The sequence below is a fragment of the Dermacentor andersoni genome, chromosome 2 (genome assembly GCF_023375885.2).
Source record: "Dermacentor andersoni chromosome 2, qqDerAnde1_hic_scaffold, whole genome shotgun sequence".
Lineage (NCBI taxonomy): Eukaryota > Metazoa > Arthropoda > Arachnida > Ixodida > Ixodidae > Dermacentor > Dermacentor andersoni.
The window spans coordinates 44915457-45203814 of NC_092815.1; the positions used below are offsets into that span (position 1 = coordinate 44915457).

Here is a 288358-nt window from a genome sequence, read left to right on the forward strand (position 1 = left end):
CGGGAAAAAAAATGAAAAACGATGATAGCATCGATGGCATCCCATTGATGAACAAAAAAAAAACAAGAGAAAGACATAAAGAACCAACATTGTCTCATTCAATTATTTACAAATAAATAATCGAACCTAATAATGAATAATTCTAATAAGGCTATTTCAGGTCTTCGAGGTCTTAGGACAACGCTAAAGCGCTAAGGAGACCTTCTAGAATAATGCAGGTTTGTCAAGGCAGTAAGTTCTGCTTGTCGGGAAAAGCACTTTTAGGGACGCATAGAGATGCGCTTAACAGCGACAAGAGTTAAAGAACTTGAACAGCCACACATCCAGTGCCTGAAAGAGGGAATGAACTGCTTAGCGATTTGGGGATACTGTGAAACAGAATGACGCAAGGCACTCTTCCCTCGAAAAAAAGAAAAACGAGCAGCGCAATCGATAGTATCACTGCGCGAAAGAAATTGCGACAGTTTAGAGCAGAAATGCTGATCTCTCCAACCAACTGGTGAACTAGTCACAAAATTTCTCCTCATCTACCACGCTAAGCTACAGTCCGGTACGGCAATGTGTTCCGTTCGTATATATGGCTGCGAGTTATACGTTAGCTGTTATAAAGTGCAGCTGTCGTAGAGCCTCTGTCAAAAAGAAGCATTCGAGATAAATTCGAATCAATCGACTCTGCCCGAGTCCACGAAAGAACCACGACGGCTCTCCTCGTAAAGAGGCGTACGGCATCGATTGGAACACATACGCAAGACGTCATCGCTGTCTGTCTCCACCCGACCCCTGGTCATGAACAATAGCAACGATGTACAAGCCATTCAATCACAGCAAACGTGTGCAGGCCTGTAGAGCGACAGTCTAGTAGCAGCTCGCCATTTCTACCGATTCTCAAAGCTGTCTGTGCTTGTGCTGTACGAACTGCTGGTGCGAAGGCGTTCAACATTACCAAGAATCGGCGATATAAAGACCAAGGCGGGCGGACCACGAATAATGGTTCTCAAGTGCCGAAAACTTCCAGGCTAATTCACACACACGACTAGGCGACGCTGCGTGTCTCCGTCAACAGTGTACAGATTCGGTGAAGCAAAATGTAGAAGATCAGCCATTTGTTTGACCCAGTGCGCGAAGGCTTGCACGGCTATGGTCTGCGAAATCGTTGCTTCTCTATGCAATATGGCAGCTGCCGGTCATTTTGTGTCGAAAGCAGGCGGTCCGGCCAGATCCTGTCGCTTTCTTGTCTTGCTTTTTCTCTTTTTTTTTCAACAAATGTTCCCGGAAATCGCTTCCCGCATCAAGAGGACGCCGTTTCGTCTACTGTGTTCTCTCTGTCTCTATTTTCTTTTTTTGCTCCCGTAATAGTCATAGTGGTGTTTGTTTCTTTTTTTATATTTTCGACTGGCACTTTGGCAGTCTCATTTCTTTCAATATCTCCACAATTCAGTCATTATTGTCGGCTACTTCTTTTTCTAGACTGGCTACGTAATTCACTGTGTTTCTGCTGCGTTCGATCGGATCGGCTGTTGCTGTCTACACGTAGAAGACTTACGGGGAGACTAATGAAGGCGACTAAGACGAACACATTGACGACAATTGTTTATGGTAGTTTATGGGTTTGTCACTGGTTGGCTGTTTCTACTCACTGGAATGCATAGCCTGTAGAAAACACGCATGTTGGGTCGCAATGGCGAACCTATAATTTCATCGGCAACTCAGTTTAATCAAATGATCGTCCAGCTGACAGGTCTATACGAAAACAAAATCGAATTTCGTCCAGATTGGCCTTGTGCAATGGTAATGTGCTCGTCCTTGCGCCCATTTTAGCGCTTTCTGCGAAGGCTGACCGCAACAGAAGCAACGCGTTTCGAGAATGAAGAGGAACTCTATGGTGCTATGTGTGTGAGTCTTCGTTGCCGTGCAACTAGAAGAGACTCCTTAGCTCGTTTATCTGTGTGTTTCCCGCGGGAGTCATGCGTGCCTGAAATAAATGCTAGGCTCGACGGCAGAGGTTTGACTGCACCATAGGTCACACTCTTTTTTTTCCATAAAAGCGAGGTGAGACAGCAACCTACCTAGCTACCTTCCTACCTTCTGCAAAGTGCCAAGAATGAGGCAAAGAATGCTTCGACATAAATACTTAATTTCAACACTAAAGCGCGAACAGATTTAGAGTCATAATGGCAGCAATGTTCAGGCCACATGCCAGAAATTCCATGTCTGACGGAATCGCGCCCAGCCATTCCTTGTACATACTAGCTTGCAAAAATTTTGCTTTATACAAAATTTCTCTTTCCGGATATGCAACCTCATTTGTAGCTTTAGAAGATTACGAGGAATTTCTCGCATACATTTATTATAGACTCAAAATTACACTGAATACCAGTTGAAGCAGGTAGCGCCTTAGGCCCCCTACTGAACAGATGTGTTCAATGATCAAGCTAATCTATTTTATTCCTCCAGTAGCGGTACCACCACAGTGGCATTGAGAGCAGCTTGTAAGAGTGAATAGAGGGAAAGTGGAGGGGAGGGGGTGAAGGAATTATCAGCTTAGAGGAGAATCAATCAAACAAACAAACAAAATAACACATGTTTTTAGTATTCGTAACAAATTCCCAAGGTTAATATAGTTAAAAATTATGTAATCATACCGAAAATATGGCTCGTTTGTTCTAACGAAAGAAAGAAATACAGCTGCTCATTATTTTTACTGACAACATTAGAAGCCTACGCATTCGGTTCTCAGGGCTGTTTTGGTTTTAAAAATATTGAAAGAAATTAATACTCTTCTACCGTTCCTTCCTTAATTCCTGCGTTCCTTCCTTTCCTTCCTTCTTTCCTGTACATTCGTTGCTTGCTTGCTTGCTTGCTTGCTTGCATTGCTTGCTTGCTTCTTTTCGAGTTTAGTTAACTGTATTCATTTTTTTTACAGCGAAGTTGTTAGCCTCTCGTTGGTGGACATGTTTTGTGTCCATGTCCGTGGGCAAAAATATGGGCCGATCTCCGAAGTTGTACAATACAGGAGCGACCCGCGGCGAAGGTGAAGCAGGCGTCAATCACTCAGCAATGTGAAACGAAAAGTGCATACATTTTTTGGAATCGCGCGTACAACATAAAGAACACCATTCGTTTCAATAAAGAACAAACACAAAACACGCATCCCAACCACACAATTGATGATAAAGCGCTCCTGATAGCAATGCAAAAGGGCTCCCGCATATGTTTCCCATTGAAGGTTGCTGTTGTGCAAGCTAACGCGGCGACGGCAACTTATGACGTGGGGAGTGACATCACTAGCCTTGCCTAGTGATGTCACTAGGCCAGCCTAGCAACTGATTTCGTCGTTGTTGCAGCAACGCGCAGTAAGGTCTCCCGATGAGCAGCGTGAATACGAGGAGCGGCAAAGGGAAAAGGAAACGTCAGTACGACCAGTGGTGGCGTGCTGTCAAAATTACCTTTACTGCTATTACGTTAAAATACCATTACTACCATTACTCGAAAGCCATAAAGCATTGCTTACCCCCCCCCCCCCCCTCAGGAGTTGGTGGTTTTCAACAGCTTCGCTGGACCTCCCCTTTCGCAGAGCAGGGATGACGAGTCAATTTTTTTTTCTTGCCGATTTCTTTCGACACCTTGTTTTCTTAGTTTTGCGGCGTCTCTCTACATCAACAGCGCATGGTTCCCTCCAGTGGCCTCGGCCAACGCCACACCTCCTTGCTTTCTTCCTCCGCCCCAACCAAACCTAGCGCGTGCGCTCGGCGTCTGCCGCACAGTTCGCGGTCGGTCGACAGCGGGCTAAGAAAAACAAACACTGGCCTGCCAGCACTTCGACGGGTTGTTTTGCTTGCATGTCGACACTCGCTTCCCGCCTACGACCAGGGCTCTAGCACAGTGAACGTGATACGCCGGCGCAGCCTTTCCTCGCCTAGGGGCTCGGGACACCAGCATAAGAGAGCTTCACCTGGAGGTCATTGGCTTTTGGCTGTTTCCGCTGACCTACGGCTGGCATGGACGCGGCAAAATGTGTGTTGAACTCCATTCAGTGGGGGCGCCATGGCACTTATTCGTAGGAGGAACAACTTGCGCTGGTCGCTTTCTATATCGTGCCCCATACACTGTACTCGCCACTGGCCCATGGCTTCTCCATATTGGGCATACATTTCAGAGCACCAGCCTCCCAAGTTTCAAGTTAACTACTTTCCCCCATTCTCACTGCTTTTTTAACACTTTTCACCCTCCCTCTCCTGCAACCAGTTCACAGCTTCCCTTTGGGGACAAGAAAGTGAAACGCCGCCCCCCCCCCTCCCCCCGCTCACAGTGAACTGTCTGCTCATGACGCACTTTTTGTATTTCTCTATGAACTATTAGCACTAAATTATCATAAGGAGACCACATTTCGCAATAGTGTACCTTATTGCATCGTCATTTCCTTGTTCGTCCAATATAATTTCAGAACCGCTTCCAATTACGGCACCATCATATCTACAGAAAGAGACATCAATACGTCGAGGTTACTGGTCTTGGCTGCAAAGTTCCCAGTGGTTGCTTTTCCCGTTATGTCTTTTTCTTTCCTTTACGAAAAAAAAAGAAAAATAATGGAGGACCATCTTGGTTCATACAAAAGCTACAAGGCTCTATAGACCAACCAACTCGACATGCTAAGCTTTCGTTCTGTAATTTCACGGCTTGACGTGATATCTTCATTCCCATCGAGCGAACCAGAGAAGTGCCGAGGCAAAGTATCCTACTGAAAATTTTATTAAGAAATTCCATAACTGGATGAAATTTTAGCGCTAATCATATTGTATTAGTACGGTGTATTTTTAAACGTGCCGGTCGCTGCATACTGGGCCGTGCCAGAAGGTGCACTGCGTGGATTTGTGCGCTAGCACTGGTCCGCGATACAATGTGCAAAAAGTGTTTCTGTGTAGATAGCTCGGGACAAGAACCCTGAAACAGTGGTAAACGAATAGGTTGGTATATATCCACACTGGAATAAAAAACGGCTCAATGCGGCGAAGAACAAGTGCTCAATATTCATATTGTGTTCCGCGTCTTCAACCAGATTGTTATCGCCTTTGTAAAGTTTGGGCTAGTTATACGAAGATTTACCCGCACCAGCTCAACATATCGGTATGTGAATAGAAACAAGTCAGACAAGTCTGAAAGATGACTCTTTCAAATCTTCCTCCCCGTTATTTTGTTATTAAATCATGTGTATTAGAGGCTGGTATCATGACTGCTGCCCGCTACACCTTCTGGCCTAGTAGCTATTACATGGCAAAGATGGGCCGGTTGAAATAAATAAATAAACAAGACAGAATAATAAAATAAAATGAAAATAAATGTCGCAACGTCCTAATGCACACTTCAGATAAAGCTTAAGTTGGAAGATCGTGCGTCATAACACGAAAAATTTTCACCGCAGGTAATATCAGATCGCGTAAAAAGGGGAAGTGAAAATAAAATTATAGGGCAGTCACTTGGAGGTCGCTTGTATTTCCAAGAAGCGCAGTCTACAATACAATAATGCTACGTGGTACTAGAAGACGATGTTGTTGAGCCTAGGATTTAGTGAAACGTGCCCATAAGCTGCCACTGTTGATCTGATGACGACGACGCGTGCCATGGTTGATGGTCGCTGGCAGCTCCAGGTCATTTGGGAACCATGTTTTGAGGCAACAACAACAAGTAATTTGCGGAGTTTATGATTAGTATGGGTACCTGCGGACAAAGGCATATTTGTGAATGAAGCGGCAGATATCTTTACCGAGGCTTCTATGAGAGGCCCTGTGATTACCCGTTTTCGAACGACGGGTTTTATCACGTTTGTCAGGTCGACACCATCCATGAAACTACATCACTTACAATTCCCTTGGAGCAGGAAATTTTGCAAAGCCAGACAGACGGGAGTGACATTACCGAGGCTGCGATGTCGAGTCCCACCCATAAATTTATACATGCACCCATCTGGTCTGGCAATTTTCCTTTGTGCCATTTCTGCAAGGCATTAGAAACGATTGAACATTTCTTACTGGGCGCTGCCGGCGTTTCTCCTCCCTGAGAAAAGGGACATTACAAATTACAGTGCGACAGCTCGGCCTTCTGTCTTTCGGAGCGTCTGTGCTTGGGCACTCACACAGGAATGTATGCATCACCATAGAAAAATTTGCTATTGAATCAAATCGATTTCATTGTTGACTGTATTATTAAATGCATTCTTCCCTTATTGCCTCACTTATAATTATATATACATTTTTTTTCTTATATTGAATTACTGTCTACTGAATCGTCTTGGACTTCACTCGCTTTGTTCATCAAAATTATAGATTTCTAAATTTATTCCTTTAACACATGTGCAAAATCTGCCCGACTCTTGGCGAATCCCCGTGAGTGGGTATGTGCCAAAGACGCTAAGTTCATAATCATCATCATCTTCTTCTTCTTCTTCTTCTTCTTCCATGTTGGCCAGTGCTTGTTACCCTTGTAAATACACTCTGTAAATAGTTCTGCTACCCGGCTTTCACGTAACATTTATTTGGTGGAGGTGCCGGGGTACTCCTTCTGAATACGGCGGTTCGCAGCGGACACCACCTCGAATCTATCGTCATGCCTCCGGGTGATGACACGTCGCCGCCAGCTACGCCTGCGACCGCTACCGAGTTTATCACCCCCGCACAGCCCCGCGATCCTGGGATTTTTTTCCTGGGCGAACAGCATTGACGTGGGTGAGTGGCTCAGTATGTACGAGCGAGTCAGTAAACTGAATGGCTGGGATCCAACTGTAATGCTGGTAGACGTCATATATTACTTCGGCGGCACCCCTCGCGTCTGGTTTCTGACCCGCGAGGATGACTTGACCAGCTGGGAGACGTTCAAGCAGCAGCTCCGCGACCCGTCTGGTCGGCAGCCTGCCGCCAAGAAACAACTGGCGGTACGTACCCAGACGTCCACTGAGCACTGCTCGTCCTACATACAGGACGTATACAGCTTTTCAAGCATGACATCTCCTCCACCTTTGATTAAATCGACTGTTGTTCCATCTTCTCCTGCCGCTTTTCCCCGGTTCATGTCTTTCCAAGGCCATTCTAACTTCATCGCTACTTATAGAAGCGCCCTCATGCATCATCTTCCTTACTACTTCAAATGGAGGTAGCGTGGCTGCTTTGGGTCCTGTATAGGTTAGTACACAACTCTTCTGCTGGTTTTACTACATCATAGAAATGGCTGATGATAGTACCCTGCTTATCTTTCAGTGCATACATCTTGGCTCGTCCCTTTTCATTGATATGTCTGTGTTTGTTTAATGTCTCTGTGAAGTGTGCCTTGACCTTGATTTTGTTACATATAGCATATATAAGTAATACCTCAATTATATATATATTAGTTGTAACAAAATCGCACCTCAGTTATGTGTATTAGTTGTAACAAAATCAACATCATGGGGGGGGGGGGGGGGCGCACTTCACAGAAACTATACACAGCAACAGAGAGATATTTACGCGAAACTTAGTTTGTGCAGAACATGTTACATACCTCTACCGGGGGATCATGTTTAAGTTTCCCATAATTTTTCAAAATCGCCTGTGGCCGATAACGTAACTCTAGTCCTTGACCTAGATTACTCAGACAGACGTACTTTGCCTGCATGAGAAATCCAAACCTTTCAGATTACTAACGAAAATTCACTAACTTCATAATTAATTATTTACGGCACAAACTGCAACTTACGATTTGTAGCCGTGATTCTTTAGAAGGGCTTGTTATGGGACTATAGGTGTTTGCCCACCGACATAATGCAGCGCGAAGGAACAATTACAAGAAAGAGAGACAGATACACGTCACAGGCGCTACATATTGTTAGTAGCGCCTGTAGCCGATGAGTTTGCAAGGCATATCTACTTGGAATGAACTTGAAAAATGACACATGTTTGCAGATATGCGCCATCAAACTCGCCATAAAGATGCGCTGTTGTTGCACTTATATTTTTAAACAAAACGCTCTGTTATACACTGAAGCACAAAACAACTGGAAAGTCCATGTATTTCGACCCATAATTCGTGAAATAATATCTGGGAATTCGTTTCATCCTGGAGATTCATTTCAAATGGGTACGCCTTGCAAACGCTAAAAGAAGCTACTGTTTTTTTCTTTTTTGTTCATTACCTCCCTTAAGTATCTAGTAATCAGCCTACGCTTTCCTCTAATAACTGCTGAAGGAACATGACAACTGAAAAGACTAGCCAGGTCAGCTTAGCGAAGGTCTCAAAAGACTGGTAATGTTCATGACTAAAGAGTAGCCATGAAATTCCGCCAGAAACAACGAAACACTGCACGATCATATAGTTAACGCTTTCATATATATATATATATATATTCTTATGGCAAAACTGGAAAACTGGGACAGCACCAGGAAGACGATGATGTGTGCGGGAAAAGACAGACATTGTAGAGAAGGAAGTACAAGAAGATAGAATATGACGTCTGGCAGGAGAATTAAAAAAAATGTTTATGGCCGCCCGCCTGACCTAATCCCCATCATAGTGGCAACTGAGTTTATAAAAGTGGGGTGGTTAAAATAAAAAGAAAAAAAGATATAGTGTGTTAGCGTACGTGACCCACTTTACCTTGTGAGGAAATTAGCGCACTGATATAATGCATGCTCGTTAGTGAGGACCGCCAGCGCAAGAAGGGGGCGTAATTTATCTAGTCAATATCCGGAAGGTCGAAGTCACCTCCCCGCACAACGTGTTCAGCACGTAAACTATTCAATCCTCCAGAGAAAGCTTCAAACGGTGGCACGTTGTTACCGTTAGGGGGGCGATAAAAACAGTTCATAGCAACGTGTTTCGCATCAGACAGCTCTATTTTATATGCCACAGATTGGCACTAAAGGTTGCCAAAGGATACTGACTAGCTTTTCAATCTATTATTAAACAACAGCGAGAACACCCCCGCCACACGCACTGCGAACTTTGCGATAGACATATATATGAGTTTGAAAGGCATCTGTATAGCAAATGCTGTCGTCGAGCCCCGACTCGGTGCCTCAATTGATATCGCATTTATAGTAGCTACGTGGCCTAAAATCGTATCCCTTTTATTTTGTATGCCCCGAGAGTTGACGACGACTGAGGAAAGTCGTTGCTGATTGCGCTGTTGGCGTCGCACGGATCGTTTTGATTGTGATTCCGCCGTTTCTACGTTTCACCATCTCTACTGGATGAATTATACATAGGCGTCTTGCCTCCCATAACCAACTTATTTAAACGAAGCTTGGAAGTGTCGTCTTCATCATCATAAGCCTGGTTACGCCCACTGCAGCGCAAAGGCCTCTCCCATACTTCTCCAACTACCCCAGTCATGTACTAATTGTGGCCATGTTGTCCCTACAAACTTCTTAATCTCATCCGGCCACCTAACTTTCTACCGTCCCCTGCTACGCTTCCCTTCCCTTGGAATCCAGTTCGTAACCCTTAATGACTATCGGTTATCTTCCCTCCTCATTACACGTCCTGCCCATGCCCCTCGCGTTTGTTTCCTCGCCCAATCTGCTCTTTCCTTCTCCCTTAACGTTACACCTATCATTCTTCTTTCCATAGCTCGTTGCGTCGTCCTCAATTTAAGTAGAACCCTTTTCGTAAGCCTCCAGATTTCTGCCCCGTTGGTGAGTAGTGGTAAGACACAGCTATTATACACTTTTCTTTTGAGCTATAATGACAGCCTGCTGTTCATGATCTGAGAATGCCTGCCAAACGCACCCCAGCCGATTCTTATTCTCCTGATTATTTCAGTCTCATGATCCGGGTCTGCTGTCACTTCTTGTCCTAAGTAGATGTATTCCCTTACCACTTCCAGTGCCTTGCTACCTATCGTAAACTGCTGTTCTCTTCCGAGACTGTTAAACATTACTTTAGTTTTCTGTAGATTAATTTTTAGACCCACCCTTCTGCTTTGCCTCTCTAGGTCGGTGAGCATGCATTGCAATTGGTCCCCTGAGTTACTAAGCAAGGCAGCGGTGGCGTAGAAGTAGAGTGCCGTCATGCTCCTTGGCAAATACGACTGGCTTTTTCCTTTCCAACCGGACGCTATTTCAGTAATCCTCACTTAATATACAGTTTTAGTACTGCATCATGACGATACGTACGCAGCACGCAAGTCCTTTGCGGAACGTAGGAGCGCATGTCACGTCAGGGCTTTTAATACTGCGAAATTCCTACGTACGTAAGTGGCCGAGCGTCGTTAGATGCCGGGCGCGTCGGAACGCGTTGGCCGCGTCCGCCAGCACGTCGAGCTATCGGTCGAACTATAGACATAGAGATAGAAATTTCTATAGACGCTATGGATCTCGCCAACGTGATGTTACGTCGGGGCGCGTGCACGCAACGTCGAACTATATTTAGACCTTTAAGAGACTCTACCTTTAATACGGATGCAATACACGAATCATATCGAGAAAAATAAAAACCGAGTACTCGCCTTCTGAGGCAGGCATGATCATTTGCGATGAACTGCGCCAAAAGGAGTTCGAGCCCTTCGCGCGAACAACGTACACTGAACACTTCCTCAAAGACAAAGTTCAAGAGAGAGAGAGAGAGTAAACTTTAATGAACACCAGCAGTTCAAGTTTTTTTTTTTTTTTTGCTACGCATTCCCACCGTGCAGGATCCGCGAATGGCGTTCGGCGCGTTTGCTTCACGCAGCAAAGCCAAATCGTAGGCCATTCAAAAGTACAGCCTTCTTCCGTTGGTCGCCTTCGAGGCCACCATTTTGGGAAACTCTTTTGTCTCGTGCACTCCCGAACAAACGAGAACCACGAGAGCAGCACACAACGCTCCCCACGCATACGCACGCAAGAACAGGATGCGTGCGTACGCAGCGGCCGCGTACGCATCACGCACCGTTCGTGTTGCGTTCTGCACATGCGCACTTTGCAGGACGTTGCGATCTTGCGTACACAACGCCATTACGTATGCAACGTACGCAGTGCTAAAACTGTCGATTGACAGGGTGGGTGACAGGGTCGCTTTGATACTTGTGACAAAACAACACTGAAAGTAACGAACACACCTTCAAGCTCACGAGGTCTACGCTGCCGGCGCCTTCTTCTCGGTGCTTTTGCAATTCGGAAAAAGCAGATTTGAAACCATATATGCCGGAAACGGTACGGGCAACCTCCTAGACAATTTCCAGTAGCCTCAGCATCAAGAACCTAACTCTGGTTGCTTCGTCGTCATTCCCTATGTAATCTTGGTTACGGAGGTTTTTCAGTGTTGTAATCTCATGTAACTTGACCGACGACATTTCACAAGCAACCGCACACGACGATGGCCCCCGGTGAAAGATTAAAAGTTCCCTTATTTCACGTACAATATCAGGAAACGAAGAGATATCAAATCACTACGGTGGGTAGACATGCCGTACAATGTCAGGAAATGAAGAGACATTAAAAAAAAACACTACGGTGGGTAGACATGACGAAAAACGAGATACTCTTGTCATATGCTCTTGCTTTGCCAGATGTTAGTATGAGCTGGGAGAAGGCACATTATGTCACCACGCGGCACCCCCGTCCACTGGGCATTCCACTTTTCGCGCACGTGCGCGTTCATTTGTTTGTGTGTGCATGTTCGTTTGTTCATGCGGTTTTCAGTGCAGTAATTCGCCTTCCGCATGGACAACCGCCGGGCCCCATGTGGAAGTTATAACCTCGTCAGATTTTTTTTTTTTTTTCAATAATAAGCAACACTTTCCACTCTAGAAATATCTAGGTACTTCGGTGTTGTATATTGTGGAAACACGTGTTTTCAGTGCAGAGGTGATGATGCCAACTTACCTGAACGTTCTAGGTGGTAAAAACGGTAACGCAGGTGCATCAAAACACTCTTTACTGCACGTCTGCCAATCAAAATGGCAGCATTTCGATGGGCACGAAATGCAATAACGCTCGTGTACATAGATTTGAGTGCACGTTAAAGAAACCCGGGTGTTCAAAATTAATACGGAACTACGCCCCCCACCCCCCACCCCACTACAGCGTCCCTCATAATGCGCTATGCAGTTTTGAGATATTAAACCCTATAGGATAATTCAGATATTCCTCTACTAAAGCTAACGTTGACCGTCGAACTAAACAAGCTTGAGTGTGTAGATGCGCCGCCGCCTTAAATCTATTTGTCTGTATTCTTGCGGCCATTTTCTCGTCAGAAGCTTGCTCCTTTCCGTCATCTTCGCTGATCTATATGTGTAAATCACCTCAGGTGCCATATTTAAATTATTACTAATTATATAATTCGTTAGACGTTTTCTCGCACCTTTCCGCGTAGCCAGTAAGTTACCGCCGGCAAGCGTATATAACGAACTTTGATTACGTAATCCGCATGATAGAAGAATGTGGAGCCAATTTGCTAGATTTATTCGTGAGATCCCTCTCATTAGAGGACCTTGTAAGTGCTGAGACGTTTCAGCCAACCCGGTTTCACGGCGGTGTCTAAGAGCCTTTCAAATTTCCAAGTAGTGATTCCATCGACAATTAGGCTCGATGTGAATAGCCATTCAAGGGGGCTGGAGGGAAAACACTCTTTAGAAGCCTTGGACCCGAAAACGCGAATTCCGGTGCATTGTCGCGCCGGAAAATTTGCATGAGGGCTTGCGTGTGCGTGCGTGTGCGTGAGTGGGCGTGTGCGTGCGTGTTTGTGCACGCGTGTGCTTGTGTCCGACAAGCCGACGAGCCGAATATGCAAGAAGAACGCAGCCAAAATTATATCCCGGTATAATACGTTTGCCAACAACCGTCATGCATATTCTATTTCTCGTGACACTAGCATTAAATTATATGCTCACTACGTCTGTCATGCCTTCTATACACGTGATTTGTTACGGCACTAACTTTTTCACGCACTCTGCACTTGTCGTTATTACACTACACTATCATTATAATCGGGCGAGTTCTAAGTGGCAGCTCGCTTTAAGTTATCTTAGTATTCAAGCAAACTGATGAAGTAATACGTTCATGATTGCACGTCCAGCCTCATGCCAGGTATGCGCTTTTTCAATATTTGATGGCGAAGATTCATGAAGTAATTAATAGCTTGTTTGTTTATTTAAGTGGCGCTTCCCTTTGCCGTGGTAACATTTCTGATGACAAGCAAGTTTCTACATATAGGACATACTGGTGCCGTCGGTAACGTAAGAGGTATTGCAGAAATGTGTGAGAGGAACATCACTCAAGTCTACTGGTGTTCTCTCTCTCTCTCTCTCTCTAGTACTGTTCTTTTTTTCTCCACGTGCTAATCTATATGGGTGGGCGCAAGACGCTGACGGATGCCAGACAAGTCCATCCCTGAAACAACTCGCACCGGTCGCCGCTGTAAGAGAACACACTCGTAGTGAAAACTTGAGGGCAGCAATGCAGGCAACGCCTTCAAGCATTTATTTCCGGGTACGGAGCACGCGTACCCATAAATCTTGTCACGAAACTCGTCTTCCCCCTTTTCCCAAGTCCTCGTCTTGTTAATGTTTAAGTGGCGCATCCCGATTCTAAGCCTATGTACTGTGGTGTCACCTCTTCGTCCGGTGGGTAGGCGCAGGAGTGTGTTGGGCAGGAAATTTATGCTGAGGCAAAAAATCTGTTTTGAAGTTTGCGTGTGCGTCGAGCATGAGAAAAAAAAGCCTTATACGCGGCCACAAACGGCTCGAATTGTTGCTGCCGTGAAACTGTATGGCTGATGCCCCGAGAACTTCTCAAAACACGCCATCGAACACGGGACGAGGCTTCGTGCGCGCCGCCGTTTACTGTAGGCTCTGTGGCACTCATTACTCGATATAAAGGTAGGAATTAAACTGGCTGACGGGGCCCAAATTGAGTTTTGGCGTGTTTCTGAGATATTACGATTTACAATGTTTGGTAAATTGAAGAAGGAGAGGTAGCCATGGCTGCTATTAATGGCGCTAATCTGGCGTGAGGTTGATTTGTAGGACACTTGCATGTTCCTACGCGCAATGCAGACTTCTTAAGTCAAGGAAGCAAGAAAAGAAAGCCACAGATCAATAAGTCAATAAACTTGAAGGTAGCTGTACTAGAGTAACCCAAGAAGCAGACATGAATACAAAAAGCAAGGTCACGCAAGGTCCTTTTCACCTTTTCATGCACCTTAGAAATAAATTTTCCGCCTACAAATCCGGCAAAGTTATGCTACAATCTTAATCTAAACCTAATAATATTTATAGAGTTCGAAAATCACGAGGGCATATGCAGTAGTTATTAATCAAAATTTAGAATGAAACTTTTTTTTTGTATCTTGTGAAGGGTGTGAAGTGTTGCGCAGACTTAGTAGGTTGAAACTAACTAGTCTGTATTACCTTTTAGTTAGGCGTTCAGTTAAAATGAGTCCCGTGACCGTACAATAATTTGGGGGGTCCTGGGTCGTTTTGGGCACGAAGGCCAAATCACTCGCAACCGAGTTCGAATATCTGCCCCGTTCGCACGCTAGAGTTGCAGCTGCCACGCAACCGGCGCACACCTCGTCGGTGCAATGATGGGACATCGGGTGCCGCTCACAACTCTCCCCAGCTGCTCCTGCTCTAGGACCGCAAGTACACCTCACCCGAGGGGTGCAGGATGGTGTCTACTGTCGAACAAGGTGAGCCTACCTTGCTCGACGATGGAAACTATCCTGCACCCCTCGGGCTGCAGCTCGTCTCACAGGGTGCTCTTCCGCACCGTCCTGGCCTTCGCCGAAGGCGTCGACTTCGCCGAACGCCTCTAACCCCATCTCTTCCAATGCCAGCGGCGTTTCGGCTACCGCCTGCTGCTCTCTTTTCTCTCACTCCCCTTTCTAATCCCCATCACTTTGTGCAGCGCGGTTGAGGTGCCTGCCCTCTGTTGAGAGACAGTTACTGCGCTGCACTTTACCCAACCTTTTTCACTGTCTTTAAGCTAAGAATCCCTCGGCCTCGACCAAAGAAGGCGAGCATTGCTTCTACGTCGTGCGCCAGAACAGCCACGTATAAGCAGAGCTACCCTAAATAGCGGAAGAAGAGGAGCAAGAACGTTTACCTCGCAAGCGCGCAAATAAAGTACCAGCGTACTATAAACGCTTCCAGCCGTTCCAGCCGTATTTTTCTACGCGGCTTTTCATCGCGCGAAAGTCGGTGGACTAACACATGCGCCGCCAAAAAAAAGAGAAAGAAAAAATGGCTGGGTAACCGCTGCCACGATGGGCCCAACCACACGTTTCACTATGTTTCTTACGCTACGGAAAGAGGAACAGTGCTGGCACACGTGTAGGCTAAATGCACCGAAAAACGGAAGGCGTAAGCTATTTCCCAGAGTTTTCGCACTGTGCCTCGTACGCCGTGACGTTGTGACAGTTACTTGCGTCGCTGCTGTCAGCGCAAAGGTGCTCATCAATATCAATTCTTTCACGACTTTTTTCCTAATTGCAGTGTGGCAGAACGTATGAAGTGTGAGCAACACTGTTGCAAGCAAGTGTCGTTTCCGTTTGAGAATCGATCCATCACAGTGTTATTATAAACATGCACGAGGCAGGCCCTTTCACAGCTCGCGAAGTGTTGACGCCGACGAAGGGCACCGTTTGCTGTATTCGCTTCATAAATAATGCAGTGCTGTTTGCACGCTAGGGAGATCCCTGCGTATGTGTGTGAACTCGCGAAAGCATTCACAACTGTGTGTAAACGAAGCCTGTTCTGACGCTGGAGCTTGCGGACAGCAGAGAAAGAACCCGCGTTTCGTTTTCTTCTTTCTTCGTTTCTTCGTTTCAGCTGTTTCTTGTTCCTTCGTTTCGTTTCGACACACATGTAGCCCTGTTTTTCGTCCTTATTCTGAGGAAACAAGTAAACACTAATGAGGCAATTCTGATTCGACAGCGAAATTCGTTGTTTACGTTTCCCACGCGAAAATGACTGATGCCGTTCTCGTCAGGTGTAAATATTACCCATTGGTACGCAAAGGAATATGAACCGTGGCATCCGTGGCCAATGCGAAATATTTGCGCTTACTGCGTCTGTGAAGTTGATGGATTAGAATGAATAATGGGCGTAGGTTGTTTTAGTTCGCCACGTGTGAAGCTGGTTCGAGTACGCCTCATTTGAAAAATTGGTTTTCCCGTTACCTCTCGTGCCTGCACATATTTTTGCGGCGTGTTCACACATAACTGCGCAACATATATATATATATATATATATATATATATATATATATATATATATATATATATATATATATATATATATATATATATATATATATATATATATATATATATATATATATATATATATATCTCTTTTTTTTCAGGATACACACACACACACGCACACACGCACCACACGGAAGACCATCTACGTCTACTTCAATTAGGTTCGTGCTGGGGAGGAGCGTCAATGGAGGATTTGGGCTTCCGTTGACGGAATCAATTGATACTGGAGCCCAAGTGTCCATAATGAGCGCTAACCTATGTCATCGCCTCAGAAAAGTTCTTACGCCTGCCATCACTCGAGCCGTGCGTATCGCCAATGGCGCCACTGTTGCCGTCAGGCGTCAGGTGTGTGTGCGTGCGTGTGCGTGTGCGCGTGTGCGTGTGCGTGTGCGTGTGCGTGTGCGTGTGTGTGTGTGTGTGGGGGGGGGGAAAGGGATAGGGAAGCGATAAATGAGAGAAAAAATACGAAAAGAAAAGAAACACACAGACACACACACACACACACTCCATACAGCACTGTTTTTGTTGGTGTTGTCACGCAGTCTGCAAGGGTGTTACACAGTGTTACACAGTGTCGACGTCTCGCTATTAATGCATTCTATGTCACAAGTGCACAGTCAAAACGTGTCAGAACTTGTCGCACATGTGTGTGTGTGTGTGTGTGTGTGCGTATCCTGATATACCATCTGCTTTTGTCCCTGTAACTTGGGCGTTCTCGACAAATTGTGTTCCGTCGGTTCTAGCGCACCAAAGTTATCACGTTAAGAGTTGGTCGTCAATCCAATACGCACACGTGAATTGGTGAATGCCGCGTTCAGACGAAGCAGTGGATACATTTCCTCACTGTGAAGGGGAAGCTTCAGAGCAACGTCAAGCTTTAAATTTTCTTTTTTTTTTATTCCTTTATGACATTGGCATGATCTACAAGCTTTAACTCATGTACGCCAACACCATGACCATTATATCAATTATACATACCACAGTAACATAATTTCTTACCTTGTAGTGCGATGAGCATTCTTCTTGAACGTCACGCGCTTTTAGGTATAATGTCGGTTTTTAATCTCTTTCATGCCAACTTGGATTCAAGATTCAAGATATTATTTCGAAGCACATGTAATACATTTTATGTGGTATAATTACAGAAGGAGGTCTAAAAGTCGCAAGACTGAGAGTGAGACCTCCTACAAAACCATGCATCAGACAGCAACATTCTGGTAAACAGTGGTAAACACAGAAAATTGTTATAATAATTGGCTTTGCGCTCAAGTATGAGCGCAAAGCCTTTTTAAACATTTCAAAGATTTCAAATTTTTTATACCTTCAGGCAAGGAATTCCAGAATGATACAGATAAGAATTTAGCTGTTGACTTGCCATAGTTAGTCCTGGGTTTAAGTAACAGATAGGTATTTAATTTTGCAAAGAGAGTTGATGATACATGATGAAACTGATTAGTGTAGTAAAGGAATCGTAAGCCTTCCATTCACAGATTTATATGTAAGAATGCCGAGAAAGTATCTGCTTAGCTTTTGAACCGATAAAATACCATGTGAGTAGAGCAAGAAGGATGCATTGGACATGAAGCTGCTGAAGGTTATTATTCTTATTATTTTATTCTGGAGAGACTGAATGGTTGATAAATGAGTAACGTACTTGTTTCGCCACGATGAGATGCAATAGACAATGTTACTGCGAACGGAAGTGTAATAAAGCGACAACAATATTTCAAAACGAAAGAAAGAACTAATTTTTAGTAAAATTCGAATGGCACAAGCTGCTTTTCGCATAAGCAGTGTGATATGCAACGTAAACTTTAAATGTTCATCTAGTTTGACCCCAAGAAACATCGCACTAGACGTAGCACGAATTCGAGTATCACCCACATAGACAAAGGAATTGTTAGGAATAATTCGGTTAGTTGAGGAAAATATGACGAAGTTAGATATTGATTTGGATCCCTGGGTATGCGCCCGAATAGACCGTTTGAAAAAAAGGACCGCTCAGTTCATTGGGTATGTGCGAGCAAAGAGTATTTGTGTCACAGGATATGTGCCAGAAACGTGACACTAGCAGTAATTGGAGCGTAGTTTAGTTCACCACATTTTTTCTTGTGTCGGCGTTGCCATGCCGTCTCAAAGTCCCTTGCGTCACAACTCATGCAGAATGCGATAGTACATTATTTTCAATGCTGTCCAGCAGCGTGAAGAGAACGTCGTCTCTGGGCCTTACGGCAACATTATTAAATTGTGAGCAAGCTCCGAAGCGCAGGCAGAACCATTGCGATGGTACTGCATAGTGAGTGATACCTGATTGTCGACGTCGGCAGCAAAACAATTAAGGCCACGCGCGAGAGCCACGAGTATAAGTTCAATTGGTGAAGCCGACAGAACGGTGCGAAAAGTCCTCTCCACTGCCCTCAACATATCCTCAAAAGGAAGCGAAGTCACCAGCGACACATTTTATTTGTGATTAATTCTCGCGATATCCAACAAACATGAGGGGAGGGCGCGGCGCTAGTTCGGCCTATAGTGACGCGGCTGCCGCATGACTGGCAAGATTACCACGTCCAGCAGAGATGTATGAAAATCTGGAACCCTGACACATTTCTCACCCACGTAAATCATTCGCCAAGCTAAAGAAAGGTGCCTGCCATGCCAACTTCTAACGAGAAACGAAAACGCAGCGATGCTAATACTACTACTACTAATCAGATTAGTACGTCAACTTACAGAGTTGGGCTTTGATCATTTCGTATACACACGCGTCAAGGTGTTTGCCTGGCAAGCCCCTAACGAATGTTTGTCCAATTACCACGTTAACTGCAATGCAGCGCGCTTTGGTAATGTTGCGCGCACACCGACTGGGGTAGAAGGAAATGAGTCAAATGCTGTTCAATAGGGTTACGCTGGAGAGCAAAACAAATGATGGTGAAATTCAGTCTCGTCTTTATAGGGCTCCTCCGCTGGGAAAACGGCGAAGGAAAAACGGAAGGAAGCACCAAGGCTGCGAGCAACTATCAGTCTTAACAAGGCTGCTTGTAGGGTAAAACCGTGTAACTTAGCGCAAAATGGGCAAAGTTTCAGTGTTGTGAAAGAATAGCAAAAGCGACAAGAAGGCGGTAACAAGAACGAGAGAATGAGAGAGAGAGAGAAAGGCAAGGAGACTAGAAGGTCAACCAGAAAATATATGCGGTTGGCTACCCAGTACCAGGGGAAAGGGAAAGGGAAGCGATAAATGAGAGAAAAAATACGAAAAGAAAAGAAACACACAGACACACACACACACACACACTCCACACAGCACTGTTTTTGTTGGTGTTGTCACGCAGTCTGCAAGGGTATTACACAGTGTTACACAGTGTCGACGTCTCGCTATTAATGCATTCTACGTCACAAAGTGCACAGTCAAAACGTGTCAGAACTTGTCGCACAGTCCGGTGTCCTATAAATAACGTAACAGTGCCTTCATAGCGGGGTAAACTTGTAGGCCAGTTGATGAGACATTGTGAACAAAAAACCGCTACAGAAACAGGACGGAGGGAGACGACAACACAGGCTGGACGACAAGACACACAACACAGGACAACAACCGCCCTGTGTTGTCGTCTCCCTCCATCATGTGTCTGTAGTGGTTTTTTATTAACAATTTCTTCATAGCGGCTCGCGCTGATGTTCGTGTAGGCTAGTTTCCAAGAACGTTGTTTTCCGTGCGCTGGCGCTCGTCCGGTTGGGCTAGCGTAGCTGATAGAGCTGCTGTCTGTGGGTTGAAACCAGTGCATTCGCAAAGAAGGTGAGCGATCGTTTCGCCGAAACCGCAGAAGTCACAAAGCTGGCTGTTGGTTATTCCGATCAGAAAGGAGCACGCATTTGAAAATGCTACTCTAAGCCATAGACGAACTAGAAGGGTGCAGTCACGTCGTGGAATGTCGGACGTGATACGAAGCTGTAAATTAGAGTCCAGGATATGAAACCGTGCACTTGTGAATTCTGATAAATTCCAAAGAACCAATGTTAGGTTACGCGCAAGAACGGAAAGTTATTTCGCTGCGTCGGTTCTCGAGAGCGGAATGGCAACGAAGTTGACGCCGTCATAGCAGATCGGGCAGTTTGGGCCGCCTGATCATTGTCATGTACGCCACAGTGAATATAGGCAACCAATAGTATATCATATCTTCTCCTTAGTCAACTACTAGGTGATGGAGTTGCTTGATCTTTGCGTAGAGCTGCTTATGCGATTCATGACGCAGTGCTGAGAGTAAGCTCTGGAGGGCTGCCTTGTAATCACAGACGATTGACGATGGACGGGGTTGTTCCTCCTGAATGAAATGAAGAGCCGCACAGAAGGCTGCTAGTTCAGCAGCTGTTGTTGATGATACACGATACAAAATACAGCTGTATTCTGACGTATCTTGCTGGAATCATCACCGCGTCATCTGAAATTGTCGGAGTGACTGCGTCATCCATGTAAATACGTACGCGGCCACTGTGCACCTCATGCAAAAGTCCTGATCTGGCCTGTTTTAGGGCAAACGACAGCATACTAGCTTTCTTCATGATTCCTCTGAGGGTGAAACTTATTTCAGGTTTACGCAGGCACAATAAGAGAGAGAGAGAGACGAAACGAAGGGAGGTTAAGCGGAAGATAGATGCCCAGTTTGCTACCCTGCACTGGAGAAGTGGTAAGGAGAGACAGAAAGATAGAGAAAAATGGACGTACATAGCAAGAGAAGGAGGTTTAAGAAAGAAAGAAGGAAAAAATACGCACGCACACGAAGGAACTAAGCAGTGTCACAGTCGTTCAAACAGGTCGCTTGATCGGAGGAACTGCAGTAGTGCCTTCATCAACTTCTGGTGTGAAGATCGCATCAGCCGGCGGCACTCTAAGATTGTCTTCTCAGAAAGCGGCCGGTCGTCGAGGCGTGCCAACTCCTTCACGAGCGACTGTCTCTGGGAACAGTAGTAGGGACAATGACAGAGGATATGCTCAGTTGTTTCCTCGCTGCCGCAACTATCATCGGAAGCACTGTCAGTCATTCCGATGGGGCAAGCAGTAAAAGACACTCCAAGCCACAGGCGGCAGAGAACAGTTGTCTCAATTCGGGAAAATCCAGATGGAATGCGTAGTCGGAGGGATGGGTCCAGGCGGTGTAGTTGAGAATGCCGGAAACCTGGCGTGTTCCATATGGATCATGTGGAATCACGTGCGAGTGTGCGAAGCTTTGTTGCTACATCGATTCTTGATAGCGGGATGGGTTCCTTTCGAGCATTTTCGTGAGCCCTCCTAGCAGTTTCATCGGCACGTTCGTTGCCCATGACGCCGCAGTGGCCTGGGAGCCACTGAAAGGTGATGTCATGTCCTTTTTCTGTGGGTTGGTGACATAGCTGCCTTATTTCTAGCACAAGTTGGCCCTGTGGTCCACGACGTAGAGGGGATAGCAGACAACGCAGGGCTGCCTTCGAATCGGTTAATATGCTCCATCTTCGTGGTAAATATCCTCCATCTCCATTTCCGCAGTATTCTTCCTAAACTAACTTTGTTAAACTGCGCGAACAAACGGACCGCCGAGACAGCATGGGACAAGGACGGGCGCAGACTTGAAACTAATGTTTATTTCACAAAGACCGCATATAAGTGCACCTCCAACATACACCACTGCGCGTGCGCGAAAAAAGAAAAGATAAAAGAAAAAAAAAACCTTGCATAAGCAAAACGCGATCTACCTACGCTCATCAATAAACCTCATCTCACTGTTGTGTAATTAAACTGAGGTGTCACTGACACAGTCTTGTCCCTATTTCTGATATGGTACGCCTCGAGTAGCTCTCTGGCTCGGCTATCTCGGCAGCGGCACAAAATCTTTACTTCCTTCATGATCGGCTTGCACGGGCACGCCAAGCAGTGGACAGGCAGGTACCCATTCGTTTTATTTCTAATTGACAATTCATGCTCACGCAAGCGCACATTCACGCACCTTCCTGTTTGGCCTATGTAAACATTACCGCATGATAGAGGTATCTGATAAACTACTCCAACACTGCAATCTACGTGGAAAATGGAGTTCTTTGTTCCGCACCCTTGGAAGTTATCTTTACTTCTTCCTATGCACGAGCGTAGCCCAGCGAGATCTCAACTCCATACCGTTTCACAACCTTTTTTATGTTGTGGGAAGGCTTGTGAACATAAGCACAACTTTACGTTTCTTATTTTTGCGCTCCCTTTCGTCTTCAGTAATATTGCCTTCCGTCTTTATCTTCTTAAGCTCTAAGCACTACCTCCACTACTGCTGAAATGACTGATTGCGGTAAAGCGGGCAATAGCCACCCAGTGTATCGTATCAGCCTTCAGAAAGTCCTGCACACACAAAATACAGGAAAGCTTTGACAGGCAGATTGTAAAGTTGGAAGAAGCAGGTTTCCCGCAATCGGTCATTTGGAAACGTTCAAATTTTGGAGGCATTTTTGGCTAGTGAAAAGCGATTTGCGATGAAACTATTGCATAGATTTGTTTATTCCCGGGGATTTATCAACTTCAATGACTCAGCTTTCAGCTGGTTGCAGCAGCAGCTCTTGAAATGGAGAAAATGTTGTTCCAAAATCGTAGTTTTCACAACGTGGTCGCGGTATTTATTGTGGTAGATATATAAACCTGTTTTTTTCCTGCAGCAGCCGGTCGAAGTGATAGCCGAGTGGCCAAGGGCTCTGAACGACGGCAAATCAGAACCACTTATACCGCGAGCGCGAGTTAGGTTCGACGCCAGCTGCTCCTTCCGTTTTCTTTTTGTTTTTTATCGCTTTGTCACTGTTTAGTCTGGCAGTTTTCCTCCAAAAGGCATATTACAAAATGCAGGTGATTTGGCTACGGTTTTTTTGTTTGTATTTCCTTTCTACCTGCACCAATGTTTTCGTAGAATAAAATAGCAGGCTGCTTTCGTGAACATGGGAACGTGCTTCCACATTTCTTTTGCACTTTAGGCATCACGTACTTCGAACAATAGATCCCGATAACGTGTTTTGAAAGTTCATTGGTTTCTTAAGGCGAAGATTTATGAAGATATTACAAAAAGTATTTTTGTCTCTGCACCTGTGTCATGGGAAATGCGTGTTTTTTGCGGCTCTTGTGATGCTTTTTGCAGAAAAAAAGAATAAGCCTCCAGTGTGCGCAAGTAAAAGACACGAAAGTAGCAAGAGCGCTAGGAGCCGCAGACGCAGTATCGTACAAAGGAATATAGTTGAAGCTATTTGACGGAGTACATTCGCATTATATCAAAGCAGGATTATTGCGTACCTTATCATGGGTGCAAGTGAAGGCTGTCCGAATTATTGCACATGCTTCTTTACCGAGTACGAACAGGTACCTCGAAACTTAAGAATTGTATGATCAATATGCAACGCACGTGTCTTATCATTTGAACCATTCCCACATAGCGTCATGAAATTTCAGAAATACTAAAGGTCTTCGTATCTTTTTACCACGATGCACGCAGAGGAGTATTGGAAACATTAAGCGAAAACACTCAGGGACGTATTAGTGTAGCCTGTCCTGTAAAAATAGAGAACCCAACCGCAGATTCTTTCTGAGTTATACCCGCAAAGTTTTTCAAGATGACCTTGTCTTCGGCTACAATCAGAGATGCTACAGCATTCTGCTGTTCAATTCTTAACTCACTGTGTTGCTGAGTCAGGTCACAGCACCGTGATATAATTACTGGCGCAATTCTTCCGTTATTCTGTGAGAATGTTCTTCTACCCTAAATTTAACGCGTTTGAACATTTGAAGAAACATGAGAAAGGGCATTGAGGGTTTGCTACAAATGTTCTCTTATTAGAATCGTTTACGACCCACATCGGCGCGGTGGTTTTGTTATGATCACGCCGGCGCCCACTGAGCATCATTTATCATTTTCTCCACTGCCTGTAAATAAAATATCAAATTGTCGTTAGTTGTGCGTGAGTAGCACAATGACAGTTGAGCCTTTCATAGGGTCTCACTAAACCACACATTCCCTCTTCTGCCATGGTGCCGCAAGACACGTCAATGTATTCCTCGAACTTCGCTCTTTCAGTTTCCGGGAAAGCTTATAAGGAGGTACACCAGACGAGCTGGCGAAATTTTGAAGTAGTCCTGACATTTGAGTAAAGTTTCACAGGCAATTTTATTATCGGTTAATTGCTTACGTATTTATTGTACCTCATTTATTATACCGCTAACAATGTTGTAATACATCCGAGTTTAGTTCTTTTACTCGATACATCTTGTTTGAGATGGCTGTTCTGAAAATTAGCCAGGCAGAAGCACTGCATGACGTTGGCTGGAAGGCTATTCATTAAAACATTTGTGTGCAGAATAAAGAAAATTCAGGTGCTCAATGGCACAATCGTCGTCCAAAGCTTACGCGGCGAGGTTCTACGAATAAGTTCATTTTCAACGCAGCTATGCGCACGGTCAGTAAAGTTATGCAGAACCATTGGTTACTCTAAACCAGTGCATGCTGAAAATTCTAATAGCACGCTGCGTGCATAGAGAGCAGAAATATCGACCATTTTTTTTAATTGTGCGCTCCGTAAGCTTTTGACGCTGACTATACGTTATGAAGGCGAGGCTGATTTTTGACTTACACGTGATGACAAGCGCTCAGTTCTTGGTGAGGGAATATTGGAGGGTAGAAGGGTAGAACTTATGCAAGGCCAGGCGACTTCATAACGCAACTCTAGCGATAGAAACTCAGCGTGCTTTTTGTTTAGTGACCCTGACGGGGAATGAATAGAGTAAATGAATCTCTCCGTCCAATAGTGTACATACTCGCGTGTACTGCATGGGCTCTATGTTGCTGAATATTCCATACTAATTCGGTACTACGCCCTCCTATTCAAATTTTGGCCTGCCTTACGCCTACCTGTCTTACGCCGACCGAGGTAGGCGATTGCTTCTTGGGATGTAGCCGAGGCTATGGTAGATGTGATTAGTAATGCTGTATGTGTGAGTAGGCTGACTGGGATTATAACATGAATTACGTCAAGGTATCTAAGTCATGGTCGAAATTACAGAGCCCCTCATTGTATATATTAAAGTCATCTGAGAGTGTCTCCAATAAAAATTTATCAGTTTAATAATAGTAGGATTTATTAACTTTCTGTCAGGCTATTTGAAAAAGTACTTTGTACGAAGTTATGTGTTCAATTACAACGTTATCATCGCTTCCAATAAACATGACTGTATAAGTCCATTTTTCTCGAGCATACTTCATTTCGGCTGGGTACCACCGCCTGAGTCATGACCCTTATATTTTTAAATCTGCCCGATGACGTAAGTCATGTCACGCAACAGAAATAAATACCGTTTCTAAAGAATGAACCACCACATTCACTACAAAGCCCGGTACGTTGGCTCGAGTCGTCGTCTGTGACAGCGATAAGAGCGCCAACACGTCGGTCAAAAATGACTTGTCACCACCCGGTTTCTTTTCTCGAGGACTTGACAAACCCGTAGAAGGCTAATTCCAACTTTGACATGACGCTTGCGACCTTTCAAATGCCAGACGAGCGCGTTCTTTGTGTATATTTCTGGCGCTTGTCATCGACAGGCTTAAGCCTTTAAACAACGAAAGTTTTCACAATCACTTCGGTTGCTGCACAGAAAGCGCGAACAACGTCCGCTTTTAACACACATGTTCTGAACAAAGTGGCTCCTATATTACCCATGGCCAGAAACTGATCGACAATTTACACCTCATTGTGCCGATGTGTAGATGAGACGAACTCTGCCGCCTGTTTCCCGTATCATGACAAAAAAACAGTTTGGACAGTGTCAGTAGTCTATACGGAAAACAGGAAATTAAAATCAGAGTCACATCAATTGTCATATATCACGAATTACAATAAGACTGAAAGTGTGCTTCTGAATACTCGTAATTCAAACTTCGATGCATGTGATTCATTTCAGTTTCTTATGTGTTCGATGGTAAAAATGTGCTGTTTAGATGTTAAACCCAGTTAAATTTTGCAAAAATTCATAAGAGTTATGTCGTTCAACATGTGTTCCTATGATCATGCACATATTTCTCCATCATATATATGATGGGAACATAATTAGGTCTAACTGTGAATCAATTCAAAGTTAAACTGGCTTCTCCACTTGTAGGGAAAATACCGTACGCGCTTGAAAGTGTCATAACACATGATCGTTTGTTCGCATAAACTTCCTGGCTATAGGCATGAAATGAAAATCTCAAATATATTGCACGGCTTTGTCATTTCGCAGCAAATTTCATCCACTGCATCTATGAAGCATCGCACTTTTCGTTATCTTAGCGCGTGAGTCCAGAAATACATAAGCAGTTTGTTTTCGGACATAGTCCGCAAATGTGATACAAGTTTCAAGTAATCGTTGCTTAGGTTGTTATTCCAGTAATTAAGAGGAAAAACTTTCATGCACAGACAAAATAAGGGTCTAAGAGCGACAACTGATTCGCCAGCTGCCGCTGCTGCTGGCACCGCTGCCGCTGCCGCCGCCACCACCGCCGCCGCCGCCGCCGACGACGACGACGACGATACATCACCGGAGGTGACCACCCTTCATACAAAAAATACTTTTTCATTTCGTTGAACACGTTCGTTGGAAATAAAAAAAGAAACAAAAGAGCTGGTTGAACAGGGACGTACGAAAAGCGATCGCCGAGCGACAGAAAGCATCCCGAGAGCACATGTGGGCAGGCAAAGAAGGCTCAGTTGCCGCAGAATGAAGTAGTCAGTAAATGGGAAATATACTAGGAGAAAAAGTCAGTGGTTCAAATACGGGTGCAAGCAACGATAAAAGGTGAAAGTGAACGCTGGTTGTCGGAAATACGTGAGAAAAAGAAGGCCGCACCCAGAATACTTTGGAACCACATAAGGTTATTAGGTGGGAAGTCAACAACAATACAACATATCCTAGACGAAGAAGGAAACAAACTGGAAGGCGAAGTGGCATTAAATTACATCCGAGAAATAACAGCCGAATCTTTCCAAGGCAATGACGAAGTTGTATTTGAAGAAAAAAAGAGCATGAAACATAACCAGATGGAAAAGGAGCTGGTGCTGACAAATTTCATCTGGAAGAAAGCCGAAGAGAAAATTCCTAAGCGCACAGCCACAGGGCAAGACGAGGTTCTCGTTAGGCTGATTAATGAACTAGGATCAAGAAATAAGGAAGCTCTGGTGAAAGCAGTGGAAAAAAACTTTAAATGATGGACGAATACCAGACAGTTGGCGACAAAGTAGAATGAATTTAATTTATAAGGGTAAGGGAGAAAAAGATAGAATTCACTCCTATAGACTGCTGAGCATTACATCGGTAATATACAGGTTAGCAATGCAGGCGATCAAATAAAGTTGCAAGCATGGGCAGGGAATAATGACATTTTGGGAGAACTTCGGAATGTCTTCGCAAAAGGTAGGCGTTTCAAGAGCACAAAGCAGACCGTTATATGTTTATATCGTTTAGGAAGAACATCGCTGCCGAAATTCTGCGCCACAAAATGAGATTCGTCGGTCGTGCTTCAAAGCTTGTCGCTACCTAAAAAGACGCAGAAAAAAATTGGCAGTGGCTTAGCTCGGCTATGCCAGGATATACGTAGCGAAAGCTAAGGCATAGCAAAGGTTAGCCTTGGTTAATCTTGATTGCAAGTCCAGGTTAGTCTTGTTGTCTAGCTATGTTGCCCTCTTTAACTAGTCGTTCGGCGCGCTGTTCGTCTGTTTCCTGGGCGATTCGTTTGCTCTTCATCTCGTTCCGATGTCGATTCCAGGCCTCCTCCTGTTATCAGAACTGCCGCCGTCCATACTGCTGCCTCAACGGTGGTTGCAGCGCACGCGAGCTTTCCTTTTCAATCCTCCGACATGTCATAAGGCATGCGACGCAGCTGGCGAAGCGAGCGATGATGATGTTGACAGTGATCTAAAGAAAGGAAAGACGCTTGATTCTGCAACCCGTGAGGGAGCACGGTGAAGCGTCTTCAGAGGAGAGGGAAGGGGAAGTGAAAGATAGAGAAAGAGGGAGGATGTGGCCTAATAGACTCCACTATGCGCGAAAGGTGGCAGTCCTCAGTAAAGTTGCTAGCGTTGTAGCGGGCGCTTATAGGGTGTCTAACTCCGGCAGGCTTCGCAGCGCAGGGAGCTGGAGATACACCGGGAACAGCAGGTCAGTCTCTGTGGCCGCTGGAAGGCCGTGGCGTCTGTAGGTGTTGATCACTGTGGAGCGTTCCTGCGCCAAGGATGGGCAGGCAGAGAGAAGGCTCTCCAGAGTCTCGGGGTCCCCGCACCTTTTGCAGGCAGGTGACGTGGCGCGGCCCTTGGCGTACAGCCGGGCCGCAGTCCAGGTGCAGCCAGCCCGCAAGCGCAAGAGTGTGGAACGGTCTCTTCTGGTGAGGCCGTTCTCTGGAAGCGGCTTGGGGGCCCTGCCACTAGCCACTCGGGTGTCCGGGTGAATGGAGGTGAGCAGGCACCATAGCCGATGTCTCGTGTAGTCCGAAGCCGCTACCGCTCTGGTAACCGGGACTACATCATGGTGGCGAAGCGAGCGAAGGCGAACGCAACGACGAGGAACGCGGTGTGACGTCATGTGCCTCCTCGGAGTACGGCCACGGCAAAATCGCAAGTTCGCGGCCAGTTAAGCTTTCGCTTTAATATCTACGGACTTTAGGCAGAGCAGCTCATCGGAAACGCGGCGCGGCCGGCACACACCTGCCGTGCTCATGCCGACGTGTCAGTGGTGATGCGGGCATTCGCCTAGCGTCGCGTATTCGCGATCTTAAAACCCATCATGCGGTTCCAGCTTTGTCACTGCGGGCGGCGTTGGCAGCTTACCTGTCACTGTTACTACGGCTAGTGACACCACGTCACAACTGTAAAGATGCCAAAGCATCAGCAAAGCTAGCTCCTGCGCCGCTCCACGCGTGATATTATTTCGCGTAGTTTGTGCCACTAACAAAAATTCACAGTTCCGCCTGAAAGGCGAAGCACTGATTGCGATAGCAAATCAGTAGATAGCTGTACGTAGTAAGGAAAGTAGTTTTATCGGCTGCATAAACTTGCAAACATTTGCTTACTAACTAAATGAACAATGACAGAATGTGTAAGCGTGACTCAACGAGGACGTAGAAAGAAACAGACACACAGAGACAGCGCTGCTTTTGTGTGTCTGCTTCTTTCCCCGTCCTTGTTCAGTCGCGCTTACACATTCTATCATGGATTCAAATCAACTAGCCCAACAAGGTGTTTTAACTTAATTAACCAGCACCGTGTCACGCGGGCGCAGGTAAACATGAACACATCTCGCCCGATAAGAGCCTAAACTCGCTGAAAAAAAATTCTGGAGCGAGGAATTGCGGCAGCAGCAAGCGAATTGACCTTCATGCATGTCTCGCTTCAGCGCGAACGAAACGTCGAAAGCGCAGCGCATACGAAGCTATTGACACTAAACGCAATCTGCAAACATAGCAAATCGCTTTGAAGATGAGGCCCGTGCAGGCGCACACTTTAGCCACGCCACAGATCGCTTGCGAGTTACATAAGCGCGGGCAACGCGTCCCTACGACGCACGCTAAAGGCGTCTACTACGGCGTCCGCGATTCGCGTGGCCAACGCCGTAGTAGACGCCGCGGTTGTCTCCACTCTGTACGTAGCGGTGCGTGACGAGGACAATGAGGCACCGCAGCAGCCGCCGGAGAAGAACGCCCCTTCTCACAGGAAAGGGCACGCATCCGGGCCGCGTTCCTCGCTCACGCACGCGAGATTGAACCGCCGTTCGCCGGCTCGCCCTCACCCGTTTTCACTCATACGGAACCACACGGCGACGGCGACGGCAAAACTGCGCCAGGAGTGTCCGTATAATTGCTATCGCAATACAAGCAGGGCCGTGGTTTGCAAGGATAGTGTGCAGCTTCGTATCTTCGGCAGCACTACGAAAAATGACATTTAGCGCGTCCAACGTTGTAAGTAACTTGGGGAGGTGGTAACCGCGCTTTTTCATTAATGTCCTTTTCTATATCCGAGCTACGTTTGGCGGCACAAGAGTGCAAACGTGGCTGTGCTGAAGTGTACAGCCGCGAAGGATGACAAACGCGGGCGCCAAGACATGGATATTTCCGTGACCTCATATTTACTAACTATAGCGAAGAAAAATGACTTTCTTTTTCTTTCTTGAAGCAGTGACGATAGACGTATATCGGAGTGACGCATGTATGTATGCGTGTGCATACGTATTACGGTTGCAAACCGTTTTGTCATGCATCTGTCAGGTGTCCATGCAACACGCGCTACATCGAATCTGCGAGAACTCTGCGACACGGTTAACACGGGAGGCACTGCTCCGAGTGACAGACGGCCTTGAAATGTGACTAGAACGACTTTTCCGAGCATGGAACGACATGCGGGAGCACTCGCACATCTGCGAAAAAAAAGAAAGATCAGAACGCTTGCAGTGCGCTTGCTGATCTATGGAGTCCCAGCAAAAGGCAAGAAGACGCCTCTGCCTGTCGTAGCGACACTGCAATCACATGGCGGCAGCAGACGGCAGCGGAGCCGGCGCGTCTTCATCCGGGCTCCTTGGCGGGCTGCCATTGTAGGGATACACGCATATTTCTGAAAAGGTTCATTAACAGGCTACGCGGCACGCGAAGGCCGAACCCAATTAAACAAATGAGGAAGTGAAAGTCGTGGCGATTGGACATAAGCAGAGGAAAGATAAACAAAATTCTGTATATAGACTGCATTATCAACATCAACAAGATTGCGGGGCGGAATAGGAAAAGCGATATAGTAAGGCAACCTGAGCGCGAAGCCTGACCATCATCATCATCATCATCAACATCATCATCATCATCATCATCAGCCTGGTTATGCCCACTGCAGGGCAAAGGCCTCTCCCATACTTCTCCAACTACCCCGGTCATGTACTAATTGTGGCCATGTTGTCCCTGCAAACTTCTTAATCTCATCCGCCCACCTAACTTTCTGCCGCCCTCTGCTACGCTTTCTTTCCCTTGGAATCCATTCCGTAACTCTTAATGACCATCGGTTACCTTCCCTCCTCATTACGTGTCCTGCCTATGCCCATTTCTTTTTCTTGAGTTCAACCTGATATTCGACTTTTTAAAATATGTGAAAGGCACGCTTTATTTTCCTCCGCCAGTCCGACTACATTATATATATATATATATACGCCATAACCTCGCAGATGCACGTCAGTCTTGACAATCTTTGTTAATTACGCTTCAGAACAAACTTGAGGCTCTGACGCAGGTTCTTTGATTTGCGTTAGACACCGACCACGCCATAGCTCTCCGGCATTCACCGCGGCAAGCGAACTGTAGCAGAATTCGCCTGAACACCTTGGTTAAAAAAACGCGTTTTGAAAACGCCGCAAGCTCTCTGGATACGTTTAGCGAAATACAGTGCATTAAAGCATTTCCCAACGACAATATTACCTGAGATATAGAGCGAGCTTGAGAAAAATATTGGAGGGTGAAGGGAAAGGGGGTCTCCGCTCCCAGCAACAAACAGGAAATTCCTGAGTAAGCGTTGCATTTGGCGCCGGCATGCAGTCACTGACCTGACGGACAACATTACTGCCGTAAACCAATAAAAAGCACTTATTTTATGCTTGGGACGCACTGCGCGAAAGGTTTCGCGTGCGCTTCTGAGCACTTTGCCTCTTCTCCGAGGTACACAAACAGCCCCCAAGATACCGAAAGGGCGATTGGAGTGCCTATCGACTGACTCTAAACGCGCCTTCGCTCGAATTCTGACCATACATTGACAAAACACTCACCATAGACTATAGCATGGCGCGGCAAATAAATAAAATAAAAAGAAAAAAAAGTCCTATAAGAGGAACGTATCCGTGGACAAACAGTACAGAGCGGTCCGAATGCGCCATAGGCGAGATGGAGTCATGCGGCCCGGGTATAGTTGACAAAGAGAACGGAATTTGCGCGACAGTGCGTTCATGCGCGGACGTAAATATGTTGCTGAAGTAAAGGAAGGGTGGCGTGACAGACGTACGATTCGTAGAAAAAAGAAAAGTGTTAAGAAATAAAGCGCGTTTCTGGTGGGGGCATCTGACGCCGTCGTTGCAAGTGGGTCGGTGTTTCCCTCTTTCGCTGCATAGACAGGAGGCATAGAAACGCACATTCAGAATTTGTACGTATATGCGAAACATGCGGGGCGAGTGGATTCTGAAGTAGGGGTACACTGAAGAACTCGGGACAAAGAGAACGAAAAAAAGAACGGACAGAAATGAGATGGATGAAAATGATACATTCGCCACACCGATCGGCATCGATCGCGTCGAAAGAAAGAGAGAACGCAATAAAAGCAATTCCAAACGTAATAAAATGCAAATGATTCCGGTCGCTGAATCTGAGCGCAAATTTCCAGGAAGGCTTATGGCGGTACTCCCTTCCGCTTGCGACACTTGCTGACGCAGGCAAGTGAAGTCGGCTTCAATTTGTTTTTATTTCTTTCTCATTCGCTCTCTCTTTCCCTCTTTCTTTTTTTTTTCTGCCATTGTTGGGGCGCCAATAGCGAAGAATCATTGTGAGCGCCAAATAATGGCGAACATATAGATTCTCAAACACACACCAGAAAACCGATTTCTACCCGCCGTGGTTGCTCAGTGGCTATGGTGTTGGGCTGCTGAGCACGAGGTCGCGGGATCGAATCCCGGCCACGGCGGCTGCATTTCGATGGGGGCGAAATGCGAAAACACCCGTGTGCTTAGATTTAGGTGCACGTTAAAGAACCCCAGGTGGCCAAAATTTCCGGAGTCCTCCACTACGGCGTGCCTCATAATCAGAAAGTGGTTTTGGCACGTAAAACCCCAAATATTATTATTATTAAAACCGATTTCTATGTTTTCGACGACGACGAATGGCGTATTTTCGTTTCATTTATTTAATACTTGCTGGGGACTAAAGGTTCAAGCGTGGTAAGCATCGGTATCGAAGAGATAATACAAAATGAGCGAATAAACAATGAACTGTAAATTTAATAAAGTATTAGCGGCAATGTTACACGAACGAGAACTAACGCAAGAAAAGTAAGACACAACAGTCAAACGTAGAATGTTTAGCGGATATGCGTGGTTTAGCTAATACATGAATGGAGGACGAACGTCAGCTGAGAAAGAGGCAGGTGCACAGATGTAAACGAGTGTGTATTCACAGGAGATAGAAATGGAGCCCAAGCTACAGCCAGAGCCTTTGCCCTTCTTTCCCCGAGACACCTTCATCGTTCTCTTCTCCGCAACAATATATTTTAAAAACTAGCTAAATTTCCAAATGATACCCAAGGTTTCCAGCGACTTTATGACCAAAGCACGGGCTTCAAGGTTTCCAGTGTCCTGTTGCGACCGTAAATACCGCCGGATGCCGAAAACTAATAAAAAAATATTTGAAGATACGAGTATCTGACATCAATTTGAAAAACAACATATGTCACAAAATCATCAGAAATAAAAAGAAATTACACAGAGTTAGCAATGCTTGTTTTTGTTTTCTTTTTAAGTGTGCATAGGACGCGGATGCAAGAGCAAGCGGTGCTCTCTAATAGTTAATATCTCCGACGAACTCTCAGATCCTCACAAAAATTTATTTGGATAGCGTACGCTTAGATGTTTTGCTAAATTTATGCAAAGACCTCATAATTTAGTCAACGGTTATCTGTAAAATTCCTGAAAACAGCCCGTTTGCAAGTACGTGGATCATAATCGAGCGAAAGAAATAGGGCCACTGAAGCATTTTTGTTTGCCAGACACCGGTGAGTCGCGCCAAACACGACGGTTCTCGTCTGGTCGCCAAAACTAGATAGCATTGTGCTTTGCCACTACTAGGCGGCGTAACGAGAGGGGAAGAAAGAACAGCTGGATAGGTTGGGAAGGGTTCTTTCCCGCTACCACATGGGGTGTCTTAATGACAGTAGTAGCGTAGCGCCTGCGAGAACAACCTATAGATAACGAAGAACCCTGGTGATGGTTTTACACTGCGGCGCATGCAGGGTAGTTTTGCCATTGTGCGGGCTCGCACTATTGTATGGCGCTCACTGACAGGCTGTTCGACGCTCGTAATGCATTAAAAGCAACGCTGATGCCTCTACAAAGGTCGTTTTCTAGGTCAATTACCTTTTGGGACATCGCTTTCATCATCATCATCATCATCATCGTCATCAGCAGCAGCAGCCTGGTTACGCCCACTGCAGGGCACAGGCCTCTTTCATACTTCTCCAACTACCCCGGTCATGTACTAATTGTGGCCATGTTGTACCTGCAAACTTCTTAATCTCATCCGCCCGCCTAACTTTCTGCCGCCCCCTGCTACGCTTCCCTTCCTTTGAAATCCAGTCCGTAACCCTTAATGACCATCGGTTATCTTCCCTCCTCATTACATGTCCCGCCCATGCCCATTTCTTTTTCTTGATTTCTACTAAGATGTCATTAACTCGCGTTTGTTCCCTCACCCAATCTGCCCTTTTCTTATCCCTTAACGTTACACCTATCATTCTTCTTTCCATAGCTCGGTGCGCCGTCCTCAATTTAAGTAGAACCCTTTTCGTAAGCCTCCTGGTTTCTGCCCCGTACGTGAGTACTGGAAAGACACAGCTGTTATAGACTTTTCTCTTGAGGGATAATGGGAACCTGCAGTTCATGAACTGAGAACGCCTGCCAAATGCACCTCAGCCCATTCCTATTCTTCTGATTATTTCAGTCTCAGGATCAGGATCCGCGGTCACTACCTGCTCTAAGTAGACGTATTCCTTTACCACTTCCAGTGCCTCGCTACCTATCGTAAACTGCTGTTCCCTTCCGACACTGTTAAACATTACTTTAGTTTTCTGCAGGTTAAGTTTTAGACCCACCTTTCTTCTTCGCTTCTCCAGGTTAGTGAGCATGCATTGCAGTTGGTCCCCTGAGTTACTAAGTAATGCAATATCATCAGCGAATCGCAAGTTACTAAGGTATTCTCCATTAACTCTTATCCCCAATTCTTCCCAATCCAGGTCTCTGAATACCTCCTGTAAACACGTTGTGAATAGCATTGGAGAGATCGTATCTCCCTGGCTGACGCCTTTCTTTATCGCGATTTTGTTGCTTTCTTTACGGAGGACTACGGCGGCAGTGGAGCCGCTATATATATCTATCAGTATTTTTACATACGACTCGTCTACACCCTGATTCCGTAATGCCTCCATGACTACTGATGTTTCGACTGAATCAAATGCTTCCTCGTAATCAATGAAAGCTATATATTAGGGTTGGTTATATTACACACATTTCTCTATCACCTGATTGATAGTGTGAATATTGTTATATTGTTGAGTAGCCTTCACGGAATCCTGCCTGGTCCTTTGGTTGACGGAAGTCTAAGGTGTTCCTGATTCTATTTGCAATTGCCTTAGTAAATACTTCGTAGGCAACGGACAATGAGCTGATCGGTCTATAATTTTTCAAGTCTTTGGCGTCCCTTTTCTTGTGGATTAGGATTATGTTAGCGTTCTTCCAAGATTCCGGTACGTTTGAGGTCATGAGGCATTGTGTATATAGGGCGGCCAATCTTTCTAGGACAGTGTTCCCACCACCCTTCAAGAAATCTGCTGTTACCTGATCCTCCCCAGCTGCCTTCCCCCTTTGCATAGCTGCCAAGGCTTTCTTTACTTCTTCCGGCGTTTCTTGTGGGATTTCAAATTCCTCTAGACTATTCTCTCTTCCATTATCGTCGTGGATGCCACTGGTACTGTATAAATCTCTATCGAACTCCTCAGCCACTTGAAAGATCTCATCTATATTAGTAATGATATTGCCGGCTTTGTCTCTTAACGCATACATCTGATTTTTACCTATTCTTAGTTTCTTCTTGACTGCTTTTAGGCTTCCTCCGTTCCTGAGAGCATGTTCAATTCTATCCATATTATACTTCCTTATGTCAGCTGTCTTACGCTTGTAGATTAACTTGGAAAGTTCTGCCAGTTCTATTCTTAGATGCTTTCACACATTGGCGTTTCTTGATCAGATCTTTCGTCTCCTGCGATAGCTTACTGGTATCCTGTCTAACGGAGTTATCACCGACTTCTATTACACATTCCTTAATGATGCCCATAAAAATGTCGTTCATTGCTTCAACACTGTTACGTTTCGCCTACAACGCGCGGTAATGCCGGCGCGGATGCAACGGACGCCGGGGCTTCGTTCAAAGTGGCGGACATTTTGGCCCGTTCGACGCCGCCGCAACGCCTCCCCGCCAAGCGTGTCCAGGCGTGTTTCAGTGCCACGTGTCTTCGTATGTGCGTGTGTGTGTGTGTGCCCACGCTTGTCAAAGCGCGGCAGCCGGGGAGCGGAGCTCCCCAAGTGAGGTGCCAGGAGGTCTGTCCGTCGGCGGGTTGGCGATGCGACACTACACTCGGCTCACCATGTCTCTCGGCTCGACCGTGCGCGCCGTCGTGGGCTCATGCTCCGCCGTCGCGTGGGCTCATCCCGTGACCTTCCTTCTGGCCCGCGACGCCGAGGGTATAAGAGCAGCTGCCCCCGGACGCCAGGAGAGAGGCTCCGATTTGTACTGTTGAGTTACGTGCTCTCCCGTCTCTCCACTTCGGTCGACCTGACCGGCCGCTCTTTTGCTATGTTAGAATAAACAAGTTGTTCTGTTACCAGTCTTCTCTTGCTTTGCCGGGACCTTCGGATGCTTCCAATGTCCCAGGCCGCCAGGCCAACGCTACCCTTGGGGCTTGCGACCCATTTGCAATAACGGGCGTCAGCACCGAGACCCCAACAACTGGTTGCCAGCGGTGAGATCGCGACAACGGAGGCCAGCAGCGAAGAGATGCGGTTGACTGTATGCTGAGCAGCACAACGACCATCCGGGAGCAGTGCAACGAGCCCTGTGTGATGACTGGTTGCCTGCAGCGGAACGACTGCGCGGAATTCTTGGCTGCGAGGTTTGGTGAGTGCGGGACTTTCTTCTTCCGAGTTTTGCCAGGCTTTTGTTAGTGTCAGAAACAGAGCTGGTAATTGTGGTTGTCGTTGCTGCCGGGTTAGTTTGCGGCAAGACAATAGTAGGCAGTAGAGAAAGCAGCATTCAGAGCAGCCATGGATTTGAAGTCGTTGCGCAAACCGAAATTGCTGGAGCTTGCAAGAGAGTTGGGTCTGGATGTCTCAGACAAACTCAGAAAACCAGAACTGCTAAGGGCTATTCTTGAGTTAGAAGCTGAGGATGACGAGCTGTCGGAATGCCTTGAGACCATTGAGGAGAGGGAGACGGCAAAAAGACAGGAGCGCGAACTTAAAGAACAAAAAGAGAAAGAAAAAGAAGAGCGCGACCGTCAACACGCATTGGAAATGAAGCGTCTCGAGTTAGAGATGGAACGCGCTCGTAATGGAAGTCAGGCACACGGTGCAGGAGAACGAGTATTGTTCAAAATGACTGACCTGATGCGGCCGTTTAAGCTTGGAGAGGACATTGGTTTGTTCCTGGTTAACTTTGAGCGAACGTGCGAGAAGCAGGGGTTCTCTCGGGAAACGTGGCCACAGCGCTTGCTCACTTTGCTACCCGGCGAGGCGGCCGACGTAGTCGCTCGCTTGGAGAGAGAGGAGGCAGAGGATTTCGACAAAGTGAAATCGAGTCTGCTAAAAAAGTACCGGCTGTCAGCGGAGGCGTTCCGTCGGAAGTTTCGGAAAAATGAGAAAGGCAAAAGTGAGTCATATACAGAGTTTGCGTACAGGCTTATGTCAAACATGCAGGAGTGGCTCAAAGAAGAGAAAGCGTTTGGTGACCACGAGAAAGTTCTGCAGTGTTTCGGGCTAGAACAGTTTTATAGTCGGTTACCTGAGAACGTGCGGTACTGGGTCTTGGATAGGCCAGACGTTAGTACGGTGGCTAGAGCCGCTGAGTTAGCCGAGGAGTTTGTGACGCGTCGGGCTCGCGGAGCTAAGGACGGTCAAAAGGGTGAATTTGGCTCCAAGTTTGAGAGGCCGAAGTTCACACCCATGAGAGCAAAGGGGGATACACGTAGTGCGGATGCGAGTGAAAGCAGTCCGACCGAACGTAAGGAGACGGCGGCAACCGAAGCCGAACGCAGAAAGCGGTTCGAGACGAGGCAAGCGCGCGTTTGTTATACGTGCCAGAAGCCGGGTCACTTTTCGGCGCAGTGTCCAGAAACAAAAACAAAAGTCGTGTTTTTGTCTTTATGTAGCACTGACGAGAACATGAAGCTTCTCGAGCCTTACATGCGAGACCTCCTCGTGAACGGGAAAGAGTGCCGAGTGCTTCGCGATTCCGCAGCTACAATGGATGTAGTTCACCCCTCTTACGTAGAACCCGATATGTTCACGGGCGAGTGCGCATGGATCAAGCAAGCAGTGGAAGCTCATAGCGTGTGTCTGCCGGTAGCAAAAGTGCTTATTGAAGGACCTTTCGGAGCACTTGAGACGGAGGCCGCAGTGTCATCTATGCTGCCCCCCCAGTACCCGTACTTATTTTCGAACAGGTCCGATCACCTCCTGCGCGAGAAGGGGCTTTTGTTTGGTGAGGCTAGCGTTCAGGCCTTAACCAGATCGAAGGTTCGGGAGCTCGCTGCAAAGGCGGTAGTTGCGGGGCCGACGTTGTTGAACGATGAGAAAGGGTCAGAGGCGCAGCAAGCTGGTATTCAGAGCACGTCCGAACTGAATAAAATTGAGCCTGTAGCGTTAAAGGCACCAGATACTGGAGAGGAAATTCCCGATGCGGGAAAGTTAGAAGAGCTTCCGATCGAGCTTCCGGGACTAGGCTCAGTGACGAACAGGAAAGACACCGATCAAGTCATTAGTGACTTAATAAGTAAAGCATCGCTGTCGCCTGAGCAGAAAACCGAACTACACCAGCTCTTACAAGAGTTTCAAGGTCTGTTCTCTGAGAGGCCTGGTAGGACTTCTGTCCTTACTCATGACATAGAACTTACCTCCCCAGAGCCAGTACGATCCAAGGCGTACCGGGTGTCACCCCGCCAGAGCGATATTATGGAGGCTGAGGTAAAGAAAATGCTACAGCTCGGTGTTATTGAGGCGGGTGAGAGTGATTATACCTCCCCTTTGATTTTAGTTGAGGTACCGGGCAAGGAACCTCGTCCTTGCGTCGACTACCGCAGGCTTAATTCCATCACTAAGGATCAAATTTATCCGATCCCTAACATCGAGGAGCGCCTTGAGAGAGTGAGTAGCGCTCAGTTTATTTCCACCCTAGATCTTGTCAGGGGTTATTGGCAGGTTCCACTTACAGAAGAGGCTAGTAGGTATGCGGCGTTCATTTCACCAATGGGGACATTCCGTCCTAAAGTTTTGAGTTTTGGTTTGAAGAACGCGCCATACTGCTTTTCAAGCCTCATGGATAAAGTGTTGCGGGGACAGCAAGAATTCGCTTTGCCGTATCTAGACGACGTAGCGATATTCTCCGCATCCTGGCCTGAGCATATGGCGCACTTGCGGGCAGTGCTAACCCGCCTGCGCGATGCGGGCTTGACAGTCAAGGCTCCCAAGTGCCAGTTAGCACAGGCCGAGGTTGTCTACCTCGGACACGTGATTGGTCGGGGTCGTCGCCGCCCCTCTGAAATAAAGGTGGCCGCTGTGCGAGACTTCCCGCAACCGCGCACGAAGACCGATATTCGGTCGTTCTTAGGTGTCGCCGGCTACTATCAGAGGTACATCCCCAGGTACTCTGATATCGCGGCTCCCTTGACGGATGCTCTAAGAAAGATAGAGCCGCAAACAGTCGTCTGGGACGAGACAAAGGAAAGAGCTTTTAGCGCCATAAAGAGCGCCCTAACAAGCCAGCCTGTGCTACGATCGCCCGACTACACAAAAGGGTTCGTTGTTCAGTGTGATGCTAGTGAGCGAGGCATGGGCGTTGTACTGTGCCAACGGGAAAATGGAGAAGTAGAACACCCCGTCCTGTATGCTAGTCGTAAGCTGACGAGTCGTGAGCAGGCGTATAGCGCCACCGAGAAAGTGTGTGCGTGTATCGTGTGGGCCGTTCAGAAATTGTCATGTTACCTAGCCGGCTCGAGGTTTATCATTGAAACGGATCACTGCCCTCTCCAATGGCTGCAGACCATCTCTCCCAAAAATGGCCGCCTCCTGCGCTGGAGCCTCGCTTTGCAACAATATTCCTTTGAGGTGCGTTACAAAAAGGGGAGTCTCAACGGTAACGCCGATGGCTTAAGTCGAAGCCCCTAACGTGGGAATCAGCCTCAAAATTGCGTGTTACTGATGTTTTTCTTCCTGAGGCAGGATTTTTAACCTATTGCTTTCGTGTAGTGTTTCAAAGTGATGATGTGCTTTCTAGTGCAATTTTCCGATTTGTGGACGCGTTCTGAGTGCTGCTAAACTACTGTAAGGAACTAGGCAGCAGTATAAAAGGGGAAAGAGCCTGGCAGGGCTTAGTGAGGGTTGTGCCGTGCTTGCTGACTGAGCGGTTGACTTTCGGCGTAGTTCTAACGCTTGCCGGAAACGAGAACAAAAATGTCAACTCTCCCGAAGTCACTTTGCAGTGTCCTGTGTGCACCTGAACGTGAGAACGAGGCCTTCTCTGTGCGCTGCGCTCAAGAAACGCCAAAGGACGCCCGACTTCGGTTATGAGCATCATCGAGCGACATCCCTCCGGACAGCGGATGCAGTCCCCTGACCATCGGGATCTCCTTCCCCCGGCGGGGCGGTCTGTTACGTTTCGCCTACAACGCGCGGTAATGCCGGCGCGGATGCAACGGACGCCGGGGCTTCGTTCAAAGCGGCGGACATTTTGGCCCGTTCGACGCCGCCGCAACGCCTCCCCGCCAAGCGTGTCCAGGCGTGTTTCAGTGCCACGTGTCTTCGTATGTGCGTGTGTGTGTGTGTGCCCACGCTTGTCAAAGCGCGGCAGCCGGGGAGCGGAGCTCCCCAAGTGAGGTGCCAGGAGGTCTGTCCGTCGGCGGGTTGGCGATGCGTCACTACACTCGGCTCACCATGTCTCTCGGCTCGACCGTGCGCGCCGTCGTGGGCTCATGCTCCGCCGTCGCGTGGGCTCATCCCGTGACCTTCCTTCTGGCCCGCGACGCCGAGGGTATAAGAGCAGCTGCCCCCGGACGCCAGGAGAGAGGCTCCGATTTGTACTGTTGAGTTACGTGCTCTCCCGTCTCTCCACTTCGGTCGACCTGACCGGCCGCTCTTTTGCTATGTTAGAATAAACAAGTTGTTCTGTTACCAGTCTTCTCTTGCTTTGCCGGGACCTTCGGATGCTTCCAATGCCCCAGGCCGCCAGGCCAACGCTACCCTTGGGGCTTGCGACCCATTTGCAATAACGGGCGTCAGCACCGAGACCGCAACAACACTAAGGTCCTCTTCCTGAGTTAAAGCCCAATACCTGTTCTGTAGCTTGATCCGGAATTCCCCTATTTTCCCTCTTACCGCTAACTCATTGATCGACTTCTTATGTACCAGTTGCTTCCGTTCCCTCCTCAGGTCTAGGCTAATTCGAGTTCTTACCATCCTATGGTCACTGCAGCGCACCTTGCTGAGCACGTCCACATCTTGTATGATGCCAGGGTTAGCGCAGAGTATGAAGTCTATTTCATTTCTAGTCTCGCCGTTCGGGCTCCTCCACGTCCACTTTCGTCTATCTCGCTTGCGGAAGAAGGTATTCATTATCCGCATATTATTCTGTTCCGCAAACTCTACTAATAACTCTCCCCTGCTATTCCTAGTGCCTATGCCATATTCCCCACTGCCTTGTCTCCAGCCTGCTTCTTGCCTACCTTGGCGTTGAAGTCGCCCATCAGTATACTGTATTTTGTTTTGACTTTACCCAACGCCGATTCCACGTCTTCATAGAAGCTTTCGACTTCCTGGTCATCATGACTGGATGTAGGGGCGTAGACCTGCACGACCTTCATTTTGTACCTCTTATTAAGTTTCACAACAAGACCTGCCACTCTCTCGTTAATGCTATAGAATTCCTGTATGTTACCAGCTATATCCTTATTAATCAGGAATCCGACTCCTAGTTCTCGTCTCTCCGCTAAGCCCCGGTAACACAGGACGTGCCCGCTTTTCAACACTGTATATGCTTCTTTCGTCCTCGTAACTTCACTGAGCCCTATTATATCCAATTTACTGCCCTCTAATTCCTCCAATAGCACTGCTAGACTCGCCTCACTAGATAACGTTCTAGCGTTGCCAGGTTCAGATTCCAATGGCGGCCTGTCCGGAACAAGGGATTCTTAGCACCCTCTGCTGCGTCGCAGGTCTGACCGCCGCCGTGGTCAGTTGCTTCGCACCTGCTGGGGACTGAGGGCCGGGGTTTGATTGTTTTGTTCATATAGGAGGTTGTGGCCAAGTACTGCACCAGGGTGGCCAATCTTGCTCTGGTGAGGGAGTGCGTTACCGGTTCTGGTCACCGAAATCAGGCCACACTCCAGGCCTGTTTATGCAAGTTTATCAACATGCGGATTTTTTTTAATCCGGTAGAAACTTGCGCGGCACCGGGATTCAAACCACGGTCCTCTTGCACGTGAGGCGTATGTTCTACGTCTACGCCACCGCTGCACCTTTCAGTGTGCCCTAACTCGGTGAGCAGCTGGACAGGGCGCTTGTTGCTCCAGTTAGGAGTGATCGACCACGAATACAATCTCCCGGCTTGGCAGCCAGCACTTAAGCTTGCACAAATCGAAACTCACCCACACATACACACACAATGGAGAGAGAGAGAGAAGAGAGAGAGATTCGTGTACCCTTGGGCTTACGTACAAAAATGCACGCGCACCTTCTTGGCGACACCTATATACAGCCGCAAGTTAACGAGAAACAACGGAACCCTGTGCGGATATTTGACCCAGCGTCTGTGCGTGTGGTGTGTTGTATATATACGTGTTCGAGGCCGGTAGAGGACAGAGTGAAAACCGGTGATATGATTCACCCGCCATTTGGCACAGCATCCCTGCAGTCGCGAAGGTGGCAATGCCGAGATAGGGAGTGAAAATTAATCGCCACACGGTGGTGGTGACACCTCTTCGTCCTTCCGGTGCGGACAAGATCTGCACCCGAGGCGTTGCCTGCAGCGCAATGACACGTCTTTCTCGCGCGCCAGAGAAGTGGAACGAGCGCTTTCACTGCACCTCTGCCCTGGTCTTTTGCTAGTCCCGCAAGAGAGATGGAGTGGCCTGCTTCCGGCTGTCAACGGTGTTCCCTTAGGACTTCTCCCCCGTTAGTCTTTTTCTTTCTTTCCTTTATTCTTTCTTTCTGTCTTCCTTTCGTTGCTTCCTTTTTTTCTTTTTTTCTGCTTGTTGTTTATTTGTTTATTTCTGTGACTATATCTCTATCACTGTTCATCCGTGTTCCTTGCGGTTTGCGAATACGGTTCGTTGGGCTCGGTGACGTTAAAGAAAACAGTGACGTTTGCGTAAGAAGCGTTGCATCTTCTGAACTTTCACAATTTCTGAACTGTCCAAATCATAGAAATCGAGAGCATAATAACAATGTTACCACCCATGTGTACACGCTAATAACGAACGAGGGGAGACTGTGCCTGTTACTTTCGCTATAGTTGTGTTCGAAAGCCAAGAAAGATCGCATAATGACCACCGCAGAGCAAGCGCTTCATCTTACACTGCACATTCGGTGAAATGAAAAGCTACGCTGAATGAAGACACCGCGTGAATTTCATCAGTTTTGCAATGTCATTTTCTCTGCGTCTTTAGTATGAAAGCTGGGTCGCCATGCCACCGGCGCGAGCACGATGACTGGAGGAAGCGAGTAGAAAAGGAAAACAATACGTTCACATCGTAAAGCGCTCATTTCGGTGGCACTTAAGAATCAGCTTGTCGTGCCTTTTCAGCAGTTTCCTTTATACCTCCCTTTAATGTGCGTGATCGCCATCTTACAATTTTTGGTGCGGTCCACATGGAAACTACCAGCGAATGGTCGAGTAATGAGAAACCGATGTGGAAGGCTATGCTGCAGGGGCCGGAAGCGACCGGTGCTAAACGCCATCTTTTGGACCCCACAGCTCAGAACACACCTTACGGCTGTGTTCTGTGCTGGTCACGCGCTTATGGCAGCAACGGCATATCGGCGGTTTTCATCGTCATCAGTCGGCCATTAGGTTCTGCCAGTGCGGATGCATCGTTCCTGGCACGCGTTATAAATGGCTCTTTCTTGTTATTCGCTCAAGGACTCCGTCTTGCAGTTTAGCGCCCGCGAGTACGGATACCAGAGCTGACTACGGCGTCTAATTTTTGTAAGTGCACGCCAACGGGGTTCAGCGACTTCCTCGAGCCCCGATGCATCGTTTTCGCCGAGCCGATAGCCACTACTCGCGTCTGCGGCTCAATGCGCAGGGCACGTGAAGTGCCAGCTTTGCAAGAACGACGGAGATGGATTGCTGGCCCTTCGACAGGAGGAAGTTTACGGATGCTGAAATTGTGTTGCTGGCCTCCTAGCAGTCTGACCTGGTACAGCACCGCGTCCTCCGCGTTGCCTGTGGCCAAGAGCGTAGCTTCGCAGGTGAGTTGTCCTAGCTTCCAGATAATCTGGTGGAACGCGATAGGGATCAGGTGATGTGTGCCAAGTGCCACCAACGCCTGATTCGAGCTGTTGCCGCACTGGCGAAGATGTCGCGACAAAACAACTCCGCACCAAAAGGTAAGCACGGATCAAGAAGAAGCGAGTGCCGTCGAAAAGCTACCAGGCATAAGAAATAGTCTGAGAAATTCTGCGAGAACAAGCTTCGAGCGAAAGTGTCGGTCCTGACACCGTCGTCAACTCTGCTAAAGGTTTATTGGAACGCTTAACCGGCCTTGGGAGTAATTTGCTCGACATGCGGGCAAATTATCGGGGGGCAACGAACCGCAGAGCCCTGCTGGCCAAGTCAAGACGAAGGTGGTTGTAACACCGGGACACTTCCGCGCTGTGAGCAAGCCCGGCGTCTTCATCACTACTTGAGAGTTTCCCGACGTATATTGCGAGCTCGACTCACTGAACGGGGACAGGAAGGAATGTACGTTATCGAGCGAAACCTAGGCACTAGTTCTTTACACTTCCTGCCTGGTTTGCATATTCTCGAAAGATGAAAGTGAAATAGTTGGAGAGGGCTTCCTGGCACGACAGCAGCTGGGACGATTACCTTGAATGGCCCTTTTCCAAGAACGTCACCATAACCATCACGCAAACCGAAGGATAACTCAAAAGACGTTAGTCTGGCGTCAATCAAGAAAGGTCAGAAAGCTGTGAAGAAACCGCGTGCAGGTGTTTGAAATTGGTGCAACTGAACCGAAAGGAAGACCTGGAACTACATTGAACTGCAGGGCTATATCGACAAGAACGCCCTCTTTGTCAACGTTGAGATTGAGACACGTAGACTGGCCTCCTAAATATAGAGCATCACAAGAAAAGACACTGCGAGCAGCGCTGTCTTGCACCTCGTTTTATTATTCTCGAAAGAGCACTTACATATGGACTGGGCAGTAACTACGAAAACAAAAAAAGAACAAACGTACCGAGGTTGCTCGTTGCAGCTTTTGTTATCTTTGCACTGTATATTCACCATAACATCCAATAACCCTCGAAACTAGTCTTTGTTTTTGTCATCTTTGATCTATAGTTTGTCCTTTTTGTTGCCGCAGGAATTTGTAGTCCACTTCAAATTCGAAGGTAAATTGCACTTTAACTTTAAGCAAAGGCTCTAAATTGTGGTATATCAGTGACGCGAGGCGCCAACACCGTCTATGGTTTTCATGGAGTTGAGTGTGCAACGGCAACCAGTCTGGTTTAAAATTTATTTATTTATTTATTTATTTATTTATTTATTTATTTACTTATTTATTTATTTTACAATAACCCTAAAGGCCCTCTATAGTTACGGTATTACATAGGGTAAAGGTGACATTGGTGAGGCAAACAACAGTGCGTAAATATAAATACAATACAAGAACAAAAATAGGACAAAATTAATTACAGTGCATCAGTACAAACACAGAAAAAAAGGAAAATAAAAATTTCAAATAGTTGTCAGTACAGCAACTTTAAATGGTTTGCACGAACTATGACAACGTCGCGGAGACTTTGGTAATCGGCACAGGAAAAAAAATCAACTTACAAATCAGAAAGTGAAACGTTATATATTAGGTATGCATGATACTGCGTAGAACGTCTGTAAATTTTGAGGCATTTGTTTCCGTGACAATGTGCGATGGCAGATTATTCCACTCTATCGCAGTGCGAGGTATAAATGACTGGCCAAATGTGAGGGAACGACACATGATGCATTTGACTTTGCAACAATGATCCCGATGCGGAAAAATGGCTGAGGATTCACACATGAACTCGTTATGAAGAGACACGTGATAGTAAAGCTTATGGAATAGTGTTAAACAAGATATATTACTACAAAGGGACGAGACTTCAAGCTCGGCGCGATTTCTTTAATTATACATTTTATTTCAAAACGGGTGAGGACACCTACCAAAAATTATTAAAATTGTTAACGTTCCGACTCCCCCACGGGAGCCTTGTTCACAACGAGTGAAAACCGGCAACTGTGCGTATTTTCACTCTCACCCCTTTAAAAAAAAAGCATGGCTTTCTTGTGCTGACCGGGCTTATCAGCCATCAGCTCAGCCACAGATCTGATTATAAGCAGCTACCGCTGCCTTGACTTGGAACCTGTAATTTAACCCTCTAGCTTGTAAGCCTGCAGCCAGGCAAGGAAGGCATGCAACTCAAACGGCTGTCTACCAGGAAGCAGCGTTCGTCAACCACCACACAAACTGGCAACCAAGATGGCACCCCGATAAACTGCTATGGCTTGATCCGGCGGCAAGAATCCATAAGCTAGCGAACTCTCAACTCTCCAGCGAGGAAGAGCACGGGAGCCCATTGGAGCCACGGCCACGATTGTGCAGCGATGCTGTCCGCTCGTTCTGTGCCGATCTTATCATCCACAATTCTATTGATGACGCCGGCGGAGCGTCGCCATGCGTCGTTCAGACTACCGAAGAAGCGAGAAGGAATCTTATCGAAATAGGCATCGCTACAGAATCGCGGCCCAGAGCAACGCCTATCATATCTTTGCAATTCGGGCAACTAGAACCGTTTGAAGCATTTTCCGTTGATTGGTGAAGCTAAATAGGGCCGGAGACTTATGCCTTAATAAAGTCTTTAACTGCTCCCGAGATCCCACCTGATAGGCCGTTCAAAGAACTGTTTGCGCTGCTGCGCAATTTTCTGTCACCTACACGTTCTTTTATCGGAGAAAAAGAGAAGTTTTATTGCTGCTCCAAACAAGAACGAGAAACGAGTGAGCAGTATGTTTTTGATCTCCAGACGCTAGCACAAACTTGCGAGTTCGGCGCATTTGTGAACGAAATTCAAGGGAACCGGTTTGTCTGCGGTCCTGCTGTGGGTGGACGTTCAATGGCACTGTTCTCCTAAGACAAGAAACTAGCATTTCAGCAAGCAATTAAACGAGTCACAGCGTTAGAAACTGCGTTGAAATACGCATCGCTTACGCATGCAAGTTCAGTCACAGGATTCGATCACCACAATACATTACTAGCTAAGGAAACGCTTGTCTCGTGCTTCCGCGGTAGGTCTACAGAACAGGAGGCGAGCTCTCGTGGTCATGCTAATGCGATATGCTTTCAGCGTAACAACAAGAGACACGTTTAGAGTGCGCGCCGCAGCCGCCATGTAAAGAAAATGTAGTTCAAAGTAAGACTACGCGTGTAAATAAATCACGTATAGTGTCACCACGTAAGCAATGGCAACGCTTCAAGGTGTCAAACAATAGAAAGAATTAGAGAAGAGCCAATTATACTCGACATCACAGTCAAAGTAAACTCTTTAAGCATGGAGCTAGATTGCGGTGCCGCTGGAACGGTGATATCTGAGTCAATAGACAGTTTTCGAATAGCGTTTGCAACCAAACGTAAACGCATTACGTAGGTAAAGAAACAGCGTTGTCCTCACTGCGGATGCTCCGAACGTTATTGTGTTTCTGTGGTTTCCGTGCGCTATGAAGAAATACGTTGTTTTGCGAGTTTAACGTTCGTAATGTTAACGGACGCTAAAAGATAGCACGGTCGAGCATGGCGGCATCCATGGCTTCCGCTTCAGCTTGAATTCTGGTGATAGCGACGCTCTCACTCGCGTTGATCGCCTGTAACTATTGCAATGAGCTTTCGCTTTCTCTAAACTCACCTTAAAGGTTGGTCATGAGCGCATAGCGCGTCCATTTTCTCAGATCGTTCGGCGATTCTGGCGACCGTAGGCCTAAGGAGAGGCGTCCACACAGCAACAGCAGCATGGTTGCCAATGGATCGTCTTGGCTTAGATACGTTTGGCACGAGGCACCAGACGGCGCTTTGTTTTATAACGTCTAGTTTACATTTGCGTTTCCGTACGGTAAACTAAAGGACTTGAAAGGACGCGCACCGTAACGTCCCGCAAAGGTGCTTACGTTTAGCGTACGTGAGGCGACAAACGCTATTCTAAAACTGTCTAATGTTTCAAAAGGACTTTTTCTTGGGCAAGTTGGTGCTCAGACATCCTAGCTGTACTTTGTGGCGCAAAATACATTTCTTGAAAAGGGACAGAAGAAAGGAAGACAGTGAAGCGGCCCCCAACTGGTTGGTCGCTCCACTGTCTTCTTTTCTTCTGTCCCTTTTCAAGAATGTATTTTGCGCTACAAGGTATACCTAGGATGTCCAATGTTTCGTTCACTTTCTCCAAGTGTTGTTCTGCTCAGAACGAGCTTCACGCTGCGAACGCACTGCACCAACAAAACCGCCAGACCGTGTGGCGCGGCGCGTTCGTTACGGTCCAGCACGTGCCCAGCACCTACGTCTGCCTCTACACGTGGCTTGCCAGAACGATGCGCCACTTCCGGAGTGAAAACGCTTGCAGCAGATAAAGCTTGACAAGACGCAAGTCAACGGCCGTCGCCATCTGGGACAGGCGCGAGCGCCCAGCACGAAGGCTGCTGAGCTGAAAAGCCTGCTGAACCGCTACCAAAACGTACTCAAGGACGAGATCGGAGTCATTCAAGGTGAAAAAAGCAAATAACGTTTTCAAAAATTTCAAGACCGAGCCACCCGCTTCATCACTACACATTTATTCACGGTACACTAGTGTCACTTCTTTGAAGCAAACAATAGGTCTGCCAACACTGAAGTCACGCCGCATCATATCACGTATTTGTTTGCTGCATTTTTTTTTACAATCCACGCTCAAGGCACTACCTTCTTAAACCACCGTTGCGAACTTCCTCTTGCATAAGTCACAGCTCTTCCACAGCACGTTTACCTGGCCGCTCATCTGCCATGACCACTTCCTTCTTTCCTGATGCAATCGTTTATTGGAATGCGCTCCCTGACAACTTCGTTACCTGTACTAACCGCAAAAAATTTTGTGAATGCCTAACAATTCAGTTTGAATAACTTTCTGTTCCCAGTGTACATCGTTCATGAACCCATCATAAACCACTCGGAATACTCTATCCTTGTCAAGCCTTGCACCTAGTCTTTTTTTTTTTTCTTTTGCGAATGTATTGCCGTGTTGCTTCTCTAAATTCGAAATTTTGCTTTGATTGTTTAAAGTCACACAAAATCAGCAATGTTTCTTTTTTTTCATTGTTTTGTACGTAACCACTCTTACACGTGTTTGTATTGCCCCCAACCCCAACCCACCCCTGTGTAATGCCTTCGGGCCTTCAAGGTGATAATAAATGAAATGGAACGAAATGAAATGAAATATAAGAAGAAACCAGGATATTGTAAAGCAACTAGTGTTCCGTTCGCGTTAAGAGCAATATTGAAAAATGAGTTGATCTAGCTATGAGCTCCAGGAATAATTAATCCACATACCAGGAGCACATAGACAGCAATAGTACCGATTTGTACCAATGCACCAATTTGTACCAATAATACTACTCATTAAGCGTGATGGTTCAATCCCGATTTGTGGAGATTACAAAGCCCCCGTAAATTGCATGCTGTACATCGCAACATTCCGACTGCTTAAATCTGATGAACTACTTTTGGTGCTTGCTGGAGGAGCTATATTATCAAAGGTTGACTTAAGCAGAGCATTCCAGCAAAGGGAACTGGACGACCAATCCAGGTAATACCTCACGTTAAGTGCACACAAAGATCCCTTTTGTTGCTTTCCGCTTACTTTTCGGTTTTACATCAGCGCCAGCAATCTTTAAGTGCATCCTGAACAATGTGCTAAGCTGAAATCAGTGACTTGCTATCTTGATGACATTTTATAATGGGTCGTACGCAAGATGAGCGTCTGTGTAATCATGAAGCCGTTTTGAATAAGCTGTCGGAGCAATGAATTCATGTCAAACCATTGAAATTCTATTTTTTTTTTCAGAATAAATGGCAGTATCTGATACACGCAATCACCAAAGATAGTGCGCAGCCGCTGACGTATGATAAACTACACGTCATCGCGAAATTGCCGACACCGACCAACAAGCAACAGCGCCAAACCGTTATTGGGCTTAACTACTAGGGGAAGTTTGTTAAAATCTTCTCCACAATCTTGCACGCTCTGGACAGATCTCTTCGAAAATATGCAGTCGGAGTTGGGGACGCGCCCTGCCCGAGAAGGCTTTTCAACGTGTTGCGCAAATGTTATCGTCGCAACCTATTTTAGCTCACTGTGACGATAGCCAGCCCTAGGAGATTTCTTCTGAGGTCTCATCTTATGGCGTAGGTGCAGTCCTGTACCATATCTTCAAGATTGGCCACAGCCCCCCCCCCCCCCCCCCCCCCTCGGTAGAATCTGCTTCGCGTACAGTGACCAAGGCAGAACAAGAGCATAATCAATTGGAAAAAGAGGCTCTTGTTCTTGGCGCAAAGGAATTTGGCGACTGCGTCTACGCATGACATTTCACTTTATTGACCGACCACAAACAGACAGAGACTATATCTGGCCCTAAGACCCCTTCTTAATGTAGCTACCGCTAGGCTTCAGCGCTAGGCAGCTGCGTCATCAGCATATACGTCCTCCTTGAAGTTCCGACCTACAGCGCAAAATCCAGATGCCGACTTTTTGTCACAGATTCCACTCGAAGGGTCAATTCCAGATAAGTCAAAGAAGATTCTTGCGCCTTGCGTTTTGTTACGTTGCCTGTGAGCAGTAAACAAATCTCTTGCGAAACGACCCGCGATCCTACTTTTCGTGAAGTAGTCAAATAGTCCAGTGTGTCTTACATGTATATATAGTCGAGCCGCGTCTTTGAAGAAATCCCAACATTCTTGTATAGGACGCTCGAACTGTCTGTCATGGGCGCATTGTGCTTGGAATGCTTGTTTTATTGCAGAAGGACCACCATTTAGTTTTATATTAACTGCATCAGGGGCATCCACGAATTATAGGAATAAAAGAACTGGAACGGAGCGATATATGATGCCCAACCATAGATCAGGTCATGGAGTGCTACATCCCCTCAAGCAAAACTTGCATACAAACAGGCAACTTGATGTTCAAAGCGTCGCTTCACCCGTTGACCTGGCCTACACAACATTGATAGTGTTTGCAAGTAGACTTCGGCGGCCTAGTTAAGGGACTCTAGTACTTGGTTGTTGTCGATCCATATTTCAAGTGTCCAAAGAACGTCTTGGACAAGTTGGTGCTTAGGTTTGCTCTACATTCTGGTTTTAGCGCTTTCTTCAGAACATGAAAATAGAACTGAAAATAGAACAGAGGAGAGATAGTCAAGCGGTTCACTGTCTCTCCTCTGTTCTTGTGTTTCTCACGTTCTTTACAACGCGCCGAAACAAGAATGTACAGCAAAGCATTCGAAGTGGCCTGCAGCGTTTCCAATGAAAATTTCTGCGTAAGCAACAATTGCTGTAACGCATGATCTTTTCAGCAGATTTGAATTTCCCAAGACGTTAGCTTCCAATAATGGCACCCAGTTCACGTCTGCAGATGTTTATTCTATCTCTAATCGGTACAAAGCACGTACGAACAGCACGGTACCACCCAAGCAGCAGCGGCTTGGCCGAGCGTTTCGTCAAGGCTCTGCAGACAGTGCTTCGAAAGTCAAGCCTACTCAGATTGCTGTCTGAGCTTTCGTATTTCCCTATGGCCTATCGCAATATGCCAGACGTGAGTAACGAGAAGCGCCTGTCATCTTGCTCCTTGGGAGACAGTTCCGAACCAGGTTGGTAGCACCATTCATTGAGGAACGCTGAGGAGTGCTTTGCCAGGCGCTTGCGCGTTGTAGCTCATACTGATAGCGATAGCACATTATTTTTTTCGTTTTGTCTAACCAAATGGCATATCTAAATGGCATAATATTCCATTAAACGAAGTGATATGGTTACTGAGCATATATTTCCTAGTTAAACCTACACTTTCCAAATACAATGAAATTTGCTGATTCTACTTTTACAGCACGATACCCACCATCAACGATTAGAGTTCGAGAGCTATGTTGCGTGAAAAGGTGCACTGGAAGCATGGTATAGGCGCGAAATAGTATATATTGGTGCAACGTATCTAAGTGTTCCGAAATGTACATCGGTTTTTCGTTCATTGGCTGGGGATAAATTACCATTATTTCACGGCTTACCACTGACACAAAGTGAAGGTTGTCATCCGTGCTCTCTTCGCCGGTTCGAAGCGCTGAAACGGGCGATTCGAACACGCGACCTCGTGCTTGGCAGTAGAACGCCATAGACACTGAACCTCCACAACAAGTACAGGTTATGATTTGTTAAGGTATAAATACACCATTGTTTATATGAACCATACACTCTAAGACGACTATTGCCGCGCGCTGACAAAGACAAGTACTCTCAAGGAAACGTCAGTCAAAGGACGCTTCAGTCTTTGCTGGCGGTGCGGTACAAGTATTACTACTATAAAGAAGCAAATTTCCCATCATGGGTGCCAAGAAATGAGCAACTGCTTTATTAACGAAATTTCACACAGATCACTATAATGCAAAGAGAGAGAGAAAGAGAGAGAGAGAGAGAGAGAAGAAAGGCAGGGAGGTTAACCAGACGTATAGGTCCGGGTTTGCTACCCTCCATTGCGCAGAAGAGATAGAGATGAAAGAGAGAGAGGGGGGGGGGCACAGTTTCGAGTACATTTGAAGGTGCGCACCGAGTCAATAAACGGTCGTCAAGACCTGTGAACGCGGCAAGAAAACCTAATTTCGTGTCTAACGGTATGACACACAAATATTGGTCGTCTCCAAACCTACCGAAATGTCATCTTCATACACTTGATCAATCCCTAAAGCTACAAGTGCCAAGGAAAAATTCCCCCTTTGAGGGCGAAATTGTTGCTCCGCCTCTGGCCCAGGGTGGCATTTAGTATAATGCAAAACTAAACTAAGCAGACGTGCTTCAGCGCTGGTGGCACCCAGAAGCAAGGATTCCACTAACTCTTTAGGCCGTGAGCGCTACTGAGCACTACTCGAAAGCACACAGTGACTAATTGTTAGGCTAGCTACAGGATGTACACAGCTAGGAGGGGAAGACGAGCGGTCCTGTTTACTTTTTTTATTTCTATACGTCCTTCCCCTGCCCTAATTGCCCTTAATCATTGCAGTGCACAAACTAGCTACACTGTTTTCTCCGGTATGCTAACGTTTGCGTAAATTGTTGTTCAATGCCACAATTCTGCCACGCTTTCAACATTGTTGCTTGGTTTTTCTTTTTTCTGTATATCTGATAGCCTAATTGCGACGCGCGTTCAATTAAGAGGTCGACGCGTAACTAAATTTGCTAAAATTGCAACTCCGGACGGAAGCGCCCACACTGAGTGTGCAAGTCGGGAAGAAGCCGCATTGGCCCATCAATTTCAAGTGGAGCTTGTGGTCTTTCGACCCATCCTGCAAATATTGAACATCAGCCGCTCTTCATCTGCAGAAAGTTGCCTGTGGCACGGCTGCGCGAAGCTCAGGCCACGAAGGCAAAGGTAGGAAGGAAAGGAAGACAGTGACCGCGATATCCTCTTCCTCCGGTACGGAGTTTCGAAAACCCCCACCAGAGTGCAGTGCCGCTGCCGGAAGGCTACCGGCAGCGGCTATAGTAGAGTAGCTTTGCGCTTAAACGCGCGTTCCCTCGTTAAATATTTACGCCGCCACTTCTCGGGACAAGCAACGTTGCTGCACGTTTTTTTTTTTTTCTGTAGTTGCGCATTAACCGATTTCTTCTGTGCAGCTGATGTACTAATTAGGGAGATTTCCATTACGTTAACTCCTCCCCTCTACATCCCCGCTTTCCTTCCCCTCTATTGTTCTCTTTCTCGTCGTTGGGCGCAGGTAACGCCTTTGCTTTCGTACTTCATCGTCCCTTTTTGTTCGCACTCGGTCCTTGTTTTCTCGGGCGCAGCAACCTTCTTTCGCCATTGTGGAGGCTTAGGCGGCCGTCCCGTTTGGTTGTTACGCAGCTTCTTGCGTGTAAAACCATGTAACAATTAATTAAGCGTGAAGCGCGTTGTTCTCCCGTGCTGCAGCGATCAGTAAGCGTCGGGCAAAAGAAAGAAAGGGCCATTGTCCGGCCGCGCAAACTCTTTGTGACGCCATGCGCGTTCATCGGCATGCATGGCTTGTTTGCCACGCTTTCTCTGCCTTCGCATCTCCTCCCGTTTTCCATCTCTGCCGTTTGCTCTTTTCAAATCAGCGAACTCGTGAGCGCCTTGCACGGAAAGCAAGATGCGTTCGCTGTCTTGCCTTCCGCAGAAGGAAGTAAAAGCGCAACAAACTCATGATGAATTAGTTTTGGATGCGCAGAGCAGAGAAACGGCGGAAACGTGCCCTTCTGCGCTTGTTTTTCGATGCTTGTTGCTGAGCGTTTCGCCGAGCCAGAATGCTGCGCTAATGAATTGCTTCTCATAATTCTCAGGTATCATCGCGCCCTGCATGACCTAAACGCACGAGTGCTTTGCCACGCAATTTCTCATTGCGTAGCTCATACCGAGTGCGATAATATACATCCAAAGTATGCTGTGTCCCTTGTGCTTGGACTCGAAATAATAATCACTTGTTCCGGACGGTAAATCAGCCAACGCGCTGTACGCCACAACTCAATGAACAGACTCGTATTGTTTTCAAATACCATTACATTCGAGACGATTCCTTTTGCCCAATTACTACAGGAAGGAATACGACATAAAGGTGCCTCCGCGAAGAACTTGCGCATAAAAAGCACGCTGCAGATCAGAGCTGGCCAGCACAATAGAGGTCGCTGCATGTGGAGCCACTTGTTGCTTTATCAAGCGAGCAGAAATTAAAAATCGCAATGGCAGACACCGTCGGCGCTTTCGCATGAGCCAATATATCTATAGCAGATCGCAGGGCCGCTTTCATTGCGGAGATCGTGTATACTACAGCCCAGCCAACCTTTCTTGTGTCTTTCATAATAACCTACCTCGCGTTGCCGCACATCATAAAAGGTTGTTGTCATTTCAATCACCTTTATCCCCGATCGATCGGACCAACAAGCTTTCATGATATATAAAGCTAGTCCGTTCACGACGCTCACGACAACTGAGTTACTGCATGTCGCATTTAAGGTGCGTATTCTGCCACTGCACCATCTCTGCGAAGAGAAAGCGGTGTATAGACCTTGAGCTTTCCCTTCTCAAATTCGCAGCCAAAACAGTAGAGCGACTTAAGCTATAAAAGGTGCGCTGACGACAAGATAGATATGGGGAGATTTTTCTTATTTTCTTATTTACACGAAGGTTGTCCTGAGCCTTGCTCTGGCCTGCTGCATGCACCAGGGAAGGGTGTCTGGAAAGAAGTGATGAGTGAAGAAGAGGAGAAGGTGCCTATATGCATGTTCACTATGTCTTGGTGTCCCTTAAACCATGCGCCTCGCTCAGTAGCTCGCAGAAAACACAAAGCTGCCCTTGGAACCACGGCTGCAGTGTTTGCGTTAGATCATTTACTTCTTTATTGGGTACTGAAGCAGAACTACTGTGTTCGATATATGCTGACTCGAGAGCATTTCAAAGGTGCCTTGCAGCGATATGTACAACTTTCACAGTCTGTTCAAATAAATAATTGTTTCTGCCTCTTTGCAAGGCGAGGGCTCTGCGCCGTGCATCCTTCGCCATTTATTATGCCCTGTTGATCAACCTACTCTCATGTAATCGCGCGCCAACCACCCCGACCATTGGTGTTGTTGCAACGCTGTGGTCTCGTTTTAAAATTCTTTGTCGTGAATTGATCCTCTTAAGCTACAAGGTAGACCGCTAGGCTATCCGCGGTTATTAAGGCTCGCTATACGTACTGAACGTCGGAACATCTCCAGACAAGCAGTTTCGCCGAAGAAAAAGAGAAAGCGTGAGTCTTCGACTCCCGCATTCGCCGAAGCACAAGAACTCAGTTCCTGAAGTGTCGCCCCCTGATAATAAGAAATTTGGCGCATGCTTGCGAGATGCGTTGTCTTAATCATTCCCGCTTTCACGACCATGGCGCGCAATATCTTGATCAAAGAGGACACAGGGAACATTAGTACTCGCACAGAGCTCGGGAAGAAAGAAGGAGACGCAAGCGCAATTATGTACGAATAATAGAGCAGGAGTCCCAAAGCGAGAGGCCGGCCTTTCGGAACGTCTAATTGCATTGGCGCGCACTGGTCTCTGGGCGGCTCGAGGAGATCAGTCGCCCGTGGTAACCAAGGCTCGTCCCGGGCTTCAGGAGCGACCCGCGCCGGTTGTTGTGCGTCAGACATCCAAGGCCGCCGCCGGCTAAGGTAGTATCTAGTAATTCAGCCGGCTTCTTCTAATCATCTTCAGACCCAGTCCCAGGGCGGATCGACTGTCCCGCCAAAGTGCGAAATATTTCCAGGCACCTCCGCGGTTCTCCAACGCTGGGATGAGGAAGGAGGAGGAAGAGCCCGCTGGCCCGGTGCTATATATCACTCTGGTGCTTTGATGCAAGCGTGGACTTTATTACCTGCGATAATCAGTCAGTAAGATGCAGCCAGTCGGCCTGGAAACGTACAGAACTAGGCCATGTCTGGGTTCATTCGCATGAAGCAGGCTTTATGTTACCTTTCCGGTGGATTATATCGGTTGCCATGGCAAAACTTCTTTCGGTGGAGTGCAAGCAGAAAAATTTCCTTCCTGCTCCCCAAGCGCATTCTTTGGAAACGTTTATTTCTTTTGTTTCTCTAGACTGTGTCCTTTCTATAATTTAGTCGGTTAGCTACACTACCCTGGACTGTAGTTATAAACAAGCAAAATGCTTTGCAGGGCTAGTTAGTGTGTAAACGTGATGGGAAGTAGAGCAAGAGAAGTTAGTGAAAATTAGGAAAAAATAAGGGTGGAGCGAGTAACAGGGGGCCGAAAGGGGTAGTTCTCTGTCCTTTCGCCCTTCTTTTTTCCTTATTTCTTACGCTACTTTCCATCATGTGGTTATATATGCGTATTCTCTGTGTTTCTCTGGAACCCTCGAAGCGCCCTCGGTGGCATTTTTCACCTAGACGTTTTGCTCATTTGGCGATGTAAGCAGCTGGTGATTTTTCTGCGAAACATCCTTTCAACCACTTAGGGCGCATCTCAATGTAATTATGGATGCCACAGGCATACTAGCATGCCCAAGTTACTCCACGCTTATAGACGGGTCATCGCTTTGTGGAAGTCACCATCCCGATGGTTAATTACAACAAAAGTACGCAGGGATGTTCCACACTCATACCGAAAAGGCCGTGCCGGCCGTCTCTTAGAGTGGTTACTCCAGCATTCCACGCTTTCCGTGGCTTCTCGTCACTTACGATTCCTTTCTTACTTTCTTCTCTTTTTTTTGTCACTTGTTTCGCTTCTTGCTGCTTGGTTTTTATCATTTCACTTCCCGTGACGGCTTGCGATATCGCGATTTCATTATTTGTAATAGAAGCTTGGCTGGCGCAGTTCGGTTGGGCGCATGTGTTGTGCTTGTCTGAAATTTTAACCCTATTCAAAAATAAACCAGTTGTCAGTAGCGTTCCCCTGTCGCCGTGTCGTCTTTTCACCGTGTGTTCGTCCCGTTTAGCGCTACCATCAGTTCTAAAAAATCTCGTCGCTTGCGAGCAGGCTGCTTTGAAACTCCTCGGAGAGAGCGGCTATCTTGCATGTAGTCAGCAGCTCATCTGGCCAACGTCAGCACAAGAAGCAGCGAGCCGGAACGTGGTTATATCAGCGCAAGCCTGTTCAGTTACCACAGTTGAGCCCGGCGAGCGAAACTTCATTCCCGCATGTGTACAAGACGATTTCCAGCGATGCTAATCTGAGCGACACGGCGCCATGTAGCAAAGTGCTTAGTGCGCGTTGGCAAATGGCGCTCATGTCACGTGCAAGCGTTTATCTCCAGCGCGCAACGCGTATGTTTGTTTCACGCAAGCGCAACATTATGAGGAGGCCGGCAGCAGCCGCGTTCGTCCATGTAGGAGACACGCAAGCGGATACGACATTGTAGTTATCACTACTTTGTTGTGGCCACTGGGCTAGTTATGAAATCAATGTTTCAATGGCGGGAGCAGCGCAGAAGACACCTTCAAAGACCTAGAAAACGGCACAAGCGCTTGTGTAGTTGTATTCTCGATCTTGGTGTGGGCCTTTTACGATACGCGCCTTTTCTTTAATAATGGATATGTCGTACACTTCCTTCCCAACGCGAAATCCGGTGTCTACCAAAAACAAAGATAAGATGAAGACGAGGAATACCGCATAGCCTCAATTTTATTACCAAAATTGTGAGCCCAATGGGTTTATAACTACATCTATATCCATTCTAACATGTATTTGACCATCTAGAAAAACTACTTTGCATTTATTGCCGATTTTCTTCGTGGTAAGCGAAGTAGTTCAAGACTTCTCTATATTTCTAATTTTCTTTAGTCGCCAGAGGACAGTCATAAAGAAAGCGCGGTCGTATTAAAACTAGATTCAGCCCACCAGAACCAGGCACGTACCCAAGGGGGGGCCCGGGGGGGCCCGGCCCCCCCCCCCCCCCCGAAATTAAGTGACATACCCCCCCCCCCCTCTACCAGCCCACGCCACCACTCCTCACACACATTCATAAAGTGCCGACAAATCAATCTAGCGGCGGTCAACATTCTGCTGCCCTTTAAAGCGAAAGCAGTGTATGACTAACTTCCGTAGTTTTTTTTCGGCGTCCGTTAACAGTAAAACATCATAATGTGGGCCGATCCTGGTGATGTGCAAAAGGGGTCCAAGATCAATAGCACATACGCCTGTGGACTCGGGAACCAATAACCCGCGCTTCGGAGTCTTCGGGATGGGCCCACGTATGGGTAGTGCTTAACGCCTGCTTCCCCTCCACTGCGGGTCGGCCCGTCATTGGACTACTTCGGGATGGAGCCACATATGGGGAGCGCTTAACGTCTGCTTCACCTCCGCCGAGGGTCGGCCCGATGTTGCACTACCTTCGGGAGCGGTCCACGTATGGGGAGTTCTTAATGCCTGCTTCACCTCCGCCGAGGGCCGGCGCGGTGTTGCACTATCTTCGGGAGCGGCCCACGTATGGGGGGGGGGGGGGGGTTAACGCCTGCTTCACCTCCGCTGCGGGTGGGCCCGGTATTGCAATATATTCGGGATTGGCCGACGTATGGGGAGTTCTTAATGCCTGCTTGCCCTCCGCCGAGGGCCGGCCCGGTGTTGCACTATCTTCGGGAGCGGCCCACGTATGGGGGGGGGGGGGGGGGGTGCTTAACGCCTGCTTCACCTCCGCCGCGGGTGGGCACGGTATTGCAATATATTCGGGATCGGCCTACGTATGGAGAGTTCTCAATTCCTGCTTCACCTCCGCCGTGGATTGGCCTGATATTACACTATCTTCAGGCCGACCCGCAACGGAGGTGAAACACTTGGCTTTTCGTTTGAGAGCTTTGACTGTCGTCAGCTTTCGATGCCATTCCGTCTTCACAGAGTCGAATGGTTGTCAAGTTTTTCACTACTTTTGGATGGCGGTAGTTAACGGCATCTCCTGGTGTGTGGAGGCCAGTTTTCTCATCGATTCGGTGCCCGCGCTATTAACTTAAGATGAATTCAGCTGTCACCATCTATTGCAGCAGGCAGGGCGTAGTTTATTGTTTTAATTATAATATTTTAATTTATTTATAATGCCCAACACGATTTTATGTCACCATCTATTCAACGATCACCCGCATCGCTGTTGCTTCGTTGGTCCAACCTTCTTTGTTCAGACTGATCCAGGAGCTAGGAAAGAAACTCGTTTAATAGTGAGCTGGTGTGTATGCTCATGGAACGAGTTGCGGCCGGAGAAAGCGCCAGTTGCGTTTAACTTTTCCTTTTGCTTCATTATTTCCTTGATTAATGGCTCTCCGCGTCGCTGGCAGATCCTCGGAACCATATATCCGCGATATGGGTTAGATAAGGTGGAAAATATTACATTGCGAAACAGCGTCCATCATCAGGCCCTGGAATAACCGTTCAACCCATAAGCAATGTGACAGTCACCCCTTACATGGTCTTGTTTTCCCTAACTGTACAGCACTTTTCGTGCAAAATTGGCAACTGGAAACTAGAGTCGCAAGGAGATGAGAAATTCAGCGATCTACTAAGGGAGAAAGCCAAGGGAACAGGCAAACAGGTAGGAAAAGCGAAAATTGTTTGTGAAAATATTTATGGATCAACATCTTTTTATTTAAAAAGGAAGTAGAGAAAACGCTGCCGGAAGTGGAGAATATTTCCGTGTGTTTTGAATGACTCTTCTACAGTTATCATTCGAGCCGCCTGACGTTGCTACTTCCCTGCTGCGCTAATGGGGGTGTTTTTCTAACCTTCCGTGGTGGGCGCGGTACGTCTAGAACCGGAGCGTCCTGCGCTCTACAGGGTTGTACGGGACTTGTGACCAGGCATCGTTATGCAACTTCCCAAATAACAACACGAGTCGGTTTTGGCATTTGGTAGAGCAGTAAAGGAGGGATCCAATAGAACTGTGGTTGTTCCGCAAATACACATTTCGCTATTTTTCTTCCAGATATCATTCACAGAACACTACTAGAGATCTTTATTTTGCACATTTTCTGGTTAACTTGTTCTTGGCAAGGTACTTCCTGCGCATCTTCTATGCACGAGTCCATTTGATGTGGTTCTTTGTTTGCCAAGTAAAGAAGAGGTGTATCTCACAGACGTACCTGTGAGATACACGTTATTTCTATTCTCTTTGGCGGGTTTACGCGTCTTTATGGCCAATGGGGGCATTATTCACATTTGTACTAGTAAAAGTACCCTCTCCCTCATTTGCATAGAAAAGTTACCTTGGGTTGGTCCCCCCCGAAAAAAGATCCTGCGTACGTGCCTGACAAGAACCATACACATTCATTGCAAAAGCTCTAGATTTTTTATTGTCAAGTTCGCGGCAGCAGTGCCCGCTGTCCTTTGCTTCATCATCACATGAGCCTCTAGCAGTTGGCCCTCTAGGCTCTATTAAGCGCGCAATACCATCTCCGTACGCCAGGCGAAGCGAGAAATCCCTTGCCTCCATCTGAAGCCGCACAACTGGTCTGGTCGGCGCGGAATGCGATCCGAGAGGAACGCAAACAATGGGCGCCTCACTGAGTACTAAACAAACAAAAAGTTGCTAGCCGTTCCTGTATCGATTATCACGCAGGGCGCGCTCGCAACAACCGAGAGAATTGTCCGATCGCCAGGACTCAGAGGTCGACCGAAGGTCGTCGTTGTCATCGTCTTCTAGCAGAAAGCACCCCAAATGGAAAATTAAATACATCACACCGGCCGGTTTCATCGGGCGAGAACCTGCCGGCATTGAAGAAATGCTACTGGAGATGGCAGCCTCCAAGCAGCACGGTGTTTGATAGGCGCCGAAAGATTTGACGCTATTTGCTTCGTTAGTGCATCAGCATAGATCGGTTTGCACGTACGCGACACAGCCTTCATCTGTACGTTGTCAAAACTGCAGCACATTTCTTTTTATCCTAGAAAACAGGAGTCCTCACTTCGGGATCACATGCGACAGTAACTGCTAGTGATTTACAACCAAGGAAGAATTTTCAGGCTAGCTCATAGAGAGAACATTTTATTTGTATACATGAATGTGTCACATACAAGCACGTGGTAATTCCGCAAAAAAAAAAAAAAAGAGAGAGAGAGAGAGAGAGAGAGAGAGAGAGAGAGATACCCAAACCCAACGCCCATGTTGGAATCTATGTGAAGCGAAGCGAAGCTTTCACGAAGTGGTTAATGAAATACGATAAACTTACTAATTTCGTTCTTGCTTCGTTGGCGCAAAGGGAACCGGTGCACGTATGTACTCTCGTGCACCCTTGTTACGCAATGTGACAGAGCTTATATCGCTTTGTATTTCCTCGTATCTTCTTATTTTAAATGTACCACCCGCGTCTTGGCCAATCTCACGGTGTGGGTGTGTGCCGTGCCATGGAAATCATCATCGTAATTAACACGTGGCGACAAACTGAAAGAGCTAGTTGGTGTTGGCACAACTGAAGTATACGTGCATTTGTGGCCGATATTGCATTCCGAGAAAAATCTCAGCAACATAACGGTTTCCACTTGTCAATGTTTGAAAGAGACACATATTCTAAACACTAAAACAGAGTACGCTCTGGTATGGGCTGCGAGTTCATGTATTAGCGTACAAAAGTTGCACCGAGTATTTGCTTTTTTTTTTTCTGTGCGGTTCTACTTGAGAGTGTACGAGTAAAACCAACCTTTCCCGAGGTGTACGCTGTGGAGGGCTCGGTCTTTCTCCTTCTGTATGGGCATCAGTTAGTCAACTATTTGATATTCTTTCGAGAAGGTGGAGACCCCAGTTATACGTAGTGTTTACAGCTTAGGCTTGGAAGCATATTACTGGTGTTTGTTGCATCTTCTAATAATATGAGAGCAAATATAACAAGTTAGCTCAAATAGGCAGTTAATTCTTGTCTTTTCTTGAAATCACGCTTTTCTTTTGCATAGCCGAGTTCTGTGTCGCGTAAAAAAAGTTGTACGAGGATTTCATTGATGTAATTCTTCCTGTTCTCTATACATTCCTGTTCCTGCACAATACACTGCTCTATATGTAGAACAGTGTACTGTGCTGGAACTGGCCAAAATTTAATTAGCCGTGTAAAAAAGAATGACGTGGAGTAAAGTCAATTTTCTTTAATTTACCCAGTTCCACACGGCCTGCTAAAACAGGAATGCAAGAAAAAGGTTTGCTCGTACCTTGGAGAGGGGAGGGGCATTGTTTTCTCTGCATAGTCCCGGAAACTATGTTTTTCTTGATTGTTGGGGATGCGGTTTTGTTTCTGGACGTCCTTCAACTGAATTTAGAAAAGCACTTGCCTTTAGACGCCAATGGCATTACAGTTCCTCCAATTGAAAAAGGAAGGGGGGTACCGTTCAATCTAGTTATGTTACTAGGCCAGCACAGTGTATGGCAGTCTGGAATGGCGGTGCGGAACGCTGATGCTAATGCACCCCCAATTCAATTGCAATTTTCTGAATCCACATGTTCATTTGTAAACACACAAAAGGTTCAAAAATGTGTACCTGAATGGCTTCAACGAGTCGAAAGCCTTCTTCAGGTGAAGAAACCTTAAAGAGCTTGTAACAGCTGAGACTGGGCTAGGAGGAGGAGGAGGAGTAGATCTTAATGAAGAGAAAGGAGGAGAGGTCGGCCTGGAGAGCGTGTCTCTAGCCTGCTGCTCCTCACTGGGGAAAGGGGAAGTGGGAAATACAGGGAAAGGTAGGTGGCGGGTGATTAATTTGCATTCTTCCTGTACGTATGCTTGTGTAACTGTTAAAGTCTGCTTGCATAGGCAATAAAGAAAGAAAAAAAGAATTTGTGGCCGCATCGGGCTGTTGTGCTGGCAGGCAGAGGTTCGAGTCCCGCCGCCAAACACGCTTTAATTTTTAAAGCGAAGCTTTGTATGGCTAGGCGATGCGAAAATGCGTCCGTCCGCGCCCGTGTGCAGAAAACTATCATCATCAGCAATGGTTCGAGCGTCGTCTTCTTCCACAGCTAGCTCATTGGCGCTCCTCGGCTCAACACGCGCGAGCGCGCTCGTGTCACTGCTCGCGCGTTCGTCGCCCTCGTCTTCCTCCACAGCTGGCGCCGTTGCCGCTGATTATTCCAGCGTAGAGGAGAAGGAGGAAAAACTTTATTTGTTCTAATTAGTTAGAAATTAGCGGTGGCAAATGTGGTCGGCCGTCGTCACGGTCTTATTCCCCATCTGCGCAGCATCGGCGCCCCTAGTCCAGGGCACCACTGAGGGGGGCTACTCGGTGAGCGTGCCTTACTAGTCCATGCTGGACTTTCGGGTCGCTGCTGGCGAGCACCCTCTCCCACTGCTCCGCACTCGGGTCTTTTATTTGAAGGAATTGTTGATTGTGAACGCATCCCCATGTAATGTGATATAAGGTGAGCTTGGCGCCGCACCAGGGGCAAATGTCTCTATACCGGGTGGGAAACATCTTGCTTAGTGTGTTTAGATTCGGGTATGTTCCTGTTTGCAGCCTCCTCCAAGAGGTTGCTTCATGCTGATTGAGGCTGTTGTGGGGTGGAGGGTATTTGATTCGGACCCCCTTATAGTAATTCAGAATGTCAGAGTAGCTTGGGTCGACTGGTATAGGTTCCTCGGGGTCGGTGCTTGTGGCCGCTCGGTTTGTGTGCTCTCGAGCTGCCTTAGAATTTCCCTTCTCTTCTGTCGTCGTAATGGGGAGGCAGCGTTTGCGGGGGGGTATAAGCCATTGTTTAAGGGTGCATGAGCCACTTATTGTCTTACGGGACGGCCAGATTTAATTTTGAAGCAATTTAATTTTGAAGAATCGCAAGCGTCAATGGCGGGCGGATGCTTAACCACGCCACCGAGCAAACTCGAGACATCGAACGCAAGCGACAACGGCGGACTGCGGGCATACTGTCACTGACGTCGTTCGCAGCCTAACGTGTGTGTAACCTCATTAGGAAACACAAAGACGTAGCCAATAATCAAGAAAGAATTCGATGAATCGTCGGGATTAACCCAGTGATAAACACCGAGGCCACATGTTTCAGCTCCCCTGGTTAACCATCGGTACGGAGTGCTTGGGAGGTGATTTTTTTTCTTTCTTTTTTTTGGGCTGAATTTATTCGGCGAGAACCAGGCGAAACCATAGGAAGGAAGGCAAAGAAATCCTCACATGAAAATAATCGTTAGAGAGCACACCATTGCTCGGATTTTTTATATCCTTCGTTATGTCAAAATGAAACACTCAGTTTAAAGAAAAAGGATAATGAAAGAACAGTGAGTGGAGTGTATGACTTTGAAATTTCATGCAATCCCTGAATTAAACGCCAGGCAAAGCATAATGGTCATGGAAAGACAAAATACAAATTTTCAGCTGTACGCTTGATAAGGCGAGGACAATGACCACGATCGAAAGAAATGATTCAGAAATATCTCTGATGAGTAATAGCGCACATTTTGCAAATGTGATTTTTCATTTTCCTAAACACCCCAAAGTAATCTAATACGAAAAAATAACAACTATAACAAAAAAGAAAAGCAACTTCATCTGGTTCTCAGTTACCCGCCGTGGTGGCTCAGTGGCTATGGTGTTAGGCTGCTGAGCGCGAGGTCGCGGGATCGTATCCCGGCCATGGCGGCCGCATTTCGATGGGGGCGAAATGCGAAAACACCCGGGTACTTAGATTTAGGTACACGTTAAAGAACCCCAGGTGGTCGAAATTTCCGGAGTCGTCCACTACGGCGTGCCTCATAATCAGAAAGTGGTTTTGGCACGTAAAACCCCATAATTTAATTTAAGCTGCTCCTCAGTTGTAACTTAAACTCGCGAAACGCTTCCTGTAGCAATGAATGAAAAGCGATGGGCGTGACGCGCAGCCGTGCGAGCCGCTCCTTCGAAAAGTCCCACAGCCTCACCCGCGTGAGTTTAAAGTGGGAAAAGAAACATAAACATGTCAACCCAGAACTTATGTTAAAGTGCGACGTAATATACACCTCTCAGTAGGGCATTTTACTTTTTTTACTGCGCACTTCCTAATTTCAGCAAAATGCGGAACTGTCGCAAGTAGCAAGCTGCGCTCATTCAGTATCTGTTCCGGGAGAGCGAAAAAGAAAGTGCTATCAAACTCTGCCGGACTACTTGGCGCAGTAACACATGTGCAGAAGCTCCGCCCATGTTCGAGCGCGCACACTCCACACGCACGCTGCCGCCGCCCTTTCAAACCACCGGCCATGTTATAATAGAGTGTTTTAGTTCAGCGTCTTTAGGGTACGCTGCGCTCCGAGCGGCCCCGCTAAGCCACAGCGGAGCGGCGGGCGATTTTCACGTTTTAGTCATAAGTTTAGCGTAGCGGAGCGGACCTTTCGTAGTTGCAGCGCCCCCTGGCTAAATTCAGGGTAATGAAAGAAAATAAAACACTTTATGATCACTCTTATACCGCAAAACGTATATATCTCTTTCGGCCCTGGCGTCGTCAATTGATCCCACAAAGTAAAATGAAATTCTCACTTGTAAAACCGAAACTGAAACCAATAATATTTTTGTGGGATGTTCCTGCGAGAGCCCTATCGCCACTGCCATCAGCAGCAGAGCATTTTGTGCACGCTCACGCGAAGACGACGACGAAGTGTTCGCTCGTACCATGGCTGAGCAGCCTTCAGGTAAGCATTGACTTTCACATTGTATAATTTTTGGAGTCTCCAGCATATGTCGCTGATATTTTTTTATATTTATTTCATACTCGTAGCGTAGGCGGCATGCGAAATCTTGTAGGCCTAACCTGCATACTTTTTTTGTAGTGGCCCTTTGTTTACATGTCCACTTTTGACGCCATCAGGGCTTAGTGGTTATAAGTCGTGCGTTCGTCGTTGTAACCGTATTCTCTTTCATATTTTCTAGGTGCATCGATACCGGCGGCCTTATTTTATTCGTGCCATGGTAAACGCTCACGATGCTTGCAAGAATGCACGGATAGCCTTTTTGAAGAACTCGACAACGGTAATTTATCCGACGTGGAAGGCGAGTGCGACGAGCCTGACGGCAGCAGTGACGAGGGAGACGACGCGCTTGGAGCCCCGGCGGAGAGCGAGAGTGATAGTTCGGAAGCTGATTAGGAAGATGATAGCACACCTGCAATGGCAAGCGGATGGACGAGAAAGCCTTTCAAGGTGCCAGATACTATATTCAAAGGGCCAGCTCACGAAGAGCTTCACATCGAAGGAGACCTACTTTCACCATTTGGTTATTTTAGCCGTTATGTCCCGAAGAGCGTCTTTACTGAGCTTGCTGAGAAAACAAATCAGTACTCGGTTTTTCAGTATGGCACGTGTGTAAGCACTGATGAAGATGAAATTAGCCGACTGGTGGCTCTCCATTTGACAATGGGTGTATTGAAATATCCAAGGTTGCGCCTATATTGGAAGCCAGATATGAGAACTGCTCTCATCGCATCATGTGAGATCTCGCGCAACCGCTTCGAGAAGCTGCGCAACACACTTCACATTGGGGATGTGAACAAGCCAGACATCAATGACAGACTCTGGAAGGTGAGACCTCTGCTCAAGAATTTTCAAGCAAGGTGCCACGATCTCGAGGTAGAGGAGCATCTGTGCATTGATGAGCAGATTGTTCCTTTCAAGGGCCGTTTGGACATCAAGCAATATGTGAAGGGCAAGCCTCACCCTTGGGGTGTGAAGGTATTTATTCTATGCGGCGAGTCCGGCCTGATTTATGATTTTCTGGTATACCAGGGCTCTACAACAAAGCTGAATGAGAGGGAAAAACAGCGGTATGGTGTGACAGGTGCAACTGTTTCGCACCTGGCCGAGCGAATCCCGCCATTTGTTGGCCACAAGCTTTTCTTTTGATAATTACTTTACTTCATTGCCCATGCTGCGCGCCCTGCGTGAACGAGAAATATTTGCAGCTGGTACTGTACGCATGAACAGGTGTGAAAAGTGCCCGCTCTTGAGTGAAAATCAACTAAAGAAAAGTGGTCGAGGGTCATCTGACAGTTTGGTCAGCAATGACGGCAAGATTGTTGTGACGCGGTGGCTGGACAATCGCGCCGTAAATATGGCCTCGAATTTTATTGGTGTAGGAGAGGAGGAAACAGCACAGCGCTGGAGCAAGGTGGACAAATGTTTCATCGATGTGAAACGCCCAGCTGTAGTCGGAGCGTACAACCGAAGCATGGGAGGCGTAGACAAAGCGGACTTCCTTGTTGCCTTGTACAGGACCACAATTCGGTCAAGAAAGTGGACTCTCAGAATGATTTTTCATTTTGTGAATCTTGCTGTTGTGAACTCTTGGTTAGAGTACAGACATGATGCCGATGTGCGAGGAGTCTCATCGAAAGAACAACTTGACCTCCTTGACTTCAATCTCAGAATCATTGATGCTCTTGCAAAGAAAGACAAGAAATGCAAGATAATGAAGCGTGGTAGGCCATCCTTGTCGCCACTAGAGCCCAGGAAGCAAGTTCGCTACACGGAGAATAGGCCTAAGAAGATGTGAGGTTCGACCAAGTTGGACATTGGCCAATTCACACCGACGCTAGGGCGCAGCGGTGTAAAATGGGCGGTTGCACAGGGAAAGTTCGAGTTTTTTGTGAAAAGTGCAAGGTGCATCTGTGCTTGACAAAGTACAAGAATTGCTTCAAGGACTTTCACACAAAGAAATAATCAATTTTTTGCTTACTTTTTGTTGTAAGACCCGCATGAAATAAAGTGAACATTTTTTCATTCCTACACCCATTGAGCCCTGATGTCCTTTTTTGAGGACATGATGCCAAATCGGTAATTACTTCACACACAAGCTTTATATTTTGTGAGCATGTTATTTGGACCTTCAATATGAAGAAAATGCGAGGGAAAAAAATCTGCGGTAAAAATAAAAATTCCAGGGCTGAAAGGGATATGTATATATATATAACTTATTTCTCCATGAAGTATCTAGACGTGCGCTTGTAATGCGTTACCGGTCCATTTTATCCAATGGAAAATAAAGCGCGGTCTTGGGGAACGCCACGTGTTAGTCAGCGCGCTTGCTTTCTGCATCCAATCCAATCCGTTCTGACGCCAACGCTGGCCAAAGTGCTGCGCGGCACGCTCCGCTCAGGCAGCTTCTAAGCGGACCGTGTTCCTCGCTCCGCTATCCCGCTTACGTCTAAGCGGACGGCGCATACGCATTCGCGCTTCCGCTCCGCTTAACTGCTTAGCGGAGCGTAAACACGCTCAACTAAAACACTCTAATATCATGGATGACCTCACCGCGTCTGCGTCGAACTTTGTTTTTTCACGAAGCCATGTATACTTCACGGGGCCCATGATTAACAAAAAAAAACCTGCTCTCCTCATTCGAAGTCATGTAGTTTTCTAAATTTATTAAAGCGCGTGCTTCAATGCCTGCGATAGGGAATGCGTAAAATCAGCTGGTTGAAGGCGGCTGCGCTCACATTCAATTCACGGTGCGTGCGAGTTGCACGAACACAGCATCAGTTGTTCAATTGTTCATCAGCTCAGCAAAGTAGGTGTATTTGTTACATACATAAACGCTGACTGTATGTCATTGACAAAAAGAAAGATTACTCAGAACATTAAAAGATTTCACTGTATAGTTGTTTGTCCGTCCTTTAACAGTACCACCTGTTGGCATCGTCACCGGAGTACGCAAGTTCTATTATGCACAGCAAGCTCCGTTTTCTCCTTATCTTTTAAAGCGTTTGCTGTTGTTAGCTCGTTGTTCAGTATTGCGCCGGTGGAGCGCCCCTTAATGGTTGGCCAATCTCGCAGATAGTGCAGCATGTGGTTCCCATGGCTATGGCTCGCTAGGCATGCGCCACTGGGTGTGGTCGTCAGGCCGTTGAGTATGTGCTACTGTCATCTAGACGGCGTCGTCATCATGACGTCACCGTCACGCCAACGTGGCAATACACTGGTCGTCCCATCCTCGTCATACCGCCGTCGTCATACCGCTTTCGTCATTCCATCGACATCATTACTTCGTCGTTCCATTGCAATCATGCTGTCTTCATGTAACCGCGATTATGTAGCCCTTGTCACGTCATTCTCGCCATTGTGTCGACGTCACACAGTCGTTGTTATACCGTCGTCGTGATTCCATCGCGGTCGTTCCATCGTCGCGTTCCAGCTTCGTCCTTCGCTTCTCTCTCCTATCATCGTCATCGCACCGTCGTTGCCATGCCGTCGTCGTCAAGGAATCATCGCCGTGCAGTCCTTGTCGTACATTTGTCGTCATACAGTCGCCGTCATGCCATCGTCATCGCACACTCGTCGTCATCACAATGTCCTCATTCCTTCTTCGTCACGCTGTCGTCGTTATACTTATTTCATTATTTCGGAATCGTCACCCCATTGTCATGCCGCCGTCGTCATTGAAGGGACGACCACAGTGACACTCGCTCTTTTCGGCGTACCTGTATTTCTCCATGCCATCCTCGAAGGAATAGGAGGGCGGTGCTGTCATCCACCAACCGCACAGGGTTGGCAGGGTTTGTTATGCAAGTGCATGGATCGACGACAGAAACCCCTATAAACCATTTTCCATTTAAACGTTTTGTCTCAAAGAGCCTGTGAACTTCAACGTTTGGCTCAAACTCCAATGTTAACGTTAGGGCCTGGATTTCGAGATTATGTCATAGGGAATTTTCCAAAACCTAACGACGTAAGGACCAAATCGGTAGCTTTGGCTGCAAGAAGTTCGTGGCCCTGTTACTAAGCAAAGGACTAGCGAGTCTGCAGCGAAGTTGCGTCCGCACGAAGAGACACACAGGGGACTCGCTGCTAGCTCAGCTATGAGGAAGCTATATGCGGGTCGACGAAAGAGCTGACCAGACGTCCCGCAGCGCTGGTTCGATGAGTAGTCTCCATCGTCGCTCTCAGCATACATGCCGGTCACACATCGCGATCGTTTCGTAAGATGTTGGTAATAACGCATTCTGGGAACGCACCGAGTGCCCAAAGAGCGCCTGTTACAATCTTTGCCCTGCGTTTTCCTTTACCCCTGTACCCTCTCGCCTTCCGGTCTGCCAATCTGCGGCTATCACGTATACGCCCCGCGAGGGCCGCGCGATCACGTCGCCCTCGTTGAAAAGGGAGCCGTGTCTCCGGCGTGACGTCGCCCAGCCCCAAGCAGGGAAGGGAATTGGGAACGCGACGAGATAGAATGCCAGTGGTCGTCGCTTTGCAGTCATGCAACTACGGACGCGCACACCGCGAAAGCTCTGGTTGCGGCGCATTTCGTTAACTCCGACGCACCGCTCTGTGTTTATGTGACATTTTAAGCGATGGCTCCCAAGGACGGCTGAAAAAAAAATATTGCCCACCGTACTTTGAGTAGGACCAGTGTTGGATTGCAGAGCAGGATCAAATCGGAAGTTGCTCAAGCGGTACTTGAGCGCTGGGAATCGAACGTCATCGAGCCTGCTCAGTCAACTCGAGCTAGATAGTTCTATAGTTGAGTGGGTAGGCTCGATGACGTTTAATGTGGCTCCAGTGAGCGTGATCTTCACACCGTTATTTAAAGAATTTCATTCATATTCTATTGCGTCGGATGGTGATATAATCAATTGCGGAAGTAACGCAACATCTTTTTTTCATGCATTTCAAGTTGCTTTAATATATCATTGCCATTATAGCTGATAAAGAAAGCAACGAGTTGCTCCGAGGCCAGCACACTGGGATGATTGTCGCAACCGTACCGCGGAGCAGCACGCTGAAGCGCTGCACCTCGGAAAGCCAGCCACTACTCTTTAATATTTCTTTTTTTTGTAGCGCTTTTGTTTTATAAAAGATGAGTGAAAAGAGCACAATAAATAAAGAAAATTTTCGTGCTAGGCTTTGTTGCAAATTTAGGTTCCTCATACAATGAGCCTAAGACATATCCGCCAAATCTCCTGATTGCTCGTAGGATAGGATAGGATAGGATAGGATAGGATAGGAATAACTTTTTTGTAAATGTAGGTAACCCACGGTTTAACGCGTCGTGACGTTGGCCAATCGTCGACCCGGGGTTATTCCCTACTCTGCACTACCCCAGTTCGGCCCGTTCGTGGTGGGTCGTGAGGCTTGTGCTTTTCGAGCTCACCCCAGGCCTGCTGGATGGCCCATAGTTGAGTGTGCCTGTCTATGGACTGCACTGCACTTTGAAGTTCGGGCAGGTACGTCCTAGAGAAGGTAGCTTTCCGACCGAAGGTAGCTTCGGTCGGGAACCTGGCACAGTCCGACATGATGTGCCATTGGTCTGCCGGACCCACTGCACAAACACTGCACATACTACTTGTTTAGAGTTCTGGGTGAATCACGTGTAGTACTGCCAAGGCGAGGAGTGACCCGGTCTGTATGTTCCTTAGGATGATGACCTCCTCTCGACTGCGTGCCGGTTGGGGAGGCGGCATTTTCCTGCTGGTAAAGTTTACGAATTGCGGCTCCTTCTACAATTTTACGGGTTCACTTAACACTTTACGAAATATGTTCGCGAAAACGTTTTACCTGCTCGTGTCCGAAGATATTCTAGCAAATCTTATGGTGAAAGTATACCCTATAGGAATACTAATTTAGAGCAAGTTTATTCACACAAGTTTCTGTTGTACGCGATATCGTCAGCATCAAAGGCGCTGCAAAATTTGGTCACTGCTATCTCAAAAAACAATGGGCTGTCTGTCAATTCGTGTTGAGCCAAGTTTGTTTCGGCTTGTGTTCTGAGCCTAAAGCTTGATAAAGTGCATTGTATCCCACAAAAGGTGTGTTCACGGAGCTTACTAAATAAAGAAGAAAAATGAAAAACTGAGTTAGTCATATCCTCTCGCATTCCTCTCCGTGGGCTGGTTTGTGCTAGATCTTTACGAAGCATAATTACACAAGTCGGCAGGTTTGGCATAAGGTAACAATCAAGTGCTGATGGAAGTAGCTGTGACCACAGTCAGAGCCGCTGTTTTGTTTTCTACGAGGCACGGAGAAGGTCGGGAAGAACTTGGTCTAGGCTGTGTGTAAAGTGAGGCTAAGCGCTCAATATTCTACCTTTCTTTGTGTTTGTGGGTTCTTTTCTTTTTGTTTTGCTTTTTGACGTAGCTTTTCTGGAGGACTCTTAACTTGCGTCTCCTGAAAAGGGCGGCCGTCAAGCTCGTAGCAGAAAAAGGAAAGGAAAACAATGCAATATCCCATGAAAACTGTTGTAAGTTCAAGGCATTCAAATTGCACTTTCTGCTACTGAAGTAAACAGCTGCAAAGTTGGTAGCAAACTCTCTCGTCATATAAAGTCAAGAGGTCGCACAAGTCGCCTTAACTGACTTAGACGCTTTATGCTCTGTCTCTAAAGGCGTTGCCTAATCTCAGTTAACCACATGTTAACAAAGGCGTGGATGATGCGCATAAAACTACGCATGCGAGAACAAATGCATGCACATACGAACGTAAACAGAAACAAACGACGCAGTTGTCCCATAGCCCCCACTGCAGGCATCCGCGCTGCGGCCTATCAGGATCTTGCTTCTTCCATATTCCCAAGCTTTCCCCACACTTTCTGCTGCCCGTGGGGATGCAGATCAATACTGCACGGGCGTATAGCAGAACCACCAACAGGAACGACCAACACTGGGCAAAACGGAGCATGTCTGGTTTCCTCAACTTCTTTCTCCTTCATAGCGTTATATATATATATATATATATATATATATATATAGAGAGAGAGAGAGAGAGTTCCTTCAGTCCCTATAGCACTATAGCCCTGCATTCCCCTTCTCGTGCCACATCTTGTTTTCGCCACCTTCTTTTGGCAGTGCATTTGTTTGGACAGGTCTTCACTATAGAGCGATTGCCTAGAGGTTTCCCAACCTGACTGTTCGCTAGGCGCTTTCTTTTCCGCTAGAAAGATGAAACAGAAGAAAAGCGGGAAACGGAACGACACAAGAGTGGGTGTGAGGAGGAAACGGATACAATGACGCAAAACGAATGCTATACCGGCAAACAGCTATAGTTTCAGTGGATGAAGGCAAGTAAAATACCCCAAAAACAATAACGTGGCGGCAAAGGTGACCCCTCCTGTTTCTCAGGCTTACAGTTCCCGCTTTCGGTCGGTCTCAAACTGCCCGCTTAAGAAATTTCACTGATGATTACCGTGCTCCTCAATGCAAAATTTGAGCGCAGCTGTATACGTGTTTTCATTTCGCGATATATTGGCTCGCGCGGACAATCTTTCTCGTGCGGCACGTTGCAAACGGAGCGAAGCTTGGCGCGACTGCCTCGCTAATCGGTAAATTGCAAGAGACAGTCGACGACGCGTGGGCGCGATTCACAGGAGTCGCCGCAGGCAGAGGGCCCTCATGCGGCGCTTCGTTTCCACACAGGCGACGCGCGCTACTCTGGCGCCATCTCGAAGCCATCGTCGCCGCACAGCCCGTTTTGCGCGGCACTGCGCTTTTCATCTCACGCTTTCGCCATGCCCTCCTCCTCTGTTTTCCTGATGGTTCCGCTGCACGCTTCTCGTCCGCTTTCTCCCTCGCGCTCTCTTTGCTATCACAGTCTTTCGCCTCCCCACTGCGCTCCGCGTTCGCTTTCATCCTTCGCTGTGCTCGCTCGCTCGGTTACGAGGTACGACGCAGAAGCTCGCCGCAGGAACGGGCGCCTAAGAGCTGCGCTCTAAAAAAAATACTATCTTAAAGAGAGGAACATTACTTGGATGCAACTTTTCTAAAGTTGTCGGGCTAGCTATAGCCTATAGATAGTGCGATAGACTAAAATTACGATTAGCTAAAAAAATAGGAGCGAGCTCCTAGTGACCTTGCCTTGTCATTTTTGGCTTCGCCATGCGTCACCATGCCTTTTTTTCACGAACACACAGCTTGGAAATAACAAAGTCCTCCCCACAATATCAGAAAGGTAAAGGAAACATTGTAGCGCGAGATGCTACAACAAATAAATATAGCTTCAGATGTCAAAAGCACTCTACATGCGCTACTTATACATAGGATGTTACAAGAGAGAAAACTTGACCGAAATCATGATACAATGTTTAAATTGAGTTCGAAATTCAAACAATGTTTAAGGGCACACACAGACACACACAGGCACACACGCATACAGGCACACGCATAGAGGCACATGCACACGTACACAGACACGCACACAGGCACACGCACACACAAAGACACACGCACACGCGCACACGCACGCACGCACTGAAAAAGCAATAATGCTGAACCCCCAATGAGGATCCGCGAAGAGCATGAATGGCTTCCATGCACGTGTGCCAGCAATGCACAATGATGGCGCATGGAAGGTTGGTGGCTGTCTGTGCAGAGGAGCAATGCCAGTTCCATGGTTAGGCACACAAGCGGGACTTCGGGAGCATTGCAAACAACGTGCCGTGCTTCAGACGCCTTTCTAGCACCGCAAACAAGGTGCGCGCCGCCTTCTGCAGACACAATCGTCATCACAGTCGTCGCGGCTTGCCGCAATACGCTTATGTCGTTCTTTTTTTTTTTTCTGGTACCACAATTTTTGTTTTTTCTGTCTTTCCGTCGTGGTTGGTTCTCATGCAGGAGACTACCGTATGCTTTTCATCCCGTCGCCAGGGACCCTGACACTGCAGCGGAACGCCTGCCGCAGACAAAACGCAAAAGGGGTGGCACAAGGATGTGTAAAAACGAATTCGTGGTAGCAAAGGCAGCCAGAGCCACGAGAGTCTGAAAATTTGGAGAGCACTGAGGCGGCTGCACCGCCAACCGCAACGAGCATGTTCGCGCTATGACCTCTAACTGTCTGAGCCATCTCTTGCGAGGCTGCGCCTCTATTGAGCGGCGCTTTCTTAGCAGCAGCAGCAGCAGCAGCAGTCTTGTTGTTTCTGTGCCTCGGGGCTCTGAAGGAGAAATCCTGGTTTGCATTCCTCTACTTAGAGTAGCTAGGGTCGCTAACTGCCGTACCCTAGCTGAGCCTGGATGTCCACAAACGCTTCAGGAGCGCGTGTGTGCGTGCGTTTTTTTTTCTTTCAGAATTGCTAAATAGTCGCGGGAGCCACGTCGGAAACAGAACTGCTGCATCCTTGTTTTCCTTTCTCGCCTAAGCGTGCAGCCTATACCTTCGTGTGAACGTTAAAAGTAATACAGAACCTGGCGAGCTTTTTTTTTGTCTATAGAGGCGACATAAAACCCCCTCCCTCTCTCAATGCACTTGAAGCCATATTACCTGCCCCCCCCCCCCGCCCCCCCACCCCCCGTTTTGTTTTTCTTCTAGTAGAAAAGCAAAAGAAGCATTTGTAATCTGCGCAGCTCAAGAAGTGCCGAGTTACTGGTATTTGCATAATCGACAGTGGACAGAACAGTGATAAATCAGAGGAGGACTAAGTTATGCATGCACATGAGCGCTGTTAAGTAGAGCCTTATGACGCCCTTCGCCACGGTAGCCCGCCTCTATGTACGCCTGGCCACCTCTTATACTGCTCGCAGACTCTTACACATGAGCATAATTATTTCCCGAGGGCTTGCTAGTAATACCTGGTAATAGTAGCAATATATGTTATAGCATGATGGCCGTGACTTTCGAATACTCGTGTGGATGCCTCACGTATATAGTCTTCGCGCTATTTAGCGCTGTTTTGTCGCATATGCGCGTACACCAGCGCACACAAGTGTCCCTTCTACCGAAAAACTATAAAATGAGGACCTATATTCCTCCACGTCCTTTAATGAGTGCGAAGGGCTCACAACTAGCACTGGCCTTAGCTGGGGTTCTCGCGATATGCCTCAAGCGCTAGTAGACAAAGCTTGCATAAACACATCTAAGCGCCACGAAAACTCTTCCATTAATATTATTTCTCGCACTAAACTGCTAGAGCACATCGCTGCATACATTTTAACGAACGCCATTCTCCAGTGTCATTAGCCGACTTTCGCGGGGCTTATGCTGTCTCGGAAAAAGAAAAGAACTGCTTCACCCATAAATGCAAGGTGTCCGCTAAACTGAGTGGCAAGTTCGAGGAATATTTTAGGCATCTTTTCGTGCTATACTTTTCTTACAATACATTACTAGCGTGCAGTCAGAAAATAAATTATGCTGATTATGCATATGAGTATGAAAGCACTGTAAGAGGCGGCATATGTAGTCGGTTTGCCGTGACATAGGGCGGCGTGACGTTAATTAGCAGACATTTTCTCCCACGTCAAAAACACAGTAGCCTTTTTTTTTTCTTGATGACACCGATGTACTGAAAACAAGTACTCACGGCATTTTCTTGCCGAAGAATGGCTATTCACTTATCTTTTTTTCCTTTCCTCATACAGTGTTCGCCCAGTTAGTCAGCGAACGCCAACGGCAGCCGTAATTCAATTCCTGTTCGTTCAAAATATGCGTTGGCATTTGAAAGGCAGGACGCAGATATCCACGACGTATATCAGCCCCATTTTCTCATTCCAATATTTGCCTGAAGTTCAAGAGGACTACACCATGAAGAAAAGGCAGAAGCCAGCATACAAGGGCACAAGGTGCTTCTTTTTTTTCCTTTTCCAACAGTGCTTCCTCTTGCAAGTAAGGATACACTAAAGCAGTACACAAACTAGAGAAGGAGCAGACGTAGGTCAAGAAAAGAAATTTTTTTGCTGCTGTCTTATTTTGTAAATTATGCCTCAATGCAAATTTCTTGTTTCGTATTTAAGTTTCCCGTTTGTGCCTTGTAGCTCAAATGTTAACAATTACATTCATCGCTCTTTCATATTTATAATATAAGATCAAACTTGAGATTTACGCTTGGACCTCATGTCGTGCCTTCTAGTCAAATGCGTTTAACATTCCCTGCCTCAGTGCAGTTTCCGCTACACGTGAACAAAAAAGAAAGATAAATCGGAATAAAAAGTGGAGGTGGATAGAGATTAGAGCCAACGTTCTACGTTGATTTAAATATAATATTTATTCACATATATCGGGTGCCTTTCTTTATTTTTATCTATACGGAATTTTAGAAAAATTGCCTGTCATCGTTATACTAACCTCATCATTTCAGGATTGTAATCCCATTGTCGTCATGCCGTCGCCGTCATTTCACATTCGGCTTCGCCAGTGTATGCTTAGAAAGCCGGTGATCGTTCGAGCATCGTCTGAAATTTCATGGAAGAAGCGAGACCTTCAGAAGTGATGCGGCAAGCTCGAGATGCGGCGTCAGAACGCTTAGGCCACACCGCAGCTAACGCTTAAACATTGGCTCCACGCAGCGTATAACCGTCCTGCAAGCTTACTAAAGGTGTTGGCGATGAGCTTTCTGTAACTCTTCTTTCTTTCGCTTCTTAATATATATATATATATATATATATATAATTCGTGGGTTTTGGATTTTTCGATGAGGGACCATCGAAAACTAAAACGTAATAAACAGAGAACAGTTTGTGAATTGTGAATAACAGACTGCCATTTGCTGTGCATCGCATTTGATTGACCGTGTTTTCGGTGGCAAACGGTGTAGGTAGCTATAAATGGGAGTATTTTGGAGTGAGGGGAGGAGAAATAACACCTACGTCAAAGTGCAGTTTTGCAGAGCTCTTGAAAAAAATCTGCATAGAGTTAATTAGCGAGCAAGCAATCGCTGCCTACGGCACGTATGATAAGCTAATTAATCTTCATTTGCGGGGCTGCCTTGTCGTTTCCCAATTATTTGCGAAATCGTTTGCAGCTTATTTGTCGCTTTAAGCGGGACTTCGCATTACTCGAACATTCCTTCCTTATTGACTTCGAATCGTTTGCGTTGATGATGCCTTTAAAAGAACCGAATGTCCCTAATCTGTTCCCCCGACATATTGATGATTTCACAGGCCGTATAGCGGAAATCTTAATGCCGTGCTTTCCGTCTATATTAAACTAAGGAGTCGTAAAGCGCAAATATAACATTTCGAAAGCCCGTAAGCAACTGTATAAATGGAGGTCATTCGCGGCAGTATCACGTTACAACGTCGGTGGATAGAAGTTCGGCATATAATTTGAGCGAGCGCCCGTCGTATGCCCAGTTTATGCGTATCTCCGTAGATTAGGTACGCGCCATTCATTAGCTCCACTTACTTTACAGAGAAACTATATTCAATGCGCCGTTCCAGATAAAAAACTGCCTATCTGTACATGCGCTGTACTGCTCTAACGGTGCCATTAGGACGCACGCTGAGTGCCTCGGAAAAGCAGACCATATCTGCACTTCGCCGAAATCGGATAAAACGCGCTTTTCAATTCAACACAGTTAGCAGGGTGGGCTAATTTATCTTCAGCTGCTTCTTTTGAAGCGAAGTTGATGTCTGCCATTTCCCAGTGTTTCTCCCAGGCAGTGATGTCGTAGCCGTGAAATTTTTCATTCGTAGGGGTTGGGGGGGGGGGGGGGGGTGCAACGGGAACGGGGCTGTGCCCGGTGTGCATCACAGTGCTGCCAGAATTGGCCTTTAAAGTTTTTCCATTACAACGATCAAACGTAAGACGCGAGCAATGTATCCACGTGGTTGCAGGAACTAACGGAATACCCCCCCCCCCCCATACCGTGCTATAGGTTTAAAACCCACAAAACGTAGAATGAGCAGACGCACGTGTGCGCGCAATTTGCGAGCCCACGATAACCGAATGCTGCTATTGAGCGCGTTCACTTCTCGCGATAGTTTATAGCTATATTCTATTTATTGCGTTGCTTCTTTTCTTCTTCTTTCTTTATGAGAATTATTTATCTCAGGGAAGCAGAAGTCTCAATGATGGAGTGGTTCCACATGAGCAAGTACATGTCTTTTTATTTACTTTCTTGTTTATTCATTTATTTTTTGTCAATATCCAAGATTCTCGCTCGGCATAAGTGAAACGGAGAAACCCGCATTGCGAAACAGCCCAAGAGTTTCGGTTGCGTGCCTCCATCTAATTCCTTCCGCACAAACAATTATTGTGCGTTATGGCATTCAGGAAGGCGACGTTTTCTTCTTTTGGTTCCGTTGTTTTTTTTTTGTTTTTTTTTTTGCCTCACAGCGCCTTCCAGTGACTTGAAAAGAAACATATCTTTTATGTGTACGCGGCGCGGAGCCATAGTCCGCTCGCCAGACGCACCAGGCGCGGACAAATGGAAAACACTTTGCAGGGAAATTGTTTTTTTTTTCTCTCTCTAATAGCGTAAGCGCTGTGTTTCACACCCGCCGTGCACCTCTGTGGCAGTCGCGTTTGTTGTTGCGTGAACGCAGAGAGCCGCCTCTCGCACGCGTGAAATCCTTTGTTGCGAAACAACATTCATCAGCGCGGAAAACTATCTCCCTTGAGCATCGCGCTAGAACAAATATAAGTAAGCGAACCATTGTTTCTACCACCATTAATTTCTGTAGTAAATGCTCGGTCTCTGTTGAGGATGCGTCGTCCTTTCTGCACAAGCGGACTTTTTCTTCAAAGTTTTGTTTCTGTAGCCCCGAGAGTATTGGTACATACATAGGAAAAACTAGTATAACGCGTCTAGACATGTCGAAGCTGCTTCTTATCATTCCGCCACGTACGCAGCTGCGCTGCAGCCGATTCAGAGTCCAAATGACTGTGTGGGTTGTCATGACGCTGTGGGGTGTGTCATCTAGGGCATGACTATTTCGTACTTAGGTGCCACGTATGGTCATTTGCGCCCGTATAGAAGGGAGCAGCGTCTGTCTTGCCGTCGTGGCATTGAGCATGCGTAGCTTTTCTTGCAGGATAATTTTCTTTTTCACACATTATTATCCAAACTAATGAATCACAACGCCTCCTCTAAATGGCTGCAGTACGGGCAGACAAAATTTAACTCGGGATAAATAGCCTTGTCGTGTCTTGGAGCTGATATACAATAGTATAGTCCGTCTGAACATAATTTTATGTATCGTTAAACTTTATTGATTACATAGTGTCCTTCTTTGTTTTGTTTTGTCGCTGTTTCGTTTCGAAAGTACAAGAATCCCCTCTGATGACCGAATATTATCGCCTGAGCGACAGAGTTGAAAGCGACAAACTTGTTTTAGCTACTGCTACCTTAATACGCGTATAAGCTACGCTTGTGCAGACAAGAAAAAAGAAAATCTATTTAGTACGCAATTCACAGAAAGGAAGGAAGCAGGCGACGTGACAGAGCGCACTTGCTCCATGAGTTCTGTCCTGTGACTCCTGTCACCTTCTTCCTTCCTTACTAAGAATTGCGCACTAAAAGATGATCTTTCAATTGCTTAAACAATATTTCACCAACAAGCCCAAGCCGCCAGCCAGCCTTTTGCAAGCTACACTTGTCCAGAAAGCTTCGCCTAATTCGAAATTGTGTAAATTATTGTTCTAGTCTGCCCTCTTTCAGGCAGCGACTCGTCGCTTTTGTGTCGCTACACATATCTGTACGGTAACAGCCTCGGGCTCGTCACTTGCCTATCTTCAGTTAGGCATATCTGTACCAGAACCGCTCTAGTTTCGTTGTTTTTCAAAGCCCTCCCTTCTCTCCTCTTCTCACTGGGAATAATGTTTCTACAATATCAAGCGCGAAAATATAACGACTGCATTTCATGGTAGAACTACGCTTTAATACGCTTTAATATATGCCATGGGTATTGCGATGTGGACGGTGCTAAGGGCGCTCATCTCGAGAGAACATACTAGTGGTTGCTGCTCCCACGTCTTCGAAGATAAATATTTCTAACGGATGAGAATCGTTGCACTCTCTCAATTTCTAGAGATAATATTAAAAAAAAGCTAGTGCAGAAAGGTCACCCAGGTGCACGTGCTATTTGCTACTCCATACACAGAATAAGAGGGTGAATAAGTGAATAAAACAAATTACAAGACCTTCGTACGATACTTTAACGTAACGGACTTGCGAAAGCAAGTTCAGCTCTGCCTTGCACACAGTGGCACTGACGTGCGTATTCTGGCTGGTCGATTGGCGTTTCAGATGCACGTCTACAAACTAGCGTTAGAAGGCGCGGAAACGAGGCACCTTTGTGAAGTTTTCGAGTTTGTAGCGGCAAGATTTTGTCTTTCCATCATCATCCCACTCGGTGAATGACCACCGTTAGCTCCGAGATTTCTATGCACACCACTGCACCTTTTATGCGTTTTATTAGTTCTTTTTTTTTACTTGTTTAGACATATGTCAAAGAAGTGCCTACGGGCAAGGCGACGCAAACCGCCGTAAGCACTCAGCTTGACCTCGTCATAGCAAGTAATCCAATATTTTCCGCGATTGCAAATTTCTGAGGCGCGCATGATGGACAGAAGGTTTCACACACGAGGCTTCATTAACCAGCGCAAACACAAGTAGAAGGACGGGTAGCAAGCATTATCTGTGCTCACAAGCAGAAAAGTGAACATTAAGTTTGCAACCTGAGAGGCCAGTGTATTCCTAATCCAGTGGCCTAATCCCGCGACTCATGACGCCATGGTCGAACAATTTTTTTTCCTTAATATCGTCTTGAGTTTACCTTATTTACCACACACAAGCACGGTCAAGCTCTATATCATAGCCACGCCAAAAAATTTCGGCCCAACCCACCTTGCGATGAATGCAGACGTTAATGTGATCAGCATTAAATAAATGTAGCGACACACCATATTGCTATCGCCGGAACACGTCATGTATGAGGCATGTACTGCATTCAGGCTCCTCTCTCGCGCCTCCCTTTGGACACGCTGTGCCACCTAGCGCCGAAGGCGCCAAGTTAGCGTGTGGCCTCCGAGATGCGTGGCACGCTGGTGCATGCGAACGCTAATAATTGTTCCCTCGTTGCCCGAACGTGTTCATTACGCAGCGCCCTAAAGCGTCGAGATGCTGTGCTTGAAAAACCCGTGTGACGCAGTTTCAATTCTGCCCAAACCAGGATACAGTAAGTTACATACATACATACATACATACATGCATACATACATACCGCACAGTGGATGACGTTCGCCGCGAATGTTTACAGCAATTAAAATATGCTGTTGCAATGAACATATTAATATATATATATATATATATATATATATATATATATATATATATATATGAAGCGACGCTTTGGTGAAGCGGTTAAATTAAATGGTATAAAACTGATTATCTTCTACAACGCTCTTTTCATTCACCATAGCAACTACGTGGCTGCCCGCAAAGCACCTTGACTCGACAAAACCTCCCCACGTGAACCGCGCGACAGCGCGATACAGTCTCAGGGATCGGCCCACTTTTCATCAAGCCATCTGCGGGACCAGGCCAGTTTACTATTGCGCTATCTCCGGAACCTCCCCCCCACCCCCCCTTCACGATAAGAAGCCAACCGACCTTCGCTTTAATAAAGAAGTTATGCGCCTGAACGCACATATTTGCTGCAGTGAGGATATTTAGGCAATATGTGTTATTTTGCTGCGTAATTCCGTAGTGACTAGAGCCGGCCAATGGCCCATCTGCAGGCCGTGCACACGCGGCTGCATATAATCCAATTCATCATGTGAGTGTTGTCCATTGTATAAGCTAGTCAGCAAGATAGGAACAGTAGCAGAAGCCACGGTCACCAAAGTCAGGGAGTACTCGCCTTGAAAACTTTGTTTAAAAAAGGAGGTGTTCGATTGTGTTCCTCACAACTGCACGAGACATATCCGCATCGCGCGCTCGATAGCTCAGAAGCTGCGGGCTTGCGTCCTCTTTCGCTTCGCTGTACAGGTCATATTGTTCACTCGTCTCTGGCTGTGGTCGTGAATCATTACGGGCCTGTTAGTATTGTTTTTCTCTTAGACTTCCTTAAAACAAACCGCACGGGCGGAGCCTAGATACGCCTAGATATGTATCAAAGCTAGATACGCCTGCAACCAACATCTTCATAGGTGTGTCTGCCACTTCAACGAGTAAAACGTAGACTCTCGTAAAGCCCTTCTGTTATATGCTAAGCCGTCCCAGATGCGGCGTAGTAGCTCGAAATCGCAGCGGGAGAGATTCTGTGGCAGTTGCAGCATCAACGAAGCGTCAAGTGTGTGAAGCCCATAGTTCAAGACACTTGGTTGTTGAATGAAACTTGTGTCGTGGTGTCAGCAAACGAATGGACTCCTCTAAACGTCTACTCTTGACCAAAGGATGGAAGCAATCGCACTCCTTTCTGGGCGGGCCAGGGTCATAGGAAAGTTTGTTAACGAGACGCCAAAGTGATCCAGTGACTCGGCAGCGAGTGATTGAAGATGTGAACTATATTTCAGAGTCTTTGACAGATAACTCTTCTTTGCGCTATAGGCGTGCTCTGTTGACTAGATCGCGCAGATCTGCGAGTATTTAAGCAGGAAGTTCTTCGAAAATAAAACCAGTTGTTAGAAAGCGCTCGTCCTAGTGTTGCGCCTCTTATTTGTCCCTGTTTGTTTGCGCACAAAAAGCTCTTTAAAAAATGTAACTTTTCTTATCTGGCGTACCACCAATTGCACATGACTTCTGTGACGTAGCGCTTACTGCAAAATCAGAAGTACTGCATGGTAACCGTAAAATACAAGCCCATTTTGAGGATGTAATTAACTGCAGCAAGCATAGCGTCAAGTTCTGGTACTGCAGACGTCGTCATATGGGGCACCTTAAGTTAGATTGTGACAAGTGTTGCCAGCATGACCACGGTAGATATGAAGCTGGCGAAGGAGGCCAATCCGTCATTGCAAATTTTTTATATCTCCTTAAGCCTCGTTCGATAACGGCGGTGTAATGGTCTGCAGAACTAGTGTTGATGGCGTAGCTTTTTTAGCAATTCACAGAGTGATAAAACGGCCTTGTGAATATTGAAAACGCCACGAAGCTGCGGAAGTCTTGCTTTAGGTGTAAAACTATGCCAAAAAGCAGCATTGATGAGTCGCAACTTGTGTAAATTAGGCTCGATAGCTAGATAGTAATTAGGACTCGACATAGATGTCTAATGCGCACTCAGATTGTTAAACGTGATGGAACAGTGCAGGACCTTTCCGAACCCTTGAACGTAGGAATATTGCATACGCGTTTGCCAGCACATGCCAAGTGCAACGTAGAAAACCCTGAAACACAGCGCTGTACAGCTGCAGCAAAGGCCGTACGAATGTGCCCCATGCTTTGAAACGAAGCTTTCTTTAGCTTTCTTCCCCTATTTGCGAGGACGGCTGTCTAGCCGAGGTAAACTGGATCGAAGTCTGTGACTTGGGGTGCTATGCAGGATGCGCCGAGTTTCTCGTTCACCCGAGTTTTACCCGAGTTTGCTCGACGGCAGTCAGTGAACGGAGATAGCGTGAAACGCGCAAAGGCTGCAGGCAAAAAAATATGTAGACAAAAAGCCGCGTATGACAACATGAGCGCACCCTGCGCGGCACGCTGCTTCCACGTTTCAAGCGCAGACGGCTGCACAACGAAACTCGCCAGCGCCGCGTATTGTTATCAACGGATTATCGCAACTTAGCAATACCGTGACTGTCCCGCTGTCTGTCTGCAGACTTGCCGTGAGCCGCTTGCCACGCCTTTCCCGGGCGCGTCAAGGGCGTGCCTCATCTTTCGGCAACTATCTTTCTATCCTCCATCGAATGCGAACAGGGTACATGCGGCGCATTCTTGCAGCTACGCTTTCGCTCAAACGAATACGTTATAATACAACAAATAAAATAACGAACATTTTTATTTCTTTAAGTGTCTGTTTTTCGTTTTGAATGCTAGAAATTTCTGATGACAAACGGAGATCGAGCAAATATATTAAATTTTGCACTTCTTGCCGCGAGTGGCGACAGTGAGGCGAAAGCTTAGAAGCGGATACATTGAACCGGGTCGCACGCACGAAGCAGTTCATACGGTGAGAAGTCGCCTAGGGGCGCTACAGTGCTATTCTCAATAATGTCAGTGATCACCACTCTTTCTCTATTAGGGGAATAGAAACGCAGCGCCATGGTACGGCTGTTCATCGCAGGCGCCTTAAGACGCCCGCTTTACCAACTAAAAACGACACACTAGTCATAAATACGGGAGCAACGGTTGTCGCTACAAAATGGTGGTCCGTAGTGCTCGTAGTGACGCAGTTTAGTGAAAATGTACCAGTTTATCTTTGTGCGCGAAGCCTCGGCGATGCATTGCGAAGAAGTGCGTGCTTCCCATCGACACAGTTCATCGCTTGTCATCGCTTGCCCACTGAAAGTGCCTCTGAGCGCATGTACGCAGTATTTGAGTGTTTTGTGCGCACCAAGGTGCTTGCGGATTACTTATGCTGGAGCCAGCAGCGATCGCAGAAGGATATCGTAACGACACCGCAGGAATCGCATTTTGGCAGGTGAGGGCTCTTGTGTGCGGCTATGAAATGAGACTTCGAACTGAGGAAGGTGGTGGAACTGTTGAGTGCGCAGTGCTTGTGATGAAGAAATGCCATTGCCCTGGGTCTAGAAGAGCGAGCGATTCTCGGACGCTGATCGTGTTTACGACGTTGTGGCTCCGATACATCACCGATGACGGAGCAGCCATCTCAAACGACTGCTGCGATACGCACTCCTCAGCATCGTCGTCACCCTCGGCGCATCGACGCCTTGCAAGCAGCTACAGTGACGTGCCGATAATTATTTACTGTGCGCTACGTCGCCACAATGCAGGCAATGAAACCGTGCTGTGGGGCCATCTCAGCCCGAGAAGCCAGCGACAGTCAACGCTTTGTTTTTGATAGTAGTGCGCAGTACATCACCGATGACAGTGTGTTGTGCGTGTTTTATGTCGGTGGTGAATATTGTTGATGCCTCTCAGCTCGGCACCGCGTCGCTGTTGCCGAAAGATAAGTTGGGCGTGGCCCAACCTTGGTGGGTGCGCGCACTAGAGTTACATGCCTCGCGCGGGGCGTGACCTCTGGCTTTGATTGACAGGCGAACTCGTGCTAAACTCGTACATCGCGAAACCCCCCCGAGTTCAACTCGGGAACATGGCGGCGGCAGCAGCAGCCTGTGTTATTGCAGCCAGCGGCAGCAAGCGTCAGTATGACCGTCTGGACCCGTTCGCGTACATGACCGCCGTGGAGTTTCAGCGTCATCTTGGCCTGTCGAAGACATCAGTGCGCTGGCTGTGTGACGAGCTAGGCGAAGACTCTCGTCTGTGGAGACAGCGTGGCGGGCTTCATTCGCTCACCGTTGAAGAGCAAGTCCTCTGCGCCCTCTGTTTCTACGGGACTGGGGAGTTTTCAGGGAAGCGTCGGCGCCGAGCGTTACATTGGACGTCATCAAACTATTGCGAGCCTCTGTGTCAGAGATGTCTGATGCGCTTATTGATGCGGCGGTGCGGAAGCGGTGGCTGGCTTTCCCGAAGACTGCGGCTGAGCGGGCATTTATAAAAAAAAACGCTTCTTCGCGGAGACATTACGAACGTAGTCGGGTGTGTCGACGCAACGTACGTAGGAATTAAGGTGCCTTCAATGTCAGCGTTACTCTGATTAGCATTGTAGCAATGTCTAGACGCACCATATTGCCAAATTTGTCACTTCTCTGTAGCCGACCTAAATTTTGTGTTTCCGACGTCACACATGCGGCAGCCTATAATACTGACTTTTTCGCTGGTTGCTGACTTTTTACCGATTGTTCTACTTGTCTATCAAGGTGCCTTCCAAATGGCTCACTTTTTTGGGGAAAGAGGTTAATGAAGTATAAATAGATAGATGGATATCACAAATTGTGTGAAGTACCCTGTGAATGCTAATCTCATAAAGAACTTGCTTTTTTTTATGAGATTACTTAGTACTTAGTACAAGTTACTTAGTATGCATAATGCTGAATTTTGGTCATGCGTCATCTATCGGCCACACTATGAAACAGTAAGGCATTGCACAATTTGTTGCAGTGCGAGATGCGGATGTCGCGCCAAGCCGGTTGTGCCTATGCATTTATGGCAAAATGAAAATGCATTGAGAATCTTAGTGTGCTGGCTTGCATGAAGAAAATACTTCAGAGTGTTTGCTGTGTGCACTGTTGGTGCATGTGCCAGTGGTTCAGTGTATTTCTTTTGGGGGGGGGGGGGGCAGCGTTGTTCTGTATGGACAAATCGTATATTTTCGTCTCATATAGGGCTCTAATTCTTCAGCAGTAGAACAATGCAGATCCAATGCTCTGCAGAACTCGGTGTGCGTGAAGATGTCGTGAACCACCAAGGCAAAATTACATATCGGGAGAAATGTGGTGCAGATGCCAATGAAAAGTGGGTCTTTAACCCGCCATGATAAAAATAAAGATTGCAGATTGAATAGACCTTTTGTACAGCTTTAGAGCAATGATTACACAAACTGTGACATGCTCAAACGTGTAAAAGCTTGCCGCAATTCCAAAGTAGGATGAGTGATATGCAGCATATTTTGGCATTGAACATGTCTTGTAAATGCTATTTTTATTGTAAGCCTCAAGCCTCGCTGTCACGCCTTTCCCTCCGGCACTCCCTTTACTGAAACGCAGCACTGTCTTTCTATTGGTGTCATGATGATGATGGCAACGGCAGCAGTAAGGCTGGTTAATGCTTGCCCCTTTAATTCCTGCGAGTTTAGTGGTACAGAATATGGCACGTACATACACCTGTGCTGCAAAATTTTATGCTTGCGGTGATTTGTTGGAGAGCTAATTCGTGTTGGGACATTTCAAAGATGTGTGCCATTGTGGCTTAATAACTAGATCATTGGTGAGGTTGAAGACTCGTTGTATCGGTATAGAAGCTTGTAGCTGAATTGCACCACAATTCGACGGGACACAAAGAAGTGAAATACACACAGCAGAACGCTCTGCTGGGTGTGTTATTCTTCTTTGTGTGCCGTCGAATTGTGCGGTCCAACTTCAAGTAGAGCATTGGGCCTCTTCGGTGCAGGACCGAGGAAGTGTAAGCTATTCGACACCATGCCAGTGCCTTGCCACACAATTATGGAAGTCTGAAGGTTTGCAAACAAAGCTTTGCTTTCAAACCCACCTGCTCATGTAATACAAGCACTGATTGAAAGAACCATCATACAAAAATAATGGTGAAATGAATCGCCTTTGAAAATTTGTATGTCGACACTAATGACATAATAGGTGCCACAGCAAACTCGACAGTTGTACTGGACAGAGCACTTTGTTTCCTATGTGAAGCACAAGCTTTCATTACATGCTGTGCAGATAACCAAGCTCAGTTTGTTTTAACGTGGTACACAGCATTCACTGTAATCTGTTTTTGATTCTAAAGTGCCAAACACCACCTCTTTTTCAAGGATGTCATGGGAATATTTGGTGAGAACTGTTTACAGCCCCTCATAATAGAAGTGTGGCCAGCCAGCTTTGCTTGGGTGCCTTTATAGATTTCTGTTCCTGATCATTGTGTGCTATCAAGTTGCTAAAGTCTATGCAACCAGTGCAAGGCATTACGTGATTCTATGGTCAGATATAACTTTAGGAGGCCGCAGAATCTGCACTTCAACGGCAGGTGAACACAAGCCTGCACCAATGGGCACACACTCTACACTGACGTCGTGCCGCTGGACGCACTAATACCCGCTCTTTAGAGAGGGACTATGTGGAGGCAATCGGCTGCTGCGCTTTGGTCATCTGGGCGAGGCCTCTCCTGTCTTGTGAAGTTGTATCCGACTAGAGGATGCCGCTTTTCATACAACACAAAAGGACAAAGTGTACAATTATTTGGCCTATGAAATGGATACATCACAAGTGAGCTATGCATGCGCTTAAGCTGTGTGAAAATTAGTACATGCAAATATATGACATTGTTAAAGAATATGTGGTATCGAACATGCATGTAATGGCACGTTTAAATCGGGGAGTGTTGCATTCATGTGCACAGTCTATAGGTGATAGCATTATTAAGGTCATGCCGTTTCCTGTCTTTTCATTGTGAAATACACACACCGTTCATCTTGTGGCTAATCAACACCCACTGTATTCTTGCACATAGAAAGAACAAACAGCACAATGACGTATATGCTGCATTAGTGTCTTTTTCATTTACACGGTCCAGGTTGTCTTATGTGTTTGCCCATTTTGAAGAGACATAAAGTGCATGTTACAAGTGTCCCAATATGCACAGCACAATGTTTACTGCAATAATTTTATTCATGCTCTTGAATAATAAACAAAATAATAAACTGAAAGCTCCTTTATAAGGTGTGTTCTGGGGGCTCGACTGGAAAGCAGTGAGTGCACTGATCCTACTGTTGCAGAGCAGCCCTCTGGACCTTGCCACACTCTCAAGAGCATGTGCCTGGCGCTCGCCTACTGCCACCGGGCGGTTGAGTGCCTCCAGCAGCAGAATGTTTTGCTGCAAAAAAAGTGGATTGTTGGAATGAATCAACCGCATATAAACCATTATTTACAAATAAAAATGCTCATTGCACTATTGGTACTAACTGCCCTTGACTGTGGAAGCCTTTAGTGTATGCATGATAAAACAATTTGTCGGGACAACATTGCTTTATTTTTCATAATGGGTTGTATTTTTCAGAGCCAATTGTAATGTTTATTAGTGTGCCAACAGCTGACGTGTCCCCGAACCTTCACGAGTCTCTACTGTCAGCACCACAAACTTATTTTTGTTCACTGCGAAATCAATGGCGCCCACTACAATCACGTCTTATGCGAGCTGATTGCATCCTATGCCTACAAACATCATATTTTTGTCCCATTACGCAATTTTCTACCATCCTCGGCTGCAGTTCTCTCTCCTTGACATCCATTCTGTCACGCTTATGTAATCACCTGTTATAAATTGGCAACAAGTGATTGAAGATGTGCATGGCCTGCCCACCGATTCCATTTTCTTTTTTAAATCTCAACTAGCATATCAGTTGCCACGGTTTACTACGCCACTGTCTTCCTGCCTTAATGCTGCCTCCAACAATTTTTGTTACTTCGCTTTCTGCACAGTCCTCGACTTCTCAAGTTTCTTTGTTAACCTCCAGGTTTATGTCCCATATTGCATAACCGGTAGAATGCAACGATTCTAAACATTTTTCAAGGATATCGGTAACGTGGCGATCACAATTCGGTAATGCCTCCCATGTGCTGTTCAACCCATGAAATATTTGTATAAGTTTCCTGCTTTATATCAGTACCTGCTATTGATATTTCACCTGGATAAAGATACTCTTCCATAGATTCTGCGGGCTGAATGTCACTGATGAACTTCTGTTATATCACTAAGTTAGTGAAGGTTACCTTTATCTTTTCCATATTTTCGCGGGCCCACGCACATGTAAAAGCACGAGCACTCATTGGCTCTCAATGCCTTTTTTAAACTGCAGGACATTCAGTTCGTTACTACGAAAGTGACTTAATCCGTGCACTATTATTATGCTAAATATGAAACAGTAGAAATATACTTATCTGCAGTTTGTCGATGCCTCCGTCACTGTGTTGGTTGCGAGATCCATCGTCGGCACCACCTCCTTGTCGCATCGTAGCTATATCGGCTGTCTTCCTTTTGCACACACTATGCAATATTCGTGACGCTCGCAGTCACGCAGAGTGGAGGAACTCAGCGCACTCACAGAAGCAGCACCGGATAAGTTGTTTGTTCAGGATTGTGCCGTGAACAGTAAGTACGCGTTGCGATCTGTAAAATCGCCTAAGCTATTCGCAGTCTTTCGGGGTGCACGGAAAGATTGCTCACGGAGGAACAGAACTATCCAAGAAATAGTGGTCATCGTCGAGCCTGATCACTACGTCGCGCACTGCAAGCTCGTTGTGCGAGTTTGTTTACACTGGGCCTCTTCGATGTTTAGCCGCCATGCTCACCCGATGAATGTATGTGATGACGCCACCACAGCGTTCCCTCGTGGTATAATGCGAAGCGTACTAAATTACAAATTAGTCGAATACACATTCAGTGTACATCTTGTAAGCTTTAAAATGCTTTTAAACCACGTTAAACTAACTAATAATATTGTATTAAATGCATTTGTTTTATAACTCGCTTGTGCGTGTAATGCACTCGGTGGAACGACAAACAAGTGAAAGAAGGCGCGACCATGCACCGACGGTATGATCACGTGAGCCCCAGTTTGTCGACCGCCCAGAAGGCAACGCCCAAGGAATGATAGCCACCCAGAGTGAATCGAGATAAACCAATGAAACTGGAGGCTTCTCGAAAGATAAACTGTGTCTCGGTACCATTTGTGCTTTCATCTTGGGGTGTCGCCAGAGCTCGTGAAGATCCCGAGTTTCGCCAAACTCGGCGCATCCTGCATAGCACCCTTGGTCAGATTTATCCTGATGCTGCTCAATGTGCCTCCACCCATAAAAGTTCTATTGTGATTTGCAACGTGGGCCCATTCTCGACATCGAGGAACGTCGCAGCACTCACACACCTCATAGCATTAACTAATATAGTTAACCAATAAAAGAAGCTAACGTTCGACTTTGATAATCATCCTCCGATGTTTTCTGGGCATTTTTTTTTTTGCGTGAGCAATCGAAGTTCGTTTTTTCTTAAAGTAGAATAAGGGCATCGCCAGGATAAGTACTCATCAATGATCAAGCCAACGGCGTGGTGCGTCATTTAGTATGAAGGTCCGTGGCAGCCATAAGTTCACACTAGACATGTGACACAGCGAGGTCCTTCGGTATGTCAGCGAGATGTAGTTGAATGTGCGCTGCGACCAAAGGAGCCTATCCTCGCGCCAAGTCTCGCGTCGTCCTTTAAAGAAGGCGTCCAGGATCTCCGGCCCCATTCATGCACTGAATAGCACGAGTAGTAAAATAATGACATACGCAGGAGCACAATACAACTGGAAATCCAACTGTGAGAGGGACGCAAGAAATATGAAGGCGTCGGTGCGAGCGGCTATCTGTCCTTTAAGAATTGTGCCAAGAAAATGTGTTCTCGTTTCTGTTGTCTCATCTCAAACACTTGCATGGCTACGCATTTGTTTCTTTGATGGCTATGTTGTTGAATTAGTGTCAGCTGTACTTCTGAATAGCTCCTGACATACTTCCCCTTCCTCCAACCCCCCTCCCCTCCTGCGCCCCCGACTCAACCATAGTCTTTTTTTTTTTATTCGATTGCTTACGGTGCCCAGCTAATACAAAGGCCGACTTCTACAGGCATGAAGTTGAGCAGATAAAATTATGTTGCTGTCAAGAAAGAGAGCATCAATAAAGACCACATATTGCTATTGAGAGAACATGAAGATGCAGACCCCCTTCATCTCCCCGCTTAGAAGGAGCGAAATAAGTGAAGCACTTAAGAATGAGGCGGGTTTCGGGAGAGCATAGAAGCTGAAGACGGTGTCGGTAGAATAGGGTTGCTGATAAGGAAGAAAAGGCGAGGTGATGGGTCGTTCTCGTAAAGGAAGATAGTAAACGGCTGCCTAGCAAAACAAAAATATAGAAGAATAAATAATGGTGAATAATACGTGTTGTAAATCACTAACGTTGTTTCCTGCTAACTGCCGCGCAAGCATTCAGCTGTTGGCCTAACGGCAGCGGGTTGAACGCGCAGCTGAGGCCCCGCTCACTTTTTCATTTCCGCTTCTCCACTCGGTGGCTCTGCAGTTCGCAGTGGATGCACGAGTGCTTTCACATAGATGCAATCTCTTCGTTCTCGACGAAGCGCCTTTTCCTCGGCGGCGAACATAAAGAATGCAGACGGAGTGAGAGAGCCCAAGTCTCGGCTGTGCTCATTTTTCACGCTACCTTCCGAGATCCCTCTTCATCAGCGCACACTTTTTGGCTTGAATGACAAGAGCATGATCGATGACGCCTTCCCGCGCCGTAGCGCCACTCATCCACCGCCGGCTCATAGCGTGCAACCTACGTGCGAACTGGCTGCAAGCTGCTCCTGCACTCTGCTCTGAGTTAGAGACCAGCTGGCGCCGGGCTATGGGCTCTGATGGTGCGACGTGCATAGTGTGCGAAAAGAGAGTCAAGGCCAGCGGCCGAGACGTCCAGAAAAGCACAAATGCGTAGCACTTTCTGTACTTCGCTGCCGCAACGCCCATCGTCTCAAAGACCTGGTTGGCTTCGGAACGAGCGAAGGATGCGCGCCATCTTGGCCTATTGGTTAGAGCACCGGGCTCCGGTGCCCGATGGTGAAGGTTCTATTCCACTGTCGGTTACTCATTATTCTCTTTTTATTAAAGCGAGGCGAGACAGAAACCTGCCTACCTACCTACCTACCCCCTGCAATCTGCGAAGAATTAGGAAAATTATAATTTGCATTAAAATCCTTTGAAATTACTCTGCCACTGGATGCCATCGAACCCGATCGGCTCACATATCTTCAAACAATCTTGTCTGTACATATATACAGACGTGGCCTCGCACGAACTTCATGGTGGCGCCACTAGGTGCCGCAGCCTGTCCAGAGTGAAATGCGATAAAGAAGCCCGGATTCAGAGCACATAAATGACGCGTTTCATCGGTGTCCGTACGGCGTGTTGCTACACTGCTAATCACATTAGCGTCGACAGTCATCCTAAGATAGTTTCTACGGGGAATATTTTTTTCTGCATCAATATCTCCGCGAACGCAGCGGCTATAGTACTAAGTGCAAACAATTGAAACGCGTACGGCTGAACCTTTCAAAAGATTCACTCACGTATGCTCCACAACGGTTTATTTGTTTTGTTTACCGTATTAAAAGTTAAAAAGCTAATTTTTTATTCGCTCGTTACTGAATCAGCAGTTAAGAGGTGGAAACCGGGTTTTATGTGTTCGTATGTCATTTCCATTACGCCGCCATCGCAACGTCATCAGGTCACCTTCTAATTCTCAGCACCATCCTTGCTATATTGCGAAAAAACAAGAGCTCGTGCTGTTGTAGCAATGTGCGGTTGAGATTAGGACGACCTAAATACCCAGCTATTGCAATTTTTTCGCGCTTGAGAATACACCAAATGGGTTGATGTCTACAACATGACGGCCATGAGGTGTCCGGCTCCACAGTGACTTCTTGCGCATGCAGCCTTCATAAAGCGCACCCTTCGAGGTCTGTTTCTGTTACTCAGAGGCAACCATTGCTGAGGCGTAAACACTAAATTATTCGTGCGGATCATCTCGCCTGACGACATTTGGAATGTGGCGACGTCTGTGCCTGTATCTCTGAGGCCATAGCAGAAAATATTGCAGGGGCCAAGGAAGCCACGTGGGCGCTTCAGTATTCTTTCTCCTTTTGAAGTTGTTCTTTGGACGATGGTGTCCGGCGTGAAAACATGCTGCTGCCGCAGTAAATAAGTTCAGAGGCGGTGGAATCACGGTAGTCCTCTGATTACTTGTGTTTCAGGAGCACGTTCATGCAACTGTGGGGGAGTTATTTGCGCTTCATTCTGCTTTGGTGCCTGCGTTCTTTCTGTTCAACTATACGTGAATAGACTGGACACCTTTGACGACTGCAGAACAGATCTGATCCATGTAAAGCATCAAGCGAAATCTTAGCAACTGCAAACAACCTTTTTATAGGCCCACTATTTTTAACACGACGGCGTTAAGGGTGCCGTGTCGCAGAAAATCCGGCGTCCGCATCGGCGTTTGGCGCCCGCGTCCCCGTCGGCGTTTGGCGCCCGCGTCCCCGTGAGCGAAAATTCCGGCATATATGTAGCTATATGTATATTCCACGCCTTACTATATGACATGCAGCATATGTGGGTTATATTGCCACACTATTCCACACTAACGTTGCTCGTGCCTTGTCTTACATTCTTGACAAAGCTACGTTTCGGAATTTTGACAAATGACAGCCCACAAACAAATGTCATGAAACAAAATACCAGCAGCGCATGCCTTTTATGTTAAATCTTCTCGGACTGAAATGTTTAAAAAGCGAAACAGTAAAAGAAACCTGAAAATTATGTAATTTTTTGTCACCACTGTGCACACCTCCGGGACAGGCCTACGCAAGAGGCCGCGTTTCTATCAGAAAGCTCGCCTTCGTGCATAGCGTTCCCCGCCAGCGTTTCCAAGGTAAACGTTGTGGTTACATAAGCTTCAGTTGCCGGGAAGCGTGAGAAGCAGTCGGGAATTGTTTCATGTTATCGCGTTCCACAGGCGAAGCTTAAGCGTCCTCCATTTGTTTTTGCTTTCTTTTTTTTATTTCTTAAAAAATGTAAGCCAGTAAAACATTGTGTTGACAACTGTACAACAAAAAAACGTTACAAATATATTAACAGCAAATGGTGGCTTGTAACGGACAAACTTCCTGTAATAATTTTCCGTTCAATTCCGATACCTTCCATTCTTTGCGCCAGGAGTGCAAAAGATTTAACTCCAAAATACTGATATTCTCAAGAAAATGGTGCAATGCGTCAGTTTCCTCCGCCATAGAAAATGTAACATACTATTAGCGGAACTGCAATTTTATTTGTGTTTATTAGACAGTTTCAGAATTTCAAACCTCTTTCTGAATATAGAATTAGCGCCCAATATTGTGGAAGAGGGAGGAATAAAGCTTCTTCTAACTATATTCAACAGTTGAAGAAATTAAATGTTGAAGAGGCAAACAGAAGCGGTTTGAGGACTAAGCATTCATGCCACACACACAGTTTTTTTTTCCCAAAACGCAGCAGCAATTACCCGACAGTCGTTGTTATAAATGAAAACTGAGAGTCATTTAGGAAAAACGTGGTTCACTCTTTAGCATGTCCTTTTGTCATTTTTGCAAAATCGCAAAATAAACGAGGAGTTTCAAGTAAAGTTATACATTAAATACAGATGGCGTTGAGACAGAGGCCTTGCCACCGCTATTACTTAAGATCCATGGCAGCTTTAGTTTACCACAGAAACGTATATGTTGCCAAACAACCAGGGCCAACTTGGTTTGTTTAGCGCACGTCGAAATTGTGCCGCGAAAGCCTCGAGCAATTAAGCTCCCACTCATTGTGTTTTTCACCGCATGTAGATAGAAACGCTTCGAAAGATATTTTATGCACGCTACACGGTGACGCTACTTCGGCGTCTTCTCAGTTTTTCAGCACTGCTGTATTTTTCCAGACTCGCCGTAAACAAAGGCCTCGAGGCGCTGTAACTAAGAAGTCGCGAAGGCTGTTTCGAGAGTGACGAAAAAAAAAAAAAGCAAGCAGACAGAACTAAGGAAATAAACACGTGGAAGAGGAAGAAGTGTGGACACGTCAGTATTTCCTTTCAGGTGCCATATTTGTGTCGGGTTTCCACGTCGTAAACTTCCCGACAGCGTGCAAACTGCGCGGCAGAAAGTTTGCGGCACGAAAACAGTGTTTTGAAGAAACTCGAGCAGACACCTTCATGATGCCGTTGCCCTCAGAACGGCTAAGTGCTAAGCCATACAAGCGCACGCCTTCGTTAATGTGGAAAGTGGCGGCAGCGGCGCCGTGCCTTGCTGTTGGAGCCCAATTCATTTAGCATATGCGCGCCGCGGCTCTCAAATTTCATTCCCCCCAAACAAGCTCTCCAGCTTACGTCTCCCTCACTTGTTGTTTAAATATTTTAGCTTGGTTCTAGCATTCGCACTCCTTGCGCATACGTGGTAAGTCGGAAGCAAGCGCAGAAAACGCGGGAACTTTGCGGTAGAAAAAAAAAAAAAGAGAAGTGCGGTCTTGATGGAAACTACGTACGGTTCTGTGGTTGTTAATCAGAATATAGGTTGGCTGCATTTACTGTAAGCGGCTCAGTCGGCGCTTCTTAACTGCGAGCTCCAATTACCCCCTTTATTCTGAAACACGTAAAATTGAATTGTAGGTTCACATGTGCATGACGTTGCAAACCACGGTCACTGGGCGTTTAATGACAACCGCAATAATAACGCATATAGTAATGAAAAGTAGAAATATAAAAAAAAATTCACAATGTATCGCTAGCTACAAGAAGCTATTTATTTATTTAGAGAATACGGCTGACCATAAAGTCCCATGCAGGAGGGGCAAGGTTCTAAAAGAAACAACAAAGATGTGCAGAAAAACGCAAAAGGGAAATGGCGTACGTGCATAGCAAAGTAGAACCAATGTGACATATGTGCCACGAGTACTTTGATTAGGACAGGGCCATTTTAGGCTCTGTTTGGCACTCGGAAGATAGCTGGAACAATATTTGAAAGGTAGTGCACCAGTGATGGAACCGGTGGAATCTTGCGGAGCCAAGATGTCGTGTTCGAGCAATTGGCGTATACATTGGTACAATATTGCGTAAACAATGGATGGTTGGCTAGTTTGTGAAGTTTAGTTTTTTTTTCGGCAGCGCTGCAACCTCTCTTTCTCTCTCGAGTCAATGAGAAGTAAATGCATCCTGCAACACGAAGCCTGCAGTTGTTTGGTCAACCACATTTGCGGACACTAATAATCGAATCGAGTGCGGGTACCTGTGAATTAAACTCTGTGATGGAAAGTTACGTTGTAGGTACTTTATGTAGCTTTCCTTTCGTTTCTGTTGGGACCTCGGGCCCTCGGCCATAAGGCACAGTACGCAAGGCACAGTCCTGGGGCCACTACTCTTCTTAATATACATTAACGACTTACCGATAGGTTGTTCTTCCAAAATTCGTTTATTTGCTGATGATTGTGTAATCTATCGTCCTATTACTAACGAAGCTGATTCTCGCACTCTCCAGTCCGACCTTAACGTCATTGAAACTTGGTGTAATAATTGGATAATGTCCCTCAACGTCAAAAAAACGTCGCTACTTACTTTCCGTCGTCGCCAATCACTTATTTCAGCTAATTACATTATCGCCGGTTCGGAAATATGTGCTGTGGCTTCATATAAGTACCTGGGCATTAACTGGTCCAATAATCTCAGTTGGTCCTCGCACATTTGCAACGTTAGCAATGATGCCAATCGTGTACTATGCTACCTGTGCCGTAATATACGTCTTGTTCCGCCCTCAGTAATACTACTCGCATATCTTACACTCGTTTGACCCAAACGGGAATACGCATGCTCAGTGTGGGACCCACACCAATCTAACCTGGCAACAGCACTAGAATCCATACAGAATCGTGCAGCAAGGTTCATTCATTCTGACTACTCTTACCACACTAGCGTTACTAAACTTAAGTCATCTCTGAACCTTCCAATCCTCGCGCAGCGCCACAAAACAGCAAGGCTGTGCCTCTTTTACAAATTTTATCACTCACTATTTCATCAGACCGACATCACGCCTGCGCATCGCACTTCATCCCGTCATAGCCATTCAAAGGCTGCTTATCCCCCTCCAGCTCGCACCTCCGCTCATCTTAACTCTTTCTTCGTTCAAACAGCGAAATGCTGGAATCATCTACCCGCTGAAGCGGTGCACCACTCCAGTCATTCATCGTTCAAGGCATTCATGGAAAATATGATCTAAATATGCCCACCCCTCATGTAAAACCCCCAATGAGATATTTGAGGTACCAATAAATAAATGAAATTTATTTTACTATCTCGGCAATGGGCACACCACTAAACACAGTACGCTCATTGTGCCATCGTCGTCATACCTTTGTCTTTGACATCGAGCTGCAGTCGTGCCATTGACGTCATGATCATGCCAACGTCTCTGTCGTGTGAAGATTGCATGACAATGTAATACGACGGTCCCCGTCATCATGCCGCCGTGTTCATGGCCTTGTGGTCGTCACGGTACTGCAGCTGTCGTTGTTGTGATCATCGCGTCCTTAAAGAAAAAGTTTGGGGAGGGGGAGGGGGGGTCCAAATACAACCCTCAATAACCGGTTGCTCAAAATAACAGAAGCAGATCTCGAAGGATGTGCTTTTGCGCGAACCATGGCCCTGAAGCAAATAAAAGAGCCAAAAAACACGTCATGTCCGATATGTTTTGGACACCACCAATTCTGGAATTAAGCCACATTGCTCCAAGAAAAATGTGAATGCGTTTTTTCTCTTGCGTTTCAACGATGCGATCTAAAACAATTATACCTCGTTAGCTGATTTACGCATTATACGTGTTAAGGTTGCAGGAGGTGTGTACGCCATTTTCAACATATTCTACACGCCAGCATATTGGCCGCCTTTTATTTTTACTAGTTGCAATATATAACCAGTCTATTTGAGAAGTTGGGCGACATACTTAAGAGTATTCACGCCTGGTGGCTCTCCCCTACGGTGGCCTATCATTGCGACAATGGGCAGCTCTGTGTGAATCGAAGCAGCCTATGTCGTGAGCAGTTGTATGCCCTGCAAGTCGGAACTTTCCTTGAACTAATTATATAAAAACTCCAAGGATATCAATTTGATACTAATCAACTTTCCAGGTAGATACGTAATAACGCAGTTATATATAAAACGTTGTAAGGGACACTGAATGCATGCTATATGAAAACTCTAATCAACAAATTTTTTTCGGATTATATATTTGTCGTTGTCGGAAAAAATATGTGGATGCCACGTACAGGAAGCTTCTTTTTTATTTTTTGTTAAGTTGTTCTCTTCGATGGCCTTAAACAGCCTATTCGTACGCATGGACATTCTTTACGAAAGGCATCGCGGATTCCAAGGGAGTTAGAAATGACCATCACGGGGATCACTCGCTTCACCGCGAAGCTGTCGACATTGTTATAAAACGACACCAGTGACATTCCCATTGTCGATATTCCGCAAGAATTGTAAATGCTTCTACGGTGCATGTGCCACGTACGTCACCACCACCTTTTTTGTAAGCTACGCCAAGCAGAGCCGACTCCAAGGACAAGGACGAACGTCAAAGAAAGTGCGGAGAGCGCTGCTGCTTACTACTGCCCTGCTTTCCCAAGACGCCATTCATCTTCTCACTGGCAAGGTACGGCAACAGTGTCGAATGTTCCCGCCCATATCCCTCTCATCCCTCCCCTATTACGTCGACACTGTTCATAAGTTGGAGAGTATTACTGCAGCAGTCGTGGGACCAAGAAGCCAAACTCGCAGTCACGATGCAGTACCGTCTGCTACAGACGCATATATTAAGGCCACACACACAGATGAGGCTGACATTATCATAATTCTTTCGGATAGTCAGGGAGTATTGCGTACCTTTACAAAAAATGAACTGCCGGATCACATCCACGCTACATTGACCAAATACTGCACAAACACCCAAAAATATAGCTACTATCGGAATGGGTACCAGGTCACCAGGGGATACAGGGCGATGAACGAGATCATGTCTTAGGTCGCGATCCCATAGCACCGAGCAACCTTATGAACTGACCCGAGACCTGTTGCCGCGGAGATGTCGGAGCAGAACATCCAAAACAACGCCATAACCAGCTGAAGGAATACGAAAACAACAGACTCCCCTTACCATCCCCATCACAAACACACGCTAGAGAAAACGCCGTACTGATCCACCAGGCCCAAACACTTACACTACCCAACGATGCTACATATATAACACCACGTAATTGAAAACAGACGTGGCAAACCCACAGAAGCATAAACTGAATCGATATTCCAGTAAAACGACAAAGGCCTCATGTCTCGTATTCCGTGGTTACCTCAGTATGTTTTACATAATCGATTTACAACGCCAGTCACTACTCAACCATTGATCGCACAGTTCATTTTGTTTCATTCTTTGTTCTTGTATTTTCTTGCGCTTGCACTGCCAATATGAATGCAAGCCGCAGCGACAAACCGGCCCGCCTCTCAGCCTTCTAATGTGTCAAGTTCTATTATGTATTAGTAACGTATGCTGTATGACGCTAGTTTAGTACGATGCGTTGACGCGCAGACAATTAAAGCCTTGTAACCCATATCCAAGTGAGGCTAGTTGGAACAATTTTCAACAACTATTGAGAAGTTTCTGGAGTCATGAAATTAAGGTCTCGACAGCTCACACATTAAATATGCAGAATTTTTTTTTTCTCTCGAAGACTGTCCACTCCTGTAATAGTCCGCATACGGACTTACACTATGAATAAATAAAACGAATGATGGCACGCAATCACTAATGCAACTGCTAACTCCTGCTACGCCTCAGCCGCGCCATGTTCTTTGACGTGCTTATCATTTATTCCTGTACTCTCCGCTCAGACGTTCGCTATGTACATATGCGTATCCCTCATTAAACTTCGTCTATCAAACCAGCGGCAAACTTTTAATGCGCGAGCAGGCAATACGGTACAAGTGCTACAGCTCGAATCGGAGCCTGCCTCCGTCCAATGCATGTAAGCTATGGAAAGATTACGGTTAGCGTTGTAAGAATGTTAAAAATGGAAGGCGATGTTTGCTTAAAGACTTGTCCGATTAATTTGTCAAATGGGTAGCGAATTGGGAAGTGTGACGAGCCATGGAAATGTGCGCGTCCAGCGCACTGTTTCCAGGCCCTGTTCCCCAGAGCTTACCACATGAATATTTCACTACAACGTTACCATGCCACATCTCTACGTCGCGTGTTTGCTTCGTCATTTTCTCGGTCAGTCTGTTGCATGCTTGTTTGTTGAGCGTTGGGAGAGAGTCCTCGCGTTTTGGAAGGAGAAAGAGAGATGAACCAGAGCAAGCGGGGCCCCAGCGCAAGTTTAATTTTTTGAAATCGACGCTTTCTTCTCTTCAGAGTTTGGCGTGGCTGCTGCTGCTGTCTGCTGATTTGTCAGTTAGTATCTCGGCGGATATATTTGTAGATATACATATTTAGGAAGCTTACATGTACGCCGAATGCAAGTACAAGCAACCTTCCTTATACTGACCCCCGAAACCGGACAAAGCAGCGCCAGTACGTACACCTCGGTTGTAAGGATTAAAAAATAAATTCCTGCATAAAACCTGAACGCACAATGTGTTCTCATCATCAGCATCAGCATCATCATCACCATCATCATCATCATCATCATCGTCGTCGTCGTCGTCGTCGTCGTCGTCGTCGTCGTCGTCGTCAGCCGGCTACGCCCACTGCAGGCCAAAGGCCTCTCCCATACTTCTCCAACTACCCCGGTCATGTGCTAATTGTGGCCATGTTGTCCCTGCAAACTACTTAATCTCATCTGCCCACCTAAATTTCTGTCGCCCCCTGCTACGCTTCCCTCGTCTTGGAATCCAGTCCGTAACCCTTAATGACCATCGGTTATCTTCCCTTCTCATTACATGCCCTGCCCTTGTCCATTCCTTTTTCTTGATTTCCACTAAGATGTCATTAACTCGCGTTTGTTCCCTTACCCAATCTGCTCTCTTCTTATCCCCCCCCCCTCCTTAACATTACACCCATCATTCTTCTTTCCATAGCTCGTTGCGTCGTCCTCAATTTAAGTAGAACCCTTTTCGTAAGCCTCCAGGTTTCTGCCCCGTACGTGAGTACTGGTAGGACACAGCTGTTATACACTTTTCTCTTGAGGGATAATGGCAACCTGCTGTTCATGATCTGGGAATGCCTGCCGAACACACACCAGCCTATTCTAATTCCTCTGATAATTTCAGTCTGATGATCTAGATCCGCAGTCAGTATCTGCTTTAAGTAGGTGTATTCACTTACCACTTCCTGTGCCTCGCTATACCTATCGCAAACTGCTGTTCTCTTCCGAGACTGTTAAATATTACTTTAGTTTCCTGCAGATTAATTTTAGACCCACCCTTCTCCTTTGCCTGTCCAGATCAGTGAGCATGCGTTGCAATTGGTCCCCTGAATTACTATATAAGCAAGGCAACATCATCAGCAAATCGCAAGTTACTAAGGTATTGTCCATTCACTCTTATCCCCAATTCTTTCCAATCTAGGTCTCTGAATACCTCCTGTAAACACGCTCTGAATAGTATTGGAGAGATCGTATATCCCTGCCTGAGGCCCTTTTTTTGTGCCTATGTATTCCCATAGGCATCTCTAAAACACGCCGATCTGTAGGTGGAATAGCGTATTATATTAAATAGATGCTTTCTTTATTTGATATTATTTCTATATTCAGTCATTTTAAATGTGCCACTAGGTGTGTGCTCGTTCTTTGCGAACCATCCAGAGTGGGTATTTGTCGCTTTGATACAAGAGGTGCAGAATTGTTAAATGCAGCTAGATATGTGACGTATTTCTCTGTAGATACACCTGTCATCGCCATTTTTCTTTCGAAAAGCATCGTCGATCACCCACGTGACATCGCTAGCGGACGTCTCACACTGCGAATACACCTTATTTGTTTTTTTTTTATTTCGTGATATGTTGTAAGAGTTACAGCGCATGAACATACACATTTCATGAGATTCAATCAATCAATCAATCAATCAATCAAAAAGTGAGCTTGATTTAAACAATTCAAGGAATGCGTACAATAATAATTGGACCAATAGCCTATGTGGCTAGTAGCTCGTCCAATCAACAAAATACATATGCAAGTAAACCAAGTACATATCTGTTCATTGAGTAAGAACATTATTTACAAGAACAAATACTTTTATTTTAAGGAAGAGTTATTACGTTTGGCTAGGCAAGAAGAAGCGTTTACATACAAGCTCGACGTTTCTGGTTACTTTTAGTTCCACAGGCACAGTGTTCCAAGTTATAGCGCCAAAGAACTCTAATAATCGTTCACCGTATGCATTGCTGCAATAAGGAAGGTTTAAGTTAAAGTTAGTCGCTTCCCTGGTGTTGGCCCGCGGGAAGTTGAATATGGTGTTGGGTAAGGGAAAGTTGGTGTTTAGTATTTTGTGAACTAAATAAGTGATCTCATAATTTCTCAATGGCGTGAAAGAAAGAACACGAAGGTCAGTAAACAGAACGCTACTAGAGTGATGAACTGAGGAAAATGTTATTATTCTTAGGGCGCGTTTTTGCTACTGCAGTATAAGTGTTAAGTTTTATATGTTAGGCCCCATGTTTAACAACAATAGCTCATGTGAGTATGAAACAAAGAAAAGTATATGCAACGAAGCAAAGCACGGGGAAAATATTGCCGAGCACGGGCCAGTGTGTAAAAGCTGAAAGTGAGCTTTCTACAGACAACGCTAATTTGTTTTCTCCAGTGCAAGTGACCGTCTAAAGTAACCCCTAAATATTTAAATGAATCAACACAATCCAGAATTCGGTTCGCTAGAGTCAAAGTGAACGCACTGAAGTCTAATATTTTCCTGTTGGAGTGAAATATGATATACTTATATATTTTTATCAGTATTTAGGGCTAGTCTATTTCTGAAAACCATTTAGCTACTTTTACCAGTTCGCCAGATATTGTGTCTTGTAATGACGAGACTGAGTCGCCTGAGTAAACTAAGGCGGTGTCTTCAGCATGCATCAAGACTTTTGACAGGTCAAGTGCGCCTGGTAAATCATTTATGTATAATGAAAACAGGATAGGGCCTAAAACCGAGCCTTGTGGTACACCGTATACGATATCGCTGAAAGCAGAATGATGTTTGTTAATTACCACTTGTTGCCTTCGTGCCTTGAAGTAGCTGTGGATCAATTGAAGCGCGTTTCCAACGATACCATAAGATTCCACTTTTTCTAACAGTATGGAGTGACAGATTGTATCGAACGCCTTTCTTATACAAAGAAAAATTTACACATCAATCTTATTCTTGTTAGGAGCAGAGTTAAGGGATTGCGAAAATGTTCAAACTGCGGTTGGTGTTGATCTACCTGCAATAAAGCCATGCTGTTGCCGGCAGATAACGTTATTGGTTACAAGAAATGCATTTAACTGTAGTACGATAAGCTTTTAGAATAGTGTGTTAACTACACTAAGAATTGAAATTGGTCTATAACTACTCGGATGGTTCGGATCACCAGTTTTGTACACAGGGATAACCTTTGACCTATTGAGTACATTTGGGTAAACATTACTACTTATCCCATGGTTAAACATGTGACAAAGGGGCACACATAAGAGATCAGTATTATTTTTTAACATCTTAACATGAATACCGTCAAGTCCGGATGTCTTATAAGCCGATAATGTCCCTACGACACTTTTTATTTCCTCAAGAGTTATTTCACGAAAGGAAAGTCACTGTCGACGCTTCTCTGGACCCTGGTTGTGGGAATTGCAAGAACAGACTATTTACATATATTGTCGCCCATTTTTGAGAAATAATCATTGAGGTCATTAGCAATCTGAGGGGACAGATTTTCGGGAGTAACATATGGTTCATCTTGTAATCCTACTACATCTCTGACTGTTTTCCATATTTGCCTTCCATTGCCATTTAGTTGTTTAATCAAGTCCGTATAATATACCTTTAATTTGCGAATTAGCATAACTGAGTTGTTTCGAAAAAATTTAAACTGGCTTTTGTAGTAGTTGTCAGTTTTGTTATGTTTTAATTATTATAATAGTAGTCTTTCCTTTTCAGTAGGGCAAGTATGGACTCATTTATCCACAGACATATGGCGTAATCATAGCTGTGTGGTGAAGCGTACTGCGATTCTTCTATCGTGCTTGTAGTGCAGTCAATAACGTTTTGACATTCCGTGTGGACGTTGTCGTTGTAGAGGTCATCGAAATTTGTAGTGACTAAGATGCTGCGTACACGTGGATAGTTAAGCCTTGTCGAATATTTGTGGTGCGTTTGGCGAAAAGAGCGCAAACAATCCCGAGGCCGAAACAAAAATGTTGGACAATGATCAGCAACGTGGTGTCATAAACATATGCCTGTATATCGATATCAATATTGCGCAAAATATGATCGATGAGAGTTGAACACATGTTGCAAACCCGAGTAGGGGAAGAAATCACATTTTTAATATTAAGGGACTGTAGAAAAAATACATACTCATAGCAGTCATCTCTAGACAAGTCGATGTTCATGTCACAACAAATGATAATTGGATTGCGGACAGGTATTAGAGGGTCAATAATTGCACGTTGCATAGCATGAAAGTAAACAAAGTTGTGCACATCGCCGTCAGTTGTATAGCATTTAATTACCCATTTCACTAAAGCTTCGCGTCACATAGATTCCAACATGTGCATTTGATCTGCAAGATCTTTTCTTATTACTCGCTTCGTCCTTGTTTTCTCGTTGCTGTTGTTCTCCTTTTGTTACCCTATGTCTGTGATGGTTTCTTCCAAAGCCTTTCCACATTGAATGACCACTATAGATTGTCATTATATGTACACAGAGAAATGACTTAAACAATGCTGTCCGGGTCCTGCACCTTCGAAAAATAAGCAAATAAATATTTGCTTGGCATGAATTTTGGATGCCGTTGTCGCCCTATACGACAGAATGGGATCGAGAAAGGGAGGCGTGTATGGGACGTTGTAACCTTGTGTCATCTGTAGCACTGCTCCAGCGTTGGCATAGCTATTACTACGCTTCCTGCCGTGCATGATTTCCTAGGGGGAATAAAAGAATGTGCTTTTATTAGGGACGTCTTTCTCAATAGCAGCAGCAACAACAACATCAGCTCTGCAGGCACGCAAGAAGTCGCACGCAAGCCCCCGGCTCATTTCCCGTGCTCGCCGCAGTCGGCCTCACCACGACAGCCCATGTCCAGTTCGCACAGTCGCTTTGCGTGCTTGTGGGCCTGTGTGCGCGCATATGTGTGTGGGGGGGTTTAGTTATTCAGATCACGAAGCCCCTCATTAGGTAATTAACGTATTAAGAATAGTAATACGGTAGCATAGATTTTCTACCCTTGCCAAATGCTAGTTAAAGTTGAATTATAAGAGCAGACTGACCCACCAGTAAAAGCAGGGACGAAACAGAAGATAGAGAAGAGACTCTTTATCGAAACCTGGAGGTCAGACACTAAAGCTGGTGGACAAAGAAACAACCAAGTGTGCCCTGGTAAATCACATGATGGGTCGCTGGTTTGCTGTACCAGCTTTTTAAATGACCTTAGCATTGCTTGGGAACTAACCGCGATATTTTGTGACATTCCGAAGAAAGTGTAGTCAAAAGCCCCAGCCACATTGGAGGAAAAAACGCACGCGGCGGGCTGGCGGCGGTAAAACGCTGCTGAGGCAGTGCGACCACACCAACTGGCTGCGAGCTGCTACAAAAGTCGCGTGACAGCATGAAAATCTCCCCTCCTCTCTTTTACTCTGCATGTTTGTCGCACGCTTCTTCCTTCGTCTGAGAGATCGGCACTGTGTTTTCGTTCTTTGGCCTTCGTTTGTGAGGCGAGTCATGCCAGGTGTTGTTGACGACATTGTTGCTACTGTGATCATAATCACGTTGAAGTGCTTCTTTCTTCTGCGGCGTCGCCGCGTTCAAAAGACAAAGAGACTGAGGCACTGGGTACCGCCTCCGCTCACCCAGAACATACTGCCGCAAATAACCACCTCCCAAAGCATGCTAAACGCATTCTTGGATAGCTATCGCGGTCGCTTCCTCATAATTTTGAGGAGATTAGTATTCATTCATTCATTCATTCATTCATTCATTCATTCATTCATTTATCGATTCATTCATCCATCTATCCATCCATCTATTCATACATCCATACATCTACCAGTCCGTCCGTCCGTCCGTCCGTCCGTCCGTCCGTCCATCCATCCATCCATCCATCCATCCATCCATCCATCCATCCATCCATCCATCCATCCGCCCGCCCGCCCGCCCGCCCGCCCGCCCGCCCGCCCGCCCGCCCGCCCGCCCGCCCGCCCGCCCGCCCGCCCGCCCGCCCGCCCGCCCGCCCGCCCGCCCGCCCGCCCGCCCGCCCGCCCGCCCGCCCGCCCGCCCGCCCGCCCGCCCGCCCGCCCGCCCGCCCGCCCGCCCGCCCGCCCGCCCGCCCGCCCGCCCGCCCGCCCGCCCGCCCGCCCGCCCGCCCGCCCGCCCGCCCGCCCGCCCGCCCGCCCGCCCGCCCGCCCGCCCGCCCGCCCGCCCGCCCGCCCGCCCGCCCGCCCGCCCGCCCGCCCGCCCGCCCGCCCGCCCGCCCGCCCGCCCGCCCGCCCGCCCGCCCGCCCGCCCGCCCGCCCGCCCGCCCGCCCGCCCGCCCGCCCGCCCGCCCGCCCGCCCGCCCGCCCGCCCGCCCGCCCGCCCGCCCGCCCGCCCGCCCGCCCGCCCGCCCGCCCGCCTGCCTGCCTGCCTGCCTGCCTGCCTGCCTGCCTGCCTGCCTGCCTGCCTGCCTGCCTGCCTGCCTGCCTGCCTGCCTGCCTGCCTGCCTGCCTGCCTGCCTGCCTGCCTGCCTGCCTGCCTGCCTGCCTGCCTGCCTGCCTGCCTGCCTGCCTGCCTGCCTGTCTGCCTGCCTGCCTGTCTGTCTGTCTGTCTGTCTGTCTGTCTGTCTGTCTGTCTGTCTGTCTGTCTGTCTGTCTGTCTGTCTGTCTGTCTGTCTGTCTGTCTGTCTGTCTGTGTATATAAAACAACGAAGCATTAGAGGCAGTGCGATAGAGAAACGATGCATGAAAAATAAACAAGTGCAACAAGGAAATCGTATGCGCAAGAAAACATATGTCACCTATTCTCAACACGGAACGCATTCGTTGTGCGCTAGGCGAAGTTAACAGGCCCGCGTATTGCACTCTCAAGATTGTGTAGAAACCCCATCTCCCGTACCATAAAAACAGCCTACAGGACACCAAAGCAAATTAGATCCGGCAGCGCGTAGTATTAACTGCATTAGTCTCGCCATTAGCGATCGCGAGGCCATAGGTCCATTCGGTGGCGGTGGCTAACGCCTTTGATGAAGATTGGTGTGCTAGCACTTCGTATTCTGACAACACGCACGCTAATTGCAGCGAGGAGCAAAAATTCCTGATGCGAGGATCGTGGGTTGTGTTGCGTCACATAAGGATCCGCATGTACGCGGCAGTCCCGTTCTCTTTTTCTTTATTTGCTCCCGTGATTATTTGCTCGCTTGGTTGCTTGCTTGCTCCTCATAACATGACGCTTACCGGCAACGCGGGATTGGCCAAAAAGCCACCGGTTAAATCATGATTGAAATACAAAAGTACAAATACAAAAGTGAAACTACAGAAATAGAAATTCTGCAAATAACACTTAAATAAATGACCTATGCTTGCAGAAGAGCGCGGTAATTTCAGGTAATAAAATGACTTCAACTACAGTCGGCAATTTTAACAAGGATCCTAGCAATAATGAAAGAAAACTAAATCTGTATTATCTTTGTGTAATGGCGGTAATCGGATATGGCCACACAAACATTCCTATGGCTGAAGCATTTTACAGAATCCCCGAAGGGGACAGTAATGAGGTAACTTGAAATAATAGCTAATTAACGGAACGAAACTTGCAAATATATTTCTCTGCTGGGGTTGAGAACCAGCGTGAGCTTCTTTCCACTTTGTCCGAGATCCTCACAGCCACTGAGACAATATTAGCATACATGAGTTCAACATTAGCCTTCAAGTTCATTTTTGAAGTAAAAGCTTTACTAACCGCGTTGAGCCAAGTTTCGCCGTCGCCAGCAATTTGAACTTCATTTGACCGCAACTGCACTGTAGCCTTCGCAACGCATCACGTGACTCGCCGCGCCGAGCTCCGCCGCCGCCGCCGGCTTGACGCATGCGCTCTCCGCAGCTGAGTCGTCTCCTGACCACGTGACTCATCGCGCGCCTGGCTAAGAGGACCACCGCGTTCGCCTAGTCAGTGCGAGCTCGGCCATGGATGAGAGCGAGGCCGGGCCATGTTCTCTGAGCGTGGCGCGGAAGCTGGATGTTTTGAGCCGTCGTCGCAAGCGGCGTCTTACCACCTCGCGGATATCGCCCGGCGAACTGCTTCACTGGAGAGGGTCCGGAATGCAACAAGGGTAGCACCGTCGAGAACAGTGTATCGACCGCGTTCGCGCCCTGTCCGTTGGCGCTCCGATGCTGTGCATGTTCGCGGCATCTCTTTGCATGTCTAGTACTTGCGCTTTCCCTATGGCACGACAGGCGTCACACCGTCGAACGTTGCGTGTCTACCCAAGCCTAATCACAGTCATGTCTAGCCACCGACGTAGGCACAGCTGTCGTACCTGGCTTAACAATTATTGTATGCCTAAGTATAACTAAAGCTAAATAAAAGGTTAGCCAAGTGAAACCAAGAATTAACCAAGCTAAACCAAGCTTTCGCTTTGAATATCCAGGGTTAGCTGAGCTAAGCCGCAGCAAATTTTTGTTCAAGTTATGACACAGAGCAATCGGTAACGGTATTGATTCATCATCATCATCATCATCATCATCATCATCATCATCATCATCATCATCATCATCATCATCAGCCTAGTTAGGCCCACTGCAGGGCAAAGGCCCCTCCCATACTTCTCCAACAACCCCGTTCATGTACTAATTGTGGCCATGTCGTCCCTGCAAACTTCTTAATCTCATCCGCCCACCTAACTTTCTGCGGCCCCGGCTACGCTTCCCTTCCCTTGGAATCCAGGCCGTAACCCTTAATGACCATCGGTTATCTTCCCTCCTCATTACATGTCCTGCCCATGCCCATTTCTTTTTCTTTATTTCAACTAAGATGTCATTAACTCGCGTTTGTCCCCTCACCCAATCTGCTCTTTTCTTATCCGTTAACGTTACACCCATCATTCTTCTTTCCATAGCGCGTTGCGTCGTCCTCAATTTGAGTAGAACCCTTTTCGTAAGCCTCCAGGTTTCTGCCCCGTAGGTGAGTACTGGTAAGACACAGCTATTATACACTTTTCTCTTGAGGGATAATGGCAACCTGCTGTTCATGATTTGAGAATGCCTGCCAAACACACCCCAGCCCATTCTTATTCTTCTGGTTATTTCAGTCTCATGATCCGGGCCCGTGGGCACTACCTGCCCTAAGTAGATGTATTCCCTTACCACTTCCAGTGCCTCGCTACCTATTGTAAATTGCTGTTCTCTTCCAAGACTGTTAAACATTACTTTAGTTTTCTGCAGATTAATTTTTAGACCCACTCTTCCGTATTGCCTCTCCAGGTCAGTGAGCATGCATTGCAATTGGTCCCCTGAGTTACTAAGCAAGGCAATATCATCAGCGAATCGCAAGTTACTAAGGTATTCTCCATTAACTTTTATCCCCAATTCTTCCCAATCCAGGTCTCTGAATACCTTCTGTAAACACACTGTGAATAGCATTGGAGAGATCGTATCTCCCTGCCTGACGCCTTTCTTTATTGGGATTTTGTTGCTTTCCTTATCGAGGACTACGGTGGCTGTGGAGCCGCTATAGATATCTTTCAGTATTTTTACATACGGCTCGTCTACACCCTGATTCCGTAATGCCTCCATGACTGCTGAGGTTTCGACAGAATCAAACGCTTTCTCGTAATCAATGAAAGCTATATATAAGGGCTGGTTATATTCCGCACATTTCTCTATCACCTGATTGATAGTGTTAATATGGTCTATTGTTGAGTAGCCTTTACGGAATCCTGCCTGGTCCTTTGCTTGACAGAAGTCTAAGGTGTTCCTGATTCTATTTGCGATTACCTTAGTAAATAGTTTGTAGGCAACTGACAGTAAGCTGATCTGTCTATAATTTTTCAAGTCATTGGTGTCCCCTTTCTTATGGATTAGGATTATGTTAGCGTTCTTCCAAGATTCTGGTACGCTCGAGGTCATGAGGCATTGCGTATACAGGGTGGCCAGTTTCTCTAGAACAATCTGCTCACCATCCTTCAACAAATCTGCTGTTACCAGATCCTCCCCAGCTGCCTTCTCCTTTTGCATATCTCCCAAGGCTTTCTTTACTTCTTCCGGCGTTACCTGTGGGATTTCGAATTCCTCTAGACTATTTTCTCTTCCATTATCGTCTTGGATGCCACTGGTACTGTACAAATCTCTATAGAACTCCTCAGCCACTTGAACTATCTCATCCATATCCGTAATGATATTGCCGGCTTTGTCTCTTAACGCATACATCTGATTCTTGCCAATTGCTAGTTTCTTCTTCACTGCTGTTAGGCTTCCTCCGTTCCTGAGAGCATGTTCAATTCTATCCATATTATACTTCCTTATGTCAGCTGTCTTACGCTTGTTGATTAACTTCGAAAGTTCTGCCAGTTCTATTCTAGCTGTAGGGTTAGAGGCTTTCATACATTGGCGTTTTTTGATCAGATCTTTCGTCTCCTGCGATAGTTTACTGGTATCCTGCCTAACGGAGTTACCACCGACTTCCATTGCACACTCCTTAATGATGCCCACAAGATTGTCGTTCATTGCTTCAACACTAAGGTTCTCTTCCTGAGTCAAAGCCGAATACCTGTTCTGTAGCTTGATCTGGAATTCCTCTATTTTCCCTCTTACCGCTAACTCATTGATCGGCTTCTTATGTACCAGTTTCTTCCGTTCCCTCCTCAGGTCTAGGCTAATGCGAGTTCTTACCATCCTATGGTCACTGCAGCGCACCTTGCTGAGCCCGTCCACATCTTGTATGATGTCAGGGTTAGCGCAGAGTATGAGGTCTATTTCATTTCTAGTCTCGCCGTTCGGGTTCCTCCACGCCCACTTTCGGCTATCTCGCTTGCGGAAGAAGGTATTCATCATCCGCATATTATTCGTTTCCGCAAACTCTACTAATAACTCTCCCCTGCTATTCCTAGTGCCTATGCCATATTCCCCCACTGCATTGTCTCCAGCCTGCTTCTTGCCTACCTTGGCATTAAAGTCGCCCACTAGTATAGTGTATTTTGTTTTCACTCTACTCATCGCCGATTCCACGTCTTCATAGAAACTTTCGACTTCCTGGTCATCATGACTGGATGTAGGGGCGTAGACCTGTACAACCTTCATTTTGTACCTCTTATTAAGTTTCACAACAAGAGCTGCCACCCTCTCGTTAATGCTATAGAATTCTTGTATGTTACCAGCTATGTTCTTATTAATCAGGAATCCAACTCCTAGTTCTCGTCTCTCCGCTAAGCCCCGGTAGCACAGGACGTGCCCGCTTTTTAGCACTGTATATGCTTCTTTTGGCCTCCTAACTTCACTGAACCCTATTATATCCCATTTACTGCCCTCTAATTCCTCCAATAGCACTGCTACACTCGCCTCACTAGATAACGTTCTAGCGTTAAACGTTGCCAGGTTCATATTCCAATGGCGGCCTGTCCGGCCTGTGTATTGATTCAAAGGGCTGTTATCCGAACAACGATAGCGCACGAAACTTTTATTTGCTTTGCAAAAAAAAAAAAAAACCTCATTTGAATCCTAAGCTGTATTTGCAATCCCCAGGTCGATGTCTATCAAGAACCAACCACATCAGTGTTGTTTCATCCTATTCACCAATACTTGATGTATAAGAAAGAAAAGTAAAGTTCACGTAAGAATTAAGGGTGTTGGAATAGTTCAATCTCAAAATCGAATCGAATACGGATATTCGAGAAAAACGTGACCTGAATATCGAATTGAACATTCGAATAATTTCTTATTTGTGAAGCAATATTAAATGTAAAGATTGCATGGAGTCCATCTGGCAAATATATATATACATATATTAGACTTACGTACATTGACACATGCATGTAATATCGTGCACATCTAGACATCCGGACAACTGAGCAGGTTGTAAAAAATAGACTTCTTTCAATAATTTGGCAACACGACAATGACAGTAATGAAACAGAGAAACAGCATGTCACCAGATGCGCGCACAGTGTCGAGTTTGCCGAAGGAGACAAGTGTTGTACTGCAGCACCGCAACTTGCTTTAAAGGGACGCAAGTATGATTTAAATTGCTAAATAATAAATTGGAACAAATTCGTACATAAGCTGCATAAAAGCGAGGCATTCGCGCTGAAAGGCTGGAAATTATTGAGCAAAAGTTACCTGCGCCGTGCGTTTGCTCAGGAACTGGCGGCTCTGCGCAACAACCGGGGCTAACTCGCAGCAGAATCGTTCGTAACATTTCTGGTAGTCGCTTTCCGCCTCTCTCGAAACTCCGATAAGCTTTACTGCGAATAATCTCGCTGCCTCATTCTTGGCACTTTGCGCTATGTAGGCGGGTTCCTGCCTCGCCTCGCTTTTGGAAAAATAAGATATAATGTGTGGTGGATGAGGAGGAAATCGAGCCTCTGCCGTCGGGCACAGTAGCCGGGTGCTCTAACCGTTGAGCCACAACTGCGCTTTCTTTCGCCTTCTTTATTGCCTACTTGGCATCACATACAGGAATACAACACACGCATGCCGCTAGGTGGTCAATACAGACAACTGAAACCACATAACTTTACACTGAACATACCACATACCGCATACTTCCCTCGTTCCAAAGCCAGCTCTCTAAAGGGACACTAAAGGCAAATATTAAGTCATTCTAAACTGATAGATCAGTGCCCGAGAATCTCTAATGCCCATGATAGCGAACAGAGCATTAATAATCGAGAAACTGAGGTAAATGCAGGACATGATTAGAGAGACTCCCCCGGGACATTCAAGTACATGTCCGATGAAGAAATCTCTCCTCAGTTAAATTCTCTCACTGGTACTCAACCACTCGTCGCAAAAAACATCCTTGTTCTGTATTATAATACGAAATAAAGTGCTACTTGTCCAGTTGTATTTCATTTTTAGAGAAAGGAACTCACTGAATTTACCCTTCACAGCGACGCGGGTGGTCGAAAGGTTTCGTTTTCACTCGACTCTGCTCCGCCCACGTTTTCGCGCGTCAGTAGTTTCGTTATCGCGTAGTGCTGGGCTAGTTTTGCAGGCACGCGAAACGCGAAAGTAGCAGCAAATTAAACTTCCATGTGATGTCGCGGGTTGCCCGAACGGTCTACACCGCTTGACCAAAAACCAGCTGCAGCTGGGAATCCACCGTTCTCTCTTGGCTCGGTACCGCCCTCTGTCGGGCCCCGTTTTACTCTTCGATGGCAGCAAAGATGGTGATGGCGTATGCAACGTCACCACTCCCCCCGTTGTGTGACGGGAGATTTGAATTGCGATAAGGGCATTCGGACCCTTCCGGTGCAATTTTCTCGTAAGTCTTTTTTTGGCACGAAGCAAACGTTGAGAGGGTTCTGCAATGGTATCTAAACAGTCCACGTCGACTTAGTATTGGCATTTAGTGTCCCTTTAATCGAAACATTTGTCGCGTACACCACGTGCCCCTCTGTCTTCTTCCCTTGCGACAGGCCGCGCTTTGAGATACCATGTTAGACTGCACTAATTGCAGGACCCTCCAAATTCACCCAGTGCTTGCCTCGTAGCAGCTTACGCTACGTGGAAAGTGTGCGCCGTTATACACATTTCATAATCGCCCAAGTTATTTAAGTTGTAACATTTTCCTCGCCGAATTACGAATGACATCGTCATTTTAACAGATACAGTGCGAAATAGCCATGTGTACGTACTATTATATGACTTGTAGTGGCTGATCGCATCATAATCCATGTTTCTCCCGCTGACGCTCGTCCACTAACTATGTAGGACCAAACAATCGCCGTGTAGTAGGCTCCCGTCACACGACTGTCGTAAAGATCATGCCATTGCCGTGATACGGTCGTCTACAACGGAGTTGTCGTCGTGCTGCTGCCGTCACAGACACTTACGCTCGCCACCCACATATTCAACTATACTAAATTTACAGGAACACGTTGGTCCACCTGGTATCGTTTTGCGGAACCCCAGACAATGCTGGATAACCGGGTACCTGCAAAATGCTTCGCATAGCGTAGATTCCCGCGTGGGACATGCACAATCGTTTAACCGCTATGTATTCGAAAGAAACGAATACTCGACAAATTCGAATATGGAATTCTCGAATCGAATATGAATCTAAAATTGCGGATATTCGCACACCCTTAATAGGAATGCGTTTTTGCCGCGAACTCTTGTTCATTGGAACAGTCTTGGTCCTCATTTGTTTCTTGACCGCCATTCCATTGGCACAATTCAAGAAATGAGAAATACTTTATGTGTTCGTTTACGTTATCATATCCACCCTGTTACTGCATGAGAAAATTAACAGTAGTGTGAATAAACGGAAATAAATAAGTATCTATTGAACGTCTTTCACCCTTCTTCTCACTCAACGCACTGTCCGCTCGCTTTGACTTCAAGACCATTTCAAGACGGAAGCGCTGTATGTTAGGGGCAATAAATCTTCGCTACCTTTGAGGCAGAAACGTGGGAGAATCAAATCTGGTAAAGGCAGATGCTGAGCTCACGCAGTGCACCCAACTGACCCACCAGACAAACAGCGTCCAATTTCCAAGATCTTGGAAGTGTTTGCAAGTTCCATGCTGTTCATAGGATGACTGGTGGAAAGTTTAATGGTAATTTTCTCAAATACAGACGTGAAGATAACGACTGTCTTACCTCGATGTTCCGATCTGGTTTTCAGAGGCAGTGATGATGGTAATGATGAAAAAAAGAAATGAGTCCTCTATCTATAAGTACAGATCATCAGTCCATTTACCTCTCGTTAATTATCTTCTTTTTTTAGTTGCTGGATAAAATGAAAAACAAACCAATTTTCGGACATCCCTTATGTTACCATGCTTAACCATTGTTTTCCGATAATATTGGTTTCACTGTCTACAAGCGCTTCCTTGGTTTATCGAACAGTACGTCATCACTTTATGTTGCTTTGATGGTGTGTTTAGCGTGATATGCTTAATCGATGACCCATTTGTCGCTCTATTTATTTTTATTGAACTTTACGCTTGTAAACAGATTAAATTTATAAGGCACGTTTTTTAGTCAAGGGGATTTATATAATATACAAGTTCAAGATCCTTATTTCTCATTAACTTATGCTATTGTACAATTCGCTGCAAACAAAATTGGACCAGTATTCCATGTTCGTCAATATAAGTTTGTTCTTGACAAAGTGAAACGTGAGGTCACAGAAAATTGTGTTCCGTTTATCCGAGAGAGAGAGAGAGAAAATGATAAATGAAAGGTAGGGAGGTTAACCAGGACTGAGCCCGGTTGGCTACCCTACACTGGGGAAAGGGAAAGGGGGACGGAAAGATTAAAAAAAAAGAGAGAGAAAGTCCACTGGAGATATCAGTCGGTCACTCAGTCCGGATCACAGACGCTGACTCAATCCGGTCGCTTTCAAATATCGCAGCAGCGCTTTTGTGCGCAGCAGCGTTTATCCGAAGTATCGTTTAAGCGAAGGACATGAAAATCACCAGCAACTGCCTTATTAGAAAAGTGTCCCCAGTACCTTTAATATTACTGTGGTGAAAAAAAAAAGGAAAGAAACTTCCCTGCTTCATGCTTCTGATATTGTAGCTTCTATTGCACAAGGCTGTGTTCATGCGCGAAATAATTCCCAATTCCTCTGCGTACTCCTCGCGTCCAAAACAGTTCTGCAGAAATTCAAGTGCATCTCTTGCCGTCTAGCCCTAATTAGTCCCGTGCATTGAAACAGTAATATCTACGTCTCAGTCAATAGAACCATATTCTTTGCGATGAAATATTATTTTCAACTTCCTCCTCAGAGCACGTAACACGAATATCATCTCAGGTATCTTATTTTGGTAGTATTATCAAAGCAGCAGTATTTATTGTGCCCTCTTCTGCCTCAGGGATCGTTAATTTCCTCACGAAGTCCTCATGAAGGAAACATTGTTGCCATTCCGACAACTTTAATTTGCATTGGCTTTCCCGCAACTGCCTGAAGGACGTGACATTCTTCACTATATATTACATAACCATTTAAGATGTTTATCGCACTTTTGTGTTCCATACCCCGATGAAGCAGGTGGAAGTTTCGGATATAGTTCCTTTTAACCCGGTATTACAAAAAAGACGTGTTCAGTTTTTTCAAAGGTTGTTAACATGGCGACTATGCGCGGCCAACCAAAGTTGATGTCATTGTTCCGTTTATCTAGCATTTCTGTTTAAGCGAGTTCGGTTTATCCGGAGTCCAATGTATTTCCGTGGAAGTCATCTAATTATTCACAAAACAGCGTAGAAAATTTTATCAAAGCTACATACCATGCACAAGCACTTTGGGGGGAAGAATTACAGAAACACCTTCACAAGAAAATAGTACATTAGGCTTAGTTCAAAGACAACGCTCTCATGCACGCCGAGTGAACAAACTATTGCCCATGGCGAGCGAGTAGATACCAACATACGATGCATTTTAGGCTCCATTAGCGCATCGCCACGAGAATACGCATTGCTGATATCAGTGCTGCAGTCTTCGTACCAGGCTGCTAGTTAACTTGCGCCACCTTGGGTCTTCGTCATCTGGAACCACCAGGGTAAGGCGGTGTTTTCGAGCACACTGGGTACATTCTAACCAAAAGGTAGATACGTGTCTGCCTCACTCCATGTTGCCACTTTACGACAGAAGACCTGTACATGATGATCATAAAAATACGATGAAAAGAAAGAAACCAAGGGGGCTATAACCTAAGACTGTTCCAAACATTTCTATTCCGATTCTACAATCAGCCCACCGTGATTGGTAAAAAACATTTCTTTTTTTTTTTATTGCGATAAAGGCTTGCCCTTAAGGCATAATTCTTGGAGCGTATATGTGTATTATATGTGTGCTGTGAGGCCTGTGTTGTGTATGAATTGAAGCAGTGTTTTGTGGAATCTGTTGTCATGTATCCAGCGGTCATAGCTGGTTGTCACACTGTAGCGGAGGCCGGCTTGCAGTAGGAGACGCGAGCGTTCCGATTGTAAACCCGTACATGTCCAGATTAGGTGGTATGCATCTGATTCCACCACAGGAATGGAGCAGTATGGACACGTAGCACCCAGTGGTAAATGCGACCAGTTCCACCTTGAGACAACAGCCGGTGTAAGGGCCACCCCGGCCCGAAGCCTCCTAAGCACAACTTCCTCCGCCCTAGTAAGATGAAGGGGGAGGGAGCAGACACACGGTGGGATAAGAGCGCGTGTGTCCTGCCGGAGAACATTTTTACGGGCTCGCAGCGAGTTACGGGGTTGGGGTGGGAGGGGAATAGGTGGAGGATCAGGATTAGAAGGGCAGTGTGCCTGCTGGTCAGCAGCAATGTTGTGAGGGTTTGCTGAATGGCCTTGAATCCAGTGTACCTTGACGCAAGTAGCTGTCTTACTATTCATAGTGTGTATTCTCTCGCAGATTTCCATCGCCTTATCAACCTTCTTGAGTTCCTGAACAGCCGCTAAAGAATCAGTGAAGATGTCTAGTTGCTTGATGGTAGGCAGCTTAGATGTGGCATCTTGCACAGCGTCGTGGATGGCTTGAAGTTCCATTACTAGAGCGCTGGCTTCCGTAGATAAATAGCGGTGGTGGCCGCTGATGAAATTATGCGTAGTACTCAGGAATGATGTCCTTCCGCCGTCTGGGAGAATGGCAGCATCCGTATAGACTTTGCAGGTGTTAACGCATGATGCATCGACGTTGTTGTGTTCGTCAATAATACCTGTTGTATCGCTGCGTCGTAACCTCGTTGGCTTATTAGTTGTGATGCTGGTGAATTCCCAGGGAGGCATTGGATAGGGCTGATTGTCAATCCGAGAGCCGCGGTGAAAATGAGCATGCAACGCAGCGACAGCCGGAATAAGTTGCTTTTTTATTTCACGTGCTTTTTCACGTTGCAAAATTAGCTCTGCAATTGTGTTGAGCTGGGCATGTTCCTGTAAGGTTGGTATCGGAGTGATGCGGGGCAGTGCTGTGATTGTGCGCATAGCATCGCGATTAATCGTCTCCAACTGTGCCAGCTGTGCCAAAGTCAGCCGTTGAAATTGTGCTTGATATAAAATTCGTGGCTGCAAGACTGCACGCACCAACCGTCGAGCTACGTCAGTACGAGCTCCAGCTGCTTTTGCTGCTATGCGACGAATAAGGTGAGGTGTTTTTGTCGAACTCTGTCTGGCTTTACGGAGCCAGTGTGCACCACTGCCGGATTGGTGAATATCGAGACCCAGTATGCGGACCTCAGAAGCCTCAGGGATTGTCACTGCGCCGAGTCTAAATGCGAAGGGGTGCTGCGTGATTCTTGTGCGTCCTTTCTTGTTGGCCACCACAACATAGCTTGATTTTTGGGCGGAAATGTCCAATCCTGCTTTCCGAGCGTAGTTGTTCAGCACATCAAGGGCTTCTTGAAGCTGTTGAGTTTGTCTAGATATATCTTTATGCACGGACCACAAAGTGACGTCATCCGCATAGATTAAGAACCTCACATCCGGAATCCGATGTAGTTGCCAGGCTAGAGGTATTAAAGCAACGTTGAAGAGAAGAGGAGCCAGAACAGAACCTTGTGGGACTCCTCTGTTCGATGTGAAGTATCCTTCTTGCCTTCCATCTACTCTAATCGCAAATGTGCGATTCTGAAGGAATGAGTAGATGAATCTTATCACCCGCGGTGGAAGTCCCAGGTCGATGAGGTTAGATATAATGATTTCATGGTCGATATTGTCATAAGCTTTCGTTATGTCTGTTGCTACTACCGTGCGCACAGCATGACTGTGTGGAGAAACCTGTAAAACATCGTCTGATAACATAGAAAGGCCGTCTTCAGTTCCCAAGTAAGAACGGAATCCAATTTGAGCAGGATGATATTTATCGTGGCGTTCAAGCCACCAGGAAACACGTGTGGCCAGCATCTTTTCAGCGAGCTTGCAGACAGTTGAGGTTAGTGAAATGGGGCGTAAAGACTGCAGGCTATTAGGAGACTTTCCTGGTTTCGGAATCGCGACAACAATTGAATGCTTCCAATCAGGTGGAACGTTTCCAGTCTCCCATACTTTATTAATAGCCTGAAGAAGTGCGTCGAGAGCTGCTCCTTCCATGTTCTTGAAAACCTCATAAGGAATACCATCGGGACCAGGTGTTGTTCGTTGCTTCGAAGTTTCAATCGCCGCTATTAGTTCGGCCATGCTGAAAGGGCTGGATATTTCGGATTTGGAGGTTGTGGCAGACTCATCAATATCGGGGCAGTTTATAGGTGACGCTTGATCGTATTTCGGGAAAAACGCTCTTGCAGCGTGTTCTGCAAATTGATGTGGCGAACTCTGCATCGCTAACCTAACGCTCGCTGCAGGGTCAGGTTGCTTATGACCGCGTTCCATTGACCGGAACGTACGCCAAAGTGCTCTGTTTCCAATGCCCGATCCAAGATTCTCGCACCACTCATACCATCGTCGTCGAGAAAGTTGCTTTTCGTGCTGACGCGCCTTCGCCGCTATATGGTTAGCACGTGCACGGCTACCTGGTGCATCGGGATTCCTCGACGCATACAATTCTGCCTGACGTCGCTTTGCCCAACGTTGCAAAAGGGTGAGGTCCGGTTGAGGTTGTTCCTCGTCAACTGTGGTCACAGTGGTGTTCCTCCGTAGCAGTTCTTGCAAAGCGGGAAGAATTTCTGAGGGCTCTGAGGGTACTTCATCAATCGATGATTCCCGAAACTTATCCCAATGCGTGACTGTTACTCGTCGTCGAATTTTCTTTATGCACGTTCTGTGCAAACCAATCATTATTGGCATATGATCACTGCCCCATGTGTCTGGTTCCACCCGCCACGTCGGCATTCCAGGACCCAACCACCACGTGAGGTCTGGAGCGTTTGTTCTAGATACTGCGGGTACAGCACAGGTAGCCACAGCGTGATGGTTCAGCAGTGTAAAAGTGGCATCGCTCATGATGTTTTTAACTTGGTATCCTCTTCGGGAGTTGTACTTGTACCCCCATTCTGTATGTGGGGCATTGAAGTCTCCACCCACGAGAATAGGAATTCCCGGGTACGTAGACCGGAGATGGGCTATCCACCCCAAGTTCAAACGTGTGCGCTGCGGTCTGGCGTAGAATGACACTAGAATGACAGGAGTCTTCACTGGTCGTGTTAGGACCCCGACAACTTCTTGATTACCACTACACCATGACTCCAGGTCAATCACTGTGTGAGCAATATGCGATGATATATAAACTGCAGCTTTTCCCGGAGCTGAAGCCATTGTAGTAGCACGTCTATCTCTAATAGATGGGTTATGATGCCCAACTTTTCTGGACCAGCCCCACTTCACCCGTCTTTCCCGCGACGTCACGAAAACCTTGATAGCTCTCCATCTGATATGACGAGTACACACTGATACACACCGAACAAAAGAAAAATAGTTATTTCTCATTTGACCCCTCTTCGCCGTTAGCCCTCGGCTATTGGTCACAAGTTTTCAGGCTGCACCCACTTCACCCGCCTTTCACGCGACGTCACAAAACCGCAAAAACTGACCGCGTCAAAATAACGTGTACCCGTTAAAAATGCATTAAATGCATTAATATGCCGAACGCAACTGAATTTTCTTGTGTATAGCCGCAGGCTTCCCCGTTCTGAAAGGAATAAAAGATGCCTGCAGCCGATCGCTCCGGCACTGGCGACTCGCACTTGCCGCAGAGCAAGGGTTTATTTGCTTATAATAAAACTTTTTGCGTGGCTGTGTAACGTTTTCGAGCACTTTCGGCACGTTTAAGACCCCAGTCTGCCAACACTTCTTCGCTGAGGATCCGTTTCAGCGTCATTCTTAAGCTTCCGTTGCATGCCGCCGCGATTTTCGACCAGCCACCACAAGCTAAGTAAGGGAAAGCGGACCAATCACAGACGCCAGCTCCACCCTCTTAATCCGTTTATCAATTTTGAGTGCAGTGGCTCGGCCCCATCGAATCCCTGTCCAGTTGAGCTTGCTCCAGATCAGACAAGCCACTCAGTTTAGGCAATGTTATTCGTTTTTCAAGCAAACAAAAGTGTCCTCCTATGAACGAGGAGAGTCTTTCATTGGTATGTTCAGACAACCCTGGGAGTGACCGCCCGATGCTTGCGTCAGCGGTTACGCAAATTTGACGTCAGGAAAATGGACTAAAAACATGTTGGAATAGTTGTACGTCATAGGGCCCCAAGTACTGTTGACACGCGCTTCCACCAACAGATAATTGGTTTATAAAGGCTTGCATGAAGGCGGCCCTCACCAGGTCTTGCGACCAGCAAGTAGATGCAAGCTTTGAATAGCAAGTAGTTAGGCTGAAGCTCGCAGGTTTCCCATTACCGCTTTTGACTAGCATCGCTGAAAGCCTCGCAGCAGTCCTTAAAAGAAACCAGTCGGTAGCCGCTCAATCTGAGAATCACTCAAGGCAAATGGTTGCGATTATCCCATATATGCACCTGGTAGCGCATAATCTGAAAGGGGTTGTCAGCAGGGCAGGCGTTAGGTAGTTGTTCACTACGCGAAATAAGTTAGGAAGCCTGTGCCAACAACTCAATCAAGTGACCAAGGACAAAAAAGAAAGTTGTAAAAAGCATCACAGGCAGAGGTTTGATGTTGATTGTTGTGACTTTGTGGTTTCTAAGATTCCTCTTTAATGCAAGCGTTTCTCTATCGGTCGAACGGGGCGGTGTGTCAATGGCCGCATGCGCGAACACTCAAGCAATGTTCGAAAACAAGCTAGAGATAGTAAATTGTCACTGCATTGCAATGAATGCGGCATCAAGCCGCGTTTCAAAGATGTGATCTTCTTATTAAAATACCGCGATGGCCACGCACTTCTCATCTCTGAAGCCTTTCACATCCATAACAGCGGTGAATCATGTGTAAGCTTCCCCTCCCTTTCACTCCTTCCGAAGGAGATTACCTTCCTATCCCATTGTTTACAATTATTTGCCCCTGCGCGTGCTGAATTTCTGTTGCTTTCTTGTGCTTTCGCGATAGTGGTAGAGTACATATATGCTGACTGAAAGAATAAAGACGGCTGTTACTCCGCACTGCGGTCTGTGTCCCTCTCTTCGTCAGGGAGTTTAGCGCTGTTTTCTGCTCGTAATCGGGAACCAACCAGCTCAAGTGCATACTCTTCCGATTAGGAAGGATCATTGCCTCGCGAACAGTTGAACCACACTACGCGTGAGCGCTGCTCATGCATCACCTGGCTTAGCAAACATCTGTCCGTTGGACGCCGCAGACAGGCGCGGGAGTTGGTGTTAACGGTTTGCTGAGCATGACACTCCTTTCGACGTATTCATACGGAAACACAAGAGAGCCGGAACCATAATTTAGGCGTAATCAACCTCGCAAAAGAATGGCAGGCTCGCGTGAAAAACTAAATACTCGTATAATCTTTTGCAATTAGGCGCTCAACCATTCGTGGTTATCATGTTCCCCTGTATGCAGAGACTTTCGCAAATCAATCGCCAATTCGAAAAAGAAAATGAGTGGGGGCTGTAGCAGGAAAGTTGCTTATCGAAGTAACACGACTTACGAAAACTGTTACCTTAGAAGGGGAATGACGTCGCACGTCAGTGGTGCGTTGCCCCCTGCATTGGACAGGTATACACGTCTTCCTTCTATATAAAGCCAAAAAGCAAAAAGGCACAAAATAACGTTCTAAGAAGGAAACCCTGCTATAAAACCTAATCCGGTACTAGATTCCCTCGCAACTCACACAAAAGTTGATATAAAACGTCCACGCAGAAAATGTGCTGTGATTTTCTTTTAATAAGCATGCCTATTGCCAATATACGGTCAGTTTGATAAGGGAGCCGGAACCATAATTTAGGCGTAATCAACCTTGCAAAAGAACACCAGGCTCGCGTGAAAAAATAAATACTCGTTTAATCTTTTGCAATTAGGCGTTCTACCCCTGGTGGTTACCATGTGTCCCTGTATGCAGAGACTTTCGCAAATCAATCGCCAATTCGAAAAAGAAAATGAATGGGGGCTGTAGCAGGAAAGTTGCTTATCAAAGTAACACGGTTTACGAAAACTGGTACCTTACGTCGCACGTCAGTGGTGCGTTGCCCCCTGCATTGGACAGGTATACACGTCTTCCTTCTATATAAAGCCAAAAAGCAAAAAGGCACAAATAACGTTCTGTGGAGGAAACCCTGCAATAAAACCTAATCCGGTGCTAGATTCGCTCACAACTCACACAAAAGTTAATATAAAACGTCCACGCAGAAAATCTGCTGTGAATTCCTTTTAATAAGCATGCCTATCACCAATATACGGTGAGTTTACCTTTTGTAGCATGTGGGGCGGCATAAGCTCCATATTTTGTAGATGAACTCTTGCTCGATCGAACTGCTAGACTTTCACCTGCCTGAGCAGCACTGGTGGCAAAATCGTGTGGGCACCACATCTCGAGCAATATTGACAACCACGTAGACCGCACTTGCAGCGAAGGTTATTCCCTACCCTCGTCACCACGGTGTGCGAAAGCGTCATTAAGAAGTCCAGAGGCAGTGTGCCGCAAAAAAAGTGGGCAAAGCAAAGAAAAATCGGCCTGCTTGGGCGATTACACTTATGATCGGACGCGCAATGTTCAGATGGCCAACGATACAAATGGTCGTGGCATGGTAGTACCTTGAAAATTGTCACAAACATGCACCTCAGTCAAAAAAGAGAAAAAGAATTCTGATTATCTTGGGGCGGCTAAATTTAGATAGTGCATTTCTGCTGTTGTTGTGTATGCCATTCCTTTTAAAGCTGCGGGAAAGAATAAATTGTCCGAGCTGTGCAATGTATCATTCAGCAAGCCGGAGAGCACTGAAATACGGTAAAGCACGGCCACAGCAGTCTTATGGCTAAACGCATGCCAAGAGCTGTGGGTGCTTTTTTTTAATTTTCTAGCGTTCCTGCTTTCATCGCGTGAAGTTAATCGCAAGAGGCCAACTGAAACGGAAATGTTTGACGCGTTTCTAATAGGCGCAGCGTTCTCTTCCCTCGAAGAATAAGTGTCGTTTTGTGGTGACTGTTGTTGTTGTTTTGCGCCTGCTGCTTTTTCCTGGCCTAATATCACATGAGAATGCAGTTATAAGTATCTGCTGTATTTTGCTTGTTGGCTGTCGTCTTGCTGTCTTGCGTTTATTCGCCCACTGCTTTGTGTCTTGCTCCTTGGAACTCCAATGTTCATTTCTGTCACAGACAGGTGAAGCTGAACCAGCGAAACCAGGGGTTCGCTTTACGCGTTTCCGTTTTCTTGCCTCCTACGTACCACGTCTAGTTTGTCACATTAATACCTCTTTGCCCGAAACTGTAATGATTGCAGGTATAAGCAATGCTGTCAACCTTAAGCGTGAGTGAGTGAGTGTTCACTGTGCCCTGTCTATAGACTCCTTGTGGAACCGTTATCTGTTACGTCCTGGTGGTGGTAAGAGTTGAGCACACGCCTCAGAAAAAAAAACGACTCAAGTAGAATGCCGGAGTGTGAGCCTTTCCTTAGTTATTGATTGCTGAGAAAGACAGCTTTACATGAACACTTCTCGCGTAGAAAAGATCACCCTTCATATGCATGATATCAGGAAAAACGAGCCTAACCCTAGAAGGCCTACTGTTCCGAAGAAGTCGGTCATAACACAGGCCATTTGAGAATCCATGGACGTCAGCATTATTATTATTATTATTTGTTTTGAACACATATACACATATACACAGGTATCAGGAAAGGGAAAGCGAGGAGCAGGCTGGCAACTGCCACCGGAAGGGGCACAACACCTGCCTACTCCTCTGAAGGGAGGTGACAGAAACACAGAAATGGAAGATAGGAAGGAGGGGAGGAAAAAGGAAAGAGGAAAGGAGAGCAACAGGACAATTCTAAAGACCAAAGTAGAACACTGCAACAGGTCAAATCTAAAGACTAAAGTAGAACTCTGCAGGCGTAGTTAAAGTGACGCCGCGTCGAACAGCCTCCACAATTATCAACCGCATCCATGGCTAGTTCGCTATGCGGCTAATTGTGTGCTCCACGATGGGACGCCAAGTAAAGCTGCACGTAATCACCGTTTCACCGGTAGTCGGTTCACAATGTACACTATAAGGTGTTTGAACCCGCCACCTCCCATCTTCGAAGGAAGAAGAGTTAGGGTACAGTACTGATCATACACAGTAGAGTCGGTCACTGAAGGTCACGCTACTACAGAATGTTGAATGTTCATGCTACAAACGTGAACCTAAGTTAGTTAGTTCTATAAAGGTTAGTAGGGCGCGATGGGCCTGATCACGTTTAGATGCACAGCCACTGGGGTATAAACATTCCTCGAGTGTCGCACACCGCAGGCCAAGGAGATGATAGTTTCTCACTAGCGACATGCGCTGCGCACTGAAAGTGGGACACTCAAATATAAGGTGCTGAAGTGTCTCGTAGCAGCCACAAGACGTACACAATGGACTTTCCGCACGCCCTTGTCTGTATAAACGTTCGCGCACGTTCACGCAACCAACCCTCAGCTTGAGCAGTTGTGCTCTAGCGCGACGAGGCAAGCCTCGACCACGAACACGGGGCGGGAACGTTCCATTTGCGACGCGCTGATCTGGATGCTGCTTTAGTATGTGGCGACGAATCAGCAGACGAGCGTCATCAAGCTTGCACGAAATTTCTGGGCAGTCACAGTTGTTATGAACGCAACTTGAAGCGAGCCGATCAGCCTCTTCATTTCCGGCGATTCCTGCGTGTGAAGGTATCCATTGAGCAACGAGAGATACCCCACGTGATGTAATTTTGCTCGCAGAGTCATTAATGCTGCGCACAAGTGGACAATCAAGCTCACTGTGTTGTAACCTGCTAAGGGCAGCACGGGAGTCCGTAAAGATGACAACTTTCGATGTAATTAACTCCTCTTGCACGTATTTCAGTGCAACATTAATCGCTGCTAGTTGGATTCGCTCTTATCGAAGAATAAATCATGAATGAGCGCTCTTTGTCACACTTGTATGCAATGCCAACAAAACACTGCAATGAAATAGCCGACCCCCGTGTGTTTCTAAGCTTATACATTCCAAGTTCCGTATTATTCCCCAAGCGCCTGTAAACATCGCAAGTTTTTGGAATGACCATTACTGCAACAACTGAACAGCTGTGGTAACACGTATGGCAGAAGCCGTTAGTTCCTATTTTGTTAAACCTAGAAATAAGTGTACATGAACACAGGAACGCAAGAATCATGCGAAACAACCTACAGTTAGCCTGAGTAAGCCCCCCTGGTCCCCCCTGGTGGGACGACGAGCACCGGAGGCCTTCCAGGCGCCTCGACGATGCTCCCATTCGCGCTCCAGCTTAAAAGACGCGGTCCCTTCATTAGGGCAAATTACTACTCGGCGCACCTGCTGCTCATTCTATTGGGACGCTACGGGGACTGTTTCCGTTAAAGGTCGCCGCTTGACTATACTACTGCAGTGTCTTCCCTCGTTAAGACAATCGGAGGCCCGCCTCAAGCAATGGAAAGGAAGCACTTTATGGAGGACGACGACGACAGCGCAGCGAACGGAAGGGAAAAAACACTGGAATGAGATGAGAGAGCAGAGCGAGCTCTGCAGCGCGCCACTCAAGGCAGGGACCACGCTGTTGGGGATAGCGGGTCGTTTCAGAGATGAGCGTCGGGTGGTGCGAGTTGTTCTTTCTATAGCTGCTCCTGCTGCTTGCCCCCTGCCTAATTGCGAGCTCCTCGCTTGAGAAAAACTCGTCGGGAAGGTTGCTCCCACTCTCAGATTTTACGCTTACATCGCTCCCTCCCTCGTACCTCGTGTTTGTCCTTAACTAGCGCCAAGTACTATTTGAGCAAGCTCCGCGAAACGAGCCCCGATGCGATATTCAGAAGAACACTTGGCACGCCTCGCATTTCCTCGTCAATATAGATATATAAAACGCAAAAATGTTGCCATTAAGCTACCGCTGATCAGATCGACGACATTTCAGGCGCTAGAAAAGGAAATTCTTACACTAGTGACTAATGAGAGCTAAATTATTACCGGTTACTTTATGGTTTCACAGAGCGGAAAGGCTAGAGTAAATATTACGGTTTATTGAGAATGCGGAGCACTATTCTCGGGATAATTGTCGTTAAATAGGCCATTTTAAATTAGCCCTCATCTTTTCTTTAAATCCTCATTTGTTCCAGTTCGTGTCTCGTTACTCATTTGCTTGAATACGTATCTTAAGGCCCCATACAGTATCTAAGAAGAGAGTGGGGATCTGTGTTTGAAGTCAAGTTTATTGAGCCGATCTAATAGTAGTACTCAAAACCATTTTTACGAACGAAGTCTAGCGCACCTTTTCAATATTGCCAATAGCTTTTAACGTCCTGGTCGTCAGCGTTCAGACTCAATGTATTGGCAAACTAGATCTGTAGAAACAAATTTTAACTTGTACCCAATGTTGGGAAGTACGTCTGGAAAAAGGAGAGAAGCAGAACGCGAGATAACCAATATATGCATTTGTAAACTACACAATACTTGTAAAGCACGTCTGATAACACCAAACACAGGCAATGACACAAGCAAGGAACAAACGCACTGAGTAGTAAGTAGTCTCTGTAGTCTGACAACATAAGCAGGTAAGCAAACTAGCGGACCGTGCATTTATTTCCGGTAATCTGCGTGAAAAAATTTCGTTCGCAGCCTCTTGCGTTGGTAGCGTATGACGTATTCGGAATAAAGATGAGATTAAGATGATCGATTTACCACCTCTGTGGCACTGTGAACAACGGAAGTTGTTTCCCCGCTTGGAGTTTGCAACAACTTGTTCATGTGAGCCGTTGATAAAACTTGTCCAGACTACCTATGTGCTAAGCTAAGCCTGCATATAGCTTGATACTAGACTGAGAAGCCGACCCGAGTTTTAACGGTTGCACCGAGGTACTATTTCTCTATAATGTAGCTATATGGTAGTTAGAATGCTCTTCAACTTCGCTGTCGTGTTAATGAGGTCGAAGCGCACGTTTAGATTCCGCGATTCGCCACTGCCCTCACATTGCTACTGTTTACAATACCTCGACACTGCTCACAACATTAATAAGAGAACCAAGTCTACATTGCTACCGTTTGAAATACCCCGACACTGCTCACAACATCAATAAGAGAACCAAGTTTACATTGCTACCGTTTACAATACCCCGACACTGCTCACAACATCAATAAGAGAACCAAGTTTACTGATAGGGGCTGGTTTAGGCGAAAAGAAGTATGCTTGCGCTAGGATACTTTGCTATTTTATGGCAATTACAAGCGCTGAAAATTTTGGGAAATTTCTGACAGCGTACACCCTAAGCAACTGCGGCGGTTCAGAGAAACAAGATGTTTTTCTTCTTCTTTTTTGTGAGGTCTGCCGATTTCATAGTAGGTACTGCTTTAAAAAAACTTAAAACTATCAGGCTGCCTCAATGGAATCGTCGAGCCGCTGTGTGCACTTATTGCACTGGGATGGGAGTAACCCTGCTATTGGGTAACAAAGCTGAAGGAAGGCCTATCACACCTTTCGCCAGGCTAATTGAGCGTCCAAAGCTAATAGAAATTAGCGACAAATGCCACGATAGCTTAGATGCTAACCACGTTCTGATTATGAGGCACGCCGTAGTTGGGGACTCCGGAAGTCTGTACGACCTGGGGTACTTTACCGTGCACCCAAATCTAAGTACACGGGTGTTTTCGCATTTCTGCCCGATACAAATGCGGCCGCCGTGGCCGGGATTCGATCCCGCGACCTGGCGCTTAGCAGCCCAACACCATAGCCACTAAGCAACCGCGGCGGCTATTAGCTGCTATGGCGTTGCGCTGCTAAGCACGAGGTCGTGGGATCAAATCCCGTCTGCGGTGGCCGCATTTCGATGGGGCCGAAATGCAAAAACGCCGGCGTCCCGTGCATTGGGGGCACGTTAAAGATCACCTGAGGGCCAAAATTAATCTGAGGTCCTGCACTACGGAATGCCTCATAATCAAACCGTGGTTTTGGCACGCAAAATTCCGCAATTTAATTTAAAAATTAGCCATACCCGATGGCTACGACACTGATAAGCAATTTGGCCAAAATGACATTCCTACAGTGGGGGGGGGGGGGGGAGGAGTTAACAGACGATAGTCGAACTTCCGCAAGTACGTAATTCTTATCGAAATTCGTAACGAAACGTTTCGCTTACTTCGGCCTGTTTATTAAACTACGTAGTAGCAGTAAGAAGAAGCGCACCGATCCGAATACCCTTTTTGATTGGTGTAAGCTATTGGCCATTAGCAGCCGTGTATGGGAACCTGCTTTATGACGAAATGTAGCAGCCCGTAAAGAGTGACAAGTAGGCTTCTGGTGAAAACAGAGTGTCCAAGAAAAAGGTGAAGACTTCGCACTCCGCTTGTGAGCTCCACGCGCCACGCACAACTGCAAAATTTGGTGGAGGTGCTCACGAGTTTCAGGGGAAGTAAGCGTAAATCCTTCCCTACCGACGACATTAGCTACGTTGCGGCGCTGTCTGCGCCAATAAAATAACGGTAGTGGAGTGGAGCCTCTTGTGGCCAGTGGGACAAAGTTTTAACCGCTTGGTGTAAACCTCAAACTTCTCGATTTATACATGTACTATTGGATACTTCTCTTTTACTGCTGCAAAAATAAATCTCACTTGACATTCTAGTAACCTGTTCGTCTTCTGCCCACCACAGAATCAACCTCCCAGAGGAAACTTGAGATACGCTGTCCTGATGGCCATCGGAAGCTCCGCGTTCAATTTCCGACAATAGCGTTGCCGAAAGTCGTGCCCAAAAAAAGGAGATAAATAAAAATAAAAGCGCCAAGCGCCTCGAACACCACTCGACAAAGAATGAAAGCACCGTTTTCTGGACCGCCTTGGGGATGCGCTCAAATTGCCATTACCTAGAGTGCTCTATTTTTCTTCGCGGCAAACAATTTGATATCTAAATGAACCAAATAGCGTGGGTATTCAAGAAGAGAGAAAGGAATGTTCGGCAAGAAATGAGAAATAATAAGCAGCAAGAGAAGAGCAGTTCCCGTTAAACTCGAAAACCTTTTCAGTTCGGGGCGGCGAAACAGTCACCGTTCATAGCTCGCCGTTACTCACCGCTGCTATTACCTTCCTTTTCAACCACGCTTCGAGGAAACCCGCTAGCGATTTCTTTCTCCTTCAGTACAATGGCTATCGAGATAATGGCCTCCTTTAACCATCTTGCACTGCGAGCGATGATCGCCCACCCTGGTACGGACACTTATGAGCGCATTTATCTTATCTCTTTCGTGCTGTTGATCTTGCTGCTCACCTGTCAAAAAGAAAAAAATATCATGTCAGGATCAGCAACGCTCATTACGAAATGAACCAGCACTTTCCTTTTCTCCCACATTTTGTTTTCGCAACTGAGCTTGTTCTACATTTTCTAACCCTCTGCCTTGTCTCCAAATGCGCTCAAAGCAAATATACTTGATTGTGTAAGCTAACAGTCTTTTATCTTAGCATGTCGTAACCGGCTTCGTCAAAGAACAGTACGTTTACCTTGCTGAGGGCCTGCCGTTTCGTAATTTCTATGGCGGACTACCATATGAAACTCAGTGAACAAGTTCCACGATAGCTCTTTCAACAGTACACGTTTCTTCTCACCCTTATAATACTGGAGTCTGGGTTTAGAACGCTCTATGCTGGCCACTCGATACAAAGCTTATCATAGTATTATATTCGTACTTCAGTTTCTTCACTTCCTTTCTTATTCGTTCTTTTGCAGCGTTTCCTCTCCAATTTTAGAAAAGCCTTCGCTGCACTTCGTAATGGTGTTCATCAAAAGCTCCTAATGTAGAAGCAGCATCCTGCTTTTCTCTAGACAAGGACCAGGAGCGAAATTCCGCGAAGCTCCATGTAATAGCTTACATTCCAAAGAAAAAAAATGCAGCAGATCCAACGTGCCCTGTAGGAATCTATATACAGCGAAGCTGTGTACAGGTTCCGTGGTCACTTGTGCCGTATTGATTCCGTAATGACTTACGTATGTTCTGCATGCGAATTCCGTCTTCACGTGGACATTGCTAAAACGTGCCACTCCGAGTTTCATCCCGCGTGCGCAATATGCAACTGCCCTGTAGTGTTTATACTCTTACAGCACTTTGCGAATGCAATTTCTTTCCCTCGCTACAGCATTGAACTCCGTGCTTCCTTTGAGTACTCAGTTCGCCCCCTGCTCACCGATTGCAGCCTGCCTGCTGATGTTGAGCACGTGCTGTGTCACTGCAGCCGCTACACTCGCCTTGATATACGGGGACAAGCGCAAACCAGTCTTTCCCTAAGACCGTGAAGCAAGGACGCAATCCTTGCCACGAAGGCGCGGCTGCTATACTTACGCCAGTCATGACTTAGACATATTTTTTTCTGAAAATAGTTTGTTTATTCCTAGTTTCCTTATTTTCATTCCTTACTTTTTCTTATGTTCTCGTGGACCTTACTCATGTCAATTCGAACACCTCACCTGAAGCAAAGCTGCGGAGTGGCAACCCCAGCGATGTATGGGTTCTGGTATTATTACAAATTTTGAAATTCCTGGAATGGAACACGAATGAAATGGTGGCACCGGTCGGAAAAGGGGAATGGGAATGGAATGAAAGTCCGACATTCCGGAAAGGAGTTGAAATAGAATGGATTTGCAGCCCAATGAAAACATTGCATTTAAGCAATATTCGCCGCGCAAAACTGGTAAATTTGCCTACTCGACCAAACTAGTCTTCTCCGGTTTATTGGATTTCTATACTTTTGCTCGATACCGGCTATTTCATTATTCAGCTACAAGTGCCTACCTCTGCCATGGTAATCATAACTAATGTATTCTTCCACATTGTGTAGCTCTGAAGACCTGGAAACATTTTCTGAGTTAGAGGCTCATGTGCCCTATAAAGACGACTTCTAGTTCTCACGAATTGTTTGATTAAGCAAGAGCAAGCCTAACCTGCGAGTCCAAAAACTACTTCGCAAGCGTTGTACCCTGCGCGAGTCCACAGTGATTTGGAATACGCGCAATACGTTTCCGCGCGCTGGCATATGTCCAGGTGGCGCGATAACATGTGGTCCGAGAGATATGCAGGAAAAAATGGCGCCCAGTAATATGCCAGTAAATGTAAAAAACAAAAAGATGCGTTTCGCTTTATATTAGTCATCAATTGGCGGAATAACCTTGCTAAGCACATGGCATCCCACAATAGTGGAAGATTATTCTGTACTTTGCCTTAATGGAATAAAAACAGTTTCAATGTAATTAAAAAAAATTTTAATGACGAGTTTTATTCAGAAGGCAAACCTAGCTGGTCTCGCAGCGTCTAATGCTGTTGTGAGCCGCCTAAAATGTGCACTGCTAAAGTAAAGCTAACTTCAGTGGTAAGGAGTGGGCAACTGTATAGGCTGGTACTTGCAAAATCGGCAACTCATGCTCTCCTAAATTAGCGAAATGTTTGGCTGTGGAAAAAAAAAAGCAGGCGCAATCCAAAATTGAATAAAAACTACGTAAACCCGACGAAGTGAAACTTCATTTTTGAAAGCCTGGAATATTGTGGAAATTTTTTTCATTATCGTCTTGAAGCAGCATAGTAATTGGCTGAGCTCTTGCTGTATCTTGCTTTTTTTCTTTTACGTACAGGATAGAGAGAGGTTCGGAAAGAGGGAACTACATTACAGGATGACATGCGATCTTCTCTTCAGGAATTGATATGTTTGGAGCTACATCTATTTTGATCGCAGGAGCTAATTTATTTTGCAATCACGTCATATATTCGCTACTTCTAAGCAGCGCCGATAACATGCGTATCTACTGTTAAAGCAATAGATATTATATTACGGGCAAAAACGTGCTGCGGCAATAACAGGTCCCAAAACATATAACTACTTGAAGGGAAATATAGTATACATAACAATACTTCTGGTATGGTTAAGAGTTCAAAAATAAGTTTTGTTACTAGGCACGCAAGCGCAAGTAGCAAGCAATTAGAGATAAAGACATTTCATATACAGTAATTGAAGCAATCGAATGGATCAGTTCAGCTACTCCAGGATTGGGAGTATTCCAACGCTCACCATTTTGAGGAGTTATAAGCAGCCGATTCTAATCTCCAAAATAAAGTTGGAACGGAAGGGGGGGGGGGGGGCACTCCGCAACTCTAATCTCGAATAGCAAACCCTGCATTTAGCAGGGCTGAGGTCTTCAGCTTCCATTAAACTATTTATCTGTGTGTATGTGCCTCCATCTAATACGCGCCGCTATCAAAATTGATTTTCCTGTAACAGAGATCGCTTTAGCGTGAAGAAACACTACAAAGAGAGACCGCTGGGTGATGATGGGGAAACAAGCCGTGATAGAGGAACGCCATGACTCCACGACTATCTGCGCTGTTGAGTGCCGCTGATTTTAATAGATCCCTTTCCAGCCTCTTGTGTTGTCATTTGATTCTTCTCTAGTCATTCATACAAATCATTACTGCCATCTCCTCAGCACTTTCCTTCGGTTCTAGAATCGCACAATAGGGTAAACAGAACCTTCGCAACGGCCACAAGCACAAATAATAGCATTCCTTACTGCCACCACCACTGTAGGCTCCGTACGCTGTACGTTCCGCCGTGAATTTTAAACATTGCCAAGTTGCAAATTTGAGGCAAAATTTGCAAAAGTGATGCAAATCAATCGACGACTGATACGGTTGGGAGTGAAAGGCAACTGAGCGCGAGGAGCGGTGCAGCAGACGTCGTGGTTCTTTTGCTCGCCGCTCCTATAATAGCTGCGTCCTGCGTACTTCCATTTCAACGCAAAGAAAGGGTGACTGTGCTACACGTACAAGCGAAGCGTTGTTTTTCGTCTTCAGAAATGGCGTCTGTCTGCCACTGCTATACGCTGCGTGTTTTCCTATTTGCTAAAACTGGAGAATGTCTGGAAACAGGAACGATGTCCAGAAAAAAGAACGATATCCGGGGGTAGAACGACATCGTTCTGTCAGGGATAGGCACCAATGTGGTAGCCTTCTCTTCGCGTTAAATATTGTCCCCCAGATTTTGTTCTAATTAAAGTATGCAGCTTTAGTTGCCCAGATTGGGTTCTTATACATTGCGCAACTGAATACTTCCCAGCCAAACATCTCACTCTAACAACAAAGTTTTGGCAAAGACGTAATTCTTCAAGCACATCGGAAGTGAGAACGCATACGTGAAACTCCAAGTGAAAGACCATTAGTGTGAGTTCGCGTAATTTCCAGATGAGTAGGCTATACGGGAACTAAGATGTGGGGAATGTGTAGTCTAATCGAGACCGCGCGCAGTGGTCGTACTGTATCGCGCAGTACAAAACCTTTCAAGAATATACATTTCGGTTACGAGGAACCGTACCGGTTACAATCTTCCTTGATGTGATAACGGCGCTGTTAATCACCAAATGGTGAACTTAGCCGTCGATGTGAGAGGCACGAGCATAGGAAACTGGCTCCTCTAGTTCTTTCACACACGGAGTGAGTCAAGGTGGAAAAGCGGAAGACTCGTAGTTTTGCAGTCTTTGATTCCGAATTAGCACCTTTCTTCCGCGTATTAAAAGTGGGGAAACGCACGTGGCAGATGTACCCCTAAACCTGTGTGGTAGGGCGCGTGGTTACAAGAAGGAAAGCACGGAACGACTTAGAATGTCTTACCCCGCAGCCCTATGCATCCTCGTGGTTCTCGCACTGCGGTAGCACATGCAAAGCGCATACCCACCCCCTCTCCACATTTCCGTTGCCGCCTTTATGCAGAGGGAACTGCATACGGCGTTAAGGCGTGTTGTTCTGTGGCAGCGCTTCGGCGTTGCAAAGGCGATGGCTTGCTGCTTAATTTGCATACGTTGCGAAACCGGCTAAAAATTTGCCGTTCAGCGCTGCTGGTCTGCATGAGTTGGAAAGTGAATAAAGAAGCTCAAGAGCAGTTGCACGCCGAGTGGCAGCCGAACAAAAAAAAAGTACAAGCATGAGAAACACGCTAGAAAAAGTAGTCAGAAGAATATAGATGAGTGTCGCAGCCCTAGATTTGACTTCAGGTAAATTATCTTTCCTGTTGCAAAAAATAACTTCACCCTAGACGCCTCGCTTAGATTTAAGTTGCTAAGCTTGCTCCAACGTTCCCTTGCACTGTCACAGCATGCGGCTCTTGCTACGCTTCTTCTCGGCCTCTCCCTCAAGTCTACGCTATTTTTACTCCACTTTTGAAAAAAATACTTTCAAGTATGACATGAGTGCCTTTGATTTCACTGAAGAATGAATAATGAATGCGAACATAAAGAAGACAGACTTCTCTTTTGAGCTCTTGCCTAAGAATAGAAATTCGCAAATGTTGACCAAGAGCAAGCCCATTAGCATATGAATGAAGACTCCTGGGGCTCGCGGAACAAGAAATCCTCAATTGATCTTCGAAATTAGTGCTTTTGAGGAAGCAAATGACAGTTACAAGAAAGAATAGAAAAAGTGGCGGTGATGGTCTCCTGTTGTTAGTCCTTCTTTGAAACGCGTAGTAAAAGTCACTTGCGCTTTCTTGTCTATTCATACGTGTCTCTTAAGGCATAGCCCATTATTTCTTAAATAACTATAGGTCTAGTGCAAAGTGCGCAAATGGCGTCGAAGCACGGGAAGAAACCGCAACAGGCTTTGACGGCGCCTTTGATGTTGTGGGAATATTATGAAAAGTACTGTCGGGGTTGTTTAAGCTTATCATGGCGCTGAAAATTCATAAGACGATGAAGAATCGGCATTTCAGTGTCGCGAGTAAGGAGGTTTCCTATTCAGCAATGCAAATAATTCGCGGATGACCCTGTAAAATGAACGCATGCATTGGCTTTCGACAAAATGCGCCTAAGCGGTAAGCGTTGGCTGCATCCTTAACGAAGCGTAGCAAGGTGCCTGCGACAGATAATGGGTAGATGCTGAATTTGAAAGGAGGCTTTAGCTATATGCTGCTGGAGTCTCTTCATACTCGTGTGCACTTTCTTGGCGTAGCGCCAGGTCACCCACTATAGCTTCAAGCTGCAGCGCTCAGGTACACAGCCTGATCCCACGGAACTATAAAGTTTTTCTTTTGCCGATGGAGCACCCTGGAAATCCCCTTTCCGGTCGACCATCACGTCAGTGCCTGGATTTCAGAGCAAAATAAGTATTCATGGACCAGCGCTGACACATTTTATTCCTCAGCACATTCGAAACTGCAATGGCACTCGCACACACGCGCGCACCGATAGCTACGCCACGGCTACATGACCTGCCATTGGTGTGTGCATTATTTCACTGTCAGCTACCCCTTCTGCCACAATTATCGATCGGACTCCAGCTACGGCCGCTGAACTAGTTGCACTATCACCATTACGTTGCAGTTGTTGCCTGGCTGCTGTTGCATACGAGGCAAAGTCCATGCTGACTGCCTTACCGGCGCTGCACGTGGTTATCCGAAGGAGTCACCTGATGTACAGGGTGTCCCAGCTAATCTTAGCCAGAGTTTAAAAATATGCCGATGCACTCCAAGACGATGCGACCAAATGCTTGTTGCTGATTGTTGCATGGGGGTAAGTCACACAATTCTTTTGTTTTCTGCTTAATTGCATAATTAGTCTAGCTGAATTAATCAACTTCGGAAGCAATGAAGTTTGGTCAAAAATTCCAATTAGGAAGTTGTAGAGCGCTTTGCAAGACGTCCGATCAGACAGTTTCTAACTTTCTATCTACAAGGCATTAGTGTTTTTTCCGCTTACTGCAGATGCCCGGGAAATGCAAAAGAAAAGTACCACGTGGTATGTCTGCTTGTGCGCCGTGATTCCAGCGCTCCCAAACGTTCCGCGCACAAACGAACATAGCGTTTAGCCGGGTGCAGGCATTGCTTTAGTACAGGCCTTGTTTAGGCTTTGTCAACAGTTTGCGAGTGTTTACATGTCTGCGGACTTGTGTGCCGTTTGCGTATATTTTAGAACGTAAGCCGTTACGGGTTCATTCCAACAGCCGTTTCGGTTGTCTACGGTGTCCGCTGCCGTTGGTGTCCAGTGTCCGGTGTCCGTAGCAGCTATCAACGGGAATGAGAAAAAAGTTCGGCAGTCATACCACTCTGTGAAGGTGGATGACCAGCGAAGTTGTGTCGATGGGATAATGTGCAACACAGAGATACATAAGTATTTCGGCGTTATTTATTATTTCACGCAAGTTACTATGGCTTTGTGGTCGCTATGGTAGACGGCCAAGGGTTTAAACCCTTGGCCAAGAACCTTCGCCAAGAACCTGCCCATCGTAGTCACCAATTGGTGACTACGATGGGCAGGTCCTTGGCGAAGGTAGAGTCCAAACACGAGCGCCTCGTGGCCGTTGGCACTTTGGGATCGGTGTAGCACTGCAGCCCGAACCGTTGGAGCATAAACGAGGGCAGCGAATTGACATCTGGCAGACGACACGTCCACGTTTAAAGGGACACTAAAGGAAAATACTAAGTCAAGCTAAAGTGATAGATTAGTGCTCGAGAATCTCTAGGGCATCAATACTATGGTGAACAGAGCCTTAATAATAGAGAAATCGAGGTAAATGCAGGACATGTTTATAAGTTCCCCCGGGACATTCAAGCACTTGCCCGATGACGAAAGCATTCTTCAGTTAAGTTATGTCACTAGTACTCAACTATTGGTTGGAAAAAGGTGTCCTCGTATTGGATTATAAGATGAAATAAAATACTATTTGTCCAGCTCCATTTCATGTTTAGAAAAAAAAACTCATTGAAATTACCGTGGACAACGACGCGGGAGGTAGAAAGGTTTTGTTTTCACTCGACGCTGCGCTGCCCACGCTTTCGCGTTTCAGTACTTCTCTGATCGCGTAGTGCTGCGCTGGTTTTGCTGGCCCACGAAACTTGCACAAACTGCAAGTAGCAAAGAATTCAGCTTCCATGTGATGTCGAGGGAAGCCCGAACGGTCAATGCCACTTGACCAAAAAGCAGCTGGAGCGGCGAATCCGCCACTCCGCCTTGGCTCGATGCCGCCGTCTGTCGGGCGCCGTTTTACTGCCTGGCGGCAGCAAAGGGCGGTGATGACGTATGCAATGTCACCGCTCCCCCGGTTGGGTGGCGGGAGATTTGAATTTCTAAAGAAGTATTCGAACCCTTCAGATACTAATTTCTCGTAAATTAAGTCTTTTTTTGAAACGAAACAAGCTTTGCGAGGTTTCTTGAATGGTAATTAAACAGTCCACGTCGACTTAGTATTTGCCTTTAGTGTCCCTTTAGGCCGCCAACGACGAGGACTGGGGTTTGATCGTCATCGGGCGGATCGAGCAACCATCCAAAGTGGTCATCCATAAGTTCCTCTACGTCGCACTTGGAATAGGCAGGTCGAACGTACACGGTGGAAATGACCGTCCCGTCGGCGGTCTTCACGGCACACACGTCGGCACAAAACGCCGCGCTTGATAGTTATTTGGTGTTGGATGAAACGTCGTACGGCCCGACAGCGGCGGCTACAACGTTCCTCGCGTATACAGCAACTCCGCCGGCTCGCGAGTCGATTCGACGGGAGCACGCGACGTCGGTGTAGACGTCGACTTGAACGACGGAATCGGACCACGTCTCGGAGAGACACAAAAGGGATAGCCGTTGGAGTAGGGCGTCGTGGACCACGTCCGCCGCGTGCGGACGCAGCGACCTGACGTTGAGGGCCGCTAGCGAGCGGGTATATTCCGGGTCAGCAAGTCTAGCCGCACACGTTTTGGTGACGACCGGTGTGAAGGTGGTGGTTATCTATCCCCGAAATTCGTCCAGTAGGTCACAGTACAGGTTGTCTCGGGCGTGGTAGAAGGTGCGTTCTCCTTTGGCGTTGGCAAGGTATAGCTGGCTGAGGTCCGTTCACCTAGTGAAGGCAAGGTAGACCAGCTTCTGCGGGTGCCTGCCGTCGTACTCGTACACCACGTCGGAGTGAGTTGGCGGCCCCCTCGACTTGTGAACAGTAACGACGCTGGCCTGAACCATGGGAGGCTGCTTGCGCTGACAGGCAAGCCCCGTCTTTCTGTCCAGAGTGACGGTGACGGTACTAAACTCTACAGGCACCCTTATAGGTCTTGACCTTGACGCCGCGCCTGCAAGCCGATGGCGCCAGCGGTTTTGCCTTGGGTCGCGCCATGCGACCGGTGTCAAGGACGTCAAACTTAATCCAAAGGCGAATAGCATCGCACGCGTTGCCCTCCCATTACATGATCTCCTGCAACACGCCGACTGCACCGTTGAAGAGTCCGTCTTTGACGTCGATGTTTAACGTGAGCATGTAGGGCTTACCGCAGGCGAGCCCGATCGCGTGCGGAAGATTGCCCATTTCTGCGTCCGTTATGCGTGCCCCCTTGGCAAGCAGGCAAACGAAGTCGCTGTAGAAGACGATGCTCTAGCCACTGCTGATGATGATAGTCGTTGTTGTTGAGCTAGTTGGTGGGTTGTTCGCGGACGACGGACGACGGAAATGCCCTAGTCATATACAATTCCGCTGTAAAAAATATCCAGTTCCCGCCGTGATCGCACCCGGGCAAGCGCCAGCTACCCTACCAGTGACCAACGCCAGCGCTTGCTAGCATATAGCGGGAAAATGCCTATATAATCGCGTCCTAGTGTGTAGTGCGCGAGGAGACACGCGATGCGACATGCGCGCCGCGTAGCGTCGATAAGTGCACAATTTGCATTGCAGTTGCATAATATTACACCAGCTAGAGCGCCATATAGCAGATGCACAGATAGCGGTGCAAGGCAGTTAAAGAAGGTTTGAGGATGAAAAAGAAGTTGTAGGAGATGTGTACAAGAATGCTTAAAAAGTGTGTATTGCGAGCTGGTTAACTCAAACAGGCTAGGTGATTGTTTGTCACCACCCCGTTTCGAAGAGGAGGCCACTAAACTATCATTATCATCATCAACAACAACGGCAACGTACCGTGCCACGGGTCAAGAGATGTGACGTGTACGCCTCGCAGTCCGGATACCTACGTTTACTCTTTGGCACACGTTATGGCACCTCCTCGCAAGGTACGAACCGCTGCTGAAGAAGCGAATCGTAGAGCAACGCGCGCGGCTGCAACCAGGCAACATCAGGCTCAGCAGAACGCTGTACAGAGAGCAGTGCAAGTCGCAGCGAAAGCCGCAGCTCGCCGTCGACTCCGGGCCGACAGTTCGGATCGTCCTCGCGAAAGCGACGCGAAGAGACTTCGCCACGAAGGCTCCGTAGTGCGTGGTGCCGAAAATGGAGCTCCTATGGAGCTGCTCCTCCAGCTTATGCTGCGACTGTGCTGCGTGTGCCACGCAGGCCTTTGACTTCTTTGTAATCATTGTGTATGTCATACATTTCACATCGAAATCTGGAGTAACATATTAGCCCGTCGGCAAGGCAAACATTTCCAACTTTTTATTAGAGACAGCATCTCGCTCTCACGTCAAAGCCAACTTCCACTTCCCTATTCAAATACATGTAAAATGCAGAAACGTTATTAGACAACCGAGGATATTGATTTGAATGAAATTTATTGCATTTAAGAGTGAAAGATGAACTGTTCGAAGTGTAGCAAGCAGGAGCTTGATTTAATGCCCCTCACAGTTTCTACGAGAATTGCCAAAATTGGTAAGTTTTAAAAAATTGAAACACCAAGTTTACAAGTCCGTAACCGTGAGCCTAAAAACAAATATCGGAGTTCTGTAATCTGTATCTCTTGGAGCATCTGAATCGGACAAATTTGATATGTGAATCCACACCTAACGGAAAATTATTACAATGTTTGAAGGTCTTCAAAGTCAGTCTCACGCAGAAATTACCGGTAGTATTTCAAAGTGGCGCGTAATACAATAATGTTGGTCGCTTCAGATGTTTTAGTAAGTGCAGCTTAGAGAACTGTGATAACGTCTTTTTTTCTTTCTTTCTTTCCTTCTTTCTTTCTTTCTTTCTTTCTTTCTTTCATTTTTTAGTCAATGCTCTCGTTCCTTAAAGGGAAGCTGAAACGGTTTTCAATTTCCATGAATTGGTGGGGTTGGAAAGAACAGACCTAATAATTTACGGTTCTGAAATTTTTTCTTTGTATTGTCAATATAAGGGGCAGAAATCGCTTTCTAAATCCCCCACCGCGGACGCGCCCCCGTCGCTTCCCGGAGTGCCGGGTGAGGAGGCAGCCGTAGGAGAGAACCGGCGAGAGTGACGTCATTCCCGGGGACCGTTCTGCCGGACCGGCGTACTGGCATGTGCTGGCACGTTTCTTTCCGTCCTGCGCTTTACTAAACGACGCTACGAGAGATCTGCCGCCATTCACGTTTGTTTTGTTTTGCGATTTTCGGGAACTGTGCTTCCTTTCCGCGCTGCGTGAGCGCCTACAGCCAAGGGCGCCCAACATGCCCTCGTTCTGTGCAGCATTCGGCTGTGTGAACAAAGGCGGGCGAGACGATGTGGTGTTTCACATGTTCCCGAAGGACAAGAAACTTGCAGCGCAGTGGGTCCGTGCGGTGAGGAGAGATAATTTCTTGCCGACGAAATCAACTGTGCTGTGTTCGGACCATTTCCGCGACAGTGATTATCATCGGAGTTTGACAACGATGCGGACAATCGGTATTCCAATTAAATCGGCGCGACTAAAGGCCGGCGTTCTTCCGTCCATATTCTCCAACAAGAGAAACACCTCGCCACTTCCAAGAGCGGCCTTCGCCAAGAGGAGAAAGGGTGAGGTAAGGGTTTTAATGTGCACACGGGAAATTTTTTTAAACGGATGATCACCTGAGTGTCGAACACATGGCCTTACAGCGACCTATGACGAAGCGAGGTGGAGGCGCAGCCGGGAATATGCACATGCGTGCAAAGTGCTTGCCGTTTTCATCCTGTTTTTCCGTTCCGCGTTCTCACGGAACACTGTACTATGGCTGTTTGTTCGGTGCTGTTTTGGTACGGTGAAATAACTGGCCGGGGGTACGCTTGCGCATTCAGTTATATTTGTTATTCGTCCTACCACGCGGTGCCCGCAGGTTTAGCTGTTCAGCATTCGTGTTCAAATCGCACGACATAAGCCGTTACGGTAATATTTTCATGCTCGTGTTAGAGTAGTTGAACTCGTCGTGTAAAAACTTCGTTCCGTAGATTTCGCACTCACAGCTTGCTATCAGCAGCGAAATGCCGCAAAAACAAGCGTCGGCACAGCCGCGCCCGTGGCAAGGCGAACGGGCTCAAATAATGAAGTAACCTTGTCAGGTATTGAACTTGTCAGCGTTCGACGTGGTCTAGCCCAATACAGGCATCGCTTCTGGACAAAAAATTTTTTCTTGGCTTTAGCTAGCTATACATCACGCATGGCAAAATTATTATTTGAAAGTAAATATAATACATTACTCATTACTTTCTTATTACGCTCATTGATTTGAATTACATTGCGTATTACCGCTTTCAAAAAAGTGATGGTATTACTTTACGATTTCTTCCAAAAAGTTTTCATGCACAGAAGAAGCAAAAAGCAAAATATAAACGGACGCCAACCTTTCTTCAAGGTAACATACACTTGCCAACATTTCACGCCCTCCCCCCCATGTGCCTCCACGACACCTCACGACACTACCAACGTTCTGGCGCCGTACACAGCTTACTGTTGCATATTTAACGCAATTAATAAATTACTTTAGCCATGAAATTACAGACAACAAATAATTCACATTACTAAATCACTCGACAACTAATCCATCACATAAATTACTGAAAAAGTATTTCAATTACTGTAAGTAATCCAACTGTTGTCATGTTTGCTGATATGCATGATATGTTGAAATTCATGACATCCATGCCTTGCACTCTTTCAGGTTATAGCAGAGCACCTTGAGAACCGAACCCTTGATGAACCTGTTTCACTACCATCACCAATCGAAGAGTCTGATGCAGCCAGTGTGACACAGGCAGATAATGTTGAAAAGTTTGAAGTAGCCAAAGGCGGCACCTATGTTCGCGATCACGTATCAACACGCAAAAAACCACGGAACTTTAGACAAGCAGCGGCAAGGTGCATGACATCGCGGAATCGCACCCGTGTTTACAATTTAATGAGATGTTAGTGCTTCGGCATTCTTCGAGCAGCAAGCTCCCAGTGACACTTTAGCGCGTTTTTTCTCCCGTCATTGGAACGTGCAGCTACATGAAAGGACATGTTCCAGCTAAGATTTCCAACGCGCGAGAAGGTGCACACATCGCTCTCGCTGTTGGCACACTCAACATCGTCGTTGCCCCCGTGGCCGCCATCGTTTTCTGTATCGGCTGTCGGTTCGAACATGTACGGCGAAAATACAAGCTCTCCGAGACAGCGAGAACGTTCCATAATGCTTACAACTCAGCTGTGAAGCCAGAGCAGAACAGCGCGCTACGCTCTGAAATGGCGGCGCCGACCGGCGATCCCCGTGGATGACGTCAAAGCGGTCCCGACTAATCACGGGCAACAGCGGCGTTCGCGCGATGCCCTGAGGCGCTGGTGCGCGTTTTCTTGCAAAAAACAGCCGCTTGCGTTTGTTTCTGGCCTTTTTAAACGAGATATTCATGTTCAGTGGACTCAAAACTGTAGAATGCCGCAGGGAACTCATTTTTTCGAAAAGTGTTTCAGCTTCCCTTTAAGTCACAATTTTTAAAAGTTTTTTAAAAAGATCTTTGTCTGAATATAAATTCGACTCTACATACATTCAGTAGATTCTAATTTATTTTTTAAATGTAACAAATCTACTCAAATTCGGTGCAGTTGACGCTTATTAACATAGTTTTCATTTCTTTAGCTGTATTTAGTGTAACGAACTATATTAAATCGGAGTTCAATTAGTATTTGCTCTACAAATGTGTTGCACCCGACGTGTACATATGCTCTGATTCTGATTTGAGGTTATATTTGTCGATGGTTTGCCTAATCCCGTGTAACCATCCCTCTTAAAGCAAGCACCCGTCTCACAACTCAAACTTGAGTTCTGCTATCCCAAATGCCTATATTCATGTATGCACATGTAATAATCAGTAAATGTATTCTTATCATTATTTAAGAACTTCTGACGCAAAGCTTCTAATGAGAGGGAGAGAAACGTTTATTTAAAAAGAAAAACTACTGTAGTGTTTCCGGCGAGGTGCCTAGACTATGTTGATTGTTTTGCTCTTCAACAAATATAGCAAGAGCAAAATGTCACACATGACTTTTTGGTGGGCAGTCCCTCTCGTAAAAATACAGTCATTAAATACCTAACGACTTACCTCTGCAATCAAGCAAGGTAGACTTTTCTTAGTACGGTTAGGCCAGGAGGAGGGGGAGGAAAAGAAGGGAGGTCAATAAGACGCACGTCCGCTTTGCTACCCTACACAGGGGAAGGGGTTTAGGGGAAGAAAAGGCCAGGACATGTGCATGTGACAGACGGTGTTATGTGACTGGCTGGCCCACCCGTGTGGGCCAGCCAGTGGGTGGCCTACCAGTGGCCCACCCACGAGGGACTTGTCAAGGTATTGGGATTTGAACACAGCCGTGACTGCCACGCCGATGCGCAGACAGGAAAAAAATGCCACGCTTTCTCGGGTTGGAAGTCTAGGAGGAAGGTGAAAGCAGCAAGTTAAGACTGAAGATGTCTGGCAGGGAACTCGTCCAGACTCTTCCAACCATAAGGACCGCTTAGTAAACAATGCCGGATCTTTGATTTCGCACAATGTGGCGGCTTGCGTTGCTGGATGATACAGTGAGTTTGAAGAGTGAACGCTTGACCAACTAAATGTTGGAATCGGACGTGCCTTCACACGCATTTTATCTTAGCTTCTGCGGAAATGCGACGACATGCATAAGCATTTCCAAGAAGAAATGAAATGCGTACTCTACGAAAGCTATCGCAAATTTTCGTAGGCTTCCATATAAAACAGCGTAACCTGAAAGCCCCTCCTAGGCCTACGACACTATTCAGATTCAATCAAAACTTTATTTCAGTTTTGCCAATTACGGCCTTCGATATTGCATCAGACCCTCTTTAGGGCTCCCGGCGCAGCTCTACCTCCCCTCTCTTTATATATATATATATATATATATATATATATATATATATATATATATATTCACCACGATATCTGCAGTCGAAGAACGGACGTCACTACGCGTGGATGAGCTCTTCATAGCTGGCACCGTAACGTTTGCGAACGACATGTGCCCTAAGTATAATTCTAAGGTGGTTGGAAAATTCATCATCTATAGTTGTGCAATGTACTACCCGACCCGCCTTATAATTTCGTAACCTATTACAAATTAACATAGGCGTTGACTCCCGGCTACCCTGAATATTTTAGCACTTCAAAGCTAGATACACCTTTGCACGGAATTTCTCAGGCTCAGGAGCCGGCGTGCAGACCGGAAGCAAAATAAACGGTGCCAGTGAAACGTCGATGAAAGCTGCTCGCGACAGAGCCCGTCTGCGGGAGAACGCACTATATGCACGGCTGCATTTTATTCTTTTTTTGAAGTGCTTTCTAAAAAAAACTAAGTGACAATGGCTAGTGATTGCCACCGCACTTACTTTCCACACGGCAATTCTAAACGACAATAGTAACGCTCGGCTGTACTTCAATTGTTTCGAAAGCCGAGCACCTCTTCTTGTAACACCTCAATGACGCTTTTCTTTTTTTTTTTCGCAGAAGTTTTCCCATGGCAATGCTCAAGCGCGTTTTTCCGACCGACATGTGCACCACAATGGAATATCTACGAGTGACGTTCATGAAGTTTCAATTGGTAGTAAAAAAAATCTATCAGTATTTCATTGTTAATTATTGCAAAAGAACCCGAAAGGGAGAGAAAGAGAAAAATAGAGAACAGTCAGAAGGAGAACTCACAGAGGTGACGAAACAGGTGCAAACTTGCTGAAGTAAAAAAGAAAATGACTAAAGAAAAGCGAGACCAAGGCGAAACAATGGAACTGCGCGTTTCCCTATCGGGAATCCCTTTTGTGGTGGAGCAATAGGGTTTGCACGCAGTGCGTAATGAATGGTTATGGCGTGCTCCAGACGTTGCCCGGCAGTTTCTCCTCTCGTGTGCGTGAACCAGAGGACCGCGGCATTCCCATCTGCACCACTGGCACAGGCTTTGTGCAGACAACGGCTAATGTACCATTCGTCTGCTCGCTGTGACTCGGCATCGGCGAAACCTTCCTGTGAGACATAAGACGCAATCGTTGTCTCCGGACAACTGTTATAGGCTACGAGGTGGGTAGCAGTCCTGGCTTTTCGCGCTTGCTGAGTGGCGTGGGAGAGAAGCAGCAGCTGGCGAGAACCTTTGCGCTTCGTGGTTTACCGCTGCTCGGGGTCACTGAGGCGATTCTATGCCTCTCCCGCGCAACGGCTTCTGTCTTACTTATGATACGCTGGATCCCTGACTGCGTGCTCTGATGGAGACTTTCGCGCCATTTACCGCCCATAGGTGGCATGGCAGCAGTTCGGCAGCAGTTGGTCAGCAGTTTCGAGCAGATATGAATGTCTAAAAACATGGCGTTAAAGGAAAAACTTTGCTGACGACGACTCTACGCGCGTAGAAACCATAGACCATATATTTTTTAGCACGTCGCAGTTTTTTATCCAGAGTTAGTGATTAGTGAACGAGGATGTGGTCACTCTGCCCTAGACACTTGGCTTTAACAATGAATAAAGAAAGGTTATTGAACCTGAGGTGGAGAATATGGCAAAAGAAACGGCTGGTGACTAGATGGCTTGAATACAGGGAACACAAAGAACGAAAGAACATCTACTCTCTGCATCGATAAGTTTATTTCCGGTTTCATTAGTTCGTTAATACGAACAAATAACATATGGGACCATAATGTATATTGCTGCATTATCTTCTTCGTGTCGAAATCCTTCGTTGACCCTCGCAACAAACCAGAACTTAACTTGATGTTCACGTCGACGGTGTCCCTTTGACGGCGTTATTAGATACTGGAGCCCAAGTGTCCATAATGAGTTGTGACCTCCGTCGTCGACTGAGGAAGGTTCTCACGCCTCCTACTACTCGAGCCGTATGCGTGGCCAATGGCAGCACTCTTACAGAAGAAAAATTAAAATATAGAGCTTGGTGACACCAGTCACCGTCCCAGTTCAAAGGTAATGCTCATATTATCCATCAAATCATGCTGAACCAGGAAAAAAAATTTATGGAATTTTACGTGCCAAAACCACGATCTGATAATGAGGCGCGCCGTAGTGGAGGACTCCGGAAATGCCGCCGTGGCCGCGATTCGATCCCGCGACCTAGTGCTCAGCAGCCCAACACCGTAGCCACTAAGCAACCACGGCGGGTCATGCTGAAACTTGAGTTGAAGGCGACGTTGCTGAAATTGCTTGTGGGAAGCAGCATTGCTGCGCTGCATTTTCTATTAAATAGGAGTTGTTGTCCCGATAGAATGGTAATGAAATACCTTCAAGGCACACAAAACTCTTCAACATACCTGTATATGTATTAGCGAGGAAGCTCTAAAAAGAAGAGCTTCTTTGAAACCTCCTTGGTATTGTTCACCTAAAGTGAATCAACTTGTAAGCGTAACAACGGGCGACCTGTGGCTTAATAAGTTCGGAATTACTCCAATGAGTTGAGTTTACAAGGTAGAAGAAAAACACGCGTGCCCCACAAAGTAAAGTGGGCGACATATACATGAGGGTGATTAAGTGTGGCTTTTGTGGTGCTGTGCTCTAGCGCTTTGCTGGTTATGGCGCGTTGCCGAAAAACTTCATCGGTGACCAATTTTCCCAACATCCGCACGAAATTGAGAGTATAGCCGCGGTTTCCAATGCGCCGCACTAGCCAGTGAGATGGCATGGAGAGCTTTGAAATGCCGTCTCTCTCTCTCTTTCTCTCTTTCTCTGTCTCTCTGGCCCGCGCAAATTGAAGTTTCTTAATCGGGACTAATATATCTTTTTCGCTCGCTAACTGGCAAAATTTGGGCAGAGCTGCGACTACCCGTAATCGAAAAACTATCATGAACATGATGCTAGAAATGATAATGCTTCAAAAAAAAATGATCATGCTTCAAAACGCGAATACATTGTATGTAAGTACGAAAAAGGTTTCAACAAGGGATCTCAATATGCATAATGATAGTCAAATCCAGAAATGATTATATACAAGTATAGAGCAATTTCCCACTTAAGCACTCACAGTACCGCTGGTCTTCGAAGTATTGCATTCTCTCCCCTTCTAGGAGCAAGGCCGTTGCACTCCATCGTCATTTGTGTTGAGGCCCTTCATGGTAAAATAAAAATAAATAACCGAAGGCTTCTGTATAATCAGACAGCCCCCACTGTATCCCCTGCTACCCGCGCACTCTACAAGACTGCCATGAAGTCCGAGAAAACGCAGCTCTGAGCGCACATACAGAAGAACTAACATTGACATGAATGTTATCGCAACCCAAGTACGCCTCGGCCTGATTACTAGGCGGCTGACGCTTTCAGCCGCCTTCCCCAAAGAACAGCGAACGCCTAAGGGGAAGCCGGACGTCTTCCTACAAAAAAATATAAAAATACTAATGGGAGTTCTGGCGCTTGCGTCTAGGGGTCGTGCTATAATATACATACAATTCAGCCGCCATGGGAATGATGGGCAATGCGTGTATTTGCCTAAACTTCGTCCCTGAGGCTTCAAACAGCTGTGTGGCTTCGCAAATTGATCGTTTACGATAACGTAATTGCTTCGCAAATCCAGCACTTCACAATGATTATGCGCGTGCTTAGAGGCTTTTTCTATAGATGTGTGTGTTGAAAAAAAAAACGGAATTGCTCGGAAATTTAGATAAGTTAAGCGTAATAATTAAAGAGACAAGAACGTTTGAAGCCGCACACAAGCCTGAACGTTAGACAAGCACGTGTAAGCTACTAGCTATCAATCCCATGGAATAGCTGATCGATGATGATGGTGAAGATGTTTAGTGGCATCCCTTTTGAAACGGAGCGAGAAGATATAGTCATCTTGCCTGCCTGGTTTAATCAGGTTTTACTACATCACTCGATATCTTTAGCACATCTGATCTCGAACTTACCTTTCGTATTTAAAACCTCTATCACTGTACCGTACTGTTACCTACCCTTGCAACGACTCCGATTCTATCGATCTCTTCCCTGCTTTTTTTTTTCCACCGATACTATAATCGTCTTGTACTTATCTCGACTGCTGCTCAGTTAACCTTTCCACCTTATTTGAATACCAACGCTACTGGAAGTTGAACACTCCCTGCAGATCTCACTGGGTCAATATCTTGCCATCCTATTACGATGTGCCGAGTCGTTTTCTGTTTTTTTTTTTTTTTTCAGCACACGCATGCCACTTACAGTGGCGCATGTTTGCTCCGGTATGTTTTTGTCCCCAGGCAGCCAGCTCAGGGCTCAAATAGCAAGACCTTTTGGGTTATCATACAGACTGGCCCACTAGATTTCTTCCTTGCCGTTTTTGTAAATATTCCTAGCCTTTTTTTTTTCTTCTTCCCATCCTTTGCACCCAATTTGCTGTGTCTGTTTCTATCACGTGCTTCTTTATGGCTTCTGGTCGTCTATTTAAACTTTCAATTAACCTGTACTTGGTTGCAAACTTTCTTGAACTATTCCTGCATTCCGTGTCCACATTTTTGAGGTACAGATCTTCGTGCACTTTAGCTGGCCATTACTTTTAATCCATGTCAGCCTTAGTCTTTCAAAACTAATATTGCTCTGCATTTATAGGACTTCAAAAGAAGCCCTAGCCATGTCACCTTGCACTGGCTCATTTGTTGTCTTACCGTGGTTGCCCAAAACTCGTCGGCCCACTGCCATCTGGTTAATCTCCAGCCCCGACAAGATTGTTTTATTTATAGCACAGAATTGCATTTGCGAAGGATAGCACTGGCACCACTAGACTTTTCCAAGGTCCTCGTACCCACTCTTATCTATTGCGGCCGCAAAAGGCTCCATGTTTCATTACTGCTGCATTCCCTTCCCTTTTATTTGCACACTTGAGTAGGATTTTCCTTGGTTTATGTGTACACTCATGTGCTTATATTGCTTGACGATGGCTATGGCTTCCTGTTTAACTGATACCGCACCATTACTCGTCTCTTCACTAAATATCGCCATTTTCCATCAGAGCGATAGGAACTATCGGAGTGCCAGAATTCCCCCTAGTAAGTTTAGTAGAAAACTCAATGGCGCGAGCTACCCTCCCAGCATCGCTTGCTTAAAGTAAACGCAAACCGTCGTTCAGGTACCTGAGCGTTGCTACTCAGGGTATGTTCCTCGGGAACATTGGCAAAGCGCATTTGTGTGCCCAACGTAGTCTCGGTGCACGTTTTCCGAAACTGAAAATTTTCGAGAACGGCTTCCTTGTTCCTTTTTTTTGGATAGAGTAGAGTGAGGACAGTAACATCTCGAAAACAAAATATAAACGAGGTCGGTAAAAAACGTAGAAGGCCGAAACGGTGAAGACATCAAATACATAGAAAGCTCAGCTTTCCTAGAATTGAGCCTTTTGGCCCAGCAGGAGTTTCTCAATCCCTCTTCTGTAACATCTGCGGCCGTCACGGCACAAGAATTCATCGCTGCATGGTATAAAAGTGTCATCTTTCTGCATGGCGAATGCGAAACAGTTTGGTAGAGCTCACAGCTGCACTCTTTTACTCTTTTTCTTTCTTTCTTTTTTTAGATCAGCAATGATAAATTAGACAGGGACAAAGTAAAGTACACACATGGTGTGTATCATTTTTTGTTCTGGTATCATTTTGCTCTGTTCGGGTTATATCAACGCCCACCAACAAGTCCAAGCTTCTCTCCTGTGTTCTTTTTCTGTTTCTTTTAAATAAGATACTCAGACTAAAAGTAATATTCAAATGGCTTTTAAATACAATTTTGAAGCAAGAATAACGCTGCCAGCTTCACGAAAGCTTCACATGAGCTGCGAAACAAGATTGGATTTAATTTTTCCGTTGAAAAAGTAAGTGTACACGAGCAGTAAAGCTAGAAGGCCCATGTTATTGGCTGCATGCGAATAATCAAAATTTTTAATGCGAATCGAATAGGCCCGTGCTATTCCATTCTAACTGGATTCGATAATGTATTATTCGGAAGTTCCACAACATTCGCTTCTGTTCCAATATAAGGGCGAGGCACGTACATTAGAGTCTGCAGGAGGAAATTCGATGCAAGTGGCATCGTATTCAGCATGATACCGCACAATTCAGCTGTTCGGCATGGTTCAGCTGCATGCCGGGATAGTGCTTGTTCCAGATGCACCAGTCGCTGAGCAAACGCTTGGGGTGCCTGACTTTTGCTCAACATTTCTAGACATTCGGTAGGGATTACCTCGATTTAAGCAAATCTATAAATTATTTGAGCAATATCTACGTGAGTTTTCATCCCTGTAAACATATGAGCGGTGCTGTAGTATTACACTTAGCTCTTTGAACGCACATAAAACTCAGAGCATCTACAGCGACGCGCTCTTTCTTTATTTTCTGTCGCCATGTGTACCAGATGGGATAAATTTTCAGTTGTTTCTCACAATTTCGCCGTGCTTATTAAATTCAGTTGTGAGTGACATCATAGGTATCAAATATTGTAACTAAGCCTTTATTTTTAATAAGCGAATTCATGGAAGCTTCATGTTTTTAATGCGAAAGCATCATACGCCTAATCAGGCGAAATACCATTCGTTGTCGACGTCCCCCAGAGCCATGGCACCAAAAATGGCCTACGGCGCAAAGAGTCAGAGCACGTCGAGAATGCTCGAATTGACGTCAAATTTTTAAGGGATGTTCTTGTGAACGAAGTAAATCAGTGGGTTTTAAAAGAAAGCTTGGCAAACTTCGGCCTGGGCGGGAATCAAAACACGGGCCTCCGGGATGCAAGACGAGCAAGCTTCCACGACGCCACGGCAGTTCCCCGGTTCTGGCTGACTAAATGTGTGCCTAGTGTGCGCATAAATGCACATGTCCTGTCGCAGCCATCTCGCCGACTATAGGTGTGGCCTTGTCCCTGCGGCATTGGGCACGTGATGGCACAGCCAATGCGGAAGAGGTTGTGATACGTCATGAGTGTATAAAATGAGTATTTCAACCCCCTCGCCCCGTTTTTTTTCTCTCTTCTTTTCTTTCTTTTCTTTTCTCACCGCCTTCCCTCTCTCCCGCTCTTGTCCCCTCGTCTTGGGAACGACGCTCACAGACGTCAGGCGACATCGCTCATTACCTCTGAAGTCTCTCCCTTTTAACCAACCACCACCGACGACAAACGCACGTGACATCACTGCACTAACCCTTTAAAACTAACATGCCGAGGACGACGAGGCCGCCTTTGACGAACATAGGTCCTTCTATCGAAACGTTGACCAGCCTTTCTGAGGCACCTTATCCCTGTTTACAAACTTTATGCAACAGTGTGCTATTCCATCTATCAGCCCCTTCCTTGAATATACAAGCAGTAATGTCTAATTGAGCGCCGCTGAGCGCTCCTTCGAATTATGAATTCCTCGCTGACAAGCGAGCCCGTTGAGACCCTTGGCGCGCTCTGATTTGGTCTTACCGAAGGGCGGTTACATGGCAGGCGAGAGCTTGCGTAAAAACATGCACGCGGAAAAAAATACATTTCACCAAAGGGATTATAATGCTTTCGCATTCCCACACTTAAGTAGTCGTAAATGTCTCTGCCGAATCATATATCATATTTATTTGAAAATATTCGATATTAGATTAGCTATTCCCAAGCTCGTCTTTCTCGTGTATTCCTATTCAAGTCTATGTGAAAATTTTGTTATTCGAACACGCCTAATTACTAGTGCCCCATAGTTACCGTTTAATTTCAGAATAAAAAGAAATGAAACGGAGAGAGCTGCAACGCCAAAAGGCACCTATTAACGTGCCTAATTGTGTTACTGCTTGGCACCACACCACGTGATTGCCGTTCCATCTAGGACCATCCCTTGCCATAATGTTCTCCTCTAACTTCGGGTGGCGTGCCTGTCTAGCCTGAATACACGCGTTTAATGGCAAAGGCTTCCTGTACGGTGCCCCAGAGCACGAACAACTAAATGCTTCCGGTAGTTGCGCTGAAACCCGCTCCCGCCAAGGCCGTTTTTTGTGGTTACCGCAGTCAGCTGGGAATGGAGGTAGGTAACTGTGGCTTACTTTATAGCCACATAAGCGCATGCCTCACAGCCTTGCCCTCGTCCGCGTGTGCTTGGCTACTTGTATAGCTGTTGTGTTGCGTTGTTTATTTAATGGCAATGATCAGACACGCACATCAGGAGTCGTTGGTGTGTCTAAACCCCTGTGTGACTAAGCCATACGTGACGAATAACGAGAAAATCAATGGCGCCGCATGAGCTCTCACTTGACGAAGCATCAACAGACGCCAAGTGAAACGCAACAAAAGCGCGCGGCGCGCTGTTGCGTACCCCACCGCTGCCGACAGTTGTTGCGACGCCTGGTTCTTCAAACTCGACCAGCGTTACTATTGTATAGAGTGGCGTTGTCGGCAGGCTGATGGTGTCCGGTAGACTATAGCGATCAGGCAAGGACGAGACGATTTCTAGTGCGAAACTTGCACGGTTTATTCAATGGTTGGTGAAAGATAAGAAGAAGAGAATGAAGTTAAAAAGTACATTGTGGGGCCCTTTAATTAGACCCACTAAAATCGTAGGCGGGATCTTGCTCACGTCAACGTCACGTGGCATGCATTGAGTTCCACGGTGCTTGGCAGCGGCGCCCACTTTCCCAGAACGACGTTTTCCCGAGCTTGCTTCCGCTGGTAGCAACCCGCGGGTCCTGGGGATCGTAGGCAGCTGATCCCTTCTCTTTCGCGCGTCGTTGGTTCGCGGGAAGGGCGTCTGATTGTGGATGGGCGGCTGACCCATTCTCCCAGTTGACGTCTTCACCAGCGTGCCTCCGCTGGCGGCAGCCCGGGGGTCCTGTCTGGTTCGCGGAAAGCGTTCTCCCTTAGAGTTTGACAGCTCGCGGAAAGGGTTTTCATGCACACACAAAAAGAGGCCTGTGTGCGTGAAAGAGTGGATGCCGGGGCGTCCGCCAGATCGGCATCCACTCGAAACAACCATAGCAAATTAGGAATCCATTCTTTGTTTCGCTTAGGCATGCACACACACGAAGGGGCCTGTAAGTACTGCAGTACACCTGCCAGAGCGGTAACCACTCGAGGCAACCACAGCAAATTAGGAATCCACCCTCCGTTTCGATGAGGCATGGTGGTTGAGCATCCTTTTTGCCCGGGGTGTTACACGCCAACCGTAACAACTCACATGGCGCCCCTACGATGTATACTGGTCACTAAAACGCTTGCGCACGGAAGTTCAATACTGAGTAAGGGCGAGGCGCGAATTTGTCTTTTCAGTGTGGAAACCCCCTCTTTTGAATGATCCGTTGTAATGGTAATTGCTCCTAAATTGTTGATATCAATGCAAACCAATACACCGCATACATACTTGTAAAGCTAGCTTTGCCGCGGGGCTGCCTGCGACGGCAAAGGTGACCCAGTAATTTTTTACAATCCGGACATACGAACTCATTTTGATTTTCTTAAGACATGAAAAATGATGGAAGCATAACCACTGCCGCCAACAGTTGGGAAAATACGCAATGGATGGAAGCGCCCAGGAGGATTTGGAAAAGGACCGGTTGTTGCAGCACCGCTATGGGTGGCGGCGTGCTGTCAAAATTACCGTTACTCGTATAACTCCAAAGTACCAGTACTAGCATTACTTTGAAGCAGTAAAGCATTGCATACCCCCCTCATCAGTTGTAGTGGTGCTTTTCAACAGCTTCGCCGGACATCCACTTTCGCAGGGCCGGGATAGCGAGCCAATATTTTTTCTTTCGAGTATCTCTGTCAAGCTTGTTATACCCAGCGGTATGGGTAAGGGCACGTTTCTTTCGGTTTCTTGTTTCAATGTCTCACTGTACTCTCTGCAAGAATTGCGATACATAATCACAAAGTCACAAGCGCAGACTGCATAACTGTCTTCACTAAGGTGGCAGTTGTTTGAGATCCATTACGAGCAGTCGACCTAGCGCGTTTCGGACGTAGACAAAGGTGAGACGACACAGTTGACGCTAACTCGCAACAGTTTGTTTCGAAGCTCGCAACCATTGTTATCCCATCCCCAGTGTAGGGTAGCAAACCGGAGACATATCTGGTTAATCTTCCTGCCTTTCCGCTTCATCTCTCTCTCTCCCTCCCTCTCTCTCCCCTCTCCCCCTCTCTCTCCCCTCTCTCTCTCTCTCTCTACCACGTATGACAAGCGACGATAGCAACATAAACAACTTTAACAACGTTTCAATGCATTGAGAGAGAGAGAAGTGTGGGAAAGGAGGAAAGGCTGGCACTGTCTTCCGCAACCCATGCGGGAGCACGGCTCAGCGCCAGCAGGGTGGGGGAGATGGGATTAAAAGAAAGAGAGGGTAGGAGGGAAGAAGGTAGAGGGTCGTCCCAGCAGCATCAGAGCAGTCCGGCCCGGCCGGGAGGGCCCAGTGGGTTCGACCGGAAGAGTAGGCTGGAGGTAGACCGTATAGGAGGTGGCCCAGTAGAAGTGAAGTAGTAGCGGATCAGGAAGCTTGAGGTGGTGGGATGGCCGTTAGGCCATCCGTCTTTGTAGAAATTTCCTATAGTCACGCCGAGAGCCCCGACGAGTCGAGGTACTCGACGACACTTCAACGCATTGGCAGATTACAACCACAGCACCCAACCTCCTCCCACTTGCATACATTACTTAGAGCCAAATGTCCTTCACCGCTTCTTTTCTCGTCGTCTACAACGCGCTACGCTTACTGGTCGCAACTGTACAAGAACCGAAATTTTGGTGGGTTAGTAATTATGCATGATGGCCTTAATGGCACGGGGGAGACGACGAGACTAGAGACAGCGCTTGTTCTGTCGTTTTCTCTTGTGTCGTCGTCTTCCCTGCGCTATTAAGGCAATCACGCTCGTAACCACGTTTGAGTATTTTGTCTTTCTTTAACTCTTATATTTCAGCACACACTGGGTAGTCCTCACACTTGTCGGGCTAGCCCTGTGTGTACATGGTTTTAAGGCGTCAGCCAAGCAGTGTAAATTCTACACCAAGATGTAAATGTTGGACCTCTTCCATCGAAGACTGAGCATCTCAGGGTGTGCATGTAGGTGGACAAGGTGAAAAAGAAAAAAGAAATTAAATGACTGTTTCGTCTACAATAAAAGCAACATGTCGAATGCTTGGAGAGCAAAAATAAAAAGGCTCCAAACGCCGCGATAGCATAGCAGGGTACATGCATTCTAGGCAAATCAAATTCTGGCTTCGCGCGTTTTCTAGATTGGAAAAACCCACGGAGACAGGCCTCTAATGGAGAGCGTCTGCTACCCGTGGCGAAATGGCCTTTTCCAGCCGTGGCGCCACTGCCAGACTGTATATATATCTTTATCGTGAACTTTTGCTGCTCGTCCCTGACAAATGCATTCTATTCCTTTCGAAAACTGGCTCTGGGAGAACGCGCGGATTCGTTTGAGGACATCAGACAAAAGAATAACATGCTACACCTCGCGCGCCTCTCCTCGTTTTATTTGTTTATATTTTATTCATAATCGACTACACGAACACAGTCGCTAAGTGTGCGGGCAACCTTTTTGATCGATAGGCTTAATTGGGTGAGTATCTTGTTATTGCTGAAAATACGAGGACGAGAAGGAAGACAGGGAAAAACAGGGAGGTTAGCCAGCGTAAGTATAGGTTGGCTACCTTGTCCTGAAGGAAGGCAATACACGGTGATAGAAGGAATTAAACATCTTAAATAGAAAAAATGCAGCACAAATAACGTCAAGCAACGCGCTACAACTGTCAAAGTCGGTCGCACAATTCACAAGTCCTTAAGAACCTGAGCAGCCCAACTAAGGCGTTGAGTGCCGAAATCCACCCGGGGCAATGTCTTCGTGTTGGCTTGTGAGGACGTAGAAGGAGGAACAATGAAAAAAAAAACGATATTCTACCGACTCGATGCCAGCAATGCAAGTTCCCACCTACACAGCGACACCTTAATTTAAATACAGAAGTGACGGCTTGTCGCATCGTGACAGTCGCGCCGTGTAATGGTGGCAGTCAAATGCAGCACCTGGCAGGTATTTCCAGAAGACTTCGAACAGAAAGTTTCCCATACTAAAATTGCTAAAAGGAACTCAAGCACTCATATCAATGAGCTACCACTAGACTGATGGGTAGTATATTGAATCGTTTAGTATTAATGCTTGTGGTTTCAGACATTCATGCCGAATTATTTATTGCGTTGTACTGAGTCTAGCGCTGCTGCGCAGCTTCACGCCAATTACCGCCGTGGTCGCTGTCGTTTTCTCTTTTGTTAAGATGTACGCCGCCCACTTGAACACTTCGACGCGTTCCCGAAATCATTCACAAAGCAGGAACGGCACCAAAGCTTTCGAGTAACAGTAGTAAATCAATTACAAGGGAGCGATGTAGAGAGCAATAAGCGTGTCATAATCGCCTGAAACTATGAAGTACCACTTGAGTTTTTAGGTTTGTTTATGTATATAATTTATTATACAACCGTCGCAACCCTACATAGTGCATACACGCATATGCACCAAAAGTTACGCTCCTGTATGCTCACTGACGCTTGAGACGAGGAGTGATTAGTTGTCGTTGACAGCAACGCACAATATTGCATATCTCAACCTGTGTTATACCCCTGTCACACGGGCACCCGCGAACTCCGTTGAACTCCTTCGTCTTTACGCCAATGGAGTTGCGCTCCGTGTCACACGGTCTCCCTTGCGCCAAGGAAGTTGTTAAATGGAGATTTTGGGCGAAGGGAGTTCGGCAATGACCATTACGGTTGGATGGAGTACTCTCGTTCACAGGCAGCTACAGTTCTGAAGAAAACTACGCTAGTAAAATCGTCGTAACTGGTTCATTTACAAATTTTAGCATTATTATTTTTTTTGCCTTGGGATATATGCCACATAATGGAAGTTTTAATTTGTTTTTAAGGGCATCAGCACCTGTACTCTCTACACCAATACTTCGCCACGCTGCATCGGGAAACGTCGTTCCGCCATTTTGTTTGTTTTTATATGCACGGGAGCCGCACGTATCGTTCAAGCCGTACGGGTAAAATTCTCCGGATGACACGCACCATGAGCGATCCCGGCGCACCGCGAACACACAGACACGCGCGATTACACAGCGGAATCACAACTCGAAGCGCACCGACCCAACAACGTGACCCGCTCTGCCCACGCACGAAAGCAAGAGCGCAGTGTGGCCAGCATCGCTTGCAACTTCGCTATGCTTGGAAAACAAAAGTGTTGCGGTAACGTACCGCAAAGTTTCTCGCTGTGATTTTATATTATTACATACTGCGTTAAAAAAATGCACATAGATTACTTTAACGGCGACCGTATACGGGAACAGTTGCACGCGGAAGTAAGCGCAGCAGCGCCGTTTGTACCCCGTGCGGCGCCCGTCGAAAGCTCACGCTGTGCCGTGTAGCACAGCCGCAACTCCATTGCCGTCAATCTCCGTTAGGGAGTTTCATGCTCAACGGAGTTCGCGGGTGCCCGTGTGATAGGGGTATTACACGCGCGACGTGCATCTATTCCTGCGGTCTTTTGGTGCTGGCGCGTTGGGGCAGCTGCGCATTTTTTCAGCTCACTTGCCGTAATGACCACTCTCTTTTCGATTGATCGATTGATTGATTTGCTTATTGAGTGAGTAATTATAATGGCTTATTTATTTATGGTTTTGTTGATTGATTGATTGATTGATTGATTGATTGATTGATTGATTGATTGATTGATTGATTGATTGATTGATTGATTGATTGATTGATTGATTGATTGATTGATTGATTGATTGATTGATTGATTGATTGATTGATTGATTGATTGATTGATTGATTGATTGATTGTGTAGCAGCCTTAGTGCTCATACTCAGCATGCTCCTACTTGATAATTTTATTTCCCCTAGTCGTGCTCCTGCGCTCTCAGATTTCACTAAACAGGCTGCCGGTAAATTATTCGCGAGGTGAAGCTTTACTGCAGCTTTTGCTTTTGATCAAACTCTCCTTGTTGGAGGACCACCGCTGGCGTTAGAGCTCTGCGTAGGTCGCGTTGTATAAACGAACAACGTCGTATACACTCTCATTACTGCCGAGAATCGAAAAAAAGAAAAAAATATCAACACACAATGAAACGGATTAGACGAAAATCACTAATAAGGCAAAATGTGGGGAAGGCTAAAGGAGCGACATGCACATTTTCTCGACGTTACAGAAGGAAGCGAAAATAATTGTATTGAGAAGCCACGAGTGCACATGCCGCGATATGTCTTATATATATATATATATATATATATATATATATATATATATATATATATATATATATATATATTTATATATATAATTTTCTTGTTCCACCCTCTATATAAGGTAAAGAAAATGGCTGTGTGCGTAGCCATAATGAGACCAGCTTAGGAACTTGACATAATCCCTGAAAGACGAAAGGAGAAAAAAGAAAAAAGCACCGCAGAACCCAACTGTAGAATCGTTATAATTGGCTTGCCTTCCGAAACTCTTTCGTCTACACGGAAGTGTACGCGTTGCTAGGCAAGAATAATTGGGCTATGTGAACACGTTGGGCCGGGCACGTGAAGAAGCGCAGCAGAATCGAACGGGTTCTCTTTTCGAATCTTTGCCGCAGCGTCCGTCCTTGAGCCGGCGTTGTGAGAGCGCCGTCCTTTGGGTTGGATGTGTCTGTTTGTGCACATCCCGCACGTTTTACGCAGGACGTATAAAAGTAAATGAGCCAATTCTCGGGCTCGTGAGTAACGACATTCGGGAGGGAGTTGAGCACTCTAATTGGAAACGTGCTCGAAACCTTATTTACGGAGAATAATGTGCACGAGAAGGCGGGGCAGCCGGTGCGCTTATTTCGACTTTGAAGAGGCATCCGTGGTTTCTACGAGACCATTTTTCTATGCCAATGTTGCTCCTATTTGCGTAATATAAAAGTACAGATAATTGGCATATCGTGAGGGAGCATGCGCATAGCTAGCATCGTGGCTAGTTTAATTGCAATACTCTGCGCAAGATGCTGCCTTCATTGCGCAAGATGCTGCCTTCATATCGAGATGTTTAATTTTCTTTTCGCACCTTACTTCAATTTTTTTCTTACTCCCTCTGTTCTAGCTCGCTTAATGTCTTAATGATACATCTAGTTTCCAGCGGTGGTAAAGGCCAAGGAGTATCAGGATGCCCGTAATGTTAACCAGGCGATTCTTAGCAAGGACTTGCAGGTGTGTCAGACGTGCAGCGGCAAAACTCTGTGGGTGTGCATTAGCAGCAACTCTTTCAATCGAACGAAAAAACAGGAGCATATACTAACGCACCCGTGACCCACGTGAGAATAAAGACTGTGCTCGGAGGCCATCGATTCCTCATTTGGTGTGCTCTAATGAATTTGCCTTGTCGTCCGAGGAAGGGCCATCTTTAGATTAACCACCCGGAAGCTGGAGCCCCGCTGGTCACCTCGTTAAAAGTTTACTCCTCTGAAACGCCTCGACAAAAAAAAAAAAAAAATAAAGACCACTAGTCGGAATGCGCAGCTGCATCATTGCGAGGAATCATCTTCCCCACTTTTGCGCATCGCCAGATACCAAACAGACACCGCTGTCGTGATCTGAGAGCTCGCCTGTTGCGACTTACGGCATCGGGGACTAAAATTCTGGGAATATTTGAAAGGAATTAGAAAGTATTACTTTTTTTCACCTACGTTTAAAGTCTTTTCGGAGGGAAGTTTATGGGAATAAGTGAGCAGATATAAAGGCTTTCAGAACAAAGGTGTTTAGGACAAACGGTACGTTCGCCGCTACATACTAACCGTTTTTCAACTTTGGCCGGAGGACACATTCACATGTAACAAAGACGATGCGCATGGGCGCAAGACCTCATACAAGGAGACACATCACCCGCAAAAGCTTTTTGTGTGTGTGTGTGTGTGTGTGCACCATGTAGCCAATTTACGCGCTTTAACTGGCCACGGAAAAGCCATTGAATACGCGCTTACGAAAATTTTTTTTCTCGCATAGAGGCTGCATGATTTTTCCAGTAAGTATGTCAATTTGCGTGCCCTCCTTCTTTAAAAAACTTTTATTCATCAACTAGACCAACAACAAATACTCCTCTAGCAAGTGTGTTTCTGCGTTTTTTTTTATTTTTACCAATGTTCTACCTTTTTAAAAAAACCTTCATGAATTGTGGCCTTTATTCTCCAGGAACTGCACAGTGGTATTTTTGAGCGACGCCGTGGAGGAGGACTCTGCATTCTTTCCTGCACCTAGGATTATTTAGTGCGCGCTAAAAGCACGGTACGCGAGTTACGGCATTTTGTCCCCATCAGAATGCGTGCGCTGTTGTGCCGCGAGTGGACATCGAACCCACGACATCATGCTCAGCAGCGCGGCGTCATAGTCACGGAGCCACCGCGGCCCGTGTAGTTGACATGGAAAAAAAAATCGCTCATGACGTGATTTTTTTAACCTAAAACTAGGTGATACGTCATTTGAAATAACCTCTATGTAATTCTTCACCTTCAAAGTTCACGCCATAAAAGCTTCTGCCTTTCCATCACCATGTCGATTCTAGCGTCATTTATCAACGTCGTCAACGACAAACTGACAAGCGACGTTAGACTCTCCTACTGAACTTTTTTTTATGCCTTGCAGACAACGATTCCTTCTAGAAGAGTTCAACAAGCGCACTTTAACGCAGTTTTGGCCAGCCAGACATATCAAACTTATTGTTCTACAGAAGCGACGAACTATGAATCCCATATCTTTCTACATTCGCAACGCAAAAGAAAGAACGGATTTTTCAGAATGCACTGGCCCGTTAAGGATCAAACTGAAACCGTATGCCTCGGGCTCACAGCCGTCGAAAATGATGACACGAGCACCAGCGCAAAAGCGAGCCAATTGACGCAGAGAATAAGAGTGGCAGATGACGTCTCCGGACTGCGAATTTCAGAATTCAGAAACTTTCTTCCAGTTTACGAATCCAACTTCTTGCTCTGTGGCCTCAATTCTTGCGCATGGGTGGAAAAATAACATTATTGGGTACAAAAAAAAAAATGAAAACGAAAAGACAGGCACAGTGGCTTTCCTAAACTCTTGCTTAAATTTTTCTACGCCAGGCAGACGGAACGCAGTAGTCATGGTATAGACGTCGACCACGACGGAACGGCTATAGCTTTTGCGACTTCTCGATTATTTCAAGAACAGCGCGGAGCACACTCGTCAAGAGAAAGTAACGAAAAATGAGCTGGATCAGCAGAAGCTTCGAGAAAGATGGCTACGAACCGCAGCTGACACCTCAGTAAGTTTAGCAGAAGGGCGTTGAGGAAAGTTCACAAAATGTAGGAAAGGGCAGCAGGCAGAGTTCTCTGTTCGTAGTCTTTCAAGCAGAACTTGAGTGAAGAGCGTCTTTCCACACCTTCTGCTGCGCTTTCTGCGATCTCCTTTTCATCTCTCGGGCGAAAAGTTGATGGAAGTTGACGGGCGAATAAGCACAACGACCACGCAGGCAATGTCTTCTATCAGTCAATCTCGGCCGAAAAGGTGAAGACACCGAGACCGCAGACACGACAAACTCCAGAAAGGGATGAGAGCGAGGAAACTGTGAGTGGGCACATTGGCACGGGAGGGTATATTGCCTCTTTCTTGCGTGCGTTTCCACCGAAAGCTATCGCCTGTCGTCCTCCTCGGTAACTTTCGCGAAGTGGCCCTTGAAGCCTCTCTCCTTTCCAAAGGGAAATAAAAATCCCGCAGCTCAGAGCAACTTTTGCAGTCACCTGCTTCATTGACCCTTCTTCAGTCCCCGATATCGTTCCTACCATTATGCACCTCAGCAATTTTTGCCTTTCATTTTCAAAAGATTTCAAAGCATGAAGTGCCAACAGAAACAGCACACCAATTAAGAAACAACAAAGACAGGAGAAGGCGCCTTTCAAACGAGAGTACTACACAGAGGATCAAAGAAAATAGCCGCCGGATGAGTGGGGCCGAAACTATATGAAGTTCGACAAGCATGTAACACTAAAGCGTATTTCGGCGCTCCCTTGACTGCATTCGAACGCGGCCCCAGTACCTCCCTACGCATCGCGTTATTTCATTAATTCATTTATTATTACCCTCAGGGCCCAACAGCATTACACACTGGAGCAGACATGGGCAAATTCACTGACTAGATAAAGGAATGCAATTGCGAACAATTAAACAAATATAAAGAATGCATAAATAGCTGAGCACGAGAACACACGTAGTATAACGTAAAAATAAAACATAAGTTACTCGTAACAAAAACAAATCAATTATTGTATTTCAATAATGCTGTGACCAGGAGTAAGTGATGCTTTGCGCGTATGTCGCATCATAACACACTTGGGTGAAAGGAACTGACAGTACACCTTTAGGAACGGGACAGTTTTAGATACAGAACTTGAAGGATCGGGCGAGAAAAAGGGAAAAGAAAAGCGCAGGTAAAGTGCAGGAGAGAAAACACTTGGCAGACTTCGAGTAACTTTGCAGATTCACGATGTAATCTTCAGCGACACCGTTAGTACTAAGGGTTCAAGAAGAATAATGCTAGAGCCACTTAGCGAGACTGCGGCGGATCAGTTTTTGGGACGGTTCAGGTCAGAACACCAAGCCCTTAACCTTGGCAATAAAAAAAGAACTGCTGTAGACCATGCATCGAAAATCATTCGCATCATTTTGTTGCCCCCTTCACAATGTCACCTTGCATCATTACTAATGGTTTTCTACTTGGTTATTGCCTAAACGATAATACGAAAAACGAGTATACACTGCAGTGGAATAAACGAACTCCAACTGAAGGAAGCCTCCACCAAAAATTTAGTTTCATAAATGATTAAACCGATGTCGGCATCCATGCCTATGATTCAAGTGGGCATGCGAATAATATACAATGACACCAGGGTGCCGTGCACTCAGTAAACAGTATACGCCACTCCTTATGAAGAGCCGTTCAAGTGTTCTTCCCACTGCAGCTCCGTTCTCCCCTACTATCTCTGAGAATTAGAGCGCTCCTCGATTGTAACCATTCCGCACTCTTCCTCTCCCTGTGTCACCACGCGTGTTCATCTCATCCTCTCCTCGAGCGCCTGGCTTTTTGTGATTGTTACTTTTTGTTCACTTTCAATTGCATGCAACATCGCGCTAATCGTGACACTGTATTGGAGCTGGTTATTCTGTTTGACTGGTATCTTTCTGTCGCATGGCCCTCCCGAAACACCCAACCTTTTCTTCCACGCTGACTTCAGTGACTGAAGTGGTTTCAGCAACTTTCACGCTGCAGCTGGTGACTGTACTGCTCGTATTCTTCTCAGCGCTTCAACTGTTCATAATGTTATCAGTTTACTATGACAGTAATGACTTGACAATCCGTTCGACTGAATTCCAGGGGCGATTGAAAGCACGTCTCTTTTTACTTTTCTCTGCTCCAGATTACTTATTATAATTATTATTATTATTATTATTATTATTATTATTATTATTATTATTATTATTATTATTATTATTATTATTGACAGCACTTAGGCATCTTGTTTCAGAGCAGCTTTTAGCGAAGTACTAAACAAATTCAAACTGACATTATTTGTAAAGCACGTCAAATACGAGTTAAAATTCTACGTTTCCATAACAACTAAAAAAAAGGATACCTCAATGCATCGGCCGTTGCGCATGCCTTTCCTTGCACGCGTTTGTCTGAAACAATCGCATCTTCCGTCTTGCAGAAAATATAAGCGACCATCACAGCAGATCGGGTGGCGCGACTGGAGAGTGCTGAAGCTGACGAAGGCCGAACCCGCACTTCACTTCCCGCACCGCCCCTGTCACGACAGCTGCGACGGACGAGTTGTTGGCCATTCGCGATGAGATTGTAGAGGCGCATGGCCACGCTCGCTATGCTATATATGGCATCGACTCTGCACGCCTCGGTCGTGTCGTAAGCACCCTGAACACATTAAGCAACGTGTTTCTCCGGGGCGTGCATACTCTATTTCCCGCGCTGTTTTCCTCAGTTCGTCTCGCGTGTGTGGCCCCATCTTTCTCGAGATATTAAAACGTTCGACAGTAGAGCAGCAGCCTGCAGCCGCGTCCGCATAGTTCCGGCCAAGCTGCGCAAGGCTCTGAATGGACGCCTCGAGTTGCTCTTCGGCGCAAGACGAGAACGAGCGATGCCCGCCTTCGCGCAGGCGTCGCCCTTAGTGCGTCCTGCACGCGCTGCTGGAGCCGTTGGACTCGTCAACAGTTCGTACGAGAAGCTCAAGCGTGAGGATGCGTCGCCTGGGGCGCGCGCCTTCCACAAGGAGTGTGTCACTTGGCTGTTCCTTCGACGTAGGGTGTGTGTAAGGCTCTTTTTTAAAATAAATAAATAAAAAAGAAAACTGACAGTTACTTCAGCACACGCCATAGAGGGTGAAGGCGAAAGCCTGTACGCTCAAGAGACATTCATTAAATTACTTGGCATGCAATGCGTCGTTACTTCTTATTACTTGTTTTACCCGCCGTGCTGCTCACTGGCTATGGTGTTAGGCTGCTCAGCATGAGGTCGCGGGATCGAATCCCTGCCATGGAGGCCGCATTTCGATGGGGGCGAAATGCGAAAGCACCTGTGTACTTAGATTTAGGCACACATTAAAGAACCCCATGTGGTCCAAATTTCCGGAGTCCCCCACTTCGGCCTGCCTCATAATCAGAAAGTGGTTTTGGCATGTAAAATCCCATGATTTTAATTACTTGTTTTCTCCCACCAAAAGTCGTGGGTTCACGTGCCGTAACTGGCGCCACCTTAAGTAACTGTATTTGTAGCTATGTCACTGAGGCGGTGGCGTAAGTCTTAAGTCGTAAGCTGGAACCCTCCTCCAACTCACCACATCTCCAGGGTTGGAGGGGCGCCTGGCATCAGGGAAAAATGCCTCGAGCCCGTGGGGGATATACCAGTCCAAGTGTAACCAAATAAGGAGGGCCCCCTAAGCTTCAACAAAGACATTCCCTCACCAAAACAGGAACTGGACTACCCGGTGCTGTATTCTGCCACAACCTCCCTCACGACTCCTACAGTTAACCCATGGCCCTCAGTTACCAGCGGTTGCGAAGAATCTGACCTAAGCGGTGGTCAGACATGCGACGCGGCAGAGGTTGCTAATTAAGAATCTCTGGACTCGGACAGGCCGCCGCTGGAACCTGAACCCGGCAACGTTTAACACTCGAACTCTCTCGAGTGAAGCTAGCTTAGCAGGACTCTTTGAGGAACTATCAGGCATTGTTTGGGATATTATTGGCCTTACTAAGGTAAGAAGAACTGGTGAATGCAGTGCTGACTAACAGCCACGTCATCTGCTATAGAGGAATAGATGACACCATGATAAGAAGCAATAACGGGTACGATTCCTAACACATAAGGACAAAGCAGGGAACATTGAAGAATTCTACAGCATCAATGAGAGGGTAGCAGTAGTTATAATAAAGCTGAATAGGAGGTATAAAATAAAGGTAGCACAAGCCTACGCTCCAACCTCCAGTCACGAGGATGAATAAATAGAACAGTTTTATGAAGGTGTTGAACTGCCGATGAGAAAAGGGCAAGATCAGTATGATATAGTCATGGGACACTTCAATGCAAAAATGGGGAAAAAGCAAACTGGTGAACAAGCGATTGGAAACTGTGGCATTGATCTAGGAACACTAGAGGACAGATGCGGGAAGGATTCGGCGGAAGGAATAAGCTCCGAATAATGAATACTGAGTAGCAACAGAAAGTGAACCTGGAAAAGCCCTAATGAAGAAACAACAAATGAAATAAATTTCATACTTTTACCAATTCCAGCATAGTGCAGGATGTAGAAGTGTAAGGTAGGATAAAGTGCAGTGATCACAGGTCAGTGAGGTCTAGGATTTCCCTCAATATGAAAAGAGAAAGTGTAAAATTTGTCGACAGGAAACAGGCCAACATATACGCAGTAAGGGTAAAAGCAGGCCTTTTAGCTTGGTGCTTACAAACAAACATACAGCTTTAGAACAGAAAGATGAAGATGACACAGAGATAATGAAGGAAACCCTAACTAGGCTGGCTTCAGAAGCAGCAATTTAAGTGGGAGGCAAGGCACCACCGCAACCAGTAGGCAAGCTGTCCCAAGTAACAAAGGACCTAATAAAGAAACGACAAAGCATGAAAGTGTTTAACTCAAGAGATCAGGTAGAATTCGCGGAACTGTCAAAACTGATCGACAGGGAGAAAGTGAGGGATATACGAAATTATAACGCGAGAAAGACTGACAAGCAGTAAAAAATGAACGCAGCATGAAATCAGTGACAAAAAAACTTGGGATAGGGCAAGCCAAGATATGTGCACTGAAAGAAAAGTAGGGTAATATTATCAGCAATGTTGAAGATAAAGTAAAAGCAGCGGAAGAGTTCTATACTGACCTCTACAGTACCCAGAGCAACCACACTACCTTCATTCAAAGCAGTAATGAACAGGATACAGAGGCTCCTTCTTTAACTAACGATGAAGTTAGAAGGGCCTTGCGAGACATGAAACGGGGAAAAGCGGCAGGAGAAGATGGATTAGCAGTCGATTTAATCAAAGATGGAGGAGGTATCATGCTTAAAAAGCTTGCGGCCCTGTATACGCAATTCCTCACGACTTCAAGTGTTCCAGAGAACTGGAAGAATGGCAGCATTATACTAATCCACAAGAAGGCAGACGTTACAGAATTGAATGGTTATACCTACATTAGCTTAATTGCATTATTGTCTAAAATATTCACCAATTTCCAATAGAATAAGCGCAACACGTGACTTCTCTCAACCAAGAGAACAGGCTGGCTTCAGGAAGGGATACACTACAATCGATCTACAATGGATCATAGCCATGTGATCAATCAGGTAACCGAGAAATTTGCAGAGTAGAACCAACCTCTCTATATGGCTTTCCTGAATTATGAAAAGCCATTTGATTCAGTAGACACACCAGCAGTCATAGAACCATTACGTAACCAAGGAGTACAGAAGGCATACGTGATTTTCTTCGGAAATATCTACAAATATTCCACACCTACCTTGGTACTCCACAAGAAAATTAGAAAGATACGTATAAAGAATGAAGTCAGGTAAGGAGACACAATCACTCCAATGCCATTTACTGCATGCTTGGAAAAAGTATTCAAGCCAGGCACGCACTTTCAAAGAAGAGCGTTGGGCGTCTAATTGAGCTTAGTTTGCTAGCACAACTGCCTGCGCGAAAAGAGCACAAGGACGCATTAACGGTCCTGCCAATATGTCCATGTGTAGTTGTGTTCTTCTCGCGTCTTTCTTCCCCCCCCCCCCCCCCCTCCGCCAGTCCTTTATCTCATTTTTCTTTTCCGCCTTCCCGATCCCCAGTTTAGGGTAGCCAAGCAGACGCTTTTCTGGTTACCATCCCTGCCTTCCCTCCTTCTTTCCTCCCCTTCGCGCCGACAGCCGCGGTAACAAGTTTGCACCAAGTAGCCGCACCAAGATATTCTCGAGCGCGGTTTGACCTTGCATCGTTTTTCTCGGTTTTATCACTTCAATATAAAAATACTTTTTGCTCCACAAGTAAAAATACTACAATGATGATGATGATAATGAGGATGATAAATCTTTATTCGAAAAGGGGAAGATCGAACACGTAGGTAAGTGAACGGGTCAACGAAGAGAGGATTTTTCTTTCTTTCTTTCGCTTTTCTTCTTTTCTTTTAATGAGGCGGTCGATCTCTGCTTAGAGTGCAAAGCCCCAGAGGAATAGCACTAGGAATGTGCAAAGAGAAATATTTGAAACCGAATCGAATACGAATCGAATAGCATCAGAAACGAATCGAATCAAACATTGAATACTTCTCGAATAAACATAACTTTCGATTTCACAATTACAATAAAATTATGTTCATACGCTAGCATGCATAAAGTCAGCATGTTCCTGAGATAAAATTACACATTATGAAGTGTTGTTTACTATATGTTAATATGGAATGCTCGGAGTAAATAGCCAGTTTGTTCGCAGACCTCAATTCTTGGGAAGGTGCGAATGATCGCGATTTATAAGCTAAAGTCTGGCTCCATGAGTGATGTTTGCTTCACTGTACATATTTCTTTTCGCACTTTGCATCCACTACGGCCGCCTGGATAAAGCTTATCGCATTTTTGCTCCGATCTTATGTAGATCGAATTGAATAGGACATTATTCGGGATTTTGAGAGATTCGCACATTCCTATAAAGCAGCACTATAGGCACGGCCCGTTGCTAGTCGTTACAAAAACTGTAAAGTTGCCTCAATAAAGCTTCATGAAAAAAATAACAAAATGAAGATAGAAGAAAGGAGGCTAAAGCATGGGCGCTATGCAGAGAAAAGGGCCTTCCGGAGAGAGGGTTCCAACCAAAGTCATAACTTGAAAAGTACCTCTCACCCCCCGCCATAGATCACAATTGAGTTCATTTTCTTTTTTGTACTTAGTAGGCGTTTTTTTAATGCACAAAAAAATAGAACTTACAAATAATACCTTTGAAACACCGCTTTGTCGACTAAGATTTTTTTTCTCTTTCATCTTCATTATGTGGTTCTTGGGCACAGTGACGGGAGTGGTTGTTCTGCCGCTCAGGGCGTCCTTCAACGCTATGTGTGATTGCCTTGCTCAGTTCGATTATTTCTGTTTTGTTTTCCTTTAAGATCGTTGTATCAATCATCACTTTTCTCACACTTATTTTGGAATCTGTTTTCCCAATAGCCTACCTATAATTAACCTAGGGGGGGTATTCTGTAAGAGTCCACCTAGTGGACTGCCCATTTCGGCCGCTGCTGATTGGATGCAGCTGTACGAGCGAGGAGGAGACGAGCAGCCCTAGCCAATCAGCAGTGGCCTAAATGAACAGTCCACTAGGTAGACTCTTACAGAATAACCCCCCCCCCTCCGATCCGTGTTTCTTTCTTCTTCTTCTTCTTCTTCTTCTTCTTCTTATTATTATTATTATTATTATTATTATTATTATTATTATTATTATTATTATTATTATTATTATTATTATTATTGTTGTTGTTATTATTATTATTCACACATAATCTATCTATGTTATCCGATTCTTAGCCAATCCCGCGTTCGTGGTCGGTTTGTATCGCAGCAACAAAATTATTCGCACTGCTTACCCCACATCAGCAGCGCGCCTTCGAAGAAGCACACTACCCCAATAACAAATGTGCAAAGTAGGAATAGTGCCAGGCTGTCCGCTACAGTTCTTTGTGGATGTGTTCGAAGCAACCATGAAAGCGTGGTGTTGTTCTCGCACAAGCGTTAAAGCAGGATTAAAGCAACGTAAGTAGAGCCGGATAAGGACGCGGACACACGACGCTGGCACATGTCGTAGAAGATGCCCGTCACGCAATGCTGCCCAGCAACGTCCAACGTATCAGAAAGTATAACGGAAACTTTGCCTTTTTTTTTAACGTTCTTCGAGCGCGTCACTCAGCCTATACTTCTGCCACAGTTGACGGCATCAGAGTTTCTGGTCGTTAAAGCTCTACCTTCTCCTTGCTGTCTGTTTTTACCCTGTTTGCCTGTTTTTTTTTTTCTTTGTTTGTTGGCAGGACCAGATAATTCTGTAAATTGTGGGCCTCATCTAAGCCCCATTGCCAGTGGATAATCTTATTTACGCACATTAGGTGCGTGATTACAACGCACTGGCAAATGACTCACCGTTTACTTCAGCTCGGCTCCCCTCATCGACCAAACCTTGGAGAGAGAAAGACAACAATGAGAGCTGTAGATGTTAGCCTAGCTAAATGTCTGACGTGCTACCCCATTTGACTGCATGGTGAACGATGCAATAAAGATAAGTAGAACATAAGAAAGACAAGAAAGAAATTAAACAGGAAGAAGGGATATAAAGATCATTGGTAAGCTGATATAAAAAAAGGAATATTAAAGTTGTGAAACACTAATTCATGAGAGAAACACAAAATCAACAAGAAAAGAACAATAAATAGTCACAGATCTTAAGAACAGCAATACGCAAAGAGAGTAAATCCTTCAATGTCTGATTAAGGCCTGTGTCCATTTAAAAAGTCTAAAGCTCAACTAGCTTGGCTTGTGGTCTGGCAAACATATCCAACACCCATTTAATAATTTCGCTTTGTCACTCTTAAAAAGTCTTTTGTGGAGTTCAAACCAGAAGCAGCGTTCCTCCATGGTCCTAGATTATCTCGCGGTTGAGGGCGTGTACCTGTATGGACGTTCAACGAGCACGTTAAGTGATTTCTTGAATTTACAGAACATTTGCACGTTATAGAATGTGAGCGTGGCACCTGTTATATTCTACACAATAATGGAAACGGGAAAATGGAGATTAGGTTAAACACCGCTATCGTTTCCTTGTGCGATGCAGCCACTTGATAGGGGGCCAGAAAAAAAATTATGGAGTTCCAACACAGGTGTTGGAATCTATGTGAAGCTGCAGCGACTCTAAGGCAGCTCTACATAACTTGCTTTCCGCCTTACGCCGAGGACCCTACGAAAAATTAGTGCTACAATTCCGCGAGCTCCTTCATTGCCTCGTCGAGCAAGAACACGATGTCACATTACAGTGGCTCCTTAGCCACTGTGGCATAATGGGTAATGAGCAGGCCGATGAAGCTGCTCGATCTGCTTATGAAGACGGCATGCAAGAGTCAATCCCGCTGTCGAGAACAGATACAGGTCCGCAACTTCGACTGCTTGCATATGATGCCTTACAATCGTTTCCAGCACACACGTTTACATCGTATGGACCCATGTCTGCAACTTCAGCCTCCACCTGGACTATCCCGACCCGAGACAACGGTACTTTACCGTTTGTGGCTTGGCGTCGCATTTACAAAGTCGGTTCCTTTCCGCATCGGATGAGAGGATAGTGCTGCGTGTGACCCCTGCGGCAACGAAGAAACTATCGAACGCGTTCTTTGACTGTCCTCGTTATAATGCACACAGGCAGTCATTCGCGACCGCGTTGGCGCGTCTTGACGACCGCCCATTTTCGGAGTAGACAGTCCTGGAACGTCGACCTATACGGTCGCCACACCACAACACGGTGAAGGCACTCTTGAAATTGTTACGTTCGAGTGGCTTTTGAAGAGACTCTACTTCTCTTGGATGTGCACGACCTTCCCTGCATTTTTGTGCTTTAGTTTGCTTTTTCTCTCCGCTGTTTTTTCCGTGCTTAATTTCCCGTCACCCTTCCCTTTCCCCAAGAGCAGGGTAGCAAACCAAAATCTCACCCGGTTAACCTCCCTGCCTTTTCCATCCCGTTTATCTCTCTATCATTCTATGAGAAGCGAAGCTTGGAGGGAACGGTTGATTAGGTGATGTACAACTAACGGTGATGCGTACAATTCACACTGTGCGACGTCTAATCTCAGGAAGTGTTTATGTTCAAAAAAAAAAAAGTCACGACTTCAATGCAATGCATTTTTAATGTGCACGCACTGTACCAGTCACAATCTATGCCGAAATCAGGCGCATAAAAAAGCGTGAGACTACGTAATAATGACGACGAAACAACTATAGCGACATGACGACGCAGAATCGCCACGACCGAATAACAACGACTGCATGAAAGGACGATGACACGGCAGCGACGGAATGGCGACGACGACATGAATCCAACGGGATGACCACGACGGCGTGATAACGAAGTAACGATGGAATGATAAGGCTGGAATGACGACGACGGCTTTGTGAAATTGGGATGACGAAGCTGGAATGACGACAACTGTATGATGACGACGTCAAGACGACAATGGTATGACGATGCTGAAACGACGACGACTGTGTGACCCCGAGCGCATGACGACGACTGAGTGACGAGGGCGCATTGACGACAACAGTAACCATGGCGATGGAATAACGACGACATGATAACGGCGGCGTAATCGCTCTGCCTTTTCTCTATACGTTCTCTCTCTCTCTCTGTCCCCCTCTCTTCATCTCTCTCTACTGCAACCGCAGAGGCAGCTGAAGACTACCGATTGGTCACATATTTATTTCTATTTGTCCGGACTTACTTTATTTCTAGGTCGGGAGTAAATACAGACTGCGACGTCGTTCCCGCCTTAGAAGTTGAAATTTACTCTATACGAAGACCAGAGCTGAGGGAGGAATGTCGCGGCGAAGGAAAGTGCTTCTTGGGCGGTTTTGGCTTTCCCAGCACTGGAAACTGATGACCGGCTGCCCTTAGCGTTGCCGCCTCTCTGCGGCGGGAACAAAGCCACTGAGCGAGTCGGTGTGTTATTGGAAACTCGGAGTACCAGCAAAATCAAGCCACGTGCAAACCCTTCTCGTTTTCTTTTTTAAGTCTGTTTCGAAGTCCAGGCCTTTCGTCTTTTTGAACTGTGTTTCAAAGCAGCGTTCATTCCGGTGGAACATAGGTGCCTTTGTATGAGCGTATTGGCTTTAAATTGTTTCCTACAATTTTGAATTGAAGCCGTGTCGAAAATATCTATTGTGTATTTATTAAACTGTTGTTCTATGATAAGACAGAAGATTGAAGCATAGTTTCTACACTTAATAAAAAGCGAGTGATAGCTATATAGCTCATATTTTCAAATTTTATGTCGCACGTGAACGGTGACGGTATCATGTTTTCTTCTCTTGAGAAAACTTTTAAACGCTTGCATGCAAATATTAAGGAAATATCGTTGCGTTTTCGTTTTCTACGGGGACGTCATTATTTTGCTTGGCTGGATCTGTTAGAGGACACTGAAAAGAACATTTGTAACAATTGTATTCTTCATCGCTTTATTTTGTTCAGCAACCGGCATAGTTTACTTAGCTGTGTGCTAGCTACATCAAGAAATTCCCCAAAATGCCCTCTGTACTTTCGCCAAATAAGGCCTTCCCACGTAATCTCTGCAGAGCAGTTACGTCACAATGGAGAAATTGGTGCTTTTCGGCTAAAAAGGTGCAAAGCTACAACATAAAGGAACCTAAATATGTTTTCCTTGCGCAATATTAAAACGGATTCTTAACAAACAAAGTTTGTTTTCTGCTTCTATTATTAATTCTAACGACGTTACGCGTATTCTGCATAAAATCTCGGTGTATTTGGCCCGAACCACGTGTTATCCTCTCATTGATATTACCGTCAGAGTAGAACATTCTAGCTTCGAGTTATTCATTTCAAATATCATTAATCCATAGATGTCATTACATTTACCATTTGTATACTCTATTTCATATATCTGTGGTTCGTACGTTTTGCTACCTACATTGTGTTGAGAAGCTCCTGTTGTTGACACAGTGCCTTGGCCAAGCCAGGCAACCTTCAAGCTTTTCTTAACGTCTCCTAAGACGGTTTTACAAAAATTGTATCGAAGTGAATAAAAATTAAGTGACATGGGGGACAGAAATCCTGGCTGCGTAGTGGTTATACATTCGTCTACTGGCTTTACACCGATGCACGGATGCCTCCTTTCGCACTACAATAAAAATATTGATTAGGAATCACAACCTATCTTGTCGAGCCGCCTTAGTGTATATATACAGGCTGATCCAGACCAGAGGCGATTAAGGATAGTATATTTCTCTCGCTCTTTCTCATTTGCAAAGTCTACCTACGCGTCTTCTCGGAAACAGTTGACGCGTTTGCGCCTAAATAACAAGGTTGCGTTCGGAAAAAGAAAATACGCTGCCATAGTTTTGATTGCTAGACAGATGACAGGCGCATGGAAAGGGGCAACGACTTCTATTTCGAAGCGGGCCTGACACTTTGCAGAGGTCTGCAGGAGAGAATCTTTCCAGAAGTCCTTGTCAAGGTCAATTTCCAATCCTCTGGAGCCTTGACTGTCAACGAACGAGCGGCAAAAAAAAAGAAATTGTTACACTGTGAGCGAAATTGACGGCCCAGTGCGCTGGCGTTGTTCTTCATTATCGTTTATTATCGTTCAACGCGTCCGACTGTTCTCGCGCACTTATTTTCTGCTGCTGTCTTTCCGTGCTGCCTCAGTTTTCTCGGTTCTTTGGCCGGTGTTGCTCAAGCATAACACTTTACTGAATCTTTCCCTTCACCGCGGCTTACCTCCCCCTCCCCTCCCTCTTTCTCTCTATCTTATCTTTCTATTCCCCTTTTCCACTCCCCCAGAGCAAGGCAGCCAACCAGGCGCATTTCTGGTTAACGTCCCTACCTTCTGTCTTTATTTCCTCTTCCTGCTCTTTCTCCTCCTCCTCCGCTTCTGTTAGTGTGTTTATCTCGCAACGTTTCTTGTCTGCGTTCATCATGGTGGAGAGACAGCAAAGTTGCTGCAACATGCCATGTAAGGGCATTACCAGCCGAGAGTTGCACACGTGTAACGATAGAGTGCCTCCGTCGCCCAATGGAATGCGCTGTCTTTATTACCGCGAAAACTCTATAAGGCTTAGCGGAGAAACTCGCTTAATCCCTTTATTACGCCGATTTCTTTTTCTTGCTAAGACATTATTGACCAAGTTAGCAGAGCGGTTTATAAGCAATCGCTTGGGGGAGCTTTTCTTAGAGGATGATTGATGTGACGACAGGCGTTCATGTGCAACACGTTTGACGTGCTAGCAAAAGTAACGTTACGCAAAGCCATTGGTACGCGTGCGTTACTTGCACAATATCTTGGACGCCGCGACTAAATGTAGGTGGTTTAAATTAACTCTTAGCATTCCACTTTAACTTATCTTCATCCTAAAAAATGGCGCCACTGTCATGCACAGGAATCATCCATTCAAAACACTTCCAGGTAACGGTTATAGCGTGATACCGACTCACAGCAGCGGCAGTTGTGCGGAGTGACTCTCAGACCGAACGTTAACCACATTCCCTTCTTAGGTGATCTTTCACTTGTGATCGTATTTGCTACTTTCTGAAGGAAAAGAAACAGCATGTGGAAACTCAAAAGCGGGCCCTTTCTGCATTATATACATAACCATGTTCGGTAGCGTCATATGAAAGAATTATTCAGCGAGGTTACCCTGCCCCCCCTCCCCCTTCCTTTTCTTCCAGATTACTTATAAATGCAACCAAACAAAGCGAACGAGGCAAATGGTCGTCGAGTCTTGTTGTGGCAGCACAATTTTGATGGAAAACAATTGTCCCATCTTCTGCGAGATCGATATATAGCGCACGTTTGCACTCTCCCATCGGTCCTCCATCGCAGCTACGGCGACGTTGCGCGGTCGTGACCGAGATGTGGACGGGAAGAATCATTCTGCTTCTATTTTGCAGAAACAGAAGCCTACACTGGGTATATAATATACAGGGTGTTCTTTTTTTAGCTGCACCAAGCATTCAAAATTTAAAAAAATCTAAATCACGGCAACGTTATGTTTACCATTCGAGTGTACGGATTAACAGCCTCTAGATATGGAGAAATTTCCGCAATTACGTGCGTAATTAGAAAAGTTACGCTAATTAACTTGCTAATTATCATCAATAGGTGGCTACAGCACATGAGTAATTTGGGGCCCAACCTCGAGGCTACCTATCCCAAAGATAAAATTTTGAATAGCGGAGTTCATGTCGGAGCTACGCAAACAATTATTTCACCTTGGCCGGCTCCTTGAAACAGAAACTGGCTGGCAAAAGAGCACCTGTGTCGTCGATGTCGCCACCCCCCCGCCTCCCCGCCTCCCCGCCCTCCCGCCTTTCGTCACGTCTCGGAGGTCACTTCGGAAACGTGACCTCCGTAAAATGACAGAAATTTTTTACAGTGTATAGTTGAGAGCGCAGGATCACGGGGCTGACGCTGGCCGTCGGCCCTCGAGACATATGATAAAAGTGCTTCTGGATAGGTACACCCCACCGTGTAGTGAAACAGACGAATGTGCAAGTAAACGGTAAGGAGTCCCAAAGTTCGATGAAAGCAAATGCTGAAGTTGTGCTTGATAAGAGACTACGTCGACGCTTGTGCGTGTCTATGAATGGGCGTTGGCGGCCGCAGTTATCCCTGCTTCGCGTATAGGTCTATTCATGCACGCCATCTTCCAGTAAAGCCGAGAACACATCCCGCGGTAGGGGCCGCTGGAAGATTGCGAAAAATTGATCAGATCGTTTACTGTTCAGTAAACGACAGCAATGTGTGTTCTAAGAAGAATGCGATCGAAAGCACACTCACACATAAAAAAGACTAATGGGAACAAACACGTGCTCCAGTTTGTCTTCGGCTTCTGTTCTCATCGAGTCGTTCATGATTTCGCAATACCAACTTGTCGAGAAAGTTACGCCATCCTGTCAACAGTTATCCGGCCGTTCTTGTTTTATTTCACTTGCGCAGCGAAGCAGATACACGCAAGCAGACAGGCCTGCAGTGTGGAAAAGAACTAGCTACAGAGCATGGGGCGACGAAAATAACATAAAATGCAAGAATACAACAACCCTCAGCATGAAAAAAGAAAGAAGGGCCTTTCATTTACTTGATGTGCATTTATCTTTATTCTTACTTTGATTTACCTTTCTTTTTTTAGTGCGCGTTTGTGTGTGTGACTGCTTCAGAAGTAAAATAAACAAAGTATCCGAAGCGCAAGGAATAAGAAAAAGAAAGCAAAGGAAGAGAGATTCGGGCGTAACACGCCCGGACTGTTGGCACAATCTTAATGCCGGGAGGGAAAGTCGATGATCCGCTAAGAGCAGTCCCTTGTTAGCCATCAGGGTACGCCTCTTTCGCCCAGACAGGTTCGACGAGAATATGTGCACGTGAGCACACACATACCGAGTGCTGTCATTTCCATTTCTCGGCGTTTCATCTCCACCGAGGCCAAACTCCTCTTCCTGCCACAGCGAGTCTCCCTGTTTTGCTCAATGCTTTGCCCCGAACAACGACGTGCTCCCAAGGCAGACTCTCTCTCTCTCTCTCTCTCTCTCTCTTTGGCTCCCAATAAAGCAGCATGCCGCCGCGGACAGCGCGAGAGAGGAATGAGCGTGTGTGGGTAGTCTGGCCTGTTCGATCAATCCCGTGCAGTCAATCAACTCGCCTTCCAAAAGAAAATAAGAAAGAGAGGACTATGCAGGCGAAGCAGTGAATCTGCTCGAAGCCAGAGAAGGGACGCCAAATTTCAAAGGGGGGCTTACAAATTCTGCACGAAGGCGACGCATTCCATCAAAATTTTTGTTCCGCTGCCTCGTTCGCACGTTTGCCGCTGAATACGCACTTTGCAAGACCGCTGTAATTAGCGCCCGCCAAGCGGGCAGAAGGAACTGCAGTGGCCGGTGTAACTTTTTCGCATCTCTGCTAGGGGCCGGACGGGAAAGCGAGGTGGCGAAAAGCGCGTGTGTGGGCTCACGCGGGAGGCAGGGTGTGGAAAGAAAGGGGTTAAATGACTTGCTAACTAAGTAGAGTGGTGCTAGCTAAGCAGAGAGTGGCGCGAGGGAAGCGGAGAGGTAGGAGAACTCAACGCGAGCGTCAGTCGATCACTCCACAAGCACTTCCGCATTCGCACGTTGCTGCTTGCGTCAAACGCGGTAGCATGTGCAGCGCCGCCGGAAGTGTTGAGAGGACAAGAGAGGAGCATAAGGAAAAGCATCTCCTAGGTTACCTGCAACGGCACTCACTCCGTGAACATGATGGAAGGGAAACCTGCGGCTGCCCCTCGCCGCGCTCCGCTTCCCTCGCCCGCGCAACATCAGCTTCCTAAAATATCACCAGTTGTTTGTGCCTTCGCAGTGGAGCACGCTAGCTAGAAACTAACTAGCTAAAAGGTTTTTTTCTTACTGTCCTGCTTGAGTAATTCGATGCACTGGCAATATTCCGCTGCGTTAGTGTAGTGTTAGCTGACAGTTAGGTTAGGGTAGGGTCAACACACCCTTGGGTGCAGGAAATAATATGTAAAAATATTGTCCGGTGGCTTTAAATACAAGTGTAAAAAGACTTATCTACTACTCCCTTAATCCCTTGGTGTACTAACGTTTTTTTTTTTTTCTAATGAAATTTGAGGGCGACAAATATTTCACAAAAAGTAACGGACGTTGGTCAATTTAGAGTCGGGTCCGTAATTAGCCCGCTCCTTTTAATGCGCTTTATAGGCATTTATATTTTCGTTCTCGTGATGAAGGAAGGAAGGAAGGAAAAAGTGGAGAAGGAAGGCAGGGAGGTTAACCAGTTTTGCCTAACCGGTTTCCTACCCTACACATGGGAGCGGGATGGGGGGGATGAAAGATGGGGAGAAGAGATAGAGGGCACATAACACGGCACACACATCATTGGTTACAGTCTGTCACTCTTGTGTGGTACGTGACATCACTGTCACAGTCGCTTGTCCAAGCCCGTATCCTTCATAAACCGAAGTAGTCCCTTCGTCGCCTTTAGCTGCGATGTCTTCAGTCGGCGATATGTGAAAATGGTTGCAACTGACAATGGTCTACTGTCAAGGTGCGCTAGAACGGACGCCATGGACTGTCTCTGAACATTATATTCAGGACAGTCGCACAGAATGTGTTCCAGCGTCTCCTCGCAAAGACAGGCATTGCAGAGAGCGTTGTCGGCCATTCCAATGCGAAACGAGTAAGATTTCGTGAAGGCCACCCCTAGCCATAAGCGATAAAGCAGGGTGGCCTCACTTCGGCGGAGTCCGGTTGGCATACAGAGATGCATCAAGGAGGGCAGGTCGTGTTGATGATCGCTGCGGTTGGTCTGGCTGCTTGGTGTGCACCATAGAGAGAGCGTGATCTCCTGTGCAAGCACTTGAAGTCTGCTGGCTGCGTCGGAACGTGAAAGTGGTATGGCCTCTTCCTGTGTGTCTTCAAGAGCTGTCCGAGCGGCTTTATCGGCGTCTTCATTTCCGATGACGCCGCAGTGACTTGGCAGCCACTGAAACGTCACGTGATGTCCTTTCTCATGTGATGTATGAAGTAGGCATCTAATATCGAATACGAGCTGTTCAGATGGCCCGCGACGCAGAGCTGATAGTACAGATTGTAGGGCTGCCTTTGAGTCGCTGAAAATTGACCATTGTCGAGGTGGTTCCCGATTGACAAAACAAAGTGCAGCTCGAAGAGCAGCTAGTTCCGCAGATGTAGATGTCGTTGGGTGGTCAGTCCTCAAGCTGATGGCAATACCTCTTTCTGGGACGACTGCAGCACCGGACGAACACTGGATGTTTGTGGAACCGTCAGTATAAATATGTGCACTGTCTGCGTACCTCTCGTGCAGAAGAAGCAGAGACAGTTGTTTCAGCACAGGCGACGACAGCTCAGACTTTTTCCCTATTCCTGGCACGTTGAGATGGACTGTGGGGCTGACAAGGCACCAAGGGGGCATCGATGGTTTAGATGCAGCGGTGAAGCCCGAGGGAAGTTGGTCGTTGTACTTGACAATAGTTTTTGAGAATGATGCTTGGTGCCTGTCTGAAGGTAGTGTTGCAAGGTGGTGATAGGGGGCCCGTGCCAAATGTCTGATATGCGTTCTCAGGGTTTCCACCGTGATGTGAGTCTGCATTGGATGGTCCCGAGCAATCGCAATAGTTGCCTCAGTTGACGTGCATCTCGGCAAACCAAGACAAACTCTGAGTGCTTGAGCTTGCGCTGCTTGCAGAACACGAATATTTGTCTTGCAGGTGTTGTTCAGTACAGGTAGACTGTATTTTAAAAAACCGTGAAAGAGAGCTCTGTAGAGTCTCAGCATTGCGTCTACTGACATCCCCCACGTCTTTCCTGTCAGGTATTTAAACAACTGGGAGGTTGCTGTTAGGCGTCGTTTCATGTAAGCCACGTGCGGGCTCCAACAGAGGTCTCGGTCGATAATTACGCCTACAAATCTGTAGGTTCTGACATAGGAAATGGTCCGCCCGTTGATTGAGATGACATAAGGCGTCATTGGTTTGCGAGTAAACGCCACTAGGGCGCATTTTTCTGGCGATATGCTGAGACCTTGTTCACACAAGTAGCTCGCTGTCAAAGTAGCCGCTCTCTGAAGCCGTGCACGTATCTGAGGACGTGTGACTGCCGAAGTCCAGAGACAGATGTCGTCTGCATATACTGAAATTTTGGTGGTAGTTGGCAAGTGTTCAGCAAGCCCAATAAGAGCGAGGTTGAATAGCGTCGGGCTGAGAGCACCACCTTGAGGAACGCCCTTGCTGGTATAGCGTCGCGTAGTTGGGCCATCGTCAGTTAATACATAGAATGATCTTGCAGATAGGTAACTTGCAATCCATAAAAATACTCGGCCACCTAGGCCAACCGTCACAAGAGCGTCGAGAATAGCCTCATGCAATACGTTATCGTATGCCCCTTTCACATCTAAGAATAAAGCTGCAGATAAACGTTTACGGGACCTTTCGTGCTGGACATATGAAACGAGATCAACTACATTGTCGATGGAAGAGCGGTCACGTCGGAAACCAGCCATGGAACTCGGATAAATCTTGTAGTGTTCAAGGTACCATTCCAGGCGGCCAAGGATCATCCGTTCCATTACCTTTCCTACACAGCTGGCCAACGCTATCGGGCGGTAAGAGCTGAGCTCTAGTGGGGATTTGCCCTGCTTCAATATTGGCACCAGGCGGCTCACTTTCCATTCGTCAGGAACATTTCCCTCCTGCCATGAGGTGTTGTAGAGACTCAATAGTGCTGTCCGTGCGGATTCTCCGAGATAGCACAAGGCTCGGTATGATATACCATCTGGGCCCGGAGATGATGAGCGCCTGCAGAGAGCTAGTGCCGCCTCGAGCTCCTCCATTGTAAAAGGAAGGTCCATGCGGCAATCTCGGGAATGGGGGACATCATCTCGGGCTGGAGGATCTGGGCGTGTCGCTTGGTCTGCCATTCGCACACAAAAGTCTTCTGCGACATCGATGTCTTGCCGCCCTTGGAAAAGCGCGAGTGCCTTGAATGGAAAACGCTGTTCCGGAAGGCAACGCAGACCTTGCACCGTTTTCCAAATGTGAGACAGCGGCTTGCGGGGGTCGAATGTTTGGCAAAACGTTGACCAACGTTCCGACGCTAATCTATTCATTCGACGCTGAATCTTCTTTTGTATCCTCCTGGCTGCCCTAAGGTCATGGATTGATCTTGTACGCCGATATCGACGTTCCGCCCGACGACGAAGTGCGCGAAGTCGCTCTAATTCTATGTCGAAGTCGTTTCGCGTGTGAGAGATCGTCAGTATGCGAGTGGCGTTCCGCATCGTATTTTTAATTGTTTGTTCTAACCCAGAGGGCAGGCCCTCGCTGCAGGCATCTTCCATATCAGATTTGAAGTTGGCCCATTGAATCGTCCGAATGGTATTCCGTGGGCCCGTTCTCGTGATAAGAATCGATATTCGGAACTGCTTAAAAAATATGACCAGACGGTCGTATGAGTAGGTCATGTAACCTACATCGAGCGAGAAGCTCGATGTAGGTTAGCAAACAAACGAGCACAGTTTTCGTTACATGGAGTAGGCAAGGCATTTAAGAAGACGAAGTGAGAAAAAAATTGTTACCTTGTTCGCAATGCCTCTATGATTTCTAAGCATCACTTCGTAATCATAATCATAAGTAGAGCCGACAGTCTATTGAGGAAATTCAATTGCCTGGTGATTCTATGTGAGGATAAATAAGCAGACACCAGTAATTCCTTCGGCTCTGCATTCATTTACTCTGACATCAATCAAGCTCTGTCTTTGTCACAGACAGACAGACAGACAGACACACACACACACAGGCACACGCACGGACGCGCACGGACGCGCACGGACGCGCGCACGCAACACACACACACACACACACACACACACACACACACACACACACACACACACACACACACACACACACACACACACACACACACGCACACGCACACACAGACGACGGTACAGCTACATTCACAAGAACAATTTCCCTTTCATTTAGCTAGAAAAAATATGCAGAGCTAACACATCTATTGGAATCTACGTCAGACGAAGTTTTCGTGATGTGGTTAACTAAATGCTATACAATTAAAAGCTGTGCGTACAACTCTTTTTTTCGCCATTTAGAACATGTAACCACGTGCAATATTTTTGTTTATGCACCGCACTGGTCGAAACTTCAGTCTCACGCAATATTTAAGTTTATCATTTGACCGTTTACAAGCTATGGTGGAGCGCAAACATCAATTTATTCTGATTGAGCATCGTGAAATATCGAAGCAGCGATGTTTCTTGAGGACGCAGGGTGATGCTTGATGCTTGTCGAAGAGAGAATGGTGAGGAGAGGTCTACGGCCACATCGAAATACGATACAGATCTAAATGCATTTAGTGCTCATTTGCCCCTTGTGACACACAGGCACGTACGTTTTCTGGGGGCCTGACCAAGTCTGTAGATATGTTTTTACTTAAGGAAGATAACAATCCTGGCCCAAGAATTTTATGACGGCTTTTTCACTTCCCGAGCATCCCACACTGCATCTTGTTTTCTTATTTTTGTGTGGTGTCTGTGCATCAAGAAGAGAAATCTACACTTACAAAGCACAGCAGACTTGTTCGACCTTGCGGAAATACACCCCAATTTCCATCAAGGTTGTTTCTTTCGAGCTGTAGCAATAAGAACTTCAACTGCCTGTAAATAAACCACATGCTTCACAACGTTGCCCGCGTGTTACGTACTACATGGACTTCTTTTTGTGCAATATTGAGCACGGTTTCACATTTCGTGCCGTCAAGACACCAGGAATACATGTGAATAACTTTTGTGCGTCGTCGTGGTTATGTCACACGTACTAATTAAGCATTTCACGAACATCAAACATGACTCGCCATCTATATTTACGCAATCTATTAAGCTGATGCGCCTGCCTGTTCTCCAAGAAGAGCCGGCAAGATTCTGAAAAAAACGATAAGAAGAGGATTCTAGGGTTTTACGTGCCGACATCCCGATCTTATTTTGATCGAGAAACGCCGTAGTGGAGAACCCCCAATTAATTTCGACCATCTGGGGTCCTTTGATGTGAACCTAAATTTAAGCATATTGTCACGTGGTGGTGACGTTGAAGAACACAGTAGCAATACTGTGTTACACGTGTCAATATGAGCATTATGCATTTCGCCCCCATCGAAGTGCGGCCGCCGCCGCCGCTGGGATCCAGACCCGCGACCTCGAACTTAGCAGCAGGGTGGCTGGCAAACACTACGCACTTCGCATAACATATCTAAACAGAGAAAACGACTACCCAGTAATTGTTTCCAAAATGCGGAATTACGCAAGAAACATTAAACTTTCGCCATTCATTGCCTTATGCATGCCACCGATATCCACTTAATGGGAACTTAGTGTGACGTTTGGGACACGTGGAAGGGATAAAGGCATTCCACGTACAGCTTGTCAAAAGCTGAGCAGTATCATCGAGGCTTGTAGCCAGCGCACATACTCACGAAGTTCGTAAAATACAAAGACCCCGCTCTGGAGCGCTTCCCTAAGTAAATTAGTGCCAAGGCAGTAATTAATCTACACATTCCGAACCCCGAATAGTGCATATTAAACGTATCTCTCTCCATTCGCAACAAATGTAAAGAACGTATCCTGTTTTTGTTCAGTGAGAACAAACACTCATTGCACTGGTATAACACATGAAAATAAAGAAAAAACGCGTATTCAATAATTGCTCAGAAAGCTCGTAACTCGGCGAGAATTGTTAAACTCTAGTCACACATTGCCCCCTCGATTTTCACCTATTATGAACTTGGCGTCACTTACAGTTTTCTTGGAACATTGGAAAACGTTGCGATAAAGGGCTGTATAACGTTTCCGAGCCCTTGCTGAAAGGGACACTAAAGCGAAACAATAAATCAGTTTAGACTAATGAAGCATTGTTTGAGAACTCTGCAGGCAGTCAATTAAAAAAAAATACTTTGATTATTAGATGAGAAAATGAAGGTCCAAGTATCAGTATTTGAATTTCGCGCCGAAACCCAAGCGCCGGTACGTCAGCGTGACGTCAGGGATTCCAAAGTTTGTTTTCGCATTTGGGCCGCGTTGGCTGAATAAAGGTTCCCGAAACTTGCCATGTTTAATATTTGGTTCCTTTAGAACACAATGTAGTCAATCTGTACCGCTATATATATATTTAGTATGCCCTAGAAGATGCCATCAAAATCCAAGACGTCACAGTCCCCAGGTGCGGGAACTTAAGTAGGCGTCGCCACCCGTACTTCGTTCTTGCGCTTTTTCTGGCTTACCAAACGTCTTATCGTTGTAAGAGTGGTGGTTTTGGTGTTGTAGAACGGTAATTTACTGATGCAGAAGAAATTATTTTCCCCTTTAGTATCCCTTGAAGGAATGACTTACAAAGCCTTTAGTTAACTGACGCTCTTGAAACTTTGTCCCCACATCTGTCATAAGATGACCCTTGTTCCTTCGAAATGTCAACTTTGTGGCATGTTGAGTTTCTTCAGGACATTGCACAATGTTTCCGTGTGGTTCTAATACGATTCTGATGCTCTACAACATTTCTGTAAATGAGTTTCTACAAAGGCTATAATTACCACTACAAATTTTAAACTTTGACCATACTTCCCCCACAAGTTTCCTAATTCGTCATGTCATCACATTTTGATCTTTGAACAATCAATAGTTCGTGGAGAAGCCAACGACACAATAGTTTCAATTCCATTCAAATAAACAACTCATTCACTCACCCTATTTCAACCGAATATAAACAAAATCCGTGGTTTAGCTCACCGACACGTGTTGGGAAATGCCCCTCGTACAGCGCATGAAATAAAGGAAGAAAATTGCCATTCAGTAATTATGTTCAGAGTTAATAGTTAACTTACACACTTCCAGCGTTCAGTACATGCCACTTGTTACATTATCCCCAATTCTCTCTAAAGCCTCCTAATATAAAAATTCCTGCTCCGCTTGGTTCTACCAGAGAAGAAGGGAAACTAAACGTACGTTTCATGTAACGCATTTTAGCAGGTAAAAAACGGGGATTTAGCAATATCTATCGAGCTTCTAATAATTCCACAACATTAAAAATGTGCCTGCACGTTATCCATAACATGTATCCCATTCTCCTCAAGTATGAGCTCTCTGAGATATCTAGTTCGGCCAGTGTACCGTGAAAACACGCACCTAACGTTTTTGAGTGCTTAAGCCGCACTAACAGCCTCGTTGTAAAAAAAAAAAAAAGAACTATGGTAGCTGAAAAGAATTTCATCACAAAATTCCATTTGCCAGTGTTCTAATGTGCGTTGGGCCCTCTGCAGTTACAGCACGAAAGCGCCTTGCTGAGCCGTTGCCTCAGCGTGGTACACTAGATGCACACCGTAAGGCCAAGTCACGTCTGCCATCCTTCGCAAGCTCTACAGCACTTTGGAATTGAGTCATTCCTCGTTGTAGTGTCTGCGTATATTGACTCAACCTATCGATTGGCCAGGCGGTCATTGACACACGCCAAAGCGCGATTACAGGCTCAAAAGGGTGTCTGGAAGTCGATTGCCACAGAGCGTTCTCATCATGCGCAAGAGCGCAAGTTTTGCCTTTGGGAGGACATTATATACTCAGCGTGTCCCATTTATTATTCTTTTTACTTCGTGTTTGCTACGCACCGCTTCTTCGGGCCGTCCATATTCAATTTCGCATTTCGAGTTTTGTATACAAGCGCAGTCGAAAGCAGCAACATTGTAAGTGAGCCAGACTTCGGTAAGTGCATAGAACGCAAGATCATCAGCTTGGAGTACGTCAGCTGCTAATAGGATTTGACGTGATTTCCAATATATTTTTATGGCCTAGCGCGCTCCTGTTTACTGTTCAGATCTTGCACGTCTAATGCTGTACGTCGCTATATCGTAGAGACTTGAGCCCTGCTCTGAAAATTGAAATGTTGGAATTTAACGGCATGAAAAGACACACGGCATTGAGACACGGCGTAGGGGAGGGTGCCGCTTAAATTTCGGCCACCTGAATTCTTGAACGTGCACGCATAGCGCGAGACACGAGCATTTTAATGTGGATACCAGTTCTAAGCTATCAAACGGGCAGTTCTTGTTAAGAGGAAGCTTTAGCTCGGGCCCAACTCCGACGCGGCCTATTCAAATACATGTAAAAACGCAAAAACGTTTTTCTGAGATAACCCCTGGACCGATTTTGATGAAATTTGTTGCATTTGAGAGAGTAAGATAAATTCTAGTGACTGTTGGAAGCAGAATTTTGATTTAGGGCTTGAATTTTGTTAGAAAGATTTTCAAAAATTCAGAAGTTTGAAAAAAATAGAAGCATGAAGTTTACAAACTAATAGCTCTGCATCAAGAACAGATATCGCGGTTCTGTAAACGGCATCCATTAGATCATTCAAAGCGGACAAATATTATATGTCATTTTACATCTTACGTGAATTTGTTACATTGTTTACGAGGGTTCTGCAAAAGTTGTAAATACATATTACTACATTTTTTGAGATTCATGTGTAACATATCAATTTTGTCCGCTTTAGATGTGCTATCAGATACAATTCACAGAATTGCGATATCATTTTTTCTTGTTGCGTTAGAGAGTTGTAAACTTGATAGTTTCGTTTTCTGAAAATTTTCAATTTTTATCAATTTTTTATAAAATATTAACGGCCTAACTCAAAAATTCGAAACCAACAGTCACCAGATTTTAAGTTTTTCTTTTAAATGCAGCAAACCCAGTCAAATTTAGTGCAGTGGTTGCCGAGAAAAACGAATTCTCCTTTTACATGTATTTAGATAGGAGCACCCGAGCTAAAGCTTCCTCTTAACTATTTAGTTTGTAATTAAGTAATATAATTATTTAGCTTGTCAGTTTGCTGGTTCCTCAGCTAGTTACTTAGTGTGTTACTTAACTAGTAAGTAAGTAAGTAAGTAAGTAAGTAAGTAAGTCAGTCAGTCAGTCAGTCGGTCAGTCAGTCAGTCGGTCGGTCGGTCGGTCGGTCGGTCGGTCGGTCGGTCGGTCGGTCGGTCGGTCGGTCGGTCGGTCGGTCGGTCGGTCGGTCGGTCGGTCGGTCGGTCGGTCGGTCGGTCGGTCGGTCGGTCGGTCGGTCGGTCGGTCGGTCGGTCGGTCGGTCGGTCGGTCGGTCGGTCGGTCGGTCGGTCGGTCGGTCGGTCGGTCGGTCGGTCGGTCGGTCGGTCGGTCGGTCGGTCGGTCGGTCGGTCGGTCGGTCGGTCGGTCGGTCGGTCGGTCGGTCGGTCGGTCGGTCGGTCGGTCGGTCGGTCGGTCGGTCGGTCGGTCGGTCGGTCGGTCGGTCGGTCGGTCGGTCGGTCGGTCGGTCGGTCGGTCGGTCGGTCGGTCGGTCGGTCGGTCGGTCGGTCGGTCGGTCGGTCGGTCGGTCGGTCGGTCGGTCGGTCGGTCGGTCGGTCGGTCGGTCGGTCGGTCGGTCGGTCGGTCGGTCGGTCGGTCGGTCGGTCGGTCGGTCGGTCGGTCGGTCGGTCGGTCGGTCGGTCGGTCGGTCGGTCGGTCGGTCGGTCGGTCGGTCGGTCGGTCGGTCGGTCGGTCGGTCGGTCGGTCGGTCGGTCGGTCGGTCGGTCGGTCGGTCGGTCGGTCGGTCGGTCGGTCGGTCGGTCGGTCGGTCGGTCGGTCGGTCGGTCGGTCGGTCGGTCGGTCGGTCGGTCGGTCGGTCGGTCGGTCGGTCGGTCGGTCGGTCGGTCGGTCGGTCGGTCGGTCGGTCGGTCGGTCGGTCGGTCGGTCGGTCGGTCGGTCGGTCGGTCGGTCGGTCGGTCGGTCGGTCGGTCGGTCGGTCGGTCGGTCGGTCGGTCGGTCGGTCGGTCGGTCGGTCGGTCGGTCGGTCGGTCGGTCGGTCGGTCGGTCGGTCGGTCGGTCGGTCGGTCGGTCGGTCGGTCGGTCGGTCGGTCGGTCGGTCGGTCGGTCGGTCGGTCGGTCGGTCGGTCGGTCGGTCGGTCGGTCGGTCGGTCGGTCGGTCGGTCGGTCGGTCGGTCGGTCGGTCGGTCGGTCGGTCGGTCGGTCGGTCGGTCGGTCGGTCGGTCGGTCGGTCGGTCGGTCGGTCGGTCGGTCGGTCGGTCGGTCGGTCGGTCGGTCGGTCGGTCGGTCGGTCGGTCGGTCGGTCGGTCGGTCGGTCGGTCGGTCGGTCGGTCGGTCGGTCGGTCGGTCGGTCGGTCGGTCGGTCGGTCGGTCGGTCGGTCGGTCGGTCGGTCGGTCGGTCGGTCGGTCGGTCGGTCGGTCGGTCGGTCGGTCGGTCGGTCGGTCGGTCGGTCGGTCGGTCGGTCGGTCGGTCGGTCGGTCGGTCGGTCGGTCGGTCGGTCGGTCGGTCGGTCGGTCGGTCGGTCGGTCGGTCGGTCGGTCGGTCGGTCGGTCGGTTAGGAAGCATCAATGAATGTTTATCGAAGAATAGGCACTGCCATTGCTGGCACGATAGCAGCGAGCAAACCATCTTAAGTAGACAAAAATTGTTCTAGCGCCAAAATTAAGGACTCGTGAAGAGAGGACGACCTGACGCACGTTCAATCATGTGTCTTACCGCAGGAACAATATTTAGTGTCAGTTAGAGCCTACCGTCCCAGTTTCTCATTCTTGTAGCATTTGTGTAGCTCCAAACGTCGAAATACAATGCCTGCCTATTGTCACTAGTCTGCATTGCCTGCACTCATTTCATTACGATTTCGTTATCCCGATACTAACATATTTTTCGCCGCATCGTATACTGAAGATCAGCAGTTGCGAGAATGACACGTGCATTGACAAGCCTCCGATGAAAGCTGTTGAGGTTCGCCACTCCGGCAACCTGCTAATGCAGACGTAATGCGCTTCTCTAGGATAGTTTTTTTTTTTTTTCGTATGGCACGCTGCATACGCGCCTCGCCATTTCCAAGAGAGCGATCGAGCGCGGCGAGGAACCGAAGCTATCAAGACGCTGGTGGTGGAATGGTTGCCTTTGTGCCGATGACTCTTCTTCCTTCGCCACGATCCCGTCCCCCTCCACGTATTATGTGGAATGTATCTTTTGCAGAGGACCGTTTTCTCTCTTTCTTTCTCTCTCTCTTTGAAGGCTTGTCTGTGACCCGCCGAAACAAAACACACTGCGGTCGCTTCTGTATACTGGCTTTTATTTCGGCGAAAAGCAGGGTAACCAAGTGCTGCGACTCTTCTTTGGTGTTCTTCTTTCCTTTCGTTTCCGTTTCTCTGTTTTTTTCTGAAAAGCTCTCCCTCTCTCAGCTCATGGCGTGGTGCGGTGATGAATGTCCGGCGGTTGCGAATTGCCGCCGCTGGCGCATTGAACGCGCCGGGCACAGTGTATCGAGCCCACCCTTCATCGCTTGACCACCGGTTTTGTTTTTTTCGTGTCCTCCGGATGAACGCACCGACGGCAACGACGGTGCTTCTCGGATCCCTGGTAAACGTACTCGCGCCATGAAGCCGCAAACTGCGCCACTGCGGACGTTGACGGCCTGAGAAATGGGTCAGCTTCACCGATGAGACCGCGCTGCTGATCTCGGACTTCGAAAAGGAGCCGAGCGGTGACAGCGCAAACAGCCCACTCGGGTGCCGAATACAGAGAGAAGACGTATAAAAAACGACGGGAAACAAAAAACAGTTTCGAAAAACACAAAGGCAGAGGCGCCGGCGCAGAAGACGCATCGTCGAATTGCAACCGTAAACTGTTGCGGGCTGCGGAAAGAGAACGAAGTGCTGAAGGCCTACGCGGCCCAGTGCTCACTTGGGACTCCGCTGGCAGCGCTGCGTGGGGTTATCGCGGGCGCATGGTCAGAAATATAGCTGGAGAATCGAAAACATTTCGGCGCGCTATCTACTTGCGCACGGCCTCTCGGGCGAGCGTTGAAGAAATGAGACGAGCACGCGGGGCGCATTCTTTTTTTTTGTCGCCCTTTCGTACCTCAAAACTTCGGTGAGATCAGTCGCACGGAATGGGGCTGGGGCTGCCCTGCTCCCTTGCGCGGTCACTTCGGGGATGTTTTTCGCCATTCGCTGTATAGAGATGCAGGCTTGGACTCCGTCTTCGTTTTGAGAAATCGTATACTCTTTTTTTTTTCTTTACTTAACCTTATTCGAACGTATTTCCGAGCACTGCGAATGATCACACTTGGGCGAACGAGGCGTGATCCAAGTATTTTTGTGCGCGCCCTACGTGAGGGATCAGGACAATGCGTTCAGAGAAGATTATAACGATCGCGCGGAGAATCATTAAGAATAGGGATCGATGGTGCAACGACGAAACGTGCTGTTAGCAGTGTTCGGCACGGCCTCGTTGTGGAAGTACGTAGAGAATAGAAGCCACGAGAACTAAATAAAAAAGAAGGTAAAAAGAAACGGAGGCAAAGTAGATGCATGCGGGTTTAAAAGAGGCGTGTAGGCACAGACCGGCACCGTCTAAGGGCCTCTCGTTCGGTTCCAGTTTTACGCAGGAAAAGAAAAGACAGAAAATCGATTAGGCCACGCGTGAAGCGTAGGCCAACGGCCCAACTAACTGCCTACGGGTGGAGTATACGTCGTTATTGAGGGGCGAAAAAAATGCGGACGGTCAGAAAAACTTCTACCAAAGGGCGACGTCATAATGCGAGAGTACTGAAGGCACCGAGAGAATTGAGATCATATGGGCTCAGAAGAGCGCGTAGGTGCAACATTAGAACGATGAAATTATGCAAATATGGTTAGCCCCATGCGAGCACTGGCAGTAATCTGTAGAGCAACGATAACAATGGTTGGCAACCGAAGTTGAAAACGCGAACGATAACAACAATAGACGAAAAAAATTATCTACAGAATGCCTCGATAAGGTGCTGCCATTATTTTTTTACTAATTTATTTCTCCGCGTTATAATCAAAATATCACATGTTATTGTACGTCCTATTATTAGCTCGTGTTTCATATACTCCGCTGGTTCAAGCGTTTCAATATACGAACCGACCATTACTGAATACGGCCGTTCAGCAGGCAAGACATTTACGAACCGTGTACAGCGTTAAAAAAATTGCGACGTGAACAACAACAAAAAGCGAAAAATGCCTTTTACGTGTAAGTGCACAGAACTAGGACGCGTAATCCTCTGTAGCCGATTTCTTTGGACAGTGGTCGATGTGCAAATATATGTTTTGCAGCCTCAATTATGCTAATGCTATAAAGAAACGCTAATCTGAAAACAGAACATTGCATTAGGGTAGTTTCGGAATTGTTCTTGCTTGAATTTTCGAACACTGTTTCTTTTAGCACGCCATCCACCTGCCTGCTGCTGACAAGTCTAAGATGACCCACTCCAATATAGATCCTGTAGATCTGATTCGGCGAAATGCGTGGAATCCCAGAATCACAGTCTTACGCACTAAAGGACGAAACGGCGAAAAACTGCGCCGCAGTTTGAGGCAGATTTCGGGGAACGATTTCGAGTCTCAGATTTGCTGCTAAGTGCGCACGTTCTTGGCACTGGCCGGCGTTTATTCTGCACTTACATGCTCACTGAGGCTATAGATATGATCGCCATAATGATCGCAATCACATGAAAATTCCTCATTACGGCCCACCTTTATGATGTCCACCAACATTGTTTTTAGAAACTGCTAAAAATGTTTGATGAACCACTCTTTGGAAGCATTCACAGCAGCGTTTCTTTATTTACTTTTATTCTTTATGAATCTGCCTTGAGGTGTTGTTTGAGCCCAAACCATTAATACTTCGTTGAAAGCAACGCGGTCAGCATGATTTTTTTTTCTCTACTGTTATTGTCGGCCTATAAGTATGTAAGCGTCCTTTCCTGAATTTTATATATAATATTGTAACTCCACGGTTGTGAAGATCAGGAGGTAGCAGAGCCGTGCCATGTGTACACCCAACACCTCGACCATAAGCTGCTACAGATAAGGCGCGTTTAATTACACATGGTCTAATGAGAATGATTCTCCAAAAAGGCAGTCACTGGGTTCTGCGTTCAACGCCAAAGATCCGTCGTCGTCTTCATCTCGCCACAGCCATGGCATTACAACATCATTTTGTTATATTTCATATACAATATTTTAATTATATGTTAATACCAGTCGCAGCAGTATCGTCATTTTATTAAAATTCTGCACAATAGATAGCTAAAGTTTGATATGGCGAAAAATAGTTTCTCAACTATAGTGGTCGCTTGCGGTTAACTTATCGCGACAAATATACTATGTAAATGGGCGACAGATATACTAGCTTTAACGTGTTACATTCCCGCGTCCATGCACTGCGGTTGCTAATTAACTCATTTTTCCCTTTCCTGTCGTTTAGGGATGCGCTATATTATCATTGCTTCCATGACAATTCACATGGGCGATTAGGTAAGAGTGATTGCATTTCCTACACCTGAAGACGAAGAAGGTTTGTTGCTTACATAGCCAAACATATGATGCCACAAACTTTCCAGCATAATTGCCTAATGCTTCCACTAAAGATCTGCTGGAGACAAGCTACACGCTTTTGTCGATTGATTGATTGATTGATTGATTGATTGATTGCTCTGAGAGAGAGAGAGAGAGAGAGAGAGAGAGAGGGGGGGGGGAGGGAGGAAAGGCAGAGAGGCTAATCAGACGCACGTTCGGTTTGCTACCCTTCACTAGGGGAAAAGGGTATATAGAGGTGAAAAGAGAGAGAGGGAAGAGTGCGCGCACAGTTTCGCGCACCGAGTGTAGACACGGTTGCCCAACACCCGCCGGCTAGAGGTTCTGCAACAGCGCTTTCGTTGATTTTTGTGCCGTCGACGTGCACGCCCATGGTTCAAGGAACTTCTTTTCCGAAAATGGTCTAGATTAATTTATATTGACACCCCAATGAAAACACATGCACTTGAGAAAAGCCACATTGGAGATTGTGTTCTCACTATATAGAATGTGCTCGGAACGGCAAAGAAACGAGTCAGTGACCTCGTGCTCAGAAAGCATCAGAAATGCTACAGCCATTCAACCACGGCGGCGACTTGTCAGACTGCAGTACGTGTGCTAACACTGTGGTTAAACGCGTTAAATCTTCCAGCGAGAAATGGTTATCGTGCATTCATTTCAAAACGGGCCTTAAACGCAGTTGTTCGAGCATAAGTACACACGGAGTGAATGGCGACGCATCCGGAAAAGAGAGAGGAAACGAGATATGAATCTTCGAGCAGCTTTCTGGAAATGCACAAAAATCACGTTTCCTTTTTTCAGTCCCCGCCGTTTACTTTTAAACGCCGTCAGAAACAGTGTTTTGTCCCGCGCGCAGCCGAGCGCGATGGAGCTTGCTGTGTTTTGGCCATGTAGAATGAAAAAGAAAGAGAAAACGCTTTCCTCTGTTTAAGCTTGATTGTGGCGGAACAAAGACGCCGCGGCGGCATTATCTGGCTGCTTTCGGAACAAAGGCCTTTCTAGACGCGGTCACGCCAGCCTCTCGTTTTACTGCGGGCTTGGTCACACTTGGCGATTAACTAGAGGACAAAGCTACCTTCGGTGTAGTGGTCGATGCCTTTATCGCCCCAGCGACATTCTCCCTCTGTCGCGTCAGTGGCTCAGCTTGCATGTCAACAACAAATGAAAAGTTGCAATTTCGGCCGAAGCGCAAAGTAGTGACAGCGATAGCTAGTACGCAGTAATGCTCACACTTCTTTCTCTACGGAATGCCATTTTTGGGAAAAACACAGTCATATAAGGACTAGCTAAATTATTTATTTATTTTTATCGCCGTCTTCCTCCTACTGCCAATAATTTAACACAGAAGCTATACCCACAGTGGTGTGTTGTCGTCGTTGTTGCATTAATCATTTGTTCTTCCAATATAGCCACCTCAGTCGTATTTGTTTATTTATTCATTTATTTATTTACCGAAGAAAACAGTACGAGCGGCCTTATTACGGCCCGATATCCGGGAGAAGTCTTACACAGTACGCAGGAAATAAAAACAAAGAGGAGAATCGAGCATGAAAATAACTAGCAATGTGATAAAGCAAACAATGCGCGCTGTAACAGAAATCACAAGTACTTAAGCAGTGTCATCAAGGGTTTCAGCAGCGAAGCGCAGCCTAGTTACTAGTTTAGTGCAGTCGCCGTATCATATTGAGAGATTCGCACACAACCCTTAGAAGATATAAGGGACGTAAAGACTTTCACACAAACTTATAACTGCATAGGAATGCGTAGCAACGAATTGCCACTTAAATAACATGAAAGTGGCACGCAGAGAAAGTCTCAATGGCACTGACGACGGCGCGCCTCTACTTATCAGGGCACGACTGCGGCCCAAGCATTTTCCTCGCCGATAACAGGGAACCGTCAAGAATATTCAAACGGTCACGAAAGCATCGTTATCATACCCGACCGTTGCTTTCGGCACCCCAGCCGCGTGGATGAGTACTTATTTATTTTATTTATTCCATACATACTGCCAATCCCAACGGGGATTTTAGCAGGAAGGGCATGCATTGTAAGATTTGAAGTCGGGCTTGTAGGACGATCGGAGGAACTTGGGGCGACAGGACTAGGCGAGCAGGATTTATTTACAGTATTTACATTTTAAACAAGAGATACATCGACAGTCTAGCGTGGCTCCCAAATGGAGCACGCAAGACGAACATACAGCAAACGAGCACACAGCACACCAGTACATTCACGAGCACAGAGCACGACGACGAGCACTCCTAGCAGCCGACAAACAGCCGTTTTTAAATACTTCGTGTTCCCTAGATCCCTAGCTGAGGCAAAACGTTCGACGGCATCGTAAACAAGCCGCCTCTCTGCGGGACGGTTTACACACACACGTACGCACAGTTTTCACTGCCGATTAGCAGCGTCAAACATCAACGCAGTCAGCCCGCCGCTTGCCCATTATCTTGAGTCTTGAAAGGCGCGTCGGTTCCCCGAGCTGACCAGGCAGTGTGGCCACCGGTTGTCCCTTGTCCGGCGCCTCTAAATTCCAGAGCGGACCTCGCACAGTGGCCTCCGCCGCTGTCCATTGTCTGGCGTCTTCAAAGGCCCGTGAAAAGGTACCGCAAGGCATCTCCTTGCAGGAAATCCCCCTGCTTCGGTCGAACCATGAAGGCGTTGCCGATTTCACTGACAATAGCTGATCCGCCAATCGCGTTTAGTCATAGCGGCGCCGACGGGTTGTTTACACGCCACCTCGGGATCCCTACGAAACGAGTCACCGTGGCGGGTGTTGAAGGCTTCCATGGTATCTTCGGGGAAGTTCGCCACGCTCGCAGCTGCAGCTGGCTGCGAAAACTTGCATGTTGCCACCTCGGCAGGTCACTCCTAACAGCATATAATATGCATATTACACAAGTGTAAAATGGGTGAACATGTCATAATAAAAGGGTTTTGTTGCGTGTACAATTATTCAACAAGCACTTATGGTACAACATGTATAATGAATGAAGCGTTTATACAGCAGTTACAAAATGCGCGCCATAATTAAGAAAAATAGGTCGTAAATCCTGTACGAATAGGTCGTACAGGATTTAAGCAGCTTCTTTATAAAAAAAAACGGTAAAGTTCGAACTTTATAAAATAGTTTATATTTGGGAAAGACGTAGGTAGTTTCTAAGTATAATGACAGGAAATTATCTTGGTTATTGCAAGCAGATATATATGTAGGCAGGCTATTCCAGTCCCTTATTGCCTGTAGAAAAATGGAAAACTTAAAGCAGCTTTTAACCAGTATTCCTGAAGAAATTGGGGGTGTTTTTAGGACGTGAGGGTCTAGTTTCTGAGTTAGATAGGTATTTGGTGCTGTCAATACGAGGCACATTGTTAAAAAGTTGAGACATCATCTTCTGGCGTGCGAGTTGGCACGGTTACGGAGGGTCCGTATTCCAGCTACCATTAGTTCACGAATGCCTACTCAACACTAATTAGAATGACTGATAGTCCTACGTGTGATGTTTGGGGATGCGAGGAGAACATTGACCACTTATTGCGCCATTGTCCTCAATTTCAAACACAAGGACAATCTTTGTGCAACGCATTCAGGAAATTCGATTATCGTCCTCTGAGTGAAGAGACATAACTAGAGCAACGTCCCTACCGATCGTCGGCTCACAAGGCAGTGAAGGCAATTTTGTGCTTTCTCAGAACGTCTGGTTTGCGAGAGTGGTTTTAACACAAGTACTGTCCGTACACGTATCTACACCTTCTCTCTCCCTTCTCTCTCTTCCCCCTCTCCCTTCCCCAGCGTAGGGTAGCCAACCAGACCCTTGACTGGCTAAACTCCCTGCCTTCTTATATTCCTCTCTCTCTCTCTCTCCATTAGTTCGGAGGGGGAGTCAGATATGCGCTATTTGTTAAAAATAAACCTTGCTTCTTTTCTTTGCACGCTCTCTAGTTTATTAATTAAGTTATTTGTGGATGGCAACCAAATGACCTTAGCGTACTCGAGCACTAGCCTAACAAATGTGTTATAGGCAAGAAGCTTTGTCAGGTGCGGTGCTGAATGGAGGCGCCTTTTCAGGAAGAATAGCCGTTTTATTGCAGATAACGTTACATGCTTTACGTGTGCCTCCCACATCAAGTCATGGGATATTAGTCCAAGATACTTGTGTTCTTTAACTGTAGCTAGTTGGGTGTTGTCGAGTGTGTAAGAAAAGTCTGGTATGGTGTGTTTCTTATTATTCAAATTTACTTATATTTAATGTCATTTGTCACTCCATGTACCATTCTCATACTGATTTTAAATCGTTTTCGAGGGTTAGGTGGTCACTGAGACAGTTAATTTCTTTATATACTATGCAATCGTCTGCAAAAAGCCTAATGTTAATCTTAATATATGCGGGTAGATCATTAATAAACATAAGAAATAAAATTGGAGCCAAGACACTACTCTGAAGCTCACCTCATGTAACTTGGCTTATTTCAGATTTTTGGTACTGAATTTGGACAAACTATGTACGGTTTGTTAGGTAAGCACTGATCCAGTCACTAATTGGTCCTTTGCCGAATATTGATTCAATTTTTATAGCTAGTTTTTATGGGATACCCAATTAGATGCTTTGGAGAAGTCAAGTAGAATTAGATCTATCTGTTTTTGGTTTTCAGTGGCTTGTGACACTTCGTGCATTAATTCGGTTAATTGAGTTACTGTAGAAAGACCTTTGCGGAAGCCATGCTAGAATGCTGATAGAAAGTGTTTTTCTTCGACGTAGGTAGTAATGTGTTTAAGGATGATGTGCTCAAGCAACTTACATATTGTGCCAGTTAGTGAAATAGGACGGAAATTAGAAAGGTACAGTTTTGTTACCTTCTTCTTGAATTGGGATTACTTTAGCCATTTTCCATTCGCTTGGGAGGGAACATGTTGTTAATGATTTGTTAAATATTACAAATAAATATTTGGCCATCCATTCAGCATACTAATTCGCTTGCTATGTCTGCAGGTCCAGCTTTCTTCTTGCAGTCTATTTTTAACAATAAATTAAGGATTCCTGCCTCGTTTAGGGAAATGGTATCTATTCTATCCGAACTATGTGATTGAACATGGAATGGGATCATGTCGTCAGTGGTGAAAATAGATTTTAAAGAGCTGTTCATTAAGTTTCCTCTTTCTTTACTTTCTTCTCTAGGCCTAATATTGTCATTTTGGCTTGTAGACGTAAGATAATTCCAAAATTCTTGTGGTGAATTTTTAAGGAAGTTAACGTATTAGAGAGAATGATATTGCGGCCTTTATTTTTTATTTCAAAGAAGTGATTGCGGAAGTAAGGAATAGGCGAATGTGGAAGTTAGGTTTCCTTTTTAACAATTTCCTGAGTCGCTTTACTTTGCGTTCGGCCTGTATAATTACGCGGTTTATCCAAGGTTCGTGTTATTGTGTTTGTTTTATTTCAGTAGGGATGTAACTTCGGATACAAAAGAATACGATGTTTCTAAATCTCTGCCAGAGCAATTCAGTGTCTGAACAAGGTTAGTTAGCGAGCTGCTCAAAAGAACAAAATTCACACGAAAGGTGGGCGACAACGCTAGAATCGTCGGTATGTTGAAAATCAGAGTAAGTAACAAGTGATTTAGAAGGTGCTATGCAGCCATGAACTGGGATCGAACATATGACTACGTTATGGTCTGATATACCGTCTAGTAGCTCAACATCGACGTTATCTGGAGAAAAATGATCGGTAAAGAACACTAGGTCAAGTATGTTCGCGGAACTACCGCGTACACGGGTAGGTTGTTTTACAATTTGATAAAGATTTAGAGTTAACATAATATCAACGATTATGTCAGACGAGGCGGAGTGATGTTGGATCGTATACCAGTTGATATCTGCGATATTAAAATCACCTACCAGTATTAGTCTGTTTCCAATGGCGTAATGACACAGGTACGTGTGCAAGGATGTTAAAATGTCGATGTTATTTGATGAAGGACTTCGATATACGCAGCCGACAACGACATGGCAGGAAGAAAAATTTAATTTGCAGAAGACAGCTAGCTTAAACCCCTTCTACGTCAGGAATTACAGCTTGAGCCCCTTCAATGTCAGGAAGTAGCGTGAATTAAATGTTTTTATTTATTAGGATAGCTGCACCTCCTCCTCGCGTTTTCCTATCTTTACGTAAGATTCCGTAGTTTGGTGGCGCAATCTCAAAGTCCTTAACGTCACTCTTTAACCATGTTTCTGTTAGGGCGATGAAGTCTGGTTCAAAGCTGAGTATAAAAGATCCTTGCCAGTTTAGTTTTTGTTGAATGCTGCGAGCATTTATGTTAGCAAATTTTATTTCATGTGTAAAGGATTGTTGCTTGGACGCAAGGATCGCGTTTCTGCTTCGGTGTTTTTTTTTGGGGGGGTCGGGGGGGTGGGGGGGGGGGGGAACTGTGGAAAGCCGGCAGAATGTAGTTTGATTCCTCATCTCAGGCGAATAAAGCATTGTTAGTTTTTAGTTTGTCGTATACCAGAGAAACTTTGTCCCCGGATGCTCTTCCTACTTTGGCTGCGTTCCACAGATTCCGTTTTATTTCGCGAACCCGAGGCGAAAAGTCTTCTCCGATAACGAAGGATGATCCCTTAAGCTTGGAGCAATTTTTGAGTATTTTATTTCTGTCGCAGAAATCTGGGAGTTTCAATATCACAGGCCGCGCCTTTTTGTGACCGCTTTACCCAATCTATGAATTCACTCTATGGCTACCGGCTCAAGCTTAAGTACATGAACCGCCGTGGTTGCTCAGTGGCTATGGTGTTGGGCTCCTGTGCACGAGGTCGCGGCATCGAATCCTGGCCGCGGCGGCCGCATTTAGATGGGGGCGAAATGCGAAAACACCTGTGTACTTAGATTTAGGTGCACGTTAAAGAACCCCAGGTGGTCGAAATTTCCGGAGTCCTCCACTACAGCGTGCCTCATAATCAGAAAGTGGTTTTGGCACGTTAAACCGCATAATTTAATTTTTTAAGTACATTACGTATTATTTTTTCCTTGAATTCAATGTCAAGATCTTTTTTTTATTTTCCCCGTCGTCCTCTGTAAATCCGTAGACGATTAGGTTAGATCATCTAGATTGGTTGTCCAACTCATCTAACTTTTGTTCCATGACTGTAAAGGACTCTTGCAATTTACCGAAAATGCTCATACGAGAGGCAACTTTTTTTTATCAAGGCCTGTCATTTGGTCCAGTTTAGTTTCGATGGAAGCGAGTCGAGCATTTTTTTATTTCTTTGACGTCGTCCGCGAGTTGCTGCACTTGCTTAGAAAGATGGCATAGGTCCGGCCCCAGGTTAGTTTCTACATCCCCACAAAGTAATAACAACTTAGAGAGGTAAAGCAACACTTCACAGGCCATTTCACTCAGTAGCCATGGGCACGGCAGCGGGACCAAGCAGGGGTTATTCGAGCGGGATACATGTACAGTAGCGTTTGCTTACTTGTACGATGTAGACAAACTGATTAGTATGCTGCATGTCAGCACAGCTGCCGTGATCTATGGTCCGTGGACAATGTTGCCTCACAATGTCCATTATTCCACGCTCCTTTATTTTTTTTTTTCAAAGTGGATAAAGTCTATCTTATAAGCGCTACAAACGCTTGTGGTGGGCATTCAATCTTTGTTTATGTCCTCGTTTATTTCGCACCATTGCCAGTGTTAATATACACAGTGTAGTAAACGTACATGCGTATGCGCGCATCAATGAATATCCGCTTGCGTGTCAAAAAAGGATGTTGTCTATCCTGGCTGCGTTAAGCTTGGTAAGTCTGGATTACTTGTTGCAAATCTTACTTCGCTATTATTTTTTCTATGAAAAATTATCATTGATTTTATTTTACACAATTCCTTGCACTGTACATCAATCTTTCTATTATGACGTTTTCTTTATTATTTTGTTCTTCTTAGAATGTTTGTATTTCGTATCAATACTGTGTAAAAAAAACCCACTCCTGCCTGAGCCACATGCTGGCCTCCAGTACTCTGTAAATAAAAAAAAAAACGTACTAAGTACTCTGTAAATAAGAAAAAAAAATAAGTACTAACTAGCTGAAGTCTCAGAACAATTACAAAAGTGTTGAAAGACGCAGACATGGAACACATTAACAATTCTGACCTTGGCAGATCTCGTTCGCACGTGGCATCCGGCGTCTCGAAGCGTCGTCGACGTTCACAAATACAGGAACACGCCCGAACGCTCCTGTACATATTTCTCGACTCTTAAATGCGCCCTTGGCGATCGATCCTGATCAATTGGAGTTTTTATTTATCACTTCTAAGCCGCAGGGAAGGACCCAGCCAGTTTAACAGTGCCAAGGCAACGCCCCATGATTACCTAGTGAGAAAGCGCTGCATCAACGGCCAAAAGCTGAACAGACGGAGTTAGGTAGCACCGTCACATGACACGTCAAGCAGAGGGCCAGATCTTTCAATGCACTGTGTGTACCGCACGAGTTAACTATCAATGGCTTGTTGGATTAGCAGCAAGGCTAAAATTTCTGATATGACCTTGCCAAGCGTAGCGATGAGTGGAGCCAGCACGGTCATCAGCGTCATTTCTTAAGCGAAGCTTGTATTGCCTCACTCGTGTCGGCGTCGGTGCTGCAGTAGGAAAAAATTCAAGCCGCGCGAAAATAAAAATTGTTTGTCGGGCTGCAGATTCAAACCATCCGGGTTGCGAGACCACCACGCTAACCGAATCAGCCATTATCGTTTTTTTTTTTCCTTCTTTCGTGGTATTTATTACAGTAGCATTCAGCCCGACGTTCACCAGCTGTGCATAGTCAAAGAATGAAGGGCACAATGACGGTCACACACAGAAAAGGCAGCGTTCATACAGTGGATGAAGGCGTTGGTTTCCCATTAGATGGGTGGTAAGGATAGGCATCTCGCCGAAATGAGGTACCAGTCCGGTTGTATATCGAGTCCATCATAAACATGTTTTAGGTGTAGTGTCATCTAGAGGAAATGGATAGCTGCTGCCGACCTCTGGTGATAATGCACCTTTCGATATGTTTTTTTTTTCTCTCGTGGGAATGCACAGTTTGTGGAAAACGCGAATGATAGACCAAAACCGTGAAACGGTTGTATCTACAAGGGTACCTTTCATTCAGCCACTGTCGGTTCATCATATGATGAAACATGCGACATCGCCACGCTAGCTGATTCAGGCACTGCTGGTTCATCATACGCGCCCTTTAAAGCGGGGTTCTATATGCATGAAGAAGTAGACACAGTGCAAGGCGCGAGCCAATCCCAGGCGTCCCTTCCTGCAGAGGAGAGAAAGGGTGCGATCTCGTGATCGCTCGCCCGCTGTTTGCCGCCAGTTCAGGCCCGGCAGTCAGATGGGGGAGGCCGCGTTTGGTTCGTTCTCCCGAAGAACAGGCTGCGTTGAAGGAACGGCAGCGAGAGCGGGCCGCGCGTCATGCGTTCGGCGAAAGAAGATGCGGCGTTTTATGAACGCCGCCGGGAAGTCGATCGAGAAAGCGCTCGTCGTCGACGTGCCGACCTCGCCGTGAGGGAGCGCGAATTCGAGGTTTTTATTTATCACTTCTAAGCCGCCGGGAAGGACCCAGCTAGTTTAGCAGTGCCAAGGCAACGCCCCATGATTACCTAGTGAGAAAACGCTGCATCAACGGCCAAAAGCTGAACAGGCCGAGTTAGGTAGCGACACGGTGGTGGTGTCACAACGAAGAGCCGCGGATCCCGAGCTTCTATTTCACCCCTGTTCCCGGTAGGGGAGGGGTTATCATTTGCTTCTATAGGCTGGTGCCCCCTAACACTTACGTACATTTGCAGACTACTACCTATAAACGGTGATGTTGCAAGTCTATGGGCTGTTACGCGACTATCTTTACCACCACCGTGAACGTTTCAAGACTTCACAAAAAAAAAAGAAGAGAAAGAAAAAACAGCTACCAGGTTCATTGAGAAAAATACTATTAACATTTGTTGTTTGGGATTTGTAACTTGAACAGGCCACATCTCTAGCCGTGTTGGTCGCTGTAGTGATCATTTGGATAATTACTTTCCAGTCCTACTCTATCATCACGTTACTTGTAACAATTACAAAAGTATAACAAACATGTGGCGAAATAGTACTTGTTGCACTGGTACTAAAGTACCATCTGTGCGCGTCTACATGTTGCAACTTGCTTTTACAGCGGACAATGCTGGTGGCCACGTGGTTGCAGTTGGAAAATACGCACAAGTTTCGACGTGCACGACCTCCTCTGGGACGGTGCTTAACATGCATCATCATTTGTTCTCAGAAATAAAACATCTCTCATACGTTGTCATTCTCGTGAAGGTCGCTTCCATACATCATCCGGTATACCTATTGCAGCACAAGCTATACCAATGCATCGCGACCGCGAAACGCCGTTAGGGCAGCTGTTTTGCTTGTTACATCAGTACAGCCAATAACAGCACTTCATTTGTCGAGGGACAGGCTCGACAAACGAATAGTTACCTTTGACTGAATGATAACATGTCGCTATTGTAACGAAACAAATCAATCAATATTTTACAAAGTTGCAGAGCCACCGCATCAAGAAAAAAAAACGAACAGGGACGCCAAGGAAAAGATTTCGCAATGTGGCTGCTGTCAGCACTCATGTCAATGTTGCCCAAAGCCTAGAAAAGCACAGAAATGAGACTCAGAGACCTTGTGGTTCTCGCAGATACCACAATGATGCAATAAGAGTGACGTCATTTAGTTCTGCAGTCTAAGAGAGGAAGTCATAATTCAGGCATTCCCAGCTAAAACCTTTTGACATTTAGCTCACTGACATCCAAGACAACAAATACCTGTCTTGGATTGCGTTGGCTGTGGGGTCGCGCTGGTGAGCTCGACGTCATGAGCTTGATCTCGGCCGCGGCGGCTGCATCTAACGTCAACGAAACCCAGGTGGTCAAAATTAATCCGGAGCCCCTTCATCGCCCCCCCCCCCCCTTTACGGTGTGCCTCATAATTAAATTTTGTTATTGGCACACAAATCCCCTGAATTTGAATACAAATTAGGCAAAGATCGTCCACCGTGCTGAAGGTCACGTTGTTAAAACGACTGCTGCAAGTGACTTGTGCGCCAAGAGACAGAAAATAAACGAGAACGGGAGACTAGACGAGTTGGTAAAAAGAAAGGAGCATGGTTTGGTGACGTCGGTTTCTTCGAATGACGAGACAAGGGAAACATAGGAGGAAACATACGTCGCGTCGACGACGCCACGTATTCGAGAAGCGAAACGGTGCCACGGCACAGCGGTGATGTAAATCACGGCTGCCGCTACTTTAGTCACCGCCACCGTAGTCGCTGCTGCATCTTATCGATCTACGGAACAATCTTAACAATCTTAATGGAAAGCGGCAGGAAAACAAGTGACGACGACGAGCACCAGAAACAGCGGGACAACATTTATTCTCCGACAACATATGGTTGCACGTCACGTCGTAAATCGCGACTGGTACCTTAGCCACTGCGCGCGCGGACATGGCTGGCACAAATAGGTATAGCAGAAGAGAGCCCAAGTCATTCGTAGAGCTCCCTACAGGAATGAGTCTAAAAGCGGCTCAGCGTACTTTGCATTGCAAGACCGACTTCCATTCTCCTATCACTGGACAAAGCACCCCACACATTTGTCACTGCTGCGGCAGACGGCGGACGCCACAAGAGTTAATTTATAAGGCCTACATATTTGCCCAAATGGTGTCCACAGAAAACTGGTACTGACAGCGAAAACGAAACACGGTGGGCAGGGCTAGAGGTCTAGGGCTTGCACTAAAGAGGATTGCCTTAAGTTTACATAGTTCTTACAGCGACAGCAGTTAAAAGGTGGAGACAGGGTTTGCTCTGTCCGCCCTTTCGGTTAAGCTGACGATGAATTAGACAGCTGTCGTCACACCACCACGTTCCTCATTCCACCCCCTATCGTATACCTTGAGCTGCAAACACATGACGCGCCAGCGAAGTTGTTTAAATAGCGCGACCTTTTTATCGACGAGACAGTGCCAATGAGGGCACATCTGTTCTGCGTAATCAAACCATAAATCACGATAAAATACCTTCATATAAACCATTTTATTGAGGGCGCCATCAATTTGCGACCTTAGCGCCGTCTATCCATGTTGGTATGTGGCATCGCGCCTTAGGGTGCACGGCGAACGTGCTGCTGACGACGAGTGGCAAGTGGCGAGTCAACAAGTTGCTTGGATTAGGAAACTTCTTAACGTGTCGTGGCTAAGCTTTAAGCTTCGATATAGACGTAATATCGAAAGGCCACAGACCTAGAATCGCTCCCGCAGCTTTGCCCACAATCGAAATACGAGGCGAGTCAAGTGTGAACATTGCCGATACATAACCTATACATCTAACGTGTTATTATTGTATGTCTAGCCTTGAACTCTATTAAGGTATCACTCAGCAAGAAAACAATTAGAGGTGTCTTCATGCATAATGCGCAGTACCGCACCAGCATACATCCCAATCCAGGTAACTGTGAAGCTACGAGGAAACACATTTTGCTAGCTTTCGGGCTTCTAAAATTTTTGCGGTACGACTTTCTAAACATTGTTTATCTGGCACCCCGGCATCAAGCTTTAGAAAATAAAAAAATTGTAAAATAACTCGAGAAGAAAGGGCTGTTAACGTGGATAAAATGAGCTTATGTCACTGGCCGCGAATATGCCATGGTCAAGCAGACGCACACGACGCGTTGAAAGATTATGCGCACTCTTAGGTCTCGAATGGTGCCTGTGCGTGCAAGAACACCTCGCCTACTCGAGAGAGCTGGAAAACGAACAACTACTCTTTGCAACAGCAACCTTATTTTCTGCAGTAACGCAGCGCGCGACGAGCGGTGCTGACAGCTTGCCGGCGAGATTCAGAAGCACGGAAGAGCCCGTGTGAACTACAGGGCAGGCCGGCATACGGTAGGCATGCTTTATTTAGAGAAAGGAAAAGAACACACCATCTTTTGTTTTAGTCAGCCCGTACTGTTTTCATAATACGTCCTCGGTCAACTTCCGCCAGAGCGTTGGTTGCCAAGCATGTTAATCTTAGAACACGTTTGAACAGAATAAGTTTAATATGCCTGCACAAAGAAATACGCACCTTTCGTTCGTGCTCCAGTTCGATCATGGGTTCCGATATTCGAGCTCGTTGCTGAGCGCTCCCTGGGGAACAAAAATTTCCGAACATACACGCGATGGCATCAAGTCCTTTCTGTTCATGCTGGCAATACAAAGCGGATCATTCTATGCTATCGCAGCGGTGGTGTCCGCGAAGTCCCCGTGACTGAAGATGCACTTCACGCTTGCTTACGAAAGTTATTTTTGCAGCCGAATACAGCAGCGTGGTCGCCCGTAGACCTTGAGTCATCTGACATCGCAGCCAGCACAGACAGAACTTGTTAAAATCACAGTGACTCCCAATTAAACGGCTCCCTTTCCAAGCTACCGCTCGGGTGGAAATGGAATCCGCACATGCCAGTGCGAGGAGGAGAGCGGTGCGGCGCGTTGTTTCGAGGGTACGTCCCACCATCGCCGATAAAGCGTTCTACACACTAGTTCCCAAATCTTCTGAATTCTCGGCATATATATAATAGTCGTTTATCCTAACTTTGTATAATTTTTTTTAACTCAACCGGCACCGAGTCGAGCCGGCCGGAATCACTCTCTCACTAAGTCGCTCCTTCAATAAATCGGCCCATTATTAAATCATTGAATGAGTCAAATGAGTCGACGAGTTCACACCTCCAGTGTTCGATACAACGATCGTTTGCACTCCCGCACTATTTAATTTACCAAGCGACACCGAAGCCAAATATACAGCCGAGAAACCGAGAATAAGAATTACCGTCAGCCAGAGCCGCGCACAGTTGATCAATCGGCGATAATGAGCCCCGTATGTCCACTGCTCAACTGGGCGCGGAAGTTCGGCGACCGCCAATAAACGAAGGAAAAAGGTGGAGCGCTAACCCGCCCGGCGACCTCTCTCATATTGCGCAGCGTCACGCTCGACTGCGGGGCAAGCGCTGGCAATACGATTAACGCGGGAATATCTCTGGTGGGGTAGCCTTCTAATAATCCGAGGCAATTAATCGGAGTACGTTCGTGCGTATACGAACCGAGGGCAAAAAGCCGGGTGAGCTGTGGCCGAATCGTTCCCGCCCATTCAGTAAGAGGTCGTCATGTATTCGGGTGCTTGTATGACCTAATGCAAATCGTTTCCGCACCGCGTTGCCATCACACCTCGGTTCATGAATTTTGTCTCATGAATTCGCTTTAATTTGTCTGGAGGACAATGGAAAAAAACTCATATGCGCACATCTGAAAGCGTGTTTATGTTGGAGCTCACGTCCGCGTTAACGTAACCTATAGCCTGCTGCCCCGTGCTGCCTCAGTTTTCACTATGTCGGGTACCGCACAGTCGTGCAAGACAACTGCGGCCAGGAACCACAAAGTGTGTCTGCGTGGTTAAGACGAACTAAATGTTAGGCCAGTTGGTCTCGCATAGCTGATTATCGGAATTAACTTACAACTGTTCAACAGCAGGAATAGTATTTCATATACAACCATCTTGTCCCACATGAGCACAAAAAGTGAACAGTACTATCACAGGATGACACACGTACGATATGTAAACCAAAGACGGGCCCACAAGAATTCGTATCCTGAGGTGGGTAGAGCAATTTAAGGCTCGCGTATGCAACATTATCTGTTCTTTTTGATGAAATAAGTTTCTGGTACAAGTCTCGAAGAGGTGTTACCGCTCTTGCTTAGCTTAGGAACATGCGCGAAAAGCAAGCAAGAAAGGGGACAGGGGGTCCTATTTGATAGCCCCTATTGCTGCATGTAGTTGCAAGGGTCGTTTTTCGAGGACACGTATTCGGGGCTAGAGCGGTAATACCTCTTCAAGACTGACGCGAGCCGTCAGTGGCACTACGCACCTTAGAATTTGAATTCTTGTGCACCCATCTTTGATGTACATGCAGGCGTCATCCTGCGATAGCGTTGTATACTTTTTTTTTTCTTGCGCGCATGCGTGACACGACGTTTACATCTAAAATACTCTCCCTGCTATTAAACAGCTGTAAGCAGTGATGCGTCTTCGTCTCCTCTCCCAGTGTGTGCCTCTTTGGTTGGCCTAATTGCCCTCATCAGCCCTGTGGGAACGTTTCGCACACCCTGGCCAGGCGGTGTGCATCAGTGGGGCACAAGTGCGTTAAAAAGTTGACCGGTTCTCTCATTCGTGCAAGGAGTACCGGACGGACTATGCACAGAAAGGCAAGCAAAGTACTGACCATCCCTGCATCGACGATGACGCCCAGATAAGATTACTTGTATGCTTGTGCCCGTGCTTGTTTGCCTTCCTGACGTTTGATGCCTTCCTTTGCGTTCTTCGTTCCCGTCTATCTATGGTGGCCGTGCCTCGTTCCGCGAGCAGTGCTTGGCGGCCCGTGGCCGGGCGGAAATAGCACCTCACTGGCTGCAAATCGGGCGAAAGGAGAGCTCGTGCACAGTGGTCATCGCGCGTGCTGGCAGCGAGTGCGCTGCAGCACCAGTCGTGCCGCCAGCAAGACTGATCACGCACCCGAGAAATAAGGTGCTCCTAATTAGCTCCTGTACATTCCACACTAGGGAGCCGCACGGGAGGAGCGAGGGCGAGATTCATTAGTTTGCTGGAGTATCTCGCTGCCCTAGGCCTTGCGCTGTTCTCTATGTAGCGGCCACTGCTAGCGTTGGGGGATGCGATGGCCAGCGATAGGGGATGAAGTGAAAGTACAGTGCAGTACGCAAAGACGAGTCGGCGCATGTTTTACCTGCATGCTGAATGCAGGCAGGAACGGCATGCTGTATATAACTACACCCCGGAGGTGGTCGATGTCCGTCCGTCTACGCGTCGCCTCGACACGAGTTCGTCTCCAGTTTGTCGCGAATGCTCTGTAGCTCTCAATCCAGTGTAGGTATCTTGGAAAAAAAATTGTAGGGAAATTGAGCGCTGAAACGACTCTATTGTTAACGACGAGTTTCATCGACTTGTATTAATTAGTTGGTTCACAGTGAAGTTGTAAACGTTACAGAATTCCCGTCTGCTGTCGATACATGGCCGTCTACGGAGGGAGTATCGTTATAGAAAACGGCTGTAACTCTTGTTTTATCAAAACTATCCCGAAACAAGTTATACTACAGTTAGCCGCTAAGTGACTCTAAAAGTACACCGAGCTTCATCTACTTTTCGAAATTACGTAGTTCACAATGAAGTTGTAAATATTGCGCAATTTCCGTCTGCCATGCAGCGGTACTTGGACACGTCACTACTTCATAAAATAATAAGAATAAATCGCTCCATAGTCACAAGATGTATTCGTTGTCTGTGTACTTCAATAATAATAATTATAGTAATAATAATAATAATAATAGTAATAATAATACATATATGTGCATAATGTGTCGATTGTAGTAAAACACACCACAGGTTCGCTACTCGTCCTTCTTCATGGAGTGGGAGGGCTGATGAATTTTTCATGTGCACATACTTAAGGAAAGTGAAACAGGGGGAGGTGGGGGGGGGGAGGCAGAATGAATCCGCGTCGGAAAAATGGCCCAGCGGAACGGCTAGCTTAATAGACACTTTTCCGCGTACTCTGCACTTAACTTTTCGGACACGTGGCGTCAGAAATTAATGGCAAGCGGCAGGAGCGTGCGCAAAAGTATAGCGCGACAAGCTCCTGCCAGAACTGCCCGACCGAGATTTTCGTATATTTCTTGATGAGTTACCCAACGCAAAAAAAAAATCATAAAATAAAATAGAAATGCATGACTAAGCTGCGTACGGTTCCGCGTTTTGAGCTGTGTGTCTCTGTCGGTGGAACAGCTTGCAGTATCTGCGTTACCTTAGCTGCCGACTGAGGTGAAACAATATGCTTTTGAGCAGAGTGAACATGTCTTTGACAAAACATTGATAGATTCTGCATGAGCGGCATCCACAACCGAGCCTGCATTATTCTAGCAAAGAAAGGAAGCTTGCCCAACAATGTCGGCACCAGAAACCGAATTGGGCATCTCTCGAATGTGAGATCCGCGAACGAGTCCATCAGTCCACGCATGCTGTCGGGGCCAGTTCTCAATGTCCTGAAGCGGAAGAAGCGGAAGGTGTAAGGTGACGGATACCTTGCCGTAGAGCTTGCCGTAGAGCTAACAACAGGCGAGACCAATGCCGATAGTTATGGCAGAAATGGGACGAGGCTCTCTCGTTAGGCGTAAGAAACGAAAGGAATGGCGATGCCTTTTGTTCACTCCTAACTTGACTGCCTTTCAGTCTTTCCGCGTGCCACGTGGGGTACGTTGCACGCAGTCACCTATCCATAACGACGATTTGTTTTCGACACGCATACGTCAGTGCGAGAATTCGGGTTTGTGCGTCAGCCTACGCATAAGTGTGCGCGGGATATGCGTCATTTAGAGAGTACCTAATTACGCTCGTATGAAAATAGCGGACAGGCAAACACAAATGCGGCTCAGTGGAGTGTGCTTTTTTTTTCTCGCTATTCGTTTCTTTTCTTTGGACGCAGGGAGAACTGTCGGTGCATACGTTTATCGCAACATGATCCGCATCTATTTTAGTTCAATAAGCAGAGAAACAAATGATATGTGCAGACCGTTTCAACTTCTAAACTTGACCACTTGCAGAAAGGAGAATTTCTTAGACCTGCTACGCAGTGCAGCCTCTACATGCTGTCATGTTGTCACTTTCAGCGTATCGTTGCGTAATAGATTGACTTTGTTGCCACGTTTTTATTTCTTTTTCTCGTGTGCGGCTTTCTTTCGCAGACTTGAATGACTTATGTTTAACTGTGGAGACAATGGTGTGTTACATCAAGCATATAAATTATTATGCCAGCAGCCATTGGGGAACTGTTCCATGCACAAAAGGACTGGGATTTTGTTTTACTGGCATCACGATCGATGTGCAAATCTCTCGATCGCAAAGCGAACAGGGTAGGACATGACCAAATGATAAGGCAATTCTAACGCTTCTCAAAGTAGTCTATACATTTTCTTGTATAAAAAAGCAAAGGAATCTGAAGTATGCGCTCACGAAGTGCTTGAATACATAAGAGGCATCGCCCAGTGAACATTGAAGGGGCTGTGAAAGGAAGTATTTTTTTTTTTTTCCTAAACGAGGTGGACACGCAGAAGCGTAAAGTCGTTTTTCACGCAGTAAATAACCATTAATAGCCCAGTCGCTTTTTCTATTTGGAGATCTACTCCGTTTGTCTTTGCCTGTTATGGTTTTAGAGCGCGCATTAGTTTTGAACGAAATTCGGAAGCAGCAGCTTGGGAAAATGATTTGCTTTCGGTTTTCTTTTTCTCTTTCTGCGATTTTAGCGACGAGTATCATCCGCCGCCAAAGCGCTGGTTGTTGCACGAGACCCGTCGAAAACAATTTTCGAATCTGCGAAATGACCCGGAAGTTTAAGAATGACGCATATACTTAATCATGCCAAAGAGGAAGTGGCATCGTTCGCTGTCATTGTTGATAACGAAGCATTTTTTCTCCCGTGTCATATAATGTTCAGCGCCGTTGAGCTTCTTCTGTCCCTGCGAAGACAGACTGCTGATTTATTTAAAGCGCAACTGTAAAGGCTGTAGCCAGACTGATATTCGTATGCGCTAAAAAACTGCGGTAATTGAATGAAACTTTTTTGTTTAGTCTCCTCCGAGAAGAATAGAACAATGCAAGCGATGATAACCTAACTACATTGTCTGTGCTTTGACTGGAGATGCAAGAAGAAAAAAAAACGTCACTTTGGAGCAAGAAAAAGTGCGAGAAAACAATCTCCGTACACAATTGTTTGCCCTAAACCCATTCATGAAAATATTAAGCACATCATGGCTTTGTAAAGGTAAAGCACAAGAAAATTGGGGGGGGGGGGGGGGGAGGGGAGGCGAGGGAGGCTTCTATTTTCTTATTTAGCGTATATAGTGGCGCGTGGGGCTACCTAAGTCGAGCATCACAATACGCTTAATAGGGCTAAGCAATACATGCATACCTTTCACAAGCAACAGCCCATTAGCGGTGCATCTGTAGGCAAGGAAACATTGTCTCTCGCCAACCGCGCATCGAAGTCCGAGGGCGTATTACGGAACTGTACGTGGTCCCCCGTCATCCCCATGTTTACATTAGGATGACGGGGGACCACGTACAGACAGGAGACGACGACGAAGTGTGTTGTGTGGAACGCTGCTTTTCTGTCTCTGCGAATTTCAAGCTACTTTATGGGAGACGCCGCTCCCTTAACTACGACGATGGACGTGGAGTCACCTGGAGGGGTGCTGTGTCCTTCCACGTCAACAGCGGCCCCTCCGAGAAAGCGGTCTAGTCGCCCCAGGGACACCGACAGCGAGGACACTGTGATCTATTCAACGACCAGTGATGAAACCTCGGATGACAGCGACTTCGTGCCCGTAGCAAAGCGCAAAGCGAAGAGAAGACTCGTCAGGACATCTCCTTCCACAAGTAAGACAACTGTGGTCCCGAGGCTAAAATCATCGGACCACACAATTTTATTCGTGCCTGTGGCTGCCAGCGACAATCTAAACCGGCTCAACCACCAAGCTACATCTGTATCGCTCGAGGGGCTTGTTCCGGGTCAGATCAAAGATGTAAGGATCAACGCCCGAAAGAACATTCTCGCCATATATGTCGCAAACTGCAGCGCACTAGACGTTCTGAGCAACGTTAAGGTGCTGGATAGCGTCAACGTACGCTGCTACAAACAAGACGATCGTGACTCTACGGCCCGGGTGGTGTATGACGTCGACAATTCCATAAGCGATGCTGACCTGCATATAATCATTAAGCCAGCGACAGAGGGAATTGCCATATTGCAAGCCCGTCGCCTGGGGAATTCGCACTGTGTGAAGCTAACATTTAAAGGAGACAGCCTACCGTCACTTGTCAAGGTCGGGCACTTCCGACACGTAGTACGGCCTTTTGTTCCAAGGCCGCTTCAGTTCCGGAAGTGTCAAAAGATAGGGCACGTTTGTGCGGTTTGCACAAATGGTGCGGTGTGCTCACGATGCTCTGGGTCGCACAGCTCCGATGCATGTCGTGCAGAAAACCAAAAGTGCGCCATTTGTCAAGGCTCTCATGATGCATCTTCAAAGAATTGCCCACGTGTGAAAAATCAACTTAAAGTCTTGAGGCAAATGGTCAGAGATGGTTCGTCACACAGAGCGGCTGCCGCTAAAGTGCGACGTCGACGTTCACATCGCCGGAGATCTAGGGAACCCACTGCTGTTGCTAAGGATGCACCGCGTCCACTGACAGTCCGCAAACTTCCACAGACAACTAGCAATACTAGCAACGAGGTTCCTAAGCAGAAAGTCCCCAATAACATTGAATCATGCGAGGAGTGGCCGCCGTTGCTAAGGCTAGATCAACCAGCGGAGCAGCAAGATGAAGCACACTCGCCGAATTCACCTTCTGGCAGCAGCCCAGACGACGATAAACAAGTCGTCATCACGATACGGGCCCTTATGAACACGCTACGGGTACTACTGACTGCCATACACACTCCGGCGGCTCGAGGTGCACTTGAAATACTGAATGCTCTGAGTCTGGTACTATCCGGTCTTGAGAAGCACCATGGCTGCTCCTCAGCACTCCTTCCTTAAAGAAGTCAAGGAAGCGTTCATCTTCCAGTGGAATGCCAGAGGCCTTAAATCCCGCATTTCGGACTTTCGTCCTTTTGTTTTCAAGCACAAATTTCCAATTATTGTCATTTGCGAGCCAAACATCGAGAGCGCCATCCGCCTATCAGGATATGAAGCTTTCATGTCTGCCACCTGTACCGACCGTAGCAAAGTCATCGTCTACGTCAGATGTGACCTCACTTATCTTTTACACCAAGTGGCACCTAATGACGACAATCAGTACGTATGTCTGACTATGAAATGCAAGAACGTTTCACTCACGCTGGTAGGTGTCTACATTTCACCTTCGAGTCGATTTGACAAAGCAAGACTAAGTACAACTCTAACCGCGACACCTGGACCATGGATTCTTACAGGCGATTTCAATGCGCATCACCGGCTATGGGGAAGCTTGAAGATGGATTGTCGAGGAAAACATGTACTATCCTTCGCGTCGGACCATGAACTCTGCTGCCTAAATGATGGCAGTCCCACTTTTCTGCGGGGATTGACATACAGTAGCTGCCTGGACTTAACTTTTGTTTCAAGATGCCTCAGTGCCAGTGTGAAATGGTTTCCGGACAACGAAACACATAGCAGTGACCACGTTCCAACGTACGTTAATATCGATGGCATACGCAAGTTACACTCTACCACAGTTCTTCAACGCATCGACTGGCCTAAATACACGTTGCTCATGGAAAATAATTGCCAAAAGATCCAAATATATCCACCTGGCAACATCGAACAGCTCATTAACGACGCTGCTCGAGAAGCCACAAGAGTTTTTAGGCCTATTCCTAAATTTTCTGAATTCGAAGCAGAATTGGAACGGCTTCGAGCAATTCGCCGTCGCGCGGAACGAAGGTACAGGCGCACCAAGTCCATCTACGAGCTAAGGGAGGCGAGACGCATACAGAAGAAGATCCAACGTTGGATCAACTCCCTGCAGTCTCTAAGATGGAAGACTTTTTGGTGATTCCCTTGATCCACATAAACTTCTGTCACATATATGGAGAACCGTGGGCGGTCTTCGAACATCAGCACAACAACGCCACCCCTTCAAATGCCTGGCTCTCTGTCAGGGTCGCCGAGAGATCGACGTAGCGGAGGATTCCTGTTTAAGGGTTGCTGGTCTACCATCCTCGTTCCCCGTACATGACCCCCTTGACGTTCCAATTTCGCGGGATTCTCGTATGGACAATCATTTTTCCATCGAGGAGTTACAAGCGGCGTTGGCAGCGTGTAGACGTTCCTCATCACCTGGGCCTGACGGGGTGACTTACGCAGCTCTTGGAAACCTCGGTCAAACAGCCCGGCATGCTCTTCTAGAGGTGTACAACAATTCATGGCGTGAAGGAGTGGTTCCAGCTGCTTGGAAGTCCAGCCGCCTTGTGCCTCTGCTCAAACCAGGTAAATCACCCCTAGATGTGGCGTCTTATCGTCCCATTGCTCTGGCCAGTTGTCTAGGAAAATTGATGGAGAGGATGGTGCTGACACATCTAGAGTGGTATCTAGAACATTACAAGATATACCCTAAAGTTATGGCAGGCTTCCGACGCGGACGCTCTTCAGTAGACAACGTCATAAATCTTGTCTCGTCTGTTCAACACGAAAAAAGCCTAAGGAGACTGTCAGCGGCGATGTTCCTGGACGTTAAAGGCGCTTATGACAACGTAACACATCGAGCCATCCTGAACGCCTTGGGCGATGTCGGCCTAGGTGGACTTGTGTTTCGATGGATATTCAGCTACTTGACGGACAGGTCATTCTTTGTACAAACAGAGGATCGTGCATCATCACAACACAACACCTACCATGAAGTACCACAAGGCGGAGTCTTGAGCCCCACTCTATTGAACCTCGTGCTCATCGACCTGGTTCACACCCTTCCACAATCCGTCCATGTGTCGATATATGCAGACGATATATGCATTTGGTCATCAGGAGCCACGCGTCCACAGGTGCGCGCCAGACTGCAAAAAGCGGCCACACTAACATCCAGCTATCTTCGGGCACGAGGTTTGGAGGTGTCCTCCCAGAAGTGCTCTATGGTCGCTTTCACGCGCAAAGCAATGAGAAAATACGTTGTTAGAATTAATGGACAGCCTATTGCCTACGAAAAGACGCACCGTTTTCTAGGACTGATAATTGACCGAGACCTCTCCTGGAGTCCTCACGTCTCTTACCTAAAAAGGAAACTAGTGATGATAACAGACGTGCTCAGATTTCTTGCAGGAAAGACATGGGGTGCGTCTGTGAGTGCAATGCTCCAACTCTATAACGCACTGTTCCTGGGTTTCCTACGCTACAGCTTACCTGTACTAGGCGGGACCGGTAAGACCAACATCCGAGCCCTCCAGTCTGTACAAGCTCAAGCTCTGCGAATTTGTCTTGGCCTTCCCAGGTGTGCATCAACGGCAGCAACAATAGCCATCGCGCATGATCACCCTATCAATACGTATATTCATGTCGACTCCTTAAGTATGCACATCAGGCACTTCGCCCGACTTCCATTGCATCATCTCGCCTCCTTTCCTGCCGCTCGACCTCGTTCAGCGTTTAGCAGAATTATTGCCGCCAACCACGGAAGTTTACCGCCAAACTTCACACCTGCAGCACGACCATCTCGACCACTGTGGTGCCTGCATCCACTCCAGGCCCTTCTTGTTTTTCCCGCAATCAAAAAGAAAACGGAGATGTCATCTTTCGCCCTCAGACAAACCGTTCTTTCATTCCTACATGAAAAACACAACGAACGCACCCACGTTTACACGGATGGTTCCGTCTCCTCTAAAAGTTCAGCTGGAGCAGTGGTACTTCCCGCTCAATCTGTCACTATCAAATTAAATACATCTCACGTTACATCATCGATGGCTGCAGAACTTGCAGCTATCCATGCTGCTCTGGAGTTTATTGGTCCCAAATCACCACATTCATGGTCCATCTTTTGTGATTCAAAGGCAGTTCTTCAGTGTCTGCTGTCCCCTTTCAACCACGGACCAAATGTGCAATTAGTCTCAGACATCCGACTACTCCCCCATTACGCAATCGACAAGGGACACAACATCATCTAGCAGTGGATACCGGTTCACTGCGGAATTTCGGGAAATGACAGTGCGGATGACGCTGCCCGGTCGGCCCATGATGGTGCCCAGATTATACCCATACCGCTGTCAAGAACAGATGCAGCCACAAGTCTTCGCTCCCACGCACGCCAGCTTAGGCTAACTCTGCGGAATACCAGTGAATTCACGAACACACGTCTTCACAGATTGGATCCAAGTTTGCAACTCCGTCTTCCACCAGGGTTGCCACGGGTGGAAGCAACACTTCTGTGCCGCCCATGGCTCGGCGTGGCATTCACGAACCTCATATTCTTTCCACATTGGAATGGCCGACAGCCCTGCTTGCGACACCTGCGGCTGCGAAGAGACGACCGCGCACCTCCTCTGTGACTGTCCACGTTACAATGTGCCAAAAAGGGACAATCGCCCCTTCACAGAAGAGAAAGTTTTAGGACACTGGTCCAGACGGTTTTCGGCACTCAAGGCCTTAAGGGCTTTGCTGAAGTTCTTAAGGACATGTGAATTGTGCGACCGCCTTTTACTATTGTTGCGCGTAACATCGCGTCACTGTGTGCATTTTTCTTGTCTTTTTTTCTCTCTTCCTTCTCCTTTTATTCCCTTTACTCCTTTCCCCAGCACAAGGAAGCCAGCCGGTATTTACACTGGCTAACCTCCCTGTCTTTCCTTCCCTTTTGTCTTTATCTCTCTCTCCCATGTTTACATGTCTGCGCTAAACGCTGCAGTGCAATGTATAGTGGGTTGTACACCAATTTGCCCAACCTTCGTCCGTCATTGCGCCAAACGACATTGTGACTTTGCAACTTGATAACTTCCAACAAAATTTTCGGTTATGAATGCAGCTAATTCGCAGCGATTATGCGTCTGAGCGGACACTTATTGCTTTCGTACGTTTAAAAAATACCAATAATTGGAGATTCAATAACATCTAGCGTAATAAATAACGCTACGAAAGCGCCAGTAGCCACGGACCTGAAGCTCAGACCAATGCATATATTATCCATCATTCCCACGGTCACTAAATAGTCGCCGCATCATAGTTCTCTCTCGTAGATTTAGTAGGAAACTCCGTGCTAAATACGGTAAAATCAGGGAGTACCGACGCCACTCTCCGATGATGTGCCTTAACCAACGCAAGGTGCGAGCCATTGAATTAGCGATGATTTCTTACCACTCCTGCCTTCCATTCCGCTTACTTCGCCAAAGCGTGCTTGACTGCATCTACACTTGTTCAGAGGAGAAGCCGTCTTCAAAAGTGCGCATGATGGCGGAGGTGGCTGACACAAGCAAGGATGCAGGTAAAACACGAAGAGAAGGAGAAACCCTGTGGCATTACGAAAGCGGACATTACTGGCACTGAGATCCAAGCAAATCTTGTCGCTCATGCTGACCCGTTTCGAGGTAGCCGTTTTCGCGCGGTCCTCTCGCTCGAACGTGGCGCGTCCTTCCAGCCCAATCGAACCCGTTTGTTCGCCACGACAGAGGTGTGTGAAGCGCATACTTGTTTATTGATGAAGTTGCGCTGCTTTTATGCACAAACACGCGACGCATAAAGAAAGAAACTGCGCAGGCCAAATATATTTGGCACATGCCCGTGTGATAGTAAACAAAGAGCATCAAGACATTTGTTCCACCTCTTTATGGAATACGGGTCTGCTTGTGGCAAAGCAGAGTGAACGTAGTTCCTCATGGAGCAAAGGAACTTTCAAAGCTGAGGACAAATATTCGGCATAGAGCGACTCGCACAAAAGCAGTTGCCAGTGCTTTCTTGGGCTACATGAGTGTTCGAACAAGTGTTATACCTTTGTCTCTTTCTTCACAATTCGTGACTTTCACGAACAGTTCCTCGCCCCTCCGTTTCTACGCTTTCGCCCCGGTACCAGTTTCCAGCGTCTGCAGACAGAATTAATGGCGCGAAGCTCGCTTTTCGCCACTGATTTCTTTATTATCGTGCCCACCATGCAATGCAAATGGTCACTAAACGGAGACGAGCGTTTGCCCGTAACACAAAAAGAAAAGGAAACGAAGGAACTTTAATTGGAACTGTATGGAAAACACGGGGAATGCGGGAGATGAAAATTGAAGACGATGAGCGAAACGTGAACAAGGTGAAAGCAGGAGCCAACGTTTCGACAAGTGGACTTGTCTTCTTCAAGGCGACGTATGCTTTCCTCACCACAGTATGTATAGGTGGGGTTCTTCTAAAGGAGAGAGGGTGTAATGCGGGAGGGTGCGGCAACGAGGGAAGGTGTGTTAGCGTGTCGAATTGGGAGTAAAGGAATGCTGTGCACAAGGCCAAAGCCCGCCCCCCCCCCCCCCCCCCCCCCTCCCCACCGCGGTCTGTCAACGCACTCATGTCAGCCGACGTGTCAAGAGCGTCTGACACGCCGGCTGAAAAAAAAAAGAAGAAAAGAGGAAAGGAAAGGAAAAAAAAGAGGGGGATACGTTAAGCAATCAAACTAAGTGTTGTTGCCTATAGCTTGAAATTTAGCATAGCGAATAGATTCTAAAGCTCCCTTTGAAACGCTTATACCTATTGGTTACAATGTCTCGAACTTATGCATAAGGCATGATTCTCTGTATTTTCTTTCTCGTTCAGAACGGAAATTTGACTGTAAGATGTAGAGTTTAAGTTCATCAAAGTTATGAGCTGGTTGGTTCAAATGCTTGGCGACGGCTTTGGGAAGCTTTTTAGCTGTGTCCGCGCGATGTCCGTTTTATCTGACGTTCATTGATAGTCCTGTTTCACCGATGTATTGTTTCTTACAGAAGGAACATTCAAGCATATAAATTACATCCGAACTTGTACAAGTGAAGCTAGGTTTGACTTCATGTGTATAACTATTTGCGGTGCTTTTAATTATGATGTCACTTTGAAGGTGCCTGCAGGTTTTGCACCTAGGGCGACAACATGCTTCTATTATGGGGGAATGCTGTTGGCTGACTTTTGCGTGCACTAACATGTCTTTAAAGTTCATGTTTCGGCGATAGGTAACCCTAGGTACATCTGGGAACGATTTTCGCAGGCGCTCGTTACTTGATAATATTGGGTGGTATTTTCTTAGGATGTTGTTTATGTTTGGGAGTGCATTAGAATATTTCGTTATAAAGGCCGGCGGTCTGTCAGATTCTAGTGTAGGCTGTCTTTTCGCCAATTCCGACTGTCTCTCCAATCTTGACGCGGCATCATAAGCTCTATCGAGAGCAACTTGCGGATAGTTCCTTTCTGCTAGCGTTGTTTAAGGTCATTTAGGTCGTGGATATAATCGTGGTCTTCGCTGCAGATTCTTCTTATCCGTCTCGCTTGTCCGACAAAAATTCCTTGCTTGCAATGTCGCAGGTGATGACTGTTGTAGTCTAAATATTGCTGGCTATCTGTAGGCTTCCGGTAAAGTGTCGTTCTCAGTTTTCCGTTTTCTATGTAGACCGTCGTGTCCAGGAAGTTAATCTGACTAGGAGAGTGGTGAGCAGTAAATTTAATACTCGGGTGAAAGCGATTGAAATGGCTAATTAAGTCGGTTAAGGCGCTTGTGCCGTGTTCCCATATTATAAATATGTCATCAAGGTAACGAAGATAGGTGTGGGGTTTTAAAGGGTAGGATTTCAACAGGTCTGCTTCAAGCTGTCCCATGAAAATGTTCGCATATATGGGAGCGAATGGCGTACCCATGCTAGTGCCGAAAGTTTGCAGGTAGGTAATAGAATCGAATTCGAAATAGTTGAGTGTTAGAACTAACCTAAGGAGCGATAAGTAAACTTCAGGAGCGTGCGCTTGGGGATTGATTGCGAGGGATCTAGAAACGGCTTCAATCCATTCACTCATGGGAATGTTGGTGTGAAGGGCAAAAACATCCAAAGTGGCTAGAATAGCGCGGTCAGAAAGGATTTGGTTGGCGTTGATACCGTCGATAATTCGAAGGAAGTGCGGCGTGTCTTGAACGAAAGATGGGAGGGTGGTGGGTAGGTTTGACAGGTGGTGACTTAATAATTTAGACAGTGACTCAGTAGGTGTGTTGTTATTAAACACAATAGGCCGACCTGGGATTTCTGCTGTACATATTTCTTCGACCGGAACATTATGTATTTTAGGAAGAAGATAAAAGCGGCCTGCCTTTTTGTTCTTGGGCATCAGGAATTGGAGCTGTATGAAATACAGTTGACTGTCGATGTTACGTCTCCCCTCGCCCCACACACACACACACACGTGCGTGCGTGCGTGTGCGTGTGCGTGTGCGTGTGCGTGTGCGTGCGTGCGTGCGTGTGTGTGTGTGTGTGTGTGTGTGTGTGTGTGTGTGTGTGTGTGTGTGTGTGTGTGTGTGTGTGTGTGTGTGTGTGTGTGTGTGTGTGTGTGCGTGCGTGCGTGCGTGCGTGCGTGCGTGCGTGCGTGCGTGTGTGTGTGTGTGTGTGCGTGTGCGTGTGCGTGTGCGTGTGCGTGTGCGTGTGCGTGTGCGTGTGTGTGTGTGTGTGTGTGTGTGTGTGTGTGTGCGTGCGTGCGTGCGTGCGTGCGTGCGTGCGTGCGTGCGTGCGTGCGTGCGTGTGTGCGTGTGTGTGTGTGTGTGTGTGTGTGTGTGTGTGCGTGCGTGCGTGCGTGCGTGCGTGCGTGCGTGTGTGCGTGTGCGTGTGCGTGTGCGTGTGCGTGTGTGTGTGTGTGTGTGTGTGTGTGTGTGTGCGTGCGTGCGTGCGTGCGTGCGTGCGTGCGTGCGTGCGTGCGTGTGTGTGTGTGTGTGTGTGTGTGTGTGTGTGTGTGTGTGTGTGTGTGTGCGCGCGTGAAAAAGACAGCTGAAGAATTTTTTTTTACATTTTACGAATATGCTATGCATAAGACAGGTTGCACAGCAGCCGTGGCTACTAGTGGAGTGGGGTATTGGCCCCTCTAATTATTTCTTTCTGCGTTCTTGTTGCTTTCTTTATTAAACGAATCCAGCCTATATGGTTGAAATAGATCAGCTCTGGACCGCTATCTGCTTATTTGTCAGTCAGGTAATCAATTATTCCGTTATTTAATTGACTACGGGGAAGCGCGATATACGGGACAAGCGATTTAGTTATTAGTACTCATTGATTAATTGATTTATTGTTTAGTAATTAATTATGTATCTAATAAGTTATTTCATCGGTTACATAATTGATTCGTTTAGGATTCGTGAGTTAGTTAGTTAGTTAGTTAGTTAGTTAGTTAGTTAGTTAGTTAGTTAGTTAGTTAGTTAGTTAGTTAGTTAGTTAGTTAGTTAGTTAGTTAGTTAGTTAGTTAGTTAGTTAGTCGGCGTAACCCAGCGAACGAGCACAGCGAAGGGAGAAAAATGGAACGATGCGATAGCGAAGGTAGCGAATTGAATGAAAGACGACGATAGCGAAGATAGCGCGAGAAGGACAGCAGAAGAGCAGAGTGCAGCGGAGACGTGAGAAGAAAAGCTTAAGTGCCGCGCGAGACGCGAACTGCGGTGACGACCGCTACGAGATGGCGGCAGCGTAGCGCGCCGTCGTCTGTTCACCGATGGCATGCCGCGAGCTTGTCGACCGATACCTTATATGGAAACAAAGCACTGCATGAGCGGAGTTCTGTCTGCGTCGGCTGCTGTGAATTGTGCCCATGCGTCACCCACTCGTTGCCTCTCGCGATCTCCCGATTAGAGAGGCAGTTGCACCTCTCTTCGCTACGTTTGCAACTTGCCGCACGAGATAGATTGTCCGCGCCAGCCAATATATCGCGAAATGAAAACACGTATAGAGCTGAGCTCAAATTTTGCATTAGGGAATATCGTTATCATCAACAATTTTCTTTTCTTTTTTAGATTGTGTTTCTTTTTTTTCTTCAGGCGGGGTGATTTTGGCCTGGTAAAGATATGCAGTCGTAACGTACGTCAACTGTAGCCGGTCCTGGCCGCATGTAAACCAAAATGAACCATTATACTTTGACCTCTGGCGCGGAGCGTCTAACGACCCTTCCGCTCTGATGAGGAGGTATTATGTTTCTTACTGTTTTATTTACCTTAATATAAAAGAAAGAAATTATGGTAACCAACTGTTGTGTCGACACAGAGAAAATGTGTTGCATTTAAAATAAACACTTATATTTTAGTTACTGATGAGAATTTGGGCTCAGGGGCGCAATGCTGTTATAAGATCGGCAAATATCTGAAAGAAATTAAAATAGTTTGCGATGATTCGCGAAGTATTCACATAAATAAAACAGTCAGCTTTCTTTTATTTAACTTTACAGAAATACTTGACAACGCGCTTTTGGAAAGTGCTACCACCAGAGAACTTAAGCTGGACACGGCTGGGACATCAAATAGAAACTGATTTGATATCTAGGTATAGTTACAAAATCATGTTTCTTTAACACAATTAGAAATAATATTGGTCCGCTTTTCGTGTGCTATAAGTGATATTTTACGAAATCACGAGATTTGTTCTTGTTGCAGAGCTATGACAACGCAAACTTGGTTCTTTGATCTGAAGAGTATCGTTACAAAACTGCGTTCGCATTCACGCGCATTGGTATCGTACTTTCTTTTTTGTTCCCAAACAAATAATTATTTTGTTTCGTTTTCTTTTTCTGTGTTATTTTTCGGTTCCCATTTTTCGTTCTGGTGACACGACCGGCACCGACACTTTTAGATTACTGCAGCCAGACCATGCATATTCTTCATGTGGTCCTGCTGGTCTGTTAGTCGATGCTACTTTCGCTCGTATTTTATAATAATAGGTGCTACGGGTGCTACAGCAGACTTTAAGCGACATATGTCTGCATCATCTTCTTCATTAGCGAAAACATCGACAACAAAAAACACAAAAGTACCAATATGCGTATCATCAAGCGCTTCCCTTCGCAGAAGTTCTGAGGGTTCTAACTCTGGCGCGCGAGGTATGGGCCAGCTGTCGGGCCTTCTTCAAAGCTGCCATCGCTGCCATGTGATGTGCGTCCCTTATCACCTTACAGCGCCGTCCTCGTCATTGTAGTCGCTATCTCTGTCGTGATGCTGTAGCCGTCGTCGTTTCCGTCGAGTGATCGAGCAAGATATCATTCTTTTCCGCGGCACTTTAGAATTTAATTTGTGTCGCTTCATGCATGCTGTCTGATCTGCGATCGATGTCAGTGCCAAGATATAGGATCCCTACAGGTACATGCCCGTCTTGTACGTGCCGCGCAGCATTTGAGCAACCTACCAATGCAAAAAAAAAAGGAAGAGCAAATATTCATGTCTTAATAGCACTGCCACGCTTTCTTACGTAAGTGGCAGTTGCTGTGGCTTGCCCACCGTCGCAGACGGTGGTCCCTTTAAGGGCTCGCGCGTACTCTCCCTAATTTCTCTTCGATGGCACTTCCGAATGTAAACTGGCGCCCTTGACAGCCTCTAATACAGAAAACGTCCAATTAGGCACATCGGCGTTGAGTGCGCAGGCTAGCACGCCGCGAGAACAAGACTAAAGCCTTCGAGAGCGGGGCGAACAGCGGAGAGAGAAAGGCAGATCCGCATATTCAGAGAAGCTCCAAGAGGCCGAGGAGCTGAAGAAAAGACGGCGCGTAACAAAACCGATGGCAAGTTAAGATAGCGGCGGAGGGAGGTGGGTCTTCACAGACCATCTCGCGGCCGCTGAAAGAGGTACAGTGAATCGGCGAAGCATTCAAAATCAATAAAAAGGGATTAGCCTCCAGGAGCGAGAGCACTGGAAGGAAATGGGTTCGCCGAAGGGGACAGAGCCAACACACAATGGAGGAATAAGAACCTTTCAGCGGCAGCCAGCGCTTTTGCTGTGTACTGGCGCGGCCTGAGGAAGCAGAGAAACGCGTCTCCTTGAATAGTGTGTCTTTGCTGCCACTTCGAACGTCGGGGATCAAGAAAACTAGCATGTGAATTGATCGAAGATGGAGAACCATGATCGTAATCTATCTTAAGAAACGTCTACAGAGCAGAAGACACAAGTACGGCAGACAATTACAGAGTGAATGTGCTCATTGCAGATAATAGACCTAAAAGTCGGGCAAGTTAGCAAGGATAATCTGTCGTGATTCGTCTTCAACAGCTTTTTCAGTACAAGAGACACATTGGTGAGCGAGGAACCTTGCACGTATCTGTGCTCGACTTCTCTAGTCACGGACAAACAAGTTTTGTAACTTTACTATGGCAATGATGAGCTCCCTGCCCTCTTCCACTAAAGCACACTCAACTCACAGGGGTAGTTAAGAGAGACTTACCGTCCTAAATCTCTCAGTAGCATATTTAACAATGAACCTCGTAAGACGTCTATTTCCAAGTCTACAATTCTTTCTCGATCAAACAACATTAATCAGTGATATTAGCTTGTTACTTTTTGGTTCATATATATATATGCTAAATCGCCAATGTCCATGTAGCAACACGTCAGTGTCATTATTTTAGCAACTATATATTTTACGCCATCCACAGCGACCGATTTTAGGCCTTTTTATAGCCATGTCACATATACCATGAGAAAGTCATTGTCTAATTCATTGTCTACATCATTCACAATGCACCGTTAACATTACCTTTGTCATGGCGCTCTTTGGCCATACCTGGCCCTTGCGCCATAAAACGCCACACATCATCATCATCCATGTAGCAACAAGCCGACACGCTGACGGATATCAACTTTTACATTCTCGTGCATGTCTGTCTCTTTCTTTGTTCTTGAATTCTCAAGAATGATGGGGTGATTGTGTTATGTGCCGGCTTCATTGTTGGATAAAAACAATTTAAAAACACGACAAAAGAGAACGCCCTTTTCTGGCCGTTTCTGAATGCCATATTGTTGACCATTCTTTGCGCTTAAACAAGACATGTAGGGCGAACACTGTTTTTAAACAAGGCGATATTCCGGCAAGAAAAAAGATATCGGCATATCTCAGAACAACTCTCAAGCACCCGTCGAGACACGTCAGCCGGAAACGACTCCCTTACAAGACTTTTTTTGGAAAGGTGCAAAGTGCCTGCGCGCGCATTTTGTTTCCACATTATACCTTCGGCATTTTCCGGGACACCTTACTCACACTGTGTTTTTTTTTTTCGGAACGAGGCAGGCCGTCGCCTGGAGACAACTCCAGACGAACACCTTCCCTAATCCATTCCGCCTGAAACGTATCTTCCCAGATAAGCATCAGGATGACACGTGCAAATTGTGCCAGGAAGGAACAGCAACACTCAAACACATGCTGTGGGAGTGCAATGTAGTTATAGGAGGGATGGCAGTTACTCCGGAGACCCTGTCGTCGAGGTGGGCCGCCGCTCTGCGCAGCTCAGACCTCGGAATCCAGACGTGGGCAGTTCAGCAAGCCCGTGAGGCGGCGTTGAGGCAGGGCCTTGACGTTCCCCCGTGGGAGACCTGAACCCGGGTCGCGCTAAACCTTGCCGGGCGTACAAGAAAGGTGTATCCATCCATCCATCCATCCAACGTGTAACATACAGTTCTAGTTTTTTGTTACTTTACTGCCTCCTACACGCGTGCGTAACTGCGCCTCCTTCCATCTGGAATAACTGCTCAGCAAAGCTCCAATGTTAAGCGGCGGAGCCAAAGCTCGTCCGGTTGACCACGGGATTTATTTTCCCCTCGAATTCCCACGTGTCATATTTAGCTGCGTCTCATATGCGTCCGCGAGAAAAAGCAATAGCAAGGTCCTAGCGACCTTGCTTTCTTTGAGGCCGGCAAGGCATAATAAGGGGCTAGTTGATGATCCATCGCTTCTGTATGTTCGATTAGTGCTAACGACACTTCAAGAACAACAATTACAAATAAATAAAGACATGCCGATCAAACGCATCGTTGCAATCTAAATGAAGCGAAGCTCGCTTGAATTAGTGAGGTAGCAGCAATAGCGGGTGAGATGAGTCAATGTTTGTTGCCTATAGCTGCTGGCCGTCTGCGTCACGTGGATGAAGGCGCTGTATAATGCTTGTCGAGGAAACGATGCTGATGTGAGGTGCATGCGGAGGGAAGTGTCAACACGTATATAGATATATCTAGGGCCCCATGCCTCTTGTGTTGCAGTGGCCCATCTATATCGGGAGATTGGCCAAGAATGGACAAATGCCCAGGGGCACATGCCCAGTACCGTTCGGACACATGCTGGCGTATTGCTATAAAATAAACAAAGCCTTTCCTTTACTTGGTCTCCCACATTGCACCAGCACTGAACTCTTCACCCAACTGGGAGTTCACAACAACCTTTCCGAACTCATTGAAGCCCAACAACGCTCTCAGCTTGAACGGCTCACCCTTACTGAAACGGGGCGCTTTATTCTGTCCACGCTTGGCTTCACCTACCATCAGCAACAGGGCCCCAAACAACCGATCCCGAATGACATCCGTAGCTGGATCTACATAGACCCTATCCCTAGAAATATGCACCCTGAATATAACAGGGCCAGGCGCCAAGCTCGGGCCGGAGCTCGGGCCGGAGCTACGCTTGCCAACGTATCTGGCGTCACATTTGTTGATGCAGCCCAATACTCCCATGGCACACGATTTGTGGCCGTCGCCACGCGCGATGGAGTCCTACACCACGCCTGCAGCGTCACTACCCCCACTGCGGAGACGGCTGAAGAAGTGGCCATCGCCCTGGCCACTTTAGATCCCACCTGTCACACCATAGTGTGTGACTCTCGCTCAGCCGTTACTAACTTCAGCAAAGGCCGTATTTCTCCCCAAGCTCTTCGCATCCTCTGCCAGGCACCACACTCTAAAGACAGCATAATCTCCCTAACATGGATCCCGGCCCATGCCGGCCCTGTCCACCCACACCTCCCCAATCTCAACGAGGTCACCCACTCCATTGCGCGAGGCCTAGTCAACCGCGCCGGTGTCACTGGAGATGAGTTGGGAACCAGGGACAGTCTGACAACTTATAACGATCTCGTTAAGGCATTTTACCTCAGTCGCCGAATCTTCCCCCCGCCTCACCCAAAGTTCAACCGGGCGCAGGCTACCACCCTGCGTCTACTACAAACAAACACGTACCCTTCACCCGCCCGCCTCAACCTTATATTTCCGGACGTCTACACTACCCCCAACTGCCGGTGCTGTGGAATTCACCCGGCTACACTTCCGCATATGCTATGGGAGTGCCCAGCACAGTACACCCAGACTAACACCACGACTCTCTCGTCGAGGTTGCATGAGGCTCTGCGGAGCTCCGCCCTCGACGACCAAACCTGGGCGACCCAGCACGCCCGCGAGGCGGCGGCGAGGCAAGCCCTCGACGTCCCTTCGTGGGAGGCTTAGGCCCGGCCATCATAAAGTGCTGGTTCTACAATAAAAGTTTATTCCTCCTCCCTCCTCCTCCTCCTTTACAACATAAAACGCGTGTAATCCCCTGCTTCCTCCTGTAGCCACGACCATTAGAAGTTCGCCATCTCCTCAACTGCCCCGCACATGCTATGCATAACAAGAACTTGACTGAAATAATCAGCATCACCCTCCCTGACTCGTCAATGTTCGCAAAGTGAAGCGGTGAAGGCAAGCTCGTGGTGCATGTGTCGAAGCGCGGAAGAGTGTGTGCGGCCTAACTTGTTTTCCATCAAGGCACGAGGCAGCCACGAGTAACGGTACCACTCCTGCACGTTGTGCAAGAAGCAGTTCGCACGGAAGCAGCCTAGCCCCAATGAGGAGACATTGCTTGAGCCGCCGCTCTCCTGCTTGGTATCAAACGTCGTTGAACGCGAGGCCTAAGCAAGACCCGACATGTGTCAAAGCGAAGGCTACGTTTTCCTTCCGGCATACGTTCTGCGCAGCCGATATTAAACAAGTTTGGAAGGTGTTACACTCTTCTAACACAAGAAGGCGAAAGCCTGCTGCACATATGGTAAACATGAAATTACGCAATCGGTGTTAGACTTCTTTGTAAGACATATTGGTAATGCATTAAGTTTTACAATCGAAGCTAGAACTCTTGCAAGGCATAACGAGCGCAATGGGAATCCCACGTGTGGCACTAAGGCGACCTCCTGAATGCCACATATGAACACTTAACGTAGTACCTAAAGTGCAGCATGTTAGTGCACGCACTAGGCCACACCTTAAAGTCAGCGAGATGGCTGCGGTGTGACGTGTACAATCACGCACACACTGGGTGCACCTAGTGCAGCTGTGGCTTCAGGGAAACGTGCTCTTTTCGCACCCCGGGACCTATGTTGGACACCCCCCTCAGTCCCCAGACCGAAATGTATCAAATTTTCTTTTCGAAGCCACTAATTTACTTTGTTTACAGGAACCTACCTGAGAAATGTGGCGTCAATGCGAGAATTTTTTGCAGTGTCGGCCATTTTTCGTCACGGCGCAGTTTCACCAAGGTCCACCATCAACGTATACTCCTAAGGCTTTTGCCTTCAAAGAAAAAAAAAAGGAAAGAACGTGTACAATTTTAGTGAACTGCGACTTTGACATACTAAGTCTTCCTTCCACTTAAATCTTTATTCGCGAAATCAGTTGGTTCTCTTCTTTCTTTTCTTTATGCCGATGTGTCAGCGTAACAAAGATGACGTCGTCAGGCTCATCCTTGTGCCCTCAAAATCCAGGCTCCGTTCTTGGGGCTTTATCAAACATGCTTTAAAAAACATCGACTGGTACCGCTGCGCAACATTTGTTTTTACTTCTTTTTCGCTACTTCCTGTCTTATGCACGTGTTCCTAGCGCCGATGAAAAAAAAAAAAAAGGAATCAGAGAAAATCTAAAAACAAAAGACATGTGAAAGCAAGCTTTCGTGTGTTGGAAAGTGAACGAAATGGTAAACGGCGCCGAGCAGCCATTTCTAACATTGCTACAGGAGAAGCGTGCGAAAGGCCGTCTTCACAAGGAAAATCTCACGGCTTGTATAGTGCGACGCGCAGTTGTACAAGCACCCCACCACACGCACTTACGATGCAGCAAGACACGCAGCGACCACGGCTGCGTTTGCCGCACTCTTCGTCTCTCGCGTTCCGACCTGTCCGGACAACACGACGTCCCTTCATTTCCATTTTCTTTTTCGGTGCTTTTTGGCGCCTAAAGCCTCGTGTTTGCGAGAACACAAACGTTTCAGAGTTCCCTTCCAGATTCTTAAAGAAACTCTCCGCGAAAGTGACAGGCGTGCGACTGGCACTGCGCCTCGTCTACACGCATTGCGCTGAAGGAAACGTTCTCGGAGGAGACGCTTTTCGAAAACAGTCCGAACAGGGCCGCTTTGAGGGGAAAAGAAAAAAAATCTAGAGAAGAGAGAGTAGCGAGGGAAGAGAAAGAGCTGCAGAGAGGCTGACCCTGGTCATGCGCGGTTGGTTATCCTTCTTCCACCAAGCAAGGAGAAAGGGGGAAAATAATGTAAGAGGGAAGATGGAAGGAGCACGTAGTGGTAGAGTGGCCTGCGAAAGGAGACCGATGGCGCAAAAGACCAAATTGGATGTATACATTTAAGGCAGATTCAACGCACCTTCCAAAGTTTACGCGAAACGAAGCTTTCGTGAAGCGGTTAGCGAAACGCTGCAAATTTCGCCATTCCATTCCGGCGTATTTGGCGTGAGGCAAATTAGCGCCCGTGCACGTGTTCTCACGCACCCGTGCTACGCAATGTGAGGACACTAATATTGTGTCGTATTTCTTTATTTCTTCGTGTGTGTGTGTGTGTGTGTGTGCGTGTGCGTGTGCGTGTGCGTGTGCGCGTGTGCGTGTGCGTGTGCGTGTGCGCGTGTGCGTGTGCGTGTGCGTGTGCGTGTGCGCGTGTGTGTGCGTGTGCGCGTGTGTGTGCGTGTGCGTGTGCGTGCGTGTGTGTGTGTGTGTGTGTGTGTGTGTGTGTGTGTGTGTGTGTGTGTGTGTGTGTGTGTGTGTGTGTGTGTGTGTGTGTGTGTGTGTGTGTGTGTGTGTGTGTGTGTGTGTGTGTGTGTGTGTGTGTGTGTGTGTGTGTGTGTGTGTGTGTGTGTGTGTGTGTGTGTGTGTGTGTGTGTGTGTGTGTGTGTGTGTGTGTGTGTGTGTGTGTGTGTGTGTGTGTGTGTGTGTGTGTGTGTGTGTGTGTGTGTGTGTGTGTGTGTGTGTGTGTGTGTGTGTGTGTGTGTGTGTGTGTGTGTGTGTGTGTGTGTGTGTGTGTGTGTGTGTGTGTGTGTGTGTGTGTGTGTGTGTGTGTGTGTGCGGTCTTCCTTGTTACTGCGCAGCACATTAGAGTTACTGTCGGCTTTAATTATTTTTTTCCCTGCGAGTGAAAAAAAGGAAGAGGTGGCGAGGCGAGTCGAGGGGGGGTCGGGTGAAAAGGTCGGTGCTGCAGCATGGGCATTACGTTCCGCCCGCGACTTAACGAGGCGTTCCTTCATTAATCACGAATGAACGACGTGGCTAAAGTTGACGCCACCTCAGCGAACACCGGAAACCTTCAAAATTTGCCCATAGCACGCCCCCCGTCCCTGCCCTCCCTCCTCCCATTCTTTTTTATACCCTTAGTCGCGTTTTATCTATACGCTTGTATGTGCTTATAGTCGCTTCTTATTACCTAGCAGCAGCGATTTTCATAACGGCGGCGGCGCCATTTCCAGGCCACCGATGTCGGTAGGCAAATCCACACTGGCGTCGCATTTCGCCTCCAGCGAAATTTGCGTGGATGTGATTTCCAGTTTCAATCTGGCGAAGAGGGACGAGCGCGGTGGGTCAGCTTTCAGCGTAGCCGACAGTGAGCGAGACTGGCTCCCATAGCCGGGGCCTTCCTCCTCGGCCGCGAGATGCCTCCTTTGTGTCTCGTAGCAAATAACGTCGCCTGGTATGATAGAATGAACAATGCGGGCTGTGCTCGCTTATACCACGCACGTACATACACGAATGTGTCGCCGACGATTTATCTCGGTGGCTCGTCTTGCACCGAACGCTTCTTTGCTTATTCTGCGGCGATTCTGCAGCACACTCCGACTTGTCTTTTCTTTTTCAGTCGCTCTGTCTCTCTCTCCTTCAAATTTGTTCGCGCGATCTGTATCCAGCGATCTGTACCCTCCAGCTTGTACATACTAAGGCAGCGCCCGTTACTCGCCGGTTACGCAGTGTCGTCTTGTCGTCAATATTAAGGAATGTTTAAACAGTCGGATATTGCATTTACCTGAAACTATTGGAAAGTTTCGATGTTGTATTTACTTTAAAGTACATGGTGCACTGATTTAACGTTATTCGACGTTGCTCGGCGCCGAAACAACATAATTCTTTCTCGAATGACTGATGTCCGTTAGTTTACTTGAAGAAAGAACAGTGAAAAACGGGCGATGTTCGACCAGCAGCAATTTATTCAACAAATATTTTACTACTCTAATTAATCATTCGCTTCAGTAGCGGGTAATCACGGAAAGAACTTCCTGCGAAACTATAACCTAACCGTGCCAACAAAACTAATATTCGTCGGAATTTGTTGACCCTTAAATAGCATCCTCTCTATGATGCTTTATTTGCGCCGACTGTAACCGGCAACGTAGCGTTTACTTCCCTGCTTTTAGCTCGTGCTCACAACGGAAGCCGCAAGAGAAACTGATCGGCACACACAAATCCTCCCTGAATCCTTTCTTTCCGCGCTAATTCTTGGACGTATTCACTCACTTCGGTGACAGCGCATTACTAATTTCCCAAGGGACATTTAAGCCGCCGAAGGACTGGACACAATCATTATTCGGTTCCCCTTCACCGCAGTCTTTTCTTTCTTCCTTCTTGCACAAAATGACGCGGTTCCATATATGCTGTCGGGCCCTTCTCACCACCTATGTTAAATTTATGACCGACTCAACATTTCCATCAATCTGTATGTTAGAGTTTTTGTATTGATTCCTTTTTTGCATTTGCAGAATCAGTGCCAGTTGTTCATGCTTTAGTGAGAAGAGCGGTCGAATATTGAAAGCGGGTCTTCTCAATTATGAAAGAGCCTCAGGGTGGACGCATCACATTGCTGTAAGTATATGCAATGAACTTGCAGCTCCAAGTTAACTTATCCTTTTATTTTGCACGATGGACAATGCTCCTGTTTCGTATTTGTGCACAGAGCGGTGGAACAATGTAGGGTCATGGATTGGGTCTTGGAAAAGAACGCCGCGTGGAAGAGCTGGTATTAAAAAATATGTTAGGTGTTGAACTACATATCAAAACAAGGCAAATGTTCACAGAAAAATGGACGCTCGAAGTGATCAATAGGGATCGTACAACAAATGTAGCTGGAGCCTACTGTGGTGCATTCCAAGTTTCTTACAAAAGTTTGCTGTCGCCTTTTCGTTCTAATGCATGGTAGTACGAGGAAGTCCCAGATTTTCCTGTTCTTCTTGCCAATTTTTTTTTGTCCGATTATACATGTATCTGTTTACCCGCTGTGAGTACGTTTATTTTGCGCATGTCGCTACAGAAATTGGTCTTTGCGCAGGGTACCGTCACAGATAACGCAGATGGACGCGGGAAGAACGTTTCCATTTTTTTTTTATAACAGTGCGCATTGTGGGCGAGTTAGAGCGATCATCATCGTGACAAGTGGCACACTTTACCTTATACTGGCTGTCAACGCCCGATTACACTTTAGATGCCTTAACAAGCTTCGATTGGGCGCTGTCGCTAGACTCCACCAAGAGGAGGGTAACACCGTCATCGGATAAAGTGGACACTGAGCTTCCTGAACGCCTGCCTCAAGTGTAGCCTACGGTCACGATTTCCTTATTTTCTAGCGAATAATATGACATTTGACCCAGTGTGACAAAACGAGCCCATATTCTACTACAAGCTCGTTCCACCTATCACAAGGAGTCTGGTTCTATCGGCTAGTTCATTGCGTGGGGGAGGGGAGGGGGGAGCGCTCAGATCTTGGAGCCTGAGAGCGCGGTGAACACGAATGATTACAAGCACGGTTCTACAAAAAACTATAACAATCTGCATTGGCCAATATGAGTAGGTACACGGGCAAACGAACACAGAAAGCAGCACAATGGATCGAAGCGGCGATCGTGGCGAGTGTGGCGAGTTGGTAGCTGAACACCGTCTAAATCAACCAGCGGAAAGGGAAGAAGGGATGATAGAACCAGACAACGCCGGTGCTGTCCTTTCTTTCCTTGGCACTGTTTGATTTTTTACGATGTTAAGCTATACCACCTCGCCCAACTCGCCGTTCTGACGTTGTATATTTCTTCTTGAAGTGGTTCTTTTCCTGTATTAAAAAAACAGCGTCTGAACGTGTTGCCTGGTACTATCGCCCTTTGCTCCCTTCGCGCTGTTTGATGTCTACAGGAAACGTGAGATTGCACGTGCACCAGTATACGGACCACAGGCTCACCGAAAAAAAAAAAAGCTGAAGTTCTTTGCAGTTCATCCGCAGAGACTGAAATTTAATTACGCACTGGAAGTTTTGCAATGCGAAATTCGGATTGCAGCCCTGAAGTTTAAGTTACGTTTATAGGCGGAGGAGAGAAACGACTCTACATTCGAATTCATGGTCCGTGCACCATTTGTTCAAGGGATTACGTTAATAGAGGGACCGCAGTAGGCTAAACTACAAATGTAGTGGTACCTCTGATGCAGAATACTTAATGATTGCTTTATTGATTTAATATAGATAAAGCATCAGGTAATGAACCCCAATGCGGGGCGTATGCATTCGAAGACACTATAGCAGGAACGCCCCAACGTACGCGCATTTGGCGTAGGAGTTTGTATAGCGGCGAACAAATGAAGAAACAATGCACGTACGTTGGGAGAGAGAGAGTAGTTGAAGAAAGTACAAATTCAGTGGTGGCTCTGTTGTAAAACATTGAATGATTGCTTTATTGGCTTGTAGTACGTAAATCATCATCTTATGAACCCATGTGTTCGAGGTATGCAATCAAAGACACAAGCAGGAACGTCAAGTTCGCGGTCCGACGTGCTCTTTTCCCGCAAACCAGATGATGGCCCGTCTGGAAAAACCGGATTGAAGTTTTTGTGCAGACGCCAATCCTGGGATTTTCTTTCTCTTCTTCTATATGGGGTCGAGTAAAAATAAACATAAGACTCTTAGAAAACTGCCATCGGCGTCTTTTTCTATTTTTCCTTTTTTTTTTAGGGAAAGAGCATTAGCGGGCATAAACAAGGAAACTGCGAACAGAATGGATAAAGGAACAGGTTCGATAAATGTAAACATGTGTTGAACGCGATTATGGGCTCATCCGATTTTCTCGTCGAGAGAGAATGATCGTGTACGAGCCAATAAGGGAACTGACAATATTAGGGAAACATTTCGAGGCGGCGTCTGATGAATAGCAAGAAAAGGGCAACAGTAGCTGCAAGATGGACACTCAGGAAAGCACTCGGAGACGGCACTTTCGGTTGAGTTCGCATTCCTGGCAGAAAAAAAAAAAGAAAGTTTCTGCAAACGAAAAACGGATTAAGACGCAGAAGGCAAGTAAGTTTCGTTGCGAAGCGTGCATCGAGTCCGGACAGGCCGTCCGGCGCCGACGCATGCGTGCGTATGAAGCGTGGATGAAGGGGAGAAAAACAAATAATTAAAGAATAAGGATGTCTCTGTAGTGTCGAGTTTGGCGCCGACGCGTCGATCCAGCAAGCCAGAACAAGTGACTTTACACGCTTCACTGAGGCAAAGCCGCCGGCGGTGCAACCGCGCAGAAGATATGGCGGCACTTCTGTTTTCTCTGAGGCGAACCGTCGCAGAAGTCACGTAACAGCATTAGCCACTCGCCCGCTGACATCGGGGGGGCAAAAAAGTTTGTCTTCAGCCTGCAGATGCGGTCAATAACAGAAATTCGCGAACAAGGGGAGAGGGAAGACAGAGAGGGCTGCGCAAGACGTGGTTGACGAAGCGCGATACTTGAAGGGAAAGCTAAGTTTAGTTAGAAAATGAAATAGACGGTCGATGGTGCTGACGTTGAAAGATGAGCATAGAATATGACAGAGAGTTGAGGGCACTGCCATTAGGGCGTAATAAACTCCGTCCTGAAATGAGTAGAAAAGGAAATGTCCTCTTTCGAGAGCACGAGTGTCAAATTCCAGCAGCACAAGTGACCCTCGCACCGAGCAAATAGAGCTACGACCGCGTCTAATTCAAGAACACGCACTCAATCTTAGTCATAGAGTCACGCCAAGCTCTTGCGCAGGGCACAGGCGCACTATCATTTCCCACCCAAATTCTAGGACACTCGGGGCCTCATCTTGAGTGTCCTCAAGCGAAGGCTATCCAAACCAGCAACACTTACATGGGTACGCCACCCTCTTCACTGTCCCCTCCTCTTGTGTTTCTTGGCCTTGATTCCTCCCTACATCGGACCGGCTCATGCTAGCCAAGAGAGAGAAGCAAGGAAGGACGGGGAGGTTAACCAGACGCATGTCCGGTTTGCTACCTTGAACGAGGGGAAAGGGGCTAAAGGTACGAGAAGAGAGAAAGAAGGGAAGAGAGAGAGAGCACTGATTACGCGCACACTTCAAGGAACACACCAAAGTCTACAAATGGTCGCAGGGATCTGTCGACTTCAATATAGTTCGGTGGAACTATATCTCACGCTGACGGTCGACGGTAATGCGTCCAGGATTGAATCAACATAGCGACTTAATGTATTGCCACCGTCGAAACAAGTTATCTTTGAAGCGCGTACTGCAGCGGGATTCATCTTATTCGCTTACTTAAAGACACTCGGCACTATCTAGCACCGCTCCTGGCCTGCGCGTGGCCTCTGCATTGCATGGTGCACCGGTGCGTGCGAACGTTGAGAAACGCGTCGCGCAGCAACCGGTCTCCTCTCTCGCGCTTCCTTCTCGACACGCTGCGCCATCTAGTGGCACTGTCGGGAAGTCCGCGCGTGGCCTCTGAGACGAGACGCGTGGCACTGAGAATTTTTTCCTCGCTTACCGCACACTTAGGGACACATGCTAAGTGACCCAAGTTGACGAGAGGCTTACTAAAGAGCGACACGTACCCAGTGCATTCATGGCGCAGCTCGCTAAATCATTGGCCTGAAATGCATTCGTTGAAAGCGACACATACCCGGTGCATTTGTGGCGCAGCCTGCTAATGCCTCACGTTGCTGTCCTTGAGGAACCCTTGCGACGTGGGTTCGATTCCGCTTAGCATTTTAGAAATTTAGTGTTTCTTTCTTCGTCATTCTAGAGCAGTACATTTCCAGGGGCACACACTTAGTTACCCAAGTTGGCGTCAAAGATGTTCATTGAAGAGCGGCACACACATACTGTCACATACGCAGTGGCACAAGTTGGCATCAAAGTGGCTCATCAAAGACCAACACAGACCGAGTGGCACATGCCCCAGTGCTCCAAGTCGGTGTCATCTCGCGCGATCGAATCGAGGCCACGGCGGCCGCATTTCTACGGGGGCGTAATGCAAAAACACCCGTGTACTTATATTTAGGTGCACGTGAAAGAACCCCAGGTGGTCGAAATTTTCGGAGTCCTCCATGACGGCGCGCCTCATAATCTAAAAGTGGCTTTGGCAAGTAAAACCCCCTGAAAAAAAAAACCGATTTTTTTCGATGACGCGCGCCGCACAGTTCCGCATCTACAATGATATATGTCGGCGTGAAAGAGGTTCGTTGCAGAGCGGCACTTATGTGCACATTGCCACATGCTCAGACCCATGTTCATGAGATGGTTGGGCTCGAGCCCTGTTCTTACAGCACAGCAGCCCGATGGACTAGCCATTTGACCACGGACTACCCAGTAGCCCAAGTAGGTGAGAAAACGGTTAGATACAAACATAGACACGTGCATAGGCCCTGGAAAGTGTGTGAAGTACCCAGAGAATGCTAACGCATTAATACTTCAACAATGCCTCCGTTGCTTTCTGCGCCACCGACGCGCGCCTGTTTTCAGAATCATTCTTGCCGACAACCGGCCCTATCATTGTTACGTATAGACTGCATCCAGGAAAGCCCAACAAAGTTAACCAGCAGAGCCCTGAACTGAGGACCCCCTATAATTACCAAACTGACACCTTTAGAACCCATAATATTACATTAATTCATTTATTCATTGATTCAATCCAGTGTGAGGTATAAGAAAGCATAAACAAAAGAACGCATCGTGCGGCGAATTGTGTTCTCGCACGAGTTTGCTGGCTGTTAAAATGGCACGCCATTTTAACATCCCAACAGTTGCTTCGGCGCTGCTGAGAAAGCAGAGACCGTTAGCCTTACTAACAGAGCTGAAGAACATGACTAAAAAAATTCCTGAAAGGGCTACCAGAAGGTCGAGCGGTAAAGGGTATCGTGATGGTGGGGGAGACATAAACAAACTAGACTAAACCAAAACACAAGTTAAAAAGAGCTCTGAAACATATATCTGTACTTAGGTACACAATCCTATTCGCAGGCACTTTAGCTCACAATATGCACAGAGTAGCAAGTTATTGTGCCCTATTCGTGTATTCATGCATTTACAGAAAGAAGACCACAAATGTGCTCGTTTATTTATATCTTTCGGTCTCATTTCAGGTATTCTCTCGGTGTGACATCCTTTATGTTTCTTTTTTTTCCCATTCACTTGAACCCTCTTTGTTTGCAACTGTCAAAATAGCAGCAGTTTTTTCTTTCTATTTAGCACAGCAGTGGCCATGGGACACGCTAGGGACCGTTCTGCAACCAATGCTTTGGAATGGGGAGTTGGGGGTGTGTTCTCATACACTTACACCAGGCTTTTCTTTTGGTCAGCCTCTGCCGGCCTGGCCCAACGCGGCTTTAGCAGTTAAGCCTTATTGTAGACATTGTTTGCTCATCTGAGCACCATAATACGGTGATTATTATTAATAGCCTATTACCGAACAATAAAGAAACGCGAGGTGTAATGCATTGGGTGACGAATGCGCCGCTGCTACTTTGGATGCTATAGGTCCAGTCTCTACCCCGGACAACGGCAATGCGGCTGCATCGAACGTTGTCGTCGCTCTCCACAGATGTCAACGCTCGATTTTCTTTTCTGGTAAGCCCTCTCGTTCTTGTATCGCGTTCCTGCTTCCACAGAAGGGACTCTCGGTCGCGCTCTGTCTTCGCGGTGTACGTTCCCATGAACGCCGGCGCACGAAGTATCCGTAATGGATCCCGGGGATAAGAAAGCTATATCGGCGCTCTTGCGCTTATTCGCCCGTCGCAGCGACGGGAGAGTCCCCAGCGTATACACTGCGTTGTTCGCGGCAAAATGCATATTACATGGCCGCGCTGCCCCGGACGCAAGATGCTTCCGGCGAACGCAGCTTCAAATATTTATGACGCGTGGTGCGGCTCCGGGCCAGCCCACGCGCATGTTTTGCGTGCGTCTAACCTGTGCCTCTGTTCAGTCGCTGACGTGTCTCTTTCCTTTTCCAAGCCCCTTTGGTTTGCGCGGCGAACGCGTGAGCCCATGTGCGTGTGTGTGCGTGCCAATGCCGATGCGTGTAAGCGGGATGAATTTTTCATCCCGTAAGCAAGGGTCACGCCTGTTTACGGTGTAGAACAACGCGGGAAGGCTTTGAAATAAGCTGCGCGTTGCTCCTTTGTGGAACGAGACTCGAGATACCCCTGTTGCCTTCGCTTTGAGCAGCTCAACAGGAAAGTGCATATCCGCTCAGTGCATCGGAAATGCGTTCGAGAAGAAAAAGAATGAAAACAAAAAAGGCCCACACAGAAAACAAAGGAACAACGAGAGTAACACCAACAAAATTAAGGTCCGGCCTGCGGCCTCAAGGATTTATGGTATTGAAAAACTGGTCATCTCGTGCTAGAGGACTACAGATCCGATTTGGGTGAAAGATTCTTGAAAAATGCACCAGTGTATTGACTATTCTCTTCTTGCGATGGCATACTGGCTACGAGATTCGCCTTTTTAGAAAGCATATGCATCCATTTGCTTTTTGCCAGGGGTTTACCGCACTTTCTCGAACCTAAGCATCACCCTTTTGCCGCGCCCATGATGACCGATAAAGACCAACTGCGTAGTTTTGAAGCGCGTAATATGATGTTGCATATTTCAAGAACTCACTTTTTTCTGGCAGGAAAAAGCTTACGTTGTAGTAGTGTGAAGCTATGTATAACGTTCAAAACAATTAGTTGTGGCAGGCTAGTTATATTAGTATTCAGGTACTCCATGTCTTGTTTGTTTTTGTTTAGTTTTTTATTCCCTAGCTCCTGCTGCCACTTAATACTATAGGTCTTAAACCAGCGCTGGAACTTGTTCTCTTGTTTCTACAGGCGAATGGCCCTAACAAACTGTCTGCAGTTTGATAGAGCTTGCTGCAATGCTACATTTTAAGAAGAGACTGCTACGACACCGGAAGCAACGTTTACTGCCGATGATGGACTACGAAGAAACTTCTTACATTCAGTCACGATGTTCTTGAGCTCTTGAGCCCCGAGGGGAAAATATGACGAGGGAAAAAGCGGTATGTCTCATGCTCTTTCAAAACACGTGTAAGAGAGATTAAAACGGTCCGAAAAAGGGTTTATATCCCCCTATGCCGAATATCAGCAACAGCTACTATTCGCAATACTTTTGTGTGTGCTAAACATAGGACTCCGAAACTGGCTTCGGCACGCATTGTTGTAGCTTATGCACCCGTTTGCATTATATACCAAGTGAGGTAAAATGATGATGCAGGTGCTTTTTTAAAAACATGGTAAAAATTACTCTAAATTCATCGTGATTTTTTTCTAACGTATTGATGTTGCTGCCACGTTATTCTTTCCGTGATCAGGTTGATGTGACTGTAGTTCGCGTTTTTGATGCGAAAGCATCAAATGGTCCATTGAGCGAAAAAGCCGGCGTCTGTAGCAACGAAACGGCACCTAAAGTCCTGTGGGAAGTCATGATGGTGGCCCACGAGCCATGCCATCGTCCCTACATTTTATTTTAGCACAAGGGCGAAGGCGGTGGCGAGCGGAGCGGTGACAAGCGCAGCAGGATTCTGGAACAACACTGCACGTGCGGAGCTTGCGCCTGGAGCAGGCGCCGCCCTACTTTATTAAGGTGAAAGCCTCAGGTGTCTACGTTGGCGGTGCCCTTGGCGGTGACCTTGGCGAAACTGCGCCGTGACGAAAAATGGCCGATGCCGCAAAGAGTAAAAACACGTCAACACATGTTAGGATTGAAGTAAGATTTCTCAGGGAGGTTCCTGTAAATAGAGTAAATTAGTGGCTTCGAAAAAAAAAATTAAGCAAGTGGTACACGCTTGTAAAACGTTAAGGCGAAAGCGTGATTGCACACTTGGCACACTTTGTCATGATTAAGATATGTTTATGAAGAACTGTGGCAACCATTCATCGGCGCCCACGACAGAACTCACCCAAATTGCCGCACCTACTGGTAGTGGGCCAGTGCCATCAGCGCCTTCGCAAGGGGGGGGGAGGGGCAGTACAGCAACGCTGGCATGATGAGCGGCATCGGAGCCAGCGGTGGAAGACGACGACGACGGACACCCCACTCCCCTTGCTCCGCTTCTGTTGCAGCCCGAACGGCAGAAGATGCAGAGACTGTCGATGCTCACCTGCAGTTCCGACAACATGGAAAGCTTGCTCTACAAGCGCTTCTACCCGAAGGCGATGACCCCCTCCCTCCTAGGCTTCCGCGCAGGGAAGGCGTGGCACACCACCGTCTACGCACCGGTACGGCAGCCACGCCTGCGTCAGGGCCCAATACCTGGACAAGTAGCTTGACCCAACCTGCGCAACCTGCGACACGGGTGAGCCAGCCACAGCACACCATCTTCTACGGACATGGCCTGGCCTATCCTCACTGCAAATGATCCGCCTTGCTAGAGCTCAAATGTCACGCTAAACGAGCGGATCCTTTCACGAGGGACCTCTGAGCACCGCAAAGCTAGATACGACAGCTTGCTGCTATATCTATTAAGGAGCGAAATAATTCACCTAATCTAGGCACCTGTCTGGAAAGACCCCCGGGGTTGCATTTTAATATATGTAGATCCTCATTTTTTTTAATTAATAAACGTCTTTCTCTCTCTTCCTGACGTCAAACAGGTGCAAATCAACGACGTAAAAAAATTGTGTGAAAAAAAGAACTCAACACTCGGTAGCAACAAATAATACATTCGGTCAGAACTCATCTACGTTGACTATCCAGGCATGCGAATAGCCGAAACAGGTCATTCTAAACGCGTCAGACAGCAAGCAAGCTGTCTATTCGGTTAGTTGGGAATGAATAGAACATTTGGAAACATGCCTTATCGATTTTAATGATACTGATTTGAACACACTTTGGCGCCGTTTTAAAGATATGTGCCACTTCTGCATCGATAAATTTGTGCCGAGCAAACGTAAATTTGTTCGTAGACAAACGCCGTGGATGACGCGTGAAATAATCCACTTAAAGCGAAAAATAAAAAGGTTAAAGAAACAGCGCTCGCATTTAGGTCATTTAAAGGATTTAAAAGAAGGTCTTGCACGTGCAGTACACTCTTCGAAGGAACATTATTTTAATACAGTGCTGCCAACTTTCATTGTAGAGGAACCAAAAAAGTTTTAGAATTATATAAGTGAAAAAAAGAAACCAGTGTCGCAAATTTTGGTTGATGGTTCTGTGGTTACCGATCACGGGGATATTGCTCACCAATTCAATGATTACTTTCACAGTGTGTTTTCTAAATCCGGTGCTTGTCCATCCAATGACGCAGTGTTTCACCCCTGTGATGTAAATTTTATTTCATACCCTGTCGTAGTTTCTATGTTACTAAATTTAAAAACTAAATCATCATGTGGTCCCGACAACCTTCCTAACGTGTTTCTGAAGAGATATGCGGAATCTATTGCAAAGTTTCTAGTTATTTTATTTCGTATTTCATTACTTCATGGGAAATTACCGAGCGACTGGAAGATAGCCAGGGTTGTGCCAATACACAAGAAAGGTGACCGCACATTATTACAAAATTATCGTCCAATATCACTTACATCATCATGTTGTAAACTAATCGAACATATTATTGCCAACCAGATTAATGAATTTTTAGATGCACACGCAGTCCTCTCTAATTTCCAGCACGGGTTTAGAAAAGGATACTCAACAATTACACAATTAGTTACAGTAATACATTCACTCGCTTCATGTCTCGATAGGAACGGGCAGATTGATGCAATATTTCTTGACTTCAGTAAAGCTTTCGATAGAGTTCCCCATGACAAACTAATTTTAAAACTCAGACGCATTGGACTCCCAGAAATTTTAATCATATGGATATCAAACTATTTAACCAATCGCTACCAATTTGTAACAGTTAATGAGCAGCAATCAGGTTGCCTTCCGGTCGGCTCTGGCGTACCCCAAGGAAGTGTGCTGGGGCCATTATTGTTCTTATTATATATTAATGACATTGCTGCTGAACTTGATCCGAATGTCCAAATCAGGTTGTTTGCGGATGATTGTGTGCTTTTTCAAGAAATAACTTCAATTAACGACCAAATCCATCTTAACTCCTCTCTTGCTAAGATTTTTGAATGGTGTGAAACATGGGACATGAAACTTAACACAGATAAGACCGTCTTTCTTCGCTTCTCTCGCAAAAAAGCTCCGCTTTCTTTTAACTACAGGCTTGGTTCGTCACCTTTGCTGGAAGAGACTAAATATAAGTATTTGGGTGTCACACTAACTAATACTTTATCATGGAATTTACATATAGATAACATCTGTTCTTCCGCATTCCGTAAACTGTACTTTTTAAGACATAAGCTAAGAAGTTCTCCCCCTAGCGTAAAATTACTTGCTTACAATTCACTAATTAGACCTAAACTTGAATATGCATGCGTTGTCTGGGACCCATTTAATAAACACGATATCACCCGCCTAGAAAAGGTACAGAGAAAAGCTGTAAGGTTTATTTACTCTAAATTTTCCCCGTATGACTCACCCTCTGAATTAATGCACATTAACGGTATACAATGTCTTGAACAACGAAGAAAAAATTTACGTTTGCAATTTCTTTTCTTGCTTTGGAATCAAGATCTAGCTATTAACCCTTCTCCATACCTGTCGCTTTCAACGTCAAGGCATACACGCCACCATCATCCTAATTCCCTGACACCATATTTTGCGCGAACAGATTTATTCAAGTTTTCATTTTTCCCTCGCACGATAACCGACTGGAATGATTCCTTATTGCCTTTCGCCGCACTTTGATGTTTTTTTTTAGCTTTGTTATTATTGTTTATTGTTTTGTTGTCATTTGACCCACCCTGCTTGGACCTGTACAAGGTTTGCAGTATTGAATAAAGAAAGAAAGAATAGAAAATGCTCTATCTCCCGCTGAAAAACTCGCAGTATCTTTATAATAATTCCAATGCCGTCTTGTTGCTCATTTTACTAGCGCCAGTTAACGTAAAAGAAAAAATAAGAAGAAACGAACAAGAACCGTAGACAACGCCTCAACCGGACAGAAGCCATTCACGAGTACACTGAAACCTGCAGACGGCCCTAGCGGCCGCCTCTGGCGCAGAGAATTCGTTGCGCATCGTCATGCGAAGCAAGTGCAGAAAACCCGACCCCTCTAACAGCAATGCAATTAGGCAGCCGCGTCAACCGCAGTTTCCGGACTAATTAGTTTTACTCGCATAGACCTTCTCCGACTTTTTCATCTTTCTTTTTTTGTTCTTTAAATGGCACGAAACCAGGCCTTTGGCGTTCCTTGTCCGTGCTGGGATTGTTGCTCGTACGTTTCTACTTTTCCTGCGACAACTGAAGTCGCGAAGCGAAGGTGACGACCACGTCGCGCATAACGGGTCCCAAGCGGCACTGCTGCAGGGTCGCCACTCTTGTAGGCGTCACTGTGACCAAATGTTTAGTTCATGTGCGAACGGCCATGATGCGGGCAGTGGCTTTACTCCGAGCACGCGCGGGCGTAAGGAACGACGTGCGATGCCGCGAGATGACGCGTTGATGCAACGCCTTCTACTCCGTAAGCTTTGGTGTTAGGCCTATCATTCGATGCCGTCTCTCTTTCACCCATCTTCCTATTTTCTTTGACGACCATTTCTCACAAGCGTGCACGACACTACTCTTTTTTTTTTCCTTTTGCTTCAGTCACCGGCGCGTGTTTGACGTGTTTCTGCCTGAATAGTACTACACTCGATTAATGGGCGGAGCCTCTCCTCCGCCCAGATGTGTGTGCCCTAATGGTTCGCGCTCGGACGTTGATGACGTTATTTTCTGTTTATTCGCCAACAGCCTCGATCTATTCGGACACTACGTGTCCTGCATACGCAGGCCCTGCTCGAGCACGCATGTCAAACGATCTTCGACCTATACCGCTACTCGTCAGACGAATCCAGGGACCCTGTTTCGGGTTTGGATTGGCAAATTTTACTGCGATAGCATCAAGGATCCCGTGTCGCAGAAAATGCGGCGTCGGCGGCGATGTCCGTATGAGAAAAATCATCCCGAACAACCACATTCCCATCCACGCAGTAATCTCCGCGTGGCGCAAAGGCGTTACTGAAATAACTGAATTTTTTGAAGTAAAATGCGTCAGATAATTAGTAAAGTACAACTTACACTCATATCTGTGGGTGGCGCGTATCGGATTGTAATTTAAATATAGGAGAAAATATACTTATGCTACGCCGAAACTCAAACACAAACCCCTTTTCCAGCTGCCGTCTGAGGTCTGTCTTTGGAGCGGCGCGTTCCGCTCGGTTACTTGCGACACCATATAAATGGCGCTCACCTCCGCACCTCCGCGGCAGCGGCGGCGCCCGCCGTAGGGTTGGGGGGAACAAAAAAAGAACCAGAGAGCTCGTCTTCTTCTATAGTGTTCGCCACGACTGTTTCCAGGAAAACATTACGGTTGCATAAGCTGCAGTTGCCGGGAAGCTTGAGAAACAGTCAGGGACCTTTGAACTTTGCGGCGTTCCTCTTTTAAAGCTGAAGCGCCCTCTAATTTTTCTTTCTTATGCAGGAGCAACGGCGTTTACGTGTAAATTAAGAGGGCCCTGAAACAGTTTTAAACTAATCATAGAACGACATCCCAACTAAATAACGTCGCCGTTGGAATCTCCTGCCACACGAAAATTTTAAATTCCTTCATGTACGAGAGAACTCACACGTATAGTTATCGGACCGAGGATCGCGTTCTCTCATTTCCACTAGCGCGCTAGAAGCTACACAGGGGAGATGACAAGGGTGCGCAAAGAAGAAATGCCCCGCTGACCCCACCCAAAGGCTGAACGCCTCGACTGCGAGAGGGCTTGTGGCGGCACCCCGTGGCGGCCGCGGTATCCACGCTGCGGCTTTCGTCTCGGAGGTCACGCGCAGCAGGCACAGCAACGCTCAACTGTCGGGTGCAGACCGGCAGTGCAAAGAGTAAATGCATTTTTTTCTTTTTAATATCGGCGACATGTAACGTTAATTTATTTAACTCAAATGGGCAATAATTATATTACTGCGAGAACGTTCTCGTGATCACAAAATCAGCCTATAGATGTTGTTGGTCCAGCTACTTGCAATGGCGCTGCATAACGACATTGCGGAAGCGAGAGCAAGTAATCTTTTACTGCTTTTGACACGAGATTGCACATTTACCAGCCTCATGCAATGCAATAACATTTGGCTCATGTTCACGAGGCCCTCGTTAACAAATCGGCGACGTTCCCTTACAATGTTCAAGAAGTGCTTTCACAGAAGTGCCGGTGCAGACGCTCGACGCATGCCGCTGTAACGAACCATTCAAGAGATGGTACGAGCGTATGTACTTAATGGGTGGTACGTTGAACACGCACAGGAGTGTAGGTATTGCTCGTGGGACGAGGCCAGGAAATAGCTTCCAACGATATGAAACGCTATCCGATTCACATTTCTTCAGCCACACGCTCGTCGTTCAATAGCACGTGCGCTTACCTTATTGTGGACTTTAGTCACTGTGACAAGACAGCCTCCTACACTCTTAAGCAATATTACACGCTTTTGCCACACAACGATAATCGTCATCTGTCTTGTCCGCATTTCCTTTCTTCGACGCGGCGAGCCCGGTACTTTCCAGTAACGAACGGCATGCGCGTTATCGGCATGACATAGCATTCCCGACACGAAAGTAGCGGGCGCGGCGTTTTCAAGAAAGGAAACGCATGGAAAGGCAGATGACGATTGTTGTTGTGTGGCAGAGATACACCCCAAAGGGTGTACCTCTGCCTAAGAGTGTATTGGCACATTCCTACTACACTCTTAAAAGGGTTGCACCCTTTGTGGTGTATATTTGTCACACAACAAGAATCGTCATCTGCCTTGCTTGCGTTTCCTTTCTCGAAAACTTGGCGCTCGCTACTTTCGTGTCGAGAATGCTATGTCGCACTGATAACGCGCAAGCCATTCGAGATTTGGAAGTACCGGGCTCGCAACGTTAACGAAAGAAAATGCGGGCAAGACAGATGACGATTATCGTTGTGGCACAAGATAAGTCCCAAAGAGTGTAAATTTTTTAAAGAGTGTATATTACAGCGAAGCTACATATGGCTAAGTTTACGTACATTTGTGTTCTTCGCCAACAAACTATCATCGTGAATGGCTCATGCACCCGTAAGCATTCATGCACCCGTAAGCATTCATGCTCCCGTAAGCTTTAAAAAATGCAATGGCTCATAGCCCCGTAAGGCAGAGGCTACAAGTACTCAGCAAAGTAAAGCGAACAGTGCATAAATTCCTTGTAATCACGCGTACAACATACAGAACAGCATGTCGAAAACTTCCATCATCATTGGCTCACACCCCCGTGGGCAATGGCTCATGCTCCCGTGAGCAATGGCTCATACCCCCGTGAGCAATGGCGTGCTCCCCCGAACCTCAATGAGTCTGCTCACGAGGCTGCGCGTGACCTCACCGACCGTGCTTCATCTGCAAGAAGCACCGACTCCCCTCCTCCTTACGGCCACAGGGACGCTCCCGCTACTCACAACGAGATTATTAAATTCTTCTACATGTCTAGAAGGGTCTTTTCACCCCCTCACCCCAAGTTGAATAGGGCGCAAGCCGTTTCGCTTAGGCTTCTGCAGACCAGCACGTATCCGTGTCTGTCCGTTCTCCACGAGGCTTACCCGGACGTGTATCGCGACGACGCCTGCCCCTCCTGCGGGCAGACCTCCACTCTAGCGCACATGCTCTGGGAGTGCGGGTCGACATACCCCAAGTTCATCAAGGAGGAGTGGGGCTCACTTCTGCGTAGCCCCGCTCTAGAAAAGCAAATCCTGGCTGTCCGGCGGGCCCGCGACCGGGCCGGTAGGCTAGACCTGCCGATCCCGACGTGGGACTAGCCGGGTGCGCGACGAGTTCGCGTCCTCGCCGGACCTGCAATAAAGTTCCTTCACTGACTCACTGACTCATACCCCCGTGGGCAATGGTTCATGCCCCCGTAAGCAAGTAAAAAATGCAATGACTCGGAGTCCCGTGAGGTTCATGTCTATACTAACTTTGCGTGAATTAGCTGCGATGACACTACCCCTGTTATCGTTGTCAGTGATTTCAGTGTGGATGTGTCGGTACCAAAAAGGGAGTGGTTTACGCATTCCCTGTTGCAGATATATCCCTTGCGATGCCACACCGATCCGGCCTAACCGACCAGCCAGCGGCGTACGTGCATCGATTTGACATTATCAAGAAATTTGATTGCAGTTGCGAGTGAAATAATGACCATCGATCAAGACAATAAATGAGTGTGCCTACCCTTCGTCACAATGACCACCCATCAAGACAATAAATGAGTTCGTACCTTTGTTCAAAATTATGTGCCACCTTCTTGTCATGTGCTAAACAGCTTCGCTGGTCAACCACTTTCACAGATGGGAATGACTGATCATTTCTTTACGAAGTAAGTTTTACTTAAATCATGCAACAAGATTCGTTTCGCTTATGCATTTCATTTAAATTCATATCTTCATACATGTACTACTTTCTGCTTGCGCAGTGACAAAATTGGCATTCGTTCCCATTTATGTCACAGTGGGACGAGAGGACCATCTAGGGGTCGGCTGCAACGACATAACAACTCCTGTTACTCCTGCTTGCGATAAAAAGCACGGCAGATCATTTAGTTAAGACGGGTAGAGCATTAACGACAAAACATTACGGAACGTCTCTAGCGTGGGCTGCTCATCACGCCAGCCACGGCGGCTGTTTCAGTATAGCGGAGTGCTGAAATCGCGTGTCTCTTTCCGGATTTTTGACACGTAGCCCTCGCGCAACCATGATGCGAGGTCGACTCAAAAGGGCCGCACAAACTAAACCCGCGGCATTTGTCGGTCGCAGTCACTTTAGTTTTCGGAGCACGCCTGACTGTTCACCTTCCATCATGACAGGGTTTGGCGGATGTCAAATTGTTTAAAGCATAAGCCCATTTACGCAGCCATATGTCAGAATGTTTCAATCATGTTGTTGTTTGCTATCGTCGTCGTCGTCGTCGTCCATCCATCCATGGAGTGGTTCAAGTTCCCCGAATGCAGCTCATAGGCACACAGTGTGACCAAAACAAGTACATACAGAGAAATGTATAGGATCATGCAGCTAATAAGTTGGGCTTTCCATTTAGGAGGTCCTTCTGTCTGATTTTCTTTTTGCGTGAAGCCTATGCTGCTTTCAGTTATTTGCAGAATCAGCATCTTCATAAAAAAAAGAAAGAAACCACATTTCATAAAGTGCTATACTTTGTCGCTGCTTCCTTACAAGAATAAGTCATTCGTCCTCTTTCGCTCGTCAAGAAATAAGGTCTTATTGCAAGAACGGTGTGTGCTACACTAAGTTTATGAGAAGTGCTTGGTGGATCAGGTATGAGGTCAAGGAATTCTGAAGGGTCATCTTTTCCTTCTCTGCAATGTCCACAAACATTCAAGGGGAGACAGTCTGTTGATCGGGCAAGCAACCACTCTCCCGTCTCCCAACGCCTTCTACCGACATCAGCTATTTACCTATGAACCAGGAAATATGTATTAGTAACATCTTGGTGAGGGCTAGTTCATTCGTTTTTAGAACTAAGCTCAAACAGTGCGACTAAAACAATGACACATAGGGAAACAAGTACTACGGAGCAAGCGCTTCTTCTGTGGCGCTAGTGAAACCACTTCTAAACTCCCCTACCTGCTGCTGTTCTTACCTTAACGGAAGGTTTTGCAAACCGGAAGCTTGCCCCTGGTTAACCTTCCTGCCTTTCCTCTCTCTCTCTCTCTCCCTCCACCCCTCTCTATCTATCTATCTATCTATCTATCTATCTATCTATCTATCTATCTATCTATCTATCTATCTATCTATCTATCTATCTATCTCTTTCTCTCTCTCTCTCTCTCTCTCTCTCTCTCTCTCTTTTAACGCAAGTTTCCTTCTTTATAGTTGCTCGAATAACACATTTGGGATTTTGAAATAGCCGGCTTGGACGTAGCCTACTTTGCCATGCTTCTACATCTAAAGAAGAAAAAGAAACTGTAAGTAAAGTCACTCGCTATTCTCCACCGTTACGTAGTCGTTCAGTTAAATACATTATTCTGAGATGTGACTGTATTTCCGCTATTATTGATCTGTTCCAGGGCACTACGTTTCCAGTTACCCGTTCTTTTTTTTCCTGACAAACCTTTCTTTTCCAAACCCGCCTACACTCTTCTTAAGATATTCCTGGTCTTCGGATTTATCATCAAGGATCACAAAAGCTCTTCATATGGAAAAAGCGGAAAGTTACGCCAGCCTGTTCCTCTGTCTACATTTCATTCGCATGCAACCAAAGACGTTTCAACGAATCCAAGTAGAAACTATCAAAATTGGCATGGCAGCAAGGAGGTTCATTATAGTTATCAACGCTATTCTACGGTGACATGTGTTTTCATGTTATTACTGTGTCTCTAAATTCTCAAATATCTTATTATTACTTCAGTTTTTTTTTTTTCAACTGCCGGCTTCTTAAAATAACGAAGCAGGGGCGTTGAAACTCTTACTGCTTGCAGCCTTTTCTAGGCAGTTTCTTTTTCCCCCACATTTTGTTGAAGTCGCTTCGAGGTTCTGTTCTGGAGGGCACGTGTCAAGGCTCTAAGTTTCTCCGGCACCGGAAATTGCGGCACAAATGAAACAGTTCTTGCGGAAAGAAGAGGACGAACTCCAATTTCAGAACTTCTAATCAACCTCGAGTTTCAGGGCTTCAAAGAATCTCCTTCATTGTTGATTTTGTCACTTTTTTTTTTTCCTGGAACACAAGCAGCCGCCTTCAATGTCGCCCACTAATTATCTTCTGCTACTTCTTGTGCACTTCAGAGACATGTCACAAGGATTAACGTGCTGTCAGGAGTAAAATTTTTTTATTATATAAGTTAACTGGTTAGGCATAGCTTTTCAGCACGTGGGATAGAGCGAGAAATTCTTCTTTTAGAAATGAAAAATGCCACGGCGCTTGCAGTAGTGATACTATTATCCAAAGGCGTGTTCACATTGACGAGTCGCCAAAGTCGCGAGACCAGCTCGCTCGCAAAACGTTGTGAAAAATGGTGTTCTGGTAAGCGCAAACTCGAGTATCAATGCAACTGGCCAAAGATTTTGAGGGCGTATTCCTCGAAAATGGTGCAAAGCACCGGATTCTTGCGAAATGAACTTTACTTCATTACTGGTCCGTTTGCATTCCGCTGTTGGGACATTTCCGTTAATGTAACTACTAGGATAAATGGTGAGAATTTGTTATTTAGCTAATATCCTGTCCTTGGTGCGGGGAGCGGCGAACTCTTGCCCATGTAACGTGGGCGTGTTAACTGCGGCCTCCAAAATTCCAATTTACACCTTAAGGCACAGATGCCGAGTAACAGACAATGCTAGCGGAGATCTAGAGAGCCAGAGAGCTCTTCTCGACCAGACCCAGCGAACCGCAGAGACCGGTAGAGCTCTAAACTAAGGGACCCACCCAACGCCCGAAACCCTTAATAGAAATAAAGTTTGTACTATTACAAAAATATATCTGTAAGCCGTTTGGTAACGGCGCACGCCGGCTATTCTTCGGACGAAATTTTCCTTCAGTAATACCACTGTACTTGTTACCCTTAGCGATTAATCTAAAATTATTTTTAGTTAGATACGCATTGTGCGCGTTAAAGAGCCTCAGGTGGTCAAAATCATTCCGGCGCCCTCACTACTCACTACGGCGCTGCCAATGATGAGATAGTAGTTAAGACATGTCTAATCCCAAAATATAAATTTAATTTCAATAAATATGTATTTTCATCTGCTTGCGCATTGACACAATTGGTAGCCATGGCCTTGCACGTTTGTCTAATGTCACAGTAAGACCAGACAATATGTGTGTGTGTGTGTGTGTGTGTGTGTGTGTGTGTGTGTGTGTGTGTGTGTGTGTGTGTGTGTGTGTGTGTGTGTGTGTGTGTGTGTGTGTGTGTGTGTGTGTGTGTGTGTGTGTGTGTGTGTGTGTGTGTGTGTGTGTGTGTGTGTGTGTGTGTGTGTGTGTGTGTGTGTGTGTGTGTGTGTGTGTGTGTGTGTGTGTGTGTGTGTGTGTGTGTGTGTGTGTGTGTGTGTGTGTGTGTGTGTGTGTGTGTGTGTGTGTGTGTGTGTGTGTGTGTGTGTGTGTGTGTGTGTGTGTGTGTGTGTGTGTGTGTGTGTGTGTGTGTGTGTGTGTGTGTGTGTGTGTGTGTGTGTGTGTGTGTGTGTGTGTGTGTGTGTGTGTGTGTGTGTGTGTGTGTGTGTGTGTGTGTGTGTGTGTGTGTGTGTGTGTGTGTGTGTGTGTGTGTGTGTGTGTGTGTGTGTGTGTGTGTGTGTGTGTGTGTGTGTGTGTGTGTGTGTGTGTGTGTGTGTGTGTGTGTGTGTGTGTGTGTGTGTGTGTGTGTGTGTGTGTGTGTGTGTGTGTGTGTGTGTGTGTGTGTGTGTGTGTGTGTGTGTGTGTGTGTGTGTGTGTGTGTGTGTGTGTGTGTGTGTGTGTGTGTGTGTGTGTGTGTGTGTGTGTGTGTGTGTGTGTGTGTGTGTGTGTGTGTGTGTGTGTGTGTGTGTGTGTGTGTGTGTGTGTGTGTGTGTGTGTGTGTGTGTGTGTGTGTGTGTGTGTGTGTGTGTGTGTGTGTGTGTGTGTTATGAGAAGCCAGCAAACAGACACCAAGGACAACATAGGGGAAATTACCTTATTTATATATACATACAGAGAGAGAGGCAGCATTGGCATCGCCAGGTTCTTGCATACTTTAATGCAACAAAAATAGAGCGCCGATAGAAGCCAAAGAGAAGAGTGTTAGCTGCAAAGACAGATGGCGAATTATACAAAAGGCGACACCGAAGCGCAACGGGAAGCGACTGATAGAAAATATACATCAGCCTTGAGATTCTAATACCAGTGGCCTTAGGTAATACACCTTTCGGTTAACATAAGGAGGCAAAAAGAGCTGATGCCCATTTTTTTTTCTTTCTCCAGTGAGACTCACTGCATAAAGCAAGGTATGAGCACAGGCTCAGGAAATGCAGGTAACGCGTTACGACTTTATATCCGGTGCGTTGCCACTGGCGTTGTTCCGGTTATGATGAAACGCAGGACTTTCTTATTGCTTCGGTGTCGAGGCACGTTGCAGCGCTGTCTTATATATATTATTTTCAGCCTTGCTTGAAGAGTTCGGATTCAAGCACCTTCTTAGGGGGGCACACGCGCGGAAAGTCGGGCTCCCGTGGCAGCAAACATTTTCAAACACTAGTGTACGAGTATCGATCTTATACTTCTCGCCGAACATTCCCTGTACCGTGTCTGCTGCCCCCGAAAAAAAGGAAGTAGGGGAAAAAGCGAACATAAAACATTACGTGCCCTTCTTTTAACAGCTAGGTTGTCTGTCGACAGCTGTAAGTACACACTCACGCGAGTTCCGACTCCATTTGCTACCAGGCACTACGACAGGAAAAGAAGTAATAGCGCCGTCTCCCAGAGGTTAAAGTAAACAAACAATAAGTGTACAAGTGAGCAACGATGGACGCCGGAGAGGAACAAGCGTAGGCGGGACGTCGTTTCCGAATGAAGGTCAGGTGCTGAACGTCAGGAGTTCCGGCCTCCGCGCCAAGCTTCACCCATTGCTTCCTTTCTGCTACTTTTCCGTAATGAGCGTGTTCTTCCATGCGGCTGCTACGCGACCGCACTGCTTGTCGCACGCGGTCCCTTCAGTCCCAGCGTGTACGTGCGCATGCGCGTCGGTACATGTTCGTTGACTTATACACTATGTGGTGCCCCGCTGGACCGATCGATTTGTGAGCTATGAGCTTTCTCTCGCGCCACTCCCACCTTTTACGTGGGACGGTTTGTGCGGCTGACGTGAGGGTGGTGCACCCGTGTAGCATGTTTCTACTCTGATTCTACTTGACATAATAGCAAGCTACACTGAGTGTTTTGTATTGGCTCGTTATACGTCTTTTCTGATCGCAGCCTCTCGGGTTTCATTTGTACCTCCGGCGTGTGGGATCAGTTAGTCTTTTACACGCAATATCAAGTTACATTTAGTTTGCAATGGTTTGTAACATCTTGTCTGAAACACTCTTGGGTGTTGCACAGCTTATCACACAAAAAAGAAGAAAAAAAATTTAATTGCACATAAAAGAAGCAAATGTGCGCACCTAGACGGTGGCTATAGAATGAGGAGCATGCACCAGCTCGCACGCTCCTGCTTTATTTACACTTCCACGGCGACGTCCGCCGCCATGAGCGGGTCAACGAGATGTCTGGGGAAGAGCACTTGGAGAAGTTTGCATATTCCCTGCACCGCAGTTCAGCGCTCTCGTATGTGTCTGCCCATAGATCGCATGCTTCTCGAGTGATCGAATGTCTCAACTTGCTTAAGCTAACACGGGAAGAGAAGGGTTTAATCATTGAAGGAATAATTATAATAATAATAATAATAATAATAATTATTATTATTATTATTATTATTATTATTATTATTATTATTATTATTATTATTATTATTATTATTATTATTATTCAAACATACAAGCTCACAAAGAAAAAGGGAGGGAGTAAGCTGACAACTCCCACCGAGAGGGGCACCACGCCTGCCTACTTTTTCGGGAGGAGCTAGGGAATGAAAAGATGAGAATGGCACTCGCAGTTGACGCATTCCGTATATATCTTGTTTAAAGGTAGGTGAACAGTTGTTTTAAAGGTGCTTTAAATAGCTGGTGCCGCACACACAACTTGTCGGTCATTTGCGACAGGGCATGAATGTGCATCCGGATATGAGCAATACCCAGGCAATAGGGACGCTATAGTAGATGTAGTTTTGAATAGGGTACCCATGGAACAAATACCGTTCAGTTATTTCATAAATTCCATTACACACGGTGCCATGACGACGTCGTTACCATAACCAGAATGCGCGTCAATGCCGTATGGGCTCTCGTTGGCTATCCCGCGGAGCCTATTTCGGTCGCAGTGTTAGAGCGTTGTCATTACGCTGCGCAATATGGATGTGCCGACGTCAGTCGGCGCCAGCACGAAATGATTAAGCGGGGTTGCCGCTTTAGGAGTTGGCCTAAAGGGTGGTTGAGTAAACCCGTTTATTTTAAGCGTAAGAGGCTGAGTTAGTGCAGACACCGACTGTTTAAAGAAAAGAAATAGAACCACCAGAAGCAATTTCCGAGCACGAGTGCGGAGGCAAGCACAGGATAACAGCGATACTGAGTTGCTCATCTCTCGTTTCTTGACTGTTTTCTGTCAGCAGCGGTGTCACAACAATTGGGGCTGCGGAGCTTGCTTGCTGCTTACGGAGATACGTTGTTCCAGCTCCAGTGACGGCTATCGAACAAGACAGCGTCCCCTGAACGATGTCCATGCGGCGAGATACGAGAAAAAAAACGCATAGTAACAGCGGACGCCCGTCAAAAACGTGGAATCAAAGCTTTGCCCGCCTTTGACCACCTTCACCCTCGCCTTCGCTATTTATTCCCGCTCTCCCAGAGTTGTGATTTATGCCACCAGGGGCCGCCACCAAACAGACGAACGGCGCACGCCAAAGCTGCGCCGCTGACAGTAGCTCACAGTACTGGAAGAAGACGAATATTTGCTCAACTTTGTTGTATACAGTCGCCATTTACTGCACGTTGCATGACACAAGTGACGAACACGAGACGATGCAAACTTCAGTCGCTTAACCCCTAAATTCGAATGAAAGCATGCGCTCATGTTTTAATTTAGTGGCCCCCTATTAGCTTGATCGAAAAGGTATTTGTAAGTACTTCTATTCTTTTTGGCTTCCCAATTTGTAAGGATACGAACTTCGGACTATATTTTAAACGGATTGACCGAGACTACATGACGCCAACTGTTTTACGAACAAGCACTCCCCCTCGCCTCACGTGAATCTTGAACTACAATTCTGATGGCTGCTACCTACATTTGAGTGGCACTTGCTCGCATATAGCCTTTGTACGGAGTAAAGCCGAGGGGCTCGGACAGGGCACCTTTGACGCACCTGTGCTTTCTGGAGTTACGGGTGCTCGACTATGCCTTTTCACACTTGATTTTCTACGCTGCGACGCTGCATAACGGAAGCAGGGTTTCGTATTCCTCCTTTTCTTGAACATCATTTCACGGAACTGAAATCCGGTTCGCACGCCCTTTAACCCATAACGACTTGCTCCTTTCGTTCTCGAAGCATATTTGTTCACTCTTCCATTCACTATAAGATTGTAACATTAGAATAATTAACTTCTGGGGTTTTACGGGCCAAAACCACGACCGCGTTATAGGTCGCGTCGTAGCGGGAAGCTTCAGATTAATTTTGACCACCTGCGGTTCTTAACGTGCACCGAATGCACGGTACACGAGCATTTCTTTTTTCATTCCATTACTGTAACGATTGAGCTGCCAGAAATAAAAACCGCGCATTCACGCAGCAGATTGTTTTGTTTTGATAACGATAACTTATTGTCGAAAACAAGTGTTCCCTGACAACAACCTTAACGACCACACTTGCCTAAAATCGATAAAGCTTCAAGACGTGATTAAAACTGAGTGTGTGTAAACTCTGATACAGCATTTAACTTGATGGACAAATGACGTGCGTTCTCCTCTGATGGCTGGAAAAATAGAGGGCGCCGAAAAGTCAGCAAGAATGTTATTCGTTTCCTTCGAATGGGGGTTGTTAAGACCGGTTGACGATGCGGATAACGATCTCCTTACTGAGCATGCAAGTGCATGAAAATGGGGCAGGTGACGAGTAAGCCGGATCGATTGAAAATCGGCCGGTACCTTGCACACGCCGAATCGCACACTACATACGCCGGAAGGGGAAGTGTAGGAGAGAAGGGCAGCAATACGGAGATAATGCAGGCTTGGTGCGTGACTCGTTATGATGGTAAATAACCTAGTAAACATGTTTTTCGCGCAATTTAGCTGTAGCAGAGACGCAAATATAGCTGTAGTTGACCCTCCCAGGCCTTTGTCGCTAAAGAGACTCGAGCAAAACAGAGAGGTTCTATGGGAAAGACCAGCAAAAGGTGGCTTGAAAGTCAGTGGCATAAATTTATATAGGTCAAAACATTGTCGTTATTTCCGTCCCACGAGGAAAGGACGGTAGGCTGCAGAACTACACAGCACGAAAGCCAAGGAGACGTAAAATGCCGAACATAGACAGACTTGACTCGTGCCAGAATGCCGGCCCATTGCACTGACGCAAACAGACCCGTCGCACGAAAACTGAAGACAATCGCAGCGTTTTGACGCCGAAGCGCAGAGTTACTAGACCGAACAAAGTATATTCTTGAGACAGCAGCGGTGCACTTGATTCGACGTGCTCCTCGTTCAAGGTTCAGTGTGCGTTTCCTGAACAATTTACCTCGCGTCCCGAATGTACTGTGAGCGGCGAGACTCTATAAAAAAATGCGCACCGTATGATCGTCCCCTGCAAACGCTGCTCCGCTCAAATTCTGACGCCATCGACGAAGCATTCACCATCGATTCTATAGCGGCTTCGAACAAAGGGAAACAAAACAATGCTGGATAAACGCGCGCACTTGTCGGCGAAGCGATCTCGACGCATCCTGAGAGAGAGAGAGAAAGTCACGGGTGGACGGCAGTAAACACGGAGAATGGAATATGTGCAAGCTTGCTTCGACGATACACGGGCACAAATTCTTTAGACGGCAAAACGGAGTCACGCAAGAGTTGGCGTGGAATAAAGAGGGCTTCAGGAGCGAGGAAGTCCGTTGAGGGGAGTACGGTGGGACGATCTCGTAGACGCTTTCCAACTGCTTTATTCTGTCTAGTCATGATTTTACGTAAACAATAAAAAAAAAGAAGAAAAGGACTGGAGCGCCAATTCATTTTTCGAAAGGGTGCGCAAAAGAGAACAAATATAAGAAAGAAGCAATGAAGCAAATGTTTGCCACGTGTATTATTTGCCGTGTCGGAAGAGAAAAAGAAGCAGTACAGTGAAGTTAAGAAAAAAGAAAGAAACGTGGAATGATAGATAGAAATTCCTGGCACACTTTCAAAAATTTTGCATCCCGGCAGTAACACTCGCTCACGCAGAACAAAAGAAACACATCTAACGACTCTCTCTCTCTCTCTCTCTCTCTCTATCTCTCTCTCTCTCTCTCTTCACGCCACCGTTAGCCTGTCGAAATACGTAGAATCATCGCGAATGACAAATAATGCGGAAGTGAGGATTTTCCGATTCGAGCAAGTCACTGTCAACTCCTACGACGCATACAAATGACGGAGACCCCAAACACAACAAAACATAGACAGAGAGTAAGAGAAAACAAAGAAATTATCAGATAGTTTGTCGGTTATTGTTTAAGCATCTATGCATTCTCTATGCGTACGTCTGCAAGTTGCGCTTTTTCCAAGGTGTCATCATACGCCTCATTAATTTTTCCGTCCAAAGTGTGAAATTCGCCTTGGCAGATTCGTACAAGCTCCGCTCAAAGTAAGATTGCGAAACCATATTCTAATGCAAAAGAAAACGGAGAAGATATTATGATTCAGGACAAAGGACATGGAGAATGCTAAGGAACCTTTGTGAAGCCTTGTGGAATTTTCTACGCGAGACAGAAATAATTGCATGCTAAAATTGTTATTTTTTACTTATTGGGATCACATTAATTTTATTGTAATATTTAGATATTTGATCATTCATATCTGTAGCAATATACATCGTAATTCACATGAACAAGATACTTAATTTATTTCACCTTATCTTCCTAAAAAGAAAATATAGTAACAGTTTTTTTCTCCGCCCGATTCATGGGCGATCCTCCAAGGTTTTGCCATTTCACTAAGGAACAAGAACAAGAACATGGAGAATGAAAAAGGACTAGGAGGAAGCGCACCCACGCCGGTAGCTTGGCATTTGCATTGTGTTGCTGAACACGAGGTCGCGGGTTCGATCCCGGCCACGCCGGTCGCATTTCATCATCATCATCAGCAGCAGCAGCAGCAGCAGTAGCAGCAGCAGCAGCCTATGTTATGTCCACTGCCGGACGAAGACATTTCCCTGCGATCTCCACTTGTCGTATTTCGATGGGGGCGAAATGCGAACACGCTACAGTATTTAGACGAAGGTTAAAGAACCCCATGTGGTCAAAAAAATCCGGGATCCCCCGCTACGGTGTGCGTCATATCCCGATCCTGGTTTTGACACGTGAAACCACATATTTAATCGAAATTGGAAATAGGAGGAAGCGTCGCGGAACAATTTTGAAGCCTATATAGTCATAAAAATATAAAGGCAGACTCAGGGGAAATAGGCCCACATCCCGTAATACGGACGCGGTAATCTTCAGCTACCGAGCCCGCGGAGAGCAGGCAGGGGGGCAGATCTTGACAAAGGCTTCATTTATAGCTGCCACGAACCAAACGATGTCTTGAAAGGGCGTACGCAAATCATGTGAGGCCTATATTCCCTAAGTCAACGTGCAGATGCGCCACGAAGGAAGCGAGTGGCGGCGTCAGAGGAGCTTGCCCGGCCGAAGCTAGCTGTCGGACTCTATCTACCGGAATTCTCTGTCTACCTTGTACCGCTCGCTACCTATTGCATTGTGACATGCGCGCCGCGCCACGTTGATTCGCACCCACTTTGCATTGCAACTGAGTATTATTACACCAGGTGTCATGCCATGCAGCAGTACCATAGGTAGCGGTACAAGGTAGATATAGAAGGTTTGAAGAAGAAAAAGAAGATTAAGGAGATGTATACCAAAATCCTAGAATGAAAAATATGTGTAGCATACCTGATTAAATCAAGCAGGCTCGGTGACTGTCATCGCCCGTTTCAAAGGGGATGCCAATAAATCATCATCATCAACAACAAAAACAGCTTCGTAACGCGCTCAAGGGATGTGGTCAAGGGGTGTGACATGTGCGCCGCGTGGTCTGGACACCTGTGTTTACTCATCGGTACACGTTGCTGAAGAAGCGAATTGTAGAGCTACACGCGCGCCTGCAATCAGGCAACGCCGGACTCAGTAGACCGCTGTGTGGAAAGCAGCACTAGCCGCAGCTCGCCGTTGACGCCGGGTGTACAGTTGACATCGTTCTTAAGAAAACCACGTGACGAGATTTTGCCGCGAATACCTTCTAACGTGTGCTGCCGAAAATGGAGCTCCTATGGAGTCGCTCTTCCAGCTTACGCTGTAAATCTGCGACGGTTTCCGCGCATGCCTGTGGCTATTCAGCGGACGATAATGTTACTGACTGCCTATCTCTGGCATTACGCTTTTGTCTTCCCCACAATGTGCTCCTTTATCAACTCGTTGATCTCGCGGCCGTGTTGTCCTTATATGTATATGCGTGGAAAGACGTGTGTATTCCGTCACTCCTGTGTAATCGATGACCGTCCTTATTTGCTGGGCTGCGCTTTCGGTGCTAGTGTCCGTCGAGAAATTCTCTGTGCGCTTGTATTTGTGGGTGTATAGCGCGTCTTGATATTCTCTTTTTTTGTATTGTTGCCTGAGTAAAAAATTTGTTGTTTTGGTATAGCCAGCTCTGACATAGCCAACCTTCCCATGTTCCTCCATCTACATTAAATAAATAAACTTAAGCTGCTCAGATGAAGCCAAAAGCTCAGAAACGCGTCACAAAACCGCCACATTTGGGACTGGAAACAGTCTCACGCACATCATGCAGTCCATCTATGAAACATCGAATCGCCATACGCACAAATGTCTCAATCGATGCAAATGAGCTTACCATGGTGGTTCCTTATTAAGACTAAGGAACAAACCCTGGTTGACTTGACTAACCCAGAGATCCATTTTGTTATTAGGCGATCTGCCTTGCGAGAAAGTAATCTTGCTACCGAGTTTGCGCCGACCTGCTACCTAATTGAACAACAAGTCGTAACCGCTATCCCAGGCAGAATGCTTGCAATGGTCTTCCGTACTCGAAACGAAAAATACTCTAGTATAAGATGAGTAACGAAATAAACACGGAAGTGAGGAGCGCGGACGGTGGTGAAAGCGTCGAGAAGCCGTTCAATTATTTTGTACCCGAGCCGATGGCCTTAGCGGCCGGTCGGCCTAGCCGGCCGCTCAGTCCTATCCGAATCCGGGAAAAGCGCACACAATTTTCTGGCGGTGCAGCCTGGCACTGAAAGGAAAAGGCCATCTTATCGCTTCACCTATTTATCTCGTATCGAGGTCAGAGCCACCATGAAATGGGACTGGTCTCACACGAGATGAAGCTAAAAAAAGAGGGGATAGGCAGGGCCGATCAGAGGCACAGGACCCCTACACGACGTGACCATCCGCTCGCGACGCCGATGGACGGCTCCATTCGGCCACACCGCGCTGAAGGGACCCGTGGGGCGTTGCCCTTAACCCTATGACGCCAAAGTTTTTGTTACAGCGATAGCCGTCGACTGCACATGGCGCAGTTTCCGTGGAGTCTCTCGTAGGGTATCATCAGGATCATTGTTTATATTGAGCGAAACAAGTCTCCTTGTGGGGCATAAACGCCGTGTTGCAGCTTTAGTAACCAACAAACATGACGAAACATGACCCTAGCCCGAAGCCATCGAAAACGAACTTCCTCCTCCCGGGAAAGGTGGCTCATTTTTTACTGCATATGCCATTGTCAAATCCTCCGAATTAAAAAAATTCACCGACGATTACGGTATCCTGGCTAATGCGAAATTTGAGCGCAGCTATATACGTGTTTTCATTTCGCTATATATTGGCTGGCGCGGCCAATCTGTCTCGTGAGGCGCGTAGCAAACGAGCGAAGTGTGGCGCGACTTCCTCGCTAATCTGGAGATCGCGAGAGCCAGCGCGTTGGTGTACGCTTATCTTCTCATGCTGTCGCCATACCCTACTACGCGTTCCGCTTCATGTTTCCGCTGCATCCTCCTCTCCGCTTTCCTTCTCGAGTCTTTCATCTCCCACGGCACTTGGCGTTCGCTCTTTCATCCTTCACTCAGTTACGCCGTAGGACAACGCCGACGCCGACACCAACGCTCGCCGCAGGAACGGGCGCCAAACAGCTGCGCTCTAAAAGAAAAGAAAGAAAGACTGGTTCCGCCGGTTGATCGAAAAGGGGCGTGTCTTTCACGCATACTCAGATTCTGCTGGCATCGTGGAAACACCACAACAGTAGCGAGCCGGGCACCGTATATGACTGATGCTTTATGTCTGCCTTCGTTCTGTTCGAAGGTGAAACAATTCTGTGATTTTTTTTATGCGAAAGCATTATGTGCCCCATGAAGCGGGAAATCCAACGAGCGTCCGGTTAGGGTGGCTAGAGGGGGAGGTGTCGGCATTGGAGCGCCGGAGAGGCAGCATTCTTTCAGGACGATGCGGCGGCGCTGCTGTCGGCTCCGAGATGCCTCCCGTACGCTGGCTAAGGTCCGCTGCGGTTATTTGGTTCCGCTGTGAAGTGCTTTCTCGCTCCGCGGCTTCTTGGGGCGCAATACGCGCATCGGAAAATCATTTTAAAGGCTAGGCGACTTTATCACTGCAGCTGGCCTAACGTACTATGCACTAAATATTGGTCATTTTATCTCCGCGCTTTAGCTTCGCGCTCAGTGCAACACTTGTGAAACTCATAATTGCGCCAAACAGAGAAAGCTTCCGCAGTAGGCGGTTCTTTGCAGTTTGCCAGTGTCGCTTTTACATTTTAAGGGACTGTTATGGGGTGCCGTATGCAGTTCTGTCTGGCGTGACTTTTTATTAGTGTCTTGAGCTACAGGCGCATGTCCTAATCGTCTACTGGTTGGTGCGCGCCTCATCAGTTGAAACGGGCCGCTCGAGTGAACCATGATTATTTCAAGTTTATCTAATTTTGCAGTGAAAAGTAGAACTGTAGACACCAATGGTCAAAACTCAGCATAATGAAAGCGCTAAGGGAAATTTGGTTTCCAATATTAGAAACCTGCAAAGAACTAAGTTCGCGTATTTAGTACTCCTCAGATAATGCCAAAAATGCCTTACAAAACAAAGAATATTTATTGTTAATAACATACTACACACGGCTCTATATACATGGTTGTTAGCTCTCAAACAAACAATATGACACGAAATGGAGCGCAAATCCAATATATAATGGAGGTATATACCCAGAAACGGTGAACAAGGTGCAGTGAAAACAATAATTTGTCGGGTGGGAAATCCTGTTCAGATATGCGGATATTTCTGGGCATACAATGTGATGTGAACAATTCCTGTTTTACATATACAAACGCTTTATATTGGTCTTGCTGATATAAACTTTGCATTTATGCAGTTATGTTGTGCGCCTCAACTTGAGGTACTTCATTTTTCTCGCTTCTCTTTTCTTCGATGCGTTCTCTCCTGCGACAAGGACGTGCAACCTCGTGAGGACAAAAAACCGCATCATTTGGTTGGTGATTTCTACGCTATGCTGAGCACAGCCAACCATATCCAGCTTATTTATTGACAGCCAGGAAATAAGGCCCATGATGCTGTCAGCCTTCAACTTGTTAAAGCTGAAACAATGCGTGAAGGCATCTTCCATCGCAGCAACCAAGTCCTTTTGTGCCTGAGATGGGTAAAGTAGGGCACCTCTATCCATGTGGTTGGTAAGGCACGACTCTTCTGGATGCATGCGCGAGTCTTTTGCTTGAAGCAACAGCTAGAGAACACTCTTCGCACTTTGTTCTCATTAGCATTTTCCTGGTAACATACCCGATAACGTAGTGGGGTATGCGAGAGTCGCTATTTGATCCCACCATTTCACGATGATCTGGCATCGCATCACAATGCTTTACCATCTCTTGAACTTCATTTAGGTGGTTCACATCCAGGAGATCATCCAGCTTACTCTGCATACCGACCAAATTTTTGCACTGGCGTGGGTCAAGAAGGCTACTCAGAACTCCTTATGACAAGCAAAAAAAAGTGGGGCAGGCGAAGCTAACTTCACCACAGACTTCACGACGCGCGCTTGGAGCCGGAGAGATTGCTCAAACACATCACGCTAGGCATCGCATCATGCTAGACGACGAGCAGTCGCTGTCATGAAAAAATGCCGCACCGCCATACGCGGCGCAGCCCAGCCGATGCTGACACCTCCCCCTCTAGCCACCATAGTCCGGTGTTAACATCCTATCGTAGCAAAACCCACGTGACCAAGTGATAACGTCACGTTCCCGGTCCTGTACCTCCTGTGGCTTGTGCTGCGAAATCCCACGGTGAACAGCCACGGCGCACACCCAAAAAATTTACTTTGCCCAATTCGAAAATTGAGTTGAGCCACGTATATACGTGACCTGGCCTACTCTCAAAATTGAGTTGGCCCGCTCCGAAAATTTGGGTGGTCCTTCCTCAAAATTGACTTTGCCCAATTCGGACACATGACCAAATTAAAAGTACGCCCGGAAGATTCCCACTGCTTTCGCAATCTACGCACGTCAAGAGACTTAAGTGCCTCAGTAACTTTTCTCTCTCCCACTCACCTCTCAGCGTTGCCTTGAATCACAAAAAACTGTCCAAATCATTGCTCTGCTTCGGGTCGTTTTGGTTTTTTTTGTTGTTGGTAGCCCGACGCGGTCCGATATAATGATCATTGTACCAGCGCCGCCTAGAGGTTTACTTTTGCTTGCATGTTTTTCTTTTTCGCTTAAATCCCAAGTAAACCTAAACAAATTGCTCTCACTCCAGATACCACCAATTTTCTAACCTAGAGCAGACTGCACGTCTCCTTTTTTTTTTTTAAGCTCGCTCTATTCTCGACGGGGATGCGGTCGAAATTTGTCAATTCTTGTGCGAGTAGCAAAGAGTCTGCATTGCAGTACTGTTTAGGTGGTATTCACACGACGGACAAAAATCCGCGGACAGGCACTACGTAGCTCAGTGTCACCCAATCACGACGTACACAAGGGCGAAGCAGATCAGCTGTTCGCGGTGCAATTCGCCGCGGTTCGGCCATGTCGTCCGCGGAATTGGGTCGGTTGTGTGAATACCCCATTAAGTACAATACAGGATCGCAACGTTTATTGTCATAGTAACAGCGCGTTCACGACTATAGAGTGAATCAATTTTACCCAAAAATTACACCAGCACCTTACGTCTCCTCGCGCGCAGGTAGCATCAATAAAGGTGGTCTGATATAAGCACGCGCTAACACAATAATATGGGAACTCACTTTTAATACGGTTCGGCAAAGAATTGAATGAACCGCCTTCCTACATACTCGGTATGACTGATCCGATCCGAAATGCGTTAATTTATTTGTTTACTTGTCATCCCCATTCGCGGAGGCTACTAATTTTTATGTCCTACACTCTCTACAAAATCTACATTATTCAGACTTTGTATGTGATGTACAGTCGCGAGCAAAAGTTTGGGGACCAAAGGCACCGCGATATTATTTTTTCACTGCCTGAGCATTTCGGCTGAAATCAAGAGCGCCCACCTACGGGCGCTTCTCTGACCAATACAGGGTATTAAACCAATTCCAGGCTGCGGAACTGCGCTTGAATATATTTCAATTTTTTGCTGTTGCCGTGGTCTCCAAAATATGGCTCGCGGCAGTGCCTACAAACGCTCATTGTAGTAATACATTATAATGCTATCTGTTGCAGTATATAGTTCTGATTTACCTTATTATGCATTCTTCATCACTGACTTCTCTGTTACTCTTCTTTTTTCTCTCTTGCCAGGACACCGACGAAGTCTGCATCCACCTCTCGTATTTTTGGAGAGATACTTTTTATTATTGACAAGTGCGTATCCATGTGACATTGTTAATTTCTGCTGCCATTGCGCACAATCTGTGACGTCAATGGTCTTTCATCCGAACCTATGAAGTGCAGCTTATCGTATAGCGTAATACACCGTTCCTTTTTTCTTCTTTTTTTCTTGTTATTTTTGTTGTTGTTGTTGTTGTTGTTGTTCGAAGTAGGCAACCTTCAGGGAATAGACGAGCTAAGTATATACATTTGGAGTAGTAATACTGTCACCGTAGTCTACTTGCTTCCTCGCCGTTTCCGTCTTGTCCAACGAAGTTCAGCTACGACCGGAAATTGTCTTGGAAGTGCAGGGGGTTGGCCTCGAGTTGTTGTGCACCACGAAATGCTGAGGCACGCCGTCAGTGCCCTTAATGCGACTTCTTAATGAACAATTATCATCGAACTCCTCGCTGTGCCAGTTAACCCTTGTCTGAGTGTCAGCGCAGTGTTACGAACTCCACTTGTCAAATTTATGAGCAAGTTTTCATGTGTGATTCTCCCGATGACGTGGCGACTGTACCATATAACTAACCTGTGCTTAGGGTACCCGCGATGGCGCTACTTATATGCGACTCGTGTTATAGCGTGTGCAGTGTGACTTTATTACATTGATAACCTGTTATTATCGTCTTGTTTCTCTTTTCTTTCTTTTTTCTTGGGCACTGTTTGGAACTACCTGATAGCCGGTACTAAAGACACTTACCAATTTTTCCTTCAGTTAATAAAAAATCACAATAAATGGGAAGTGCGCCGCCCTTTCCCACAAAACGCAACCTCTTTTCAGCGACAGGTGCAGGGGAGCACACGGAAATATTCGCGTTGTTCACAGCAGTGATAAAAGAAAGAGGAGGCAAAGGTACAATTCAAACGCCACGCAGACGCAACCAACGTTCGCGGTGTGCGCCTGGCCGGACCAACCACACCACGCTATTTTTCCGCCTCTCGATAAAATCCTGGAGCGTAAACAGCACTTTGCGGCGGCCAGAACGTGTCAGTCGTTCATATATATTCCTCTTTTTCTTCTGCAATGCGAACACGAAGTTGCCTTCATGCAACTGCTTATTTCTCTGTCACTGCTACTTTCGGGTTGGCCACGCGAGTGCGAGAAAAACAAATGTTTCTTCGTTTTCGCCATTGAGTTTTCTATTAAAATTATTCGTCGGTGGTCTGGCACTGCGATGAGCGTTCAGCTACAACGGGAATGATGGTTTTCTTTTATCTTTTCTTTGTTTCTTCTTGCGGTTGATCTTTCTAAATTCCCAAGCAATGAGTTTGCTAAGCACGGCAAGACAAAAAGTGTCTGCGCACATGCATAATAATTGCGAACCGTTGCCTTATGACGCAGTGTTCCTGTTGAAAATGCGGAATTTGCAAAGTCGCAATACTGGTGTTATGCCAGACGGACAAACCTTAGGACACCCTTACGCATCGGTCTCCTGCTGATCACCATGCATGCACGTCCCATTGGCACTAGCTCCAACATTGACATTAATTAGGAACTTTTGTAGAAATCGGTGGTTTTCGTCACATCTTTCCCTGTTACGCCTTCCTAGCTCCTCATTTCTTTCCCTTGTTAGTGCGTGTGTTTCTTACTTCCTTCTTCGTAGCTTCAAAATTCTCGCCGTGCTCTTTCTCTGCCCGTCCTTCAGATCACCTTGGTTTTTCATTTCATTTATTAAAGCCTTAAACGCCCGGAGAAATTACATAAGGCCGGGGCAAACAATATATGGGGAACTCTCCACCAAGCAAAAGAAAAGAGGGGGAAAAGGAAGAAAAGATTGACGAAGAATAGAATTTGAATAGAATTTCTGAATTCGAAGAACAGAAAATTCTGAATTTCTTTTCGGCTTACTTTTCACCTGTATATAAAAACAATCGGGCATTGCCATTCTGTTGTAGTAGTGTCCTTTGTACCGCTTTAAAGCGGAGCATGTATTGAGAACATGCCCGCGCATAAGACGATGAGTAGGGAACAAGCGGTAACCTGGAGAAGACTCCAGGCTGGAACCTACCCACACGGAACACTGCTGCACGCCATGTATCCGGGCACCTACTGGCGAGACTGCAAGTTCTGCCCGCCGGACACGCCCAACACCTTGCGCCATATGGTGCTGGGGTGCAGGAATAATCGAGAAGCACCACCATCATCATCACCACCAGGCGATAACATGCAGAAAGAATCAGATCCGAAGGAAGAATTCGAAGACCAGTGGGAGGCTCTGCTGGTGACACAAGACCCTGACAGCCAGCTGCGGTTGGTGAACAGGGCTCGGGCGGCGGCAGCGAGCCATGGCTACCTGGACTGAGGAGGCCACCCACCTTTGGGCTCAAGAAGCCTGGTCTAACAACAAAGTTTATTTCTCTCTCTGACTTTACTGACCATGTCTTGCTAAATAGTCCACACGCAGGACAGCTCATGCATATATAGAATCCGCTTATGTATATAGCTACTTGTACTATCCTTGCCAGTTGCACCAGGGACTGGTTGTCCTGTCTGCAAAATCATGCAATGAAACAGCAAATGGTGCCTAATATCCTTAGTGCAGCAAATATGCTCCTTTAAGCGCACAATTCCTTTACTAAAGCGAACTCCTAAACTTCCCCTACCCGGAAACCTCCCCATTGCCTGTGAGGTCCAAATACGCCAAGTCAGGTCTTGCTTCGCATTGACCCCTAATGTCACGAGGCGATGGAGATGTTACAGAAAAAAGAAAGCATCTGTCCACACCAACGAGGAAAGAGACGCACCTGATGAGCCTAGCTTATCCTGCCCACTATGTATATGTTACACAGAATAAAGCAAACCAACCTGCGTTAAGACTGTCTCCCGCAATCAGTTAAAGCGAAGCTTTCGTTCCCTGCCTCCCCGTGGTTTGGTGCGCGCCCGGCTCAGTCGATTTCTCGCTTAGCAAAGTGGGCCGATCCCGCAGACACTACAATCCGCGGTCGCGCGAGTCACGTGGTGGGGGGGGGGTACCCATGTCTCTCCGTTCTGCCAGGTAGGCGCATATTCGCAATACTGCAAAGACCGGTTCAGTGCACGTACCGCGAAGCCAAATAACACACCACTTCTGCAATGGGACGAGAACAGCTCTTTGCACGCACTTGGAAATACCATACGTGTAAAATTGCATGCATCATGCCTATCTTTGGGTGGCATTTAATTGAAACTCTTTGAATTAACGTTTTGGTATTCGCTTAACAAGTGCGCTGGATCTGCGTGGCTTCAAAAGGTCGTAACTCTGTCGCAACAAGCTTGTGCTACCTCTGCGGCAGCACGTAAACAGAGAACACAGAAAACCGAACGCACCTTGAAACCAAGATTTACTTGTCAGAACCTGTTTTCTTGTTTGTTCGCGTTTTTGTTTCTTTCGTCCGTCCTTATTTCTGTTTTTTTTTTCGTTTCCAATTCTTACTGCGGTTTTTCTTGCCTGTCCTTCAGATCGTTTTGGTCTCGGACCTACCTTGACTCTCGGACCTACCGTCTACTTTGACGTGAATATATGAACCATCGAGCGTTGCGCTTCTCTTGTAGTAAATGCCGTATTTAACTTATTTATTTATTTATTTATTTATTTATTTATTTATTTATTTATTTATTTATTTGCTCCACTGCACTTTTTTCGCTTCACACGGCCGTTACGCCGATGGTCCATTCATTCGTGTGGGCGTCTGTACGTGTATTTTCTCTTCAGCTCATAACAGCAACTGCGGTTGCCGCTCGTACTAAATATTCAGCGCTCGTTGCTGGCGGCGCAGCAGAAAGAGAGCTCGCGAAGAAGCACGCAGGCTTGAGCATTTGCGAGCAGAGAACACGCCAGAAAAGAAATCACCTCAGTTTTGACGAAAGTGCGAAGTACAGCTATCGAAGTATTGCGCGCCTAAAAAGGGTAATGCTAAACGAAGGGAAAATCTAGCATACTGTAGCTGAGCTCTCTCTAATATTTATTTGTCAGTCGTATATATTTGCTTGCATGTCTGTTTCTACGCCCTAAGAACGAGCTCCCAGTACAGTATTGCAGCACTATACGTTCTGATTCGTGACCGCGCACTCTGCTAGGAATTGTAATAGCCCCACGAGGCTACTTACCAACCATGAAATTGTTAGAACGCTTTTCATTGGCTTTGAAAGGTTGACATGGTTCGGCAGTTATCTCTGCGGCTCGCTCTCTCGACCACATGACAGCGCAGCGCAACTATCATCTCAGTGCTGCGCAGCTGTCATGTAGCCACCCTCAAATGCCCAGGCTCGTGCTCTTCTGGCGAGTTGTTAGAATGACAGAATGCTAAGTCGGTGCCCAGCTTCACGACGACAAGTGATGCAACACCAGTACAGACGCAGACGAAATAAAGGTGCGTGCGTCCATTTTCCCCGTCTAGTATAGGCGAGCAAATAGCGAGCACTTCGTCAGAGGCGAACGAAGGAATTAATGGTCAGACCCTAACCCGTAGCACTAGTCGTCCCTTTCATGCGACAGCATTCAACGGGACACTAGACGGTCAACGTAGCTGCTGTTAACGAGTAACTCCAAGCGAGAGAGGGAGCTGGTGCGTCAAGAAGAAAGGAGGATAAGAGGCGTAGGCGTCTAGTCGTAATTAGGTGTTAAAAGAGGTCCGTGGTGGGGCTGGCGCAGCGGCCGCGGCGGAACACCTTTCAAGGAAGCGCGAGTGTATGGGTGACAATGGACAAAGGAGCAATTTAATGTAAATGTCAGTGGACAGCCATAGTTTGACAGGGTATCCCAATGCTATCGCCTTACAGTCGCTTAGATGTACTATCATCAAGACTTGAAAAGTTTTTTTTTTTTTTCGGGAGAATGAATTACTGCATTATTGAACGAATGAAGTGAACGAAGCAGCTCACTCCAAATGTTTCGTGCCGCCAAATATATTCACCACCTGCCTTCCTTGCCTCTCCTTTCGTTTCGATCGGTACTTGCATATTGAAATCACAGAGCGGGGCCCTCTTCCAGTTGACCCTTCCTTCCATGCTGCTACTGCTAAAGCTTTCCTTTCGGCATGCTTGATGCGCAGCTCTATGTGGGTACTATTAGATTCGTCGGACGGTCCTACCGCTGTCGACCAGATGTAGGAGTCGTCGGACTATCTCGCCGCTGCCACCATTTGAAGGAGATGAAGGTCGTAGACAGGAACTCGGTGAACAGGATTTATTTACATATTAACAGTTTAAGCAGGATACATTGGCAGACTAGCGCGACTCCCATATGGAGCCCGCAAAACTAACATACCGCAAACAGCTTATGAGCACACAGCTCACTACTACATTTCGAGCATGACAGAGCACTCAGCTCCCGACAACGATCACGACACGAGCACTCCCTAGCAGCCGGCAAACGCTGCTTATAAGCTCTCCGCTTGACGTCATAGTTCGACGTCATCGTTCGGCGGGGACGGAGCAGGAATGGTCGGGAAGGTTCGTCCAAGCATTGTAAACTTGCCGCCGCCCCGCACTATGGCACACACACACTAACGCACACAAGTTCGAGCCAATACACACAAAGGCTCACACATTCCAAGATCTGGAGCCGACGACAGAGGGGCGCCGTTCCGCAGTATCGTTTACGCCCACACACACAAAGGCTCCGGAGTCAACGACCGAGGGCTTCGTAGAACTGTGCTCCGTCTGGTGTGGCGCGGCGGAGTACCACATTCCTGAACTGACCGCGCGCCACGTGGCTGCCGGTCATCCGCAGTTCTCGGTACCGCCCAGCTTTCAGTGCCGACGTCAGAGGGCTTCGTAGAACTGCTTTGTCCCGGATGGCTCCGCCAAGTACCAATTTCCTGAGCTGATCGCGCGCCACGTGGCCGCCGGCCGTCCGCAGTTCTCGGAATGGATCCCTGTCTGGTGGGCTTGGAACACGTGCAGCGGGCTGAAAGCTGGCCCGTACGGCCATTCTTAACAGCTCCTCCATGGCCCGGAAAATCTCGCCTGGCCAGCGCTGACAACCGCTGGGCAGGAAGAGAATGGCTGGCGAGCAAGACGATGGCTTTGCTCTCTGCAACCCCTGCGTACTTGGAATGCCTTCAACCATCTTACAACAACTGGCACAGAAGAGCCGACCCGGCAACACAATACCGCTCAGCGTTCAAACGCCCGGAATCAGCTGCTAACCCACCAGGCCTCCTATCACAATTTCCATGCAAGTCACTCAACTGGGAATCCCAAATTTTGCCCCAAAATTTCGTGCCGCCAAAGCGAGCGTTCACGTTCCCCTTTCAGTTCGACCAAACCTGACTGTCGTGCTGCACAAGAGTAAAGGTTTACGCAAAATTAAACCGAAGGCTCTCAAACACCAATACCCAAACATAACATAAGCAGCCTAACTTCACGAACAGCCTGTTCTTACCCTATCGTAGTGGCGTACTTATCTCACGTACTGTTGCCACTGAACAGTCTGGCCAACTCCACAGGTACGCAATCACAATCGCGCTAGCTTTGTGGTCCCTATTCCGAACACGTGCTTGCATCCAACAAAGTTTTCATCACGCTGACTCACATTTGTTCCTTTAGTCCACACAGGACACGTTCCTTAAACAAACAACCAAATTTGCGTAACTTACGCATCACAGAGGAACCTTCGAACAAATGTGTCTTCTAATAACTAGCTCTACGCACGCGTACTAGAGAAGTCAGAATATGGCTGCCCTCAACACACACGAGCAACCCAGACATATATCTGCTTCTTTCCGTCCACACAGGACACGCGTTAATGGACCTAAGAGCTCTTCTCAGTGCAAATCATGCACTTACTGAAAATCTACGCGCTTAACCTTAGAAAATTCAAAAACACTTAAAAAGAAAGAAGGTTAAATAACACACACGCGCGTTACGATAGGCCTCTCACAGATAACCTTGACACTCAGGTTACTTACACACACAAAAAACAAAGCCTATATACTTATTAATGAACACCTCGCGAGACTACAGGTTTACTTTAAACGCGTCTTTCAAATCTCGAGCTTCTCAAACAAAACATAAACAGAGCTCATACCTTACATATTGAAAGAAATCCTAGTCTCAAATCGCGAGAATCTGCAAATGTTCAAAAATAAAACAAAACAACACTACTACGGAAGCTCTCTTGGCCTCCCGTTCCCGATTGCTTACGACTGACTCATACTTTCAGCCGAACCCGAGGTGGTCGCGGTTTAAAAGCTACTCTGGCTACGGAGGAACAACAAAAGGGCTGACTCACTATCAGCTCCCCCAAGACGTTACGGTCTCCTGCCAATTTGCGTCCTCGCGCCCCGCTTTCAACATGACCTCGACTGACCGCGTCGCTACTCCCCACCTGGTCTCGTCTTGCCACCTTGCGCTTCTTTGTACTGCACGCTGAGCTTCCAAGAGAACGACGGAACGACGAGGAATTTGATTGCCCCGTGCCCTTTGTCCGCGTCCGTGCAGAACATGCCTCGCGGTCCCCCTTTGACCGGTGGCTCGAACGTTTTGGATGCGTCAACATCGCCCGTGACGACCGCACCTTTTTCCTCGCGCCCTGCCCTTTTGGGTTTCTCGCCATCTTTGGCGGCGCTACATATGTTACCGTCTTTCGGTCTTTACCGCGCTTCTTTTTACGGCGCTTTCTCTTTGCACTCGCTTTCATGTCGCCTTCTCGTGCCTCGTGCTGGCCGGTACACATTTCGTCGGCCCGGATCGGTCTCTTACCCGCACAGTCTGAGTGATTTACATTTAAATCTACTCTCACTTTGCCTCAACTGGCGGACAGCCCAACCGACTCTGGCACAATGCAGCAGGCTTTACTCGAGTTAGACAACTCGCACTCTTGCGAACTGCCCTCTACTACATTGCCCAGCTCACGCTGTGCATCTGCACACAGCCCGTCGGTATCGATCGCTGTCTCACGCGCACAGTCCGAATGATTAACAACTGAATCATCCCTATCTAGGCTATCTAGACTGGCGGAGAGCCGCACCGATCCCTGAACAATGCAGTTGTTCTCTCGTGAGCTACGGAGCTCGCCACCCCGAGAACTATTCTCAACTGCATCGTCCAGTTCGCACTTCACTTCTGCACGCAGATCTGACTCGACATGGGTGCTCGCGTCTGTCAAGTCCGTAGTATTCTGTACCTCGCTAACGACCTCGCTACCATGAGATGCGACGCACACGCGCGGTAACTGTGCCAATTTGTTCGCAGCTGGCCTAGCTGTCTCTACAGTCCTCTGTTGGCACAGCACCTCGTCGCTCTCACTCTGGCCTTTAACGGCCTCTGTTGCCACTAAGGCTTCGTTAGCTGCTAGCACTTCGAGTTCACCTATGAACGTGCTGCTACTCTCACAGGTACTACTACTTTTCTCGGCTTTTGACGAAAATCTGCAATCTACTTCTTCACACTTTTGCTGCGTCCCGCCTACAGATTTCTCAAGCCGCTGTTGTCTCTGTGCCAATAACTGATCACAATACTGTATCTCTTTGATCAGTGCTGCCTTCTCTCTCTCATACTTTTGCTCACGCTCACGCTTACGTTCCTGATACTCACGTTCGCGTTCATTCTCACGTTCGTGACGCTCACTTTTAAGAGTAAGTTCTTGAAGCTCACGCTTCCGTTCATTCTCGCGTTCTTCACGCTTACGCTCACTCTTACGTTCACGACGCTCACGCACACGTGGTTCCTGTCTTTTACTTAGAATTCGTTTGCCCATTTGTTCTATGAATTTCAAATCATTGTTACTTTCTAGAATGGTTTTACGAATCTCTGCTTCCGTCAAGTCCTCCTCTACGTTTACCTCGATCTCTTCACACAACCACAACAGGTCAGCTCTCGTCAAACACATTAGGACCATGGTCGCTACTTTAAGCTTTGGCTCTGCTGTCACACAATACTTGTTGCGATACCCACGCAAATCAAAATACAAGTAAAAGATCCCAGCGAATCAAATCCAAAAACACAGTGAAATTGAAGCCTGGTAAATCTTACAGCCAAAACCAAACGCTTACCCACTGAAGCAGCACCATATCACCAGTCCTTCCCCGCCATATCCAGTCAGTTGCAAGAGGTGGTCAATCTCAAGTCGCCTCCAACTTGATCAGGATGCCATGTGCCAACGGTCACCATGTGCCAACGTCCGTCAGCTGCCGTTGCTGTCTCCGAGTCGCAGGCCGATCTAGGAGCCGTAGTCGGATCCCCCCGCTGCCAACCAGATGTAAGGATTTGGCAGACGTAGCTGTCTGGATGAACTTGGGACGACAGGACTAGGCGAGCAGGCTTTAATTGCAGGATTTACATTTAAAACAGGACATTGGCAGACTAGCGCGACTCCCATATGGAGCCCGCAAAACTAACATACAGCAAACAGCTTATGAGCACACAGCTCACTACTACATTTCGAGCATGACAGAGCACTCAGCTCCCGACAACGATCACGACACGAGCACTCCCTAGCAGCCGGCAAACGCTGCTTATAAGCTCTCCGCTTGACGTCATAGTTCGACGTCATCGTTCGGCGGGGACGGAGCAGGAATGGTCGGGAAGGTTCGTCCAAGCATTGTAAACTTGCCGCCGCCCCGCACTATGGCACACACACACTAACGCACACAAGTTCGAGCCCATACACACAAAGGCTCACACATTCCAAGATCTGGAGCCGGCGACAGAGGGGCGCCGTTCCACAGTATCGTTTACGCCCACACACACAAAGGCTCCGGAGTCAACGACCGAGGGCTTCGTAGAACTGTGCTCCGTCTGGTGTGGCGCGGCGGAGTACCACATTCCTGAACTGACCGCGCGCCACGTGGCTGCCGGTCATCCGCAGTTCTCGGTACCGCCCAGCTTTCAGTGCCGACGTCAGAGGGCTTCGTAGAACTGCTTTGTCCCGGATGGCTCCGCCAAGTACCAATTTCCTGAGCTGATCGCGCGCCACGTGGCCGCCGGCCGTCCGCAGTTCTCGGAATGGATCCCTGTCTGGTGGGCTTGGAACACGTGCAGCGGGCTGAAAGCTGGCCCGTACGGCCATTCTTAACAGTACGCAATTAGAGTATTTACTCTCTTTTCTTTCTTTAGTATAGTTTAGTCACCTGCTGTTTGGCCACTCTAAAGATGCTGTAACCCTTTCTTGAAAAGTATGTAATTAAATAAATTCTTGGGTTTTACGCCCCAGTGGAGGACTGCGTATTAATTTTTACCACCTGGGCTCAATTAACGTGCCCCCTATGCACGGTGCACGAGTGTGTTGGCATTCCGCCCCTGGCATTGAAAACGCTACCTCGTGCTGACATGGCGCTGAGGGACTGAGCTATCGTAGCGGGCAAACCCTGTGTAATTATTTGCCGTCATCGTCGTCGTCGTTGTCGTCGTTGTGGTTGTTATTGTTTTTGTTGTTGGTGGTGGTGGTGTTTTAAGGAAAGGATGGGCCTACGTCGGGTGATTGTAACGCCTTTAGCCGTGCTTTCCCTCATTTTACCAAGAAAACGTACTCGTAAGCATAGATCGAACAATAAATCAAAATTTAGTCGCCCTTTACCCCCGTTGCCTATATAGTAAAACGGAGGGCCTGTGTCGCGTTGATCTTACTGAACTTCCTTCTCTCTTTCCCCTCACTCTCCCTAGTTACCGAACTGCGCTAAAAGTTAAAACGTTCCCTTTACTATGCAATGATTTTATTTTCCCACATACAGTTCTTTCGGTCGTTCGCACCAACGGGACGGGCAAGCTCGCGTCATTTCTAGATGAACTCTGATTATCAATTCAACTATTGAATGTTTAAGTTCGTTCGGAAAAATACCTGGTAAAGTCAATGCGCGCCTCGAAAAAGAAACAAGCTTTTCATTTAACTACGGTCGAAGGCTTTGCGCAACAGACCCTGCTAGCCCTCCCAGCCAGCCAGCGCAGCCGCCAGCATCGGCGCGGGGCGAGCGATTGGAATGGAATGACAAGAACCACTTCAGTATTATTCGTGTCGGAGCTCAAGAAATAAAGACCTTCAACAAATGTGATTTTCGGCGATCGAGCAGTAACAAGCTTGGTCTCCGACAATCATCGCAAGCAAGTACTAGTGCGCATGGCATTTGCGCGCTTAAATATTTGCATTTCACATACCGATGAAGGTACAAAAAATTCCAACCAATGCCCGAGAGCCAGTATTTTGCGTGTTATTAACCAAGTCTATAGAGGTCTAGGACGGCATCTTGAATATTTTAAAACGTCGGGCTGAGACGAGTAAACACGGCGGAAAGATTAAAAGGGCAAATTTTGCAATGACTACATATTCCGGCATTTCTAACCAAGCAACGCACCCACAAACTGCGCGCATGATAAGTTTGGATTCATAGAATATTAAACTTCCCCTTCTTTCTCTTTTCGTTGCTGAGATTTCAGAGTACTTGCACTAAAATAAAGAACAAGAAAGAAATAAGAACAAGAGATTATTGGTTCACGTAGCGTTAATCAAACGTACGCCCACCAGAGAGCAGCCCGAAATAAGTTCAGACTGGTGAAGTGTTCTTTCCAAGCTATGTTTGAATGATTCGTCAACAAAAGGCTGACTTTCCTAGAGCTAGCACAGGTTAAACATCGTCTTCACTTTTTCACCGAAACCCCAGTTGAGGAGGAGGGGCGCGTCATCGGGAGGTTGCTGTCTTCAAAATACTGCCTCTAATACGGGCTATTTAGGTGTGAGGTTTAGAATCAAGCTCCTGTAGAATGCGATGTGGTCTTTATTTATTATACGAACAATTAACAAAAGCCGAATACACGTTGTCAAAATCTGTAACGTCACAGCATGCCACTGAGGGAATTTCCAAGCAGTGTCGGTCACACTTACATTTACAGCGAAGCTGTCAGCCTCTAGTTTGTCTAGAACTTTTGTGGCGTGCTCACCCAAAAATGGCAGCTGAAGAAGGGGTTTGTGTTTGAGTTTCCGCATAACAGATTTGTTTTGTCTCGTATATTATAATTACAATCCGATGCTATCATATCTGTAGGTTGTGTGTATGTCGTACTTTACAAATTTTCTGAACATTCTAAGTTAAGAAATTCAATTAGTTCAATAACACACTTGCGCCAGGCGGAGGGCCTACAAGGATGAGGACAGACCTCAAACGGCAGCTGGAAAAGGGCTTTGTCTTTCAGTTTTCGTGTAACAGAATCATATATTCGTATTACAATCCGAAGCTATCGTGTCTGCTGCTGGTGTGCAAGTCGTCATAATTTACGCATTTTCTGCATCAATTATCTTTCAAATATTAATTTAGTTCGATAAAGCACTAGAATGAGAAGAAGAAGGCTCGAATGAGCCTAGAAGAATGAGGACGTATGCTGCACTTTTGCACATGTGCGTACGCGCGTGACGTGACGCATGTTGCTTGTGGTGGTGGTGCTTGTGCAACATCGTCTAACGTCAGAAGGGGTGGTGGCACTTGTCTAACGTTCGCACCAGCTTCTCTGTGCATCCACGTTCATATGGTGTAAAGGAGGCAGATATTTCTTATCTCCTCCGCGAAGCCTCGCCTCGTTCGCTTTTGCATAAGCGTAATTTATTATTTGCCGCATTTCATATTCCTTTAAGGTTGCAGCCTTTCCTTTCACATCATCATTATTCAGCGACCGCCCACTTAAATTTTTTTTATCATTCAACGATCTGAACTTGCCGGAAACTTTCTTAATCTCCTGGCGCTTGCAACGTAACCCTGCTAAAATAACACTCGTATAGTATTCCATGTCAGGGCGAATAAACGCTTGAGCTATGTCTCGCCTGCGCTGTACGGAAGCTCGAAGAGATGCAGCAAGAAAAAACTTTCATTGACCCAGCAGTTCTCTCTCAACATTTTTTTTTTTCATTCTGTCTTCTTATGCCGTCCATGCGTGTTCCCATAACTCGCTGTGAAAGTCGCCCAACGCCACCATTCTATTAGGCGAACTCACGCGGTAACAAATAACCAGTGCGTGTTTCGTCTTCGCACATCGGCGGAGCCATTACGCTAATTAGTTCCCGCCTTTAGACAAACAAAGAAGCACGCCGCACGTGGCACCATTCCCACGCATTCGGAGGATTAATAGAGTCCGATGCGAGCACTGGCGGAACGGAACCCGCTTCGCTCAGGCAAGTCTGCAAAGAGAGAGGCATGCCAGCTCCGCGGCCAACGTACAATTCCATGCAATTGTGCCCCGGCGTGTAGTTTCATACAGTTATTATAAGAGGGTAACCTGACGCTGCTGCTTGCGGAAGCCGCCAGTATGGCCCGTCAATCAACGCATAGGAATACGGCGCGCGTAATTAACACAGCTGCCTTCGACGCTTGCGCGATATGGAACACCCTTCCTCTTCATACGGAAAGGTGCCAGTAGAAATAGGAGTGCATGGGCTCCACTCGCTTGTGGCCTGGTTTTCTCGATTGCAGTTGACATCTATCACTCGCAACACTCAAAATTCACGCGGCCAATCATCACCACCACACATTTTCCTGTGTCTCCATTTTCTGCTGTTTTTGCCTCTATTTAATATTTAGTTTTTCTTTCTTATTGGTAGGTGCGTAAATTCCGAATCAAAACATAAAATTAACCTCCCTAGGAAGACGCGGACACTATATTGCGTACAAGTTAATGCAATTCAACACACAGATTGAATGACTAAAATATGCCTTTCAATCTGTGACGCACGCACTCACCCCCACCCCCTCAACGCACGCACACACAAAAGCACGCCTGGTGGCGCAAGCACGAGCATCGGTACAAGTGCTCTACGCGCACTACTCTTACGACTATCTGGTGCACTCTGAATGCGTGGAAAAAAATCAGTTAATAGTCAACGGATCTGTCCTGTTTGTACCACTTGAGCCCTAGACTACGGTATTCGGCGTTTTGAATTCTTAGTTCGCCATGCTAAGTTTTCCTCAGAAGAATAAGGCTCACCTGTGATTGCTGGAGACACAAAAAGGGAGATGGAGGTCTCGCTGTTGGTGTATATCCTGGTGAAATACAGTCATCATGAGTGAAGATTACTTCTGATAGTTTAGCTAGGGATATTTGTGAAAGCAAGAAGGTCAGGTGGTGATTGGCAGTCTGAGAAATATGTAGAATTTGCACCCGAAGACAATCAACAGCGTTGTGTCTTAGGAGTGGATGATTTCTAGCGAGCACGATTATTGCAGAAGTTGAAGCACATCTCTCCTCAACAGCTCTCCTCAACAGAAGTTGAGGAGATGACTGACCGTGTACGCTCTCCAATGAGCAAACAGACTCGCACGCATTGGACAACACCAGCAGGCTTTAGCGTACTAATCCCAAAAATGCAACTATATAAGTGGCTAGAAGCTTCTACCGTAAATGGTGATGTCTTTCTTTGGCGCTTATTGGATATGTCTCATTTGCATGAAGAGGTATAGTCGAGGCAGAGGAGAGTTTACCAGGAAAGTAGCCACTCTATTTTACTTTTTTCCGAGGACTCCACGTGAATTCAATTTTTTTCTCCGAGTTTCCATCTTTGTGTAGTAATTGATCTGGCAAAGATCCAAAATGTTGAAATACACATTAACCACGCTCACCCCCTAACATAGCGCCTGTTTCTTAATTTACATGGTTTAAGTACGAATACAATTAAGGCCTTCGATTGCTCACTTTGTTATGGAATTCATGGGGCACGTTCTAGCAGCGGCGTTGCAGACGTTCTTTGCTAGCGACCAGCCGTAGCGGCTATGGTGCTGTGCTGCTAAGCAACAGGTCGGGAAATCGAATTCCGGCCGCGGCGGATACATTTCGATGGGAGTGAAATGCAAGAACGCCCGTGTCCCGTACATTGGGGGCACATTGAAGAACCCCTGATGGGCAAAGTTTTTCCAGAGTTCCCCACAATGGCGGGCCGTGAAACCACAACTTTAAATTCTATTCAGTTCAATTCAATTCAGTTCAATTCAAATCATTTCAATCCATTGCTTGCGTAGATTTGCCAAAGGTTCTCGGAAACCTACACCAACTTCTCCCTACCCGATACCTGTCAAACAACACCGGTTACGCTATATGCATGCTAAGAAAAAACGGCCAGAATAACCACATAATATAAACACAGATATCAATTCAGTCGAATCTAATTTTGCTCGCGCACGTCCAGCAGGAACAAATAATCAGGACACTGATGCAATTGTATTGGCCGCCAAGTACATCTTACGTTGGAAAGACATTAACCAAGGTGTCGACAGGAAATCAAATAAACTACTAACCAGGAGAGCGCAGAAGTGGCTGTTCTTCATGCACGGAGAAAATAATTTGGTTGCATCGGCGAGCAACTATTGGTGTGAGATCATAGCGAGGAGAAGTTGAGCACGACGTGACGCTTATTGGAGTTCAGATTACCTTACCACACACTGGGGAGCTCAGCAGGTGGTTACTGGGTATAAAGCATGGCTATTGGATTCTTGTGCGTCCGGCAGCGGGCTCTCTTCGACCGCAGTACCCGATGTATAATAATCAAGGGTTCGACGAAAGTTCGTCTGGTCAGGCATGGAAATTAAAGGAATCACGGTCTCTGAGCAAGCCTAATGAATAATCTGAAGTTTCGGAACCGCGTACGGGTTCCTTGTTTACTGAGTTGGACAGGAAATTGTCGTCACTTATATAGCCAGCACGTGACGTAACGAAAGTGCGTAAATGGCAGGCATGGTCCCTGGTGTCCGGTTCATCGTAGCTGGCGTAAATTGAATGATTAGAGATTCTAGCAGCCGTCGGGATGACATGTTCTTTTCTTTGGCAACAACAGTGACATTGTCCCAGTCAATCTTGTGATTATGCTACTGCGAATGCTCGGACGCCATTGCCGAGCGCCATTGCCGAACGCCATTGCCGAGCATGCGCAGGAACATAATCACAAGATCGACTGGGACAATGCCACTGTTGTTGCCACTTCATCTGATAATACAATTACAGCGGACGAAACTAATATCTTATACACCGCTATGAAATATACTATTATTATGTGAGTAGAAATTTTGCAAAACATTCATGAACATTGTAAAAAATTACTGTGAGCTGTAAACTCAGATATCAAATTTGTCCTCTTCAATTCTTCGAACAGATGAAGTTTACAAAACGGCGACATCTGTATTTTTAAGCAGAGTGGCACTTATGTAGACTTCGCGCTTTCATTTTTATAAGCATAAGAACTATTGGCAATCTTAACAGAAATGTTCCAGGTAATAAATAATAATTGCGCTTCCTAATGTCCTTAGGATTTAATTTTCTCTATGACATGAGAAACAGTGAACTCAAATTGGTCCAAGCGTCACTTTTATTTTTCGTTTTCATAAAAGCGTTTCTGCCTATTACATGTATTTGAATAAACAACATCGGAGTTGGCCCCCGAGCTAAAGCTTCTTCCAGGTGTTTTGATGGCTGTCCGATGGCGGAGAAAGGCATACTCGGGACGCTTAGCAAGCGTCGTGTGTGTAAAAGCAGCCAGAACCTCGAATCTACATGAATTATCACACCATGACAAGGTCACTTTTTCTTATTATTATTAATAGTTAAGAAGCGAAAGACATTTGCGCACCACCATGCTCTAACTGAGAGCTATTTCGGAAACTCTAGCAAGTGTTCAAACACCACCAAATCGTGTAGCAAAAGCTCAATTTCAATGCTACGTCTTGACAGGTTGTCGTCCAGGTTGTCGTCATTATTTTTTGCCAGTGACTAAGTTTGTTAACAATGTCTAGGCAGTGTTGGTTGCATAGTCGTTATTCTACCAATGCTGCAGTTTTGTTCGTGTCAAGCCAAAATGTACCCTTCTGGTGGCCCCTGGCAAGCGTGCTTTTTTGCATGCACACTATTACTGAGAAAAAGCAACCTGTATTGTCAATCTTTCCCTCAAGTGCTTCTGAAAGCCATATTTCACCGAAGCTATGTAACTGTGCATAAATTGTACCCTTTAAATCTAGCCGGAAAATATAAATACGATTCAGACGGACTTCCACGTACTGTTTCAGAGTTGACACCACTCACAAGATCTTATAAATCACGCAGTGATGATATGTGGAAAGCACCCTTTACACGCCTTATGTTAAGAAAACAAATGCTTTATCACACGCTCTCAAAGCTGTTAAACGAACTTCATCAATACGGAAGGAAATTAGAAACATCTGGGTACTGTGCAATGAAGGCATGTTTTGTTGCGAAAGATTGATGACCTTCTTTTGTGTGAAAGCTACACATTATGTATAATCTAATTCCAGAATTTCGAATTATTTTTTTCGCAGTGTTAGAATTGTAGAAAGCATCGATGAATTTATTGTCATGAATGCCTTAGGGAATTATCATTGTACAACATGTACGCACATTTTGTATTTCCACGCTCTCACCGTATGCCATGTAAACGGGCGCTTGAAGCTTCTCAAGTGGATAGATCAACTTTTTTTTTCGAGCCTTCGTCTTCCACAAAAGAACAGATTTGTGGATGGAATAAAGTTCTTTGATTGAGTTATTGAAATGACTAATACCCCCTTAAGGCGGCTTCCTATCGAGTGTTAAAAAAGTTATCTTCATCAGCAATGGCTTATGCCCCTGTAAGGAAGCACAAATGCAGTGGCACATACATTCATTGAAATCACCCATGCAACACACAGAACATCATCCGTTTCAATAGAGAACAAGCTCAAAACAAGCATACGAACCACGGAGTACAGTACGGCCGAGGATGCTCGCCAAGCGAGAAACGAGGTGCGACGTTCGAAGCGGCAGGAGCAAGGCGTTCGACCGCGAGTGCTGCTTTCCCCTACTGAGAGGATGTAACGTAAAGTCGAAGAGAAACGTTGTTGGCGCGAGTCTGACCCCCCTATACGAGCTCGCGTAGCCGCAGCTAAGAGTCAAAAACGAGCCGAAGAAGCCCAACTGCGAAAACAACGATGCTACGATGCGAGACGGCAACGTAGAGAGGAGGCCGAAGCTCGCAGACAACGGATTGCCACATGTTTGCTTAACACTGCGGCTCGTTATGTCTTGCCAAGTGTGCAGCAGACTTTCGACTGCACGTGTTAAAGGAGTGTAACATGCTGCTGAAGTTTTTGTTCATTACCAACAACAACAACAACAACAACAACAAGGGAACATATTTCTCTCGATTAGTGGGATAAAACTAGTGCAATAACAAAAGTGGGAAATGGTACAACAGTGGAACTTGGGACGGTAACATAGACTAACAAGATAGCTGAATTAGTTCGTTCCAATCCGAAACCAGGCCTGGAATATAAGAACACTTATAAGTGTCAGTTCTCGTAAATTAATAAACAATGTGCAAGAGAGTTAGAATGATGGTGCCGTGTGGGTCTGGGTAGTAAGGCTGAAAGATACGGTGATAGCTCCAAGGCAAGTTCTTGGTTAAGAAGCAGTAAAAGGAAGTAAATTCTGAACTATTCTAGACGCACTTTAAGCAGGGGAATGTCACTGTTTTTCATTATTTCGAATGAAGAGCTAGCTAGTCAGATCGGGAGTCAGAGATCGGGAGAATCTTTTGTAAATAATTTGCTGTAAACATTATAACAATTTAGCTAAGAAATAGGAAAGTTATTTACTTCTGATTGAGGGTGTAGAATAAAGTACGTATCTCGGAGTAAAGATCAAAATTTCGCAGTCGCAAATGCTTTTATTCAACGCTCCTCTCTAAATTGTTAACTCAGCTTCAATAATCAAAAAGCCTGCTTGGTAAAATTCTCCTTCATATAAAGCGGAATATGGTAAATAAATAATACTGAGCACGCAGAATCTCACGACCTTTTGAAAAAAGCGTCTTGAGACAGGCAGCTAAGATTAGCAAAATTAAGTGGGTTCAGAAATGGGAAGCATAACAAAGGGAACAAGGCTGCTATTTAATTTTACCTTGTATGCTGACCGCAGCAGATATTTACGCTGACCCGCGCTTAGTAACCACCTCTTCCGGAAAGCACGTTCTTTCTGACCTTTCTGAAGACCTTTCTGTACGTTGATAAATTTTAATGCAGGTAAACAGCGTTAGTTCTATGCGCTCTTTCTTATTTAAAATTTTGTCCAGACTTCTCTATTTTGCCTTCATTTTATTTTCTGCATTTCCCTCATACCTCACATAGTAGTAAATGAGACCGAGAACCGGAATTCTCCTCAGAAAATGAAAAAAGACAAAAAGAAAGTGTGTCAACACACGTTTTACTCTATGTGGTACGCTGCCCTGTGCAGCGTTTGCACTGCATCTGTTATTTACAAGGCACTATCTATTTAAACCAAGCCATGACTACCTTTCCGAACTCTAGTTTACACTAACTTATCGGACTCCTTAAATAAATCTGCTGAAGATGTTTACAGAAGCACAGGGCGAATAATAATGGATTGTATGACACATTGAAAGCCATCACAAGCCATAACCAGCGGGTTATCTGAACAGTGCCGCACATCAATCGAATGTGCCATAAATATAGTATGTCCGAAAGTACTGTGGTGGGTGATAATATTTTAAGAAAAATTAGAAAAGAGGAGTCCGCTATTTAGATTATGTTCAGTGCAAAAGAATCAAAATGTCTATCTATCTATCTATCTATCTATCTATCTATCTATCTATCTATCTATCTATCTATCTATCTATCTATCTATCTATCTATCTATCTATCTATCTATCTATCTATCTATCTATCTATC

The 288358-nt window shown here is 46.5% G+C and overlaps 1 long non-coding RNA gene across 2 annotated transcripts; it reads left to right on the forward strand.

Moving 5' to 3' along the window:
• The first annotated feature begins 28259 nt into the window (after positions 1 to 28259).
• LOC129387725 (uncharacterized) lies at positions 28260 to 206130 on the forward strand. Of its 2 annotated transcripts, none has more exons than XR_008614912.2 (3): positions 28260 to 28384; positions 28515 to 28676; positions 206059 to 206130. It is a non-coding gene; the product is annotated as an uncharacterized lncRNA (long non-coding RNA). The 2 variants fall into 2 exon arrangements; XR_008614911.1 differs by lacking the exon at positions 206059 to 206130 and adding an exon at positions 167342 to 167880.
• The last annotated feature ends 82228 nt before the right edge of the window (positions 206131 to 288358 follow it).